A 288,358-nucleotide genomic window follows, 5' to 3' on the forward strand; every position below is an offset into this window, starting at 1 on the left:
GGAGAATACATTCATTGGCTTTGGACAGCTAAATGATAGATAAAAACGTTTTTGAACCATAGAGGACTCAGGTTTCTTGTTTGTTTGTTTGTTCATTATGCGTGTTTGTCTATTTACTACGTATGATTGTTTCCACATACAATAAAGAACCAATAAAGAGTTGTATTCGTGTTCATATTTGTCAATAAAGAACGGTCTTTGTGTGTCTGTTTTGTTTATACCTTTGTTTACAAATATAGTCAATCATACTGTAAAAAAGTTTCCGATAAATACAATCCGACATATGTAATGAACCATACCCCGCCTTTGCCATGAGGAGTAAGCACTCATGTGTGTCCACCACTCTTTCTGACTACTTACTACTCACAAGAAGCCTGAGTCCCCCGTGCTTGCACGTCACGGTGGAAAGTGAGATGGGTATAGTTTTGTACACATCAGAAACAATCACCATCGCGACCATGGATGTGGAATGTTTAATCGCAATCCTAAGCCGTAAGACAATTGGGGAGTTTTTAACACTCGTTGATTCAGTGTCACTGAAGAAATGAGAAGACTTCCCGTGATTAGAATTTGTGAATGAAGCAGCGATGAAATTCTTCCCTACCAGGACTTCAATAGATTTTCGACGCCAGTAAGTACCGTACACAAGAGAAAGAACTTAAATGAAGTTGCGAACTCTCAGACGCCAAGATCACATCCTGAATCCAGTTAACGCTAAAACATTCGAGGAGAAAGCTGTTGCTTTTCGTGTGATTTCTCTGTTCAAAGTAACTATTGCAATGTCAGTATTCAGGTCCGAGTACCATAATATCGATTTCTGTATAATTTGTCACAATTATCAACTTTTTTCCCACTGTTTTTGCTTGCAAAAATTAAACTTTTTTCCAACAAGATTAGCGTGTAGCATCAATCAACTTGTTTCCTGATGATTGAGTTGACACGCGTCAAAGATGATGTTATCAGTTACAAAAGTGTTATTGTGTTTACTGACGGTGAAAACTGATACATGTAATAAGTGCGGGCAGTTTAAAGGACATTCGTATCAATCGTTTGGCGTTCTAAAACCAATAATGGTTGTATATAACGAATAACACACATCACTTTTCAGTGATATGAACAGATAGAATGTCAATAACTACAAAACATAATCACAAGAATCTCTGTCAGATACTTTCAAGAATTTTGCTACACACTCATCGCAGGCAGGTAGTATGGCATAGAGAGATTGTTTTATGTAATGTTTATCATGGCTTCTTGTTGAAGAGTTTGAAGACTTTGCACCAACATGTAGACTGCCCAAAATTTAATCATTCAAATCCTGAAAATTGCTATAGTGCCACCCCTTACGTATTTAAACGAACACATTGCTCCCTGGCAGTGGAGCAACAGGTATGGAAAGTTTTGGAAAATCCGAAAATGTTATCCTATTATCATAGTGTTTTCTTTTATAACATAGCTGCTATCAATGCTCTCTTGGAAGATGACTTATGAAGTTTTATAGATTTAAACAAGATTTATATTTGCCAGTGTAGAATCTGTTCACCTAAATTAACGAGTTTTATCTTTCCAAACATAATAACCTAGGGACAAAAAGTTAAAGCCTTGCCCGAGGAAAAAGAATTGAGATAAAATACAAATCATTTAGATAACAAAGTCTCCATAGGTCTTAGGAATCATTTCCTTTCTGACTGGTACTACGATGTTAACTGCTTAGAAAACTATGCTTTCAAATGTTAACTTTTGTTCCTCTTTTCTGTTGGCTTTTAAGCATGTTATTACAAATCCAGTATTCACTAGTCTACGAGCAAATAGTGACAATAAGTATTTCTTTGTCATCAGGAATGTAGGCAAGCTTCAGTAATCACTTATCAATAACAAGACATATGAAAATAAAACTTGCATGTGTGCATTTGTGTGAATTAACTAAAAATATGCAAATATTGTGATATTTAAAATTAAAGACATTATGCACTTTATTACCAAATATATATTTATTTACACGCTTTCAAGAACTCCAACAAACAAAGTTAGATGTATCAAAGAACTTTAAAGAAATTACTAGATAAACAGAAACATGACAGTTCTTATATCAAAAACCGTGTATCAATGATTTCAACATTAATTTTGGTCAAAGTTGGTACAGATCTGCTATTGCTTATTAAGGCACAATGGTAACTTAAATACTTATTATATTTACATATCAAATGACCGACAATTTGCATTTTAAATTTTAAATAACACTCAAAAAAATTCTTGTCCGGTATGGCTGCAATAAACTTGCTCTGTTTTTCGTCATGTGGATGATGATAGGACGTCGAAATGTTGTCAGAGGAAAAGAAAGTAGAATTTTACTTGAAAAACTGCGCACACAACATATACTGAAACACAGAAGCATATTCATTGAACTTCTTATTTGATAACTATTACATTGTATCAACACTGCAAGGCTCTTCATGGTAAGAATCTTGGCTTTCTATGGATACCTTTGCTGTTGAATATATACGAATGTACTCTCTTAGTTAATATTAGTTTGTACTACATCATAGCACGGGCTGATCACACTTCAGCCTTGTCTTCATGGCATCGTCAATTGCCAAGTACAGAGAACAGTAGTAAAGAACACGGTATCATAAGGAATATCTTAGACCTTTTCTAGAAACACACCTGGCCAGTATTTATATTAATTAATTCAAATGTTACAATGTAAATGCAATTTTTGAGACTTCGGTATTTTTTGTAAATTCTGAAGTAAAATTATTTCAATCAGATCTTCTCTGTATCATTTAGCTTTAGGCATGATATTTATTGCATTGGCAGATGCAGAGCTGTTTTCGCCAATATAATCTTGTCAACATGATATATCACTAAACTAAAACAATCAATGTGAATATTACGTGAAATAACTGCGTGCATGGGTTAACCAGGTGTGTTTTACAATTGTGTCGTACTTTTGTAACTTTAAAATATACAAAATTTTAAAAACGCCGTGTTAAACGGGTCAAGATATCTTATCTTATCAGACCTTGAATTTTGGAGTTGACAGTAGAGGGTGCTGATTGGAAATTACGTATGGTTTGTTTCCCACGTTGAAGTTTTTGTCACTGTACAGCTTTCGTCGCTATCAAAGAATTAAAGTAACTTGACTGTTTCATATCTCATACTATTAAACCAATTAGTGTAAATAGGTCAAAACAACAGTTTTTTCTTCCCATCAAATGTCAGAAGCACATGCACTTAAATGTAATTATAACAGGGCGATAAATATGTGAGTCCGATTACTGTTCAAATACGTAATCTGAGTAAATGATTTCACTTTTGGAGTTTATGTTCTTGGATTTGATCTGTATTTCCAAGTTCACTGGCCGTATGTTATTACTTTGCAAGCGTAGAAACGGTAGGTCACATTTAGTGCCTGCCCAGTGATGTGATGATATAGACAATTACGTTCTTGGTTTAATCGATTTAGTCATTGTTTGTTAATTTCCTCTTCGTATATTGGATTATATGTTCTGCACTCGGATATTCGCTATTGAAGTATTGCATGTCATACAGAAGTTCAGCAAAACTAAAGCAAGTGTTGAGATTAATCACATAACCTTGAAGAGAGAGACTTTTCTAAAGGATCTGGAAACATAGAATCGATGTTATCCACATGGTTTCCTGGTGTATTGTTATAAGTTTACCACTAGCCAATAACTATGTGCTGGGTTGATTTGTTGCATCTTGGCTCGATCAACTGTCACATTTCTCTGTGTTGAATAAAACAGAAAGTCTTTTGAGCAATTCTTATTATCACTTGAAGAATAACTAAAACCATTATTACATATTTATGAAGACTCCGAATACGTTTGAGTGGCATGGTGTTTCAGATCTGCTAAAGCGCCCTCGCATTTGTATCAGAAGTTGCTTATCAAGCCTAGGCACACTTGGTCCGAATATGGGCAAGTGCAGTGCAGGGCATTTGCATTCCAGACCTAGGTTTATGCTATATCTTTTGTTTTCGTGAACAAAGCCAGCACGAGATTCGAACCACCTCTTCTTGTTCTGCAGTATGGTTGCATGGGCGACATCGGTGAAGTTGGGAAAATCGGGTGATATTTCTACTGAAATCCATTGTTAACCAAGCACATAACTGATGATGTCAGCGTTTTTATTTTTGAAAGATTTGAAAGTGAACTTAATACGGGAATATGGATCTGATCGAGTGCGATCGTTCGATGCTAGATGAGCCAAGCTGTCACCCGCTACCAGCTTCAAGTACAAAATTGCGAAATCGAGAAAGCATCACAAATTTTACTAAAGGCACAATGTTTTTCAATCTAACTTTTCCTGATGATCGTATCTCGCTGCTTGTGTAATGTAATTTGCGATAATTTAAATCACGTTATTCTTCTTATTCCTTGGTTTACGCCCCACTCTTTGTCGGTAAACTAGATTTGGTTAAAGTCGGCGAATTTTTAAAAAAGTAAAATCATTTGTAATAGTTTTTCCTGTATCTCTCCTATTTCATACGAATCTATTTGGAATTTGGAAGCCCAGGCCGGGATTTCCTGGCGATCGAAAGCGTTACCTCCGAGTTTGCGCAGTAGTGAGTCAGAAACTCGCCAGTACAGCGTTCATCCCACACAGGCGTTTCACAAGAAAAACAGAAAACAAATCATCGCGTCCACCCCACTGAAACATTCACAGACCACAGACTTGAACCAAGTGTAGTGGTAAACGAACGTTGCTTTGAAAGTTTAGACGTTAGAAAATGACGTCATTATTTAATCAAGGTAGTCAAGGGCCGGCAGGCGATATCTAGAATGAACGTACCTAATGGCGAGCCACGGGGTCCCTTACGGTGCATCTCTGCCAAACTAAAGATTTGAGACGTCACGAGAGCAATTGTTAATGCAGTCTGTGAGCGGTTGAGTTATTCAGAAAAGGCATAGATCTGAATCGAGTTGATTTCGGCCGAAAGAAGCTGGAAAATTAGTTTTCGTGCACGGTCAAAATCTGGACCGCATAATGCCGGTTCTGTCTACGGCAGTAAGCAGGGCTGTGGTGGAAGACGGTGTAACGCCTGGAACACACTACGCGGGGCGAGGATGAGAACAATGATTCGTGATGATTCATGCAGCGAAGAGCGGCAAACACTCATGTTGAGTAAGACTTCGTCACATTTACACTCACCCTGTTGTCGATGGGACTTGTTCATTCTCTGTTGTTCTCCTATTTCACGGCCACTTTACTACCCTTTTTGACGTACACGACGATTAGCGTCCCTATAATCACTACCATCACTACAACCCCGGCGATTGTCGCAGAAACAATGGTGACGATTTTTGAAGTATCTAGAAACAACAACAACAACAACATATATGCATTTATGTAGTCCCTCCAGGCCAAAATCGACGAAAGGAAACTTGCATAAAATAATTTATGATGCAAAGCCGAGTACATTATAGAATGTAAAGTTTACTTTGGAGCGTCCATGTGCCGGGATTGGGTACATTATTGTTAATATTTATAGTTTTGGCAATGCCATTATTTGGGGCCATAGTACTGGAAAATTGGTTACATTATCAGTAATAATCTTGGGATAGAGTAACAAAATCCACATGTATCGGCAAAGATGTAATATAATCCTCATTACTATTATTATTATTATTATTATTATATTATTATTATTATTATTAAAAGTTTAGGGCTATAAGTATTATATAGAAATCTGAAAACAGTTCATTGAAGCAGTGGGACTTCTGAAAAAAAGTGTTGTTACTCCTGAATGGTTGCCATGGAAACATCTCACATTAAAATGAGTGTGATTTTTTTCTCGTGCTAACCAGGAAACCCCTTATTATAAATTTTTACATCAATTAATAGTTCTTTAATACGAATTAGGGAAAAAGTAACATTTTCAATTCCAAAATAGTTACTATGGCAACTCGAAACATTAAAATAAGTCTGGCATTTGTGTTCTCTGACCCGAACTTCCCCACTAGATAATTTTCATTTCAATCAAATTAACTTTTCATGGGATATTAGAAAAACAGAAATTTTCACCACCTAAAATGGTTACCATGGAAACATGGGGCAGTGAAATCGATATCATATTTGGTCTTTTCGACTCAAAATACCCTTATGGTGAAATTTTCACGTGTTATTATTTCTATATAATACTTTTTTAATAATTATTATTATTATTATTATTATTATTATTATTATTATTTTTATTATTATTATTAATCTATCACAATTTAGGGGCAAACACTATCATATGGTGATCTAACAACGCTATCGAGGGTGATTGAGTCATATAATTAGTTTATAATCAGCTCTTATGAGATTTTCACGACAGTGCAAAATTCAACTTTCAACGGAATGTTTTGAGTCCATTAAACTTGTAAAATTGATGGTCAAATCATGCGCAATAAGTTTTGCATTTTCTTTGGTAGGTCGAGAGATTGAGATTGATACGTGAACGGAGCGTTAATAGGTACGCCATCATTTTTCCGCGCTTTTATCATTTTCTGATACGTTATTACGCGTTCTCTCCTCGTTACAAATTGGCAGTCATTTTCTTCGTGAAACGGTCACTTTTTCAAAAGCGACTTTTACGCTCGCTTCAACTTAATGTTCAATACCGACAATCTTTCATTCTCTACTGTTGCTATTGTTTTATCGATAGCCGCCTTATTTTCAGATATTTAAGGTAACAAAAATGACAAACAATGCCAAAGTACCCCCCCCCCCCCAATATTGGATCACAGACGATGGTAGACGTATCTGCGTTGCACTATCAACATTGACTAAGCATGGTAATTCTTTTCCTAAGCGAAATGTTGTTGTTATAAGGACGTCGGCAATGGAAATTTGTGCTGCCGATTTATGAATGTTTGTAGCTATTTAAGACTTAAGGAGGCGATATCAACGAGCAATGACATCATTGCCTTACCTGAGCTAGGGACAATCGTTGAGTTTGGCGTTATTAGTGATGGGCACGGTACCGGACACAGTACACGAATTGCATAGTTGAAACAATCACCGCTTTGTTCGCTGTGAAAACACAGAAATCCTTGCTCCAAGTCACATGTCAGACCAACTTGTCCAGTTTCGTTGTACGGAATACTGGTGTTATCGGCCAAAGCACATTCAATACCAATTGTCTCATTACAGAATCCATAGGGACCTCTCAAGTCGTTTATTCGTTCAAACTCTCCGATGGAAGAGGGGTCCAGCGTTGTGCCATTCTCGCCATCCATCCATTCTGTCCACTCAAAACACTCAACTGTTACATTTGTCAATGATTCGGTAACCGCATCGGTACCAGAACTAGCAGAAATACTTGCAGAAAGCTGCATGGACGTTAAGTACAATAGTGTCATGACATGGCCTGGCGCTGTTAGAGAAGAAAACACTGTCAGATAGAGCCAATTCCTGGCAGCATAGGTTTACGTCTTTTAAAAATACATTGTTCGTTGATAAAGATAAGACTTTTTATAATATTTTTACGAGTTTTAGAGGGTAGACTTTAATTGAATCAAGTGACTGATGAAGAGACCACATAATCAGGGTCTCGAAAGGCTCATCAGATGGATCGTAAAACACCATATATTTACATCACAGGCCCAAGGATTGTCCACAGTATACCCCATACCAAGAATAAAAGTCTCAATATAAAGTTAATGCTCCACACGAGAATCCTCACCAATATAAAATATTTTCAATGTGTGGAGATGCTACCTTCTTTACATACAATCATTGACAAAAGCTCAATAAATTATATGAAAAGTCCAAATTCCAATATGAGTTCTCTCCACACACAATATTGTACCTTGACCTTATTAAAGATTTATACAAAAGAGCCAATATTCGCGTCAGTTATTTTTGCGATTACATTTACAATGCAAACACTTTGTTGTCATATATTTCACGTCTGTCACTGTAACATAGTGTACATGTAGTTCAATTGAATTTGTCAGAACGGGCGCAAAAAAAATCACAAGGATACTATATTCTTGTCGTTTTGTTTTGCGATAATGTAGTCAGCAGATACGTCTCGAGAAGATTTAATATTAATAACTAAACCAATGTTTTGGCAGCAATGTGGTACGTGCTGAGTTGTCTAAACTTCCTGTAGGGCAACTTTAGACGATTTACTTTCGGAATAAAGAACAGAGTCACCGTGCGTAATGTGATATTAGATACAGATTACTGAATATTTACCTAAACTTCAACTTCACACAACCAACATCCCTGTATGAACTCTCGGGGAAATGTTGATACTTCGATCTTCACAAAAATGGGACTAAGGGATTGAAAACTTTACTTACTTCGAGAGCTTCAAAATAAGATCCCCTCCAAAAAAGAGGTATATCAGAAAAGCGTTGAGAAAATGTGCGATTATTGCTCTCTATGATTACACATAAAGACTCATTGGCTATCAAAACTGACCAATAATACATTTCAATGTCTTTAAAGGTGTGGCGACTATTTAGCCAAATCAATGCGTTGCTACTAAAACTTACTTGCACTTGTAAGGTCAGCAGCTCCGGTCTGTTGAGAGAATATAAGGTCATTATTTTCAACACATTGCTTGACGAACAAGTTATTATTATTATTGTGCCACAGGTAATCCAATGAATAACAACAACTACACACTCTCACTACACACTGTCGCTTTCATCTGAAAAAGGAATTATTTTCAAAACTGAAGCATTGGTGTTTTTGACTTAACATAAAATCAGCCAGACGTAAAACTCATTTCGAAGATATAAGTCACTTAAATAAAAAAACATGATGTTAACCCAGCACACGTATCCGTTGAAGTTAGTACAGTAATCAATCATGCTGAACCCGCCACTTTTCTGGTTTAATTGTATGATGAAAAATGCTAATAACCCAACGTGCGCGTGACACGTATGAACATGGTTGTTATTATATTAAATTTGAGAGAAATAATGTATTGATATTAACAACTGGCAGCTTAGTGTGTGCCAATATTACACTAAACAGCAAGTAGTATGAGGTATCAAGTAGTATTAATCACTACTCTTTGCGATATTTGCCTCCGCCCTGTTAAGAAAAAATATAATGTGAATCACGCTGACGTTTTGTAATGGAATGTGGCCGTAGATAATATCCAACACGTAGTATTTGCTACTGATGAAGGAAACCAAGACAGAGTTTTGTTGTGTTGTCTTTCTATTCATATTATTATATTATATTATATTATGCATCGATTTTATGATTTCGTCGTTGATATTTGCAAAGTACCATTTACTAATGTTAAACCCTTAATTACTGAAATCCTCTTTGTGATAAAGTGACGATTGTTGTTCACAATATATTAAACAGAAATATTTGACGTCTCCGATATCTGAAAACGTAGTCATAGCCATTTATCCATATTTAAATCCTCAAACATAAACAACAGCGGGTAGAAGAAAAACAGAATGGATGAATTAAAAGCCACAAGATAATAGTCTAAAAACGACGAAAATTGTCATATATGGCGTGAGCCCTATAGAATATTACTCATTAGAGTAAATCGGTCGCTCATAAAAGTGTAAATTAATAAATAAATAAATAAATAAATAAATAAATAAATAAATAAATAAATAAATCACTTTACTTCACACGAAGAAGTATGTTGGACGTACTATAGAAAAGATTTTGCACATCTTGATCCCTGTGTGGCGCCAACTGGCTATGAATTTGTGTGTTGTAATAGAGGGTCACATTTAAAGACACATCATTTATTCTAATCAAACTGCCCCTTTCTTCAATCTCTGTCTTACCAATGATCAGTACTGGCACACTATCAGAAATATTAACACGATTTGAACTAAATTGGGAGAATAGGATTTTTAACACTTTTGTCAAAACGGTAAACAAATCTATTATCGTGCACTGTTTTTGGATGCAGAATTAGATAAATCACCAATTTTAACCAATTTAATCCTAAACAGAATTTCGTAAGTCTATTTCAATATCTCTACAGCAACGTTGTCATTATAGAAAATTCAGGTGTCATTCAAGAGCAATTTGTCACTTGTTGTTTCCATTTATTTCAATTACAGTTCTCTTGATTACACTTTTACAAGTACAATTACAGCTTGATCACATGATTCTTTATAAAACTTGGCTATATTATTTGTTTCTTCACATATTTTGAGATGGACGCAGGAGATATATTTTTATGAAATGTCTTCGTAAATGGCGCAAAGGTTTAGCTCAAATGAATGATGGTAACAGTGTTTAAATGATTGGCCGTTATAGAGAGCACTTGTAATGGAAAAGCACAAATGTTACACTCATCATCATCAAGAATGTAAGAGACTCGAGACAGAATACGCGAACGCGATAACATATAGACGAAGGTCTTTTCTAAAGATAAACTAAATGATACCTAGTCATTGTTCAAACGGTGTCTCCTATCCATCAATTTAACATGTGTCCGTATACTAATCAACTTACGTGTACATGTAGCAGTGTTGTATACATCAAAACCATTAAGATTACGGCGGATACTTTCGAGGATTTATCAGCCGGTAGCCAAGCCATCTTTACACTGAAACGATAAATGTTAATTAACGGTTGAAAAGGTTAGGGAAAATTTCGACAGGTCATCGTGTAAAACAATTCAACAGCTTTATTATGCTTGTATCCAGTGTTGAACCCATATATTAAAGGGAGAAAATTAAAGTAAGCTGAAAAGTTCTTATTTCATTTGAACGAAAAAAAGAACAAATCAACATTTTATGACATAATAATTTAATATTTGCAGGGAAATTTACATGAATGGAAAGGGAAGTACCGTGGGTGCAAACCATTTACGTTGATGTGAATCCGCAATTTATTTCAGTAAGAGTTAAAGTTGAAAATTTAAAATTAAAAAACGAAAAGCCACGCCATTTTTACTTATTTTTTATTTGTTGAAAATGTTCGAGAGACAACTGACTTCAATTTCTTTATTCTACGAGGCTATATTGCGTTCAGTGGGCACAAGAGATACTAGGCTCTCACATCCTCACAGGCCTAGGTATGTCCTCTCTGCTGAGCGCCAGAGTCAACGAGCTGGCCAACATGGCTATACAATATATTGTACGTAGCGAGTCTGGGCTCGAAGAGGGTTATTGTTAAAGTAATTTCGTTTCCATTCATTTATGTTCTCCTGCAGATATTACATGCTAATTAGATCCCAAATCTTATTTAATCTCTAAAACATTGTTCACTATCGGAAGAATACTACTGAAGGTTGTTTGAAATTATAGAATTTTAGTTAATCGTGCTAAATGTTGTAATACTGTCGCCCGAAGCAGTAAGACTTGTGACTGTCGGTCCAGGGGGAGGCTGGGGCACAGGACATGAGCGTGTTGAGAAAGCAGTTGGAACACAGTTCCAGTAGGATCAAGCCTGCAGAGTTAGGCTTGTATCTTTTCCGCATCGGTACACTACAATGATCCAACCTCTGCATACAAGTTAGACACGGTTTTGACTACGCAAATAAACAAATAGTCCACTAAATAAGGCACCCATATAATGATCACGAAAATACAAAGATGTAAGCTGATATTTATCATATAACCGTTATCATGATACTTAAAACGGCAAAATATTCATGTTTGTGTAACTTATGCGTTTGATGACAAGGGAGATTTACACAGATAACATTACCGTTATGTATTCCAAAACTAATTTAACGCAAATATTTTATGAATAGATATAAAACTAAAGCTGCAAGCAACATTGGCGGTGTCAAACCAATCTAAGTGTGACAAAGACGGCAAAGGTCATCCTTGTCAAGTGATATTTTGACAGAAAACTTTTCAGCCATAATTATCCCTGCCACCTTAAATCAGACCGGCTAGACAAGAATTAGATATGTGCATATATTGAATAAGGTACAGGGTGTGACGCCATTTCATGCTTCATCCACCAAATATGAAGGGTGCAGTCTTGTAGTTACCGACTTATAGGTACATTTTTTAATCGAGATTGAAGGTCATTGTAGTCACGTGATATTTTGGCTAAAAGCTCGCTCCCTTGTTATCCCTGCTCACCAAAAATCATACCTCTAAATCTAATGGCTAGCCTAAAAATAGATATGTGCACAGTTAATGAAGCAGAGGATGTGGCGCTATTAGATGCCTCATCCTGCCAAATACCAACCGGAATAGCACCAGTTGTTGCTGCTTTGTAGCCATATTTGGTTTATAGATTCAAAAGTCACCCTGGAAACATTACCGTTTAGCATACTGACTGGCCCAGAATGGTGCGTTGGTGTTAGAGAAGAGAGATTCTTTATATAATTCCCCAATGATCATAGGTTTTTGAAAAAAATCCAACATCGCTGCCGAACCATGTGAATGACCTAAAGGACCAAACTCAAATGTCCAGATACTAATAATGATATGAATAAAATTTGAGTTCAAATGGTCATTGATTACGGAGAAGTATTTTGAGTTCACGTTATTTCATCGTTATCAAAGGTTGTTGGTAAATGGTAATATGGCCGCAAAACCATGTAACCGATTCTTGTACGTTTCACCAACTCGAAAGTACTAGGCTAGCACGAATGATGATGTGAGTAAAATTCGAGTTCAAATGGCACATTGGTATTCGGGAAGCTGATTTTTTAACAGTGTTCTCTGGTAATATCGCCGCCAAACCATGTGACCGATCCAAATGCCGTTCGCAAACTTAATACACCAATAATGATATCCTATCACGGTAAACTTCAGTTGAAACGGTCTTTCGGTTGAGGAGAAGATTTCTATAGATTAAATTGACATTTCCGAAAGTCAAATGCGGTGGCCAATATCACACATGACCGTTCTCGATAATGTTCGCAAATTTTAAACATCCAAAAAATTTGTAATGGATTTACCAAGTAGTTTTCAGAAAAATCCAATATGGCGACTTGGTCATGTGACTAATTTTGAAGGGTCAGGTGCATCAGTACTCACACCTCTCCTTAAGATCTGCAGGGCTGAAAAGTTCACGTTTACTGGGGGTTCTAGGTCGAAAAAAGTTACGGAAGAGGAGAAGAAGATGAAAGAAAAACTCGGATAATAATTTTGTTGTGAATCAAGAAATGAGTCAGCTGAGCTGAATGTTTTGAATTATGTACAGCAAGGACGTGCATCCACTTATAAAACAAGCTATGGCTTAAGAGGGTTGATTCCGGAAAAACCGGATAGTAACGCGCCTATACTTTGAACAAAATCAACAAATTCCTTTATCTACTAAACAAGAGAACGTTCAATGGTTGGTGATTATGTGTGAAATTACTTTGCCACTCACTAATATTGTACTTGGTCCTTCACTTTCACGGTATGCCTTCTTGTATTCAAATATTTTGCTGACTTGTTACCTACTTGTCGGGGAAACGTCTTGGGCCAGGCGTCTGTTGCAATCAGTCCAACGAAGTTGTGCCCAGAGAAAAAAAAACTTCTGTTCGGCGTACAAATGAATTTGTGCGTGTTGCTTTTCTACAAATACACGGAGTGAGTCATAAAACTCGAGTTGTTTGAATAACAAAAATAATTACCATTGAAGGTCATAGCGAGGTCAGTCAACCGCGAACTGTCACACAGTAAAGGTATATCGTTTTATACCTCTTTCGTAAGTTTGACCATAATTATCAAAATGGGGGAATGTGTCTTTCACAAGGCTTAAACATCAAAGTCTGTCAAATGTAATTTCGTAAATACGCGTGCTACGAGCACTCGCGAGAACATAGAAGAAAACTGAACAAGTTACCGCTCACTCGAGTAGCGTAACTTTGCCGTGAGAAACAAGTATGTTTTCAATATGCGTAGCAACGAAATCGTTTTAACACTAACCTACGAAACAGTTGCAAACCCATGTCGGAGAGTATACGGCAAAGACTTACATGTTTGTTTCCTGTTGCTATGTGACGAGGGGCTGACGTCATTACCCAAACGTGTTGAGTCATGATGACGTCGCCGCCCAAGCGCAGTCAATAGTATTATCAAAAACTTCGCCATCGCTATTTTAGTAGACAATCAATCAAGGCCTGTTCATTTTGTTCTGCTTTGTATCAGTTTGTATGTTCATCTGAGGGCCCTGGGGAAGATAAGCATCTTTACTGAAACTTACCAGGCTACCCTCGTTAAACAAGGTTTAATAAAAAATAAACATGCACAAACATTTGCATTATTTTGTTTTGTCAGTCAGACATTTTCTGTTCCTTGATTATAACATTTTCATATGTAAATTAAGTTTACAAATAGTCATGCACAGAACGAAATTTCAACCCTGACAGCGCAGTACGTGGTAGAAATTGTCGCTACAATTTACAGGTTTTTATTGGTATAATATAATAATTGCTATATCGTGCCCTATGCCTGAATATTAACAAATTACACACACACACACACACACACACACACACACACACACACACACACACCACATATATATATATATATATATATATATATATATATAATATATATATATATATATATATATATATATATCAGCTCAATATGGAAAGCAGAGCCTTCTAAATAATAACACAAATTACTTCAAGTACAAAGTAATGATATCTGCTACTTACATTTCATGCATCCTGCTATCTTCAGACAGAAGTGAAAGAATTCTTAGCTCTACACTCTCATTTATATGTTTAGGACGTACCATTCTATTCGTAGGTGGTGTTAAAGTTTGTTAACTAATATTTGTTCTGGTGGCGACATTTTGAACCCAAATTACAGCGTTTTTTAGTAACAGCGTAAATATGTCAGCATTGATAATGTGTAGCTTTCTGATATATAAAGATTACATCTCTTGCTTATCATTCAGAAAATCGATGCTTTGTCAATGATTGACCACGAATGAGATGTCAGAGACTTTGTTCTTGTCAAGAGACCTATGCAGGTTACTGATATCCTTACGGCACTGAATGTAAATTCCTTGGTTGTGAAGTTGAAAACTGTGCTAAAGGAAAATTAAGTCACTGTTGATCATGACACGGTACAGAAATTATAGCAGTTTACTTTTCAAACGGGTTGGAAATTCAAATCTGTATGGAATTGTTGAAAGTTTACTTGAAATTTAAACTATTCTAACAATGTTAGAAGGGCGAAGACAAGTTGCCGCTATAAACACACGCTTAACAGCACGGCTCAGTAGACGAGCCATCTTGATTTATAAGCCACAATTTGTACTTGATCTATGGGTGTGAGTAGTCTCTTGCAAGCACTGTATGCTTAAAAGAAATGAGTTAGATTATTTTGCAGCAAATCTCGGACAAGCTGGAAGTCATACATTATTGTTGGGTTTCATTGAAAATTTCAGCCATTAAAATAAACTTTGAAATGCCCAGCCTTGTGGAGTGTAGGTTCTACAAACAAATCATATGGCGTGAAATAGAGGGCGTTATTCAAACTAATTCGCAACTACAAGCAATACATTTTAGTGGATCTAGTAATGTCGAAATGTTGATCGCAGAAAAAAATAGGTGGCCGTTATTAGAAAAAAAAAAGATTATGTAAATTATGGTGTTAAGCATTGACAGGCACCGTGGAGGCACCGTGGCCCGTGGTTAGGGTAACGGATTCACTGTCAGAGGGTGGTGAGTTCGAGACCCGGTTCAAGACCCGGTAGGTCCAGAGTAACGGACTCACTGTCGGAGGATGGTGAGTTCGAGACTCCAGCACGGTGTTGTGCCCTTGAGCAAGGCACTTTACTCCTCATTGCTCCATTGGGGGAGTTAGTGGGTTATTTACCTCATCCTGTAATTGGGCTAACGCCTGTTGGATGATGGACTGAATAAAAAAAAGACACTTTCTTTATCACAATCGTGCAGCGAGAGCAACGTTAGGTCTCATGATCGACGAGAAAGTGGCACTATCTCATCAGGGTATCATACTTTTCCAACAGTGTCCGCGAAATCTGATGCAGCTTGGAATATTTGACATTATCTGTACAATGCAACAAAGGTCAAAGTCAATGCCCATCTGTATTATTCGTACAAATGATAGGTCGAAGCTCATCGTCTACTTTGTTGTAATTCGTAAATAAATCTACGATTGAGTAATGCCATGCAGTGGGAATAACACGATCTATGTATGTGATACAGCGCTTGTCGTTTGAGTTTGGAGTTTCATTGTTTGGTACATACGTATTTCTTGACTGTAAGGTACAAGTTGTTTTACTTTTACACACAACATCAAAGCATGAGAAGATTGCCCTACGTTCTCTTATCGTACCGAATGTTTCAAAATAAAACTCTGCAGCTGAGCCTTAACCTTCACCAGGACACCTTCCGAAACATACGTTGTAGCACACCTGGGGTCCATGCGGACCCCAAGGAGATTCCTTGCTTATTACACCAAAAATATTGTAACAGACATCTTTTTAACACACCATACCGTTTCATGTTCCTAATTGCCACATCATCCTCTTTTAACAAATATGAATTTGCAAAAAAACCACATATTTATTGATAATAACAACAGTAAACATAACGATTTATTCATAATAACAACAATAAACATAACGATTTACTTGGCTGATAGGTGAGAAAAGTACAGTTTGGTTATTTTCTGTCCAAATCCATGTTCTGAATACTTAACAAAAGTTTTTTTTACCTCTGAACAGACCATGAGTATCATATTTAACATACAGAGAGGCAATTTTGAGAAGAAAATCAATAAAACGTCACAAATAATGTCTTGGGTCTGACCAGACCCCGACTTGATGCCTTTGCCCGCTGTGTAATGTGCTTGGAAACGTGCCATATCTAATCAATCACGTGCTATACAACCTAAAAAAGTATGAAAAGGTAGTGTAACAGATGCATAATATGTCACATACCTCTTAGTGTATTGAAAGTGGGTTAGAATAGTTCTTTTTTTCTGAAGGGACATAATAGAGATACCGAATCAACAGCGTATTTCGATAGGATTGTCCGGGGTCCGCATGGACCCCAACTGAATTTTTTTTCTAAAACACCCAATAGCAAAATAAATTCACAGCATTGTTGCCAAATGGTTACCTGACAAATACATAAAAGGATAAAAGTTTACATGCATTTAGAGAAACAATATTAGAAAAAATATTCCATTGGGGTCCAGGCGGACCCCAGGTGTGCTGATTAGGGTTAACTCTTGTAAAATTGACAATTACTGTATTTTTTCCGATTCAGGCGTTTGATTGGCTCAAAACTTTGCAGCCCTGTCAATCCATGGAGGAAGCTCAGAGAGCGTACTACCTCAAAATGGTCATCGCGCCGCAAGGTTCGACCATTATGATTTTGCATCGAAAGACATGACAATATACTCACATTAATTCAGTTAAGTATGCGCCTCGAAAGTGAAAGACTTAAACTTTTACGAAAACTTTCCTCGAGCAATATATCAACCATTCTCTTTCGAAATCAAGAATAAAATCGGGTAACCATGAAAATTTTGGTTCTAGGGATGCAAATTACCCAGGATTTACTGATAGTCGCAGTTCAAAATGGCCACCATCCCTTTGTAAACTCTATGGAGAAAAATAAAATTTTCGATTTTCTAATAACTAAGACAGTGAAAAGTTTTCTTACACCGAGAGCTTTAAAACGAGGCCCCACAAGTGGTAGATCAGGAAAGATTTGTAAAAGTTTGAGAGCTCGAATATGTGTCCCTTAGGTGCGTTCTGCCTTAAGGGAAAGTTCGGTTAATAAAGCCTACACAATGGTTAACGCTTAGAGTGTAGAGTGATCTTTGGGAACATACATTCCCGTATACACCATAATAAAGTACACCAGAACATAAAAGTGGGCTCTGTGCTTGACTAATTTTTGTCACAAGAATCAATTTGGATAGCGATTTATGAGTATTCTATACTTGTTTCAGATATTAATTAAACATTAATTGTTGCTTACCTTGTGTTACGGCGATGAAAATAAATCCTTAAAACCGCAAATATACTGCTAGCGTTGCTACGTGGAAATGTTTGCTCGCATGATAGTTTATAATGACATCAGGTCAATTTTCCGTTTGTTTGTTTGTTGGCTGTCGCATACCATTAATCATAGTTACAGTGACTGTCATTTGTACAAGGTCTAGTATGATAACCATGTTGTGCACTCCAGTCGCTGTTTATCTTTTAACAACGCAAAGGACATAATATACTAACAGTTATTTAATATTTGCTTTGGAAAAGGCATGAATTTCCCTGTAAGCTAGTACGTATAGAAGTGTCTTCAACGTACCTGCAACCTATGAATATAGTTAATCGAGGTCGGGTCAGTATGTCCCTTCTCAAGTTGAACGTACTCTGAGTTAAGTGGACTTAAACCCCGAGGGACATTGTAAACTGTTCAGACTAGTTTGAATACCTGTATAGTAAAATGTTTTATAGTATTGTGGTGTTTTCGGTTTTCTTTTCTTTTGAAAACTCGAATATTTAATTTCCTATAGAGTCAAGCGAGACAATGATGGATTTTTCGAGTTAACTATCGGCAGTTTCAATGTGCTTTGCATTATCGAGTTTACTAGAGTAATTCATAGTTCAGATTTGCAACATATCGCGGCTTTAAACTTTCTCAGGTGACAAGGAGGTGAGCATGACGTTAACGCCGCGTAAGTAAGTGGTCAGTGACGGCAATATTACGGTAGAAACGTAAGGCGTAGTGCGTTGGCAGTATTTATTCAAACTTTTGTCTTTGTTCAGATTTTGCTTGCAACAACATCCCAGCTGTCGGTCCTTAACAAATCTCACGAATAGACGGTGGTCTCGAGTATTCTTAATGTCTTTAGCTCCCCAATGCTGGCTTTATGCATTAAGCCACGGCGACACATTTGAAAGGTGAAATCTCGGTCAGGTACCTACCTCAAGCGTCACGAAATCCCCTGTATCAATAAGTTTGTACGCGTTTGTTATCCGTCCGGATCGAAATAGCTTCCTTCTGTGACAAACACATCAATGCTTTTATGTTACTTTCGGTAATTACGTTTAACGATTACGTTCCCTATTTCATAATATTTGATGCACCAAGTAATTGACAACCGAGAAACAAAATGCCGACGAAAGATACAGACACACACAACAAGATTTTAGTTATTATATTAAAAGTAAGTGCTCTATTGACGCTCGTTTTGAAATGTAAAAATGAAATGTTACTCTGTTGGTATACTCAAAATGGTACCGCAGTTATTATCTACGATAAACGATAACAATGGACATTTTATTGGCTGATTTGATGGATATATAGCATCTTGCTTACAGCCATATTAAGTACCTACTAAAGCATTTAATATTACTGGCGCTAATCGAGTCGATTTTTGTTTACTGTTTGTTCTGTTAACCAAACTACAATTACACAAGTGTTGATTGCATGTAGCAATCGAAGTTTGAAGTGATTTTGCAATGTTTCGATCGTATTGGCGTCACAGTGTTTAGCTTAATAAATGCGGATGCGTTGCTCGCCGCTGCGCTGATTCCCAACTATACCATATCATACATGTACTGAGTGAGCAGTGACATGGGTGTGAGATTATAGATACTTAAAAACTGGCCATTCCCACTCTCCTTAGAGCGATTGGAACTTGAAAGAAAAGTTGTGCAGTAAATAACACAAAGTTGAAAAGCAGTGTTAAAACTCTCCTGTATCTCTAATGCAATGTCTTTATTGCATAGCCGTTATTAAGGGGTTGTGGGTGTTTTAGCTGGTTAAGTTCTTCTTTTCGAATCATCAAACGAGTGAAAGACCATGTAAGGGGTAAGGTACTCAGCTTATACTTCCACAATGAAGCAGTTAGAAGTGAAATGCCTTGATCAAGGATCCAACAACATGTATATGCTCCAATTTCGAGAACACTGTCTTTAAATTGAGAGGTCGATACTTTAGCCATGCTTGGTCTCGAACTAACGATATTTATGATGTCACTGTAAACGGTCATAGCACAAAAGTCTGGACCATAAAAACAAGTAAAAAGGTCAGAGTTAGAACAATTTATTGCAACAAAGATTTATTTTAATCGATTAAATACTAGTTTTGTCAAGTGTGGGGATATTAAATTGTCAAAGCTAGTATCGACTAAGTCAGAAATAAACACAAAGGTACAATATCAATTATGGCCGATAACATTGTGTGTACTTGTCATTTTCACCTTAGAGATTGTTTAGCCGCTGTTTCCATGGCGAAAACAGTCGTTAAGGTTTTCAAATTACATTCGGTGAGACAGCCTAAGAATTTTGTTCTTAGGGCGAAACCAAGAGGTCTCACCCTATTTCCTACAAGGAAGGGCTTACGAGTGCACTTGGCTTGGGTAACATCACAAAAATAGACACCTTACGGTGTGCGAAGAAACCGGAAGAGTTACGAATATACAGTGTTAGGCTTATCAGAGTCAGTCCGCGTATTTTCATTATGTTCCTAAAGGAATATCATCAGGGCCAAGGAGGGGCGCGGTTCATATAGTCGACCTAATGACATTTCATATTTATATATGTCAACTGCTCCCCAAATCATGTTGAAATACACAGTAGTCAGCTTGTCAGTACACCTTGTGTACCTGTAAATTGCATTGTAATTATTAATTTGTGTCTTATCTCGGCCTAGAATTCACTCCTCGACAACTTAACGCCAATGAAGTATATACCTTGTCTAAGCCAAGTTAACAAGCTAAACACTTGTGTCTCAATACGCTTTTGGGGTAGCGCAAACAACGGTGGTCGACATTCAAACTCACGTTGTGAAAGCTTATCAAACGTTACAGCTGCTGTGCCTACAACCTTTGCTCTTACCATGGCTGCTATTAGACTTGGTTCAAGCCTGTGACTTGTTAACGTTTGAGTGGGGTGGACACAATGATTTGTGTGCGTGGGGTGACCGCGATGAACGGAGTGACCACAATAAAGGGGAGTTTCAACGATGAATCCGGTAGAAACAAACTCACCGTGACTGCTGCGCAACGCGTCTTATAGCTAGGAAAACCTGACCAGGGCTGCCAAATTTCATTTAGGTTAGTATGAAATAGAAGAGACCCAAGAGGGGCTTTTTTACATGATTTTGTTGTTTTTTTTAATTCGCCGACTTGAACCAAGACTGAGTCTAGGCAGCTATCAAAGAGGTGGCATTGTTCGGTGTCTTGTCAAATAAGATCATAAATTTGTACGCTTATTTTTTGCCTTCTGTCGCCTTGTGAGTTTTTGACAGCAATTGCTCAGCTCAGGCGTGAGCTAATGGCACCAAAGTGAAACACCTGCATTGCAAATTAGACCGTTCAAATCACCTCCACTCTTTCGTGAACTTTTCGTGCAATATCGATCAAGCATTGAGGTGCTCCATTAAAACAGTGTTTGAAAATTATGTTTGTCACTGAATTCGAGACAACATGACATCTCAGGGGAGTTTTAACCACCGCTAACTTTTAACAAACTGACCATTCACGCATTACATCTGCGTTGAATGATGCGGGTAGTGTAAACAATGTTCAGGTTTCCAGGTCGTTAGCGTGATTCACCGTTTAGTGATTGAGAACTCTAAAATTCAACGCTCATTTCTGAGAAGAAAACCGATGTTAAACCGGCTCGCTGTTGTCATTTGTTGGAATATTACTTATGGCTGTCTTCTAAATGATGACATTTTGGCTCGATTCACAAAAATGGTTTCGGGTTAGTGTTATCTTATATTCATGAATGTAAATTCCTCGATTACAAAGATTAAAAACTTTGCCAAAGTGTTAGCCTTGAAAAATCTGACACATTGGCTTTTCTTCAAGCTAAAAATGAAATCGACGTTTCCATTCTTGAAATTGCTGGAACATTCTCAATTAGAGACTGGACAGATATTACAGGTTGAAGGACGGTGTGTTTTAGGGATCGATCGGATTTTTTCGTGCAAGCATTTTTGAAGGGTCATGAAATTTCGCACATGCGTTTGGAGGAGGGTCACAATTTTTTTCAAAATTATTGCAATCAAGGATATGGCCGACATAGCGCTTTGTCCCTTGTGTATACGTGTTATTTCCGCTTCTTGGTCTTTTGGCCAGAGGTCCATATATCTTTCTTTCATGAATTTGACTTTGTTTGTGTACCGTCTATTTACTGTCTGTTCTGTGCTGTATTGTGTCAATGTTTACAACTATTGTCTTACTAATTCTGACCTAGCGTTATTGGATTATGGATTGGTATGATTGCAATTATTGTTTAGCCGCTGTTTCCATGGCGATAACAGTCGTTGAGGTTTTCAAATTACAGTCGGCGAGGCAACCTGGAGGTTCTCCCTATTTCCTATAAGGAAAGGCATTTTACAAACACCCCTCAGGAAGGTAACTTTAATCGACAAAATTATGAATGGGTAACATAACAAAAAATAGACACCATACGGTGTACGACGAAACCGGAAGAGTTACGAATGTACAGTGTTAGGCTGATCAGAGTCAGTCCGTGTATTTTCATCATATACCTCAGGCTGGAATATCATCAGAACCAATGAATGCGTACGGTTCAGATGTCCAGGGAGGGCCTCGGTTCATATAGTCGATCAAAAGATATTTTCACCATTTCAATATGTCAATACTCCCCAGACCATGTTGAAATACACAGTTGTCGGCTTGTCAACACACCTTGTATACCTGTAAATTGCATTATAATTATTTAATGATTATAGTAGCTCGGACTTACCACATTGTCTAAGCTGAGTTGACAAGCTAAACACTTATGTCTCAATTTGCGTTCGGGGTAGCACAAGCAACCTTGGTCGCCATTCAAACGAACGATGTGAAAAATTTTCAAACGATAGCAAGGAAACCAGACCTAGGCCAGACCAAAGAGAAGCTTTTGTAAACGATTTTGTTGGTTTTTTTTTTATTCACCGACTTGAACCAAGGCTGAATCTAGGCAGTTATCAAGGATTGACATTGTTCGGTGTCTTGTCAAACAAGATAACAAATTTGCGCGCTTATTTTTGTGCCTTCTGTCGCCTTGAGAGTTTTTACCCGCAACTGCTCAGCTCAGGCTTGAGCTAATGGCACCAACGTAAAATCCGCTCGTCACCACCCAACCGAGATACCTTTGTCAATATCAACCGATAGTCGGTATCATAAAACTGCCCCTACTGTTATAAAATGCTGTCAATGAACTAGAACATGTCCACGGACATAATACTAACGTTATAGCACCTGCATTACCTCGGATATCATTAATGTGACTCTTCAAACATTATACTGAGCTGACCAAGGCAGCAGTCTATTTAGCTTGTGTACGCTATCATCCGGGACCAGTCAATTCAAGGCAACAGACTGGTCTCGTTTGTCTCCGTTTTAAGCTTTGTGCAAATTAGACCGTGGAAATCAACTGCGTTGTTTCGTGAACTTTTCGTGCAATATCGATCAAGCATTGAGGTGCTCAATTAAAACAGAGTTTGAAAATTATGTTCGTCACTGAAATCGAGACTACATGACATCTCAGGGGAGTTTTAACCACAGCTAACTTTTAACAAGCTGACCATTCACGCATTACGTCTGCGTTGCATGATGCGGGTAGTGTAAACAATGTTCAGGTCTCCAGGTCGTTAGCGTGATCTACCGCTCAGTGATTGAGAACTCTAAAATTCAAAGCTCATTTCTCAGGAGAAATCGATATGCTCAGTGTTAAACCGGTTCGCTGTTGTCAATTGTTGGAATAATACTTATGGCTGTCTTGTACATTTTCGACCGGATGACATTTTGGCTTGATTCACAAAAATGGTTTCGGGTTAGTGTTATCTTATATTCATGAATGTAAATTCCTCGGTTACAAAGATTAAAAACTTTACCAAAGTGTTAGCCTTGAAAACGTGTTCATAATTTGACATATTGGCATTTCTTCCAATTGAAAAATGAAATCGACGTTTTTTTTTTTGTTTTTTTTTTTTTTAACGTTTTTATTGGAGTTATCAAAAATTTTCAAATACATGTCTCATTAAATCTGAGAAAAAAAGACATTACAGAAATCAATAAAGTAGTGATCATACATCATTATTGTGTATGTCTAATCGACGTTTCCACTCTTGAATCTTGAACATTCTCAATTAGGGACTGGACAGATATTACAGGTGGAAGGACGGTGTGTTTTAGGGATCAATCGGATTTTTTCGTGCAAGCGTTTTTGAAGGGTCATGAAATTTCGCATATGCCTTTGGAGGAGGGTCACCATTTTTTCAAAATTATTACAATCAAAGATATGGCCGATGGCGATAACAGTCGTTAAGGTTTTCAAATTACAGTCGGCGAGGCAACCTGGAGGTTCTCCCTATTTCCTATAAGGAAAGGCATTTTACAAACACCCCTCAGTAAGGTAACTTTAATCGACAAAATTATGAATGGGTAACATCACAAAAAATAGACACCATACGGTGTACGACGAAACCGGAAGAGTTACGAATGTACAGTGTTAGGCTGATCAGAGTCAGTCCGTGTATTTTCATCATATACCTCAGGCTGGAATATCATCAGAACCAATGAATACGTACGGTTCAGATGTCCAGGGACGGCCTCGGTTCATATAGTCGATCAAAAGATATTTTCACCATTTCAATATGTCAATACTCCCCAGACCATGTTGAAATACACAGTTGTCGGCTTGTCAACACACCTTGTATACATGTAAATTGCATAATAATTGTTTAATTTTTATAGTAGCTCGGACTAGAATTTACTCCTCGACAACTTACCACATTGTCTTAGCTGAGTTGACAAGCTAAACACTTATGTCTCAATATGCGTTCGGGGTAGCACAAGCAACCTTGGTCGCCATTCAAACGAACGATGTGAAAAATTATCAACGATAGCATGGGAACCTGACCCGGGCCAGACCGAAGAGAAGCTTTTGTAAATGATTTTGTTGTTGTTGTTTTGTTAAATTCACCGACTTGAACCAAGGCTGAATCTAGGCAGCTATCAAAGGATTGACATTGTTCAGTGTCTTGTCAAACAAGATAACAAATTTGCGCGCTTATTTTTGTGCCTTCTGTCGCCTTGAGAGTTTTTGACCGCAATTGCTCAACTCAGGCATGAGCTAATGGCACCAACGTAAAATCCGCTCGTCACCACCCAACCGAGATACCTTTGTCGATATCAACCGATAGTCGGTATCATAAAACTGCCCCTACTGTTATAAAATGCTGTCAATGAACTAGAACATGTCCACGGACATAATACTAACGTTATAGCACCTGCAGTGCCTCGGATATCATTAATGTGACTCTTCGAACATTATACTGAGCTGACCAAGGCAGCAGTCTATTTAGCTAGTGTACGCTATCATCCGGGACCAGTCAATTCAAGGTAACAGACTGGTCTCGTTTGTCTCGCTTTCAGCTTTGTGCAAATTAGACCGTGCAAATAAACTCCACTGTTTCGTGAACTTTTCGTGCAATATCGATCAAGCATTGAGGTGCTCTATCAAAACAGAGTTTGAAATTATGTTCGTCACTGAAATCGAGACAACATGACATCTCAGGGGAGTTTTAACCACAGCTAACTTTTAACAAGCTGACCATTCACGCATTACGTCTGCGTTGCATGATGCGGGTAGTGTAAACAATGTTCAGGTCTCCAGGTCGTTAGCGTGATCTACCGCTCAGTGATTGAGAACTCTAAAATTCAAAGCTCATTTCTCAGGAGAAATCGATATGCTCAGTGTTAAACCGGTTCGCTGTTGTCAATTGTTGGAATAATACTTATGGCTGTCTTGTACATTTTCGACCGGATGACATTTTGGCTTGATTCACAAAAATGGTTTCGGGTTAGTGTTATCTTATATTCATGAATGTAAATTCCTCGGTTACAAAGATTAAAAACTTTACCAAAGTGTTAGCCTTGAAAACGTGTTCATAATTTGACATATTGGCATTTCTTCCAATTGAAAAATGAAATCGACGTTTCCACTCTTGAAACTTGAACATTCTCAATTAGGGACTGGACAGATATTACAGGTGGAAGGACGGTGTGTTTTAGGGATCAATCGGATTTTTTCGTGCAAGCGATTTTGAAGGGTCATGAAATTTCGCATATGCCTTTGGAGGAGGGTCACCATTTTTTCAAAATTATTACAATCAAAGATATGGCCGATGGCGATAACAGTCGTTAAGGTTTTCAAATTACAGTCGGCGAGGCAACCTGGAGGTTCTCCCTATTTCCTATAAGGAAAGGCATTTTACAAACACCCCTCAGTAAGGTAACTTTAATCGACAAAATTATGAATGGGTAACATCACAAAAAATAGACACCATACGGTGTACGACGAAACCGGAAGAGTTACGAATGTACAGTGTTAGGCTGATCAGAGTCAGTCCGTGTATTTTCATCATATACCTCAGGCTGGAATATCATCAGAACCAATGAATACGTACGGTTCAGATGTCCAGGGACGGCCTCGGTTCATATAGTCGATCAAAAGATATTTTCACCATTTCAATATGTCAATACTCCCCAGACCATGTTGAAATACACAGTTGTCGGCTTGTCAACACACCTTGTATACATGTAAATTGCATAATAATTGTTTAATTTTTATAGTAGCTCGGACTAGAATTTACTCCTCGACAACTTACCACATTGTCTTAGCTGAGTTGACAAGCTAAACACTTATGTCTCAATATGCGTTCGGGGTAGCACAAGCAACCTTGGTCGCCATTCAAACGATAGCATGGGAACCTGACCCGTGCCAGACCAAAGAGAAGCTTTTGTAAATGATTTTGTTGTTGTTGTTTTGTTAAATTCACCGACTTGAACCAAGGCTGAATCTAGGCAGCTATCAAAGGATTGACATTGTTCAGTGTCTTGTCAAACAAGATAACAAATTTGCGCGCTTATTTTTGTGCCTTCTGTCGCCTTGAGAGTTTTTGACCGCAATTGCTCAACTCAGGCATGAGCTAATGGCACCAACGTAAAATCCGCTCGTCACCGTACCACCCAACCGAGATACCTTTGTCGATATCAACCGATAGTCGGTATCATAAAACTGCCCCTACTGTTATAAAATGCTGTCAATGAACTAGAACATGTCCACGGACATAATACTAACGTTATAGCACCTGCAGTGCCTCGGATATCATTAATGTGACTCTTCGAACATTATACTGAGCTGACCAAGGCAGCAGTCTATTTAGCTAGTGTACGCTATCATCCGGGACCAGTCAATTCAAGGTAACAGACTGGTCTCGTTTGTCTCGCTTTCAGCTTTGTGCAAATTAGACCGTGCAAATAAACTCCACTGTTTCGTGAACTTTTCGTGCAATATCGATCAAGCATTGAGGTGCTCTATCAAAACAGAGTTTGAAATTATGTTCGTCACTGAAATCGAGACAACATGACATCTCAGGGGAGTTTTAACCACAGCTAACTTTTAACAAATTGACCATTCATGCAGTACGTCTGCGTTGCATGATGCGGGTAGTGTATACAATGTTCAGGTCTCTAGGTCGTTAGCGTGATCTACCCCTCAGTGATTGAGAACTCTGATCTAAAATTCAAGGCTCATTTCTCAGTAGGAAACCGATATGCCCAGTGTTAAACCTGCTCGCTGTTGTCATTTTTTGGAATAATACTTATGGCTGTCTTCTAAATTTTCGACCGGATGATATTTTGGCTCGATTCACAAAAATGGATTCAGATTAGTGTTATCTTATATTCATGAATAAAAATTCCTCGGTTACAAAGATTAAAAACTTTGCCAAAGTATTAGCCTTGAAAACGTTTTCATAATTTGACATATTGGCTTTTCTTCCAGAGGAAAAATCATGCAATCGACGTTTCCACTCTTAAAACTGCACGAACATTCTCAATTAGAAACTGGACAGATATTACAGGTGGAAAAACAGTGTGTTTTAGGGATCGATCGGAATTTTTCGCGCAAGCGTTTTTGAAGGGTTATGAAATTTCGCACATGCCTTTGGGGGAGGGTCACCATTTTTTCAAAATTATTACAATCTAAAATATAGCCGATGTAGCGCTTTGTCCATTATAACGAATGATACCCGATGGGAGCCAATTCGACAAACAATTAACCATTTTCTCCTACAAACAAGCTATATATACTTTTATATAAGTGATTGATAATTTATGTAAATGTACTTGGCTTAGTGAGGGCGGTTAAAAGTGTATGAATGTACAAGAACTTAAAATTTATTTTTATTTCACTGAAAAATGTTGATTTACTTCATTTGGAGTTCATGAGAAAAAAACGAACAATGTTTTTTCAATATGTAACTAGCAATATTTGTTCATTTACGTACATTGGATAATTGATGTAATGCACTTGATTAGAATAGGATGGTTACAAGTGCATATGTGTACAAGAATTTTGATTTTGGAATTTCACCGAAAATGTGGATTCACTATACATGGGAGTCTATGTCAAAACTATGAATAATTTTTCCCACAATAACACAGGCAATATCAGTGCATTGATAGACATTCGATACTTGACAAAAAAATTCCTGAATAGGATGGTTACAAGTGCATGTGTGTACAAGAAATTTGATTTTGGAATTTCACTGATACAAATTTCACTGTACATTTTAGTCTTTGAGAAAACTATGAATAATTTTTGTCTATACTAAATAGCTAAATCTGTGCTATTATGAGTGTTTGACAATTGATAAAACCGTAATTGGTCAGAATAGGGTGTTTTTAAATGCAGATGTGAACATTACAACAAATATTGCAATTTAACCCAAAAGTATCAATTCCCCTCTCATTGTAGTCAAGGGGTAAACTAATATTCATTTCTCCCTAACAAACCTTGTAACAGTCTTTTTTGATTGATTTTGAATAGCTAGTTTTACTGCAAGTAGTATATAGTGTTACTTATTGTGAAATATGATCTTTTGTTATTGAATTACTTGAAAAACAACTTGCTTAGAAAGGATTATTTTCTAGGCTAAAAACTATTCTTTGACAGTCCAAAGGTCAAATTAAGATAATGTTGATATGGAACGTGACAAGCAGGACAGGGTCACTGTTTTTTATACATTGAAATTAGCTGGGGGTAATTTTTTCCTAAACGCTTTTGAAGAGACACTTTATTTAGCGCAGCTTCACTTTTAAAATACCGGCCTCCCTTTCCTTTCTGTCTAGTCCCTTACCTTGAAATTACAATAATTATGGGTGCTATTCAATGGAGCCACGACCAGTAATCGCTATGATAAAAAGCTTAACAGTAGGACTCACTTACTGTCAATTGAACTTTTGATCTCAACACGCTAAATTTTAGTCACTGAAATTTTCGATTGCAGCACTACAACCTTCGTCTACAGAATAACGCGATCTCAATGTTTGGACATCAAAATTGGGTCATAGACTCTTGGTAATTTATACCTTCCACTGTCTCTATTAAGGTATAGCTGGTTAACACGGACATATATCGCCTCCTTGATACCCCTTTCGAAGTATCGAGGATCCCTATCAAGAATTTCTACATTTCCCAAGTCCACAAAGTGGTCTGGTGATTCAATGTGGATATGTTGGGAAACCTCCAATGTTGTAGAGCTGGGACGCCGGTGTTCAAGAAATCTGGTTTTCAGAGATCTCTCTGTTTCATTGATGCAAAATTGTGTGCAGGGGCTCACATACAGTGTATTGCCGTAATTTATGTGTAGAGGTAATTTTTATTGTGCACTTTATCTATGATACGCAATGAAAGTAAGATCTGCTTTGAAGAAGTGGGGTGGTTGTATTTTTTCATAGCTCGGACAATCTAAAAAAATCACTGATACTAGTAATTTTGTTAAATTTTAAGCAATTTAAAGTCTAATTTTAGCAATCTAATTCTAGCAATCTTAACGGCAGAGTGCAGTATTTTTTGTGATAAAACAACATTTTTGTAAACAATTTTTATTTCTACTTTGACACATTTCAGCGAGTGAAGTAATGATTTAAATATTGAATAAAGAAAAATGATTTCACCTTGCCGGAAAAAAATACTTTATGTGTCGTGTATTGACACGGGTAACTTCTGGAGCCAAAATTTTTGCTCACAGGAATCATCCTGCAGTGTTAAGGAATACTACACCCAAAGGACATAACACACCTATGACGATGTGTTGCTGGTAACACGGAAATAACACTAAAATAATACGGAAATATCTCCTATGAAGGGAATGTCACAATAAGCAATGTGGCTAAGGCATATGACTGAGTACATAGTAGAAAGAAAAGTAACTGAATGACTCAGATCTACTTGAGAGTTTTATGCATATTATACGATGCGGGTATTAAAAACAACAGTCGTTTACTCATGACATCTATTGGTAACTTTCTAGTGAAAAGTTGGCCATGCAGCCTCCAAAAGCACAGTATCATTGATATTTCTGCAATTTTGAAATTCTTGAATACATGTACAGTAAAATATTTTTCAGTATCATTGTGTTTTCGGGGGTTTTTTTTGTATTTTCTTTTGATTTTCTTTTGTTTTGTTCGTTTGTTTTTGAACACTCGCATATTTCAATTCATTTAGAGTCAAGCGAGACAATAATGGACTTTTTCGGGTTTCAACTATCCGCAACTTCAATGTGTTTTGCATATCGAATTTTCTATTGTGCATCGTCACCTCAGATACATATTTGCAACTGTCTGAGAGAAAATTAAGATGATAAGAGAAAATCCCAGTTTACATTTGTAAAATATTCGCACGTATTCAAACTTTTTTGGGCGACTAGGAGGTGAGTATGACGTTATCGTCGCGTGAGTAAGCGGTCAGTGATGGCAAATAGCACGGTAGGAACGTGAGACGTAGAGCGTCGATAATGTTTGTTCAAACTTCTGTTTTTGTTCAGATTTTGTTTGCAACAGCATATTAGTTGCCCTTTCAAGACATATCACGAATAGACACTGATCTTGAGTTCTCTTTATGTCATTAGTTCGAATTCCCCTATGCTGGCTCTATGCATTTAGCCACGGCAACACATTTGAAAGGTGAAATCTTGGTCAGGTACCTACCTTAAGCGTCACGAAATCCCCTCTATTAATAAGTTTGTATGCGTTTGTCATCCATCCAATCCGAAATTCTGTCGTTGTCGACATTTAAATACTTTTCTTCTGTGACAAACACATCAAGGCTTTTATGTTACTTTCGGTAATTACGTATAACGATTATCTTGCCTAGTTCATAAGCTGTATAATATTTGAAAGCACCAAGAACTTGACAACTGAAGAACAAAATGCCTGAGACGTTTGACGAAATAAAGATACAAACTCACACAGCAAGTTTTAGTTATTATATCAAAGCAAGTGCTCTAATGAGGCTCGTTTTGAAATATCCAAATGCAATCTTACTCTGTTGGTATACTCAAAAATGTTACCGCAGTTATAATCTACGATAAACGATAATAAAGGACATTTTATTGGCCGATAACAGACAGATAATGGCATCTTGTTTACAACCATATTCAGTATACCTACTAAATTTAAGCATTTGATATTAGTGGCGCCAATCGTATGGATTTTTTGTTTACTGAATATTCTGTTAACCAAACTGCAATAACACTAATGTCACTTTTATGTAGCAATCAAAGTCCGAAGTGATTTGGCAATGGTTCGATCGTATTGGCGCGATAGTGTATCGCTTATACGCATGCGTTGCTCGCCACTGCCAGCGCTGATTCCCGACTATGCCGTACTATACTTAGTGAGCAGTGACATGGGTTCGAAATTATGGATACTTAAAAACTGGTCATTCCCATTCTCCTGTGTGGGGATATTAAATAGTCCAAGCTAGTATTGACTAAGTAAGAAATAAACACAACTCTACAATACCAATTGATGCCGATAAATTTGTGTGTACGTCTCATTTTCACCTTCGAGATTGTTTACCCGCTGTTTCCATGGCGATAACAGTCGTTAAGGTTTTCAAATTACAGTCGGCGAGACAGCCTAGTAATTTTTTCTGAGGTTGTACCAAGAGGTTTCACCCCATTTCCCATATGAAGATCATTTTAAAAACATCCCTCAGAAAAGTAACTTTTATTCAACAAGATTACGAATGCACTTTTCGGGTAAAATCCAAGAAACCTAGACTTCATACGGTGTACGGCGAAACCAGAAGATTTACGAATGTACATTGTTGGGTTGATCAGAGTCAGTTTGCGTATTGTCATATACCTCTAGAATACCATCAGGGCAAATAAATGCGTACGGTTCGGATGTCCAGGGAGGGCCTAGGTTCATATAGTCGACCAAATGATATTTTCACTATTTATATACGTCAACTGCTCCCCAAACCATGTTGAAATAGACAGTTGTCGGCTGGCCAACATACCTTGTGTACCTGTAAATTGCATTGTAATTCTTGATTTTTATCTTTGCTCGGACTAGAATTCACTGCTCGACAACTTAACGCAAGTGACGTGTATACCTTGTCTAAGCTAAGTTGACAAGCTAAACACTTGTGTCTCAATATGCTTTCGGGGTAGCGCAAGCAACCGTGGTCGACATTCAAACGCACGTTGTGAGAGCTTATCGAACGTTACAGCTGCTGTGCCTTCAACCTTTGCAGCTATTAGACTTGGTACAAGCCTATAACTTGTTAACGTGTGAGTGGGGTGGTCACAGTGTGCGTGGGGTGACCGCGATGAGTGGAGTGAACACGATACTCGGGAGTTTCAACGGTGAATCCGGTAAAAACAAACCCACTTAGTCTACTGCAGAGACTCCAGGGTATCGTGTCTGATAGCCAGGAAACCTAGCCTGGGCCAGACGCAAGAGAAGCTTTTTTTAAATGATTTTGTTGTTTTTTAATTCCCCGACTGGAACCAAGACTGAGTCTAGGCAGCTATCAAAGGGGTTGCATTGTTCGGTATCTTGTCAAATAAGATCATAAATTTGTCCGCTCAATTTTTGCTTTCTGTCGCCTTGTGAGTTTTTGACAGCAATTGCTTAGCTCAGGGGTGAGCTAATGGCACCAACGTAAAAGCCGTTCGTCACCACCCAACCGAGATACCTTTGTCATATCAACCGATAGTCGGTATCATAAAACTGTCCCGCTGTTATAAAATGCTGTAAATAAATTAGAACATGTCTACAGACATGATGCTAACCTAATAGCACCTGCATTGCCTCGGAGAATATTATAAATTGGACTCTTCAAAGATTGTACTTGGCTGAACAAGGCAGCAGTCTATCAAGGGAGCGTTCTGTTTTTATGGCCGGAGTTGGGCCGGCAAATTCTTCCTGCGCATCGGTCAAAATAATTGAACCCCCTACCCATTGCACCAAAAAAAGATGACACCCTTCCCCTTTGAAGATGACATAAAATTCATGACCCCCCCCCCCCCCCCCAATCGCTTGAGTAAAGCTGCACACACAAACACCTCTGGGGGCATGATAGAATCCAAAAAAAATGATTCGCAGATTATTTTCAAATAACCCTCCTTACAAGCTCACAAGTTGTTTATGTTCAAATTTCCCCTTCTGACTTGCTATAATTTTGACATTACCCCTCAGAGGGCTTGGACAGAAATAACAGGTGGATCGCATTATATTTTTGCGCAAGCATATATGTACAAAATTTTGATATTTGGATTTAATTGATAATCAGCCTTTGACAATGTTGATTAACTATACATGGTAGTCTATGAGAAAACTAAGTAATACTTTTTCAATACAAAACTATATCTATGTACCATTTATAGCTATTTGATAATTGACCTAATTGTACTTATTGATAATTGGAATAGGGCTGTTACAACTGCTATGTGGACAACAATTTGCTGTTGACTTTAGAATTTCACAAACAATGTTATCCACTATACATGGGAGTCCATGGTAAAATTGTGAATATTTTTTTCCAATGAAAGACTTGCTATAGTTATGCATAAACAGATGTTCAATAGTTAACTTAATTTTACTAGATTAGAATATGATGATGCATGTTATGTGTACAAGAAATCTGATTTTGGAATTTCACTGAAAATGTTCATCCACTATATAAGGGATTCAATGAGCAAACTATGAACAATTTTTTCCAATACAAAAATAGGTAAACCTGTGTATTTATGTACCCTCCATTATTAATATTTGATTACTCCATTACTAATACTTGATTAGACTAGGGTGGTAACAAATGGATTTATTCGCCAGAAATTGGATTTTGGAATTTCACCGAAATGTAGATTCACTATACATTGGAGTCTATGAGAAAACTATGAATATTTTTTACAATGCTAAACTAAATTAATTTGTGCATTTATAGATGTTTGATAATTGATGGGCATTTGAAAGTTCAGATGTTGACAACAAGTATGATATTGGAATTTAACCTAAAAGTAAAATTTCACTTTTCATGGTACTATTAGTCGACAGGTAACTGTTAAATAATTTCCCTGACAAAACTTGCTATATCTATAATGTAAGTAATAGAAATTATTCATTGCCCTCAGTGAGCTTGATTTAAAATAAGACAAGCCTCGGAACTGCCAAGTCAATATGTTCATGTGACAGATAATTATACTTTTGTTCAGATTTAGTTAACTGACTTCAGAGAATGAAATCATGCAGCGAATCATTTTTATCTCCCAGAATATTTCTGAAAACTGAAACTGCTTTTTGACGGGACGGATACTTATGAAAATTAAGTGACCCCCTGAGCTGTTTGAAAAATGCATGACCCCCCCCCCCCCCCCACTTTGCAGTTTTCAAATTTGAGGTGAACCCCCTGGATTTTGCCGGCCCAACCCCGGCCGCAATAACTGAACGCTCCCTAAGCTTGTGTACATACGATATCAACCGGGACCAGTCGTGCACAACAAGCTGGTCTTGTTTGTCTCCTTTGTCAAGCTTTGTGCAAATTGCACAGTGCAAATCAACCCCACTCTTCGTGCAATATCAATCAAGCCTTGGGGTGCTCTATTAAAACACAGTTTAAAAATTGTGTCCGTCACTGAATTCGAGACTAAATAACACCTAAGGGGAGTTTTAACCACCGCTGACTTTAGACAAACTGACCATTCACGCATAACGTCTGCGTTGCATGATGCGGGTAGTGTAAACAATGTTCAGGTCTCCAGGTCGTTAGCTTGATCTACCGTTCAGTGATTGAGAGCTCTAAAATTCAACACTCATTTCTTGAGAGAAAACGGATATGTTCAGTGTTAAACCGGGTCTCTGTTGTCATTTATTAGAATAATACTTATGGCTATCTCCTAAAATTTCGACCTGATAGGATTTTGGCTCGAATCACAAAAATGGATCTAGGTTAGTGTTATCTTATGTTCATAAATGTAGATTCCTCGGTTACAAAGTTTAAAACTTTGACCTAGTTTTAGCTTTGAAAACGTTTTCATAATTTGACATATTGGCTCTTCTTCAGGCTGAAAAATGAAATCGACGTTTCCACCCTTGAAACTGCTGGGACATTCTCAATTAGGGACCGGGGGGCGGTGTGTTTTTGGGTGGATCGCAATTTTTCGCGGCCGCAAAGATTTTTGGAAGATTCATAATAATTCGCACTTGTCTTTTCGGGAGGGTCACTATTTTTGCAAAATTACTACAATGCAAGGCCTGGCCGAAGTAGCCCTTCGTCCATAAATATTTGTTTGTTGTTGGCTCAGAGAGGGCGGTAAAAAGTGCATACATGTACAATAGCGACGTATAGGCTGTAATAAGTGTCAACAACAATAACAGTGTCCTCTGTACAATTACAAGCCAAACTGTTAATGAAGGTAAACATTACAGCCATTGTAGGTCTTTTTGATTGATTTTGAATAACCAATTTTACTGCAAGTAGTAGATAGTATTATTTATTGTGAAATATGATCTCTTTTTATTGAATTACTTGAAAAACAACTTGCATAGAAAGGATTATTTTCTAAGCTTAAATAGTTCTTTGACAGTCTAAAGGTCAATGAAAAATTATATTTAAAAAAGAAAATATTATTGATATGGGACGTGACACGCAGGAGAGGGTCACTGTTTTTATGCATGGAATTTGCTGGGGAGGGTTGCTATTTTTTCGAAAATGCTTTTGTAGAGACACTATATTTAGCGTAGCGTCACTTTGAAAAACAGCGGCCACCCCTTCCCTGTAATTTCTGTCCAGTCCCTTAACTGTAAATAACGATAATTATGGGCGATTTTCAGTGGAGCCAAGACCAGAAGACGCCATGATAAAAAGCTCAACAGTAGCGCTCACATACCCTGTACTGCCGTAATGTTATCTCACGTGAAGGTAATATTTTCTGTGCTCTTTATTTATGATATGCAATGCAAGTAAGATCTGCTTAAGTGGAGTGGTTGTATTTTTGCATAACTGGGACAATCTGAAAATAACTGATATTTGTCGCAATTTCTTAAATTTTAGGCACTTTAAAGTCTAATATTAAATGTCCCAGCAATCTAAACGGCAGAGTGCAGTATTTTTTATTATAAAACAACGTTTTTGTAAACAATTTTCATTTTGACTCGTTTCAGTGAGTGTCGTAATAATTGAAAAATTGAATAAGGAAAAATGACTGGACGTTAAATGGATAATGTAAGTTGATCTGTCGTGTATTGACACGGGCAACCTCTCGAGCCAAAAGATTTTATTCGCGGGAATCATCATGCAGTGTTAAGGAAGAACTACACCCCGCAGGCATAACACCTGTGACGATATGTTGCTGGTAACACGAAAATAACACAGACATAATATGAAAATATCACCAATGAAGGCACTGTCACATAAAACCAAGAGCAATGTATAGGCATTTGACTGTGTAAATAGCCTAGTAAAAAATGAACTGAATGACCTCTAGTGTTTAATTTCATGAGTCAGATCTACTTGACATTTTCAAGCACATTCCACGATGTGGGTATTATAAACAATTTTGTTTGCTTATGACAGGGAAGTAATCAATCGATAACTTTGGAGTGACAACTTAATTGGCCATGTAGCCACCAAAAAGCACAGTGTCACTGACATTTCTGCAATGTTGAAATTCTCAGTTGATCCAACAAGAAAAAGATAATTATGTTCGTTTTCAACATCTTCCACAATGTAGTCTTTGAAATCGCTTCATGCACGCTCTAAGTCCGGTACCTTTTCACGCTGTTATGGACTTCTAATGCAAAAGCAACGCCATCGCCCTCAAAAGGGCAAACTGACTTGCATTGTGGAAAATCAATCGAAAACACTGTATCCTGTCGGTTATCATGGCGTGCTTTGTAAACACCTTCATCGTATCGTATCGTAAACACCTAGCTTTGTAAACACCTATCGACGGTCACGCAAACCCGAGACGTACACTGTAAATGAATTATATAATTTGAGACACATGTTCCCAAATTTGAGGTCCTTTACTAGAAATTAAAAATACCATGATGAAAAATGGTTTGATGAAAATGGCATAATGACATACCATTATCAATATCTACCAAATCCAGCTGTGCGTGATCGGTTCAGTAAATTTGGAAAGGGATGTGTGTAGCGACATGATGGTCGAAAATTTTAAATCAGGCAAGCGACTATGAACGACAGAAAATTACATCAGAAATAGTGCGGGGGCTTTCTATGATAGCATTCATACACAGCAACTTTCGAACTAACACTCAGACTGCGCAATGCTTATCGATCGACACATTGAGTGCCCGGGGTCAAACGAGGTAATAGCAAATAAGGGACAATTCTTCACCATGCGCACAGTGTCAACAGACAGGTACCGATAGGATATAATCGACGTTTCGGATAAGCGACACACTACTGTAAAGAAAACATTCCAGTACTGAGACGACGTATGGAAGACAAGTACAGCTTACCGTAATTTTAGTATACTTTAACAGTTGACAGACCGGAAAACCCGACACGAGATGAGACAACCTGAAACGACCAAGGCCACTTGTGCCGATGATTGGAAAATCGCTCTTTGCGCCCTCATGGTCCCAGACTAGAAACGGTGAACATAGTGAATGTACATTCAAGTTTTTGAAGCGGTCGTTTATAATAAATATTAGTGTTCTAATCAAATGAAAATTCAATTCACAAAGTTGTGTTCAGATATTGTGTAAACAGTCATGTACACAACTTACTGTATAGACTTATACCAAGTCTGTGCAGTGGACATGTAAATATCAAAACAGAATAAACTGAAGGAATGAACATTACCAGACTTTCACGCTGTGTCGTTAGAATGTGAGCATTACTTTTAAGATGCTTGGCCATCATGTGCAGCGCCCTAGTGGAATAATTCCATCAGTAATATCTAGTAATAACATTTCAACGATTTTCCTGTCATCGGCATATATATATATATATATATATATATAATATATATATATATATATATATATATATATATATATATATATATAATATATTATATATATATATATATATATATACAAAATGTATACAATGTGCCCTCCCGGTTATCACCATAATGGCTTTATGGCAACCTCTGAACTTGAGCACAGAGAGTATATATATATATATAATATATATATATATATATATATATATATATATATATATATATATATATATATATATATATATATATATACACACACATATATATTTGGTAAGTATTTCAAACTTTTAATTTCCAGGGGCGTTCTACCCTTCAAAGTCAAAAGTGTCTCCACGTTGACCGAGTGTTCCTTCTTGAGGCCAAGAAAGATGACAAACTAATCAGTGAAAAGTGACATATAACGTTTTAAAAGGATGATTGTATGTACAGGGCAATGCTAATAGATCAATCAATCAATCAATCAGTCAATCAAAAGCGTTTATATGGCGCCAACATCCACTGCGAGGTAATGTTCTAAGGTGCTGAATAAAGAACACAAAATGCCGCTGGATGCCGCGGCTGTCGTTTAACACAAAGCTAATATCGTTGAGATTCCCGGAGATTAAGTGTTCGTGAGTCAACACAACGTCCCAAGTTTAAGTAATACTGTTATGACATGTGCAGGTCCAGGCACTGGTCGAAACTCAATATGCCCGAAATTCAGGAAATTCCAGTCACTGCATCGCACAGGGCGGATGCTGGATGCTATTTGAGATGCTGCGGGAAAAAAATTGAGTAAGGTGTATCCCGGAATGACGTCAACGGGTCTCATGACCAGACGATAACCATTGTGTCCGCGTCGCTATAGAATGGTGTACGTTTTGTGAGGAAGGTGTACATACGAGAGTATCGATTTGATATACATCTATATAACCGTTGTGACCATGGCTGATTAATGAGTCGAATCTCTCTCTTCATGAATAATGAATGCACGTACTGACGTTGAGCTCCTAAAGGGTCATCAGTAAAAATTATTCTACAATTAACTGACAAAAGGGAGGGAAATCATGTACAAAAGTACTATACAAGGGATGACAGTTATAATTAATTTATTTTTCCAAATAGTTGATCCTGAAATTCTCAAAGTCTGGTGAACGAATATTGCTGCCCAACATAAAGCTATTTGAAACGCAGGAGTACTGAAAACCACTCATCTATAATTGAGTTGTATATTTGCTGAGTCATCGCAGTCGAAATTTGATCGTATGTGTGTAGCAAAACATGACCTACTGGTATATCCACATAAGACTAAAGTGTATTATCCGTGTTGAAAGTTATGTAAGATGAGTTTTTATTCGAATTTGAGGCACACTAACTATGTTAAACATATCTAATGAAAAGCCATACTAGCACATAAAACAAAGTGTGACTTGTCTGCTGTCGGGCAGCACTTGCTGGAGTCTGGTGTGCGTATAAGTGTTGAAATGGTGGAGTCTTGTCCCTCAAAGTATGATAAATCTTCGGTGTTAAAACACGCCCTCTTTAAAGCCCCAATAGCTGCGAATTTTATGCACTATTTTCATGATTATATTTTCAAACTAAAGTTTGTGCTCTGTAAATGTGCTAACCGAAGGGCTTGTATAGACTGAGATATCACTGCTCGCTGATCTGGACCATGCCTAGACGTTTTTACAGGCTGAATAATAAAGGGATGCCGCACTCATAAAATGGCGCCCGACGGAAAAGTACGAAAAACAGTTTTTCTGTACATACCCGTCGTGATCATACCAGAAACAAGCATGATGCCATATTCTTGAATGCACAACACACGATGGTTAACATTTTGTTGATGCAATCTTTATTTTCTCATTCATATGATAAGTTCTTTGAAAATGGCGAGGAATCTAAAATGATTTTAAAACGTTTAATACATGCCACTTTCGACATTTATGACAGTTATCATACACTCTTCCAGCACTCAGAAAACTCTTGGAAAAGTCAGGATATTTTGAAATCTGTTTATTACACTTTCGCAGCTATTGGGGCTTTAATGACCTCTTGAACGACGACAATTCAAACAACCACAGATTCTACAGCAGGGATTGTAAATCAACACACAATAGAGTTGAACAGGGGTCACACTCGGCGTTGGGACGCAATTCGGTAAACGAAACAACACTTAATGCACATTAAGAGGTTCAATTGAGGACATGTACTGACCCGCTTATGACTTATTTAAAGTACACCGCTGCATAAGTGGATCTTATTCAGTGACGTCACAGAGTGACGCAGCGTTTTAACATGACCGTTTCCTTTCTCACCGTTGTGGCAGTGTAACATCCAGGGCATACCGCGAATATGAACTCTCAGTCTATGATATATACTCGCAGAAACGTGAATATTCAAGACAACACGTACCACCCAACTCTAACGAAACAATAAAATGATGCATGCATCTCTCTACCCCGCCCTCCACTCTCTCTCTCTCTCTCTCTCTCTCTCTCTCTCTCTCTCTCTCTCTCTCTCTCTCTCTCTCTCTCTCTCTCTCTGATGTGTGGATTTGTAAGGCTGACATCAGTGATCAATTAGGTGTGGCATATTTTCAGTCGACTTTTCAAAGCGCGATTAATTTCTTCACTAACAAGAGCGTTCAATTAGGAAACGTCCCTTTCGGGATTTTCTTAAACCAGCTCGACTCCGTTGTTCTTTAACTGGCTCGCCCAAAGTTTCCCGCGGTGCATAGGTCCATGTCCTCAGTAGAAGACTGTCGGCTGTGGACGGCAGTACAACAAAAAAAAGGAACTTCCCCTATAAGAGCTGGGACGGGTAATCGTAAAAATGTGGGCAACGATGGGAATGACCTAACGAGGCCAGAAGCTCGAAGTGGCCTTAAGTTTGTCTTTGGAGAACACGCGAACTTTGGGACACACCTTTGTCCTGTCTCTATTTTATAACAAGATAATATTTTGTACCGACCGGCAAACCATAATCTGCTTTCATAGGGAAGGTACACCCTAAGTGGCCTGACAGCCTTATCGTGACTGTGCCGGACGAAGAAACAGGTGTCCACATTTCTCTCACGGTAAGTTCTGCCTTTATGTATACGCTTTTCAAAATATCCACCATGTAACAGCGCGCTGTCCTTCCCGTGAGGTAATCGCTCGTGCATCTGTACTGTCATAAACAAATACAACATCGGCGCCTTACTTTATTTCTAATATAACTGTGTCTTTTCTGTTATATATAGATTTGGGACAAATGTTATTTAACTTCACTTTTTAGCGATGGCGGGTAATCAAGGCCATATTCGTATACCGCATTTTGGATTCGTATATTGCATCAGGAATTCGTATATCGCATTTTCATCTTGCGTACCCACAATTTTCTAACTCCCACTTTAAATCCGTGGCACTTTTTGCCAACCATATTTCGGTGTGGAAATCACAGAAAGACATGATAAATTATATCTAAATTGCACTTTGTTACGTATTTCGGGTCTAGGGAAATGATGTTTTCAAGCAATTTTTACATAAATCGCTGCGAATTTGTCAACGAATTCGAAAATTTAAATTGCGCGAGGTGCGCGATACATTTTGCGGCCAGGTATTTTTCTAGTTTGGAAAGAGAAAAACGTTTGTTTGGAATTAGCTTTAGGGACGGGCCATTAGATCTTGGGAGAGGGGTGGTCAAAAATAAAAAAAAATTCAGAGCAGAAAGTTAGGGGGAAAAAATCTTCAAACTAGTTTGCAAAATAAAAAATAAATAAATAAGAATACGAATGCCTAAAAAACTGCAAATTCTATTTGTAACTTTTGACCATTCTTTACCTCGGAACATTCCATGTTTGAGGCTCATATTTGTTGCAAAATGGTGTTTTACGAAGAAGCAAACATGATTAGTGATGTTATAGCCACATAAAACTGCTAATTTTTGTTCAAACGTGTTGCCTTCCGAGCTCGTTTGTTGACATCTGGTATGCTCAGCGTGCTGGGGAGAACGCAGATATGGTGACGCTGCGATCACGCGAGATGTACAAGACTAGTTCACGTTTATTGCGGGATCAAAACAACATTGCTTCGTGGATTGCCAGATATCTGGCTACGCAACGTGCTCGGACAATTGACTACGACGTTAGTACCGGACATAAGTAATGAATATTTATTTTGAAATTGCTGTAAATGGCTTTCCAATTCTGTCAGCAGTTCTTGAGACAGACAGACAGACAGTCAGAACACGTGAACACGCGAGGTAAATACTGCAAACTAATACAGTCATATCGTTTTTTTCTACTTGATATGCTTTTGATGTCCCTCAGTTTGGTATTGGTTGCGATCTCCGTCGTGATTTGCTAGAGCTACAGCGCTTGATGAACAAGATCGTCAGGATAACTTCAGAATACGCTATATCTGTCTATCTATCCATTTTGATGTATATAGTTATATATATATATATATATATATATATATATATATATATATATATATATATATATATATATATATATTTAAAAACTATCTACTGTTGATTGACCAATCAGAGTGCTCAATTCAGGGTGTTTCATTTACTCATAAAGCCTTGTGCACCAAATTCCAGAAACGAATGACAGCGCCGTAGTAAAGTACTGTCCAATCAAAAGTGAACATGTCATATTCTGTAGACATCTGGTACATTTTAATATTCAAATTTGGTAACACAGCGGAAACCAGCTGCAACACAAAATCTGCTGTGCCCTAGGACATTTATATAATGTGCCCTCTAGGGCATTTATAGGATGTTCCATTACATTGGAAGGCTATTTCACAAATAAAAGTTTTAATTCATATCCTAAACATGTTACATTGACAAAGGGGACGGTTGACGTAAACACATTGAAAACGAAAATATATCAGTTAGGGGCGATAGTTTTTAAGTCTGATAAAACCCTCGTACTCGGGCTCTTCTGGTATATAAGTCCAACCCTACGATAAATGCCTCGACATTTTATCGTTGGGTTGGACTTTATATACCAGAAGAGCCCTCGTACTCGGGCTTTATCCTATATATATATATATATATATATATATATATATATATATATATATATATATATATATATATATATATATATATATATATATATATATATATATATATATATATATATATATATATATATATATATATGAATATATATATATATATATATATATATATATATATATATCTCGAAGTATACAGATGTCCTCGTGGGAAATTACAGTGCTCAATGCAAAAGCAGAGCGTTATAAATAAACAGATATATATATATTATATATATATATATATATAATATATATATATATATATATATATATATATATATATATATATATATATATATATATATATATATATATATATATATATAATATATATATATATATATATATATATATATATATATATATATATTATATATATATATTCTCTTTCCCAGGACAATCCTCCAAGCAAGACTACCATTTCGGCAGCTCGACCTCTGAGCTTCACAAATTTTTAATTTTCGCTGGAGTCAATTCTCAAACTTAAGCTATTGGGAAGGATATTGTGTATCATTTTGAAATTTAACTATCCAAACTTTCTGTCGTTCGTCAGTCCGAAATTTTGATGAATCCATATTTTATTCTATTGCGAAGGAATATAAAATTTAATTACAAACTGTTTTTGCGTGAATATATAAGGAAATTGTGAGCACGTTGAATTCATGAATGAAATCAATCTGTGTTCCTGCAAGTTTACTTTCCAAACAGGAAAGTACTGCCCTTTAACGATAGCTATTACAGAAATCCAGTTTATCTTTCAATTTCTTTTAAACGTGATTTACACAGATAGAAATTGTATCTCTGTCTAGGATATCGTTGACAAAGACGATGCCTGATAGGTCAATCAAGTTATGAAAGTATATAGGCCGTTGCTCTTCACAAAATATTTCCGCTTCTCCTAATAATTTGATTTCTAATGTCGATCGAGGTAGTTATGTAGGATTTGGCAGGATCACAAATCCCCCAGTCTCGTGCCTTACCTGAACGATATTCAGTAAAACAATTATAATATTCAACACTAGATATGTGGAAATACAACGCCATTTCGATAATCAGAGTGGAAAGTCAAGAGATCTGGGTCTGATAGTTCCGATGCTTACAAAAAGTAAATTTTTTTAAGCTCTCCATTTTGCATCATCACAAGTAAATGACTTAGGTATCCAAGATGCATATAAGACTTTTGTAAAATAAAAATATCGGGCATGTTTAGTCCTCCATTTTCGTACTCTCCGATTATTATCCTCCCTTTAATTGTTTAAGTGCTATTTTGCCATAAAATTGTAAATAGCTCACGATACTAGTGTTTTAACTCTTTTGCATCACCATGGAATTTAATTTGTGCAAATTGTCTTGTAATGTGAGAAACAATGTGTAAAAATAAGGTTTGATTTAGAATAGCTACTTCATATTACTTTATTTCTGAAGTAGTTGTGTGTGTGTGTTTTATCAGGAATTCATTATTATTTGTTGGTTGGCCAATGAAACAAACAGTTTGAAGTTTCTCACATATAGTATACATGTGTCTACATTTAACACAAAATAATTTAAAAGCGAGTCAGTGTATCCTCATAATAAAACATGTAGCTTATGTTGTCTACCAATTTCACATTTATATTTTTAATGTTTTTATATTCATGTTTTTCTGTTTCATAGTCTCGTTTTACTCAGCCTTAATGATACGTTTTTCAGGCTTGTCTGTGCCCGGTTGTTGCCAGAAAAACATTAAACATCTTTTCTGTAGAATGTCAAACGTTTGTCCTTTATATCATATGATATGGCATTACTAGTATGCTGTGATGGCGTATGCTTTATTGTATGTGAGCGTATAAGTCCACACCGTATATATAAACCCTGGTAACAATATCGATTTTCAAGAAATTCCGAAAAAAAAGAAAGTTAGAAAGTACATAATCTTGTATTGTTGGTGAACAATATTCGTACATACGACACCCAGCTTCCATACGACATTGATCCACAAGTGCTATTACATGTTCAACGAACAAGGCAGCATCATCAGTGATTGCAGTACGCAATGCGCAACATAAATGCTTTGATGACCTGTTTTAGCTCATGTGTTCACCCACGTGAGCTAATGTCGCAGCTATGTTTGTCTGTCAGTCTGTCTGTCTGTACGCCCGATATCTCAAAAACGGCTCATCAGATCAGAATCAAATCTTGTATGTAGATCGAGTTGGCAAATGGCAAGGACTGATTAGTTTTGGTAGGTGTGGCTTGCATATTTTTTTCTCATTTGCATAATTAATTTAGAAAAACGTTACCGAATATATATTGAGAACGACTGCACACAATTTAATGACATTTGCTATAAATGTTGATCACACCAAGATATATCAGCGGTGAAAGGTATAAAGGGGTGACATGAAAGAAATGTGCTAATTTGCATATTTGATGAACTTGCATAGTTAGGGATATATATATCCGAATTGACTAGATCAAAATTGACGAAATTTGGAATATATACTGAAGATACTATGATACAACATTGTTGAAAGTCATTCAGTATTTTTACTTCAGCCAATTCCTAATTTGCATATTTAATTAACTTTTCTAATTTGGGATATCATACCGGAATTTACTTGATCAAAGTTGGCATAATAGGCTATGTTCATTGATGATACCAGATTAAAACAACATTTAAAGTCATTTCGCATTTTAATTTTAATTGAATTCTTTATTCCCATGAATATAAATATAATGTAGGTGATTACAACAACATCCAATACAGTATAAGTATACAATCAATGGGGAAAAGGGGTTGAAAATAGCTGTCTGCATGGCAACTAATCTAGTCCAACCCCTGTAACTACAATTTATCATTGAGTAGAACATATCACAGGGCATACTGTATAACTCTGTCATATCACCTCAACTCATACAAACACATGTGGTCATAACTAAAATAAATAAACACCATTAGTGTGATTAACTTTCTGTTTTCAGAAAATATTTGTACTCCCGCTTAAAGTGTGACCTACAATTAATTTCTCTGATATTTAATGGTATACTATTCCATAATTTTGCTCCTGCAAATTGTAAACTGAATTGACCCAATCTATGTTTGTTTTTGGAATTATAAGATCATTTCTAACATTTTGTCTGGTGAAGTGAGAATGATAAATTGGCGTAAAAAAGTCGGAGAATTCTGTCGGCAACCTCTCATGTAAAACGTCATGGACAAAAACCGCTAATTGTAAACTATGTTGTTGGTATATATTTAAAATACCAAGTTTCTTGAATAGTGGTTTTGATGATGAATTCCAATTGCTGAAAGTTATGATTCGTACCATGCGTTTTTGTATTTTTAGAATCTCATTTAAGTACGTTGGATATATACTCCCCCAAATTTCCAGACCATAAATAATATGTGGAAGAACTATAGAGTTATATAACGTGACAAGAATAGATTGTGGTACAACAGAGCGCAAACGCAAAAATACTCCTGTTAACTTACTAATTTTAGACTTGACAATAGAAATTTGCTGTTTCCATGACAGACATTTATCAATAGTAACCCCGACAAAGAAGAACAAGTGACCTCAGAAATTGGTGTATCATTTATGGTGAGTGTTCCAAAAGTGTCAATCCTATTCCTACTACCCGTTATAATTAAATAATTTGTTTTGGTAAAATTCACTGTCAGTCTATTTGCGGTACACCACTGAGAAACCTGTTCTAATTTTATACTGACACTATTTAAATCAATACATCTTTCTTTTCAAAAGTGTGAAACAAGTTCGAATCATCGGCATATAACCGAAAGTCAAAGAAATCAGAAGACATACAAAAATCGTTAATATAAATAAGGAATAACGTAGGTCCTAAGATTGAGCCCTGTGGAACACCACAAGAAATTAACCTTCTAGAAGAGAAACACCCTTCATATCTACAAATTGATAACGAGAAGATAGATAGCTTGTAAACCATCGGAGAGGCACACCTCTTACACCATAATAATTCAGTTTCTTTATAAGTACATCATGGTTGATAGTGTCGAACGCTTTTGAGAAGTCGATAAATAGACCTAGAGTCGAGTTTCCTTTATCCATTTCATGTAAGAGGTATTGAACAAGGCTTATCAGAGAAATTTTGGTACTATGCTGTTTTCGAAATCCATATTGATGATGATAAAATATATTATGATTCTCAAAAAACTTTAAGATTTGGTTGTTTACAATTCTTTCAAATATTTTGCTAATCAAAGGCAAAATAGAAATCGGCCTATAGTTTCCTATATGTCCTGTGTCTCCCTTCTTATAGATGGGAACAACACGAGCTATTTTCAAATAGTCAGGAAAAACACCATTTGATAATGATAAATTCAAAATATGACAAAGAAGTTCAGATATTTCATCGGCATGTTATATATTATATTTCATGTCAGTTAATATACAATCTCCATATCTAATGAGATTTAACAGTTTGGCATACAGAGCTTAAAAGGACTTGACCGAAGGCAATTACACTTTCTATATAAAGTGCTGATATACAATGACACGAGTCATAGAAATTTTGTATTTTTATTTCAGCTAATTATATATTTGTATACTTAATACGTTTAGAATTTATCTGTGGTGAATATTGTTCATAATGTTGATCATAAGACTTTCAATGAAGTCGAAAACATGTGGCAAAAGTTTAAATTTACACACACCTGCAATATATAATGAAACATGTAAATTTCAGTTCATATCTTGGTATTAAAAGTGTTGGAGTTAAAGTGGGCTATCTGATACCCACAAATATGTATTCTAAATAGCATTAAATTTAACACTCAGTCATTGAGGTAGTATTTCTAGCAGACGATGTGCCTACAGCGTTATTATTGTAAACGTAGCCTTTATCGAGCAATCGACTTTCTGAACCACAGCAATAAATGGCACACAGGCAGACAGACATAAATTATATAAGACGGACACACAGACAAACCAAAACAATCTTACGACATCGTAAACCGTTCGGTTACGCTTCACAAAACATCAAGCAAAACAGCTCGCCAGTTTTGTGAATAGCTCAGAGAGGAAGTCAAAAACACGATTGGAACTAATTTTGGGATAATTGGATTTTCATATTTTGCGAATTTCTCAAAAGTGTTAGGCGCAATATAGCTGAATGTTGCAATATCGCAAATTACTCATAAAACAAGTGTGTAATATAAAAAGAAAAGCAGAAGAGATAACATTTGTAGATTAAATCGACATTACTCCACCATCCAATTATTCAAAATCATTTCCAATCGTGTTCAAATTGAAAATTTCTTTCAGAGGTATTGCGAATCAATTTTATTTTGGAAGTCTGGAATGAACAAACTTACTGCCGTCACAATGCTCATTTTTGTAGGTCACAGTCCAGTATGTGTGTTTAATGCACAATCATTTGATAAAAATATCGAGTGCGCTATATTTAAGGGCATGATCACTTGAAATATGATGAAATGAAACAATGCACTATTCAGGATTATCACACAGTTCTGTTGTAACAAAGGACACCGGTGCCTTTATCGTTAGATTGCTGAGTGTTGCAGCGGACCAGACAAACATTCTCACAAAGGGACGAAGTTAGTCGAATGCAGTTACTATACGGTAAGTCACTGTTGAGCGCCAAAAGGTAAATCATACGCACAGCTTCATAACGTAAATATTACGTTTGACTCTGTTTCTCTGAATGTGAAAGGCACAGTCGAGTTTGGTGTGGTATACGGCAATACTATAAGCAATCGGAATTCAAAGCGATATGGTGAGTGATCTGGTTTGTAATTTATGTTCAAAGTTCAAACAAACGCGAAGTGGGATAGGAAGCATTGGTTGGCTGCTTGTGTAGTATACAGCGTGGCATCGATTATAATATTTCATTGGGCTATGATTACTGGAGGACAGCCTGAGTAGAGGGAAAAACAACAGAGACATAAAGTAACGAGAAGCACGAAAGTCACGAAATCAGACACCCTTGACCAATCGCACTTTGTGAGTAGCGCAGAGAGACATACAGATTGAAAGATTCTCTCTTTCACAGGTATTCGGAGTACATTTTTACTGCGACCGTGTCGTATGGAGTAAATGCCGTCACAGTGGCAGTGCTCCTTTATGTTGGCTACCATCCGGTTGCGTGTTCATTTGACAAACATTTGATAACAATGTCTAGTGCACAGTTTTTAGGAGCATGACGGTCGAAACAGTAAACTTTTAAGGATAAAAAGGTAACCAGTGCCTTTATCAGTCCGGTTAATGTCTCAATAGTCCTGTTTCAAAATGACCGACGATTTATTTCCTAGACACATGCACCAGACACAGTGATCGGTTTTTGCTGTCCTCTAAGGTCCGCTAACAGCTCACTGATTTGCATGATCCATCCTCTTAGGTTTCGTTACCGTGTTGTGATCACCTCATGGCACTGTGATAGATTGCCTTGTGTCCTCGTGTTAGCCTCGTTCTGTAGTGTTTGCTGCCTCGCAATAAAGTTTCCCATGTACTTCCTGGATACTGTTATGGTAACAAGTTATGTAAAGTGTTTGCACCTGGCACAAGCTCAGGGTCGATATCGATCATAACGGACAAGGACAGAAGGCCGAGTTCGCCTGTGAAACATTCAATGCTTCAAAACATGCATGTCTATTTGGCTCCGAATACTAGCTAATAACGATTCATTTTAGGCGATATTTTGACGGCGCTGGTATGATGAAGCAAAGACTCTACTGTAATTGTAAATTTGTTCTAAACACAAAAATTCTGAACAATATCAAACATATAGACTGTTTCACCGATAGGGTTTGTGAACCATGTAACATCTATACCATATGACGGACCGTTTCCAATTTTCAAGCATGACCTAAACCATACTCCAAATTACACTATATCAGTTCGAGCTTGCAAATGCAGCGCTCTCATTGGTTCAGATATCGAAAAGGTACGAAGTCTGGTTCCCTGACCCATTTCTACCGCTGGCTGCGCTACTAACGGCAATAAAGGGTCTATAAAGTTAATATGCAGTGAAAATTCTGACTGAAATATTAGATCATATCTAACGAAAATATAGGGTCAGGTATGATGTAATATTTCAGTCAGAAGTTTGACTGCATACTAATGAGCACAGTCACCATACAAGCTCTTGTGATCAGCACATCTGTACAGTGGCAAGCTCGGAAATTAGATGACGAAACATCGAACGCTGAAGTTGTTTGCACAGCTTCATTTTTGAGTTTCCGACTCTGTATTACCATGATGGCATTTAGTGATTAAATGACGATTATCGTCTATGATTTTTTTATCAAACGTGAGGTGCTGACCAGGGTGACCTTTGGCATGTACGGCAATGACTCAAAAATAAATAATCTTTCGTCTTACATTCAATGTCGACATAGGATGCTTGGTTCGGGAAACTTACCGGGGGTAAATAGACTCAAAGGGCATTCGGAATCTAAAATCGAAGGTAGTTCCAAGGTGGAAATAAATTCAAGGCAATCACGGCACTGAATGACTTCACGTTTCTCAGTGAAAATTCAAGTTGACTTTTTATTTGAAATATTGGTGTCATAAGGACTTCTAGGTTATAAAGAAAGCAGTCAGACAGTTTGGAGTAGAAATCTTTATTTGAAATATCACAGTCAATATTCATAAAAATAAAAATAAACCGTTGCACCTCATCCTCCCACACCCTATGGGACTGACATCTTTTGCTGCCGACAACGATGACACGATACATGGACCTCAAAGAGACTCATGCGACCGTGGTTTTCCGTATCATAGTTCCCAAAAAATGTTATTACCGTCTGCTGGCCGTACTTTGTTGCTTTATTATGTAATAATTATTCGTACAAGTTAGGCCCATTTTTGAGGTCCGACAACCGTGAAAAAAGAAAACGTTAAACGAAACATGGAGAGAGATAGATCACTGAGCGTGGAGTTGGAAAATGAGCGTCGTTTTGCGAACTTATTCGTAAAATTTAAGACAGTTTTAGTGCCGATAGATTGAGTAGTAAGTAACCTTATATTTCGTCGGTGTGTTCCCGCTAACGGAAAAGATATAAAGTAAAAAAAAAGAACTGAACAAAAAATGAGATAAACAGCTGTGAAGAAAAGAAGAATAGCTTTGCTTACTGCTTTGCGACCTACATTTGTGAGATGAAACAGATATAATTGTGAAGATGTCTTTTTTAATGCGTGTCACCGTTGTCGGTAGGCTACGTTGTTGGCAGGGTAACACTGCCAACAACGTACAGCCTGCCGACAAAGCCGATGGAAATTGCGTTTTATTTTACAACAAATCATTTACAGCTGATCATATCCCCCCCCCCAAAAAAAATGTAGTTTATCATTGTCTACCGTCTGCTAACAGGACTTGGCTGCTTTATTATATAATAATTATTTTCGTAGTGGTTAATTTAAGACAATTTTAGTGCCGATTGTTTGAGGGCCAGACAGTTACCTTATATTTTGAACGTCCCCGCTGATGGAAAAGGTCAATGGGGGCGCGGGGGGGGGCGCGACGAATAGAAAGAATAGCTTTTCTTTACTTTGCTTCTTTGCGAACCACATTTAATAGTTATGATTGTGTATAGGTGTCATTTTTTACGCATGCTGCCGTTTTCGGTTGGCAAAGTTGTCGGCGGGGTAACACTGCCAACAACGCAGCCTGCCGACAACGGTGACAAGACACGTTTCTGTACCCCACGCGAATGGAATTTTGCGTTTTATTTCCCCACAAATCATTTACAGCTTATATCGTTTGCAGCCATAGGTCAAGGCGCTGGTCGGTTTGAGGAAGGTGTACGTGCATGTCTATCGATTTGTTTGTCATAAATCTATCTCTGTATTTTCACCTTTGTCGTCATGCCTGATTATTTTTTCCTTCTGTTAGTAAACATTACGTCATGTCCTGTCGAATCCCTTACGTCATGAATAACGTATACGTGCACTGACGCTGACCTCCAAAGGGGTTATCAGTAAAGGTGATAAAAATAATTCGACAAATAACAAACAATAGGGGAGGGAAATCGTGTACAAAAGTACAATACAAGCGACGGCGGTTATTATGAATTTATTTTTTCCAATAGTTTATCCTGAAATTCCCCGAGTCTGGTGAACAAATATTGCTGTCACACAGCAAGCTTGTTGAAACTATGAGTACTGAAATGTCCACTCAATGACATCTATAATTGAGTTGTCAATAATTTCTGAGTCAAATGCATATCAATGCATATCCGTGTTGAATGTTATGATGACTCATGTTGTTTTTCGTCGAATTTTTAACCATTTTTTTAGGGGTTGTAGATTCTGCTGAGAAGATTTGACTGTGATGTCTTCGCTAGGAGACGGGGTGCCGAACATTGTGAGTTCGAATCCGAACGAAAATCTACTAAATGGCTCAGCGAAAATTTAACGCGCGAAACTCGATGAGCGGCCCGGGGGTGTTTCAACTTGCAAACGTCGTCATATAGAATTGAAGAAGGTTACTTTTGTCGTTTATATAGACTGAATAATGCAATATTGAGATTATGTTGAAGTTGAATAGCTTTTCAAGTGTTATATTTCAATGTAAATATATACGTTTTCGTAATGCAACAGCTCCTGTGCCCGTAAAAAGCATTGCTGTGAAATATACACTCAGTCTGAACTACTGTCAAAAGAAGAACAGTATGTTAAACATTTCTACTGAAAAGCCATACAAGCACGTACAGCTTTCTGTGACTTAAGTGTTGAAATGGTGCTATCTTGTCCCTCAAAGTATGATAAATCTTTGGTGTTAAAACACGCCCTCTTGAATGAGCTCTTGAACGACAACAATTCAAACAAAAAGACCTTACAGTAGGGATTGTAAAACAACACACAATAGAGTTGAACAGGGCGTCACTCGGCGATAGGACGTAAATCGGTAAACGAAACAACACTCAATACAACATCTTGACTCAGCATAGAAGTTTCGTCCGCGACCCAACCATTCTACCCACAGTGGCCTATTTTCTAAAATTCCGCACTGCGCCTACGCGCCATAGACGTGTGTATATACACCTAATGTTCTTCTCAGGCATACGCACACGTCTATGGTCGTGGGGCCCGTAGGCACGGCGGAATTTTAGAAAGAAGGTCAGTGATTCTACGCCTTTGTCTTGCACATGCCGATGGCAGAGAAAAGCAAAGGGTTTTTACAAGTAATGGTTGGCTTAAAGGTTATTTATTGCAAAATGAGCAAACAGTACATGTTCGTCAATGCACGTTAAGAGGTTCAATTGAGGACACCCACTGACCCGTTTATAATGTCCAAGGTACACCGCTGATAAGTGGATCTGATTCAATGACGTCACAGTGTGACGCAGCGTTTCAACGTGAGTGTGTTTTCTTTCTCACCGTTGTGACAGTACGCAGGGAACGACATCGCCAACTGCCAATACCGTAATTTGCGGTCGATAATGAACTCTCAGATTACAATACATTACCGTAAAGGCCTGGGTATTAAGGACAAAACGTGCAGCACAACATTTCAACTCTAGCAGGATAATGAAATGATGCATACATCTCTCTCTCTCTCTCTCCTCTCTCTCTCTCTCTCTCTCTCTCTCTCTCTCTCTCTCTCTCTCTTCTCTCTCTCTCTCTCTCTCTCTCTCTCTCTCTGAAGTCTCTACATACTAGCCTGTTCCTTTTAAAATAGCTTAATCATATCAAGGTTGACATCATGTCAACAAACGTTAAACGTAACTGATAAAGAACGTGTGTCGTTTGAATATAACAACCTTGTTCCGTCCATTTGCGCCAGCGAAATTCCCGGCATACTTCAACACGTCCTTGTGACACTGGTTACGCATAGCATAGTATTGAGTGGCTTTGTACGACCTGGTTCAGTGGTCAATTAGGTGTGGTACATTTTAAGTCGACTTTTTAAAATGCGAACACTCAAACGAGCGTTCAATTAGGAAAGCGCCCCTTCGGGTTTCTGTAAAGCCAAATCAACTTCATTGTTCTCAAACTGGTTCGTCCAAAGTTTTTAGACTTCATGTCCATGCCTTCAATAGAATACTGTCGGCTGTGGACGACAGTATCACATATCTTTGGTAAAAAGGGTGCGGACAACGACGACAATGACCTGACGAGGTCATGACCTCAAAGTGGTCTTAAATAGGTCTCCATTCACAGAACAAACGAACCGTAGGACGTACCTTTGTCCCAGCCTGTATCTATTTTGAAACAAGAGAATATCGTGTTCCGACAGGTAAACAATTATCTACTTTCCTAGGGAGGCACACCCTAAAAGTTGTCTGACTGCCTTATCGTATACAGCTCTTGGTGCATTCGCCTAGTAACTGTACTGGACGAAGAAACAGGTGTCCACATTTCACTCACGGTAAGTTGAACTACAGCAAAGGCGGACTGCTTTTATGTATACGCTATTCCCGCGGCAAACTTAGACCACAGCTCTGATCAACTCCCTGCATAAATCCCTACATAAATAGTTTGAAGTTTACTATACGTAGTTCCCTCTATCAGTATCGAAATGTTCACTATAAAAGTACTGGGAGATGATTGGTTGGTTACTGTGTCCCCGCATCGTGTTGTTGTGTTAACAACCTTGTAGATATTATCCTTCTTTCGGCTTCGTTTTGACGTTAAGCGAATTTGAAGGGTGACGGTGGGCACAAAGCGCATTCTACGAACAACCCCGGGACTGAGGCGAACTATGAAACCGTGACGGTTTACTTTAATTATTGACATAGGCGGCATTGACAGTTTTGGACTTTTACATAACAGAAAATGCCGGACAGGAGTCAACATACAGTCGTCAAACCGAAAACGTACACTCTGATCAGTGTTTCGTGTTTGAAAATCCTGCCGTTTATGGGACTATGCATTTACTCCCCTATCACCAACAGTTCAGACGAGAAAGCAAACGGAACGACCTTCAGACTGCTCTGGTGAAATGACACTGTGTCTCACGTTGTCCGTTATATAGCGTAGCCTCTAAGGCTTGAGCTTACAATCAAGCGCACAGAGTAGAATAGGCGATATTATATTACAGCCTTGTCATTACAAGAGAATTTTGTGACGTCATCCCGTACATGATTATTACTGATAACGTATCCGATTATCCAGCATTGTCTCCCAGATGTTTTCCATATCTACATATTCACTAACATTGCCAAAACTACAAAATAACAACAACAATGTATCCCCAGACCACAATGGACTGTCAACGTCACGGTTGGTAGTATCGAACTATATTGGAGGTGGGGTAACCTCGTTTTCATATCCCATGACAGTGGCAAAGGTACAACAGAAGTATTGGCTCAAATTAAGAGTAAACATAGGCCTTCAAACATCATCGTTTTGATGCAGGCGGTATCAGCAAATAATTAGATGTATTTCCTAATAGTTTTCTTCGTTCAGAGAAGGAAAATACGAGTCGCTCGAGCTGATCGAAGAAAAAAGATCGGGAAATAACAAAATTATCACATGTAGTTTCCCTTAACGACCCCTCGCTTAAACTTCTGAACTATTTTCAATCAAATTGGAATAATATCAATACGCCGTGGGCGAGTTGTCAATCTTTTCTTGTCGTCTGTCTCGCGAGCGAGGAACACGGCGCTAACGTTACGGTTCGTGTACCGACCAAATGCTGGACGATCCCTGGGCCTACGGCACAGGCACCACCGTGGTTGATAGCGCTTTTAGTGTAGTAGAAAGGGACTACACTACAAGCGCTTTCAACTACGGTGGTGCCTGTGGTCTACGGTACCTTCCGTCAAATTATACATGATTTCAAAGGTACAATAAGTCTAAAAACTTACCTCAGACAAAGTTACGCTGTATTTAGAGAACAAAAATCGACTGAATCTCACCTGCGCGAACACTAACGTTGCCCTGCCGGCTGCGCCCAACCCAGAATGCAATGCTTAGGAAACCACAGTAATACGACCAGCTTCGACTTTGTTGTTTCCGAAAATTATTCACGTAATTCATAAGGAATATGCTGGTGTAACAGTGTTTGGGTCACTATTGTCGTAGTATATGTAAATATTCTGAATATTGATTTTATTACAACACTTTTTGATGCCCAATACGCAGCACTTTACACTTTTAAGTTGTTGTCGCAGTGGAAACTGTAGGATTGTCTACAGTACTCTGTGAGTCCAAAGTTCAAGCAGCATTTGTGTTTAGATATATACGAATACGAGCCTTGGAGTCAAAACTAAAACATATGGACTCAAAATTTGCAAAGTGGATGAATTTTGTCAGAATCTGATAATTATGACTGATTTTCAAGAACATTATTTTCACATCGGGCACACATTTTGATCATGAGCCGCCATGTTAATTGTCATAAAGTCGAGCACATCGAAGATCGACCCCCAAAAAACCGACACAACTAAATTGATGACATAGACGCCGGTTGTCGTGACGTAGAAGGATAAATTCCATACTTTTTGTTAAGAGTTATACAAATGTTGCTCGTGCATTTCATTAATTTAATTTAAATTTATATACTGGACAAATATTACCCGCATTTATCAGACGTAGACATAGAGTAATTTGGTTGGGTGCGGTTTGCGAAATGTTGCCGATTTAATATGTGTTTTTATGTGGCAGAGAAATGCTTGAGCGGTGTTGCATATAAATGTTTGTTTGCACTGTTTATTGACCGGACGTACGCCTTTACTTGAAGTCTGTGTAAGTGGAGTGGATGTCACTTGTTTCATGCTACTGTCGATAGCTTTAAATTTACTCATGGTAAACGATGTGCAGAAAATCACACTTAGAAAAGATTAAGCGACATCTTTTTTGTTGAGGAAGTCTGGTAACAGTCAATATGGGTAACACCCAAATAAATAGTTCATATTTTGCGATGACGAAAGGTCACACCACAGAGATGACTTGGCGTTTTTGCACAATGATCCAGCTGAATTTGATTGGCTTTTCACTTCTTTATCATGCAGCCACGACAAAACAAGCACAAACACGAGGTCTTCTTACGCTACAGTAATTCCAGACACCGCACTTTAAAATGTAGTCTTCGGGGTTAAAGTTCAAGGATTTCGTTGCCCGCAACAAAAACTCCTTTCTTCCCCGATTCTGCATTCTCATCTCGTTGTCTACTTATGTTGAGTGTCGTTTACAAGGGCGTTCCCTAGTTTCGTATCTAGCACATATAAGTATATCCGACATCCAATCGGCCACACTATAAATGGTGAGGTTTGTGAAAATTATACAATCTTTATCCTCTTATTCGGTATTTGCTCCGTTGCAATACACCTTTAGTGATGTTATGTAAATGTCATGTAAATTTATCAGCAATGTCCGCAAGTATCTTCACTAGCACCATCACACTAACCACCAATATCATCATCACCATCATCATCATCATCATCATCATCATCATCATCAACATCATCATCATCATTTAGTAGTTCGAAAACAGTATTTGTTCCATTTTCAATAGAGAGTTATCTCAGGAATGGCGGCCATTTTGAATTTCAAATGTCAGTAAATATCAGCTAATTTGTTTCTCTTGAACCAAATTCAGCGTGCACGATGACCCTCGTTATAATTTTTTATATGGTTGAAAGTTTCACTCAGGAAAGTTTAAGGAACCCTTCAGGGACTCTCATCTTCCACTTTCAAGGCGCGTTCTACTTCTAAGTGTCACAGATGACTTCAGAGGCCGACAATATGCGCAAAATCATTTCTCTTTCAAATTGTGCACTGAAACAAAAAGCTTTTTACTAAGTTCGAATCGCTCAAAAAATACGTGATTCCCATCCTTGCGATAATAATGCCCGACCTGCCATTCAATTTTAATTCAATTTAATGCGACCGACTTTGAATTTGCCGGCCACATCTCCTTAAATGCGCGGACAAGCTATACATGTATAGAGGCACTGTGACATGAAACTTAAAATACTTAAAAAGTAATTTTTGCCAAGAGCAGTGAAAAGAACGTGAACAACTACTCTAACGCCTGACAGAACAATATCCATGATCATATACCTGTCACTAGAATGATTTTTCGTAGTGAAGTGTCTCCTCCTTTGGTTGGCGTTTTGACGTTTTATATTGAGTAAAATTGAGGAGAGAAAAAATCAACCGAATTGATTTTTATTGAATTCAACAAATCTTCCGTGAAATTACACTACGTCCAAATCTTTATGTGTCTTCTTGAAATGCAATAGTACATCGTCCGTGTTTGCAAATCCAACAGTGTGAACAAAACGTCCAACACATATATTTGCAACCAGTCAGAAGTATCAGAATCCGGCTGTTCGTTTATAAGCCTTAGATGACTCTTGACCCGCGATCGCTTTGTGTACACATAGGTGAGGAATTTTGGGTGTATTATTTGTCTGGTGACTCAGATACCGAGGTTTCGCTGCTTCGCCAAGGATGGAGCTTCGAGTTTGTTACTTATACGAAAGCAAGTTTTCCTAACACGAGTTCAGGACCAGTTTAAGGAAATAAAACAGTAATCACGTATGCACATTCAGCTACAATGCAATACGTTGTCTGACGGTCGGACTGGTACAAATCTCTTAGTCGGGCAGGTTAATTAGCGCTGCACAAGGGTAAAAAATCCGCTTTCTTGTGGACGAGTACTCTCTATTACATACAACATTCATGTACTATAGTTTAAATCATTTAAAGGCTGTATAAAGAATCACCGACCTTTCTTTCTCTGTGAGAAAGACAAGACAGATATTTTAGTTGAATGTTATTAAGCCATTCCTAATTTTGCCGTCATAAGAGAGTAGTACATAAAAGTTTGTACTTGCCATTTTCCGTTTATTCTGCATACTTTTTTGACTGGTGAATTTCTCCTTCTAGAGTAATATGGCTTTGAAGCATGCTGACCGATTCTGGAAGATTTTTGCCGCGGTTTTGGTGGTCCTCATTTCCACAAAACTGTCACGGGTAAGTTCACGGCGCATAACTAGTAGTTCATATTGTATAGTGTTCACGAAAAACCGAACAGACGAAAGGAAATTCATCGTTGACCACTATCTTTATATTCCATCCTTTCATTTACAAGATAGTTCAGCTTTTGTAAATTGAAAATTTGCATAATTGAAACATGTAGAAATATCTTCCAAAACTAATTTAACCTCAGGTTTGCGTACAGCTTGACTGAATAAGCAACCTGGTGTGGGTGACAAATGTGATCTTCAGCAAAATACGTGAATTTCAACCTTCATGTTTTCTCCTCTCCCTATTTAAAATGACAAAGACCACCATATCACAAAATTGTTTTGCTTTCTTGCAGTTGCTTGTGGCAACTTGAACTGCACATTTTTGTATATAACTGCTCAATTAGCACAACTGCTAAGTTCGATGGCAAAAGTCTTGGACTCTTCGTAGTTTACTAGTTGTTCAAAACGTTCATCGTCAGATATCCTGACATGCACCAGCTGATCGAGGCTCAATGTAATCTTAAATATGTCCTCGTCATAGACAAAGATCACACCGTTTTCCTCAGTCTATCACAGGGTAACTTCAATTTCAAAACCAGCTTCTTTCAAAATCATGTGCGATCAAACATTGTCGTCCAAAATTATAGAACAGTAGACTAGTGAAGTAGGTATATATTCGTACTGGTTCACACGAGGAATAGTAGGTCAAGCATGCAGATGATTTGTCAAATTTGAGCCATGATAAAAAAGGAAAACCACGGCCACTATGATTGGGCGTTTCATGGGCTACAATAATAAAGTCTCATCTACGCATGTAATAATATTTAAACTCCCATTTCCACTTAGTTTCACAGCACTTTTCATTGTGTATAGGCCACCTCAAGCAAATAGTGTGGTCGCACACTACATAAAAGATTGGAAGGAGCATAGTTTTCACCTTTGTAATATTCATGCAGAACTTGCAACGTACCCAAGGGACCTATATACCACAATATGTCAACTCTATACTGTACAGTTACATGTAGATTCACAGACCTTCATTCTGACCACCTTTGTTTCAAATGATGCTTATTCTGAGCTCTTTTCTCTTATCTTTTTACTCAGGGTTTAAGACCACTTCAGCCATCTACTATTGCTGACCAGCAATTGTGATTTTTCTAAGCTCTCCTTTTTCTGACAAGGGCTAGGGGCTTAAACGTCTGTCTTCCTACCAATTTCTAGCCACCCAGCTGAAATTTATTATGTCATGTCTCATGCACCATACAAAATGCATTGTGAATAGTTTAGAAAAGAATATTGAATCCTTTTGGGATCTTTTTTTGTCCAACAGCCTTAGAGAATTTTCCTTGCATGTTAATTTTGTCTTGATTTTTTTTTACAGGCTACAAGCACAGTTGACCCTGCAGGTACAGGTGAGTGATATTTGTCTATGTTGGGACAAATTTGGGTCACTGTAGAGCTTTGTCAAAGACAAGTCAGTTTTGATGGCATGGTTAAATGTCGCTGTAAAAACTGTGCTATGAAACTTGTAAATCGCACCTCAATCTGTTTATTGTCTGTTCACGATACTGTCAAAGCCAATTGTACGCGTCGACGTTGTTTTTGGTCAAAGTCTGTGTAATCAGTCAGCTGAACTCTAGTTTTGGAATTGTCTTACAAAACGATTTACCAGTGTTGCCCTTCGAAGGACAAGATTATCAATGTAGCCATCGCTCTGTATAGAGAATCATAAAACGAAGGTATGAAGAAGATATAAGAAATAACATGTAATTTTCTTTTGGCAAATAAAAAAATAAATATTTTAAGATAGAACGCGCCTCGGGGACAGATATTTGGACTCTCAAATTTTTGCAGTTCTTTTCTAATCTACCACTTGTGGGAGCCCATTTTAAAGTTCTTGGAGAAAGAAAAACCTTCATTGCCTTACTTTTTCGAAAATCTGAAAATTTACTTTTCCCCATAGAGTTAACACGGGGATGACGGCCATTTTGAATTTCAAATCTCGCAAGATGTTTGGAAATTTGTTTCGCTAGTTCCAAACTTTGCACCGTGATTCCAATTTTCATTGTTGATTTGGACGAGAATGGTTGAAAGATTCATTTGAGGAAAGTTTGAACGAAAGTTTAAGCCCTTCACTTTCGAGCGCATTCTACCTTAAACGACAAAAGGAACATCTTCTTATTGCCTACTTGTTTCTTACTGAGATTACAAACGATGAGCTTAATAGTTATTGTCTTTAACTCCTAAACATGTTAATTATAGATGTAGAGAAACATGACAAATGTTAGGTTACCAAAAATTAAAGGCAAAATCATTTGGTGGGGACATTGATTCCATGATAGATAACAATACATTATTCATGATGACTTTCTCGATTGAATTTTAAACAACAGACGCATCAAACTCATTTCCCTTGATAATGAATCTGTGCACTGAGATAACCATCTAAACAGGATAGTATCCAGAAGAAATTCCGTGTAGAGATATATATAGGACTGGTCCATGTGAATTCTGTCATCTTTCTATTAGATTCGAACTTGCAACCAACTGTGTACACTGGCAGATTTGATGCCTAAAAACAATCAGCCGCTTCCCTCACCAAACACTGTGACTCAATGATCGGCCTGCAGGCCGATCATGCTGAGTTGTTTTTGTCTCGACCAACCCCTACATCCTTCCTCATGTCGCAATATTTGAACATAAGACTCTTGTTACGGAAAACTTCGTCAAGCAAATACGGTGAGCATAACTGGGACAGGCTTTGCCAAGAAAACTGTCACTCGGATTGATACTCCATACCCGGATATCAGGAAAGACACGAAATTTATCATCTTGGAAGAACGAAGAAAACAAAGAAGAATGAACAATTTTATTTCATGAAAGAGGTGTTAGCGTTTTGGCAGAACAAAATTGGTAATCTGCATTGCTATATATTACACTTACAGAACAATATGCAATTGTGTCGCGATACATTGCAAAAAAATTCAACGGACAGCACTGAGGTACCTTCAGAATCGAGCATTTCAGTGACATATTCATATATCATTTTCCAAACGTAATTTAAAATCTTTTGTCTTCATCTCATTTCGCTGAAACAGTCGGAAATACGTGTCCAGAGTGGACAGAATGGATGGATGATGAGAATGGAGGAACACTTGACCCCTATTCCATTGGAGAGTTTGAACTCATCAATGACTTGAGAGGACCCTATGGATTCTGTGATGAGCCAACTGATATTGAGTGTGCTTTGGCAGATGACACCAATACTCCGTACAACGAAAGTGGACAAGTTAGTCTGACATGTAACTTGCAGCAAGGATTTCTGTGTTTTCACAGCCAACAAAGCGGTGATTGTTTCAACTATGCGATCCGTGTACTTTGTGAAACACCATGCCAAGCACCAACGACACGAGGAAAAGCCAACACAAGAACGAGCTCAACATCAATGCAATATTCATCTCGTCTTTCTACTTATCTAGGCACTGATATTGTGACTCAACCATCAACAACTGTCGGAAAGACATGTACAGAGTGGACAGAATGGATGGATGATGAGAATGGAGGAACACTTGACCCCTATTCCATTGGAGAGTTTGAACTCATCAATGACCTGAGGAAAAACCTACGGATTCTGTGATGAGCCAACTGATATTGAGTGTGCTTTGGCAGATGACACCAATACTCCGTACAACGAAAGTGGACAGGTTAGTCTGACATGTGACACGGATCAAGGATTTCTGTGTTTTCACAGCCAACAAAGTGGTGATTGTTTCAACTATGCAATCCGTGTGCTTTGTGAAGCACCATGCCCGTCACTGACGACACAAGGTAACCGAATGACAGAGCTGAGCTCTACGTTATCGCCGTTTTCGACTGACGTTTCCATTGCCTCTAGCACTGGTGAGTCTACCACAACATCGAAAGTGCAAACAACAACGGAACTCGCCTCGACCGATCTGAAGACATCTCCGAACAGCGGTAAATCGCAAATGCCATCGTCAACTGAATTTTCCACTCTCTCGAACACTGAAAAAGCCGTGTCGACATCGGATGCACAGACGCCGAGTCAAGGAACACCAACGACTGCCAACAATCAAGTTACGGACATCCGAACTGATCCGCCAACTGAATGTCCACCTGCTGATAGCGGCGATTGTTCAGAGGAGAACCTCCTCTGTAAGACCGAATACGAAGTGAAAGCCAGTATGAATTCCGAGGCGAACTTTGGACCATGTGTGCCACAAAACGTGTCCGAAGCATTTGCCAACGAGGTAAGTTTCAAATTTCAAATTGTCTTCAGTGTGTTTTGTCTTTCCTTTTGAACGCAATATCAATGACAATAGTTCGTATTAAAGTACTGAGGTCTTAATGCAGGGTATCTTTGATTTTTTCCCTACAGCAACGGGAAAACTTAAGAGATGAGATGCCCTTATGTTGTTTACAGTGTGTCTTCAATCGGTAAATATTAAATTATCATATGATAAGATGATGAACGTAGTGGTAAAGGAGAGAGAGAGAGAGAGAGAGAGAGAGAGAGAGAGAGAGAGAGAGAGAGAGAGAGAGAGAGAGAGTAACACATGGGAGGGGTGGGTAAAAGGTAATATATTTTCCGTACTCATGCAGTAACCACATACATTTATGTCAAATCTCTGAATGTCGATGAGAACATCTTTAAAAGGTAGTACGCCCCTCGGAAACACTTCCAATTGTGGTCGGACTTTCCGTGAAAACGTTAATTCATTCCCTATCGGAATCAAGAAGAAAAAGCCAGGGTGATCGTGCAAATTTGGTACCATAGAAACAAATTACTCTATATTTACTGACACTTCAAATTCAAGATGTTCGTCATCCCTGCATTCAGTCTACTGGAAAAAATAAAATTATCAATAACAAGCCGGTGTAAACAACGCTTACCACCTTCAAAATGATCCCCTACAAGTGATAGACCAAGCAAATGCATGTATTATAAAACAGGTATTGCAAAAGTTTTAAAAATCCGCATATCTGTCGCTGTGACCCATTGTACCTGAAGTACTATCTGCCGCGGTTAATGCAATCGATACGAATCAATATCAACAGGAACTACTTTTAATTTTAAAACGCAGATGTATTCACTCGTTCTGAAACTCTACGTTATCAAATAAAGATATATTCCAAGAAGCATGCCATCTTTGCAGCAGGCACAGACACAGTGTCATTGCTATTTCATTTTCTTCAATATGTGTGTATGAGTTCATGAAGACATATAAGCTATATCGAAAGGTACCGTAAATAATTTGAATATGCTCGAGGCAAATGGATTTCATTCGGTTTTGACGCAGCATCCTCGTCCCTGCTACGAATTTTTTAGGTGCTAAAGTCAGACAACGAAATTATGATAAAATAAAAATGTATCAACGTATCCCCATATGCGTGGAATTATTTATTAAATATTTCAAGTAGTAGGCCCAACAAACAACCAAATTATGTATGTATGTATGTATGTATGTATGTATGTATGTATGTATGTATGTATGTATGTATGTATGTATGTATGTATCTATCTTAAAGATAGTTCCCTAAAGACAGTTGCAACTGCAGAGAGAAGTTTCTAAGTATCCTGCTGTCATTTGACCTTGCGTTACTGTTTTCATTTGTGAACTTTCAGAGGCGAAAACTCAAGGAGAAGGCGAGACACTTCTGGCGACATCGTCACAGTCGTCAGTCGAATTTTAGTCTATGACAACTCGACAGTTACAGCTGAGGCCGTTTTAGAAGCCTTCGTATCCAGCGTTCGCCAGTCCAGTGTCCTCGGCTCTTATGGTCTCTCATATATAAATGGAACGGCATCTGTAGTGAAACAAGGTAAAAATATTTCAACTCTAAATGATATTGTCATACATTATGATACCGTGTCGTGCGATACCAACACTTTCGGACACTTCCATTGGCCAATTAGGACAGCGAAACTGACCATTAATATTTGATACACGGTAATAATTTCAAGCCCGTGAGCGCCTGTGATAATAATAAAAAGGTATTCTTTGAATATTTGCAAAGAAAAGTGCTGAAAAGCTACCTATACATTTGCGTAAAGACTCTTCCATTAAGGGGATAATCTTAAAACTAATTGGAGAATACATTTGGATTTTCCGCCAACATTTAAATTTATTTATCATTTATTTTTCAGATCTTGAACCAGCGACACCTAAACTAGAAAACGGTAATTATCTATTTTGAGAATACCTATACATCAACGCCCATCGAAAATTTAGTTAGCCCTTGTTTTTACCTAATGCCTTTCAAGTCGCTAAGGGTGCCATGACTATTTTTCAACAAGACCGTATGAATTATCCTTGAAACTTTTCGCAGAGCATACTTTATCATGATGGATTGATAGGAAATAAAGGATATTGTGCGTGTATCGACTCATTCATAAAGTCACAACGCTGTAACAGTTAACTTACTGTGTGAAAATTCGAGCCAGAGTTAATTGCTCATATAGTCACAATCAAATTTAAAATTACCACCAACACCCAAATCAACGTAGTTTTCCCACTTGTCGTCGTCTCTATTCCAGCCTCCTCCTCCTCCTCCTCCTCCTCATCATCATCATCATCATCATCATCATCATCATCATCATCACAAATACAACCAACACCACCACCATCATCATCCCCACCACCATCGCCATCATCATCACCATCACCATAATCATTATCAATATCGTCATCACCACCAATATTATTATTATTATTATTATTATTATTATTATTATTATTATTATATCAGATTCTTTTAAAATGGTAGTGGTCATTTGTTCGACTATCGCTGGCCTTGTAGTGGTGATTACGGTGGCGCTATGTTTTGTGTGTATCATCCAGCGCTCATTTCCGACTAGCAAACGGGGACGGAAACCCGCCATATACCGGAATCCACTCAGCAAGACGCAAGAGGGCACACTCTTGATGAAGGAATGGTCCTTTGGCAGTGCGACTCCCAAAGGTAAACGGCAGTGGACTGATAAAATTTCCGCTGGCGTTGACACGGGCTCGAAGGACAAACTTAACGTGTCCAGTCGTGAACGCTCGGATCAAATGGTATCAAAACGGTGGTCCTATCTCTACGGACGCGGCCCAAATGAACAGCCGCGGGCGAGTGAAGTCCAGAAGGGAGCTCATAGTCTACCAAGACCTGGCGGATACAGCCAAGAAAAAGGTCAACGAGGAACCGACAATTATCAGGAACATGTACACAGCAATGGTCAAAGAGTAACGGGTCGTCCTGTAAGTAAATGAAGCAAGCTTTGGTCAATCCTGCTCATTTGTATCACTATCACTTGTTTTTTCTTGTTCATCAAATTTGAAGAATCGCTTTTGGTCAATAAGACAATAATATGAGAACATGGTCCGATAGAGCGTCACAGTGCGTTCATTTGACTTAAGGGTCAAAATTCGGTGTGTTCGTAGGACTGTTATCTTAGTGTTTTCATGCGAGCTCGGTTCACGGAATCAAGTGCCCTCACAGTTAGCATAATACTTTCCGTACGGCCTCTCGTTTATAAATACAATTGAAAAAGTGTGTTTTGTGTGTGTTTGGTGTGTGTGTGTGTGTGTGTGTTTTGTGTGTGTGTGTGTGTGTGTTTGTTTGTGTGTGTTGTTGTTTACATGAATTTAGTATATTAATGAAATTTTCACAATGAATAGTTCAAGATTGGTGGAAAGTCTTTAATTAACACTTTTTGTTTCGGGCGGTAATGCCGAATGATGCACTGACAAAAAATACGACAGACTACCTTAGTAAGTATTTTTCTCTCACATTCAACAGGATTATGCGGCTTTTCCAAAGGTAATTATTCGACCCCCAGCACAGCAGAGGAACTTGTACTACAACATAGACTCGATTGGATACTCGGGATATACGTTGTAATATAGCGTTTGACGTCATACATCTTGGGTGAAAACAAACGGAACTGAGTAACATGGATATGTTATTGCCGTTTCACATCGTCTATTATTCCACGGACGAGTATTTTTCCAAAGCTAAATAACTATTCTCATATGTGCAAGCATGGATTCCGAAAGCATGGATTCCGTTAGCCAGAAGACACCATATATGCGGTGCTTTATATTAACACAGAAGAGTACATAAATGGACAGGAACAAATAATGGCCTGCAAGGATTTTGCCGAAAAGCGTCATAATAGTTGTCGTAAACATGGTGCAAGGCTATGCTCTACATACTGACCAGCATTTCGTGGATATTCCCGTGCGTGTGGCTGCAAATTTGTTCGGGGAAGCTCTTCGATCCGTCGGACCATGTGCATATGTGGTTGCCAAGCCTGAAGACTCACCCTCTAGAACTGATCAGAAGTTGAAATTGTCATCGACGTAGGCTGTTCAGCGACAGCAAACTTCAGAATATGTACATTAATTTGTCGGTTCAGAAAGCCATGGATTTTAATGAATCCACGCGACTTTCCACGTCAGACTCGATGCTCGGACGGCATAAAATATCATAGCCTGATTCTAACTTTCATAAATTCGAAAAAGATAGAGTACAGGGCCGGTCAGTGCATTTACTGACAAATCAATGTTTCATTCACAATGATTGATCGATTCAAACTTTTTTGAATTTAACGACAGGTCAATGAAACACGGCTATGCAAAACAATTATACGTTATGCATCTATTAGAGCGATATGCATTATTTATATAACCACAATATTGTATCATATCGGGAACATTTATAACCATTTTAACAAATGTTAGCATTTTTAGATATACATTATACCAGTATATACAAGGGTTCAAAAGTTGCATCTTCCAAGAACTATATAATTAATAGACGCTGCTATTTCTCACCATAAAGGCGATATTCGTCTAGGAACAATGATTTTGCAAAAGTCTCTCTAATACATTTTCAATACTTTAAATGCTGCTTATATTGAGATGACATTCAAGAAATCTGTCTTACTCGAACTTGGCGTTTGAAATGTACCTATAAAATGAAATTGCGATTACTGCCAAGAAAGCATAATTGGTACGAAGTGTCAGCACTTCAACGTACATCCTTTAAATAATAAAGCACATTAATAATGAACGCAGACACAGCTCATGTGGTATATTTGATGAATGAAATATGTGATTTGTCCGAAAGGTTACATCATATCTTTTGTTGTAGTGAATTATTAGTGGACGTGTGGGTTGTTTGTTGTATAATGAACTTAGTATATGTAAACTGTAGATGAGCATGGTTACGGTTAAAACCCTTTCCCATGGGCAATTTTATTTAGTTTAAGTTCAATTTGTATCAAGTAAAGTGTAGTATTTGCCAAGTAGGATATTGCGCGTTTTAATGGCATTCGCAGTTAAATTAAAATGCGCCAGTTATATATTTTAAAACTCTACAGAGCCTTAAGCTTCTCGAATGACAAATACAGTAAATTACTCTTTTAAATATATCCTTGTAGAAATACACTTTTCATATACTCGCTTGTTATTGGAGAGGACGCTCACGAAACAAGATGTGAAAAAGATGAATACAAGTAATACACCACAATGACTTCAGTGCAGTAAAAAATCGCCAACAAATGCAATGTTCCCTTAACATGTGAGATGTGAACATTAGTAATTAACATGATGTACATTATGTCATTGGAAGCAGCTGTGATCCGATATAACCAGTAATTTGTATTTCCAATAAGGATGCACAGGTGCTCCAACAGATATCCTATGATCTGCATTCGACTTTCTTCTATAATTGGCTCTTCAAAATTCGTCTACAGAGCGGGAAGGTTTAAAGGTATACAGTCACCTATAATCAAAATATGCCCATATATGGTCAAAGGGGCTTCCCTTGGTATCTAAAAACGCCCATGTGAGGGCGCTGTGTTTTAAAAGCGGCCACCCACTTAAAATCTGTAATTGGTTAGATTTTCTCTATCCATGGTAACTGTGGCAACATTGGAACAGGTGATAGTATACCTTTAACCATTGTCATACACTAACAGTTGCATAGCTTCACTTCCTAAGCTCTGAAGTGGACGGGCTCAATAAATTTATTGAGTGAACTTGCATCACAAAGTTTGTCTCCAAAACTAGAGGTCGATCAGGCTAAACTTTAGCTGAAAATACAAGCAACGGCTCAGGTATTTTGGATTTCGTTCATTTAGTATTTGCTTAGTCATCACAGCCAAAATTCAATTATTTAGTGGAAAAGAATATAAATATATTTCAGCACGGGTACACCTACTAAGTCATACGGTTCAAAAGTTATTTTACATTTTCTTTTTCAATCAAAATTTAATATTAAAGGACTCGGCAAAAACTAAATGAACCAAAGACACATGTGCGGATGTTTATAATGGGTGTACTTCTCAGTCATTGATTTAAATACAGATGAAGTCATTAAAGAAAATTATTGATTACCAAGACGTTACAGAGGTGTGAACTCGAGAAGACTTTTAAGATGATGAATTTACCGTGTTTATATGCTGGAACAGATGAATTTGTTTTTACACAGTCCGATGAGCAAGGTTTGCATCTGGCTTGTGGGGGGGGGGGGTACAGGTGAGTGTCCAATTGAACTGTCAGAACTGAATGAGGGGGCGCTGTTAGGATGTTTGAGCTGACGGGTGAAAGTGAATTAACTTGATCAATAATAATTATATTTGTTTGGGAAGCTTCTTTTGGTGAATTTATCATTTGATGGCTTATTATAACAATTTGCTCATGTAAATATCGGCGTTGTTTTGCAGCCAACTGGTAAACACAGGTAAACACTTTTTTACATCTGAGTACCTGTTTTAAAGGATTACACTTTGCTCAAAAAACGACAACGGTGACTGGCATTTTCGAATTCTTCCATAGTTGAGTCAATCAACGTTATTTTCTTGCAGTTTTGACTATTTCAACTTTCAGACAGAGCGTAATAACTGTTTGAGTTGGACAGTGTTTAAAAGAATAGATAACTAAATAGAGGAAGGAGGTAATAAAGAAATAAAGAAAAATATTAAATATTACTCTTTTTAAATAAGGCAATCTTAAAATCATCGGTCATCATGTCGATTTCATCAAAGTATTTTTCGAATAAACAATAACATGCATAATGGAAAGTAAAGACCGATAAAAAACGATCAAAGAAACTGGGTTTTGACCGGTCTGATAAAAAATTGTAATGATGCTTTAGGAAGCCAATATACAGACCTATCGGCACCTTGGAGAAGACCCCTAAACAACAATAGCTGGCGGTGTGATGTTTACTTACGTTACCCCAAGCATAACCCAAAGAAATTCTACCGCCAGTGTGGCAGCATGACGTCATATTATTAACTTAAATGTACAAATGTATGAGTAGCAATTGCAACTAGTTTCAGTCTGGAAAGTCGTTATTGCGATTTGAAGTTTGAATTGCGTAGATTTGGCTGCTTGACCGAATAGCAGGTGAGTGGCCACTAGTATGAATGTTTCTTCAGATAACTTTAGAACCCCTTTGTGAATTTGCTTACGCTGACAAAGATGACTTTTTGGGATTTGTATAATGAGGCAAATTGTTTTTGAAGAATTTCTTGTTGAGATCGAATAACTTGCTTTGAAATGTTTTTACTTATTCATTTATTTATTTATTTATTTATTTATCTATTTATCTATCTATTTATTTATTTATTTATTTTAGGGCGGTCCATTTTATCTGACTTCTCATGTAATAATTTACAGACACATTGACAGTTACAGGACTCAAATCGAAGGATCATGAGCTCTATGCATGTGAATCAGACGAACGTTTGTTCGAGATCCAAGCATAGTGCTGAGTCCTTGAACAAAACACTTACTCTTCCATTGTCACTTGGGTAGTCGGTGATGGGTATCTCATCTTTTAAATGCTATTTTGCCCGTTCGATGTGTGATGAACAAAAGATCCCAAACTTGCAAAAGCAATGGCACAACAAAACGAAAGAAGGAAATTTTTATTGACGTACAGGGCCTAGGGCTCCGAGAATGACCTAGAATCATAACATTGTTCATACAGTTCCGCAGCATGACAATTAGTTCCCGCTATGAGACACGATAAATGCCGCACAACTATGTATTTTTTGTTTCCATGGCAACACGCTTAAATTTCAACCTGGAAAGCATGGACGTTTTTTATACATTCGAAACTACCTCTCTCTCAATTTTGATTTTAACGGCAGACAAACTGAAAGTACGGTTATTACAGTCTAATTTCATTTCTCTGTGCTATCTAAAAAGCATTATTGTAATTCATATTTGCTACCCGTATGTAATGAATACTTGAAAATGGCAATGCTGTGATGGTTATCTACCGTGAGCGCTCGATCTGTTGAAACAAATGGAAATTAAATAAGGGTATTGCTGACTGCATTGCTGATTGTTAGAGTTCGGCAACCGTCACCTGATCGCGCTCGTCTCAGACTAGTATCGACAACATAGGCCCTGTCGGAAATTGCTCTCATGTGCACACAAGATCGATTTTGATGCAAAAAGGATACGACGTACGAATTTCGATGTGGAGTGAGAGCCATCGATGCTAGCTTATTAAATAAAGTCCTCACCCTACAATAAAAGCATCGGTGTCCTTTGTTATGACAGATCTGTCTGGTGACCCTGAATAGTGCATTGTTTCGACTGGCATATATCTCGTAAACATAGTGCATTCGATATTTCTATCAAATGTTTGTCCAATCGAAACACAAACCGGATAGTGCCATACATAAAGGGGCACTGTGACGACATTTACTCATACCAAACGGCCTTAATAAAATTTACTCCGATAATCGCTTTGAATTTCCATTGCCTAGTATTGCAGTATTACCACACACCATCAGCGACTGTGCATGTCACCTTGTAAAAATACCTACAGCCACATTCAGCGAAACCAAGAGGAACGTACATTTACGTTATCACGCTGCACTTATGGTGTTTACCTTTTGAGCGCAAAACAGCGAGTTGCGGTAGCACTGCATTCAACTAAATTAGTCCCTTTGTGAGAATTTTGTCTGGTTCGCTGCTACACTCATCAATTAAACGATAAAGGCACCTGTACCGGTGTCCTGTGATACAACAGAACTGTCTGATGATCAATAAAAGAACAATGTTTCATTTCATCATATTTCAAACAATTATGCTCGTAAACATAGTGCACTAGATATTATTATCAGACGATTGTAAAGTAAACAAACATATTCGATGGTGGCCCAAAAAGCAGCATTGTGATACCTGTTGCTAATACCAGACTGCAATAATAACATGGACTCCGAATACCCTGCGAATACCCTTTGATTTTTATTTTGGAAGCGTAACCGGACGGTTTACGATGCCGGCAGTGTGCTTGTTTTAGTTTGCCTGTGTGTCCGTGTTAATTTCTGCCTGTCTGCCCATGGGCCATTTATTTCTGTTGTCAATTCCTCGGCAAAGGCTATATTTACAATACTAAAATGGTAACGAAATCGTCTGCACGAAATATTGCATCAACGACTGAGTGCTATGATATTTAACGCAAATTTGAATACATATTTGCTGGTATCAAATGACCCAGTTTTAACTCTAACATTTGATAAAACAGGTCGTTAAAGCATTTATGTTGCTTTAAATACTGCAATCACTGATGATGTTGCTGAGCGGGCCAATGAACATGTAATAGCGCTATTGGATATATATATATATATATATATAATAATATATATATATATATATATATATATATATATATATATATATATATATATATATATATATATATAATATATACGGGGATTATATGTCGAGACTAGTGGGATTCGACAGTCTCCCTGAGCGAAATCAATCCCTAGGCCGGCTCTCCTTCAGTACAAAACAAACAGGGAGACTGTCGAATCCCACTAGTCTCGACATATAATCCCCGTCACCCTAACTTGAAATTCATCATGTCCTCGAACCTCCCAACACTCCATAAGTCATCAAGATGTAAAGAAGCCATCCCTAACATGCCAATTATATCATACCGACGCAATGTTACCTCAAAGACCTCCTTGTCCGCTCGAATATTAACAACGCCGGTGAATCCAGCCCCGGTTTCACCAAATGTCAATCTACGAGGGGTTGCAACATTTGCAAATATACCCTTAATACATCACAGTTCCAAAGCACAGTCAACAAGAAAACATACACAATCAGAAATGCCATCAGCTGCAACAGCAAAAACGTCGTATACCTCCTCACATGCCAACGCTGCCATAAACAATATGTCGGGGAAACTAAAACATCTCTCAGACTTCGTTTCAATAACCACCTCTCCTCAGTGCGTCATAAAAAAGATACCCCGGTCGCCATACATTTTAATTCTGATCAACACAGTATCAGTGATGTTTCAATAATTGGCATCATCCAAGTCAATAAACAGGATGACAAACTACGCAAACATTTAGAATCACAATGGATCAAAAACTTGACACACTGTCTCCAGCTGGCCTAAACATTCGCCCAAAATTTACATAGCATTTGACAGCGCCCCCACATACGAGCTTTGGAGTATTTAAAGTACCCCCCCCCCCCCCCTGGACTTCAGCGCGCCAATTTCCAGCTCTCGGCGTAGGTCCAGACAGTTTTGACCGTACTCACAACCTCGAGGTTAGTCTCTCTCCTTTCATTTATGTACATTACAGATTTTCAGATACTTGTAACTCCACATTGCTCGTTTTTCTATACAATTCAACCATTGTAATTTTTTAGTCTCTCCTGTCATTCATGTACATTTCCAGATTTTCACAGACTTATAACTCTACATTGCTCGTTTTCCTACACAATTCAACCATTGTAATTTTCATGTTCGTACTTTTTATTGTAGAAAACACCTGAAGAAGCTCTAAATTTAGAGCGAAACGTTGTGTTTGAGGTATAATAAATACGTTTGGAACCTAACAACCAGGTGTGGTAGTGTGTTTCAACCAAGTTTCTTCTATATATATATATATATATATATATATATATATATATTATATATATATATATTAAGAAGTTACAAAAGTAAGGAATTTTATCTCTTGCAAACGTTCATACAGCGCAACCTGTGGCAGGGGTCAAGAGGTCATCGTGTAGGCTTGTCTTATCTCTTTGATCTCTGAGACGGTCATCCAGGCAAGACCAGACGCTGTACAAACGCAACGCGCATGCGTGAGCCAACCCGGAAGCGCTTTCCGCACTACGTTTTGTCCACTGTCAAATGCGCGACACTACGTAGACTTTTTAGCATGACTCTGGACTTCGGGAGAACGAAAAAAAATACAAATACATTTTGAGGGGCTTTTTCATTTGCTATTTGAGAACAATATTCGGTGAGTATGTCTTATTATACCTCTAAATGAAAAATGATTGCCATTTGTGATGAAATCTTGTTGACGAACCCAACGTAAGTAAACAAGAGACAGCACAGTGCACACTCGAAGCGGTTTACCGACGACCATTTTGTGGATGTAGCAAATTACGTCCATAGTTGAACCGTTTTCGTGTATCTCATACAGTATAACCTCAGATGAATTTGATATGCGAGTATGGTTGCTGCGCTGGTGAGCAGCCGCCTGCGATACTGTTGTGCTAGTGTGTTTGTGTTTGTGTGATTTTGGGCGTGTGGGTCGTGCATTCTCTATTCCCTGCTGTATCATTGACGTGACATCCATGCCTCTGCGGAGTATTCATTCCTCCTCAATGTTATTTCCTTTATTGATAAATTTATTATTCATATGAGCGTACAAGCTTGCCATGTGAAACATGTTTGTCAAGTATGTCATATGTTTATGCTGATATTCAAACTCTTCCTGTCACCTCATTCTGTTCCTTTCTGTTAATGGTCTCTGTCCATTTATTTCTATCTACCTGTCCATCCATTTCTATCTATCATTGCAAATGAAAATAAGTAATGAGAGTGGTATACAATATGGTATTGAAAAAGACTAATGGTCATGTACACTTTGTGAGAATGGGTTATTTTTTTCAGGTTTGCATTTATGAAAATATTTGTAAAAAATTATAGATAAATATTATGATTTGTCATCTGTAAATAAGTTTGTGGATCACCATCTTCTTACTTATTGAGACAAAAGATTTTGACAGTTTGCTGCATAAATTTTTCCAGCAGTGAGATTATGTAATAATGTGTAAATCATTGAGATTCTGTCTGTGTAATTATTTGTCACACAGTAAGCTTATTTTTATTGTACAATGGGTCAATGGCCATCAAAAATGTATTGAAAAGTTGGCATGTTTTGGTCTGATTGATAGACAGTGACAATTTATTTAATCCCAGTTAGTTAACATACCCCCGGTACAAACACGATACAGTCTGTCTGAGTTCTATTATATTACTGTCTACCAATCAGTTGCCCTACCACCACGTCAAGGTACATGCCATAGGTAGGGTATGTTGGTGTTCAGTGTGTGCAGAGTGGATGCGTGTCAGTTACTATGTTGACATGCAATTGTATCACATTGTAATGGTAATAACCTGTCAGATTTTTGTGTCCATTGATGTTACATGTAATTTTATTTTACACAGTATTACACGAAGACTTCTTAATTACAGTGAAGGTTCGGCAATGACATTGGTCAAGTTAAAGCATTATTTGAAAATGGACTTACCTGTTAGTTGAAGGAAATGGGTGTTATACTACTGACAGCATTGCAGACGTCATTCCCAGTTGTCAACTGATTAAATTTGGCGAGTAAGTGTTTTGGCTCATCTAATGAAGTTGTTAGTAAGACAGCGCCCAACTGATGACCACCCAAGATGTGATAGTGTGAATCAAACAGGATCAACTGAAAAAAGATGTTTAGTCAAGTTGTTATTTTTGTAATTAAAATAAAAACCAATATTAGTCATTATTAGATTTATAGTACATTTAGCAAAAAAAGTGAGCGGTTGATCAGTTACCATAAATACTGTAGCGATAATCATGTGATTGAATGCATCACCAACTGGCCATTTTCATGACCTATTCATGACTCTCGATCCTTGTGCTTCCAGTGGTGTGTGGTGTCAAAAATCATCATTTTGGTACAAGAAATGAAAAAAAACCCTGTTTCCATACAAATGAGTAGAGTAGCAATTCAGTCCAGATTTACGTGAATATAACCTAAAGTTGTAGAGTTTTTGTTGATTGACAGATTTATACCAACGGAAATACAAGGATGGGAGGGGTCATGAAAATTGCTAATTGATAGTATACAGGAATTGTTTCTGTAAAATGTTTGTAACTATCATTACGTTATTTCGATGTTTATAGAAAACCACACTCTGTCCTCGTGAAACATATATTATTGTGTGAGTGGTATTAAGTGAAAACTGGTGTTGTAACTGATGTACAAGACTTTCAGTGTGTTATTGAAATTGTTGTAAACAGGGCCTATTTCTTGATTGTATTGTGTAGGAAACCTGCAATGTGCAACTGCCTCCTCACAGTCAGATTTGAATTAAGTGAAGCATGTTCTTTCATGTATCTGAAAAAAAATAATGAGGTAAGTCGTAAATTATAAGTTCAATATTATGCTGTTGATAATGGGCTTAAACATAGTTCTTTTCAGTAGATGTGCAAAATACTTATAGCTTCAACTTCTGTGAAAACCATACTGACAATATTTGGAACAATTAGTAGAATTTTTCCCATAACACATTAAATAACAGGGTACATATGAGCATGTGTCTTCTGTCTTGTTATATTTGGTGTTAGAGGTATACAGACTAGACTTACGTATCATGGCTTTCATTTCCTGACTTGAGACCTAAATACAATCAAGAACTGACTGAATGTAGTAGTGTTGTGTTTACGTGAGATGGGATCTGATCAAGGATTGTGTTATTTAAATGAAAAAGTCGTGCTGTATACAGAGCAATTATAGTGCATGCATTGCTGCTGCTCTGTCGGACACCAGCCTGACTTAAACCAGAAGGAAATACCCAGTATAGGCAGTTATGATACAACTGTGTTTGAGGCATGGAGATTACCATTGTATATGACTGACTGGATGGAGGTGTGCTGTTGTTTTGTGTATGATGCTGTGTCTGACTTGATCTGTGTATCGGAGGCTGTTCCTGATGTGTAGAATGCTGTGACTGAGATTGTAATGGAGGCTGTTCTCGATTGTCTGATGGACTCTGATTTCTTTCTAGCAGCTGAGGACAGGTGATGACTTTGTTGGTTGTTCTGGTATGACCATACTGTTTACAATGTGAACACCGCCTTCGACTGGCAGCAAAAGGTTGAGCTGATGAGAGTGGAGGAGCTCTTGTTGGTGGGTGATGTTGTCTTTGTACTTGTATATGTTGAATTTGTGTTGAAAGGTCAACACCAAACTGAGGTGAACTGTTAAGTAATGTCTATCTGTGTGTGTAATGGCAGGTGTAACATTACAAGAGGCTGCTTCATCTATTTGCTGTTGTTGTGTATGAGAAACTGTAGTTGCTGATTGTGTAGGCTGAATGAAAGACTCATTGAGAGCTTTGACAAGTTTCTGTGCTTGATCTTGAATGAGGGGTGTGCATATTGGGCAGCTTGAGTCAGTGTCAAGGTGTAATGAATGTATGAGATGGCGGCATGGTAAGTGTAGGAGATCTTTAGTGTCATCAAGTGGTGTGGAACAATCAGGATGATCACAGAGTGTGTTGGTTGCAGGATCACGTGCTACTACATATGAAAGTAGCATTTGTTTGGGTTGAATCTGTGATTGCAAAGTCTTCAGCTGGTAAGTTGGAGGACCAATTGGCAAACCACTACAATCTGTGTCTTGTGATTTCTTTGTCTTCCTAACATTGGCTCCAATCTCAGTAACATGGTGGCCATAGCTTCGGCTGCCTTCCCTGCCAAGACAGAGTAATCCCTTTTGCTGATTCCCCTCTGACCTGGTGGTATGAATGCTCTGGTGAGTTGTTGTTGGAAACCACTGCAGCTAAGAGATCTGGCTGTTTTCTGGATATCAGAAGATGATATATTGGTTCGTTATGTGTGTCGTCTGAGTTGTGCATGAAACAACTCAACAAGAGCTTCAGTGAATGCAGTGAGATATGAAGAGAAGTGTGATGTTAGAAGTGGAAAACAGAGGGAGTGAAATTGAGAATCACTCAAGTATGAAAGACATGCCCTGTCATAATGATGTCTTCCCCACTGGATAAAGAAGATACTGATTCTCTTCATGAGTTGCTGAAACAAACTGTAGTTACCAGATCGTTAGACAGCAGCATACAGAAGGAGACAAGTTGGGAGAATATCTTCTAGAGCATGGATGACAAAATCCACCTCTGGATCCATGCAGTATTTGAAGATTTGAAGTATCGGTTCTCGGATCAGTCTCCAACCAAGGTAGAATGTACAGAGTATCAGTTTGGTCTGCCATGGCTTGGGTTTCAGAGGAAGTTCTCTTTGAAATACCTTCTTGTAAAGTGGTGCATAGATTGCCCAACACATCATCACATGGTCTTCATCAATATTGAGGTAGACATGAAGTGGTCCTTGTCTTGGAATGATGTTTGCATTAATCTTACTCTGAGCTTGTAACTTCTTGCTGAAAAACCATCCTGGCCAGTCTGCTGTCATCACCACAGTGTACTTGGTAGAATATACTTTGAAAGCAGGACTTTTGTCTGAGATGTTTGATAATAGGTGTGATAGTTCTCTAGACTGTTCTCTAGACTGTGGAGTGGAATCTCAAGGAGTAGAAAATTCATGATTGTTTGGGTTTGTTTCATTGTTTCATGTATTGTGTTTCTTACAATTTCTGGATCTACACCACCAGTGACACTATTAATTACATTGTGCATGTTGTTGTTGATTGGTATGGCAGCGCAACCAGGAATGGATAATAAGATTGTAGCAAAATGGAGAGCAGAGGATGTTGTCGTATCAGTTGGAATTTTGTGTACATGTATGTGATGGTAGTCATCAATATTTAGTGTTATTAATAGTTTCTTCTGTAAGGAAAAAAAGAAAAAAATATATGTTAATTGATGGGTTTTGAATTCAGAGTTTATATCAGTTACTTCTGAAAGGAAAAAAGAAAGACAAATATATATGTTAATTGATGGGTTTTGAATTTCCTAGAGCTAGGCACAGATGAAACACGTATAGCCAAGTAGATATTAATTACTCATTTTGATAATGTCTAACTTTCACTTTGAATCTAAGGGAAAAAAATCACATAAAGTAATCATGTTTTTTTGCAGATCTAAAGAAAGATTGACATCATTTCACCATTTTGAAACCTAGAATGTTTTATCGAAACAAACTATTTCACTTACATTATATGCATCTAATACACGTCTGTTTGTCATTTCAGCATTTTTGGTGGCAAGATACTCCTCATACCGCTTGATGGTATTCTGGCTTGTAGAGTAACCCATTACCCGACCACAAAACTAAACCCTCCCATGACAAAATGCTGTCGGAGATAAACCCCACAATCCTTTTCCAGTATGGAACACTTCTGTGACCTGAGAAAAAGCAGGTAAGTTGTCAAAAAGCCAATATATTTTTAAATGTAGTATTAAAGTGGTACTCCCACTTTGCAATATTCTTAAAACACATTATTTTAATGCCAAGTTTTATGTTTTTTATGATCACTTCAGGGATATATTTCAAATATGAGGCCGTTAAAAATTTAACATAAATTTTTTTTTATTTAAAATGATAAGCTAATAAATGCATCACATTGAAATCCAAACTGAAGTGTAAATGATTGATTTTTGTGATAATTACCATATTGACTAGTCTCTATAATGTACATTGTAAATTATCTTACAATATCTGATCTATATTTTAATGTTGAATCATAAAAGTTACCTGAAATAAGAAATGATGTGTAATAAAGCTACAGTTCTCTTCCTCTGCAAATGGTACCTTTCAAGTGACAGTCTGTTGTCTCGTCTACAGATGGAATCCAGGATGGCTTGGTACAGTCCAGGGCTGTGTCTGTCACTGAAAGCCTCCATGTCATCGCTGTTGTACAGTCTTCTGTCTGGATTGGTTTGGTAATACCTGTTGAGGCTTCTGAAAAGACCGGACGGAATCCTCGAAGTTGAAACCTAGTAAAGAAATGTCCATATTTTAAGAGACAAAATGTTGAATAGGTTGTTTCTCATAATTAGATTATTATTTGTATGGTCCTACTAACGATCACGATTCTCAAATCACACCTTATGCATTGAGATAATGAACACTTTGATAATATATATTCTAATAACTGAAGTATAGTGTTGTTTCTGAAAATCAATTCATCAATGAGGTTCTAACAACAAACCAAAAATATCCAAAGTGATATCAAAAAGTTACAGCATAGTTTCATCAGTGTAAATGTCAATAAAATACTATTGCTGGAAACCTGTGACTGTGTTATGTGCCCTTTTATAAAAAACATACAGCAAAGGGATAGGTGTAATTTTAAATACTTTTTTCTGGTTTAAACTTTACTTGTTCAACTCCATGAAGCATTGTGAATAATACACTATGTATGTTAGTAAAGTGCATTATTATTGTTGACATTTGAACTTTAGTCCAGTTCATTTGTCAGCACTATTAATATTCATGATACATACACAGACTGTATCAATTAGCTGAGCCCTGAAACTTATAATTTATATTTGCCTTAGAAGGTTATCAAGTAAGTACTGGTAAAAGTAATACAGGGAAAAAATATTTCCAGTATTTTACAAATCTTTCAAATTAGATAATTTCTGTCTTCTAATATACTAATAAATGTAGTAATAATCAAAGAATTCACCTGTTGATAAGTTTTTCACATCTGTCATCAGTTTGTTCCAGATGTCACATTTTACGTGAAACTGTCCATTAGAATATTTAATTGTACCATAAGATGTTTCGATACATGTGAAGTCCTCTTCAGCATTCTGCAGGAACGACATAATTACAGTAGAACACACATGTAACACATGTATAGTTGAATTTTAATAATTTGAAAGGCTTTGTATAAGAGTAGAAAAGCTAAAACTAAAGCTTATCTTCCAGGTAAATAATAAAGATATAACTGAGGTCACTGGGACAAAGTCACATTTTAAAATGTATTTTGGATATTTTAAAGGGGAAGGCTACCCAGCGATATGGTGATCATCAATAAAAAAACTGAAAAACTGGTGTGAAATCCATTTTTTTATTCATTTTCTCTTACTGATAGCGCGATGGCGCCCTTTTAAAAACCATTGATTATAGGTGGAAGTGACGTAAGAGCCTGGCACTGCACTGACACTTGTAGGGCTTCCCCATAGTCTACAGCTGGGGAAGCCCTATAAGTGTCAGTGCAGTGCTACGCTCTTGCATCACTTCCAACGCAGTCCTATAACCAATGGTTTTCAAATTGATGCCATCATGCTATCAGTAAGTGAAAGTTAATAACAAAGGCTGATTTCACACCAGTTTTTCAAAGATTATTTATTGATGAAAGAGATTGCTGGGTAACCTTTCCCTTAACTTCTGTTGTTCTATTGTTCTGTTCATTGAAACTGTTCCATTCTCTAGTTGTCACATTTCAACTCCCAACCCTATTCATGGATACAATGCACTCCAATCAATTAAACTACGGTATAAACCATATTTCAGGGAGCAGAATTTTTTTTTCTCTTTTTATCAAAGAAACCTAATGACCCAAATATGTAGTTTTTTTCCCATTTAAGTTGAAACCCCATTGATAAACATTTTAAATCACAATTTTCCCATAGAATTACAATTTTTTAAAGTAAGTATAAAATCCCCAGAAGATGTGTTCATAGTTATTGTACACAGTAAATATCTATATCACATTCTCAGATTTCCATTTTTTTTTGCACAATATCACTGTCATTAAGGATGTACCAGCACTATAAACACATGGAATATGTCTCTTTTCATAGGATTACATTGAGTTTTGCTGGGAAAAGAACTGCTATTGTCATTTTCATGAAAATTTGCACATAGCTCAGTCAAAAGAAATAAATCCATAGTGATCAAATGACATTGTATGGTCACCGTGCTCAATTTTGTGATAAAAGCATTGAATGATTTTGTCTATAGAAAAAGCATTGGTGAAAAAATGTTGACTCGGCCTTTTTATCATAACTGATGATCTTGTATTTCACAAACAAGCAGATCCCATATTTTATTTCACATCTTATACTTATAAAATTGAGAATTTAGAGAAATGACAATACTTTCAATTTTACTGTTCATATATCCTTAAACTTGAATGTGGACCGGATGTCTGTCACTCAGGGCATTCTCCATGCACCCCTCTCCTCCAACATTAGAACAAGCCTATTGTGACACAAATGAAGGGACTCCATTTCTTCAAAAGTCCAGTCAGGCAAAGAATGTTGAAATGGAGCTTGAATTCCTCCCTGTTACAAGTGAGATAAAATGAAATTACAAAAAAAAAACCATAAGTCATCAATATTTTTAAAGTATTACTGGTTTAATATTTTCACTTTGAACAACTGAAATAAATATTAACTCTGCTGTGGATGTTTTAGATACTGAAAAAGTAAAATGTCAAAAATATGCTGTTTTTTAAAACTACCATTTAGTCCCACACTATTGAATTCCTTACCTGGTGTTCAACTCTTTGCAAACAACTCAGACAGATCATGCTACCGATAGAATTCAAACCCTGCTGCCTTAACTCAACCAAAACCTTAAGAGGACAGGACCTTAAGGTGGTTGAGTGACCAGATGTTGATGGATATATGCAGATCTTGCTTCTCCGGCATTTGTCATTAGTTTGTGGGCCGAACCCTGAAAAGGGCTCTAGAAGTTGACTTTTTGAAAGAGGAAATTTGAGCAAGTTGTCATGTGGTGGAATTGATACCTTACACATACTTGTATAGAAAATTTAATGTTCTACCGCAGTTAGATCTGTACTTTTCAGATTTTTGACCAAATCAGTGCAGATTTGCATATTTTTGATAAAAATGAATAAGTCAAGGTTGCTTTACTTTGCATTGCATTTATTGAAATGATTACCAGTTAAAATCGTACTTATCAGCAAAATGGCAATTAACTTAATGAAATTACAGTAAAAAGGGGCCTTTTTTACCAAAAACGTGCATTTTTCAATTTTTTCACCAAAATGTTGACATGCATACAAGTTTATTTTCTTTCATGAAAAGTAAACCATTTTCCTTTCTCATTTCACATTTACTGACATAAAATGAACACTAAGTTTGATCAAAACGTCAAATAAACCTTTTTTTGACCAAAATCGAGTTTTTTTTCAATTTTTCATAAAATTTAAAAGGCCCTAAAATTGAATTGTAAATGATTTCATTTTACTAGTATATGATTCTCAGAGAAATATATAGATGTTATGTCCTTCTATTTGGAAATGATAGTTATAAGTAATTTTTGACCAAAAATCATTCTTCTAACTCCATTTTAACCAAATATTGAGAAACACTATTGCCACGCATTCTTTCTGACTGTGTACTAATTTTTCTGTTGCTATATATCAGAAATACAGAGATGTCTCGCTACTTTTCTATCATCACGTGACTGAGTAATATTCATCTTGGTCTCAAGCATTCTTTTTGTTATTCAGCATCACTATCAATGTCTGAGGAACAGTCATTCTCTTCATCTCTTAGTTTGCGTTCATCATCTATAGAACTGTTTGTGCAGGAAACACATTGACACAACTCAGTGCAAAGGAATTCCACTTCTCTATATGAACAACTTGATTAGCATCCAGACCAGGCTAGGAAATTGAACAGCTTTGTGGGTACAAAACTTCTACTTTGTTGGATTGACAGGTCTTCTGCCCTGGGAGGCTAGTTATTAATGCCTTCAGTTTCTTCAAGAATACTGTGAATATTCATTGCAGTGTGGATCATCTCAAGCCTTTAATCTTGGTTGTTATCATAGCTTGTTGTCATCGACTGTGATTCCATTTCATTTTCACTCCCTTCACTCTCAGAATCTGTATTGGTAATATTCAAGATATGACTATCTGAACCGATGTCTTCTCTGCTAGCCATAAGAATTTCGCAATGCCGATACTCAGGTCGAATAAACACAAGTTTGTCACAAAACCTTGCTTGCAGTCTTCTTTTTAGTGACGAGTTATGATATGTGGATGCATCAATGCCTTCATTGTCATTGATCATTTTAATAAAGATATTTCTCATCACATCCATTGCAATGCACTGCCGTCCCTCTATGACTCTCTTCTGCACAACTTCATCACAAAATTTCTTGAAGGATGGAGCATACATGATACCGCTGTCTTCTTCTGCTTTTTCTGATACGTGTAAGTTACGCATCTGGTATAATTTAAGTAACATGATCTGTGATACTTCACTTCAATACTGACCAAGTCTTGACCTCTAAGTTGAAGTAAAACTTTCTCGTCTTTCTTAATTTCGGCAGCTTTAATCAATGTTCGTCCGTCAGTTTCACAGAGAGTAAATCTTTCGTGTGACCTCTTCTTTGTAATAGGATCAGTCGTTGTTTCTGACGTGTGCATATTATACATATCGGTGGTGGTACATATTCACTTTGCGTTTAGCTGCAGAAATGGAACTAGAGGCAGGGTCAGACCGTAGGTGTCGTTTTTTAGGAGACACGTGTTGTTTGTCGTCATTATCAAAGTCTGACAGCTCATTTGATGTACTTGTTAACAGCGTTTTCCGCAGATTACCTTTCTCTTTGCGCTTCTGGGCTTGAGTAAGCATTAGGGTGCCGAATTGTGTTTTTATCGTTTTTAGAAAGTTTAGCTGGAAGTTTAGAAAGCTAAATTAGAATTGTCTAAATCTAAATCTAAACTTAGAAAGTTTAGCAAGAAACGATAATTATCGCTTTCTAAATAGCGTTCTAAATTTAGAAATTAGCTGAAGTTTAGAAAGTCGGGCCTCGGGTGAAAAAATTTGTTCGAGGATATGTCGGATAGAACCAGGAAAATACTATTATATCAGTTTTCCCAATCGGCAAATCCAAAGCTCAAATGTGATTTTTTTCCATAGACCAGCGAGAAAAGCGCCTCGTGTTGAATTGACCATTGCACTGGGTAAGAATTGAATGTCATAAAGTAGAGAAATGTGGCTGTGAGTGAGCGATGACGAAAAATTGTGAATGTTTATTCTTTGACCGTCAAAAACAAAGACTGTCAAATAGCCACCGCTAGTGTTTATGACAAATAAGCCAGATGTGTGACGTGAAGACGAATGTAAATATAACCATACTGCCACAATTCGCATGACCAAGGTGTGTTCAGATACAGAAAAGAAGTGGGTCAGATAGTTCCAAGACAATCGTGTATATTGTGGTGCAAATTAATGCTAATAGCCTTATCAATGCCTCATTAGCATTAACTTGAAGCACAAATTGATGCGCGCGATCGTAATTGAACCACGGTTTTGTGAAGGGACCGTGATTGAACACACCTTGGTCATTAAAACTGTGGTAGTATTGTTCCATTTTTGGTCTATTGTACAAGTCACATTTGAGCTTTGGATTTTAAAACTTACTTCTGGGGGGGAAATGATAGTATTTTCCGGGTTCTACAAGAAAGCTCCTGCATACTCAAACACTTGGGAATATACTGATGACAACAGAAACCATGTATCAACCTTTTCTCCGACATATTCTTGGAAAAGTTTGCGGGACTTCATCTCACGCACTCTACATTTCACTGTGAGCACGCAGCTGGGAGATGGCAGCCTGGCCGGCAACACTTTTGATAGGGCCAATGCATTAATTTGGAGGTACTATCTCGTCGGTCTATTGGACAAGTCACATTTCAGCTTTGGCTTTTAAAACTTACTTCTGGAGAAAACTGATAGTATTTTCCAGGTTCTACAAGACTGCTCCTACAAGCTCACACTTTTTCCCTTCAAACACTAGGGAATATACAGATGACAACAGAAATGGTGTTCCAACGTTTTCATCCAATATATCCTTGGAAAATTTTTTCCACTCTAACTCCGACTTTCTAAACTACAGCTAATTTCTAAACTTAGAACGCTATTTAGAAAGCGATAATTATTGTTTTTATCCGATATATCCTTGGAAAAAAATTTTCAACCTCGGGCCTGACTTTCTAAATTTTCTAAATTACAGCTAATTTCTAAACTTAGAACGATATTTAGAAATGATAATTATCGTTTTTATTCGATATATCCTTGGAAGAAATTTTTCAACCTGAGGCCCGACTTTCTAAACTTTTTAAACTACAGCTAATTTCTAAACTTAGAACGCTATTTAGAAAGTGATAATTATCGTTTTTATCCGATATATCCTTGGAAAAAAATGTTCAACCTCAGGTCCGACATTCTAAAATTTCTAAACTACAGCTAATTTCTAAACTTAGAACGATATTTAGAATGTGATAATTATCGTTTTTATCCGATATATCCCTGGAAAACTTTTTTTTACTCCAAGCCCGACTTTCTAAACTACAGCTATTTTCTAAACGTAGAACGATATTTAGAAAGTGATAATTATCGGGTTTTTTTGCCGTGACGGTGTTTATCGTTTTTGGCTAGTTTAGCTCCCTTAGGGAATGCACATAGTTTAGAAATGGCTTTCAGGAAAAGACGCAATTCCGCACCTAACTCCAAAACCAGAACATACAGACTTCTCAAAGAGGCACTCCCACTTAGAAACATTTTTAAAACACATTTTTTAATGCCAACGGTCGATATTTGACGTGGCGACTCCGCGCGGATCGCGAGATATTGATAAAAACATGTCATTTCCCGAGCGTATTTTTCACATCCAGAAGTCTGGTTTTGCCGTCCGACCCAATTAAATACCCAGGCAAAACCTCGAGCTACTGTACTGCAGCTACGTTTACCCGTGAAACGTTGACACATACACGATGGTAGCTGACCGAGGCTTGATCTCGGCATTCACCGAGTAATTGTTGAGCGACCTCCTTCTCAACGCCATCAGAATTTATCCATACTTCACTACACTCTAGCAACTTTGCCCGTGATTTTTCTGTAAAGGAGCAAATTGGCTCCTTTCTTTTTTGTCTCGACGACATGGCAAGCAGAACATGGATATTTCTATATATTGTATGCAAGGAACCTTCATTGGTACTGATGAAAAATTATCCTCAGGACCATCTGGCATTTTTGACACGATAGACGAGGTCGGCCCACGGACTACATAGTGAGTTCTGCATTACAGTTGGCCCTCTTTCACGGCAGCAAATAAGGCATGTCTGCCAAAGACCCGACAACGCTCCCCACTACACAAATCTTTGAATTGAGACCGTGTAAGTGGTGATAAAGAGCATATCTTTTCCATTGTCAGATTTGGCGATGCACTGACTATGGCTCCTTCTTGGTAAATGATTTCAAAATTTGATTTCGTGATAACTCTTGTTGCTAGTGACGCCGTCATGCTTAGTTTAGATTTCGCGCCGTAACCTTTCTATTTGATTTCGTGTGTAATGTTGTTGCTAGTGACGCCGTCATACCTAATTTAGATTTCGCGCCGTGAACTTGCTATTGTTATGTAAATTATTTTCGCAAACGTGCTGCTTTCCCGGGAGGACGTATTTACACATCAAACCCAGCTAGTCTCTCGGCATCGTGCGATACCAAATCTCCCTTTTTGTACTCCATGATGTTGTGAGAAGTCAGTAAAAGGCGTATGGTACTTTTTAAAATGATTTTCTAGGACTTTGGGTTGGCATTCTATATCAGATTTCAGTTGCATTATTGGGGACAATGACCTTTAGCGGTGACCCAAAAGGTCATCTTACTACTTGGCACAACAACGGAGTGGTATTGCTGCCGTTTGGGACGTTTATTGATATTTACACAGCCAAAACCTTCTGAACAGCCTATTACTCAACAACTGCATTTATTTTACAGCGGATTCTATAATAAATCTGTATTTCGTGGGGGCTACTCGATCGATACGCAAAACAGTCGTACTAAACTGTCGTTAAGGGACACACCATCGACTTTAGGAGCATAAAAACATACCTGGGCATGCGAAGTTTTTTTCGGGCAAGAAAATGTCATTGTGTCAATTAATTATCTACAATTTGGAAAAATTTTAGGACCGGAACTTTTAATTTGAAACCGGAGGGTCCATAAAACTGGGGTGTGTCGCCCAAAAAATTGAGGCTGCAAAACGGAGGGACGAATGTACACAACTTTTTTTTCCGCAAAATGAATCCACACATTTATTAAAATGTACTAAATATTTCTTTGTATGCTTATATTAAATGTTGAGTAGTTTTTACCCTGGAAAGTTTAGTGGTTTAGGAGTCCGTAAGCCTCCGTTTTTGCTAGTACGTACAGAAATCAACGTTGCGGCCACCCTTTTGTGTATAATCGACGAACCATTATCAAAGAATGCGCACAACTATTTCGGCAGCTGGACCTCATCTGAACTTTAACAACGCCCTCCTCCTCCCCTTTCCACCACATTTTACCATGTATGGATTTGTGTTTGGGCCCCACAAGATTAGGGAAAGATTAATGAGTTACCTATGTAGGTGAATTGTTTGTTAGACTGTTAATTGGTCACCCATTTTGTGGCCAACTATTTGTATTTCACAGTTATGAGCATGTTACTCATTGTAAGGAAATTTGTTTGTGTGTCAGTTTGATGGTCACCAATTTTGAGGCCCAATTGATGTATCTCACCTTTACAACTTTATCATACATATAAGTAGGTTAGTTATTGTAAGGTCACACGTTTTGCACTATGTTTTTGTGTCATCAATTAGTGGCCTGTTTGATGCATTTTACGGTTACAGTTTTTCATTAAATGGTCACCCATTTGGTGGCCCATTTCACCAACAAAGACATGAGTTGGGTATTCCTTAATTTTGTCGGTGTTGTAGCTGGCTGGTTATATGGGGCCTTGTCCAGCATTGACAGCATTTGCGGGGATAATATATATATATATATATATAATATAATATATATATATATATTATATATATATATATATATATATATATATATATATATATATATATATATATATATTACCGGGTAATTAAACTGACCTTAAATTTAGCCAGTCAATTTAACCCGACCGAAGTTCATATAACACAATCAACAAACCAGGAATGATTATCATACAATTTGCGTTGCAGTTTATATTAAGGTTTATTTCACTACAGCTAAAATCTCTACTACTAATGATAATAATAATAAAGAGGAAAACACTGATCTACAATAATTAAAACTAATAGCAGTAGTACTGGAAAATAATTTCCAGTCGCAAAATCTAAAGTTCATCCACCATAATAAAGTAAAGATAATCCTAAAATGGCTGTTGTCTATGTTCATTCACTTAGCTAGTGTCCGATAGTTGTACAATGGTTTCTTCTTGAGTTGTAGGTCAATGTCCGTCCTGTTGCTATGACGATGACAGTCTATCAAATAGTAAACTACGTTACACACACAGACTCCTTCCAGACGATCCTCCCTGGGGATTTGTTATTCCAACCCTGGTAGCAATAATCGAGTTGATGATTCACTCGAACAATTCCAGGCACTCCTTTGCTCTTCACTCAGGCCACACAATAGGAACACACACAGTCTACCAGTAATTCATTAACTGCATCTTCTCTGTAAGCTCAGTCATGTAAAAGACAATGGCAGTTATGTAAGCGTTTCCTTCTGTTTACAAATCTCATTCAGGATGAGATTAAGTCACATGATAGCAAATACACTGTACAAAATCCCATTGAAACAAAGAACTAAAATCACAGAAAATTTCCTTCAAAATCAGAAAACCCAAATTTCAACATGTTAAATAAAACTTCACTACTTTCTAAATTACTACTGGAATAACACTAACTACAGAATAGCAACTTAGAAACTTTTCCACGTTAATTGGGAAAACACATGGTCCTTCCACGTTTCAACTTGAGGGGTGTGTCTCACACTCTGAGACTTTTAAAAGTCCATTGCTTTCAATACCAAAGTATTCAAATACACATACCTGTAAGCACAGTCATGTAAAAGACCAACCACGTTGTCTTGGAATTTTTTTTAGGTAGTAAAACGGATAATAATTCCTAAACATACATCCACACCAAAGTACTGTCTTCAAGCAGTGAAAATCAGTAGAGCATTGCAATGCATTGTGGGTGAAGACGCTATCAATGAAATTCCACACATGTGTCATCACACTCAAACAACACGCAGCAGACCTAATCACATGACTTACAATCGTAACCGGGGTTACACATTCCCCTCAGATGCTTACACACTCCGGGTGTAAGTTACTTTGGTAATTGATATAATGCAACTCAAGTTAAAACATTAAAAACTTAAAAGGCAAAGGTCATTGTCAATGCAACCAACTGTTATTGTTTTTAACAGTCAGTCACTCTAATCATAATTCACATCTTTGCAAACAAGAAACATCTCTGTACCTTGTATAGGTATTAAATGAGTGGTAGGACTTAACAGGCTTAGCAATTTACAATTTGCTTGTACCCCCATTCGGTCATAGGTCAATTTATCAGCAGGTCTTCCAGCATTCTGTCGTTTTGGTCGTCCTTCTTTGGGTGGTTGTGGCATAATTTCCACTTCACTCTGACGTGTTTCTCTTTCATCAGGCACATCTGGTGTATCAATAGAGTCGGCTGCTGTTTCTATGGTGCTGATATCATTGTCATCGGTTACTATGGGTGATGCTTTGGGGATTGGCGGGTTGGCAAACAATTCCTCCATATCTGAATCAGTGTCTGTGTCCTCTTTCTTATCAGTCTGTTGTCTGGCGGACTGTCTAGTAACTGGTCTTCTTTCTTCAGTTTCAACCTCTTCTGGTTCTGAGGCAGACAAATAGCCAATAGGAAGTAGCATGTTCCTATGTAGTGTCCGTTCTACCCCATCTCCAGTTTCTGGTTTTACCACATACATGCGCAAGTTGTTGTCGAATCTCTTCTCAACAACATGCACATCAGGTTTCCAGCAATCGGCCACTTTGTGTTTGCCTATCAACCCAACACTGTGTATTAGTACTACTGTCTCCCACAAGCAGATCACTACCATGCACCTTGCTGTCATAGCGTCTCTTGTTGGCGAGTGCTTTCTTCTTTGCTTCATTTTCAGCTAATTCATAGGCTCCTTTCAGTCTGCTTTTCAGGTCTTCGACGTACTGCAAGTAATTGAGTTTGGTGTATTCGTCTGGGCTAACACCAAAACAGAGATCAATGGGTAGTCTGGCTTCTCTTCCAAACATGGGTAATACGGTGAGAACTGAGTGCCATCATTCTTGGTACAATTGTAAGCATGCACCAGAAGACTGATATGCTGACTCCAGTGCTGCTTTTCCTTGGTGTTTAATGTTCCTAGCATGTTCAGCAACGTACGGGGTTAAACCTCTCTGGCTGCGGATCCCTCTGGAATGATATGGGGTTGTTTGGGATTTGCGTATACCGCCACTTTCAATAATTCTCTTATGAGTCTGTTCTCAAAGCTGCGTCCCTGGTCGCTATGGATACGGGCCGGTAGTCCATAATGCACAAAGAACTTCTCCCACAGAATTTTCGCCATTGTCTTTGCTTCTTGATCTTTAGTCGAGTACGCCTGAGCATATCTAGTATAATGATCAGTTACCACTAGTACATTCTGTGTGTTATTTCTGCCCTGTTCTATGGTCAGAAAATCGATGCAGACTAATTCCATTGGGCAGCTGGAGAAGATGTTAATCATTGGAGCAGCGCGGCATGCAACTGTTTTCTCTGTACGCACCTACTACAAGTCTGGCACTTTCTTTCCACATCTGCCCTCATTCTTGGCCAGTAGAATCTTGCTCTGAGGAGATCGAAAGTTCGGTCGACTCCCATGTGACCCATGTCATCGTGCAAGGCTTCCATGGCTGTGCCCATACTTGGTCGGTAATACCAGATGATTAGTCTCCCTTCCATGGTTATCTCTAGTCTTGCGGAACAATACTCTGTGCCATAAAACAATCTGTTTCTTTGTCTGAGCAATATCTTGTCTTCATCAGGAAGTGATTTCAAGTCTACTTTCTTCTTCTCGTTTTCAATGTAGCCTATCACTTCATTCAACACTTCATCGTTTCTTTGCAAGGCAAACAAATCCTTCTCTTTTGCTACCATGGAGACAGGGGTTCCAGGGGGATTTTCACCATAGTATTGTAGCTGGTAATACGGTTTGGCAATGCAGCTGCTGAGATGGCCACTTTTCAGCAAGTGCGGGTGATTCAATCTTACTGCGGCGCTGGTTATTTTCAACTTCGGTGGTACATGTGCAGGACAGAACACAATGCTGACATACATTGGCTGTAGTGGGTCTTGTGATTCCATGGCTCATGATAATGGCACCTATCATTTCTCTGGTCATAATTTCATCTGATTGTTTATTAACTCCTAGAACACGTTCTCTAAGTCGTCTTATCTTTTCTTCCATATCTAGTGATTCTTGGTCATATGGCATGTCGGCATTTGGACGGCGAGACAAGGCATCAGCGTCGATGTTTGCTCTGCCATTTCTATACTGTAGTGTGAAATCATACGCTGCCAGGGCAGCTAACCACCTGTGTCCGTAGCATCTAACTTTGCTGTGGTAAGGACGTAAGTCAGCGGGTTGTTTTCAGTTACAACTTTGAACTTTGTCCCATACAGATAGTCCTGAACTTGCTTGTGACACACCACTTCAAGGCAAGGAATTCTAACTTATGCACTGGATATCTCTGTTCACTTTTTGTCAGTCTTTGACTGGCAAAAGTGATTGGTTTAAGCAGGCCATCATGTTCTTGGTATAGTACTCCACCCAGGCCATCCAGACTGGCATCTGTATGCAGTATAAATGGTCGGAATAGGTTTGCAAATGCTAATACTGGAGCGCTTGTCAGTAGTTCGATGATCTTATCCATGGCTTTTTGACACTCTAACGTCCATATATCGCCGAATGGTTCTGTAGCACTTCTGAATGGTACGCAATCATTGTCCTTGTACTTCTCTAGCCTCTTTCGCAACTTCGGAGGGATATACCCAGCAGTCAGGTCGTTCATTGGCTTGACAACTTGGGCAGAATTCTCAACAAAGCGTCGATAGCATCCTGTAAATTCAAGAAATGTCTTTAGCTCTTTATATTCTTTGGGTGGGCCAATTCTTCAAAGCTTCTATCTTGCTGGGGTCAGGGCTCACGCCATTTTCAACAACTTTATGTCCAACATAGGTGACTGTCCTCAGAAACAGCTGACATTTCTCAGAAGATAATTTCAAACCATACTCAGCTAATCGTCCAGCGCTTTTATTAGCCTGTCTTCTGCTTTCGTCAACTGATCTGCCAAATATGATCAAGTCATCCAAGTATATCAATAGTTCTATCAGGTGCATATCACTCATACATTTCTCCATCAGTCTCTGAAAAGTGGCTGGTGCTCCTGTGATTCCCTGGGGCATCCGTTCAAACTGTTAGAACCCAAGAGGACAATAAAAGCTGTCTTCTCCTTGTCTTCCTCCGCCATGGGAATCTGATAATAACCCGACTTCAAATCCAGCACATGAAACCATGTACACCCGTTTAGGCAATCGAGTGCTTACTGTATCTTTGGTACCGTATACTGATCGGGTATTGTCCTTGTATTTAGAGTTCGATAGTCCACGCACATACGTATCGCCTCCAATTTTTTTCTCACAAGCACAATAGGCGAAGCATATGGGCTCTTTGACTCCTTGATTATACCGGCATCTAACAATTCCTGGATGTGGCGCTTTGTATCATAAAAGTCCGCTGGTGCAATTCTTTGTGACCTCTCACAAAAAGGGGTCAGGTCACTCAGGGGAATGCGATGTTCAATGGCCGACGTATGTCCTACATCCCTATTGTGTTGCAAAAACACATGCCGTCGTTGCTTTAGCTTCTCATTGATTCTGACCTTGTCCTCATAACTAAGCGGGAGTCATCAAAGTCAACAATGAAGTCCGCTTCATTTTCCTTTTTGTCAGCACTGTCCTGTGTTGTCACTCAGTATTCCCCTCAGAGCCCTTTTGTTCTGGTTCAGGCATGAGTTCACTTGGTTGTATGGGCCGCACCCATTCTCATAAGACTAAGTCCGCAACAACACGTCTTGGCATGATGGTGATGTTATGTCTGGTATCATTATGCACAAAGACTTTCACTCGTTGGGTACTCCCTGGCAGGAGGGTGGTGACACTGCTCTTTATTATCAATCCTCCTGGGGTGTGGTGCTGGGATGGGGTTTCCACCAACACGGTAGTTTCTGGCAATCCAATTCCTCTTCCTATACATGTCAATGGCATTGTTTTTCCACTCGGTATAGTAACGGGTCTCCTCCCTGCTCGCCTAACAGGGCTGATCCGTCCATCATGGCCACTCTTGTCAAAAGCATCTACCCTCTTGTATGCTTCAGTGATGAGGGCTGACATCGGTAATTTCTTCAGGTAATGCTTTCCCGCTATTTCTTTACATCGATGGGCCATATTACGAAATATACTAGTGTTGGTACAGTAAATCACTGGTACGTCGCCACTTTGGTCACGGTCTGGGGTAACTAAAGCAAGTGTTTCACAAGTCTCCTCCACTCCAGCTACTTCCTTAGGGAACCGAATAGATACTGTGATATACCCATAGTACGGAACCACTTGATCACCTGCACCACGTACTACCAAGTCTTCAATTGGCTTGAGGTGGCAGTGAGACAGGTGTCGGTCATAAAACAAGTGCGAAATGAGGGTGACCTTGGAACCATTGTCAAGTAAACACTGGCAACTGATTCCATCGACGAACACTTCTGTAGTCATACTATCACCTACCAGCCCTTCGGGTAGTGGTTTGTTGGCTACGGAATGTTTGTTAACTTGTGCAATGTTGTCAATTTTATCGTTCCTTTCTTCATGTGTATTACTAGGGCTACACTCTTCTTGGACATCCATGGGCCCCTCTACTGTGGGTGTCACCGGTAGTTTCCCTTCGACTCAAAAAATGCTCATGCGAACTTCTGCTTGACCAGCTGTAGGTCTGGGTTATTCTTTCTGAGACATTTCTTCTCCGTATGTCCGTCCAAGCCACAATTAAAGCAAAAGGTCAAATTCTTGAACATATCAGTTCCCGCTGTGTTAGAACTCAATGACTCCGTCGCTGATGTCGACGTTTCTGGTGTTGGGGTGGAGGCTGATGTCGATACTTGGGACTGGTTCTGCTCTCTCCTCCTGCGATTTTGCTGATGTGGTCGTTGTTGACTAGTTGGCGTCGACCAGGTGTTACTCGAGGCTAGCTGTGTGGGTGGCTGGTTGTCATTTCCCTTCATCATCTGATCCATTACCTGCTGCACTACTTGCTGTATATCAAACTTATCCAATGATTACTTTGCTACTGGTGCCGATGTTGCGGTTGCTTCAAAACTATCACAGATAGCAGTGTAATTTGTACTGGCACTCGGCGTTGGCCCCTCATTGGCTCTTTTCTTAGCTTTCTCTTCTTGACGTGCTTCCTCCTTCCTTACCATCAGCATTAACTCGACATAACCTGGCGGGTGGTTGAGCTTCGTGTCGAGTTGCAACGATGACAAGTGGCTTTCATTGTACAGCACTCCATCGGTGAACTGTTTGAGGCAAAGGTAATCGGCCTCATACTCTTTGACACTGCCTTGTCGTATTGCTCGTCGCCAGAGGGTCTGTAATTCCTGCAAATACTGAGAGTGTGACCATTCTGCTTTCTGATAACACGACTGAAATGCCTTCAAAGACTCGGCAGGGGTAAGTCTTGTGCCATACAAACCCTCAAGGGCATCAAGGTAATCACGTACTGTCAAATTGGGTGCTGGGGTCAATGACCTAATAGTATTTATAGCAGGTCCGGTTAAGCTTTCAGCAATACGTTTCTTCTTTTCTGCATCTGATACATTCCACTCTTTGATCATTTGCTCTGCTTGATCTGCCCAACTTTCATAGTCGTCTTCATTTACTGGTACTGGCAGCCTACCGAGAAAACTTTCAGTTTACAATACCACCCAGACTCATTAGTCCTTGGTTGCAGATTAGTCACAAGTTTCTCCATCATATCCATCCAAGCAGCATCAGGACCAGCTTGGCGTGGCGGTGGTGATCTGCTTGGGGGTCTTTCTCTCGGCTGGTAAGGCATACTATTCCTGGGAGGGGAAGGCAATGAAACATATTCTGCTGGTTCTCTGTCCTTTACGTCATCGTAGCTGTCCAATCCAGCCAATTGTGCTGGGGTCAATGGTGGCGGAGTCTTGATTGCCGTCCGCCAATCACCCAAATCCTCCTTTATAGATTCCGGGGCCTCCCTCATCCAGCGGTAAGATGCTCCATCGCTGCCGGCCATATGCAGGGAAACCTCCTCTCTAACGTTGACCGAATGGGGGAACCTTAGCATTTTAAAGAAACGAGGCAACAGGAGCAAACATCCCAACCTAGTGTCGGCTCAACTCTTTTCATATGCCATGAATCAGCCCATTTCCTCTTTGTGGCTGAGTGGCAAATCACACCTATTCCCCTTCACATCTTAATATTTCTGTTAAGTCAGCATCTTTATATTCTCTGGTAATAAACTGCAATAGATCACTCACATCATTAATAGTTGCATGGGAAACCCAGAAAACTAATCCATGTCTAAGATCAATACCATTCTTATCATATACTTCAACTGCTTTTCTCTAAAGCTCATCCAGTTTTCGTCAACAAAAAAACAAAACAAACGATGCAATGCAATACTAATATCAACGGGGTTGGTCTTTTATAATCTATACACCTAACAGTTAAAACACTACTGCAACATTAACTGTACGATAAATAAATCATTCAATCCAATACTACATCCCGGACACCTCCAAATTTTGTAATCGGGTAATTAAACTGACCTTAAATTTAGCCAGTCAATTAAACCCGACCCAAGGCAAAATCTAAAGTTCATCCCCCATAATAAAGTTCCAGATAATTCTAAAATGGCTGTTGTCTAGGTTCATTCACTTAGCTAATGTCCGATAGTTGTACAATGGTTTCTTCTTGAGTTGTAGGTCAATGTCCGTCCTGTTGCTATGACGATGACAGTCTATCCAATAGGAAACTACGTTACACACACAGAGTCCTTCCAGACGATCCTCCCTGGGGATTTGTTATTCCAACCCTGGTAGCAATAATCGAGTTGATGATTGACTCGAACAATTCCAGGCACTCCTTGGCTCTTCACTCAGGCCATACAATAGGAACACACACAGTCTACCAGTAATTCATTAACTGGATCTCCTCTGTAAGCACAGTCATGTAAAAGACCAATGGCAATTATGTAAGCGTTTCCTTCTGTTATCATACTCACATTCAGGATGAGACTAAGTCAACATGATAGCAAATACACTGTACAAAAATCCCATTGAAACAAAGAACTAAAAATCACAGAAAATCTAGTTCAGAATCAGAAACCCAAATTTCAACATGTTAAATAAAACTTCACTACTTTCTAAATCACTACTGGAATAACACTAACTACAGAATAGCAACTTAGAAACTTTTCCACGTTAATTGGGAAAACACATGGTCCTTCCACGTTTCAACTTGAGGGGTGTGTCTCACACTCTGAGACTTTTAAAAGTCCATTGCTTTCAATACCAAAGTATTCAAATACACATACCTGTAAGCACAGTCATGTAAAAGACCAACCACGTTGTCTTGAATTTTTTCTTGGTAGTAAAACGGATAATAATTCCTAAACGTACATCCACACCAAAGTACTGTCTTCAAGCAGTGAAAATCAGTAGAGCATTGCAATGCATTGTGGGTGAAGACGCTATCAATGAAATTCCATTGATGTGTCATCACAATCAAACAACATGCAGCAGATCTAATCACATGACGTACAATCGTAACCGGGTTACACTTACACACACACCACACACACACACACACACACACATATATATATATATATATATATATTATATATATTATATATATATATATATATATATATATATATATATATATATATATATATGATACTTGAAATTTCTCTAGTTATGCTAGAACCCTATAATAAAATCGTCAGACATTTGATAGGAACGATTTGAAAAGCATCTATTGATATAAACTATAGAGTAGTAATCTACGTCAAAACAGATAACTATGGAAGTATCAACCTCTTTTTGTTTATAGTGTATTTTAAAGCCATCCTTACGATCTTGTTCATCAAGCACCGTAGATATAGCCAATCACGAAGGAGACCGCCACCACTACTAAGGTAAAGGGCATCCAAAGTACACCTAGAAGAAAGAAATGATATTACACTATCGATGTGCAGTATTTAGCTCACGTGTTCACGTGTTCTGTCTGTCCTGTCTGTCTGTCTGTCTGCCTGCCTGTCTGTCTGTTTGTTTTTTCTCAATAACTGCTGACAGGATTGAAATGAAATCTGCTTCATAGTCTGTTTTTGAATGGCAAGAACAGATCTTTTTTTTGTGGGTGTGATTTATATTTTTATGCTGATATGCGTATTTACTTATATTTGAAAAATAGATATACATTGATAACGACTGCGCAAAACTTGATGCGATTTGATACAAATGTTGATCACTGTAGGATATCTCGGAATCATATAAAATGATGACACGAAAAGTAAACAACTAACTAACATATTGGATTTGATACAAATGTTGATCACTGTAGGATATCTCGGAATCATATAAAATGATGACACGAAAAGTAAACAACTAACTAACATATTGGATGAACTTTCTTAATGAAGGACATATATCTGGATTGACCAGACCAAAAAATGACGAATGTGCCATATATGTTGAGAATACTGTGATAATATTCATAACTGACAATCATTTACTATTTTGAGATCCGGTGAATAGTAATTTGCATATTTAATGAACTTTCCTATACTTCGATATAACATAATTGAAAGTCATCTGGCATTTTTACTTCAGCTAGCTACTAATTTGCATTTTTAATGAACTTTTCTAATTAGCGACACAAGATTGAAAGTACTTTAGCAAAGTTTATAAAACTTACGAAGGATGCTATTGAGACCATAATATTGATTTACTGAAAAAAAATGAATTATACGTCAGTTAATTAAAAATGTACATTCTTAATGAACGTACCAAATAATAAGACACATTAATCTGAAATGACGTAACCTAAATTATATTAATGAAAATCATATTGATGAGTAAGTTATGTAACATTAGTGAAAAACATTTTGCGTTTTCATTTCAGCTAATTTATAGTTTGCTTATTTTGAGTTTTCACAGTTTGGCATATAAAGCCTGAAGGACTTGACCAAAGGCAATTACATTTGTTATGCAAATTGGTGAATATCAGCAGCCAAAGAAATTTATTATTTTCATTTCAACTAATAATATCTTTGTGAACTTAATAATTTTCTGAATGAATCTATGATGAAATTTATTAATGACCATAAAAATTTCAACGAACTTGCAAACTTGGGGCAAAATTTCAACTTACGGACAATGCAATATGTTGAAACTGAAGACTTTCAGATCATATCTAATTATAGTGATATTATCAAAGGTTTTCTAATCATAATTAAAGCCGAAATAATAACAACCGATTAACGAAAACATTGGAACACTAAACGTGTTTCCCATCATCGAAAATTCAAGACAACCAAAATACTTTCGTGCATACAAGGATCATCAGCTTTATCAGTGAAATTATCAAATAGCTTGACGGAATTACCTTTCGATGTCGGTGGTGACCCCGACACACAGAGTGCTGGACAGCGTAGGCGAACGGCGTATTTGGAACAATCTCCATCTTGCTGGCTGTTCAGACACATAAATCCTTGCTCTAAGCTACATTCCAGACCGACCTGTCCGGTTTCATTGTATGGTGTGTGAGGTTCTTCGGCCAACCTGCATTCAATTCCAGTTGGCTCGCTACAAAGATCCCTTAGCTGGGTAGTGTTTACGACTTCTCCAAGATAACCAACACTCTCACTCTCGTACCATTTCGTCCATTTTGGACAAGCAGATGCAAGCTCTGATGCCGTGTCTTCTACATGTGGTGATGGAGTCGGGTATGTAAAAATAATACGAAAATACAGGACACCACTATATTTTCTTGCAAATTAGCTCTTAACTAGACGTGACAGCCTTCTGCCTGCCTATTTTTTGCAAAGTTATTCTTTTCAGTTAGATGACATATAGACTTGGTTCAAGTCTGTAATTTGTGATGTTTGAGTGGAGTGAACGCGATGATTTGTGTTCTGTTTACATTTGAAATGCGTAAGAGGAGTAGAACAGACGAGTGGGGTAAACGCTAAACAGGGGAGTTTCACCCGGAGGTGAATCCGGTAGAAACTAACTCACTACTGCGCAGACTCAAAGGTAATGCATTCAATCGCTGGGAAACGTGGCCTGAGCTGCCAAGTTCCGAATAGGTTGGTACGAAATAGGAGAGACACGAGAGAAATTATTATAAATGATTTTAATTTTAAATATTTACCTACTTGAACAAGTCGAGATGACATATAAAACTTTCAATGAAAATCGAGTTCATATTTGAGAGCCATCGTCCATTGCTACATAAATAACGATAGGAACATCAGCTTTATCAGTGTAATACTATTTGAATTATTGCCGGTATTACCTGAGGGAAGCCCCGATGTCATGCCTTCAACTTGTGGCGTTGGAGTCGGGCATGGGGCGTTGCAGAGAACACGGATGGCATGGTTAAAACAGTCGCCACTTTGTTGGCTGTGGAAACACAGAAATCCTTTTTCCAAGTTACATTGCAGACTAACTTGCCCAGTTTGGGTGTGTGGAGCGTGTGCGCCGTCAGCCAAAGCACATTCAATATCAGTCGGCTCATCACAGAATCCATAGGAATCTCGCAACTCATGGAGGAGTTCAAACTCTCCCAATGATGAGGGGTCAAGTCGTCCACCATTCTCATCATCCATCCTTTGTGTCCACTCAGAACATGATGCATTCTGAAGAGAGGAGATAATTGTTATCAAGGCAGACATACTGAGCTGAATATGTCAAGTATAGACCAGTATTTGTTACAAATTATGGAATAATTCGTTGTTATAGCAAAAAGTTTAGTTGATATTGAACAGACTCTCGGGGCTATGCGTTCGAGTTTTGGTCCCTTGCGCTGCAACTTGTCAGCGTCACTCAAATACATGACAGTGTGAATTCGACAAGAATCCTGATTTTACAGCTTTATCATAAAAAATGTATGATTGTTTTCGTTTGTAACTTTCAAAAGTGGCAGCGAAATCGACCTCAGACAACATGCTTCTCCGTAGTTCCAGCTGCTCACGAACATGTCATATCTTGATTTATAACACGCCACATGCTCATTCCGTGTCGATATTCGACAGAATACATCACGTGACGATAAAATACATACGTCTAGTCCCCACTGAATCGACAAACGTGAAGTCAGGGGATGTTTTATAAAGCTATTTCCCTAGGGACATAGTTTTGACCAAATTTGGAAAAGTGCCCGGTCACGTGACCGTAGTGTCGTCTACAGCTTTGTAACATTGGCGGGTGGACAAGAACGTGATGTGCGTCCAGGATGAGCGACGAGCCTTTCTGTAAAACATTCCAACAGCGTAGGAACTTGATCAGCTTATGGATGAAAAAATTCAAGTGCAACCAAAGATATTTCTGGTATGCTTAGAATATTTTTGTAAGAAAATGGTACCACGTACAATTGTAACCGCTGTGGAAATATCGCCAATCAATGGATTGTTGCGGTGCAAAATATCACACGTATTAAAAACTGTAACATGATACAACATGAGCTTATGGTGTGTTATAAAACACCTAAACCTGGTCTTTATTCGGGCTATAGCGCATGATTATTACCCATGGTCGTGTGCTACGGCCTCGGGGAATAGCGATGTGTTTCTGGCAACAAACGGTCCCTAGCGGTAATAACTGATGCTATAGCCTTATGATATTCGGGTACGTTGTCAGTCTCGGGCCAAAATAATTAAACTTTCCGTCACTCGCTTCCAACTTGCCGTCGGCCGTTATCTTTCAAGCGTTACAGGGCAAAAGTGCCAGTGCAAGCTCAAATGCGATCTGGGTTCAGATGTCAGGCGGCAAACTAAAGTGCTCATGGACTCCCAGACATGTTTATCCAATGCCCTGCCTCAACGGTACTTCATGATGAGTGAATGGCGATAAAAATAATGCAGGTTGAGTGTAAATGATGGTACTCGAAATTTATTAATTGACATGTACAAAATACTAAATCAGTGTTTACACTGTGACTGATGATTACATCTCTGGTAAAGTTGTCTCAACGACATAAAAGCTAACGTTTGACATCTGGAGGAACATAATACTTTCTGATCGCCGATCGTGTACATTTCATAATATCACTATTATAGTGTTGAAACTCCCCATCAGGAAATTCGGAGATTCGTGAATATGTACCTTAATGCTTGCCACCCAGCAAATTTCAGTGTCTTTGTTTACTGGCATGAACTGAGAACATTCTCCATTGTCGTTACATAACATTTTCGGTTGGCAATATAGCTAAAATGGAAGCAATGAAGCATAAATATCATGTGCATGCATTCATGCATAGATAAACAAATAGATAGATAGATAGATAGATAGAAATAGATAGATAGATAGATAGATAGATAACATAGAAACATAGAAACATACATACATACATAGAAACATACATACATACATACATACATACATACATACATACATACATACATACATACATACATAGAAACATACATACATAGATACATACATACATACATACATACATACATACATACATACATACATACATACATACATACATACATACATACATACATACATACATACATACATACATACATACATTGATGCATGCATGCATGCATGCATGCATGCATGCGTGAGGGAGATAGATGGAACGTTTGCACGAACCTGAACAGATGCATGTACATTTCTCATGATACCCATCATTGTAGTAATGAAAACAACTGATCTATTCATGTTCTATCGCCTTGAACTCTCTGGAAGGAAGCGGAAAGAAGGTAAGCAAGGACGCCACTACGTTAGAAAAACAAACTTTTTTTAACTTTGGTAACTATTTAACGAATTTATGGTAATACTGAATGAGCTGAACCCATGAGCGAGCTTATTTATGTCTTTCCAGAGACATCTTGCAAATGTAACAAAAGGTGGGGGAAAAACACATGAAATCGAAAGTGCAATGTACCTAATTTCATGAGTCTGGTTCTTCTTTCACTTTATTTATTGTGTTGGTCTTCGCTCAGTAAGCCCAATAAAAATCATTATCAATCCCACGGGACAATAGCCAACCGATGCATCCTCCCCGACTTTGCATCTGTTTGACTCTGTTCATAAATTACACACCAGATGATACTCCATCAAATGATGTCGCTTTGAATCTTAATTTCCTATGCATGTTCGTCATTGTTTTCTCTGCAACTAAACAGCTTCCTTATTTTTGATAAAATGGTATCCAAAGATCATCATGGTCAACTAGACAAAGAATTTCTCCTCACCGATCAAGCAGCAGTTGATTAGCTTCATTCAGTGCATGAACGTTAATAGTTTTCTTTAAATTTGCGCCTTACAGTCCATTCCAACTTTTCCCACACAGAAACTGGCCAAGTTGGGATTATAACACACGAACTAATGGTACTGTTCTCCATGTTTGTCAACAAATGTTAGGTAAGGCTGCTCCCCGTCTATATGATCAAAAATTTCAAGTCTCCCCCAATTATCATACAGCCGCATATTTATTAGTGATGCACGCCAAATATTAACATGTATTGTGTATAGTTCTGATCGCAGAAGTTTAACACTTCCTATTATTAGCAGTTTGTAGAGTCATATTCTCAAGGCAATTTCTTAAATTGATTCAATTTTAAACGCAAGTAGTAAAGTAAACGTGGGCAACTGTGATTGAGTAAGAATTTTACACCCCATTTTATTCATTTATCTACATGAAGCGAAGGAAAATTTAACCAACCATGTAACTAAAGTATGACCCTGACCTATATACGAACTCACGCACGCGCAACAGCTGGCGCAGCAGCTTGCGCAGCAGTGCATTGTCCTGAACTAAGCGGGGAAATCCCTGCTGAGCATGTTTATACACGTTCCAAAGGTGTACGGGAAATTCCGTGTGAGTCATCACCATCAAACTAGCCTATATAAAGGAGCCCCGTTGTCAGTCCGGCCGGCCGGTCGCGGAGTCTAGCTGATGTTGAACACGAAGTTCCTATCGGTGCGAACTAAATTTCATATCCATTCAATCCATAATGTCTTAGGTATCTTTCCAGAGGTGGACTAAATCCTTCTTGTTTTTGAATTTCTAGCGCCTGATGAAATATGTCCTGAATAAGTTCTGACCCCGGAGCCTCCTCGTTCCGAAGGGTTGCGCCTTTTTCTTGTATTTGTGTAAGCAGCTGTTTATATTGAACATAATAATGTTTATATTTCTCTCGTCTCTTTGCTACACCCGTTTTCCCTTGTATTACATCAATAACAACACCTGGTATAGGAGTTAAGGCTAACAGTACCGGAACTGTTGGAATTGCTGCTATTACAGCAGAACTTACAAGAATTCCTTTAGTAATATTAAGAGCCATATCAATTCGACCCATTAATTTATAACTTCGTCGATATGCAGCACTTGTTCTTTCGATATAATCAGCCAATTGTTCAACGCTTTCAACAACTGAGATGTGCATTTTTACTGTATATGTAGGGATGATAAAAAATAATTGTAGTAATATAGAAAGACAATATGGCAGAAGGAGGAGAAGATATACCACTCCAGGGTTTAGATGATGCAAATGTAAATGACGATGATGATGCTACTGCTGAAACAACTTTTTCCTATGATGATGATACCTTTGCAGAAGCCGATTCTTCCCAGGCCGTCTCAAGCGCGCGGAGCCCGCAGGTAGATCCTACGACTAGATATAAAGTAGAACTTAGAATACAAATGGCTAAAGAATTCTTAGATGAGAATAATATTACTGATGAAGCAGCACGAAACGAATTATTTTTGAATGCAAAGATTAGGGATGGAAAGCTGTATTATAAAGAACTCAGGCTATCAAAAGATATAGGACGTGGATTTAGATCACTCGAGACAGTAAAAAGAAAAGAAGGAGGATCTGAATTTGTAAGGAAAGTATATAATTATAGTGAGCCCGAATTTGTGGGACGTGCATTGCATTCTAAAGATGTGGAAAACGATAAAATACCGGCTGAGAAGATGACGCCAGAAGACATGGGTATATACAAAGATAAACTGACAGAGTTACGACAAGATGCTTCTGGTAATGCAGACAAAATACAAGCTTTTGAAAATAAAATTGAACAATGGAACAATCTAAACCCAGAATATAGAGCTATTAATGATGAATTAAGGATTGCGAATATGCGTATTAGCGACCTTAACAACGAAAAAGTTAAAATAAGGCTATTGAAAAGAGAAGCTGAAAAACAGTTAAAGGAAATTCCTGAAGATCACACCCAAGGAAAAGAAAAAGCCAAGAAACTACTAGCTGAACTCATAACAAGAGAAGCTAAAGTTGACAATCGAATTGAATACGAAAATGGTAAGATCAGTGAGGCACGTGAAAGTCTTGCTACGACTAGGTCTCTTCGTGATGTAATTTCTGATCCAGAATTATCACTGAGACTGAAGCTGACAGAATTATTTAAACGAAATGGTATAACAATCGCTGCAATACTGACTGCCCTTGGAATGACAATATCAACAATTGCCCTGGCTGTGACTAGAGGAGGAGGAGGAGGAGCGGGAGCAGGGGGAGGAGGAGCAAACACAGGAGGTTCAGGTCCGCCCAAAGTATATACAAAAGCGAAAGAAATTGTAAAGCAATTTGGCGAATGGTTAAAAACATTGGCCGCAAAAAGTGCTGCTGCAATACCAGGTTTAATCGGCTCCCTCAGTCAGTTTTCTATTAAAAACAGCAGGATCGGTGGTCGGATTTGTCGGAGAACAGCTATGGAATTTTTAACTGGTTTAACATTAGTCATTATAAATAAAATTATGTATTAATATATGACACTCCCCTACGGCATCAACATGTTTGGTGAAAAGAATATTGCAAAGTTTCTTTCCAAAAATAAAGACCTGTTTGGTTTCTCCGTCGAATTGGAATGGTGCAACTCCGACGAGTAAATCGACATATACTTCGAGCAAATCCAGGTGTCCGACTCAAAGATGATAATCTATATCATAACATTTTAGCTTTCGTGAAGGAATGTCAAAAGACTAACTTCTTTAAGCGACTAGAATTCATAGCTGTATTCCAGGATACTGAGGATGACCAAGAGGCTCATCATCTCCAAGAATATTGGGTCCTTCGATTGATTCGCGACACAGGCAATCGATTTATCTTTCAGTCAGACGGAAATATTTATGTAAAGATGTGATTTATTTTCTTTTTTTTCTTCTACTATATACATTACACGAAAAATGGGGTACGATAGAACATTATCACCGACTTTCACCAACCGAATACCGAATGGAACGAAGTCAGAAAGAACTCATCACGTGATTGCTCATAATCCAAGTGAGGCAGATCCAGGCCAGACACTTATCATACGATGTCCGAAGTTAGAAAGCGGAGTACTCTTAGTTCCAGATACTTTCGACCTGGTTTTTGATCTCGAAGTAATGGGAGATGAATATAACCGAGTAGTACAAAATGTTGCAAAAAATTGGTGGAGCGTATGAAACTCACATTTGAGGGTCAGACACTTTTCGATTTGAATAAATATAACCTTATTGAATGTTATCGCGATCTCTTCAAACATAAAAGGAGAGAACTAACATGACACTGTACGGAATTCAGAACGAAATCTAAGAAAATTGAGAAGCGGTTCGACCGATGGAGATCAAAACGTCGTGGGCGATAAGTTACTTTTCGACACATATAAAACAAAATATGCTATTCGTCTCACTCACCCCCTCGTGACAGACCATGGAGTTGCATATCCAAAAGCGTTAGGGAGTCATATCGAATGGAAATTACGCTTGGCACCTGCCTCCCAATTACTTGTCAGTAATCAGGTTGTTACAGCCAATTATAAATTAAAAAACATTCAAATGGAATACGAAACAATAACTGACCCCGATCTCGCGAGGTCAACTGCTGGTTATTACAACAGTGGAAAAAGTTACCTTTACGAGCATATACATTATTTTAGAACAATCCCATTCAAAGAATCGGACACGGTTATCATGAAAATATAAATGTACCACGACGTAGCATTAGAGGTATCGCTATACTCTTCACTAAAAATCAGAATCAGACAGAACTGAACAGTGAACTTTTCTTTAACCCCTCCATTGAATCTGTGTCTGTATCAATCGAAGGCATTGCAAACAAAGTATACGCTCAGAAGATGATACCAAGACAATTTGGCGAGAGGTGCGACGGTATTTTGCTGAGATAAAGATTGGTGTGAAATTGATATAGATGAGGCCGATTATTTGAAGAATAAATTCTGTCTGTTTATCGATCTGCGTAGCTTTAAAGATATTGAGTTTCATGGAAATGGTTTAAAAGTAATGAACACAAAGGACGGAATTCAACTTGAAATTCTGAAGAAAAACACCTCAATTAAGATTGGCGATGACACTCGCGATGATAATATATTTGCTCACATTTATGTTATCAGTGATGCCCTAGTCTCTATTGAAAATAGTAGATTAATGTCTTTACAATTTTAAACCGTAACCATGACCCGTCGTCCGTCCTATCGGCCATGTTTCTGCCAGCCATTCGCCGTGTCTGGATTGTATAACTGCACACGTTTGATATCATTTGGCGCCATCATGATTTTACTACGCTTTTCACTACGGATTTCTCCAGCCTTTTTCCGTACAAACTGTACAAATTGTGCCGGCTCCGGCTTCTTCCCAGTTTCAAATAGATCTTTATAATCTTCAAAGTTTAAATGTTTTCTAACACAAACATCTTTCACCCCTTTATTTTTTTTCGTCTCCGAAGTTGGAGTTCGAAAAGCATACACTTTCGAGCGTATGCCGACAAAATCAAGAATAGGTTCACCATTCAACTCATCTTTAAATTTACCTATCACTTTTTTATTAATCTTCGGAAAATCGGGGGCTACCATGGGTCCGCTCATCCCACTAGTATCATATATAGACTTCTCACCATTCTTTTCAACATCTTCTCGGACTATATCATTGAAAGTTACGTCCGGGGAGGCGTTCGGGATCGGCACACTGTAAACAAAACTATCAGTATCCATGTAGGCTAATCGTATTCCAGGGAACTGGGCCCGAAAGTAATTGTAATGCGTCTCATACATAAGCAGCTTAGAAAGTTCCAGTACTGCGGCGCCGATGAAAACTGGTTTTACATATCTATGCTCATCCGTTTTCAGTTCCAGTAGGGCACTGTCGCAGGAATCGCCATCCTCTTCGGAAGTTATGAAAGTTATATGTTTCATCTTTGGATTATACTTCTGAATCTTTTTACGTCCACTATCCGTGCCGTTCCAGTCCGAAACAAATTTAAAGTCTCTGTACTTTCGAACATCTTCTATTGTCTTACCGAACATTGCATTATTCATCAGCTTATAGAAATTCTTTTCGAAATCTGTCCTCCCCTTTGCCCTCATTTTAGTGTTAAAGTCAATATATTTCGCGAGACATGGAGCTTCATCGAAAGCAAGCACCCGATAAATCTTTTTCAATCTCATTCCATCCGAAGATAGAATTCCAGCAACTTGTAGTGTAAGACATAGGACTCTCTATCCATCACACTTGTAATCAGTCGACCGCCTGCCTCGGAAATTCATAGTGATGCGGTGCTAATGGCAAATCGCTGTGTTCTTCATGTAATTCGGCCGGATATTCTAAGTCTACTTCTAGAAAACTTGGTGGAAAGGTGGAACCAGGTCCCCACGCTCCGCCAGCTCCGCCACGCTCGCCCCGCTCCGCCGCCGCCGGCTCCGCCTTCCCATTCCTCCCACTCTTCCATCGTCATCCAATGAAGTCCGCCCGTAGGCATTGCCTGACTCATTGCCCAGCCGTAGAGATTGTTTGCATCGAGATATTTTATTTCGGTCACCGGCTTCTCTGGATCGTAATTCCCGCCGGCGGGGCCAGCGTAAGCCGGATGATTTGTCTGTAAATAATGAATATTACACTGGCTGATGCCTCCTCGAATCCCCCTCTGTACGAAATTCATCTGCTCAGCATCTTGAATGAGCCCAAATTTATTACCCGTGTAAAGTAACATAGCATCCCATGTCAAGCCTGGTGCTGACATATAGGGGCTGGATCTAACTTATATGCTTCTAAACATGTGTCGCGAAAATTTTCGAATATATTAGCAAGAAGGAGAACATCCGTCTCACAATAGAATTCCATATAATCACGAATCGTCTTACATCCAACTTCGTCCCATACTCTTAATGCATGCTCATAATCAGATTCTGAAATCCCCTCTTCCGTCAATTCGCTATAAAATTCCCCCCTCTCCGGGAGCTGGTTCTCTCCCAGTCTGTCAACCGAGTCTAAATATTCGTAGGGGAAGAAACCTTTCGCCCTTTGAATGTCCGGGTATGAAAGTGGCGCCGCCGTCCACCCATCCTCCGGCACAGTTTTTGCCAACTTCGCCAATGACCCCATCATCAACTGAGCACTGTCCATAAACTTTATAGAAAAGAAACGTCTCTTTATCTCCCTCTTCCCTCCGGCAACAACAATTGAGGCGTGAAAAATAAATGTTTTCGAGAGACCCTAATTCCTCCATTGCTCGTCTTAGCTATGATTTTAGGCTCTGGTCCGGAACCCCCATCATCTCCTTCGGTAACGATTTCATGTAATTCTTTCAAAATAAAAGAACCATCGTATCCCTTGAGGTTGTGAAAGTAGATAGGAATGGTTCTCGACGGCCGGCATCCTTCGCAATAGAAGGTCGCCTCCTCCTTCACTACTCGGTATCCTGCCGGCTCTCCACATGCAATACAGACTGGATCACATCCGTCGCGCCGGAATTAGAAGGATCCCTCATCGGTATTATTTTCCAATAATACGATTTAGAATAATACTCGGCCCGTTCTTTCATATCCTTTAGAAAGTCTGTAACACAGGAGAGACCTGTGAATGTTCTTTTACCATAAACAGTGGGTCGGCCCGGGCCTCGTTCCGAAGGTCCCCACCCCCGTTCCACCATAACATACGAAAGACAAATTGGAATGTGTCGGCCGGTCCCCTTCTCAATAATTGCCTCAGTATCTGCATAGACGACGTAGGGAGAAGGAACCTTCTTCCGATGTCCTTCAAATTGACACACTTCCTTAGGAAAATCTGGCTGGGCAGTGTCTGTTCCACAGTATACCTGATGTTTTTCTAATTCTTCTGTTGACTTAAAACCTCTTTTACAAACCATACAAATACACTTCCGTCTGCGCTCATTCTTTCGATTAGTACGAGAATTACGAAGGCGATTTTCCGCAGTAATTGGTACGAAGTGAGAACGGCTGCCGTCTTCACCAACTATCAGTAAGATATTTGCTATTTGATTCCTATCGGCTTCACCTTCGAATGGGCTCCGCCTTCGGCTCCGCTACAGCTACTATATAACACATTTATGCCGGACGGGGAGCGGGATCATTTTCGTAGATCTGAAATACTTGAAGTTTGACCCCTGGATTTTGCTGCTCGAAGCGCCTGAATACAGTCATATCGGCGGGCGTGGGCGTGGGAATACCTTCCCAACAGTAGTCAGCCATAAATGGGGCGTACGTATTCCATTTTCTCCTTACCTGACCACATTTCTTTTCACGAAACTCGGGGTCGGCCAACTTTAAACTTGCTACGATGGCGTATTGAAAACAGTTCTCGCTGCCCGAAGGTAGCACCAGATCGCTCACACAATGCTTATTTTTTAACCATCTGGGAAGTTGGACTGCGCCAGCGCCAGCCCAGCCCCGAGTAAAACTTCTACTAGAATTACTTCAAAATTAAGTATCTCCTCGAGAACGAGACCAGAACCCTCAACATTTTCAATTGTATCAAGCATACGATCGTAGCGATCTATTAATTGTTGCCCCACATCCGCCCCTCTTACATCTTTGTGTATGTATCATTTAATTTAACATACAATGAACGCGATTGTGTATTACCAGTTTTCGGATCCGATAATTTGACTTCCATTTCGGTATAAACAGAGTACATCTTTCGGGCCCCTTTAACCATACCTTCAATATCCACCAGCTCCCCGATATCCTTGACTCGCTTGACTTCAGGAAATTCTTTTCGTAAAACTGCTCCCTTGAATGCTGTATGTAATCGACGGACATAATAATCTTTATGATATATACTATCCTAAAAATTTTTTAAAATGAAAAAATAATTATTCTATGATAGGTCATCAAAATCCACTATAATATTTTTGTCAGCATTTATTTGTTTATATATCTCACCTAATCTTTCTAAGTCGACTAGTTCTTCCACATCTTGAATTTCTGGTTTATTAGGCGCAGCACAAAATATTAATCTCTCAACAGTGAAAGAAAGAGCACGCTTACTTAAGCGCGGTTTAAATGCTAAGAATTCTATCTTACTACCTTTCCGGATATTACGAGGTACAATAGCAGGATTTTCTCGGACTGGTAGTAACGGACTCACTGTTTAAAACCGCAGTCAATTTCTTGAACCATATCAATACATGTAGCGAAATCGTGATTTCTCCCTCTCCCTCTTTTAAACTGAAATTTAAAATACCTCATGCCCGGCTGTGCCTCGCTCCCTCGCTTCTGATACACTTTAGATGGATTGTAAAATCCGCAGGAATTATTCTTGGAGTGAGCGGCCAGGCTTGCAGCATAACTTTTAGCAGTAGATGCATCGAAACTTTCACCTAGGGTACGGAATATTATTAAATCGGTAAACTTTTGAAGACTCGGTTGCCAACGGACACACACCCCATCGCATGTAGCAGGATCTCTAGAACCATATTTAGGTCCGATGTTGAAAACTACTTCTAGCTCACTGTCTACGTATATGAAAGGATCTACATATTCACCAATACTAATTTGCCTCCATCATCAATTTTGATGTTTTCTCCGGTTTCAAGTATTTTTATTGCATCTGAAATAGAAAGGATTGTCATTGTCTTATCGTATATATCTTAATAAAAAAAAAATTTAAAAAAAATTTCTATGATATAGTATCCCAAAATGTCATACATATTCATAAATGGACCAACTGGAAGTGGTAAGAGTTACGATGCAGTAAATTTGGATCCGTATCACGTACCAGAATTTGACACTAGTTTTTCCAGCAACATTGCCGACTTTTATAATGGCGTTGTTTCGATTGCCGATTTTCAGAACCAGTTTATAGAACATACGCTTAGTTTACAATGTCAGGCTGGGAGGAGGAGGGAGGAAACCCCCCTCCCTTCAGAACAATACATTATTTGTGACTCTTCCATAATTCAACATCTGACTTTTTCTCGAATCCGGGGCGTTTCCACGGAGTGGGAAGAAAAAAAGATTGTTTCTAGAGCATTTGACCATTTACCCAGTTTCATTATCATATTCAAAGATATGCCTTGGGATTATTGCAGGCGGAATGTGTTGACTCGAGCCAGGTCGTACGAAATAACCGCCTTAGAAGAACTAGAAGAGATTCACAATAAGTTCAAACAGACTTTCTTAGAAATTTGCCACGACTACAGACTTCCATGTTTGGTAATTCGGAACGCTCTTACCCCCCTCGTTCTCAAGAATATACTTAATCCAACATTGATACCGAGACAGTCGGACCAGTAGAATATCCACAAGCTTTTGACTTTGGAATTGCATGGAGCGGCGGCAGCCAGGGATTTTAATAGACGGTTTCAAGGAGGAGGAACTTGAAAAAGCGTACTTCCCACCTGGTCAAGAACAACTAGAACAACCTCGAGTCTCACTAAAGAACCTACACAAACTTCTTAACGCTTGTGAATCTGTGTGTGCTTATAATGCTTCGTTTGACCTACGAGCACTTGACATTATGAAAAGTGGGGACTTTGAAGTTACTTGTCTATGCTTATGTCAGTTGTGTACATTATACTTCAACCAGAACTTATCGATAAAGCTGAACAAGGGGGACTCGAAAGAACGGACTGTGGTAACATGAGAAGTCGTTTTGAAGATCTTGCAAACTTAATATGTTCAGGAACCGAGGGGGTACCACCTCATCCACATACGGCCGAAAAAGATGCAGTAAGTGAACATTACTTACGACAGTACATGATAAATACTTGGCCAGGTGGGGGTGGAAGTGGGGTGGTAAACTGACACTTTCGGCTTTCAAGAATTAAGACTTTTTCCATGGTACTTATTGAATAACTTTCGTAAATACTTACGTTAGTACTTACGTAGTACTTGACAAGTACCATGGACAGGAACTTACGAAGTACTTACGTAGTACCATGGACAGGAACTTACGAAGTTCTAATAACATTTTCCTCCGGCTCCCAACTATTGAAACTTTCTGGATAACCTTTCCATTTTATCAGATAATATTCTTTCCTCTAATTTTTTTCGTCTTCAAAATTCGTTCTACTCTGTACAGCTCGTCCGAAAGGGCGCTCTGAAGTTCATCAGAATAGAAAGTGCCGAGTATTTCCTCTCCATTCAGATCTTTTATTTTGTAAACTGGTGGTGTTCCCAAGCCAGCTGCGTACACAACTTTTGAAACTACGAAAATCTCCTCTGTCCAATTTGGTAAATATCCTTTCTTAAAAGTGGTCTTGTATTTTGTAATTCGAACCCGTTCTCCCGGCTTGAATTCAGGGTCAACTCCCCCGGCTGCCAACTCAGGACCGAATAGTGTATAAAATGCCTGCCAATCGTTCTCCTCTGTTACGTCCCTGGGTTTCATTTTGATACTTCCGTGAACGGTGTTATTGTAATTCTTGAGAAGTGGGGTAGAATAGAAAGCCATTCACGTGTCTGTTTATATGTAAAGTATTTCCACATCATCGTCTTGAGGGTTCGATTAAAACGTTCAACAACGCTAGCTTTTTTGTCACTGTAGGTGTGAAACCAATGAATGCCTGACTCCTGGAGCCACCCCTGCATTTTTCGGTTCGTAAATTCCCGCCCCTCATCTGTCTGAAGTTTGTCGGGCCTTCTCCCGGATTTCTTAATCACGTCTTGTAGTGCCTTCAGAGTGTCATCGGCCGTTTTTGACTGTATTGGCCTAGCCCAGGCATATTTACTGAGTACATCGATTACTGTTAGCATGTATCGAATGTTATGATTCTCTTTTGCGAATGGGGGAGGGAATTCCACAAGGTCTGCTTGCCACTGTGAGTCTATCGATGTTACAAAAACGCGTCGGCCCCTCCGGAACGCGCCATGAGAACGAGGTACCGGTTTATGTAGATTATAAGTTAGCTGAGTTTTTAACCAGTCCTTCACCTCTTTCTTAGTGACGTGGAGTCCGCTGGCCCGTGCTGCGTCATACAATTTTTGTACACCTCCAAAACCAGTTTTCGGGTTGTAATATAATTCTCTAAGAGTTCCTTCGGGGGTGCCTTCGGCTTCAGCTTCCATAATTGCTATATTATACGAATAATTTTATGTCGTACGGAGGGCATCTATATAGTACCAAAATCGGCGGCCACCGGACCCTCTATAAATCTCATACTATACGGATGCCGTAAACGAAATACTAGTTTACTGAATGGCCTACTTTTCAATTGCTTGATTAGGCCCACGGCTTCCCGTTCTGACACCTCCATTCCATATTCTTTTATAATAGTTTTGTTGTCTATCTTGTTCGGTGTGTAAAATAGTACTAACATCTGTATGTTTTCCCTGAATGGTTTACTAATACTAGTATATTGTTGAGTCAGAACCCAGACAGATAATCCGTCATGTCTTGCGCTGAAACCAAGTTGGACTAAAACGTTACTGCGCTTCTTCATATCTTTGGACGAGGCGCAGTCATCGAGGATTATTAAAGTGTTCGTTGCCAGCCCATTCTTTATGCACGTAGGTTAATGTATCATCCACTGCATCGAGTCCGACTGGAAATATAAACACATTATCATCGGTGAAAATGAATCTTCTATTATACGCTTTATTATTCATGAATGTTGGGCAAATGAATATCACATATTCGAATTTCCTTAAGTACGGACCGGTGAGGAGGTCCAACATAAATTCTGTTTTGCCAGAATATGTCGGTCCAGTTATAATCATGTTGAATGGTGGGGTTACGTATATTGACATTTCCTCTGGATCTATATACTGTAAATTAATGAATCTCTTCTAGTTCTTTTAAGTTACTGGTTCGAGTTAGATGAAACCCAGTCACATCGACAGCATCTGAATGAACTATATAGTTAGTGACTTTATCCAGTACCTACAATAGTAATGAATATTGCTAAAGATAACAAACCAATTTTACCATATTCGTGAATAGGGTCTGCAGATGCTGCCCGTTCCGGGAGGGGAGGGGAGGGGACCGAATCCGAGTCGTGTCATTGTGAGGTGGTGGTGACTCTCCGGGCTCGTCCTGCCACTTCACAGGATCCCTCCCCCTCCATCTCGTGTACAGCACTTTCTCGAACTTCCGTGTTTATATCACCGTTCACCCCGAAGGACATAGATTCTGTAGCGTATTGCAATTCATTATTATAACCCGAGATTGCCGGGCCCGAAAGGATGACCATCTCAGACGGTAAGAGAAGTAAATTGGGCGAAACTGCCATATCAAGTTTGACACCAGTATTCGTTATTGTGTCTTGATATCGCCTATAACTAATTACTTTGTCGGTATTACGAATTTCATCTTCGAGGAGAACACCGAATTCTTTTCGGACTTGCTGTGCACTGCCAGTATCACCCACTATGGTACTACGAATATTTGCTTGTGCGCCAAGTATGCAATATACGTAGGCTTCAAGGCTTTCATTGAGGCGGGCGAGACCGGCCTTTGTTAGTCCCGAGTCTCCCTTCAGAGGAATGAAACTATTATATTGTCCCTCCGATCCATCATTTCGGAAGAAATAATAGTGTGGTCTGTCTTTGTCGGGCAGTACATGTTTTTTTCTTTCCAAAAATGGTATGTGTATAGAAAACGCCTCCGTCGGAGGAGAGGAAAAAGTCCCGACCGTTGTATATCGCTTTTGGCTGTCGAACAGGGCCACGATTAGTGTAATATTCATATCCATAACCAAGACCTTATTTTGACCTTTTCGATATCGAAAGTCGGACTTCGTTGGACTTATATTTCCAAATTCTGTACAGAGAAGTTCATATTGGACGAGATTGTACAGATTGTCGCCCGCTTTGAAGGTGGGGGTATCGTCTGGAAGTGCAACGCCCATTTCGTGAAGGATCCGACGTATTGTAAAGTATACATGGAAACGGCAGAATGATCGTATTTGCGGACGGAAATTTCTTATCGAAGAGATGGGCGAATGATATACCACAACCAGTGTGCTGCACCATACAGCGAAATTCAGTTGCTGGTCCCAGTATTTCATCTTTGGACTGCCCAGCCAGACATTACTTTCTTTCGCTGATCGATGAGTGATTACGTTATCTTTGAACACATCCCGTGGATGGAAAGTAAATTTATCTGTCGGCGTTACATATATTTCTAAGTCCATGAGAATAGGTTTTATTCCCCTTCGGTTTGGAAGGAATATCAGCATGCTGTACTGTTGGTATGCTCGTCTTATTCAATTGAAAAGCAACTGGGAATAAGTCTGTACTCATTATTCGTGTTTCTATATACATATAGATTTAAATGGAGGAGAATTTTCTCGGAATCCCTGTCGGAACGATTTCTTTAGGGGTACTAACATTCCAGACTATGTTAATACTTTATTTCGGATTCAGTTTTAAACGAATTTTTTATTTTTTACTAAGAATAGATAACATACTGCAAACAATGGAGAATTTAATAAAGTCATCGGCAGCGGCAAATATGGCAGCGCCCTACCGGAACGGTTCCGAGGGGCTTCGGCGCCTTCGGACAATAATCAATCCATAATAGAGACAAAACGTGAAAAAATACTCTGTGTCATCGCAAGTGGTCAAAGTAAGTTATTTTTTGGTAAGGAGATTACAGTTGCTGACGTAGAAAAATGGAAAGATGAAACGGTGGTAAAGCCTTCAAAATGTACGAAGCGAAATACAGTTCTCTTATAAGTGATACCATCACTCAAAGTTTCATAGATCTAGGAGCCCGTGCAATAAGTCAGGTAGTCCAATCGATGATCGAGATAACTATGCCACTGATCTTAAAAAGGATTTTATTCTAAACAGTGAAATAAAACGATTATCAGGACGGATAGGGTACACGTGGGGGCCCCTGATTGCTCTAATTTCCACCGGTTTAATTACGGGTAAACATTTAAATTTTAAAAAAATCGGGTTTAATATAGTACCTGAAATAAATGGATTCAACTTCGCCGACTCAGCAAACGGCTCCGCCAGGGACTCCGTCAGAAGCCCCGCCGACGGGGCCCACACCGCAAACGGCTCCGCCGACTCCGACACAGCGCAACATAGAGAAAGTGACGTTACCGCCGAAGCATCCAGGGAGAGTTGCTGCGGGCAAGAAATTAGCGGAATGGAACAGGCAAAACAGGGAGAAGAAACTAAAAGCAATGGAGAGGGAGGGGGGGGAGGGGAATCGATGCGGTAGCAGACCTACCGCCTACAATGAAAGAACAGTGTGATAATAATTCACGCTGGTATAATAAATGTTATCTTGTTTTAGGAATTGTGGGAGTTTCATTGACTGCATTAGGGCTATATTGGGGGCGTGCTCGACATACCCCCTGTTCCGTCCGGAAAGATCCTCCACAGAAAGCGAAAAAAACAGAGCACGTAGCAGCTCCATCCGGAACAGTTCCGACAGGGGTTCCGAGAGGAGGGGAGGGGGAGGGGGAGGGGGAGGGGGAGGGAGAGGTTTCCAGCTCCTCTACATTGTATGAGATGGATTAACTCCCCATATTTTTTATTTTTATTTTTTATTTTATATACTAGTCAGCAATCATGGATATTAAAAACAGTTGTAAACACAATGTACGATGGTATTGTAATCGCAGGACTTGCGATGGGATATCTTATGATCTCCAGCAAATTTCTGAAAATAGAGGTTGGCGATCCAAGTCGTCCAAATTTGACTCGATTGGCAAAATTAGGCGGTGCGACTGCTGCCGCGGTAGCAACCAAAGATCTCCTTGAACAGAAAAATATTATTCCTGCAGAACCTTATACTTCGTAATGGGCACCTTCGGAATAATAATAATATTCATCGAACATTTATACTTAGTAATATATACAACGTACAACAATGATCATTTGGATTGAAAGCCAAACAGGTGAACCAGTCACTGTTAATTTTACCCTTGCATTGACACGACACAGTTTACGAAGATAAGACTGCTAGAGTGCGGACTATATAATTCATGGCATAACATAACATCGACGAATAATGTAATAAAATATCAAGAAGGTGACCAACCGAAGAAGACTAAATCATACGTCCAGGTAACTACAATATCGATACGTTAAACAAAGCAATCGGGTTGAAGCAAAAAATTAATTTTGAAAAACATCTGCCGACAAACCATGTTTATCTAACTTTGGCTAAAGATATTAAAGTCTATTTCAATGCCACAGGTAGCTTCGCCAACGTCGTCGGCTTTTCAGATAAACCTGAGAACAACCCAGTTATAAAAAGTACTATGAGTCCGAAGAAAGTGGATTTCTTAACAGTCACTAAATATATAGTTCATTCAGATGTAGTCGATGTTACTGGAAATTATGTTTCATTTGGTTCGGGTGCCTCCGGAGGATACATACAGGGGAAAGTATCGAACTGTTTACAAATACTTCCCATCCGGGATACGAGAGAAATAAGTGAAAAGGTTACTTACGATTTTAAAAACGGAGCAATTTCTATGCCATTGAGAAAAGGGGGAGATTACATGAATTCAATGCGTATCTGGATAACAGATCAGGATGGGAACATGATCGATTTCAATAACTGGCCAATTAGCTTTTGTATTGAATTATTGTAGTCCCGAAGCGGGCCGGTGTAACCCTATCGGAAGATAAACCATCCCACGACCAATCCTCCAGCAATATAGATCATCTCATATTTCTTTTGCTCAGGGCTGGGTTGATAATAATCTGAGAATTGCGCTAACGCTTGCGCTGGACTTGACGTAGAGTTGCTTTGCACCGCTTCTGCTTCTTCCAGGATTTCTGCATCTGTATCTCTTAATTCTGCCGCAGCATGCGCATCCTTTGCTTGATTTTCTCTTTCCCAGTCAGCCTGTAGTAATCTTTTTTCTGACCAGACGTTGCGATCATGTTCAAATTTTTCTAATGCTTTATCATGTCGAACTTTCTCTTCAATAAGAGCCTCACCATTCCCAGAAAGCTTTTGTCCGATAATATTTCCTCCTGTGAATGCCGTTGCATTTAATACAGCACCGAGAACTGTCATTCCTATAGCTGAAGCCATGTTGTGTATATTACAAGGTATTATTTTAATTTTCACTGTATATAACATAATTATGTCTGATCCAAGTGGCTTCGGTCTAGGTACAATTCGTATGCAAAATCTTGAGCTTGAAGATCTGAGTGATGTTAAAGTTAACAATAATACTAAGATGGCTGCTAATCATAATAAGGATTACGTCCTTCGTTATAAAGACCGCGAAAAATATTTCGTTTTAGCCAATGCCGCGGCGCCATCCCACGAACATGCTGTAGAATTTTCCGAACTTAAAGACATTGATGAAACTGTAATTGACGCCACAAAGGCTTCGAATGATCCTACTCCTTTTGCTCTGACATGGGATGGGGATAGTCAGAAATTCATGCCTTATAATGTGCCGCGTAACATCTTAGATATATTGGATAGTGAAATTGCAGGAGGTGTTGCTGAACCACCAGGAACTCCGAATGTGATTTATTTTGATAGCAATGTAAACAAATATAAATTGTTAGATTTTCGTAGTTGGCTTACTCCTACAAATCCATACATTGCACTTCTTGGTATACCAATTCATCTTAAAATTAGTCCTCTTAATACAATAATGAAGGCAGATAATACACTAAGAAGGTGGATAAACGAGGGGGAGAATTATTGCTCGTATACAGCTAGCGGGGTTCCAGTAAGATTATTTTGGGACACAACTTTAAAGAAACTGGGTCTTAAAAGTGTCGGTGATGAGGCAGCTGAATTAACTTTACAGACTGTAAATCAACAGATGACTGATAATATGAAAATACTTCAACATGGTACAGTTCTCATTAGGGAATGTGTAAAGTTAGCTACGGAGATGAATTTGACGATTTGGTTGGATATTATGCTATGAAAACAGATAACAGAACAACTTGTGATATTATCATAAGTATTGATAAAGATCGGGGAGGGGAAATGAGTATTGAATGTTTTGTTGGTGGGAATAGAATAGAGAACGACTTAGGAACTACATTTGTACGTAGAGATAAAAGAGTGAACACTTTAGATATCAGTACCATTCATCTGAAACGTCTCATATTATTTGAAGTAATGGTCTTCCGTCACATTTTAAGTTCAGAGGAAATTACTAAAATTTTATCTATCAGGTGAACAAGTTCGCACCGATAGGAACTCCGAGTTCAGACCTCAGTCATGCAGTAGGAAAAAATTCACATCAGCTAGACTCCGCGACTGACAACGGGGGCCTTTATATAGGCTAGTTTGATGGTGATGACTCACACGGAATTTCCCGTACACCTTCGGAACGTGTATAAACATGCTCAGCAGGGAATTTCCCCGCTTAGTTCAGGACAATGCACTGCTGCGCAAGCTGCTGCGCCAGCTGTTGCGCGTGCGTGAGTTCGTATATAGGTCAGGGTCATACTTTAGTTACATGGATGGTTAATTTTTCCTTCGCTTCATGTAGATAAATGAATAAAATGGGGTGTAAAATTCTTACTCAATCACAGTTTGCCCACGTTTACTTTACTACTAACGCATCAGTGGACTTTTAGGATTTGTCAGTCAAAGCCGACTTGAGTTGATCCATCTCGATCTGTCAACGCCAATATGGCACCTGCTGAAGAGCACACAAAATGATGATCATGAGAGAGTATGCAAATTGTGAATTCATGGCTACATTAGATGCTACTTATAAGAAACAATTACTTACAAAATTACTTGCAAAATTGGCAATAATGGAAGGTTAAAATATTCCATCAAATAAAGGTTTTCATCTCTGAAATTTTGGTGTAGTAATGGTAAATTTGGTAAAATTAAAATCACTCAATTTAGTCACACATTTTTTCCATTAAATTAGAGTCTTTACCGTACAAAGTTTTACTGTTGTGTTATTTACAATGAGAATGTGACAATTAAGATAATCAAGCATAGTAATTCCAACTTTTTTATTTAACATTTGATTATGCTCAGATTCTAGAATTCAAAAATCCCTGATAAATTTCAAGTCTCTTGTTCTTCCATGTGTTTCTCTATAGTGTGAACTTGTGTACAAGTATGTGTCACTGTCCGAGTGTCATTTGACCCGAACTCTCCTTCAGCTAAGTACTTCATAGCCTGAGCTATCCTTGTCACTGCCGATATGCAGTAACAGTGACACTACAATAGCAGAGCAGTAGCTGTATTAACTTGATAATTTTGACAATAATTTTTGTTCAGTTTATACAATTGCATTCTTGTTCTACTTCCTACATCGTGTTGAACTGTTCCAGTATTCAGTTTGCCCGACACAGCCTGTGACTAGAGGCCTTGCCAATATTCATGTCATGTACCCAGCAAATGAACGGCATAGCAATATAAATGAGATCTTATGGATTTACATCAGTTATGTATTCTGAGGCATCACTATATCGTTGCTCATCAATTGACCGTGAAGTCTTAGTCACTAAATATCCGAGTATCCTTCAAATCGCTATAATTCGAGCTCAAAGACAAGTTCCTAGTGCCACTGTGGCCGGTCAGTTACGGTACGGTACAGATCTAATGTTTCGCTCTGTACTTGCTCTTCACCCTTCGGCTCTCGGTTGTGGGAAAAATACGCGACACTTGCCACTTCGGCTATACGTAGACAGGTGTTTTAGGCACAGAAGTCACGAGGGACCGTCAACAGCATATCATCCCGGGGCGGCCTCTCTACGTTCTAAGAGCAAACTTTCGAATATCCAAGTTAAGATGAGAGGGAATTTCACCTCGAGTCTTTTCTTGCATTCATTAAAAGAATGCAAACGGGGAACAACTTAATCGTTACGTCATTGATACTTATGAAAGGTATTATAAGTCATTTTAGAAAATACAGCTTTAGGCGGAATAGAAAGTTGATAGAATAAACAATGCCAGTCGGCCCAATAAATGTGAAGAGAACGTTGAAACGGAGCAACATGAAGAAGAAGAAATATAAAACCTTGAATTGACCTTTGTCGTTCTATTGTATCATGTTGATGTCACATAAATGAGACTCCACGCCTTGTTTGAAAAAATATAATACTCTTATGATGAATTAGAAGCGACATACTTCAAATACTTGTGATAGTCGTTTGGCCGCACTGTGGAATTTTAAACTGAAAAATGCAAGAGACGGTTCACGATAGTTTTCATAGCTTGTGCACGTGAATGAAGTACAATTTTCGAGTTGTGTTTCTACTATCACCATGTGTGATCGACATCGGCAGTAAGTGTCATCAGCTGCATTGCACTCATTCGGGATATAGATCACTAATTACAAATATTCTTTCCCCGTTTGGAGACATAACAGAAATCAACGGGATTAGTCCATACCTTAGTGATGACAATATACGGCCGATCTGGACTGCCACCCTAATTATTAAAGGTCGTTGAATATGTCAATCACTAATTAATCGACAGGATATTGTTACATGTTCATCATGCGCATTCAATCAAAACACTGAGATCGACATCTGTACCAATTTCATCGAATTTGCCGCAGTATTCTAGACGTATCACTCTCATTACAAAGCTTACTAATATACAAATTACTAACGCACTTGATACTTCTACATGTCTTTGCGTGCCATTATAGTACTGAGAGTTCAACATCTGTACCACGTTTCATCAAATTTGCAGCATTTTTAGATATGTCCGAATAAGAAACGTTTAAATATGCAAATTAGCAAGTAAGTTACAATAATGGCGCTAAATGGTTTTGCAGGCTCTCACAAGACATCTGTACCAAATTCCTTACAATTTGATGCAGTATTTGTAGACATATCACACTAATTATGAAATTACATAAAATATGCAAAAAGGCACTAAATTGACCAGATAATGCTAAATTTCTTTGCATGGTGTTACAACACAGTGAGATCAACATCTGTACCACTTTTCATCAAATTTGATGCAGTATTTCTAGACATAGCACTCTAATTATGAAAGTTCATCAAATTTGCAAATAAGTATTTAATCGAAATGATACCTGCAAATGTCTTCACCACTATTACAACTCTCGTATATCAACATTTGTACCAAGTTTCATCAATTTGAGTTGGTAATGCTTGAAATATCACGAATGATTCTAGTGTCTTTACAAATTGTTCTAGCTTTGTCAGTCATGTTTCATGTTGTTCTGCTTTGTATCAGTTTGTATGTTCATCTGAGGGCCCTGGGGAAGATAAGCATCTTTACTGAAGCTTACCAGGCTACCCTCGTTAAACAAGGTTTAATAAAATAAAATAAAATAAAATAAAATTAACGTGGGGACAAATTTCATATTCTGATTCAGAGAATGCAAGCCTGAATATCAGACGACACGGCTAATTTTGGATTTAGATTCAGAGGTTGTAACTCTGAATATCCAAAAAAGTGAATCTTTGATGGCCAAATTTGATTATTTTTTAAAAGCAAGTGGAATGTATTGACAGACAATGGGTATCTATACTTAGGCCTAGTTGTTCAAAAATAACTTCCAAAACGCCTTAGAAATCGCTGATGACGGATGCAGGACGTACGGACGGACATACCTACTAATCATACATACCTAGTAATCTATAAGTTCCCGCCGCTGCTTGGGGACGAACGAGTGTTGCTTTTATAGCCTATCCACACAATGGGATGAGTCAATCCATTCATCATGCTTGTCGTAATTTGCCCGGAAGTATGGCTAGGTTTTCGATCACTGAGTAAATAGTGTTCAGTCAACACTGCCCGATCATCTTTAATAATAAGAAAACCCTGAACCGGATTAAACACATTAATTTTACTCACGTCTGTGACTATCGGTAGATAGGCTCAGTAGCAGCAGGATTCAATCCTCAGGGTAACCAGACAAACTGCAGTTCTCATTCGTTTGATTACATGTATTGACCTTCTGCGATGGTTCGGTACATATGATTGGCAACTGAAAATGGTCTTTTGACTTCTGATCTCTTTCCGTATTGTTGTTCTCGTATCAAGCGCATTCACAGTCCGTTATCACTCCCAAATTTTCAGGATTTTCTGTTTAGCTTCTGCGCACGTTAGTTTGCGCATATTGAATTGTCTGATCCCTTGAGAGCCGCCATTATTACGACCTTGGGGTCAGAGGCATGTAAACGGGGTCACTGATCAATATTTTTCAAAATGTGGAGAGGAAGAAGGGGTTTACTCGATTTTTGTGCGAAATAAATTGAAACACCTCTCAGATTGCACCATTGCTCACATCAATTTCTCAAATTTTCGATGAGAGAGGGGGACACGACTCTCATGCTCTCCCCTTTGAGTGCTCTAACAGTTTTACTAGTAACAGACTATTGAAAACACATCTCAGATTGCACCAGACTGCACCATTGCATACATCAATTTTTCAAGTTTATCACAGGATCTAGGACGAAACTGAACTGTTTTTAATTCATCCTTTATTATCACAGAAACATTTTAATTGACTTCGCGTTCGATAAGCGTTTTGACAACTAACCATATCGTATCCAGGCTTTTCATTAGAAGCTGCAGCTGGCAGCTGGAGAAATGATACAAGAAGATCAAATATTTTCCATTCCTCTTTATTCTTTGGTCTTCAATCTCTGGCAAACTTATAACTGTTTTTCACAAAACGTATTTGTCATTGTTTGGTTGTTGAATATTGTAACTCAAACACTGATCATGCAAAAAATTAATAAAAAATATCAGTGTTCAATGTCATTTTCAGTTTTACCGAGTGCTAAATAAATTGAAACTCCTCTCAGATTGCACCCATTACACACATCAATTTCTCAAAAATGTTGATACGAGAGGAAGATCACCCCCCTTTCGTGCTCTTTCCCTTGGGTGTTCTAATTCTTTTACTTAGTAAAAATAACAAATTAAAATCACCTCAAAGTCTCAGAAGTACCAGACTGCTCCATTGAACCAATTTTTAAACATTTTCCACACAAGTTAGCGAACAGCCTGTCCGACACTTTTGCGCTCATAAAAACCTTTCATTAGAGGGAAATGCAAGTGTAATGTCCCACAGTTGCTTGCTTCCTGATACTGTCACACATTTAATAACTTTGACGGATTCGATAGGCGTATTCTTGAGTGTCGACGCATGATGAATGTCAACCTTTTACTCAAAAACTAAAGAGTTTCTTAAAAGAGCTGTGACACTGTACCCGTCCCGGAAATTAGAAGCTTTATGTCTAAACATCTAAAAATACTGCTATATTTTAGTTTTCACATCCTCACATCCGTCGTTGTTTGGGGTTTCATGCATTTGTAATACCTTCTGTACAATCTATGATAACGAAAATGGCCAATTAGATAAAAAAAAACATGCAAAAATATAAACCTTGTTTTTTAATTTTTTTACGTAACTAATCTATGGTTTCCTTAAGCTCAAATATTCACGCACGTGAATTAAGTGCCGTTCTAGTTTTAAAAAACTGTCTGTCAGTCTGTTAGTCTGTCTGTCTGTCTGTTCATTGGTCACTTACTCTGCTTCACCACTATCTAAAACAACTCAGCACAGTACATATGATTTATCTTAAAATTACAAGAGGATATAAATGATTTGCTTTTGGCGTGTGCATTTTGCACGGTAATACTATCCTCACCATGAAACAGAATTGTGATAGACGAAAGGAAAGAAGGAGTCTAGCACGAATGAAAAAGGCGCTATACCTGACAATTCATGAATGTGTTATTGTCTCACCGATATGTCTGTCTATCTCTGTAATTGTTTGTCTGTCTGTCTTTCTGTCTTTAGTATATTATACTGTTACCTATATACATGTAGACCGAAGATACAACCATGTCACAGGAGTGATGTAATAAGGCGTTCAAAATATCAGTTATTTAGTGATTTACACATACTTTTCACAATTAAGCTTAGGGATAGAAGACTGGAAGGACTTGACCAAAGTGTTCGAAACCTAACGTGCCTGCTGGTGATATGAGAATGTAACAGCGGTGAAAGAATGTCAAAATTGTCATGTCAACCAATCTTTAATTTCACGTTGGAGATATAAAACTTAATGAAATTGACCAAAGAAATTTTAGGATACAAATTAAGCTGGTGATATGAAGGTGTAGTAGTAACATGTAACTGGTTAGCGCAGTTTCTTTTTTTAGCAAATGACTGATTTACACATTAACATGAAGATTAACAGTATAAATCAAAGAGGCTTGGATCACCTTTCATGATCAGCACAGATATTGCGTGATGGCAACTTGTTACAGCATGGCATTAAGTACAGAAGCAGACAAAATCCGCTATTATTATGATGTAGCGTCCATATTGTCACTAGTATGAACTAATTTCTTCGTCTTGCTTGAGCATTTCCAGTGTCACACACCAGCGGCAGAGGACTCCTGAACTGTAGACTTTGTCGTGACATAAGTTTAGACACCGTCCCAAAATTTTGGCACAATATGCTGTTTAATGTGCAGTGTTGGGTCGAATGACGGGGGCTGTTAACTCAAAGGATTAAAGACTGAAATATGATTGCGAAAATGATCGCGAAGATAAAGGAAACAAATCTCACGACAAAAATTAAACCAATCAACAACAGATTTTGAAGACATAGACAACTGAAAAGAAGTATCAGCAACTGAAAACTTAAAAACATCAAAAATACATCAACTGTAGAATAGTGACAAAAGGTAAATGGCATAAATGAAATCAACTGTCTGTGCGGACTGAAATAGTCGCGCCGCAAGAGCGGTCGGGACAGCACAAATGGTATCTGTCCCAACCACTCCGGCGACACAACGTCTTATCTCTGCCGCACTTACAGTTGCGCCTCTCGTGTAAAAAGCCTGTTCTTTTGACACCATTCTACGTGAGTTTGTTCATCCGGCCTGAATTGAAGAAAATAATCACGAAGAGTTAACGGAAAAGAACAACCAACATGTTTTGCCATGGTGCATCTAAAAAGAAAAGATAGGAATGCATGAAACATTACAGCGCCAGGAGTGAATTATTGAGTGTAAAAAAGAAATCCTGGTGACGAATATTATTAGTGTTTGATCGTAAATCTTAGATCTTAAAATCATCGGTTATCATGTCGAATTCATTAAGTATTGTTACACTGTTCTAGTAAACAATTACATCAACGGTCAAATTGAAGTAAAGACCGATAAAAAAGAGCAAACAAACTGGGTTTTGACCGGTCTGATATAACGTTTGTAGTAATGTTTTATATACAGACCTATTAATACCTTGATACGGATCTTCTCCAACCAGCAGTCCTGTCTTCTGAGATAACCAGTAAACAACAAATAGCTGGTGGTGTGATGTTAACTTACGTCACCAAAGCATAACCAAATGAAATTCTACCGCCAGTGTGGCAGTATTACGTCATATTATAAACTTAAATGTACAAATGTATGAGTAGCAATTGCAACTAGTTTCAGTCTGGAAAGTCGTTATTGCGATTTGAAGTTTGAATTTCGTTGTTTTGGCTGTCTGGTTGAACAGCAGGAGAGTGGCCATTCGTTAGATCTGCCGTTGTGAATTGCTTACGCTGACAAAGATGATATAAGGCAAATTTGTTTTGAAACATTTTTGTTGAGATCGAATAACTTGCTTTGAAATGGTTTCATATGTTTCTTTCTTTCTTTTCTTTATTTTTTATTTATTTATTTATTTATTTACTTACTTATTTATTTATTTATTTTAGGGCGGTCCTTTTTACCTGATATCTCATGTAATAATTACAGACACATCGACATTTACCCGACTCAAATCGAAGGATCATGAGTTCGATGCACGTGAACAGCGCCGCAGGCGCGACGGACTCACGATCTCGAACTCACGGACTTAAAATCAGACGATCGTTTGTTCGAGATCCAAGCATAGTGCTGTATCCTTTAAAAAGACGCTTACTCTTCATCGGTACTTGAGTAGACGGTGATGGATATCTCATCTTTTGCCCGTTCGGTCTTGTGTGAAAGATCACAAACTTACAAACGCACAACAAAAACGAAAGAAGGAAATGTCAATTGACGTTGAGGGCTCCCATAATGACTGTTCATACAGTTCTCGTTTTGAGACACGATAATTGCCTCACAACTATGTATTTTCATTTTTGTTTCTATGGCAACACGCTTAAAATTCAACTGGAAAGCATGAACGTTTTTTATACCTTCAAACTACCTCTGTCGCCATTTTGATTTTAACGGCAGACAAAATGAAAGCACGGTTATTACATTCTAATTTCATTTCTCTGTACCATAGCAAAAAGGCATTATTATTGTAATTCATACTTGCTACCCGTATGTAATGAATACTTGAAATGGCGATGCTGAGATTGGTTATCTACCGTGAGTGCTCGATCTGCGAAACTAATTAAAATTAAATAAGGGTATTGATGAGGGCATTGATGATATGTAGAGTTAGACAACCGTGACCCGATCGCGCTTGTCTCAGACTGGTATCGATAACATAGGCCCCGTTGGAAATCGCTCTCAATGTGAATACAGGATCGGTTTTGATGCAAAAAGGATAAGACGTACCAACGTTGACAGGGACCGTGGACGTACTAATTTCGACGCGGAGTGAGAGCCATCGAATTCCTCACCCTACAATGAAGGCATCGGTGTCCTTTGTTATGACAGATCTGTCTGGTGACCCTGAATAGTGCATTGTTTCGACTGGCATATATCTCGTAAACATAGTGCATTCGATATTTCTATCAAATGTTTGTCCAATCAAAACACAAACCGGATAGTGCCATACATAAAGGGGCACTGTGACGACATTTACTCATACCAAACGGCCTTAATAAAATTTACTCCGATAATCGCTTTGAATTTCCATTGCCTAGTATTGCAGTATTACCACACACCATCAGCGACTGTGCATGTCACCTTGGCAAAAACACCAATGGCCACATTCAGCGAAACCAAGGGGAACATACATTACGTTGTCATACGCTTTTACGGTGTTTACCTTTCGGGCGCGTAGCAGTGATCAGTTGCGGTAGTAGCATTGCATTCGACTAATTTTGTCCCTTTGTGAGAATTTCTGTCCGGTTCGCTGCGACACTCATCAATTAAACGATACGATAAAGGCAGCTGTACCGGTGTCCTTTGTTACAACAGAACTGTCTGATTGTATTGTTTTATTTCATCATATTTGAAACGATCATACTCGTAAACATAGTGCACAAGATATTTTTATCAGACGATTGTAAAGGAAATACACATATTGGATGGTGGCCTACAAAAGGAGCATTGTGACAGCGGAAATACACATATTGGATGGTGGCCTACAAAAAGGAGCATTGTGACGGCTGTTGCTTATACCAGACTGCCGCAATAAAATGGACTCTGGATACCCATGAAAGAGAAAAGCTTTTAATTTGTCTTCCTTTCTGCGCAATTAACAAAACGAGCGATCTGTTTTGCTTGCTTTATTTTGGAGGGGGGACGGTTTACGATGCCGGCAGTGTGCTTGTTTTGATTTGCCTGTGTGTCCGTGTTAATTTCTGCCTGTCTGCCCATGGGCCATTTATTTCTGTTGTCAATTCCTCGGCAAAGGCTATATTTACAATACTAAAATGGTAACGAAATCGTCTGCACGAAATATTGCATCAACGACTGAGTGCTATGATATTTAACGCAAATTTGAATACATATTTGCTGGTATCAAATGACCCAGTTTTAGCTCTAACATTTGATAAAAACAGGTCATCTAGTAAGCATTTATGTTGCGCATTGCGTACTGCAATCACTGATGATGTTACCTTGTTGGTCCCATGAACATGTAAGGGACCGAGCACAATTAACGGCAGGGGGCCACTAAAATTTTTCCTGGTGTTAGGGGGGCCTGTAAAAAATATACACCTCATATTTTCTCTTCCAGCCCCCCCCCCCTGCCGTTAATTGTGCTCGTTCCCTAATAGTAATGGCGATGGTGCAATGTCATATGTAAGCACGATGTCGTATTGCAGGAAATTCGTTCACAAAACAAGATTCTGTAACTTTCTGTCGTTTCTCATCTAGTATGCTGCGTTGGCGTATATTTTCTGACTGCGACCTCTCCACACGTTGTAGAGTTAAGAAGCACCCACGCTCGCTCACTCAACTATCACACATCGCACAATCTTTAAATCGAAGCAATGAATACGTACATCGCTTAAAACGGGCGAGAGACAGCCCTGGGGCCCTTTCTGTTCACCAGCAGAACTATCAAACCAGGGTATAGAGAATACAGTGTCTTCATTCGGAGTTCGAACCCACAACATACGGCATCCAGTTACCTAGCAGAGAAGCAACAGACAGAACCGCTCGGCCAAATCCCCACTCTCAAAAAAGAGTGGTTCAATCACCGAGCTAAGTTGTTACATTTTTCTGACTGCGACCTCTCTACACGTTGTAGAGGTCAGAAGCACTCAAGCTCGCACACTCAACTATCACACATCGCACAATCACACAATCTTTATATCGAAGCATTGGCGTATATGTTTATTGTAAATGTGATTCATGAATCGAGCCTGGTAGCAATTTCGATTTCCAGAAATTCATATTTTAATGCTATATCATAAGACAAGGACAAACGCTTGACAATAAGAATTCATGCACAGAAGAAATTTGCGTTTTTCTGGCAATAACAGAAAAGCCTGCAAACTTATCGTTAAGGCTGAGTAAAACGAGACTGTGAATAGCAAAATCTATATAAAAACTTTCAAAATATAAATGTGAAAATGGTAAGAACATAAGCTACATGTATTACATTGAGGGTACACTCGCTTTTAACCTAATGTGTGTTGAAATCTGCAGTGTTAAAATGTAGACACTGGTATAATATATGTGACAATACTTCAAACAGTTATGTTTTGTTGGCCAAGCAACAAATAATAATAATAACAACTTTAGAACAATTTAGGCTAAAGTATCATGAAGTAGAAATTCTGAATCAAAACTTATATTTTACAGATTGCTTCTCAGACATTAATTGAAATGAAATTCTGTAGCATTGGCACAATGTCACTAAAAAATCAAAGGAAGGACTATAACCAGGCAGAACAAAGATTGAGGACTGAACATGCTTTATATATATATATATATATATATATATATATATATATATATATATATATATATATATATATATATATATATATATATATATATATATATATATATATATATATATATATACTATACAAAAGTCTTTATATGCATTTTATATGCATCTTTGATACCCAAGTTATTTACTTTTGACAATGCCCTGTGGAAAGCTATACCTTTTAAAAACATTGAATCTATCTGGCCATATCCATTCTGATTTTCGAAACGGCGTTGTATTTCCACATATCTAGTATTGAAAATTAGAATTCTTTTACTGTTTTATCGTTCAGCTAAGGCAAAAGACTGAATGGGAATATGTGATCCTGCCAAATCCTACATCAATTTATTTGATGAAGCAAAAATATGGCAATAGTCTATACTTTCATAACTTGATTGACCCAGGCATCGTCTTTGTCAATGATATCCTAGACAGAGATACAGGTTCTATCGATGCAAATTACATTTAACGGGCATTGAAAGATAAACAAACTGGATTTCTGTAATGCTATCGTTAACTTGCAGACCACGGATGGCTTTAATTCAATGTTCTCACAATTTCCTTAATATTCACGCGAAAACAGTTTGTATTCCACGAAACCTTAACAAAACACAAACAAAATTAACTTCAACATTATTTCATTCAACCCTCTTATCGACTGATTTTTTATATTCTTACAGAGAGAATATTTTCAATCAATATGTTAATTTTTATATCCCTTCTCAATGGAATATATTGTGGATTCCTCAAACTATCGGACTGACGAACGACAGAAAGTTTGCATTTTTAGTTTCAAAATAATATACGAAATCCCTAAATCTTCTGAGGTTGAAATTCTTTCTTATGCTAGAACACTATAATCGTATATCTCAAGACATCTGATAGGAATGATTTGAAAACGATCTATTGATATAAAGTAGTTATCCACATCAAAATGGACAATATGGCAGAAATCAAACCTCTTATTCATAGCGTATTATGAAGGAAGCCTCACGATCTTGTTCATCAAGCACTGTAGATCTAGCCAATCACGAAGAAGATCGCCACCAATACCAAGGTATGGGACATCAAAAGCACATCTATGTAAGAACGAAACGATAATACTGTATTAATTTGCAGTATTTAAATCACATGTTCATGTGTTCTGTCTGTTTATCTTTCTGTCTGTCTGTCTTTCTGTCTGTCTGTCTGTCTCAAGAATGCTGACAGGATTGGAATGAAATCTTCTTCATAGAGAATGGCAAGAAGAGATTGTTTTTTGTTGGGTGCGGGTCGCATTTTTTATGCCGATCTGCGTAATTATCTTAGAAATAAACCGGATAAACATTGATGACGGCTGCGCAAAACTTGATGAGATTTGCTACAAATGTTGATTACACTAGGATATCTCAGAATAATATGAAAGGATGACATGAAAGTAAATTGCTAATTTGTATATTGATGAATTTTCTTAATTAGGAATATATATATGTCTGGATTGACTAGACCAAAAATTACTTGCCATGTACATTGACAATACAATGATATAATATTCACGACAGCCATGATTACTTATTTGCATATTTAGCGAACTTCCTTATACTTTGATATGACATTATTGAAAGTCATCTAGCATTTTTACTTCAGCTAACTACTTATTTGAATGTTTGATAAACTATTCTAATTAGCAACGTAAGACTGAAAGGACTTTGGCAAAGTTTATGAAACTAACTATGGATATTGTTTAGACAATGATATTGTATCAGTGAAAGAAATTTTGAATTATCACAAAAGTTAAATGATAATTTGCATTCTTAATGAATATTCCAAATAATGAGGCACATTGAAGTAAAATGACACCATAATTGACGAAAGTGTAACGTATATTGAAAGTTACGTAACATTAACAAAAAAAATTTGCATTTTTGCGTCAGATAATAAATTGCCATTTGCATATTTAATGACCTTTCACAGTTTGGTATATAAAAACCTGAAGGACTTGACCAAAGACAATACATTTGTTATTCGTTGATTTGTAATTATCAGCAGTCCAAGACAATTTGAATTTGGTACACTAAACGTGCCTCATCATCGAAAATTCAAGACAACTAAAATACTTTCGTGCATACAAGGATCATCAGCTTTATCAGTGAAATTATCAAATAGCTTGTCGGAATTACCTTTCGATGTCGGTGGTGAGCCAGATACACAGAGTGCTGGACAGCGTAGGCGAACGGCGTATTTGGAACAATCTCCATCTTGCTGGCTATTCAGACACATAAATCCTTGCTCTAAGCTACACTCCAGACCGACCTGTCCGGTTTCATTGTATGGTGTGTACGGCTTTTCGGCCAACCTGCATTCAATTCCAGTTGGCTCGCTACAAAGATCCCTTAGCTGGGTAGTGTTTACGACTTCTCCAAGGTAACCAACATTTTCACTCTCGTACCATTTCGTCCATTTTGGACAAGCAGATGCAAGCTCTGATGTCGTGTCTTCAACATGTGGTGTTGGAGTAAGGTCTACGAAAATAGTAATGTACAAAAACATATGACTTTTCCGTGATCGAAAATACAAGACTACCACTATATTTTCTTGCAAATTAACTCTTAACTAGAAGTGACTGCATAATTCAGCCTGAAAACCTGAAGTAATCCCGCCTATTTTGTTGCAAAGTTATTCTGTTCATTTTCATGTCATATAAGCTTTCAACGAACATCGAGTTCATATTATGAGAGTTATCGTCCTTTGCTACATAAAGAACCATATCGACATCAGTTTTATCGGTGTAATACTGTTTAAATTATCTTATATGTTGCCGGTATTACCTGAGGGAAACCCCGATGTCATGTCTTCAACTTGTGGCGTTGGAGTCGGGCATGGGGCGTTGCAGAGAACACGGATGGCATAGTTGAAACAATCACCACTTTGTTGGCTGTGAAAACACAGAAATCCTTTATCCAAGTTACAAGTGAGACTAACTTGCCCAGTTTGGGTGTGTGGAGTATGTGCGTCGTCATTCAAAGCACATTCGATATCAGTTGGCTCATCACAGAATCCATAGGGACCTCGCAACTGTTTGATGAGTTCAAACTCTCCGATGGAAGAGGGGTCAAGTGGTCCACCATTCTCATCATCCATCCATTCTGTCCACACAGGACATGTTGCATTCTGAAGAGAGGAGATAATTGGTATCAGGTAGACATTATTACTGAGCTGAATATGCGAAGTATAGACCAGTATTTGTTACAAATTTTGGAATAATTCGTTGTTATAGTACAAAGTTTAGTCGATATCGCGTCAGACTTTCGAGGCTATGAGTCCGAGTTTTGATCCGTCGCTCTGCAACTTGTTAACATCACTCAAATACAATGCGAATTCGACAAGCTTCTTGTGGTGGCAACTTTATCATACAATCATAATCATCTTCCAAAAATTGCAATGAAATCAATCCCAGTCTAATTTGCACGCGTCTCGAAGTCTTCGTGTAATATTTGACACGAAGGAGCTGCAGGTGAATGTCATTTATAGAATTATTCCGCATTAGGGCTGTACAACTCGACGACAGGGGTAGTGTTAAATTGTGAACGTGTGCGCAATTTCAATGTCAACATATTGGCACACTCACAATTTTAGGATGTTTGAAACATAGTTAATATGTATTTCCCCTCGGTAAAAAATACTCCACCGATTAGTGACAGTTTTGTTCACATGGTCTGTCAAACATTGGATCAAAAGTAATCAACTTGCCGTGACTCGCTTCCAACTCGCTGTCGGCTATTATCTTTCCAGCGTGACGGACAAAAAAAAGCCTCCTAAAGTAATTACTGACAATTCAAGCATGAATGCGATCTGTGTAGAGTAGCGGCGCAGCACACTGTGTCTGTAGACTTGTAAGATATATGTATCCAATATACTACCTTAAAATGGTACGCTATGATTAGTGGTTGGGGACCTGTCCACCTACCTGTATAATTACCTACCTACCGGCACACATCTGATACATACATATATACCTACCCAGAAGGCATGCATGCATGCATAGATACACGAATACATACATGCATAGATACATGCATAGATACATACTTGGATACATATGCATAGATACATAGGCACATGGATTCTTAGATATAAAGATACATACATGTAGATACATACATAGATACATACATACAAAGATAGATACATAGATACATACACACATACATGCATACATACACACATACATACACACATGCATCCATTCATCCATCCATCCATACATACATAAATAGATACATACATACATACATACATACATACATACATACATACATACATACATACATACATACATACATACATACATACATACATACAGACAGACAGACAGACAGACACAGACATACAGACAGACAGACAGACAGACAGACAGACAGATAGATAGATAGATAGATAGCTATAATTACCCTGTGATACCGATGACGATCCAGAAACTAGACTGGTTACTCCTTTGTCGATTTTACCAAGGCTTGCGTTTCAACTTCGGTCGTAGGAGCTTAAGTAGTAGGCCTTACAGTTGGACATGGATGTTGACAGCCTAGACGAATCGCATAATTGAAGCAGTCACCATTTTGCTGGCTGCTGAAACACATAAATCCTTGCTCTAAGCTGTATTGATGGCCAGCCCTCCCCAGTTTCATTGTACATAGATACATAGATACATAGATACGTACATAGATACAAAGATACAAAGATACAAAGATACAAAGATACATACATACATACATACATACATACATACATACATACATACATACATACATACATACATACATACATACATACATACATACATACGTACATACGTACATACATAGATACATAGATACATAGATACATAGATACATACATACATACATACATACATCATACATACATACATACATACATCATACATACATACATACATACATACATACATACAATGATACATAGATACATAGATACATATACATACATACATACATACATACAACATACAAATATACATGCATGCATGCATGCATGCATAGATAGATAGATAGATAGATAGATAGATAGATAGATAGATAGATAGATAGATAGATAGATAGATAGATAGATAGATAGATAGATAGATAGATCGATCGATCGATCGATCGATCGATCGATAGATAGATAGATAGATAGATAGATAGATAGAGAGAGAGAGATAGATACATAGATAGTTAGTTAGATAGATAGATAGATAGATAGATAGATAGATAGATAGATAGATAGATAGAGAGAGATAGATAGATACATAGATAGTTAGATAAATAGATAGATAGATAGATAGATAGATAGATAGATAGATAGATAGATAGATAGATAGATAGATAGATAGATAGATAGACAGATAGAGGTCTACCTACCTTACCTACCAACCTGCCTACCTACCTACCTGCCTACATGTATACAAAATATATATATGATATACGCTTTTTACATACATATATACAGACTGACAGACAGACAGAGGAACAGACATACATATGATAAGGCTGCGTTCACATGTAACAGTGAGGGAGAAGCTGACGTAATTATAATCGCAATTGAAATCTTTTTTTCAGATTCCCCTGCAATACATTAAAAACTTTTCAAGTTCAAATATATATAATCAAAAAGTTTCAAGTCCCCCAATTATCATAGAGGCTCATATTTATTAGCGATGAACGCAAAGAAAAAATGAACATGTATTTGGCAGTTCCACTCGCAAATGTTCGACACTGCTTGTTAATAGCAGTTTATAGAGCCATATTCCTGGGGCAGGTTCTTAAATTGATTTATTTTTAAATGCATCAGGGACTTTTTGGATTTGTCAGTCTAGGCTGACTTAAGACAATCTAACTCTGGCCAGGTATATGGCACCTGCTGAAGAACACACAAAATGACGATCATTAGAGGGTATGTAAATTGAAAATTCCTGGCAACATTTTGCCAAATTGTAAAATACTGAGCACAGTGATCTACAATTTTTTTTTCAAAAGTACAAGACATATGACTTCGATACTACTTAACATTGACAATAGTGGAGGGTTAAATATTCCATCAAATAAACATTTTAATATCTGCAATTTGTGGTGCAATAATGGCAATTTTGGTAAAAAATAATAATTCCATTTAATAACACATTTTTTCATTTAAATTAGAGTCTTTATTGCTCAAAGTTTTACTTTATGGGTCATTTTTACGATGAGAGTATGAAAATTTAGAAAATCAAGCATGGTGAACCCATCTTTTTTGTTTAATATTTGTTTATTCTCATACGCCAGAATTCAACAATCCGTGATAACTTTCAAGTCTCCTGGTCTTACGTATGTTGCTTTCTAGCCTGATCTCGTGTACAAGTATGTTTCAGTTTCATAAGCGTCATTTGACCCGAATTCTTCTTACATTACAAAAGAGTCAAAGCTATCGCTGTCACTGCATACAGCAGTGATAGCGATACTGTCAGTAGCAGACATTAGCTGTATTAACTTTAATAAGTTTTGGCTACATTTTTATTCAGTTTATACAACTACGTTCTTGTTTTACATCCTACAGCATGTTGAACTGTCCAGTATTCCGCTTGCCAACACAGCCTTTGTATGTGTACCATGCATTTGTATCACTGACAAATGACTTTCAGTCTGGACTCTTATTCAATTATCATGCATACATAAATACATATACATACTTTATATATATATATAATATATATATATATATATATATATATATAATATATATATATATATATATATATATATATATTACATGCTTTGTTTACAAACTGAATTTATTTTTTAGTATTCTGCGGAGATATACTGTACATATTGAATAGAAATATTGAAAAAAAATTATTAACAGTTGCGGTTTCAGCCCCATGACTATGCCCACTTATCTTTCTTATATAAAAAATAATACATATTTAGATTTTTTCGAGATAAAAGTCATGAAATGTGACAAACTGGTTCTACATTTTGTTAATTATTACTAACATTAGAACAATTGGATGGCAATAAAATTTTATACATATGTCATTGAAATATCTACCAAAGCTTGGAATCGAAAAATGTAAAAAGTGAAAGGGAACCAAAAAATATTCTGCCTCTCCCTATAGGCAGAGTAAAACTTCCAAATCCCCCTCTACAATCCCCAAAATTTTCGAATCCTCCCTCACCGTTGTTTGTGAACGCCACTAAATTGTAAACACAAACCTGAGCAGATGCATGTACATCTGTCATTCTATCCATAAGTATGGTAACGAAAACAATTGATTTGATCATGTTGTGTCGACTTGATCCCCCTAGAAGAAAGCAACAAAGTGAGAAAGGACGACACTACGTTTAAACAACAATATGTTAAACGTTAGTAGCTATTTCACAAATATGAGGTTATGCTGATAAACCTGAACACGTTAGGGAATTCATTCATGAGCCTTTTTAGAGACGTCCTGCAATAATGAAATTACAAAATCAATACAAAAAAACACACAAAAACAAAAAAAACTCGGAGGCGAAAGTGTAATGGTCTAAGGCGCTTAATTACGTAAATTTCGTGCTTCTTGTTACTTTATTTCTCTGTTGTTTTGCCATCAGGCTGTCCTCTAATAATCATTAGCCCAGTAAAAACATGACGAATAAATCCCATGCATTATACTACACGGCAAGAGCCACTTGAAATGATGCTTCAAATCCCAGTTTGCATTCGTTTGACTTTGATCATAAATAATACACCAGACTATGGGCCGACCCGGTCTATCGTAGCCTTGCTTAAATATATCGAAAAATCCGCATTAAATCTGGTCTGCCAGCTCACAGCGCAAATTCGACCGAACACAGAAGTAATAAAGCGGCAACAGAACTACAGAGACTGTATGCAGAAGAGTTGTGAAAGCAATGTCAATGACAGCATGTGATCAAGTCATCGAGCGGATCGTGGGTCGAAGATCGAAGGTGACCTGGATGGTTTCGCGAAGAATAAAGGTGCACTCAACCGATGGATTCTCAGTCATCCAGCTCGCTCAGCTATCACAACAGGTTGCTTCATTCAAGCTGGCAAGACAGACAAGCAGTCAGAATACAAAGACTTGACACAATCTAGAATGTAAAGAGAGGAGTCTGATGTGCAGGAAGTGATGTCAACTTTGCTGTCAGTCGGGTCACCGTTCACAAGTGATAAAGATGGCTTCTTACAGCAGGTGCCCTAGCAAGTGAAGATATCACATCAGATCTTACAAAAGCATATTTAACAGGTGAAGAGGTCTGCCTACAATTTGAGAGTGAACCTCTTACACAAAGAGTCAAAGACTTGTTTGATAAAATGTCAGTGGTGTCAGGGAAGATATTTGTAGTACTAAGAAACCAAAGTCAAAAGTAACCATGAACTGCTTGTCGCTGAAAGAAAATAGAAATCTTCTCCAGAGAAAGCTGTTAATTGCACAGGTACGACAGCTAGACCTTCATGATGCCCTGACATACCCACTAGGCCCTGTTCCAGCAATGTTGGCTAACTTTGATGAGACAATGACGAAGACAAATAAAGCTGTTCTTGCTCATCATCTGGAGGCAACATTTCAAGAAGTTGTTTTTGACCTCAGTTTCAAAGGCAAGACTGCCATTATGGTTTATGCTATGGTGATGATACAAATCGGATACCGGCTACATTCGGAGAATTTGCATCCAACATATTTTACCAGTTTAGAGCAATGGCCGCTAAGTATGGTGCCACAAAAGTACAGAGAACTGTCCACGAAAGAAGCAGATAGAAAAACGTAGGGCAACCACAGATACCCTTACCGAGATCTGGATCTCAAGACCAACTCTAAATATGCAAAGGACAGTTCAGAAATTATCTTGCCCTGGTAAGAATAAGGAATCTCTCCTACTCTTTCTGTTTGAATCATGGAAAAAATGTGAATCAGAATGCCTGCAGGGTATCACCTTGTATATTTCCCGGTTTGAGTTATGCTACATGTTGCAAGCTGCAGGTAGTGTCATGGATGTAAGAGAACTTCCAGTATTGTATTGTGACCATGAAGAGGCTGACACAAGACTACTACCTCATGCTCAACATGCATCATACATTGAGGAGCTAGACAACATTGTCATTTGCAGTCCATATACAGATGTCTTCATGTTAGCTGCGAGTTGTGCCCATCAATTACAGTTCCAGCTGTCACTACATCAACGAGCAAAAACGGTAAAATAATCCATGTAAACAAAATAACAGAGTCTCTTGGAGACACAACTGCCTGGCCCTCCTCGGCCTTCATATGCTCTCTGGCTTTGATAGCGAGCGTTGGTGCTTCAAAGGCAAAGGCAAGAAGAAGATGATTAAAATGCTACTGGAAAATGATACCTACACTGGCACATTCCATGACTTAGGAATGTCATGGACATTGTCTGATACACTGATGACACAAATATAGTTCTTTGTCTGTGATTTGTATGGACAAAGCCGATGCAGTAATGTTAATGAAGCAAGATACAATGCTTTCGTCTTGGCCTACAGAGTGATTGTGCCCTCCCTCAAAATAAAGACAGTCTGATATTGCATACACAGCGTGCAAACTACAAAAACAATCTACAGGCGACGTTTGCAAGTCAAAATGGATGCACCACACCCACATATATATGGATGGATCATAGCAGACTCAGATGTATCAATTTAGTAGATGACACTTTCCGTTGCACCAGATTCTGTCGTCAATTTTGTAAGCTGTAAATTCAAGAAGTCTGGATGCTCATCAAGATATTCGTGTAGAGATATGAAATTGCTTTGCACTGAGCTGTGTCAGTGTGTTTTTGTTCAAAAAAAATAAACAATGATGAAAGTGAACAGCAGATGAAGAGATTGAAAGCTTCTAAGACATTGACAGTGACATTGAATGAACTAATTAACTGTATGGAGACAAAATAGAACACTCAGTCATAGAGATAACAAACTGGACAATACGTGCTGATGACATAGACATACGAGGGACATCTGTGCCTTTCAAATGTATGGAATTTCACATTTTTAGCCTATCAAAATGTATTTCTACTGATTGTTGCATTCACAAAAAAAAACCGGAGAATAAAACCCTGTTAAAAGTCTAACAAATGTGGTCATTTCTCCTTCACAAATTCTATACTTACGTGTAATTTTGATCATATACTCTGAAAGAGTTTGGTACATAATGGCCAAGATTACTAAAGATATAGATCTGGGAGTTCTCTATATTCTGTAAAATTGAACACTTTCCCATAAAAAATAACATCAACACATTTTCGAGAAGGAATAACACAACACATTACACCTTTTCATGGAGGATCAGTAACTATTCCAATAAAATAATTGGAAATGCCCTTTGGTATGTCTTCTATTTTAGTGAAATATTACGTGACAAAATATACAAATTTGACATTTCTAATAATGGATGTCATGTCAGAAATTTGGAAATAAAAAGGAAAATGTTTAAATAAAAGTAAACTATCAAACATCGCTTTGAAAACATGACAATTTACATTTTTGGTTAAAAACCAGCTCTTGGTGTTTTTTCGGTGAAAAAACACTTGTTTTCATTGTTTCCATTGATTTCGTTGGTAAACTCTACAATCAATATCATAAATAGAGTAACAATGTACGTTTCTACCTTGGGAAAATACGAGCTTTTTGGTCAAAAATCGATATTATTGCTCCAGATCTTGCAATTTAGGTATGTGACTCCATACAAGCATGTTGCCAGCCGTCGTTTCCCATCACATCAATGTGTCCAGATACCCTGACACAAAAAATCAACTTCCAGAGCCTTTTGTAGGGTTTGGCCCACAGACTACCATAGGGCTTTGAATTGTAATTGCCTGAGCCCGTTCGCCATTTTGTTTTTAGCGACCACATCGTTTCCTTTACATTTGATGACACAGTATGCACTGATTTTCATGCCAAACTACACAAGATTTTCACCCCGCCGGTTACCCTTCATTCAGTGTATAAACGTTGACAAGTTTGTCAATCAAGCATTTACAGTTAATCTGGACCGAGGACCGCGCCCAATGCGTGCAAATACACTATGTATAGCCTATCCACACAATGAGATGCATCAATTGCCGATGGAGGCCTAGGTTTACGATCACTGAGTTAATAGTGTAAGTGCAACATACTGCCGTATTGTTTTTAATTAAAAACCCTACACCAGAAAACAACACCCTCAGTTTACTCACATCAATGGCTATGAGTAGAGAGGATATGCTTCATCGGAGTTACCATACACGACAGGCTGCAAATTCAGCCTGGGGGGGGGATGAGGTTTGTTAGTTGGTGTAACTGCGCACGCTCAGTTTGCCATTTTGTACTCGATGCTGTTGGCACTATAAGCGTCATGGAATAGACTGTGGGCGATTTCGGGATTGACGATTCTTAGACGTCATCTACCAACAACAACAAGGTGCGAAATGCAAATTTAGCAATTTTTTGGTACTCCTTTCGAAGTAACACACTGCCGTGTCCGTCATTTCACCGATTTCATAAACACGAGTTGCTTGAACGCAACAAGTGGGGAATATCACGCATGGTATGACAGTGCATCGCCCGCTCATAAAATAAGCTTTCCGGGGGCCCGGAAATTTGTTCCCTTAATTATCATTGAACGGGAGCATGCATTCAATCCTGCTAAAACACTGCTTGTCTTTTCAGCGGATTTACCAATAGTCGCTTACGGTTCGATACACGGCGAAGGCCCTCTGTAAGCAGTAAAATGCTTTAATTTGTTCTTATCCAAAAAGCAACCGGTATCTAGCTATCTGACAATAACTTGGCAGTACTAACTTGTATACTGTGTGCGGCTACGCTACCACCGCCTGCTTTATTACAACAGTATTAGGCAAACGAGTGCACAGCTCTATTACATGGTATTGAAAACTCTGAAAACCTGTCTTTCACCTTGAAGCTACAAAGGAGTGTGCTTGACCATCATCTGCTTTGTTACAACCCGTGAAAATAGGAGATACACTACTCATTGAGAGAACCTGCATTTCCCACTACGGCTGAGGACGCACTAAAACAAAGAAATTTAAAAAAAACCTCTTGAAGTAAAAATTTCCTCCGAAAAAGCGGTAAGTCTACCGTATTTGATAACAATGCATGGAATAAAATGAAAACGATCAATTTGAGCAAAGTGAAATGGATACTGCTAGTCTTGTGGAATGTCGTAGACTGACCCGATACTTCACTATGACATTTTAGCCAGCGCCCTCCGAAACAACAAAACATTTATTTCTCCTTGACGTTTTTACTTGAGAATAATATTTTGTTTCTTCTCTAAGGTGCTGTCAGTATCTAACGATCTAACAATAACTGGGCCACATTACTTATACCGTGTGAGGCTACGCCAATTCCGCCTACTTTATTACAACAGTAGACTAAAAACGGAATGACTATGTAACCATCTAACAACAATTATATGAAACAAGTCAACAGTAAGACTCCCAATTTCGTGGACACTGATTGAAAATCAAAGAAGCTGTCTTGTATGTAACCGTCTTCGGCTGTAACTGAACGCCATCCACCATGTTTTATTAAATGATGAGAAGCCGCCCAAGGTTTGCTGCTGTCGTAGCTCCCTAAGACGAAATGAGTGTGTTCCAAAACAGTACTCATTGGAAACCGCAACTTTCATATACTTACGTACCAACTGTCTTACTCTGGTATAACTGAGACGTTTATTAGTATGCACAGTCAAGTGAACTGATTCCTTTGGAAGCAAGCAAATTCCGAAAAATGTGGTATAGAGGATCGACCAGAATGCCGGAAATTGCCCAAAAGTGCTCAAGAAATGAAACTGGGCAGGTGATTTACCTGTTCTGGCAATGTGCACAGTGCATTAGGTTTGAAATAAGAACACAATAGTTATGTTCGTTGAATTTATTTGTCAACAAAAACAACAACAACACATCTAATGTAAACATAAACAACGATAAAAGCAATATCAACAACCAGATTTATGGGTTTCCTGTGCTTATACTTAGTTGTACTTACCTTGGCCTCGCAGCTGAAAATGTTTAGGCAGTGTGTGCATGCAGCAAACACGATTGGTATTAATTTGGGATAATTGGATCTTTATATTTCTCAAATTTCTCGAAAATGTTAGGTGCCCCATAGTTGAGTGTTGCGATATTATAAATTACTCATAAAAACGAGTGTGTAACTTAAAAAGATTAGCTTACATTTGCATATTAAATCGACATCACTTCAACATCCAATTATCCCAAATTAGTTCCAATCTTGTTATCACTTTTAATTTCGTCACAGCAAAATGGAAACATGAATTCAGGTAGCGTTGACCAAATTTTCACTCCGGTGCTAAAACAAACACCCACCATCGATTGTCAGCGACACGGATGAAATAACTGTGTTCCGAGTAAAGAGACTGGAAAGCCAGTTAAATTTATTGATGACACCACTATCGTTTTTTGGGCGTTCTATCGGCCAGAAGTTCAGTCGTTCACTGACTGATGCTCAAACAACAACCATGTGCTATAGAATGGAAAACAAAAGAACTGTTGATTGATTGTTTGGTAAAAATAAAACCACTGTAATTGATCACCCCGTTGTTCTCGGCTGATCAATACAACAGGTTATTCTCAAATTCGTGTGCACACTACTGTTTGTTATGAATGCTTTAAAGTCACGGGGAAATTTTTCGACCTCACCGAATCGCATACATAGAATATCAAGCGATTTTATCATGCGTTGGTCTTTTTTGCAACTGTTACAGGGATCGTAGTCTGTACTGAGGCAGCTTTAGATGCTGACCGAGGTTAGTCGAATACCCAACTGTCACAATGGCTAATAAATAGTTGTCACTGTTTGACCTTGTGTTTCACCACAGAGTAATATCATAGACAGAGTGGCAACACTTGCATGCCTTTTGTTCCATGGTCGTCTCGGTAGACTGTTGGCTTTTCATATTAAAATGAGCTTAAAGGTGTTAAACGTTTTGGAGGCTTGGTTTGTGGTTGATAATTACACGAGATTATGCGAAACATACGACGAGACCATCATCTGCTTTGTTACAACCGTGAAAATAGGAGTACACTACTCATTGAGAGAACCTGCATTTCCCACTACGGCTGAGGACGCACTAAAACAAAGAAATTTAAAAAAACCTCTTGAAGTAAAAATTTCCTCCGAAAAAGCGATAAGTCTACCGTATTTGATAACAATGCATGGAATAAAATGAAAACGATCAATTTGAGCAAAGTGAAATGGATACTGCTAGTCGTGTGGAATGTCGTAGACTGACCCGATACTTCGCTATGACATTTCTAGCCAGCGCCCTCCCGCAACAACAAAACATTTATTTCTCCTTTACGTTTTTACTTGAGAATAATATTTGTTTCTTCTCTAAGGTGCTGTCAGTATCTAACGATCTAACAATAACTGGGCCACATTACTTATACCGTGTGAGGCTACGCCACTTCCGCCTACTTTATTACAACAGTAGACGAAAAACGGGGAATGACTATGTAAACCATCTAACAACAATTGATATGAAACAAGTCAACAGTAAGACTCCCAATTTCGTGGACACTGATTGAAAATCAAAGAAGCTGTCTTGTATGCAACCGTATTTGGCTGTAACTGAATGCCATCTACCATGTCTTATTAAATGATGAGAAGCCGCCCGAGGCTTTGCTGCTGTCGTAGCTCCCCTGAGACGAAATGAGTGTGTTCCAAAACTGTACGCATTGGAAACTGCAACTTTCATTTGCTTACGTATCAACTGTCTTACTCTGGTATAACTGAGACGTTTATTAGTATGCACTGTCAAGTGAACTGATTCCTTTGGAAGCAAGCAAATTCCGAAAAATGTGGTATAGAGGATCGACCAGAATGCCGGAAATTGCCCAAAAGTGCTCAAGAAATGAAACTGGGCAGGTGATTTACCTGTTCTGGCAATGTGCACAGTGCATTAGGTTTGAAATAAGAACACAATAGTTATGTTCGTTGAATTTATTTGTCAACAAAAACAACAACAACACATCTAATGTAAACATAAACAACGATAAAAGCAATATCAACAACCAGATTTATGGGTTTCCTGTGCTTATCTTAGTTGTACTAACCTTGGCCTCGCAGCTGAAAATGTTTAGGCAGTGTGTGCATGCAGCAAACACGATTGGTATTAATTTGGGATAATTGGATCTTTATATTTCTCAAATTTCTCGAAAATGTTAGGTGCCCCATAGTTGAGTGTTGCGATATTATAAATTACTCATAAAAACGAGTGTGTAACTTAAAAAGATTAGCTTACATTTGCATATTAAATCGACATCACTTCAACATCCAATTATCCCAAATTAGTTCCAATCTTGTTATCACTTTTAATTTCGTCACAGCAAAATGGAAACATGAATTCAGGTAGCGTTGACCAAATTTTCACTCCGGTGCTAAAACAAACACCCACCATCGATTGTCAGCGACACGGATGAAATAACTGTGTTCCGAGTAAAGAGACTGGAAAGCCAGTTAAATTATTGATGACACCACTATCGTTTTTTGGGCGTTCTATCGGCCGGAGGTTTAGTCATTCGCCGACTGATGCTCAAACAACAGTCATGAGCTGCTATACAATGGAGAACAAAAGAACCGTTGATTGATTGACTTTGGTAAAAATAAAACCACTGTAATTGATCACCCAGTTGTTCTCGGCTGATCAGTACAGCAGATTATATTCTCAAATTCGAATTATAAAATATAGTACTTTAAAGTCATGGGGGAATTTTTCAAATTCACCGAATCGCATACACAGAATATCGAGCGATTTTATCATGCGCTGATCTTTTTGCACCTGTTTCAGGGATCGTAATCAATACTGGGGCAGTTTTAGTCGCTGACTGAGGTTAGTCAAATACCCAACGTACTGTTACAATGGTTAATAAATAGTTGTCACTGTTTGACCTTGTGTATCACCACAGAGTAATATCATAGACAGAGTGGCAACACTTGCATGCCTTTTGTTCCATGGTCGTCTCGGTAGACTATTGGCTTTTCATATTAAAATGAGCTTAAAGGTGTTAAACGTTTTGGAGGCTTGGTTTGTGGTTGATAATTACACGAGATTATGCGAAACATACGACGAGATGGCATCGTACTGCCAGTCGCGTAGCAACCAAAGTTACTTTGTGAGCTCTCAGGCCAGAAACACTGCCTCACGCCAATCAAAACATAAACACGCCAGCAGTTTCATAAACATGTCCTTTCTTGGCGCACGTGTAAAAGACGGTATGACTGACCGTAAACCATTGAGTAAAACCAGACAGTATCGATAAAAGACTTTCAAATTTGGTTCAAACACACTCATTATATATTCATGAAAATATGAGAGGAATTTTTAAAACGGTAAAACCCACTTTCCTGAAGCTCAAAACACTCCCGTTTTCGCCAGCACATCAATTCCGATCAGCACCACACGACAACAACAACACAAACTTTGTCGAACATACTTTCGCTTAACAATTGGTGAAAATCCGAAAATTACCGAAGGGTGCATGGTCGGCACTCTTCGGAAAAGAGAGCCAAGAGCTTCGTGAGGCGAGGCAAACATGGATTGCTTACGTAACCGCTTCACGCCTTAAACAATAGCTGTTGCCACTCTGTCTAAGATATTACTCTGTGGTTTTCACCTACAGCTCTGTTCAATACCCGATAGTCTTCTTTTGCCCTATATGCGAGCATAACAACCTTCATTTATCTTGCATAAGCTTGATTGGCTTCCCTGCAGTTAAATTACCTACTACTATATGCCGGTGCATCTCACCAGAAATTTTGAAGTTGACCTGCCAAGTTTCCCTGATTTACAAATATCTGTAGGTGTCAATGTACTGGTCATGAATAAACTCTACTTTTTATATTATTTGCATTACTTCTGCAAGCTACATGTATACTATAGCCGACAGAAATTTCCAACAAAGCGTACAAAGAACGATTTGCTCATTACTATATCAGCATTTAATTGAAGGTTTGGTATAAGTAAAAAGCATATCAGTTGATGACTGTACAAAAGTCAAAGTGTTTATCATAAGCACAAAGGTTATCATTTGTTACTTACATTTAAATATAAATGTTGCACAGTTAAACATAAATATTAAAAATAGCGAGGTTTAAGAGTTCCCCTTTAATGACAATACAAGCTATTTTTAAATATTCGACAGATGTTCGCTGGTACATACATGTACTGCGCATGAGCGAGTCGATACTGTAAACACCACATGATCCCATACCGCGGTGGATTTTGCTTGATTTGAAGCTGTTTCTTGGAGACGAACACATGCCACATATTTCAGTATTAAGTAATCCCGAAAAAAATGGTGAAATAGACGTGGACTGATATGCTGGGAAGATGATGAATAAAGTGATTTACTGAATACTTGAGTTGTTTAAAGGTATGCAGTCACCTGTTATCTAAATATGCCCATATATGGTCAAATGGGCTTTCTTTGGTATTCAAAATGCCCATGTGAGAGCGCTATTTTTAAAAGGCGGCCACCCGCTTAAAATCTTTGATTGGTTCGATTTTCTCTTTCGAATTCCATGGTAACTATGGCAAAATTGGAAGATGTGACAGTATACCTTTAAAGGACAAAATTCACGTTGGTAAATTTCGTATATAGCATTTTTGTGAACTTAATCTCAGGGGCAATGATAATTCGCCCATGCTTATGTGTGTTTTTCTGAAGTATTTGCCATGAAGATAATGAATTTAAAAATATAGCTGTAATACTGGAAATATAATGAAACAATTATTTAGTGTAAGAATCAAATTATTTGTAGCTTAATGATTGAAATATTCAAAAAAAGAATAATTTTACATCAATCTATGGTAATGAAAGTAGCAAATTGGATAAAAGAAAACTTGCAAAAATATAAACCTTATAGCCTAGCCTTCTACACTTTCAAATTAGCTCACTCATTTACACACGTGAGCTAAGTGCCGTGATGGTGTCTGTCTGCCTGTCTGTCTGTTTATCAGTCAGTTACTCTTTGCCATCGCTATCTAAAAAAACCCGAGCATATTCAATAGTATTTTTCGTAAAAATGAAAATCGGTATATACACAGTTGTTCTTCTGGAAAGGCTATAAGTGATTAGTGTTTGATGTGTACACTTTGCACGATAACACCATCCTCAGAATAAAGTCAGATTGTGATAGACAAAGGGAAAATAAATCAAGCACGAATGATAAGGGCGCTGTACGTGACAATTCATGAATATCGGATATTGTCATACGGATCTCTCTCTCTCTCTCTCTCTCTCTCTCTCTCTCTCTCTCTCTCTCTCTCTCTCTCTCTCTCTCTCTCTCTCTCTCTCTCTCTCTCTCTCTCTTACCGTCCGTGTTTCTGTGTATCCTTCTATCTGTGGGCGTGATATCTCAAGAACGGCTTATTGATCACAATCAACTTCAGTATATACTTTGTTAGGCGATGGCAATCTTGATTAGTTTTTGGTGGACGTGAAAGGATTATTTTTATGTCAATTTGCCTAAATAATATTTGTTTGGAAGTCAGATAATCTCAGAATGACAGCATCAGAACTAATGAATCTCGTTTACAGATGTTCATAAAAACAGATCGCATTTCGTGGTCATGTAACAGTTTTCTATTAGCATATTAAACGTATTTTCACTGTTACATATATACATGTAGACTGAAGATACAATCACCTCACAGGAGTGAATGTAATTAAACGTTTAAATATAAGTTAATTGGCGATTTAAACATACCTTTCACAATTTGAGATAGAAGAGTGGAAGGACTTGACCGAAGTGTTCTAAACCTATTGTTGTGCCTATTTGTGAATCACCACTAGGCACCGTATGACTATGTAACAGTGGTGATTAAAGAATGTTAGAATTATCATGTCAATTAATCTTTAATTTGTGAACTTTTACGATGGAGATATAAAACTTTAAGAACTACGCAAAAGAAAATTTAGGATGTAACTTGAACTGACGATATGAAGGTATAGTAGTGACATTTTATGAAAGCATTACTAAGGGTAATTTCTTTTTAGTGAATGGTTGATTTGACAATATTAATCAAAGATGCTTAGATCACGTTTCATTAAACCTTACTAGCACAGATATTGCTCGATGGTAACTTGCGTATTAAATGATTTTTTTCTTTTTATCTCTAAAATGGCTGCACCACTTTTGATGAGTTTTGCTAGTGTAGTTTACGAGAACAAGAAAGAGGTATATTGCACCGTGTCATTAGTTGTGGAAATACTTTCATAGTAAGCTTTCACTTTAGGACAATTGCAACATTTACTGAAACACGGGAACATTTTCAGTTCAAATCAGGTGGACGCCAACCGTAGGATGAATAAAGGAAATAGTAATGTACTCCTACACTTCTATATTTTATTTTATATGATGTGCCCGACATTGCTGTTCGCTTTTATGAAGACCAATAAACCGAATTCGATTAAAACACTATGATACTTAATATGAGTTGTAAAAAGATAAAATATTTAATCCGTTAAGACTCGCATAATTATCGGTTTGCATCATTTACCATTTATCTGCATAACTGAAGTTATTGTCTGATAAAAAAAGTTCGCATCCAACTTATTTTTCGTGCCTTCTCAAACAAACTTGAAGGTTCCCGAAGTTAAGCATAGTTCTAGTTCATCGCTAGGGTGATCAGGACTGCTACCATGGCGACGGAGATAAGAACGTCATCTAAATAAAGAGAAAGTAAAAGTAATTGTTCGTACCTTTCACAAATATTTTAAAAGCCAAAGCTGTTTTCGCTGATGGTAAAAGTCTTTATGTTTGAAAATTGCAAGAAGGTATGATAAATATTGACTTCTTTGTAACGTAGAATTAGAAAAATGACAACATCATTGCAAAGCACAACGATTTGTTTGAGTCAGCTTCGTGGCCTAGTTTGAGAATTTGTGATATTATGCCAAATTCTTTCGCTAAATGAGAGGTATATTGCCGTATATGTCCAGTTTTCAGTTTTGCTGTTTAAGATAGAATGTACCTCGGAGACAGGTAATCAGACTCACAAATATTTACTATGATTTTCTGATCAGCCTCTTGTGGTAACCGTTTTTCGAAACTTGGAGTAAAGAACCAAATCAATGTCTTAGTCTTGTGAAAATCGAAAATCAATTTTCCTCTTAGAATTAATACAGATTTTAAATGTTTTGAATGTTTTGCAATTTGTTTCTCTAGTACCAAACGTTTCATGATGACCCCTAATTTCCACTCTTGAGTTCGGAGGAGTAACGAATATTGTTGAAATTTTTCTCAAAGAAAGTTTGAAAAGGACTGTAAGTATTTCAATTTCGAATCCCGTACTACTGTATCGGCCAAGAAAGAAGCTTTATTCGAGTCAGAGTATTTTCATTGGTTAAACAAATGATTATTTAGCAACTGTATTACCCTTTCATGTCAACTGTGATCCGGATAAGGTTGAACTATTGAATCTTGTGGTCGCTGATAGCCCTGTGATACCAATGGCGATCCACAAACTGGACATGTTACTCTGCTGTTGGTTTTTCTAAGTTTTAAATACAGGCACAGCCAGAAAGTGGGCGGACAATGAACACAGGCGACATAGACGACATGTACTTAAGTGGCTTGGCACAATAGGGGATAATTTCATTCAAAAAACTTAAACTACAAATACTGAAAATAACAACACACAGTAAGGGACCAGGTTCTATTGTAATGCAAATGCGTAATTAATATGCAAAATAAACAACATGAATCAGGGAGAACACTGGAACCCTTCTAACCTATACTAAACTATAACAATAAAGACTTACTAAAATCTATCCCCTAAAAAAAACTTATCAAAGACCAATCAAGGCAAACTATTTTTTTGTAAAAAATGTCCCACAAGAAAGTTCCGTTCCCATTATGCAAAGTAACAGCGTGACCAAATAGCACAGCACACCCGTTGCATAGTGATGAACTCTAGCATTAACCCAGCTGCCCTGCATTTAAAATAAGTAAAAAGAAGTTTAACTTTACCTTCAACATCGATTGTTGCAGCTGAAGTAGTAGACCTTTCAGTTGGACATGGTTGTGGACAGCTTAGGCGAATCGCATAATTGAAGCAGTCACCACTTTGCTGGCTGTGAAAACACATAAATCCTTGCTCCAATTTACATGTCAGATCAACCTGCCCAGTTTCATTGTACGGAGTATTGGTGTCATCGGCCAAAGCACATTCGATATCAGTTGGCTCATCACAGAATCCATAGGGACCTCTCAACTGATCGATGAGTTCAAACTCTCCGATAGAACCTGGGTCAAGGGTTCCACCACTCTCACCATCCATCCATTCCGTCCATTCGTTACATGTATCATTCTAGAAAAGACAGAATGGTCTATAGTTTTGTCAGCGAGCAACAACCTCCTGAATTCTTATATGTCACACAAAGAACAATATATTAAAATATACACGCAAGTGCTGAACTTTGGAAGAGTTTATCGATCGATATCAAGCTAAGAATCTCATAGCAAAACGTCCGTTCACCACAACCATAAAATTTCTCCTCCTTAATTGTTAATACTTACGTTACAGTTCCTCACAATATGTCTCTGTCTATGGACTGACACTCGTTTCGTGCAAAGTTTGTACTAGCCTTTTTACTTTTTATTTTTCATTTGTACTTTGAGTCGGATTCATAACTCGATCAGCGAAAATCAATTTTGACTCCTTTTGACATATTTATCTCTTAAAGTCTCAACCTGCACAACATGCACACTCTTTAATTGGCAATGAATGATCGAATGAATGAATAAATGAATGAATGAATGAATGAATAAAAGAATGAATGAATGATGAATGAATTAATGAATGAATGAAAATTCTCTTAATTGCTACGGAATAGATGAAATATCCTTTGGAACGATCTTTGCTTCACAAGTACACTAAATGTATCTCAGTGTCATCGCATTTCCGATTGAAATTGATCACTTCGATTGTGACCTTTTTCTGTCCATATATGTACTCATACGCAGCTCAAATATACCGGTACCTACGGCAAACAATGCGTAATGTATAGCACGGTGTTGGTGAACAGCAAAAAATGAATTTTAGGTTACTCTCACAAATACATAATTTAAGACAAAATTGGCATCGAGGGTATATTAAATATTGCGGTGCCAAAAACCATGTTCTACTGATGAAAGCGTTCTTTCTATAGTGTTTGTATACTGGCTGCAAACTGCTAATATTTTCTATAGACACCCGGTCATCAAATATTTAACGTTTGACTTCCGTCATATGCCACGCTCGAAAAGTCTTGTTTTCTTTTTTTGTTCGCAATCATTTAATTCTGGCGTCATCACTCAAAGGGTTCATGCTAGCGCACACCCTATATGCAGACGCGGACATCATTTTACAAGTGGTATAGCCACAAACTGATGACGTCAAAGCGCAGTGCACAAAACACAGAAGCCTTGTAATTATTGTGTACGGCGATTTGACGTCATCAGTTTCTGGCTGTAGTACTGGTAAAATGGTGCCCATAATTAAATACATAAAAATGTGCATGTTTATGTATTCAAATTATGATTTAAGGTATATGCACTAAAGTATAAGTTATATCGCACAAGTACATTGACGTCACAAATACTGACTGGTCGAGGCATGGAAATTACTGTGCTTTATTCGCGATATCCACTGTTGTTATTCGGGAGATTTTCGATCGGATTTACGGGACCCAGTCATACCTAGTGAAGACAGCAAAGTCAAAACCGCTCGGCAAAATCCCCAACTTTAGGGGCCTTTGGATAAGTAAACATACGCTCTTTAAAGGCAACTAACTGCGTTTGGCCTCAGACCCACCCCTAAACGAAAGTTTGGAAGTGTAAAAATCCAACCAAGCCTCATTCTTGTATCAGTATACCTACAATCGGTAATTATTTCGCTTTGAAATTGCAACAAATTGAACATCGCGTTGAAACACCTAATCTTTGTAATCTGACGAAAACGGGATCTACTCTTGATGAAGAATCCCATTTCAGATTTTGTCGGCAAAATAACGGGGCAAATAATGTTTTTCATGCTAATCATAACCAGCTTTGAATTACACGAATGTGACAAAAATGTAAACGAACAAATCACAGTAACGTGTTTCATATTTGGAAAATAAAGAGAGGAAAATTGCTATTTTTCTACATTTATCGATCTCCTTCACAACCACGCATACGTCACCCTCCCCCGACCCGACATACCGCTTATAAAATTAGTCTTTGTTCAGCGCCAAGTCGACAATGACGCAATACATAGAATAACGAAAATTGAAACCGTGTATCAAATATGATTGTTACATCATTTTATACGTGCACTGCAGCTGCACCACATGTATGTCAAAAGAAGCGCTGGTGCCGCAGTGGCCTGGTACACGCCAATCAATAGAGTACAACGGGTAGCGAGATGTTGCGACATAAAATTACGTGGTGCGATTTTTGCCCACGGTAATCGAAATACACCCCCCCCCCCCACCTCCACGCAGAAACTGCATTTAGGCAAAAATAATTGTTTCTGGTCAATGCGCGCGTTATTTCCTAACTTGCGCGTCATATGTCCTTTTGGGGGTTACATACTCATCAGTACTGCTACCCTTGATATCCATGTCTGCATATCCGAAAATGGTAAAAAGAAAACGGAAGTATTTTGCAGCTAGTGATAAAGAGACAATAACTGTTGCATCAATAGTGTCAAACTAGCATTCTTAGGAATAATAAGGCAAAAAAAAGAGGAAAATATAAAAGAAAAAGGAAACCACATCGCCGCATGACTTTTGCTGATTAAAGATGTAATCAGAAAGTTGGGGGTTTTTGGCCTTACCGTGCGTGTTTTATTTATCTACGGGCCCTTAAAAAGAGTGGTTCAGTAACCGTGCTAAGTTGTTACAATGTTGCTGACTGCGACCCCATACGCTGTAGATGGAGTTCATGAAGCACTCGCACTAACATATTCGCTATCACACATTGCGCATAAACTCTATCATATCAATGACTTCATCGCTTAATTTAATTGTGAGCAGATTAGTGAGAAAATATTTCAAATGGTGATACAAGCATGAAAATTGGCATGGAGGCACTTTTGGGGTCACTTTTTAAGAAAAAAACGTTAGCCACGCAAAAATCCAATATGGCGGCCATTTTCCAAGATGGCCGCCAACTTAACTTCCTGTAAAACCAAAATTAAATAATTTGAGAAGATGTGTACCGATTTTAGCAATTTTTATGGCTAAATATATGTTTTACACAATGCGGAATCTATTTCTTGCGGTATTTTGTGAAAATTTTTGTTGATTTAGACAGAAAATGAGTATACCTGCTTGCTATCGCAAACATGAAACCATGAATATGTTAATGAGCTGAAAGTGAAATTGCAAATTGGCATATTTCTGTCTCATATGGTTAAAAGGGCACATGGAATCAATATTCTAAAGTAAGTAAGCAATAAAGAGCCATGAATCATCCTGATATATAATAAGCAACATGCTAATATTGCAAAAATCATCGCTTCCTCACCAATTTAAAGATGGCGAGGAATATTCAGCAAATATATCATAATTTAAAGTATTTAATTGATTGTTTTCTCATGTAAAAAGTCCAACTAAATGTCAAAGGAATGACGTCATTCACTACCAGGGCACACTGGTTGGCATCATTGCTGTGAAACCCAGCATGGGGTTCAATGTTAGCTAAATATGGGCATGTTCTGTAACATGTGTCACAAGTATTTAGTGTCCCAAATACTAAGTAATCAGCCCCGATTTTGATTAGTTAGTCGTACCTGAATTGACAGGATGTGCCAGCGCGGGAGAGCCGAACCAAGGATGACGGGGCTTTAGTTATCTGGATGGTGTACAGATCGCACGGGACTTAAATGGCATTGGATGAACGATCGGACTAGGTGTAGGGCAAAATAAAATGCAAGAACCTAGTTGTATCCCATACAATAAAGTGTACTAGAAAACGATAGTTGCTGAATTTTGTCAAATTATCTTTCTGGAATATATGGTGGTAAAAGGATAAACCCTCGGCCATATTCCTGTCGATCAGATTGAAGAATAAACTATAAAAAATAAGTTGGTAGAAAATGGACTCATCAACATCAAAGTTAAAAACAAAGTGGAAAACTGACTGGACTAAATGTTGCCTCTGTCAGCAAGACAAAATGAGGCCTTAAAATCTCCTCCAGTTTCATATGAAATGGAACAAGATGGTTACTGTAATATTGCCAAAAACATTCCTTTATTTCATGAGATAAATGCTCTTCCAATCATTCTTGATCCAGCAAGGTTAGACGAGGGAGATGGAATAGAAAATACTTTAAGGAAGAATAATGCTAAGTATCATCAAAGTTGTCGGCTGATGTTTAATAATACAAAACTGCAGAGAGCTAAAAAGAGAACTAGTCACTCTGATGATGTTGCTAGAGGAAAATTAAAACGCACCTCACAGTTAAATACGTCTGTATGCTTTTTGTGTGAGGAGCAATCCCCTACTCTGCATTTAAGGGAAGCCATGACCATGAAACTGAATGAAAGACTTAATGAGTGTGCTAGAGTTTTAGGAGATGGAAAGCTTCTGGCAAAACTCAGTGGTGGAGATATTGTAGCACAAGAACTGAAATACCATCCTGCTTGTCTAACTGCATTGTACAATAGAGAACGAGCTCATTTCAGGGAAAAGCAGAGGGAAGGCAACATGCAAAACCTTACAAAGACAGAAATGTATCCAATAGCATTTTCAGAACTTGTAACGTATATTGTTGAAAACAATGTTAACAATAGTGATGCTTGTCCATGGTATTCAAGCTAAAGATCTTGTAAACCTCTATGAACAGCGGCTTAAACAATTGGGTATTGACTCACCAAGTGTAAATAGAACAAGGCTAAAGGAGAAGCTACTTTCTCATATACCTGAGATTGAAGCACATCAAAAGGGACGAGATATCATTTTTGCATTTAAGAAAGATATTGGTGTTGCATTGTCACAAGCTAGTGAATATAGTGACACAGTTCATTTAGCAAAAGCTGCTGAAATTATACGAAAAGAGATGCTGAACCATAAATCTACTTTTGGCTTTACATTTCCTCAAGGCTGTGTCGAAGAATCTATTCCAGCAAAACTATTACAGTTTGTTTGCATGATTGAACACGGTGCTGACATAAAGTCACAACTACAGTATGGTGCAACTCAAACAGACCTCACAATTGCCCAGTTGTTGCAGTATAACTGCTATAGCAAGCCAAAAGAAGGAACGAGTACTAAAAGACATTCAAAGGAACGTGAGACCCCATTCCCATTGTACATGGGTCTGACTGTCTTTGCAAAAACCAGGAAAAGAAAATTGATTGACATCCTTTCAGAAAATGGCATTTGTGTACCATATGACAGAATTTTAGAAATTTCAGCAATGTTATGGGAAGCTGTTGTGTCTCAATATGTAGAAGATGGTGTGGTGTGCCCACCTGTACTGAGAAAACATTTATTCACCACATCTGCTATTGACAATATTGATCACAATCCAACTGCCACCACTGCTGTGTCATCATTCCATGGTACAAGCATATCTGTATTCCAGCATCCCAATTCTAATAATAGAGGTACGGAACGACAAATGCAAGTCAACACCTTTAGTAAGGCACGACGAGTACCTCAACTTCCTGAGGCATACACCAATATCCAACAGCATATTTTACAAATAAGCACCCCTACTCCTCCAATGGCTACGATACTGGAATTACCATTATCAGACATCAGCCATTTCAAGAGAAACATGTCAATGGAATATGACTGGTTAGAGAAAGTTATGCTTACAGAAGAAGTTTGTGATTCTGGGTCTACTTTTATAACATGGTCAGCTCATCATGCTTTGCAAAGGCGGAATCTACCTTTTGAAGTTAGCATTTCTTCATTATTGCCTCTTCTAAGAGACCAGGCACATTCTGTTGCTACAATAAAGCATGTCATGAATAAAATCAAAGATGTGGTTGGCTTCTTGAATCCAACACAAACTCCTGTAGTTGCAATGGACCAACCTCTTTTTGCATTAGCCAAGCAGATCCAATGGCACTGGCCAGAGTCTCATGGAGAGGACAAGTTTGTGGTAATGTTTGGTGGATTACACATTGAAATGGCCGCATTGAAAACCATCGGAACTCTTTTGAAAGATAGTGGTTGGACAAGCGTTCTTGTTGAGGCAGGAATAGCATCAATTGGTACAGCAGATTCCTTCCTTAAAGTTTCAAGTGTTACAAGATCAAGACAAGCACACCAGATTACAGCTTGCGCCTTATATCAGCTCATGAAAGATGCATACAAAGAAAAAATAACTGAGAATCCTTCTGACCAGGAAGAAGTCATAAATTTTGAGCGTTGGTGTGAACAAAGGAAATGTGAAAGCCCTCAGTTTCTTTTTTGGTCAATTATTCTAGAACTTGAGCTGACTATCTTTATATTGATTCGATCGTTTCGAGAGGGAAACTTCAGTTTGTATCGTGAAGCATTGTCTGAGCTTTTGCCACACTTTTTTGCCAATGATAATGTTCATTATGCTCGTTGGCTCCCCATTCATCTCAGAGACATGATGTTAATTGAACAATCGCATCCTGAGGTAGCCAGAGAATTCCACAATGGCAATTTTGTTGTACATAAATCTGGCAGGGAATTTTCAGCTCTGGCAATTGACCAAGCTCATGAACAAAACAATGGAGTTGTTAAAAGTGATGGCGGGGCGATTGGTTTAACTGAAGACCCCTCTGCTTTGAGGCGATGGATGGTGGCAGGGCCTGAAGTAAGCCGTCTTGTAGGACAATACGAAGCATCACTTAGAAATCAAGATGAGTCTCCATTGAAATCAAAAACCCATCATGAACAATCTCTTTCTGCACAAAAGAAATTCTTTGATAACGTGCAGAAACTGAGAGCTGTCATAGAGGACATGGGAAACCCGTTTAAAGAAGAGTCGAAAGACTTATTGGTTTTGAACACTAAAGACATTTTAGACTCTAATGTTGCTGACATGATAACAACACACTATCAAAGAGGCAGAAAACAATGCAAAGAGTTCATCGAGGGGCTTCAAAACCAAGAAAAATGCTTGTTCTATGAGCCAATCAAGAAAAACAAGAATAAGTTTTTCACAAATGTACCAAAAACTAAGAATTCAAAGTTGACTCTGCTGAAAGATGATTGCAGTTTATTCTCGCGCCTGTTCATTTCATGCCAGAGTAGACATTGTGACCTACAAGAATTCTTCAAGCATGAAAATCAGGCATACCCTGTTTCTCTTAGTGACAGTGGTAAATTGCATTCTTGTCAAAAATCTCAACTGACGCAAGTTCTTCAAGAAGACGTCATATTGCCGGACTTTGAACCTTCTTCAGAGGCGATTGTTATCGATGGGTCAGCTTTGGTAAATATTTTGCCACCACGCACATCCAGGACTTTTGATGATTATGCAAAAGAAGAATTTATTCCGAAAGTAAAGTTTTATGGTGATAAATATAAGAGAACTGATATTGTCTTTGATGTATATCTACCTGACAGCTTAAAAGCTGAAGCCAGATCAAAGCGTGGTAAAGGTGTTAGGAGAAGAGTTATAGGAAAAAGTAAGACGCCAACTGATTGGCGCAGTTTTCTCAGAAATGACGACAATAAAACAGAACTTTTCCATTTTCTCGCAGACAAAATTGGTCATATAGAATCACCTAATACTATTATTGCCACAAAAGATGAGAATATCATCTGCAACAAAGTAATATGTCCAGACAATCTTGTACCATGTACTCATGAAGAGGCAGATACAAGAATATTTGTACATGCCAAACACGCAACAATGGATGGTATAAAGGTGCTTATGATCAGAGCAAATGACACTGATGTTGTCGTGATAGCGGTATCTGTCTTTTCCACACTCCAGGAGATCGGACTAGAGCAAATGTGGATTAGATTTGGTTATGGTAAGGACATGAGATGGATTCCAATACACGACATTGTGTCCAATATAGGACCATTGAGAGCTAGTGGAATTCCGTTCTTTCATGCTTTTACTGGTTGTGACACTGTTTCTGCTTTCCGTGGTAAGGGAAAGAAATCAGCATGGCGAACATGGAATATCTTTGAAGAGTCTCTGACACCTTTAGAAGACTCAGTCAACAACCAATATCAGTCACTGATGACGATCTTACATCTTTAGAAAAATTTGTCACATACATGTATGATAGATCCAGCACCATGAAAAGTTTGAACGAAGTACGATTGGATCTATTTGCAAGGAAGCAACGATCATATGATATGATTCCGCCAACTCAGTCGGCACTTTTGCAACACTTTAGACGTGCTGCTTATCAGGCAGGACATATTTGGGGCCAGGCAATGAACAATTTGCCAGACATTCCAACACCAAATGACTGGGGATGGAAAAAAAGAGGTGACACTTGGTGCATATTTTGGACAACCCTTTCTCCTATCGCTTCAAGTTGTCAAGAATTGTAAAAAATGTGGTTGTAAGAAAGAATGTGGTAACAGATGTGGGTGCTATACCTGTGGCCTCAGTTGCACAGTACTTTGTAGTTGTACTTGTCTTGACTAGTATCTTAAAGTTGACTACTGTTAAGTAAGAATCCTTTTAGTAATTATTTGATATCATGTTTATGTGTTGAGTTGAATAAAAAAACATATAAATATAATAAAAAAACAAAATATGAATGAAAATGAGTAAAAAAATGAATTTTTGGACCTAAAATTTGTATTTATAATAAATAAAATAAACAAAATAACAAAAAATGTGAGTAAAAATGTTACATATGGGCCACTGGGTGTGAAATTCACATGTTTTATCACAAAATATACATAAATTGACAAAGGAATTGGAATTACAGTGCCTTATATTGTATTTCGTGATTTTGCTGGCGGCCATCTTGGAAAATGGCGGATATACGGCCGCCATCTTGAAATTTTTGATGGCTAACGTTGTTTTCTCACTAGGTGAACAATCATTAGTAAGCCTACTAATTTTCATGCTTGTATCCACAAGTGAAATATTTTGCCAAAATATCACTCTAATCTGCTCTACTATAAGACGCGCGGCGCTTAAGTACAGAAAATTTCATTTGTTGAATTTTTACGCCAGAATTTCAATATAGTGTTATGATACAACAGCAGGCTTTTAGCTGATAACTCCATATATGCAATCGCTATTGCTCGTGTACATATGTCGTGAACTGGTCAAAACCTCGTGGTATACTGTAGCTGGATTTGGTTTATTCATAATAATAGGTTAATATGCAATACGAACCTGACAAAGAGCACCGCTTATTATCACCATTAGGGTTACGAAGAAAGCATTTACTCGTCCCATGTTGTTTAGAATGAGACCTCCTGAAATAAAATAAAAGCACCCATAAAATTAGACTTCCTGTGGACTAATGAACTTTCGAAATAAGATCACTGATCCCATTGACATAAGTGTGGAATGATGCGGTCCACTAAATCTAGACCAGATACTTCGGAAAACGAAAAACATGACATCTTTGCCCATACTCTGACAATAATTTGTATAATATTTTGTCTTCCATGCTAGATGTTGATGTACCGATTTGAACTGGTGAGGTTAAGGTTTCTAGCAATGAACACGTATTTCATACGCTTTAATCAGGAAAAATGATTTTTGACACCGCTATATTTAATAGAACTCTAAAGTCATGTTTGCCTTCAATATCCTTGCCTAGCGTTGTTGGAGCACAAATTTAAATATACATTAACTAGGGTTAAATTCACCGCTCTGGAATTTTTTTGGCATAAAATTGTTTTTGAAGAATAAAAAAAAATCTGAGATATACTTTTGAAGATCCTTAGAACAGCTAGCACTCAAACAAATTTCAGTCACACATGTCAAAGCATCATTGAAACAAAACATAGGGAAAACCAATTTTTGAAAGGTTATGCAAATTACCTGTCACGTGATAGTTTTGTAAACAATGGTGGCACTATGGTAACAAAAATGTTCCCCTGTATCTAGGCTTTCCGAAAATATATAATTTACGGGGTTTCTGAGCTTATTAATCACTAGAGAATTGTTAGCTCGAAAAAGGTCAAGCACTTGTCTTGGAACCTTAAGTTCATTACGTATGCAAATAAGCACACTGCCATTTTCATAAAACTAACAATTAACCTTCAAATCTGCCATATGGTTCCTTTACTTATATATGTAAGAATATTCAAAATATCTCATGTTGTCATTCTGAGAATGTCCAATTTCTGAACAAACCGTGGAAATTAGTATTTATTATGCAAGACACACCCATTAGGGTAAGCCGTTCCCAGAATATATGTACCAAATTTGATTCTGATGATGATCCCTAGTCATTCTCGAGATATCTTTCAAACAGACAGACAGACAGTTAGACAGACACACACACACGACAAAGACAGACAAAAAGATAGACAGAGGAGAGAGTGACTGACTGACAGATAGACTGACAGACATCGGTACGACAATAGATCACATGTGTGGCCACGTTAGCTACAAAGCCAAATCTATATGAAACAGAACAGACAATATTAGAAATAAAGTAAGGCGCCGATGTTGTTTTTGTTTATGACTTTCCTCTATAGATGCACGAGCGATTGCCTCACGGGAAGGCTAGCGCGCGCTGCTACATTTTGGATATTTCCGGTACGCGGATTACAAGTATATCTGATTATATCAATGATATTCTGTTACAGTGGCTTTGCTCCAGACTGTACATCTGTAACTGAGTATAAATAAATGTCTTAGATTGCATATCAAATGACAGTAATTACTCATTGATAGCACCCTCCACGGTGGAGGGACGGTATTGATAGTTAGGGGCAGACAGGACACCAGTGCATAAAATTTGAGAAAGGTCGTCTACCAACTTTACTGTATCTCCATGAGAAAGTGCACGTATAACATGCAGCTTGTGTAGGGTTTTATATTGCATTTTCAAACACAGAAACGTTCTATTTGTAGCCTAGTAATACGGACACGTGAAAATTCAAATAGCCAGATCCGAGAAGGATCTATGGCTCGCCCGATGACAGGCAATCTCTCTTACCAGCTTTGAGGGGGTATATTCACTTACCGTTAATGTGACCGGACTACGCTGCAAAAGTGTTATGTGTTGTTGACTATGATGTGTATTGCGATACCAAGCCAAAACGCTTATGACGTGTTCGTGACCTTTTGACCTCAAATTCTGTCACATTACAGTTTATTTTAGAGCTGTAAAGTCACGGGGGAATGTTTCAACTATACCGAATCCCATACAAAGAATATCGAGCGATTTTATCATGCTTTGTTTATTCTTGCACCTGTTACAAGGCAGCGTTAGGCGCTGACTGAGGTTTGTCCAATACCCAACTGTCACAATGGCTGCCACTGTTAGACTGTACATTTCACCTAGCGCTCTGTTCAATAACCCAATGATCTTCTTGCAATTTGCACAATAGGCGAGCGTAACAACCTTCGCTTATCTTGCATAGGCTTTTCCTCCCCTGCAATTGAACTACCTACTACTATATGCAGGTACATCGGTCTTGCCCAAAAGTTGACCTGCCATGTTTCCCTGATTTACGAAAAACATCTTTAGGTTTAAGTATACTGGTCATGAACATACAAAGAACGATTCACTCATTACAATATCAGTGTTTTATTGTATTTCTGTTTGGTATAAGTAAAAACACATCAGTTGATAACTATACAAAAGTCAAAGTGTAAAGCATAAGCACAAAAGGTCATTTTTTGTTACTTACATTAAATATAGATACTGCACAGTTAAACATAAATATAAAAATAACGAGATTTGAGAGTTTTCTTTAATTACAATAAAAGCTATTTTTAAATGTTCGACGGATGTTCGCTGGTATATACATGTACTGTGCATGAGCAAGTCGATGATGTAAATGCCAAATACATTTGTACCCCGCTGTGGCTTTTGATTGATTTGACGCCGTTACTTGAAAAAAAAAAACATGCCACGTATTTCACTATTATGATGTCATCCCGAAAAAAATTATGGAAAAACCGTGCAATGATACGCTTGAAAGATAATGGATAAAGTAACATAATAAATAATGATGAAGCAAAGTGTTTAAAAGACAAAATTCACGTTGGTAAATTTCGTCACGGGCAATGATAATTTGCCAATGCTTTTGTGTGTCGTGTGTTTCTTTAGTACTTGCTCTTAAGATTACGTGTTCAGAAATATAACTGCAATACTGAGAATAAAACGAAACATACATGTACTGTATGTTTCGAATGAGTTGTAGCTTAATTATCGAAATATTAAAAAACGAATTATCTGTACAATCTATAATAACGAAAATAGCCAATCAAATATTAAAAAAACATGCAGAAATATAAACCTTGTTTCTATTTTTTTACCCAATCCATCTATACTTTCCTTTAGCTCAAATATTCACATACGTGAACTAAGTGCCTACTGGTATCTGTCTGTCTGTCTGTTCACCGGTCGCTTACTCTGTGTCATCACTGTCTACAAAAAGCATAGTAGATACGATTTATCTGAAAATGACATTTGATAATATACAGAGTTGCCTCTGAAGAGGCTATAAATGATTTGGTTTTGATGAGTGCACTTTGCACGATAATACCATACTCACCATGAAACAGAATTGTGATAGACGAAAGCAAAGGAGGAGTCCACCACGAATGATAAGGGCGCTATACCTGACAATGCATGATAATGTTATTGTCTCACCGATATGTCTGTCTATCTCTGTAATTGTTTGTCTGTCTTTCTGTCTGTTTGTCTGCCTCTCTGTCTGTCTTTTTGTTTGTGGGCATATCTCAAGAACGGCTAATTGATCACAATCAACTTCGGTACATAGATTTTGTTAGGCGATGGCAATTTTGATTAGTTTTTTATGGACTCTAAAGGATTATTTAAATGTCAATTTGCCTAAATGTTTTTTTCGGAAATCAGATAATCTCAGAATGACAGCATCAGATCTAATAAATCTTGTTTATAGATGTTCATAAAAGAAACAGAACGCAGATTCTGTGGTTATGCAGTAGTTTTCTATTAACATTAAACTTATTTTCACTGTTACGTACATACATGTAGACTGAAGATACAATCACATCACAGGAGTGATTTAATAGGCGTTAATAGAATAGGCGTTAATAGACGTTAATAGAACCACAGACAAATAGAAAGGCAGACTAGCACACAGTACTGTAAATTTCCCATAATTCATTGCGATTTGTATCCTCAGAGATTCCCCAGAGAAGTCTACCAGTTCTCCCATGTGTAGACAAATTCATAGACTAGTTGTAAAAATTCTGAAAACGTACTTTTAAGAACACCATTTTTCTCAATTCTCATTTTAAATGATTTTGAAAATTATGCAAGATTGAGAGAGGAGATAGCATTTTTGTAAAATTTTCCACTGATTGTGTCTTCAGCCATACAGAATAATGTGATGGAAAGTAGGGAGACCAGTTGCACCTGTTTTTTGAAACAAAAGGATATTGATTTTTTCCAATGGAAATGACAAAATAAATTTGCATTCTAAGATTTCTCAGAGAATGACCCCTTCAGTTCGTCATAACTTGCTGCCTAAAAGTATGGCATTTGTAGTACCTACAGAACATGACTTCCATGGTTGTTTAATGGTTATTTTGAAACTTTTGCTGAAATTTCTAAACGTACTTTTACTGGATATTATTTTACCATTATTCTGATGCAGAACATTAGTGCTTACATGCAGAACTTAAAAAGTTTTTAGAAAAGTAACCTTCATGGATACAAATCAAAGAGAATTGTGGGTAATTTATTGTACTGTGTAGCAACGCGGTATGCCTTTTGTCCCATAGTCGTCTCGGTGAACTATGGCTTTTTCATATTAAAATGAGCTTCACAGGTGTTAGATTTTTTAGAGACTTTGTTCGTGGTTGATAATTGAACGAGATTATGCGAGAAGTACGACGAGATGGCATCGTGCTGCAAGTTGCGTAGCAACCATACGTACTTTGTGAGCTCTCAGGGCAGAAACACTGCTGCACGCCAATCAACTATAACACGCAAGCAGTTGCATAAAAACGTCCTTCCATGGCCAACTTTTCAAAACACGATATGACTGTAAAACCAGACAATATCGATAAAAGACTTTCAAGTTTGGTTTCCAAGGCCTTCGATACAGTAGAGAAAAAAAGACTATAACACGATTGGAACTATTTTGGGAAAATTGGATGAGAGTAATTATTAGGAAAATGTAACGAAATCGGAATTTTTACAGCTGAAATTTTACAAAATGATAGAATGGTGTAAAATTTGAAATATTGTTCTCATCGAACAAAACAACGAAAACACAATGATTATTGCACACCTCTTTCATCGGATTCATTTTAATGAAAACAGTTTATTTTTGTGTAAATGTACTAAAGAAACGAGACAAAATGTTTAAAATTTCTCTAATTGACGATTTTTGAGTCAGGGCACTTTTGAAATATCCTTGACTTTTTCGTGAATTTAAGGCTTCATAAACATTAAATTAAGTCAGGGCACATTTTAAATGACCCTGACTGACTTAACTGTAAATCAATCGAAAAGTTTTATTTGGTCGAGGAAAAGTGACAAACTGAGATTATTACTAGTGTTTAAGTAATGAAGAAACTCCACACAAGCTCACATATTTTCATTTTCATATTTTCAAATATGAAAATTGTTCATATGTTTTGAACAATATTGCATTAGATACTATCATGCACTGATTCTTACTCATAATATGTCAGCAGCTTTGTAAATTTTGAATAAAATTTTAAAGATGGTAAGCAAATATGGTGTAATATTAGACAAATTTCTAAAATTCTTGAGAAATTGCGCCAATCCAATTATCCAGTTTAGTTCCAATCGTGTTCTTGGTATGTTCTCCTTAAGGGAGGTGTTAGTGGAAAAATGTTCAGGATGTTATATGCGTTTTACCAGGATGTAAAAGCACGCGTTACATCAGATTGTACTTTAACAGATTATTTTGAATATCCTTTAGGAGTGCGGCAGGGTTGCATGCTTAGCCCGTTTATGGTGCTGAAATTTGGGGCTATAGAAAATACAATTCTTTAGAAAGAATACAGCTTCTCGCATGTCGTTTATTTTTAGGGGTTTCAAGTAAAGCCCCAACGTGGCCGTATTGGAGGAATGTGGCAGATATCCAATATTTCTTTATACGGCCTGGCGTTTTATTAAATATTGGGCAAAATTAATTAATATGCCACAACATAGATATCCTAGGAAAGGTTATGGTATCCTCCTTGATATTGAAACATTTGGCGTCATGAAAAAAACAACATGGGTACATGACGTGAAAGAACTTTTATTTTTGTCTGATTTACAAGAATCCTGGGAAAATCAAGAAGTGAAAGACGTAAAAGGTTTTGTGAAAAAGTTTGTTGTTAATTTTAAGAGAGTTTTGTATCTAGATTGGCATAGTGAATTTGTTCATTAGATAAGCTTGTTTCATATCGTTCTTTTAAGATGTCTTTAGAACCAGAAAAGTATTTATTTCATGTTAAAATTCCTATTCACATGCATATATTTGCACGCTTTAGGTGCTTATCACGTACTAATTTACAAATTGAAACCGATAGAAAACATACCATAGAAAGAAGTCAAAGACTATGTAGATTTTGTGAAGCTAATGAGGTTAAGGATGAGTTTCACTTTTTATTGGTTTGCTCTTTATTGAACATTTCAGAAAAAAAATATATTGATCATCATTATAATCCTCCATCACATCAAAAGCTAAGTTTATTGAATTGCTTACCCATGAAAATATAGAAACATACAACGTTTAGCTGCTTCCATGTTTCATGCTTTCAATATCCGAAATCGTGTAAATGAATTGAATATTTAATGTATTGTGTCTTTTTGTTTACTTTTATTAATACTGTTAATGTAATACGGGCCAATGGCCTTGAAATGCCGAATAAACCAACCATAAAATAAAAAAATTCATTACGAGATACAAAGTTCGCATCCAACTTGTTTTTCGTGCCTTCTCAAGCAAACTTGAAGGTTCCCGAAGTTAAGCATAGTTCCAGTTCATCGCTAGGGTGATCAGGACTGCTACCATGGCTACGGAAATAACAACTTCATCTGAATAAATGAAAAGAGAAAGTAAAAGTTCGCACCTTTCACAAATATTTTAAATTCCAAAGCTGTTTTCGCTCATGGTAAGTCTTTAGGTTTGAAAATTGCAGGATGGTATGATGAATAATAAGTACTTTGTGACGTGGAAACGTCATTACGAAGCACAACAATCTTCTTGAGTCGGTTTCTTGGCCTACTTTGAGAATCTGGAAGGTGACTTATGGTGATATTATGCAAAATTATTTCGCTCACTGAGATGGCCGTATATTTCCAGTTTTCTGTTTTGTTGTTCAAAGTAGAATATGCCTCTGGGACAGATAATTGGATCCAAACATATTTAGGGGCGACGTCAAAAGTTCAATGAAGGATAAAAAACTTAATTGTTTTAGTTTGGGGGTGGGGGGGTTTTGACCTAAAAAAGTTTCTATCCTACAAATCGATTTAAGGTAAAAATTGCCAGGAAAATGAATATTTTGAAAAAATAGAGCAGAAATGCACACTTTCGTGTTGAAGCCAGCGGAGGGAGTTGTTTTAACATGGTGCAGAGCTGCACCTGGCCTAGTTAGTGTAAACAATGCAGGCTGTTGGCCTCTGTTGCACCATAGACGGTAGTTTCTCTACTGTCTATATGGTTGCACTCGGAATTCATAATTGTATTTTGCTACATTTCTGGTGCACGTGTAGTCCGCCTGAATGGAGTAGTGTGAACTGAGTTGTTACAACCACCAGGAGAGTTGAGATAGTTTTTATACCTCTGGAAGGAGAAACCTGGACTTTATTGTTGTTGTTCTTGTTCATTCATTGTTAGTATGTTGTATTTATATTTGATGAAACACAAAGTGTGTTCCCAATCTTAAGCCCCACTAGCTTTATCTTTTAGCATTATTTTTATGATTTTACTTTCAAACTAAAATAAGTTGGTGACAATGTAGTCATTTAGGTCTGTGTACACACTTATAACTACCTGCCGGGGCTATATATGCAATTTGAACAAGATAAAGATTACACTGCGATTAAATGTTCGCCCAAACATTAAATCACAGCTCTAGCCCCATGCAGAAAAGCTAAAACCTTGATACTATGCATATCTGCACTGAAATCTTCATATAAACTGCACAGAGTAGTCCAAATTGTAATGCATAGGGGTGAATGTTTTCAACTGTGACACTGTATGTTCTGATCCTTTTTAATATTACCAATTTTTGAAAATGCCAGGAAATCAAAATGACCGTTAAAATTTTAATTTACATGTGAAATGTTTCTGAAAGGAATGGTTTCCTAATGCAGTAAAAGTTCATATCTCTTCAGAGGGTAGATTTCAGAAAGGAGAGAATAGGTAGATAATTTGAGGTCAACAAATTTCAAGAGTTACAGCTAGTGGGGCTTTAACGATGCATTACTTTATTTCACCCCTAAATTGATGATCCTTAGCTTTGCTTTACATAGAAAGAGCCTGGCAACAGGTTCAATATAAGTCAATTAAGTTTCTAGGGGGGGTGGGGGGGTTTGGGAGAAACTAAGGGAATTAAGTTTTTTATCCTACATTGAACTTTTGACGTCGCCCCTTACAGTGATTTTCTGGTCCACCACTTGTGGCGACTTATTTTTGCAACTCTTGGAGTAAAGGACCTTATCAACGTCTAAGTCTTGTGAAAATCGAAAATTAAATTTTTCCCCGTAGAGCTAACACAGATTTTGAAATATCGGTAAATGTTTAGTCATTTGTTTCTGTAGTGTCAAACGTGACCCCTAATTTTCACTCTTGAGTTGGTAGGAGAATCGTTGAAATTTCCATCAAGAAAAGTTTGAAAAAGACTGTAAGTCTTTTAATTTTGAGTCACGTACCAATGTATCTTCCAAGAAAGAATCATCGTTCAGGTTACAAGACACGAAATCGACCTTTTTATCTAACAATTCCATGGTGGTTAATAAGCTCAGAACCACCGTAAATTGTACATTTCTGAAAGCCTAGATACAAGGGAACATTTTGGTAATAACAGTGTTACCATCGTTTACATAACTATCATGTTACAGGTAATTTGCATAAACGTTCAAACATCGGGTTTCCCTAATAGATGTTTTGTCTAAATTCTTCAAACTATCTACCTCTAAATTTCTGGAATTCAAGCTGTCACAATGCTCTTCCAAAGTGTGTCTCAGATTTTTTATATCGTGCTTAGTTGTTTTGGAGCACAATTTTAACATGACAGCTTTTTGCCATACAAATTTCTGCAAGAGCTTTTGACAGCCTAATGAGTTAGTGGGTGCATGGAGGTAGTAGAGACTACCTCCATGGTGGGTGTGTGTGTCAATATGTACTGACTGATAACAATGAATTTTAAATTTGACGCCTAAACCAAGCATGGCCAGTGATAGGACAGAAACGCCGTTCCACTTATCACGAACACCCCCACAAAGTGTAACAATTTGTTTATCGGGTCCTAAGCGCTATTTTCAGTACAATTTCAGACCATGGATGTAAAAAATTAGATTTACATCCATGTTCAGATGTAAACTGAGCACAATCATTCTCGACAAAGCAAAAATAAAATTTTCACTGGTGCTTTACACAGTGTCGCATGACGATGCTTTCTCAAACAAGCAGGTCTTTGATGCTGAACGATTATGACTAGAAAGTCTATTCCACAAGGAAGCAGCGGCATTCATCTATGCTGTCGTAGCTCTCGTTTTTCTCAGAAGAATATGGATTGCAAGGGGAAACTCCGAATCGTGCAACGGAAAAATGTTTTTCCGTCGCAACGTACGAGAGCTATGGCTGCTGCTACGGCGACATATGAGAAAGAACGATCATCATAATTTGAGTCTTGTTGGTTGAGTTTTAAGAGAAACGGATTGTGGTCACTTGAATGGAGAGATCTGAATTCTGGTTTATGAAATAGAAAACTTTAGTGTATACACAGTCCCTCATAACAAGACTGGTTTGTAATAGTGTAATACTGTTGGTAAAATCGTCTCGGGTTGATTGGAAGAGACCGGAAAAAAATTGTGCCATGATTCTTGAAGTTGGCGTGCAATGTTAGCCGTGAGTTACGTACAGCTTCCACGTGTTCGAGGCGTTACACGGGTCAGCCTGCATGTGAGCATTTTTCTGTTTGTCTGTGATTTAATATAGTGAGTTAGTCAGCATATTAAAATTAGACTACAATATATCAGAATTGGACCAAGTATATATACTAGGCTTACATTAGAGAAAAGATAAAACAGCTAACCGCCGGCTAAGTACAAAGCTGGAATCGAGGTACGGGCCCGGGGACGCCAGTGCTTACAAACAGGCGAAGTTGGTTTGTTTTTGTTTCATTTTTATGTCCCATTAGCCGAAATGTTCTGCACCTTTGAATGCCGGACCCTTTCCATAACAACGGAGAAAACAGCAGTTTTGTAGTCATTCAAGTCTCTTGAACTGGACCAATGATACATGTCATACCGTCGTATCGATCGACACGATCGCAAGCGTAGCACTCGTCGCTGACGTGTAATGCATACCATACAATGTCAGCTTAGAGCGTACGGACATAAGCGAGCGCGTTCATGTATGGCCGTGGTTTGAGGGCTTGAAATACTCGAAATTATCGTGTGTCGCAACGCATCTCTTTTCATTTTCCACCAAAATTGGTGACTTTTGGTACTTTACAACATAACATGCACTTTAATAGTTTGCTAGTATCCGTTTCAACTCACATCGTTTCGTGTCGCCGTTCTCAACTACCGACAATCCAGTCGTTGTGGACTGACCAGGTGGGACTGCAGAGAAATACTTAGAAGAGCCAAGTGTAGAATTAGGGATAAAGTCGAGATAATTTGTTTGAGTTCCTGCCAGCCTTATCCGAAGCATTCTTTGTAGTTTTATCGCCCTCGTTCACGCTGAATATTCATAGACGTGGGCACTATACGGTTCTCAGGGCCTGGACCGTATAGTGCCCACGTCAAAATTCGTATGGCCAAAAGCTGGAATGAAAGAAATCAACTAGGATTAAATTCACGGCTCTGGAAGTTTTTCTGGCATAAAAATTGTTTTAGAAGATTAAAAAAAAATTCTGAGACAGCTTGCACTCACACAAATTTCAGCCTTATATCTCAAAGCATTGAAACAAAACATAAGGAAAAACCGATATTTAAAGGTTATGAAAATTTCCTGTCGCGTGATGGTTATTTAGACAATGGTGACACTATGGTACCCAAAATGTTTTCCTACATCTAGGCTTTCCTAACATATACAAGTTATAGGGGTTCTGACCTTATGAATCACTAAAAAATTGTTAACTTAAAAAGGTAAATTTCTTGTCTTGGAACCTTAACCTTTATTCAAGTCAGAGGATTTTCAAACAAATGATTATTTAGCAATTGGATTACTTTTTGATGTCGACTGTGATCCGGAAAAGGTTGTACTATTGATCCTTGTAGTCGCTGAATGACCCTGTGATACCAATGGAGATCCAGACACTGGAATTGTCACTCCGATGTCGGCTTCACCAAGTTTTGCACCATCGGGCGTAGCAGCCAAAGTAGTAGGCCTTGCAGTTGGACATGGCTGTGGACAGCTTAGGCGAATCGCATAATTGAAGCAGTCACCACTTTGCTGGCTGTGGAAACACAGGAATCCTCGCTCCAAGTTACATGCCAGACTAACTTGACCAGTTTCGTTGTACGGAGTATGGGCATCGTCGTCCAAAGCACATTCAATATCAGATGGCTCATCGCAGAATCCATAGGGACCTCTCAACTGATTGATGAGTTCAAACTCTCCGATAGAACGTTGGTCAAGAGTTCCACCATTCTCATCATCCATCCATTCCGTCCATTCTTGACATGTCTCATTCTAAAAAAAAGGGGGAATGTTCTATAGTTATGTCAGCGAGCAACAACCTCCTGAATACTTATATATCACACAAAGAACAATATAATAAATATACACGCAGGTACTGAACTTTGGAAGAGTTTACCAATCGATATCAAGTATATCAAAGCAAAACGTTTGCTTCCACAGCCATAACTAAAATTTCTCCTCCTTAAGCCTAATTGTTAACATATCTTTACAGTTCCAAAATATACCTCTCTCTTTCAATGAACTGGCAGTCGTTTTGTACAAAGTTCATACTAGCCTGAATTTTATTTTTTAGTCAAAACCCGATTAGCAAAAAGCTATTTTTGACTTCTGTTGCCATTTTAGACTCTTATCTGTCTTAATCTGTACAACACACACATTCTTTAATTGGCAATAAATGAATGAACATACTCTAAATCGCTATGGGGTGGATGAAATATCCCTTGGAACGATCTTTGCTTGACAAGTACACCAATTGTATCTCAGTGTCAATCGCATTTCCGATTGATATTGATCACTTCGATTGTGACTTTTTTCTGTCCGTATATTTACTCATACGCAGCTCTAATGTACCGTTACCTACGGCAAACAGCGCGTCATGCATAGCACAGTGTTGGCAGACAGCATAAAATGAATTTTAGGTTACTTTCACAAATACATAATCGAAGGCGAAATTGGCACTGAGGGTATATTAAATATTGCGGTTTCAAATACCATGCTCTACTGATTAAAGCGTTTTTCCTACGGTGCCTATATGATCGCTGCAAATTGCCAATATTTTCTATAGACACCCGGTCATCAAATATTTAACGTTTGACTTCCGTCATATGCCACGCTCGAAAAGTTTTGTTTCCTCTGTTTGTTCGCAGTCATTTAATTCTGGCGTGATCACTAAAAGGGTTTATGCTAGTGCAAACGTAAAATGCAGATGTGGGTACCATTTTACAAGCGGTATAGCCACAAACTGATGACTCAAAGCGCCGTACACAAAACACAGGCGCCTTGTAATTATGGCACTGTGTATTGTATACGACGATTTGACGTCATCAGTTTGTGGCTATACCACTTGTAAAATAATGCCCATAACGTAAATACATAAACATGTGCATGCTTATGTACTTAAATTATGATTTAGGGTATATGCACCAAAGTATGTTATATCGCACAAGTACATTGATGGCACAAAGACTGATTGGTCGAGACGTGGAATTACTGTGCTATATTCGCGATATGCACTCTGTTGTAACCCGGGAGATTTTAGATCGGATTTACGGCACCCAGTCACCTAGTGAACACATCACAGTCAAAACCGCTCAGCCAAATCCCCCACCTTAGGGGACGTGGATAAGTAAACATGCGCTCTTTAAAGGCAACTAACTACGTTTTGCCTCACCCCCTCCCTAACTAAAGTTTTGAAGCGTGAAAATCCAACCAAGCCTCATTCTGTATCAGTATGACTGCAATCAGCAGTTATTTCGCTTTGAAATTGTAACAAATTGTAATAATACGCTGACACATCGAATCTTTGTATCTAATCTGACGAATACAGGATCTCCCGACGGGTGGAGCATCCCATTTTAGTTTTTGTCGGCAAAATAACAGGACCAATGAATGTTTTTCATGCTTATCATAACCAGTTTTGAATAACATGTATGTGACAAAAATGTAAACGAACAAATCATAGTAACGTTTATCATATTTGGAAAATAAAAAGGGTAAATTTGCTTTTTTCATATTTTTATATATCTCTTCCACAACCACGCATACGCCACCACCACCTCACACATCCCCTCCTCCCCGGCCCGGCATACCCCTTGAAATCAGTCTTTGTTCAGCGCCAACTCGACAATGACGCAACTCATAGAATGAAATGAATTGAAACAGTTTATCCAAAATGATTGTAACGTTATTTTACATGTGCAGATGTCAAAAGAACGCTGGTGTAGCGCTGGTGCCGCTGTGGCCTGGTACACGCCAAATAATAGAGCACGCCCGGCGAGTTTGCGACTTAAAACGGGTGGCGAGATGTTGCGAATATAATATATGTAGTGCGATTTTTGCGCACGGTAATCGAAATACAACCCCGCCCTAACTCAGAAATTACGTTTTGGCCAAGAAAATGTTTCACCGAGCGCGTAATTTAAGAACCTGCACGTCACGCCTTTTTTGTTGAATGTCACGGACCAGATGTTTTTTGGTTTCGTGTTTGTTGTTGTTGTTGTTTTTTTGTTTTTTTGGGGGGGTGGCCTTACAATGCGCGTGTTTTAAGTATCCACGGGCCCTTAAAAGAGTAGTTCAGTAACCGAACTAAGTTGTTACAATGTTGCTGACTGCGACCCTCCACACGCTGTAGGGTTCATGAATCACTCGCACTCACAGACTCGCTATCACACATGTCGCACGCACGAACTTTATCATATCAATGAATTCATCGCCTAATTAAATTGTAACGAGCGCTTAAGTAGAGGAAATTTCATTTGTTGACTTTTTAGGCCAGAGTTTCAATATACTACTATGATACAACAGCAATAAACTACAACAGCAACGGGCTAGTATAACACTAGGGTTTTAACTATAAGCTCCGTATATACGTTTTATTTTTATATTTTTTTTGAAATTATATGTAGTTTAATATGCAATACGAACCTGACAAAGAGCACCGTTTATGATCACCATGAGGGTTACGAAGGAAGCACTTACGCGTCCCATGTTGTTTTGACTGAGACTCCCTGAAATAAAATAAAAACACCCATAGAACTAAACTTTCTGTGCACTTATGAACTTTCGAAATGAGATCACTGACCCATTGACATAAGGGATTGACCATTATATCTTGGGGTGGTCATACACAGAAAAAATAATTCAAAGCAAAAGGTTAGGAAAAAATCTTCAGACTAGTTTGCAAAATAAAAAAGAAAGCAAAACAATTATAAATCTGAAAGTTTACTTCGAAAAAAAAACTTAGCACATTAGCACAACTCGCTTGGAAAAAAATAAAAAATTACAATTGTAAGAAAATATTCAAAATCTGATTGTGACCATCCCCACCTCCAAAGCTCTAATGATCCGTTCCCAAGCGTGGAAAGCTGCGATTCACTAAATATAGACCAAATACTTTTTTCTGCCATGCTAGATGTTGGTGTGCCGATTTGAAATGATGAGATTGATGTTTCTGGGCATGAACACTAATATTCCATAGGGTTTAATTAGTAAAATTGATTTTGACACCGCGATATTTAATATACATTTGGTGTCAAGTTTGCCTTCAAAAATCACAGCAAAGCTCCGTCATTTTTAATCGGGTCAATTCAGATATATACCTTGTTAGGAATTAAAGCTCATTATGTATGCAAATAAGCACTGTGCCATTGTCATAAAACTTACAATTAACCTTCAAATCTGCCATATGGTTCCTTTATTAATATCTGTAAGAATATTCAAATATCTCATGGTGTCATTCTGAGAATGTCTAATACCGGGACAGTGGAAATTAGTATTAATTATGCAAGACACGCCCATTCGAGCCTGCCGATTCCAGAATCTATGTACCAAATTTGATTCTGATGCCACAAGTCATTCTCGAGATATCACTCCAACAGACAGACAGACATACAGACAGACAGACCCACACACAAAGACACACAAAGACAGACAGACAGACAGACAGACAGACAGAGGGGAGAGACTGACAGATAGACTGACAGACAGACAGACATCGTTACGGCAATAGTGCACGTGTGTGACCACGTTAGCTATAAAGTGAAGTTAAACAATATTTGTACCAAATCTATATAAAACAGAACAGACACAATATTAGAAATAAAGGTGCTGATATTGTATTTGTTTATGACTTTACACTATAGATGCGGGAGCGATTGCCTCATGGGAAGGCTAGCGCTCTGCTATATGCTGGATATTTCGGGTAGGCCTACGTGGGTTATATCTGATTATGTCAATGATAGTCTGTCACTGTGGCTTAAATTTGCTCCATACTGTACACCTAACTAGTGTAAATAGATATGTCGTGGATTGCGTATCAAATGATAGCGATTCCCCATTGATAGCTGGTGGCAGAGCGGAGAGGACAGTACATAAAATTTGAGAAGGTCGTCTGCCAACTTGACTGTATCTCTCTGAGAACGTGAACGTGGTGAGAAGCATGCAGCTTGTCTGGGGGTCGATATTTCGCTTTTGAACACAGAAACGTTCGATTTACAGCCTAGTATTACGGGTACGAGATAATTCAGACAGCCAGACCCGAGAAAGGTCTATGGCTCGACCGCGGACGGGCAATCTCTCTGACCAGCTTTGAGAGGGTAGATTCACTTACCGTTAATGTGACCGGACTACGCTGCAAAAGTGTTGTATGTTGTTGACTGCACAAGTGTTGTATGTTGTTGACTTTGTGTATTGCGATACCAAGCTAAACGCTTATGACCTGCTCGTGACCTTTGACCCTTCTTTGCGTTCACATTTATTGCACACCGGAAAAAAATTGTGAATGACTATTACGACTGATCTGTCGTCTTCCGTTCAAGATGAAGGAAACTATTATTAGTGAACTTTCCCCGCATTACGGAACAAACATCAACAGGACTATGAGCAGACTAGTACTGTTAAGGGACCGTCTCAGATTGTCGCATAAGTTCAAAAGGCGAAATTCTTTCGTTTACGGGTGGGAGGGGGTTTGATCTCCATTTAATTAATAAACTTCACTTTCGCACTTTTATTTTTGAGCACAAGTTATTTGTGTGTAAAAAGAAACAAAAATGCACAACCGTGCCAACAGATTTGTCATTAACTGTTTCCAAGTCGTTGACCGACAGTTAGATTGTATCCTAAACCTTTCATTCATCAAATTATAAAAAGTACCGTTATTTGAAATGAGCTATAATGAGCTCACTGTCTTGACTAAACAGCGCTGAATACTGCAGTCTTCAGGAGATGCATAATTCTCAGCAGCGAAAATGATGGAAAAAAAACACCCCATAGAACAGGACAAGTGAGTGTATTCCGTAAACAAGTTGCTGGCTCAGAGCAATTCCTCGAAAAGCATCATAATGACTACGAGAGGTATGTGGAAGCCCACATGTTTTTTACACCAGTCAACAACTTAAAAAGGCACCGAGATGCACAGGAAGGGTATATAAGCCGCCCAGATGTCATGGTCCGTATCAATAATATCTTAATTGAAATTTACGAAAGCACAGATTAAGCAAGTTTTGTATTGAAAAACAATTATTCATAGTTTTCTCGCTGTGTATTATTGCCTGAATACATTGGTTTATGTGCCAGACAGCAGGCGACAATTTGCCCGACGCCAGGAGGGCAAATTGTCTCCTGCTGCGAGGGCTCATGTGTACAACCGATAACGTAGTAACTAACCGATAACGTATCAAACCCGATAACGTAGTAAAAATTAACCGATAACGTAGTAAATCAACCGATAACGTAGTAACAAACCGATAACGTAGTAAATTTTTCTAACCGATAACGTAGTAAAAATTTACCGATAACGTAGTAATTTTTCCTAACCGATAACGTATCAACAAATTTACCAATAACGTATCAATGAACCAATAACGAATTAAATCAACTGATAACGTAAAAAAGTCAACCAATACCGCATCATAACATATCAATTAACTGATAATATCTGATTAAGCGATTTATGGGAAGCGATAGATTGATCGATTTATAGATAGATAGATAGATATTAAATAGATAGATAGATAGATAGATAGATAGATAGATAGATAGATAGATAGATAGATAGATAAATGGATCGATCAATGTATCAATAGATAAATCGAGCACTCAATGGATAGATCGATCGATCTATCTATCGATGTTTGATAGATGGTCGGTCGGTCAATCGATCGATCGATAGATAGATAAATTGATAGGCAGATCGATCGATAGAATGAAGGATCTATTAATTCGATAGACAGATAGATCAATTAATCGATAAATCGATGGATCTATTCGATAAATCGGTCAATAGATAGATAGATCTATAGATCGATTTGTTATCACATTGTCTCGCACTCAATTTCCTTTTCTTCTATTTATTTTTTTCGTTTAGCGTAAATTGTTACAAATTTCTGTAGCAAATCAATCGTGTTTCGGCTGTTTTCATGGTATTACGAACGACTAAATTGATCTAAATATTGTTAAACTTCTGGAATAGGTTTTTGAAGTTGTTTCTTGTTTAAGTATAGTAGCTATACAGTTTAGTTCTAGTTGGGTAAAATTCAAAGAGACAGTATAAGTACTGATGAAACAAAGACAAGAGAATGAGCGGCTGTTGGTTTACACAGGCAACCCTACCGAGATAGAAAACTATTACAGAAAGTGTGGTTGTAATAGCAAGATTAGAAACAACTTTCCAAACCCATTCGAGTTGTACCAACATTTAGATCAAGTTAGTCGTTCATGCTGCAACAAAAGTTATACGGGCAAGTCGTGGGAATAATTTGCTTCGCATATAAATGTGATTATCACAAAACATCTTTTAACAAAGTAATCGGACCATTTACAAAACGGAAGACCTTTTACCCTTGGGACCGTTTTTGGCTCTAGCAGACCAATACCGCAATCACCGACAGGCAACATCGCAAATTTCGCACACATATTGGTTACGTCGACCGATAGAAGTAACTGCGTATTAGTGAGTAACCAAAGAATATTAATAATTTATTCGTAAAATTGACGATTTTTCATGTTATTGAAAATCTCCATCGGGTGTATTTGAAAAAGGTAAGCATATCAGTGATTAATATGACGGAACCTAATATAAATGTATGAGTGAACTCTGGTAATAATAAAGGCCAAGAAAAATAAAAGGTTTGTTTCTCATCCTAGACATATTGCAAAAATGATGCAGTGACGCAGGTTTTTTTTTCTTCTCAATTTTTTTTTAATTCTTCAACCAACAAGAACGCGCAAGAAAACATGAAAACGACATAGAAATGCACGCAGAGATAAATGCACAGCAGTGTTGCTTAGTATTTTTGTATAGCAACAGTTGACTTTTAGTGCAGCAATGCAGAGTTTTGACAGCTTAATATAACAGTGACATATGTGTACAGTTCTGAATGGAATGTTAGTGTTAGTTATTTTGTTTACAGTTCTGTTTTATACAGCACTGTGTTATGCACTATCGTCGCGTATTTTTTCGGGGTTTTAAAACTTTATTTCCTTATGAGCAGGAAAAAAATGTTGACGTGGCGGGTTTGAATTGTGACGCGCGCGAGGATGAGAAACAAACTTTTTATTTTTGTTGGCCTAAGCGTTTTTTTTTATTATATCAGCACTATACTATGTACGACTACACATTAATTTTGCGATTTCTTCGTAATCCTACTTCAAATAAGATGTGACTTGACGTGAATCATGACATAAAGGTTAAAAGGAAAGAAAAAGCAATATGTTGTCTACAAAATCTGTTGACTTGGCTTGCTTACAGGAGTAACTTGCAAAATTAATGAAGTTTGATTATGAGGAATTCAATTGAACAATGAGTCCAGATTAGCCTGTAATTCAGTCCCAGAATGAGAGTTACATTGTATAGACATATTGTCATTTGATAAACTGAAGTTGTAAGTAACGAAATTTTTAAATCGGTCATGTTGAAAATTTTTTTCCAAGTCCTCCTAACTTAGAAAGTGTACCGATAAAGACACTCACGTATGTGTTGTTCAGTTAGTTTCCATTTATGAAAACTTTATCGGTCGATTGATAATTTATTTGTTGACTTGATGAATTGTCAGTTGATTGGAATCTTTTTCTTTTGACTTTACTAGGTCAGTGATTGATTTGATACATAATTGGTTCATTTGATCGGTTGATTTGATACGTTACTATTCACTTGGCTACATTATGGGTTGATTTGATACACGATCTCTCTATTTATCTATCCGTCGATCGATCGATTTATATATATATATATATATATATATATATATATATATATATATATATATATATACGAGCATATATATACATGTATATATATATATATATATATATATATATATATATATATATATATATATATATATATATATATATATAGCGATGAAATTCGTTTCTTCGCTTCGATAAAGTTTTTATGTGCGATGTATGATTGTGAGCATGCGTGCGTGAGTGCTTCAAACTCTACAGCGTGTTGAGCGGTCTCAGTCAGAAAAATGTAACAACTTAGCCGGCTATTGAACCACTCTTTTTTGGGAGTGGAGATTTAGCCGAGCGGTTCTCTCTGTGGCCTCTCCACTAGGCGACTGATGCCGTATGTTGTTGGTTCGAACCCGATTGAAAACTAGCCGTATATATATATATATATATATATATATATATATATATATATATATATATATATATATATATATATAATATATATATATATAGTTCTATTAATCGAGCAATCGATCAATTTATTCAATCATTCAATCGATAGAAAGATCGATCTATTGATAGATCAGTGCATCGATCGATCAATCGGTCGATCTATCGATTGATCAATGGATTGATCGATGGATCGAGGATAGATCTATCCCTATGAATCTATTCTCATGAATCACTTAATCCAATACATTGATACGTTGATTTGATACGTTATCGGTAAATTTGTTGATACGTTATCGGTTAGGAAAAATTACTACGTTATCGGTAAATTTTTACTACGTTATCGGTTAGAAAAATTTACTACGTTATCGGTTTGTTACTACGTTATCGGTTGATTTACTACGTTATCGGTTAATTTTTACTACGTTATCGGGTTTGATACGTTATCGGTTAGTTACTACGTTATCGGTTGTAACAGGGCTCATGTGAACAAGCTTTGACAACTATCTTGCATTTTTCAGTTTCAGTGTGGCCAAGCGGTTATAACAGGTATTTGAAGTATGTCACTTATAATTCATCATACCAGTATTATATTTTAAACAAGGCATGGAGTCTCATTTATCTGACCTCAACATGATAATTCAAGGTTTTATATTTCTTCTTCATGTTGCTCCGTTTGAACGTTCGCTTTACATTCATCAGGTGGATTGGAACTGTTGATTCTAGTAATTTTCTATCCAACCTAAAAGCTGCATTCATGTGTTTCAAGGATGTAATCATAAAGTTGTTTCCTGTTTGCATGATTTTAATGAATGCAAGAAAAGGTGGTCGAGGTGACATTCCCTCTCATCGTAACTTGGATATTCGAAAGTTGTGCTTTCAGAAAGTAGAAAGGCCGCTCAGGGATGAAAGGCTCCCTCGTGCCTCCTGTGCCTAAAACACAGGAGTATAGCTACAGTGGCAAGTGCTGCGTGATTTTTCCACAACCGAGAGCCGAAGGGTCAAGGGCAAGTACAGAGCGAAACGTTCGGGCTGCATCGTGACTGACCGGCCACTGACACACAATGGCACTAGAAAGCTGTCCTTGAGCTCGAATTATAGCGATTTGAAGGATACTTCGCTATTAAGGACGACGACTTCGCAGTCAATCGATGTGCAATGATATAGTGATCTCTTAAATGCCTAAGAATACATAAATCGATGGGATGTCATCTTTATTGCTATGCCATTCGTTTGCTAGGCACATGACATGAATAGCGGCCAGGCCGCTCGGCACTGTCACTGTACACATTCGCCATCTTGTAGGGGAGTTTGTATCTTGCCCGCCTTTAGGAGCGACATGTAATACCCACACTTTATAAACCTGATTGTCAAAGATTGAGAGATAATTGAGATATGTGGACACGCTGCATTATCGTCAAAATCTGTATTGTAATGAACATGGATGAGGGCAACGCCCATGCAAATAATGATAAGCGGCAGTGAGTATTTCACTGAGACTGCCACCAACTCTGGTGCGTAGACCATCACTGCATAGACTACATGTACTAATACATACTCCTGTAATTCTTAGCGAAGATATGAAACACGGTCAAGCCAATGTAGATGATAAGATAAAATATTATATGTATATTATTTACGCACCTTTTTACAAAGTCAAGCGCAGACCCATCAGCGACCTAGATTTTGACCTGAACGAAAACAGACGACAGTTGAGATTCTTTGGCTGCTATTGGACAACACTGGTTCTCTCAGTATCGATTCGGCGCTGGAATTTGAGCTATTGGCGCATGTGCAATGTTAGTAACCGGCCACTGCTATCCCTCATGATAGAGTGGCACAGATTTTGGGAAATCAGAGAGTAATAAAAACTGGTGGAGATACCTGGAATCTCAATACATAATAAAACTGCAGCCTTCACTCTGATACAGTTCCTTTACTTCGAAATGTGAAAAACGCATACATAATAATATAAACCAGCATTAACCGAGAGCGCTAGCCGAAGGGTCAAGGGCAAGTACAGAGCAAAGGATCAAAGCCCCTGTAGCTGTAACTCTTGAAATTTGTCGACCTTAAAGAGGCTTTCTTTTTTCTCTGGTTTTCTTTAAATTCTACAGATTTAAAGGATATAGTCTTTTACCACTAAAAAATTTGACAAGTAAATTTAAATTTTAATCGTTAGTTTGATTTCCCGCCATTTTAAAAAATTGGTAGTATTGCAAAGAAAACATAGCACATGGTGTCCCAGTAGAAAACATTCAGCACTATGTATTATATTGGACTACTCTGTTGTTTCTGTGAAGATTCCAACGCATTATATGCACGGCATACAGTGTTTTTTGCTTTATTTGCATGAGGGCGCCATTTTATGTTTGGGGAAACATTTATTATTTATCTTTCTCAAAATTGCACATGTAGTCCCAGTGGACAGTTTATTCTACATGTATAAACACCCCTCAATGAGTACATTCCCATGAACTTGTTTTAGTCTAGAAGTAAAATCACAAAAATAATGCGAAAAAGATACAGCTATCGGGCCTTTGATGAATCATATCAGTAATAGTTATTTCAAGATATATATCTTTGTGAGTGTCTTCCATCATCAGACATCAGTCGTATGGACTTGTCAGCTCCTTCGACGTTTACGGATAGGGGGCGCTCTGATAAATTATCCATGAGAGAAAATGCCGAGAGAGTTTGACCGGTTGACCTTGCTGGTAATTTTATGCAGGAAATTACAATAACAATGCTTGGTCGAATGACGCAGTGCCTTGAGGGTGGGATCGCCAGTGGTATATGGGGAGGAGTACCTTCCCGATGGTGATAAGTGGTGCGGATTACCGTCGCCTAGGTGACTGGCGTTGCAAATACCTGGACTGAACCCACGCGTGGACTGAACCATTTGGTTTTTTTGGGTGTCGATGGTACTTTGACAATAAAAGTAAAGATGCACAGATATCGAGTTTATTGTCTTGTTTATGAGCGGCCAGTATTTCCAACAGCATGAATTACGTGCATTTGCCCTAGAAGAAATAAATAATTTCGAATAAAACATCGCGAATATAACCACATTCCTTAAGCTCGACGTACCCCAAAGAACCATGAAATCGCCCGACTTTCGATTGAAGAGATGAGTTTTGCCAAACCGCGTATACAGAAAAAGTGGCAGATGACTTTATTTTTAGAATCATAGACAGTATAGCGAGATGTAAAAAATGTGAAAGAGGCTCCCCATCTAACTATCCTAAATGTTTTTGTGTCGAGTTTGTGTTTGATTCGTTTCGAAAATGTGTTCCTATATTCTTATCCGATTGTGTGTGTTAATAAAAATGTTTGTTTCGCTTTGGATATTTGTAGAGAAGTTTGGATTAGTGTGTACGGTAATGTTTTGTTTGTGTGGGGAAAGCTTATGGCGAGACGCAGCCGGACCTATGTTGTTACAAAAGTTGATAGAGTCGCCCTTTGACGCTTGCGTTTCGAAACCCGGGTGTGGTTTCTCATCAGTCGCGGTGTAGATTATTTCCTTAGTTTGTGTTTGTGAAAATTTATTTTAATGCATTTTAGTGGTCTTGCTTTTCGATTAGCGAGGCAAGTATATTAATTTTTGGTCACGTTGTGAGTCCGTTTGGTGGTTCGGTTTGTTTGTTCTATGTTTCTTTACTTCGGTAAATTTTGTTTTGACTGATGTGTCTTTTAGATTTTTGCGGAGGTTTGTGAATTTTTAGGCAATAAGTACCACTGGGGGTACGGATTTTATGTTTATTGGATCAAGATACTCACAAGTATCCTGGTTGATGTGCTTGTTCTCGTACATTTTGATTCATAGTTCGTTTACTTTGTTTACTATTTGTTCTGGCTTGTTGTGTATAATACTGAGTGTTGCGTAATTGCCTTTCGCATTCGAGTACGTAATCGTTTGTGTTGACAATGACGAAAACCCGACCCTTGTCGAGGGTTTTTTTTTCCCCGAAATTTGTCTATTGTTTGCAAGCTGGTTTATCGCGATTCTTTTAGCACGCGACATGTTTTGTTTCCTTGTTTGAAAGGGTATCTCTAGAAGTGCGAGTTTAGCAGCTTCAGATAGCTTTCAAGTTTTTGGTGTTTGTTGTTTGTGGAGCCCAATTTGACTTTTCTTTGAATTTGTGTTGTTGCGATTGTTTGTGTCTCACGATGTAGCGTAGTCACATTTTACGACTTTATTTGTTGAAATCCTGAGGTGGTTTTATTCTGTTTGGTTTTGTTGGCGTCCGAATTAATTTTAAGGCCTTTGCCTAGTACTATTTTTCGGAGTTTCATAGTTTGAGCGATGATAGGTTCTTGTTGAATTTCATGTTGTTGTCGGCTTTTCTTTGGAAATAGCTGATTTATTTCCACGGCCATTTTTTCTGTCACGTTATTTTTATGTGTACGATTTTTGTTATTTCTTTTAAGTGTTTGTGTGTTCTATGTCATTTTATGGGTTTTTTGGTAGTTCTCTTTTTGGAGTGTTTGGTGGCCCTGAAAGGGCCGCTCGGTATGGGTTTTTGTTAGCGCTTGGCGCGTTTGTTTTGGCGATGAGCCTATAGCTTTTTTATGCTTCTTTTCGCCGATTCGATGTGCTTGGTAAGTAGGTGTTTGCCGCCTTCTTGTCACTGTGTGTGCGTACATGGACAGTCTGCATAGCCCTTGAATGTGGTCTCGATTTTGATCAAACCATGGAGGTACCTCCATGATCAAACTTACAATTTAGGAGTATATATCAAAACTGATAAATGATTTATGTTTTCACATGGGTTCACAAAAAGTTTCGCCCCGGTGTTCATTTTTGGCCCAGGAATTCCATCTACCCACCCTTTACAGAGTAGTAAGCTTATGGGGCAAGTAAATATGGATGCGCCGGTGCGATTCAACGATCAACCTCTATATCGCATCGAAAGTCAACAATTTTACGGCACGGACTATGATTTTATAAGTTTATACACAGTCCCTCGTGGATAGACAGACTGTGGTTTATATAAAAATTATAAGGCGCGGGGTATTATATATTGACTGATTACTGTAGCTATAGATAGGCTACATTCAGGACGGGCAGCGACGGGCAGTAATTAGTAGGCAAAACCACGGTCCCTCCACAGAGGGACCGTGGCAAAACAGGTGGTTTTCACCGTGGGCAGAACTCGGTGCAATGATACTGAACATTAATAGTAAGCCTGTCACCTTGAAGGTAATGCTGTAGGTGAAACAAGTAAGCTTACTTCAAACGCACGATGGTACAAACATTCCTACCTCCATGGTACAAACATGGATGTAAAAAATAGAAGTGAAACCACCGTCCCTCCGGGACGGTGGTGAAACGTACACATAGAAATACACGCGTTCCTACGTTGTGCCCACCCGGGCCACGCGATTAAAATATGACTGATACTGCTGGATAGTGTTAATTGGGTCGGTAAACAGTCAACTAATAGTTTAATTGACTACCTGGGTGATTGGCAGGTCGTGTCCAACGACGCATATGCAAAGCAGGCCAAAAGACAAAAGCCCCCAAAGTTATTGACAGCTGGCCAGGGGTCACCATGAATACGTAATGAAGCTTCACTACGCAGAAACTGCGTAGTCAAGCCCTTCTTAACCGGTCAAACTCTCTCGGCATTTTCCGGCATGTCGGAGGTGACTCTCTTTTGGTAATATGATTATTCTGTCTTCGTTTTGTTGAATGTATTCTCGTTTATTTTACTATCAGGATTTAGTGATGAGAATGATTTGAGCTCAGTATTTGAGTAAATTACGACACTCCTTATAAATGTCATTACACAATGAAGAAATAATGATGGAGAGAGAGAGAGAGAGAGAGAGAGAGAGAGAGAGAGAGAGAGAGAGAGAGAGAGAGAGAGAGAGAGAGAGAGAGCAAATGCATTATGGGCAGGCCTGGTACCGTTGCAGGAGATTTTCATGAGAAATGTTATGCAAATACTGTAGATATTGGAACTACATGTAGGTTCGGTTTAGTTTCTCAATAAAAGTAGGGGAATCGCTACAGTTTGTTTTTTTTGGTTTTGGGGGCGGGGGGGTTGGGTTTTTTTTGGTCAAATTGCGTACTCGTCTTTCATAAAGCTAGAATTATGAACTGTACGGGGTAGTAGATATACTGAAAGAGCTGGTAAATATTTTTCAAATTATTCCAGAAGTCCTTGAACTTAAGTGAAATGATTCAGTGATGATGCCGCAGCAAAACCACACGTGGCCTTCTGGCTGTAACATGCACGTACACTCGTGGTTATGTAAAACATTCTGTTGAAATAATGGGAAAGGAGGACATTACATGTCATTAAGTTTGTAGTTATACAGCCACAATATTCAGAGATTGCGCAAAAATAGAGTCCAAAAACGCTTTGACCTACATGTAGTGAAGCATTTAGGATGTTGATATATTAATTACTGTACGAAGCCTACAAAATATCAACATTACTGCAATGTCTGCGCCCTCTCGAGGTTCGTTTCAGTGTCTGCATAAAGATGTGCTGAAGGCTAAAAGAGACAAAATCTTGAGTCAATTATCTCGACGTATAACTTCTAAATTACTATGTAAGAAATGGCAAGGGTAATAATGCATTTTAATGTTTCTTTGAGTTCGGCTGATTAAAAGGCAGCAATCATTTTGAAATTCCCGAATGGCACTTAATTAGAGTCAGAAACGTGCGTTGGACATACAATTTCGATCAATTGACTTCAAATACCATACCAAAGTTTGTAGCATTAATCAAACAACCAACAGAGGTGTTGACAGAAAAATTAACATCTGCGACATTTCTCTCCTGGGGAGTGAAACGGCGGCATGAAAGGGTTACAGATTGGTAAATAAACAGGACATAATATTGACAAACGACGTTTTCATTACATTCAATGAAGCAACTCTCATGCCTTATTTTTAATATTATCATTAGTTTTCGTTTATTTATAACGCTGATGCTTTTCAACATACGATAAATATAACGACGTATAACTTTGCGTATATATAAGATGGATACGTAAATTCTACGTTTACCATATTGAGCTCAAAACACTCAATGTTGGAAATGCAAGCGTTGCTCAAAAGATTTTGACAATGCGCAAAGCATCCACATTCATCATTTACATTATTGTTGATCAATTTAACAAAAAGGCAATTTGTCACTCACTGGATTTTTTAAATGTGTTCATCTAGAATTGCTTTGTCATAGCTTACTTCTTCCTTTCTCATCTTCCTTTCCAGAGCTCTGGATTAATTTGTTAACGATGGTGGCGCTGTTCCACATGACTGCCGCTGTCGACGGACACAAAGTCAAAGTTAGTGTTATGACCTTCAATCACATCCGACATTTGTTGGCGAGTAAATATCTTTTTAAGTATTAGCGCTGTTTTTGATTTCGATATATATTTCAATCCGAAAGAATATATTGTTTTTCCTGAAAAACAACTCTATTTTACGATTGTGTAATCATAATCAAAGTACGTTTATATAAACCGCGAACCAAATTTGTAAAAGCTCCTGCATGGCAAGTTTTTAAGTGACTCTTAACGGATATTAAAAAGAAGTTACTAATTCGACCACGGTAATCTTAAACTTACCCGACATATGTTTCTCAATGAAGACATACATACACCTAATCAACGTGCTTTTATATTTTAATTTAGAATTTAAAAAGGAAAAAAAATGCCTATTTTTGGCCAAATATTTCAAACCCAACAAATGGTTAGGCAAATTCATTATTCTATGTTATCGATCAACAGGTATACCATTCGATACGTTTTAAATATATATTTTACGTCATGGAAAGTAAAATGTGAAGAAGTTGCAAGTTTAAGAAATTTGACCCGGAATTATCATGATAAATGTGTGGTCAAAATGGCGATTTTTGTCTTGAATAGGTGTCAATGAGACCGCCTGTTTTAAAGTGAACACATTGAACAGCCTTCCTCGAATTCTGATTCAATCCACCTTTTTCTTTAAAATTTCCCATTATTCTAAAGATCACTTTCTTGCAATATGTATACTAGGCTATTTAAAAAAATTCTCTGTTTACCGTTTTTGGATGTTTTGAAAAACCTACCGGCATGCCAGGAGAAAAAACATACTTTAACACAGACAAAAAACACAAGTGTATTAACATATAGCTCATATTTGGCTTGGTTTCTTTTGGAAAAATAATATTTTCATTTGAAGTAGTGTGAACATTGTGTTTGTTTTCTTAATTTCCTCTGAAAACCTACCAGCACGTGGACGGCAAACAAAGAATTTTATTTAAAACACCATATGCCAAAACAAGCACGTGGAGATCGCCTTCTCTGATATACTTATTGAAGTCGTCTGTCTCATTGTGTAATGGCACTTCCGAAGCGATTGCGACACCAGAAGACACGTGGAAGAACTAATATTGAAATTTGCAATACTGTGGATTGGAGAAAATAGTGATGCGCGCGCACAACGATGCGCGTGTACAATACAAGTAACTATGAGGTCTAGTTTCAAAACTTTATTGGTCAACATACGTAGGAAAGGAAATCAACAAATGCAAACTTACAGCCTGATTTTTTTGCAACTTAATGAAGGGTCTCGGAAATACTAGTACTATAAAAACAGCTAACACAATAAAGCGAGTGCGGCGTCAAAGATTGTTTAGTTTTGATACGGTTAACAAGGTAAATGTCGGCGCAATCACATCCGGAATACTTTTCACTTGGTTAGAACAGCCACATCAAGCGTTGCATGCGATGATACGTATGATGAGCGCCCTCTCTCGGAATACTGTGCATAGTCTATCTAGATTGAATGATAACTTCTCATCAATAAAGGGTCTCCTCATTTATTATACAGATCTATACCATTATGCATTTACTGACTAATTGCAAGCAATTAATGTTTAATTATTTGGCTAGCGTGGTGCATTCAAACCTTTCATATTCTACCCAGAAGTCACCCCAGCAAATTTTGAAGAATATATTGGGTGGTGCAGGGCCTTCGCCCATATACTATTAACATTGTCGTTGAAAATTCATGACGAGGTATTGATCAAGATAATTAGTTTTTATAGTATGAAATTAATGAGAATATTGTCCTTATAAAGGGAACAAAGTCACTCAATATCTTTTCAAATTACTCAGGTCATATAACTTTAATGTGACAGGTTTTCTATGTCGTTCTGGCCATATCAATCATCACCAGAGTTTTAATGACGCATGTCGTTTGTATACGCATAGTACGTACAGAAGCTTACGACATAATTATTTATTTAAGCATCGGGTCTATTGTTATATTTACAAGAAGAGAGACAGAGAGACAGAGAGACAGAGAGAGACAGAGACAGAGATAGAGATCGAAGTAACAAACAGCTTTTTCAGTGACAGGTGCCAGTGTGTAATAACATAAATTTTCTCGAGTGACACAAAAATAACAAATTAAAAGTTATTGTTTAATATAATTTGAAAAGATACCAAATGGGTTCTTGTAACGGTAAAAGTAGAGCTTTTGAATGTTCACATGTTCATCAGAAGTGACTCCGTAAATTGAAAGGTAGTGCCGTCATATATGAGTGATACGCAACCACACTTTACTGAGTAAAGCAGGTAGTGTAAGAATATTTATAAGATCTCTAGTGTGTTGATATTGCAAATAGGGTTAACTAGCAACCATTGTCAAGGTGCTTTGACAAACATTCAAACAAACCCTCATTCATAGAACACATTCTGACACTGATATCTTCAGTAAGGAAACCACCATACACTTTAACGGGCTACATTCTACAACTTTCGATTTAGCGATTTCTGTGTCACAAATGCAACAAGTAAACAACAACATTTTAGGAAAAAAAGTTTCAGCTTCAAATGCCCCGGTTTTGACCTGGTTTGTCAGTTGCTCTGTAATAAAGAGCGAATGCAAAGCGTATTCGGTGAAACTTTTTCAAACACTTCAGTGATATTTCAGACCAAAGTGAGCCACTTTATCGATTATCTGACAATAGTGCGACTCAAGAGCTTGAGAGCAACAAATACACTTCATGTTGGAATGGCAAATGTAACTTGATACCATTGAGAGGTTGCCAGGGATGGTAAATCGTTCGGTGATTGACAGATAGCCATTGTTTTACATTTTTTTTGCTTCGGGCGTAAATGGCCGGGCCGGGTTTCCTACCCCATTACAGGTCGTGATCCCTGCTGTCTTGATTTATAGTTTCAGATACAAGCTCGCGTTAGTCAGCTACTGTAACTGAAGATATAAAAAAGGTATGCTACTCCTGGACAATTTTCTCCGGACGAAAGTTCAACTTGAAACATCACTTATTTAGGAAGAACGCGCCTTGGAGATATTTATAGAATCTCATTTTTTAATATTTTTTTGATGTATGACTTTTGCGGTCTCCTGTTAAACTATTAGAGAGTGGGAATACAAAAAGTTCACCGTCGTTGTGTTTTCGCAAATCGAACATTGTATGATTAGCACATGGATAATGGCCATTTTGATTTCAAAAATCGGAATACGTTTAGGTCTAACTCGATTCTTTAGTACAGAATTTTGCACAGTGACCCCTCACTTTCATTCCTGATTTGGTAAGAGAATGGTCAAAGTTTCATTGAAAGTTTGAGCAAAAGATGAAGTCGTTCACCTTCGAGGCTCATACTGCTTTAAACAGAATATCACGTGTCAATGCGAATATAGAGTACCGACTCCATTATTGCATTGCAATTTCATTCCTTTACCGACACCCTCCCCCAATCTGAATATTTCATCCCCCAATCTGAATATTTCATCCCCCAATCTCAATATTTCATCTGAATCAGGTCTTCCCTGTGCTACTATTTAAACAAATGTATCTTATTGAAAAACTATGGTGCACAAAAAAAAATGATGACAAGAATGTGTTATGCGCCACCTCAAGTGGTCCTACTGTTTCCGTAAGGTCAGTGTCTAAACTTTCCAAAAATGTTTGATAGTATTTCACTCTTGTTTTCATCATGTAGGAGTGAAAACATGCCCCTTGTTTTCAATATAATAGCAATATGCACATTGTTATAATTTTCTCAAGAGAAGCAGTGATCCAAAACTATTCCGTCCATATTTCTCTTTCCAGATTCTCTTCAAACACATGCATTCAATCATGAGAAACCTTTACTTAGTATGAGGAAAGTTATACATGTAAACGTAGCTATTGCACAGTAAGTCCGGTAAAATATGAGATTAACAGAGAAATCAAGTGAGATGATTTGGTTAGTTCCTACCGTATTTAAAAGACACAACTTAAAGACGAAAAACAAAATTATAAAAATATATTGGGCGGTATTTTACGCTCGTCTGGTGCCATCTAAACGTGGCTATGGGGCCGCTTATTTACCAGAGGAAGAAAATCTCCCAAAATGGACCCCAGGGAAGATGTTAATCGCATAATACCCCTTGTTAACTTTAACCCTTGCCCAATAGAGTATAAAAAGGCCAAAAATAGCAAGGTTGAAGTGTTTTTATGCGTGCGTGATTATCCCCTCATGGATCACGACTTCGGAGGCACTTCATAAAGTACAGTCTTGAGTCGAGTGTTCCCGGTCAGAATAATGTGATTTATCGTCGTGCAGAAACGCTGCTGCTTCCCCTTTGGAGAGTTTCACATACACTGAGTTCACGAGGTATATTAGCAAAGTCCTTAGCCAGGCACAACCATTCCACATCATTTATGAACGTGGATTTGCCAATTGTAAATTTATGCTCGAAATGAGCTCTTGACTTAGATCCTGGTAGGAAAATGTCCAAAGTTACTTTAAAATACCTCAACTTTTTATTCCGTGGAATCATGTGACACCAAGTGTTCAAATTGAACACGCAGCGTCGGTAATGCCTTTGTATTCGGGCCAAGCATAGATCACTAGTCACATGTGAACGGATGGACCTTGTTATTTGTAGGGGATTACATGAACTTGACCCGAGCTGGAGGGACATGAACACTGATGATGCCAATGTACAACATCAGCAGTCTTTCTCCCAACAATTAAAATTCACGATTAAATGAAAAAATAGGTATCTGTCGAAAGTTGACAGTATTTATCATTAGAAGTTCCAGCTATTGTCTGTTCAACAATCAATCATATAACACGACATTTATGATGCTCATATGTGGAATTAAAAGTTACATTGTGTGTGATAATGAGCAAATTAGACCTTGAATAAAGTTTTTATCTCTATAAATAGCATGTCATTATAATGATATGACTAGTCAACGTTCATCGATCTCTCATGAGCGCTTCCATTTCTGCTGCCTCGCGCCGCTTTCTTCAATATTTTTGAATTTGTGAAAGAGAAAGCTTCTGAAATATTGCTTGAGGAAAGTTTGAGCGAAAGTTTGTCTTTCGCTTTCGAGGTGCACGCTATCTTAATGGGTTTTTTTTTATTCATGGCGAATGATGGCATCTTTTCATCCTCATCAATTGTGCACATGGCACTTCAATTGCATTTGTATGATGTCATCCTTACCTGATAGGCTATGCTGTAAATCATAAGACATTACGTGTCTGATACTCCATGCTTCCATAAACCAGTCAAAGAAGCCGACACATACATGATTGTGTAAACAATGTCTGTACCGATGATAAGGGCAAGCGTTTATTGCCCACTTTCACAACTAAATGGGCGGGAAAATCTCTAGTCTAGTATGTTTACGTTGTTTCCAATGCACGCCAAATACTTTTACTGAAAATCCATACCCTCTTAGCACTTTCGTGTACCAACTCTTGCAGTTATTTTTTGTTCAACTTTGCTGAATTTCGTCTGTGCGACCACAGGGGGCAGATGAAAGTCCCCTGGGGTGGGGAGGAGAATTTTTTGTGCAACGGTTTACCTTATTTAATTTAATTAATTTTGACTGTGATATTTCAAATAAGGTTCAAATAAGGTAAACCGTTGCACAAAATAACTCCTCCTCCTCACCCCAGGGGACTTTCATCTGCCCCCTGTGGTGCGACGGGGAGGGAACGCATTCTGGGACATTTGAAACAATCTATTTTGAAGAGTCATACATAGCTATAAGTAGTTTGGTTTGAAGGAGCATTCAAAAGTGAGTTCGCCGTTTATAGGAGAGTGACATTTCAAGCAAAGGTGAATCGGCTTACATTACTAAGAATAGGACTGATCAATACGTGTGTGAAAGGGGAGACCTCACTGTGAAAACAGAGAGCGTTCAGTCAAAAGTGAACCACGTATTTGAATTCTTCAATTGTCGAGTCAAGTAAGTATCAGTTGTTTGTCCTATTTATTCATCCGGGGGCAAAATCGCTACGTGCAAATTTTCGCGCCGCGAGACTATGGTCGCTCCATGAATTAGGCGGGTTCGGCTACTAGTGTATGTAAACGCGTAAAACCTACGTACTTATGACCTTTGCCGATGGCAGCACCTTGATACACGGACATGATTGTGACACGTGCAATCTATATGCATTATTTAATGGCTGACATCGCCGATTTTGTTTTCGTTAAGAAAGATTAGCGACTTCTATAAGCGCTGGCAGAAGATGAACGGGGTAGTGACTACAGTAGCAACAGAACTATGACGGCTATTTTTTTTCACATTAATGTTATCAACAGGTGGTCAAATAAAAGGGACATTAGGTACGCGGAACGTTGTTATGTGTGGTTTGATGTCTGTTCTCACTCAGATGTGGATTCTGATGCTGTGTAGGTTGCGCTAGTTGATGTCGGAGATGTTGCTCCATCGCAATGGTTGCTTGAACAGACTCTCAATAACTAGATTCGCTGGGGTGTTGAAACTAAAAGTGTAGATCAAAATTAACTTGTTATGAGGTTATGACTAAAAATCAGACACCCTGGCTCGTTCACAATTTTCATATGTACGCAAAGTCGCGCAAGCTCGCAGAGGTACTGCAGACGACAATTTTTCTCTTCTTATCGCCTTTCAAATACTTGAATTTATAGAGGCCACTCAGTTAACATATTCGATTGAAAATACAATCCTTGGCCTCAGCGAGTTACACTGCTTTATTGAGACAGGATTACTTATTTATTACCATAACCTTGAAGGAAATGTTGATGGTAGTCCGGCAACGATATGGTAGTAAGCTGTCCTACAAAGTTAGACCAGCGAAAGGCAATGAGATCGATAAACGGCTTGGCCGTTATTCTTTATAATAGCCTTCACTTACGCAGGTTACTTTGGGTCGCTGGCGTTTCGCTTGTCTTGCATGGGGAAAACATATAAAGCGGCCATCACTGCGCGCTTTCGACTGCCGCCGTGAGTGTGTGTGAACATCGTATACTTGTCCCCAGACACAGCTCATGCTGCTAGCGCGTCTCTCAACCAGTAAAATTGATTAAATCAATTGTGAACGGTTTTAACAAGGACAATTCACCTTCAAAATGTCATCATCAATACTTCCAGTATTGATGATAATTCCAGATAGAGCAACTAAGATTTACTTTACTGTAGACAGTGTAGACCATTTTGAAACAGTGTAGACCATTTTGAAACGGTCATGGTTGTAAAGTGGACTCTGTTAGAAGTATATCTTACTCTTGTTTATTTTATTAACTGTGGTCCACTACCATTTTCTTATAGACATCAACCTACACTACACTGTGACATATCAAAAGGGAACTGCATCCATTGGGAAAATCCGATCATTTCAATTCGATACCCTATGACATGCATGTATGTGTGTGTATGTTGCTGTCGTTGAATGATTAAACACTGCTTGTTCAAAGGTTGTTGTGCCGAGGCTCAACTTAGCTCCAACAAAGACGTTGCCCGGAGTGTGATGTTTGTCATGTTTTTATTATAGCGACAGTACAACGCACTAGGTAGAGCCGATTTCGGCACACACAAAACTATGCAGCATGCATGTGTGGACAATTTTTTTCGAGATCTTTGTATACGCCCCGGACGATACAAAAGATTTGACGTTCCAGTGTAAACATTACTTTATAAATGAGAAAAACTTTATATACCCTTTATATATCCTTTCTAACGATGCAGCAATACATATTTAAGTATAGTGATTGTCCTTAGTTAGCAGTGCATCCCAAAATATGCGAGTCCGTGTACATTCTATTTTCGTTATTCTCCAGTTGAAAATACATGGATTTCATTATTCTATGAAACTTTGCTTTGTACGAGCAAAATCACTGTATGTGCTGTAAAAAACAATGCAACAAAATCAATGTAATTTTTAATTAAATACTTTTGAAAGGTGAAAAACCTTCTAAATTATGAGAATTAAGCATCTCTCCACCCAGATGTGCTGAAAACTCATTATTTACAATAGTTTTCATGACGAGGCTGGTAATTATGCTAAGATTTTATTCATCGATTTTAATTATTCCTTTGCCACTATTCAACATCACATTCTGACCGTCCAATTATCCGGAGTCAGTGTGCCCTTTGCTATGATTCACTCGAGTTTTGCATCAGTCAATAACAGATTCAATATTTAAGATTACTATAGAATCTGTGATAATCACAAAAAAAAACCATTGGTGTTCGTTCAACGGCAGTGTTTTAAGCCCGCTTTTTATCCATTCTTTACTTAAATAGTTGCCAGGATGATTTCCCTGTCAGCATGCACTTATTTCAAATTTTCAAACTATGAAGCGATAACTGTTATTTTAAAATGATTTATAGTCGAATATTGACTTCATAAATTCGGTAATTTAAACAATTTTTCTTTATGATGAAGAATATTACTCAGACTACATGCATATCGTAGCATTGTTGAACTGCTTCCATTAGTTCTCGTCGCCTTCTGTCACAAATCGTGAAAAATGTTGAAAATCTGCCCGAGTCGTGAAAAAAACGGTTGAAAATATAATATTATCATCGGTAAACCGCCCCATTTTTTCTGACTTAACTGATAATTCCACTAGCGTTAAGCACCATAACAATTATCCCTATACCCGCCTATTTTGAAATATTACCGTCCGGGCGTATTGACTTCATGATTGCAGTCTCAGATGTTGTTAAGGCATGACACACTGAGAAAGCGTCGTGCCTACAGTAGACAAGTTCTGACATTCACGATTGTGTTATCAGAATGAGTACTGGCACATCCAAGCTTCTCTGCTGCATTGGTATTCTCGTGTGTAATTTGTGCAGAGAAACCCAAGAAAAACACGAGGTCTGTTGTGGTTGCCTTTTTCATCTTCCGCGTGCCGTACGACCATTCTCACTTGGGATGGTTCACTTTCACTGTGGATCGGCCATATTAAGTTTGCGGGGAAAGAGGCCGGGTTGAAAAGTTATTTCATTCTTGTTCACGTACTTTGTAAATGGAGTACCTCAGTACCTACTCAGGTCCCAACACTGGTATTTAAATCAGCCCGACAAACATGTACCAGGTTGAACACTCAGGGTCTACGTGCGATTTTGTCGTCATGGTGAGGTTACATTATTGCCGCCTCTAGGATGATGGCTTTACATGCTTGAGGATCAGGTTAAAAGTGACAGGTTCATATACACTAGGACCTTCAACTCAAATACTTCTGACAGATATCATGTTGGCAAGTCCTTAATAGCCAGGTCTCGCTTCTACGTCCGCGTCCCAGCCAGGTATTACAATTATACATTTGACAGCAGAGAAAGCTTTATAAAAAAATGACAATCTTAATTTCTCGAAAATCGACTCATTATTGTTTTTTCCGTAGAGTTAACACAGGAATGACGGCCATTTTGAAAATCAAGTGTCGATAAATGTCAGATAATTTGTTTCCATAGTACCAAAATCTGCGTATCGACCCCCTGATTTTTATTCTTGATTTGGTAAGAGAATGGTTGAAAGTTTAATTGAGGAAAGTTTGAGCAAAAGTTGGAGTATTTCACTTTCTTCGAGGCGCGTATTGACTTATCGCAAATGCTTTCCCTCAAAAATTGCGGTTAAAAGAAGTTTTAAGAGTTTATGTTATGGGTAACGAAATTTTCACCACGAGTTGGAGATCAAAATGTCCATGACTGGATAAAATTTAAATTATGTTTTGGAACCGACCTCATCTTTCAAGGTGCGTCGGCGACTACATTTTATCTGCACGGACGAGGAGACGGATCTCGTAAACCTTTGTCAATCCGTAGGAATTCTGACGTAAACATTGCAATACTACATAAAATATATGTGCGTAGGGCGTCTTAAATGTTTTCAAATAATCGTGAGTTCCCCATAAACATGTTTCAAATCCGCAGCGCAAATATCATTAAAGGCTATAGCTAAAGCTTATTATTTCTTTCACTATTCGCCATGTCGACGTTGGTATTTACGATACGAAATCATTACATAGTTTTGTAACGATGAGCAGACTGTTCTCATAAAGTGTTTTGACCAGTTACATGTAAAGTTTGTTGAACTCTCTGTAAGATTTCTTTGTAATTCTTCCACATTACCCCTCTCTCTTCACTCTAGACCAAACTCACCTGGCATCTCTGAGTTCCTCCGTGAGCCCGGTCGCGTCTGCTTAAGTATAGGACGCGCCTCGGGGACACATATTCGGGCTTTCAAATTTTATCGATTCGAATTTTCTTCTGGTCTACCACTTTTGGGGGCTTATTTAAAAACTTTTGGTTTAGGAATATTTTTAAATTTCTTAGGTTTTTTTTTAAATCATCAATTTTATTTTTCGCAATAGGACTAACACAGGGAAGGCGAATTTTGAATTCAAAATATCGTGATATCATGGGTAATTTGTCTCTATAGCAACGAATTTTGCACGGTGACCCCGGCCCTGACTTTTATTCTTGTTTTGGTAAGAGAATAGTCGAAAGTTTCATTGAGGAAAGTTTGAGCAAAAGTTTAAGTCTTTCACTTTCGAGGCGCATACCACCTTAATACGAACACTTCTGAAATGATTATATTGTTGGCTATCGGCTGTGTTCGATCACTAGCGCCCTAGCACTGCTCTGGCAAACTTGTCGATTTTCCGCCACCCGCAATTTTTGTCGACGCTGATTCCTCCATGTTTATGTTGACATCTTTACTGCTATCGTAACAGATCACCTTTCACTTCGAAAACACATCATGGTCGGCTCTGCGGTTTTCCTGGCTTTAGTTCTGTTTAGGCGTAGATCAAAACTGCCATGTTTTAGCCTCATTTGTGAAAAAGACTACAGCATTTCATGTAACGACTGGCCATTACTTCCTTATTTTGTTTATTCAGTTCTGATAACGTACAAGCTGCGATTCATGAGAATTGGCATCCACTATAGTCGACACCCTAAAACAGACATATATTCTTAATTGCATATGAAAGTTCAACTTGCAATGATGTGTAACGCTAGGCTGCATGTGCAACCATTGTCGACAAACGTCCGGAAATAAAAATCGCCGACATTTAGTACACATTTTCATAACTGGTGACATTGAAGTCAATAAAGCTCACCTGTGTACAGTGACAAAATCCATTTAAAAATGCGAGCTTCGGGTAAGAAAACTGAAGATAACACAACGAACAATGTAAAAGCTAGGACGCGTATCTGACACAACTCTTCGTCAGCATCAACGATGCAAACATACATGAATATGCTAATAAAAAAAGCTTTATGACAAATCAGAAGTAGACAGCTCACATGAATAAAATAAACAGAGAATCATTCGCTGTGGAGCGAGTGGAAATGCTGCGTTCAGTTGAACATTTATACCAGCTTGACGAAGTAGCGCCCTGCTTGTATATGAGTGACAACTTTTTGGTTTGATGCGTGTATCATAAATAGTCTATTGACAATTTATTTTGCTTAGTCATCCTTACCGAGGTATTTTACTCGAGTGAGCAGACGTCACAAACGTCACGATAAAGGTATAAAAGCAAAGGTGAAGCGGCTTCCATAAATGATCAAGGCAGTTATTATTGGGGAGACTTAACTGAGAAAGCACCTAGGCTTGCTGAGTACAAAGGATATATTCATCTGCGGTTAGTCGAGTCGGGTAAGTTTTCTTGATTACCTTGCAATTTTTATCGAAATGAATGACACTTTTTACCGGCTTAATAGTACTTTGACCGCAATGACCGCTTAAATAGTACTTCTACCGCAATGACGATAATTTCGTCGGGCTAAAGTTCCCTGTGAGACATGTCAGAACGCGAGCGACCGTGTAGTCTCTCTGTTAAGGTGCTGCACGACCACGAAAACCTTCCAGAGTAACAACAGCGCGTTCTTGGTGTAGTTACGTTCCTCGATGTACCTTGAGGAAAATGTTTGCGTACAACACACGATTCAGTGTTCTCAGCCTTACACGGAAGGACTGGCTACCGAGCCGCCTGCTAAGTTTATTTCATCCAATAAAGACAAAGAATATACCAACGGTCCCTCCACTCAAACCTTACTTGAAAGACTACATATTAGCTTTAGTTGAACGTAACGCATGAGATCCATGTTTCCCTTCAGCACTGTCATGAGAGTGTGATGAGTTACTTGCAAATTCAAGAGAAAAGTGCCAGGTCTTTGTCTCGTCAACGGCCCCGAGGCGTGCGGTAATGTATTCTACGATGGCCCCCAAAATGCGCACTCACTGCCATAAGTTGGCAGTACGTAGGGCGCTTACTGCAGTACATGATGCAATCATACAAAAACTATCATGGATGATTTTTTTATCAGTATAAGCTGACAAGAAGTAAAGAAAAAGGTAAATCTCGGTTTTGGAAGGTGGATATTCTTGTGTAAGACAAGGCACTTGATTTTTGGACACAATAATTACTGCCTCTGTCACAGAGGAAGGGTCTTCATAGCTCTGGCAAGCTCCGAGTTTATTATAAGATTCACTGAACAAGGAATTATCAAATTTTTACAGACAGTCTGTCATTTCTGAAAGAGAAATATGTATAGCCTGGCATTTTTTTCATTCATCAGAACTCTTTCAGAGAGTGTCTTACATTGCTTAAGTATAGAATTGTAAAGAATGCAAATACACAATCATGTCTCTCTTTTCGGATACCTGTTCAACCCTTTGAATGTTTACATTTTTCCCATAAAAATATTAGTGCAACATTTCACCAATTTTCTGAAATTTTCTGATTTTTTGGATAATTTTTGACAAAATGGACATCACATTTCATTTGCTACAGTTTTTTATCAAAAGTTTGGCAAATATCTGACAAAATTGACTGGGGTAAATTTTATAAAGGTAGCAAAAAATCGACTTTGGCGCTTAACGGGTTAAGTACGACAGTTCTAGCGAGGACATTTCTCTATGTAGGTCATTTCTAATCGGGGAAATGTTTGTTTCTTAGACAAAGATCTGGAGAACAAACTAGAGTGATTTTACTGTTGCAAGTCAATTCGTTGGAGAGGGACTGTTGTGAGGGACTTGCGCGGGGATTCTACGAATTAAAAAAGCATCTCTTAGGTGAACTACTTAATCCCATAGTGGAGAAAATTGCATATCCACAGTTACACCAACGGCGCGATCGGCGAGGAAAATGCAGCTTGATTAAAATAAAATTTACAGTGAGTCACATTTTATTATGGTAATATGAGAATAGTCAAAACTGAACGGAGATAATAATTTGACTGGTTTATTAGCGAATGCGTCAGGAGTGTGTAAAAACGCCACGAAAATTAATACGAATATTACATGAATGATAGAGTTTCAATGCACCGACTGACAATATCTGCAGCGCGAATGGATTGTTAATAGTTCTTCCCGCCCAAAAACTGTCCAATGAACGTTCGGACCAAGCGACTATTAAGGTATAACTCAACGACTGAACTGGTGCGGTATGATGCACATTAATTGCCTGTACCTAAACAATGATTGCTGGACATGCAAACTGGTTTTAAAATGCCAACGCTAACCTTTTGTTGTACTTTTGGTCCATATATTTTTCACTACATATTCCAGACCCGCCCTCCATTCAACCTGAAACGTCTTTTCAAGAATTCCATTTAAAATGGTAAAAAGTTTAAAACCCCTAATTTTCTTTTAACTACAGCGTTTTCTTCAGTGCAACGTAAGTAATTGTCTTGACGTACGGCTGGCATGCTTAGACCATAGATTTCATTAAATCAACCATGAACAGTTTCAATACAAAAAGCTGACCCGACAAACTCCAGTGCAATGCTTTTCTATAGCATGGGGGACAGTGATCAACTGTACCGTTAAGGATTGAGTATTTTTGAGCGATCGTCTTTGCAGAGATGTCAGCGTGAATAAAAAGATTGATGTTTTGGTTGTTGGTAATTTCATTTGTTCATGCAAATGACATGATACATGCCCACGGAGTGGAGTAAACAAACTGGAACCTGCCAATCGCCTTCTTATGTCATGTGACAGCGCAATGTCAGCGACGCATTGAAGGAATTACAAAGGCGTTTCTCTGTGTTGGAATTTTTACCCCTTCGCAGTGTTACATGTTGTCGTCTTTTTGTCGTCAGGCGACGACAAGAGGTAGTTGAAGTAGCGAAGTTTACGTTCTAGCATTGTCTGAATAACACCAGCGTTCAATATCCGTCTACACAATTTCACAAACAAAAAAAACACGTTGTTGCGCACAGGCTGGGTTGACATTAGCGAGTGGTTGCTAAGCGGAGAAAAACGACAGGAGCACTGCATGGTGACGGTTTATTATCCGTAATGGCGTCACGGTACAATGGCTGCGCTGTTCTGTCCATACGGAATTGTTTTGCAGCTGAGGTCAGGCGGCGAGCACGTGCACGGCTGTTGGTAAACAAATTACCAGCAAGGCTTGGGTGCATAGCATGAGGTCAATACATATATATTTAATGCCTCGGAGCGACACTCCAACTCCATAGTTTGGCTCAAATTTGTAATTCTTCTTATAAGCGCTTATTGTTTGCCAACTTTATTGATACGTCGTTATGATGGATGATTAAAATAACCTGTGCTTTTGGCAGACAAATCTTGACGGACGACAATTATTTGCAGTTATTTTTTGTAATGCGGCCAATGGAAAGCAACAGTAATGAAGGAACAATCTTAGTCTCCTACAAAAGCTCGTAATCAGTACAGAAGAAAACGTGGTTTATTTTTTTCACAAATTTTAACTTGACCTATTTTAAAGTTGAACTTCCGTTGTTCTGAATCTTGTATCCGCAATTCGTGCATCCACTCATAACTGGGGTCATGTCTTATCATTATTCTCCCTAAAGATTTGATACTACATACTGTTTGTCACATTAGTATTATAAACACGCGCGTTGAGCGCTACAGCGCGCAGCTTCACAAGAAGTTTTACATTATAATTAGTGGTAGGATAGAAATATGGGTTGGAATGAAAACCACCGTGGACCGCTTGAAACCTGCAGTGGACGGGAAAAATCCCGTAGACCCACCGCATACCCTACAAAACCCTATGTTCGAACCGCTAGAGGTGGCCACAAGAGGGCGTTCTTTGAAGACGGTGACGTCTGCAAAGTCAAGCGAAAACTATTAGTATTTTTAGGGTACCTCATCCTGTAATTGAGCTACCGCTCGTTGGATGATGGACTGATAAAATATATGCCCAATTCAAAGAAAAAATTAATTGGGAATATTCACGTCCATTTTCCTTCTAAATCTGATTTGAGGAAGATAATCTTAATCTTACACAAGAATTCAATTCATTCCCCGTCCCTTTTTCTATCATACCCCTGATAATGTTATGCTTATGAATGATACACAAGCGATATGATAGTTTTCTGGCCGTGTACATTCTTTATATAAACGATGGAGAGAGTAGATCAGTCTTACAATGTACAAATTCATGGCCTGGAGTGAAATATTAGTAGTGTAAGTTCTTATCAACATTTCCCATAAATACATTATTAAAATACAGGACAAAAGCTATAGATGTAAAACACTTTGGAAATTGATGGAGTATATTTATGACTTGATTTTATTCTTCTCACATGATAAAACCGAGTTTTGAATTAACCTGATTCTGTATAATAACTCAAAAAAATTACCAGCATACTAAAAAAGCCATAATCTTTCTTTCAGTAGTATCTGATTACACCAAAGTGTCCATGGCTCTGACGACAGTTCTGTCGTTGTACACATTGTTGTACTCCCTCCTGGCTATCTGCCACGCTCAGGTAAGTGTACAGCCAGATACCAGCTAAGCGTATCTCACACGCGCATACAAATGAGTGATTAGCTTCCAGATGATGAATGGATGACAAACGGGAGACGAAAAGGTGCATCACCTACACTGTAAAGTGAAGTGTTCAAGGATAGAACACCAATTAAACGCCTTTTTGTAACACTTTTTGAACGCGTCTGGACGTTCAGAAATTTAACACTACGTGTTCAACCAACGTTCAATTTTTGAACACACGTGTGCAGATTTTGAACACTATGTGTTCATCAGACATTATATTGAACACCATGGTGTTCCATATCTGAACACACGTTGCACATGAAATGTGTTCAAAAAATTGAACGCATTTACGCGTTCAAAGGGCTGTAACACTTTTTGAACGCATGGACGCCGTTCAACGATAAGTGTGTTAAAGGATAGAACACATGATATGCACTTGTTGAACACCTTTAATTTTGGGCGTTCAGGGGGTGTTCAAGCCTTGAAATAACAAAACGGACCACTGATATTCAGTAAAATTATTTTATTCTGAAGTTACACAAAAATTACTTGAGTAAAATACAATTATTTAGTGTAAAATGGGAAAATAAACATGGCCACTTTGTAAAGTTTGTCCCACCTTCCTATCAAAACATAAACAAAGGAAAATCCTAATAAGCACTGTCGATCGTTTTCAAAAATATGAACAAAGTAATGACAAAACAGGTTGTGCTTAAATATTGTGGATTACGTTATATGTTCATATTTGTAAAAACGTACAAAAATATCTGTTTTGAAAAAGCTCAAAATTTAGCTTGCTTATTGTGTTGAAAACACGTATTCGTATGAAATGTTTACTCCATTTTTGTAAGATGGTTTAAAACATTTCTTCTTGAACTTGGAAAAAGGTTAGACAAGGCTTCTCTGATGCACATGGTACATAGTTGTCCACACTAAAGTAAACACAACATGTCAAGTTGTCACAAAGTGTCACAGTAAGGCACAACATGCAGAAAGTGGGTAAAGTGGGTCCTGGCAGTGTAAAACCTATTTCCTTGTCCAACAAAGTCCTCCATGAACGAAAAGATTTGTTTGTTTGTAATATCTTTAAATAGAGATAAATATTAAAGGAATCGTACTGGCCGTTTTAAAGAAAAAGCTTGGAATGTAAAAATTTGAGGACGATGTCATACATTCACCTAAGCTCTGCGTCGCTAACAGCAAAGCTAAAAAACAGTAACAAATCGAGAACAAAAGACGTGTTGATCTACAATACAAAATAATCTAAGATTTGGTAGTAGGCTATGATCAATTAAATGTTACTGGAGCATAAGCCTTTAAAGACGTGAAGTCTCCTTCATCAGATGCAAGGGTGGAATGAAGAATTGAAGCAGAATATTCCGAGTGAAACTTTCAGAAAATTCAGAAATTCAGAGTGTACATTTTTCACCCTGAATTTTCTGTCGCTTTCTGCTTTAATTCTTCATTCCATTCTTGCATCTGATAAGGGAGACTTAACGTATTTGAAGCTTATTCTCCAGTAATATTTAGTTGATCATAGCGTTCTACCAAAGCTTAGATAAATTCAGAACAAAAATACAGAAACTTATCAAAATTCAGTTACTGACCCTCGAAAGTTACTCTACATTAGAGATGAACTGAGGTTCTCGAGCATGTTTCCAGACAGCTATCTCTACATTTATCTTCTTCAATTTCTGCACCATCAGTTTCTGTAATAACTCTTCGATTACCAGGTCAATCCAACTTTTCACATCCTGAAAATAATGCAACAATAGGTAATATGGCAACATGAGACTTTAAATGAAAGACAAGGTGGCCATATTAGGTTAAGGAAAAGGGGTGACTTTGGTATATACTTTTCGATAATGTTACAAAATATTGGCCTCTTCTTGTCATCAACTGATGGAAAGTAAAAAAACAACTCTCATATGCTGAAACAACAGAGTGTACACTCTGCAATGTTTAACTAATGTTTTACATGTGATTGTGATTACTAAAAGACATGTGTCAGCTGTGATTACGCAGCGGTAATGTAGCATATCGATCGCGCTCGGGTCATGGGTCATCGCCACTGTAATGTGGTGATGACGCTCGACCCCATGGCCAAAAACGCCGCTGCGTATTCACAGCTAGTCAGGCTATTTTATGGTATGCCAGCCACTGAAAGAAAAAAAGGTTTCTTCACGTATTTGAGCTATTCCACAGTGCTATACAAATAATTTCAAAGGATAATAATACAGTTGCTTCAAAATTTAACACGTTTTACTATTTTGGAGAGAAAACTTACCCTTTCTGGTCTTGATTCCGCACGATCACGACCTCGGCGTGCGTTTACAAGAAAAATGTCGCAACTTCCGTTTTGATGCATGACGGGATAAGAAAAGGCACAAAAATTGAACACTAAGTGTTTAGAAGTAGAACGCCTCTTGCATGCTGATGTTAAAATTAAAACGTTCATGGTGGTTATCTGATTTTCTTTTCAAAATTTCAAAATTTCAACCCGTAATAAACGTGTAAAATTATTTTGTATACTTCTCTTTTAGAAAAAACATGCTTTCAGTAATTTTAGACCAGAGATATTTTCACTTAGTGGCAAATTCGTTACATCAAAATCCGTGTACGTTTGCCGGACAGCGAGGCAGTAATAAATTTAATATAGCCATAGAAAAGTAAAAAACACTAAAGATTGTTAATTGGTTTACTGTATTGTAAAATTTCTGTAATGCTGAGTTTTTGAACACTTGAAGGAGATGGTTGTTAACACTCTGTGTTCAGGTTTTGAACATCAGTGTTAATAATATGAACACTAGTGTTAACAATATGAACACTAGCCGTTCAAATTTGAACACCGAAATCTACATTTTGAACGCGTAAAGACGCGTCTAGCGTCCGCTATTTTTACAGTGTACAACTAATTGGCAGGGCAGACAAGCTGAGCCACGCCGTGCCGAGCCAAGCCGCCTAAAATTTAATCCCTCAATATCTCATATTACTTTCCATTTTACATTCTAAATTGCAGTACAAATTACATCACGAGTTCGACTTGCTCTCATCAGATCGTCGTTGTGTAAGAAAGCTGGTTCTTCAAGAAAGTTGTTTCTTCAACAGAGCTAATGAACAATTTATCTGAAGTAGCTAGATTTTAAATATTTTTCATCCCTGATTTTACCTATGGTTGTGTGTTTGTTTTTGTATTGTCTTTATTTAATGTCTTATTCTATCATATTGCCATATTTTGTGATTGACGATTAGTGTCACTGCCGTAACGCCAATTGCTAAATTTGGGATGATGAAGATTGATTGATTGGTTGAATCACTGATTTAGATAGATAGATAGATAGATAGATAGATAGATAGATAGATAGATAGATAGATAGATAGATAGATAGACAGACAGACAGACAGACAGACAGACAGACAGACAGACAGACAGACAGACAGACAGACAGACAGACTGACTGACTGACAGACAGACAGACAGACAGACAGACAGACAGACAGACAGACAGACAGACAGACAGACAGATAGATAGATAGATAGATAGATAGATAGATAGATAGATAGATAGATAGATAGATAGATAGAAAAAACATTGACAGAAGAAATTGATCGGTAAGAGATATCGGCATAGAAATGGACAGCTAGATGTACCAGCAGAAAAATGCATGGATAGACTAAGGAACGAATAGTTGGCTGGACGGATGATAATTATTGTAAGTTATTATATTGAAGTGTAGATTATGTTTACATGTAATTGTAAATAAATATGTTTTTTTCAACATTAAGAGTGAAACGGTTTACTCCCTCACGTAAGCGTAACTGTCGTATTTTAACCGCATAATGTGAAATGGCCTTGACTTCCTTATAAGCAGTACTAGTCAGGGCACAGGGAGTCAATGTTGATTGTTCGGAGGCAAGATGCCGTAAATTCGTGTTTCATAATGGCCGATTGCCTTTTTAGCTCTCTCTGTCTCTTGTTCTCTTTTACGTAGCAAACATGTCTTGTGTGGACTCAATGGATAGATGATGAAAATGGCGGACCACTTAACGCCTCTTCCATCGGAGAATTTGAACTCATCAATGACCTGAGAGGTCCCTATGGATTCTGTGATGAGCCAACTGATATTGAATGTGCTTTGGCCGATGACACCAATACTCCGTACAACGAAACTGGACAAGATCATCTGACATGTAACTTGCAGCAAGGATTTCTGTGTTTTCACAGCCAACAAAGTGGCGACTGCTTCAATTACGCTATTCGATTACTTTGCGCCGAGCCCCTGAAAGAGGATTCCAAAAACCTCTGTGTTGAAAACGATGGCATATCCTTCGAGTTTTCTTGCACCTTCCTCGATGGTTGGACAGATGACCTTGATGACAAGTCTTCCTGTCAATACAATAATGCCATCGTGGATGTAAGTGACGCGGTAAGTATTCTCAACAGTGACGGGAACTCTATGTGGGATAACACGGTCTGTGAAATATGGATTGATGATGTAAAGACACCTATCTAAAAAAGCTATATAATAGATTATGTCATTACATGTAAAGGATGCAGGGAGAGGCATGCACTGCAAAACAGATTGATATCGATTCCTACTTACGCGGCGTGAATTTGATTTGCGAAGGTAAACAACCTTAAATTTCAATTAATGTACAATTATTGCATCGTTAAATAAATATCATATAAGTGCACAAACAATGCACTGTAAAGTTAAGTGTTCAAGGATAGAACACCAATTAAACGCCTTTTTGTTACACTTTTTTGAACGCTTCTAGACGTTCAGAAATTTAACACTACGTGTTCAACCAACCTTCAATTTTTGAACACACGTGTGCAGATTTTGAACGCTACGTGTTCATCAGACATTATATTGAACACCATGGTGTTCCATATCTGAACACACATTGCACATGAAATGTGTCAAAAATTGAACGCATTTACGCGTTCAAAGGGCTGTAACACTTTTTGAACGCATGGATGCCGTTCAACGATAAGTGTGTTAAAGGCTAGAACACATGATGCGCACTTGTTGAACACCTTAATTTTGGGCGTTCAGGGGGTGTTCAAGCCTTGAAATAACATTACAGACCACTGATATTCAGTAAAATTATTTTATTCTAAAAATAAACAAAACATTTCTAGAGTAAAATACAATAATTTACTGTAAAATGGGCAAATAAACATTGCCATTTTGTATGTAAAGTTTGTAAGAGGAAAATACCAACGGTATTAACACCCTCCTATCGAAAACATAAGCAATAAAAAATCCCCATAAACACTGTAGATTGTTTTAAAAAATATGAACAAAGTAATAACAAAACAGGTTTTACTTAAATATTGGGGATTACATTTTATGTTCATGCTTGTTTAAAACGTACAAAAAATCATCTGAAAAAGCTAAAAATTTGGCATACTTATTGTGTTGAAAAAGTGTATATGTATGAAATGCATACTCCATTTTTGTAAGATCGTTTCTTAAAGACCTTTCCTCTTGTATAGACAATTGCAAATTTTGAAGAAAAAAAAAGTTAGTCAAGGCTTCTCTAGTGCGTATGGTATATAGTTGTCCACATAAAAGTAAACACAAAATGTCAAGTTGTCAAAGTGTCACAGTAAGGCACAACATGCAGAAAGTGGGGAAAGTGGGTCCTTGGCAGGATAAAACCTATTTTCTTGTCCATCAAAGTCCTTCATAAGCAAAAAAGTTTGTTTGTTTGTAATATCTTTAAATAAACCCTGAAATAAATGGGTGATATTTCAAAAATCTACTTCTCAGAAATTAAAATATACTTGTAAAGACCATTCTAATTCTGGTCTACCCTGCTATTTATTTTTATACAATTTTTTTTACCAACAATGGTAAAAATCACCATTAACATAAAAAATGTAGATTTCATCATAACTTGAATATATCACATTGTTGTCATCCCTAATGTCTTAAAAATGTCTTAAATGTCTTTAATGTCTCAAAAAATCAAAGTTGCAAATTTCTGCATAATTTGAACAATCTGAAAAAACCTATCAGTACAAATCTATGTCATAAATATCAAAGCTGTTCAATTAGCATTTTTGAAGAAGATTCCAAATTTTAGAAGAGTTTTTACCAAAAATGACAAAAATTGCCATGAAACATATTTGAATGTTTCATCACAACTAGCACAAATCTGACTAAGGTCATTCTTAGGGACATGCTTACCAAATATTGAAGACGTCAGAAAAAGAGAGGAGAAGAAGACTTTTGCCAAAAAATAGCAAAAGTAGCCTCAAAAATATAAATTTGCATATTTCATCATAATTAGAACATATCTGATTAGGGTAATCCCTGGGGACCTGTAATCCAAGCATTAAAGGATTCCTACAGGCTGTTTTGAAGAAAAACCTTGTCATGTACAAATGCGAGGACAATGCTACACATCCACCTATTTAGCTGACAGCAAAGCTAAAAACCAGTTGCTAAGAACAAGAGACGTGCTGAGATACAATGCAAAACAAAAAAATCGTAGGTTTTGTAGCAGGCTTTGATCAACTAAATGTTACAGGGGCATAAGCTTTCTAAGACGTGAAGTCTCCTTCAGATGCAAGGGGGAATGAAAAATTGAAGCAGAAAGTGACAGAAAATTCAGAGTGAAAATTTCAGAACATTCAGTAATTCAGAGTGGACATTTTTACTCTGAATTTTCTGTCGCTTTCAGCTTTAATTTTTCATTCCACCCTTGTATCTGATAAGGGAGACTACACGTCTGTGAAAGCTTATTTTCCGGCAACATTTAGTCGATCATAGCATGCTGCCAAAGCTTAGATTAATTCAGAACAAAAATACAGAAACTTATCAAAATTCAGTTACTGACCCTTGGAAGTTTAAATCTACATTAGAGATGAACTGAGGTTCTCAAGCTTGTTTCCAGACAGCTACCTGTATACTCATCTTCTTCATTATCTGTACCCCCAGCTTCTGTAACAACTCTTCGATTTTCAGGTAAATCAAACTTTTCACATCCTGAAAACAATGCAACAATAGGTAATATTGCGAGAAGAGACTGTAAATGAAAGACAAGGGGGTGATTAGGTTAAGGAAAAGGGGACACCTTCATATACAGTGCCTCTTTTCAATACTGTTACAAAATACTCTCATATGCTGAAACAATACATTTTGTACTCTACGATGTTTAATTGATGTTTTACATGCGATTGTTTCTACTAAAAGACATGTGTTAACTGTAATTACGCAGCGGTACTATGCAAGGCGTATCGATGGCGCTCAGGTCAAGGGTTATCGCTACATTTGTGTTGAGATGAACCTTGACCCGAGTGAGATCGATCGATAGGCCATGGCCAAAAGTACCACTGCGTATTCACAGCTAGTTGTTGGCATACCAGCCGCTGACAGAAAAAAGTGTTTTTTAACACATAGTTAAGCTATTTCAAAGTACAATACAATTAATTTCAAAGGATAATGCTTGAAAATCTAATAAATTTTACTATTCTGGAGAGAAAACTTACCCTTTCTGGTCTTGCTTCCGCACGATCACGACTTCAGGGTGAGCTTACAAGAAAAATGTCGCAACTTCCGTTTTGATGCATCATGGGATAGGAAAAGGCACCAAACTTGAACAAAAAGTGTTAAGAAGTAGAACGCCTCTTGCACACCGATGTTAAAATTAAAACGTTTTCAAATTTTCAAAATTTCAACCCATAATAAACTTGTAAAATTATTTTGTATAGTTCCCTCTTTAGAAAAATCATGCTTTCAGCAATTGTAGACCTGAAATATTTTTCACTTAGTGTGAAATTCGTTACACCAAAATCCGTGTACGTTTTCCGGACAGCGAGGCAGTAGTAAATTTAATATAGCCATTGTAAAGTAAAAAACACAAAAGATTGTTAATTGTTTCACAGTATTGTAAAATGCTTGTGATGCTGAGTTTTTGAACACTTGAAGGAGATGGTTGTTAACACATCGTGTTCAGGTTTAGAACATAATTGTTCATAATATGAACACTAGTGTTAACAATATGAACAATAGCCATTCAAATTTGATCACCGACATGTACATTTTGAAGGCGTAAAGACGCGTCTGGCGTCTGCTATTTTTAGGAGGTGACGAAGAGAGAGAGAGAGAGAGAGAGAGAGAGAGAGAGAGAGAGAGAGAGAGAGAGAGAGAGAGTGTGTGTGTGTGTGTGTGTGTGTGTGTGTGTGTGTGTGTGTGTATGTATATGTGTGTTTATGCGAATGCCTCTCTCTGATTAATTATTTGTGTTTTGAGTGGGATGTCCTTGATATGAACAGAATAATAGCAGAAGCTGTTCCTTTTTCCCCAGATTTATGGAATACTTGATGACTCGTCTGTCGCTGACGAGCTCGACTGTGTAGAACGCCCTCTCTTGAGGTAAATTCCCAGCCTCTGCTTAGCTTTGTCTATATATAGATAAAGTGGTGTATTATATTTGCAATAAAGCAGGTACAGATTGAAACAATATGGTTGAAGTCAAACATCTAATAATGTCACGATAACCTGTGACTTGACTTTGGATGTTGTTAGCAGTCATTGCCATGATAACAAAAGACTAGTTGTGAAGACCTTTGTCATGCTGCTTAACGTACGACAGATTACATAAATTTGATATAATGCCGCTGGAACACTTTTCTGACAAGAAGCTAAAAAATACATAACAATTAAAACTTTGTCCCGTTCAATTCAAATTCACAGCAAAGCAGATGACAGTGATATGGTTGTGGAGATTACGGTCAGGTTCTCCAAGGGCACCGAACTTACCAAAGACGAGATGGTTGACGCATTCAAGGACGCCGCAAGTAAACGGAACCTGGATGCTTCTTTTAAGTACAGAGTAGATATTAATGGTACTATTACGGCGGAAAGAATCCAATCAGGTGAGTGGAAAGCAGGCAATGTTATTCTGTATATTGTTGGAACAAAAAAGGGATTGTCTGGCTTTAAGGCTGTGGAACTGTGCTGACATCTTGTGCCACGGTCACTATGAGATCTGATCTCGACCTCTGAACCATACTATTGACGGGCTAGTCCTGAGTTGGACGTGTCTGTTGCTGTAGAGTATTCCTATTTTGGTTCCGAAGTCTTAATTTTATGTCTTAGCATTTTTTCAGTCTATTGCAATCGCAAAATCTGTCTTTCTCGAATCGATAATAATAACTGGTCAGGTACATGTAATAAGCGCCTGGAAAGTACTGAGTTAAAATTTTGGTGAAACCTTTCTGATAACCTCAAACTTTTCTATGAAAAATTCCAGAATAATTCCAATTAAAGTCACGGTGCAAAGTTTAGCACTAGAGAAAGAAATCACCAAAAATTAACCGATATTTGAAATTCAGAATGACTGCAACCCCTGTGTTTCTTAATTATATGAGGAAAAGTAACATTTTAGATTTACGCAAAACTAAGACTGTGAACATCTTTCGTACACCAAAAGCTTTAAGATAAGCCCCCACAAGTGGAGGATCAAAAAATGAATTGTAAAAATTTGATAATCCGAATATCTGTCTCCAAGGGGCATTGTACCTTAAGATTTGATTAAGGGCTTATAAAACGTCAGAGATATGGAAATATACTGTTACCGGCGCCTTCGATTTCTGAGAAATATGCTAAGCATATGTTCTGTTTCAAACACTTTCTGAAAAATTAGACGTTGTGAAAAGTCAGACGTGTTCCAAATCGATACAGCGTGTCGTTCATTTGAAAAAATTTTGGCCAATCGTATGCGATATAAAAATCGAGATTGAAGGATGAAGTGTGTTTTGTTAGTTTATTGAAGCAGAAGTGTGATATATCGTTAGGTAGATTTCTTCTGATTATATCGTTTTCAGTCAGTCCGTTATTCGTGAAAACTGTTTGTCAATAGTAGCGGTCTTTGTAGAGGATCTTTGAGATTGAGGTGTTCTGGCGATGGCCATTACTGTACACAATGTTGGATTTCATTGACCAATGAAATATGAATAATCATGGTTCCAGTGTTTCCTCACGGTAAGCGCAAAGTACCCTGGAAAGGGACTCTTATATAGTGAATGTCATGCTACCTGGCGATAGGATTGACCACACTTCGACGATATTTCAAAACGGACGCCAGTAAGGTTGCGAACACATCAGAGGGGTAGATAAGTTTAACCCATGTCATCCTGAAACCACTGACATAATTATGGCATTAGCAGTATTGATATTTATGAGAGTACTTGACAAAATAACGCTTGGTGCAACTTTCATTCCAGGATCTGAAAGGCAGAGAGGATCTCTTCACGGTAAGCGACCCCTTCGTCGAACTGAATAAATATTTAATCACATTTAACTTTTCAGATATTTTAGATGAGATCGATGCAAATAAGTATATGCCACCCTCATAAGACTTGTTAAACTTTAAATGCTCATAAACGCTAATGTATATTTGTCTTTAAGCAATTGTAAATTTAACATGGACCCGTTATCATTGTGACATAGTCGACATAAATATTGAGATATTCAAGAGCTTGCCAATTTACGCTTTTACAACATGGTATTATGTATAATATGTACTACTGCTGCATGAAATATAGACCGTGGTTCAGTGACGTAAAGTAACATTTTTCTGTGTTTGTTGCAGGAATTCTCGCCACCTTGATAACGGTGATGGCGCTGTTTTACATGTAGCCGACATCATGAAGTAAGTCCTCATTTTATGTGAATAATAACGAAATTTAGTTGCGAGCTCAAAATTATCAATTTAGTTGGTTTTGTCACACAATCAACTTTGTCTAAATGCAAGCTTCATTCTTGAGAATATATTTATTTCCTAAAGTAAACATTACACGAATGCCGTGTATGTGAACTTCGATAGCAAACAACATTCTCAGACGCGTCTTAGAAAATATTATTGTTTCTCACACAAACGTTACTTGAATATTGTGTATTTTGACAGCAAATGAGTCTGGCTCATTAGCCGAATGAATCCGCTGTACGACACTCGCTGACTTTTTTCAGTCAAACAGAAAGTGCATTTTAAAATAATTCCATCGACAGTGCAATAAAGTATGTTCTATATGTAATTGAATAGGCTGACGGTAATCAACATGCTGTTTCTTAAATTGAATCCACGTTTGAACGAGTTATTTTCATCTTTTGATCCAGGTTATCCGGCGCCAGAGAAGGTTTAAATGCAAGGCGTCTGCCGTCAAATAGTTTTTACCAGCCCATAAAATCTGTGTTGAATTCCTTGAAAATACATTTTAATACGCTTGGGCTAACAATGAGAATTCACGCTCAACGCTTTGAAGAATTGATTAAGGATATACCCAATCATGTTGAAGCGTGAGTGTTATATATGCCATGCGGTGTCACGATGGTAGGGAACTGGCAGCTCAGAAAATGACAAAATGTTAAATAGACTGAGAAGAAAATACGGAATTCGCGATGCTTTACTAATTATTAATAATAGTGTGTCATTTCTATTCGGATTTTCATTTTTACACAAAATTACACAAAAGTGATTTTCAAAAAAACTTATTCTGGGCTGCAAACAATATCAGTACATAATGATTAAACTCAAAATATATTTTAGCGCTTTTAGCATCAAGTTGCTCAATGAGGTACAGTACGTACTGTTCAACCCCGTTCCAGGGAAATTTCATGTAAAATCAGTGAGAAAACATTGTTAGCAGTGTGGATCCCCTGCAATTTCTAATTGGTTTGGAGTTGCTAATGTGATCACAAACTCGCGTGTAAGCTTATTTAGTAAAAACTTGTATTTATATTCATCGATGCTGTTTTTATATATAAATCACTGTTTTATAAAAATGCTGTATTTTTGTCGTTGTTATTGGCAGTTTATAACAAGCCTTCAATGAATATTAATTGTGACAACTTTAAAATAGTTATTACACGTATACTTAAACCCTTTAGTTGTGTTTCCGGTTCAGTCTCGAAAGCTAAGTCCGCGAACTGATTAAAACGACAGCATGTAAACCATCGTTCAAAAGTAGATTTCACTTGCTTTAAGCCAATGATAATGACGATGACAAAAACTGCAGAAATAACATTAAGGTAGAATGCGCATCCGGGACAGATATTCGGAGGACTCTCAAATTTTTCCATTCCCTTTCTGATCTATTGTAAGAGCACATTTTAAAACATTTGGAGGAAGACAAATTTCGACAAGCCTAGTTTTTCCGAAATTGATTTTTTTTCTCTAGAGTTACCGCAAAGATGATGGCCTTTTTGAATTTCAAATATCGGTTCCACTTTTACCAAACTTTGAAGGTGACCAATGAATTTTATTCTTGATTTACAAAGAGGACGAGTCAATATTCTATTCCGGAAAGTTTGAGCAAATAAAAGATTAATTATTACAGATTCAAGGCGCGTGTTACCTTAATAATAGCCAGGCCATCCAATTATGTTATTCATTGGCGAAGATCGTTAACGTGTCACAAACGACAAAATGACATTTATCTCTTGAACTCAATAATTCGGCACAAACATTGACACCTCAAATGTGAAAACAAATCATTAGTTTCTGGTCATATGGTTTGTAAATTTTCAATTTATTTTTCGACCAATATCATTTAATGTCAGAGTCAACACGCATCTAAGTATTGTATATATTGTTTGTTCATGTATATATGTAATACATATTTGATTTCATTTCATTAAAGTCCTGCAACCATTCAAGCTGATTAACACTCAAAGTCGGTGTGACATACATTGTGGATCACACAGAGACAGAGAGAGGGGAAAGAAGGATAGTGGGAGCGGGGAATGGTGTCGTGTCCCGGCGATCACTGTTTTTAGGTCTCTTAATTAAACGTTTTGTACATTTTGCCATATGTGTATAATTTCAGGAAAATAAATGCCAGAAAATCTTTACTTATCGAATTGTGAATTACTTGTTGCTATTGACATTTGTTCAAGAACAATCGAACGGAGATGTAAAATGGCCAGAGTCCTATTCTATAGTGCAGAACAGAAACATTTGGTTCACTTAATACTTTATGGAGCTGGAACTCGTGATGAAGCATGCGTAATGCTGAACTGTATTGCGACCATTGTCAACGTAATATCATACAGGGCTCCGCCCTTGGTGTCGCGCCAGGGGTTTAGATTAGAAATTTTAGTCTTGATCGATGATTAGTCATAATAAAGGATGGAATAGAATTCAACTTGCTATATACGTTTGCACGACCACTATGCTCAGTTTACCCTCTGATGAAAACCGTCCACACACGTACACTATGTCAGACCTTACAGGTATAGATTTTCTGTATAATATGTAAAAAATGTTGGACATAAATTGGCAATTAACAGAGGACGTATTGTGCCATCGTTATCGTTGCAATAGTAACTGCACTGCCCAACTTCCAATTGCAAGCGGAAATTAAGCGTTCCGTCTAAAAACTGGCAATTTTTTTCAGCTAGTCATTGACACAGAGCGAGGGCGGTTTTGTGAATTCAATCCCAGCATTCTTTGCGTATGACCTCGCTCATATACGAGACGGTTTTTTACTATTTTTAGGCGTGATGGTTACGATATTTTGTATCACTCACGAGGTGGATAGTAATGCTTACTGGCTAATAAAAGAGATATATTTTATTAATGGTATGTTATAAAATAATAATTTGCACGTTTCGTATTTGTTTATTTACGAGCACTCAAAACAACATGGCGGCGTCCATAAATTTAGTCGGTTGGCACAAGACCACTAATTCATTTCCCATAGGAGACCATGGTAGTGTTGAGCTAAATTTTCCTACTTTCAGCGACCCAAATCCCATTGACAGGTGTATAAACAGGCTTAGCTTGTACAAAGGTCAAAATTTCGTGTGAGCATGTCTACGGAAATTTTGAGCTAGAGGTAAAAATAGCGCCCCCGTTGTAACTTTGCTAGATTCAAGGCCCATTGATACACATGAGGTTGGTCTCATAACTCAACAGATTTCAGCTCAATCATACCACAGTCGGCAAAGCTGATTTGATTTTTTGAATGGAACTTATGCTACTCTCACTAAAACACCATAAACCCATGGTCTAATCTTTAAAACTTTTACCTTAGCTCTTCATACAGAGTGATTGGCACTATTTTTAACCCGGACTATCTTCATGGAACCCGGAAGTAAATTAGTGGTCTTGTGCCAATATAGTGAACCTTAAATTGACAAATATGCACGATTTTTAATGCCAGTAAAAGGGTACATGGACATGTCAATGGTACTGAAACAGGAAACTTTGACGACTACTTCTACAGATAGGCCTGCCTGCGAATAGACATGTCATATCTGGTTTCCAGTGGTTTTTAACTACCATAGAGTTCCTAGAGGTGCAAAAATGTCATGCCACTGGTCAAAAATCCTGGAATCTTATGACACAGACAATATCCGTTTTGAATTTATAATCTGTAGTACTGTTCTAATTAAATTTATTTTGAAGTAAAATCCAAATTCTTATTCAATCTTGGTGGATTTTGAAAATGAGATTTTTCCCTCTTTTTCGTGACATTTTTTCGCAAAATAAATCAAAATTTTAAAAATGCCATGAATGTATTGGCACAAATTTATATATAAAGACCCTTTACAAGCATTCTCTAAAAAGATAGTCTATTTTGGACAGCTGAGTAGCATTTCTCTTGTAAAATCACAAAATGCTTCCCAATATCCCTATATTCATGAAATCCACCGCCTCCGTGGTGCTTTTGCTTATTTAGCATGTCACATGGAATACAATTGCTATCATAGACTGTATTAATTTGCATAGGAATTATTTCTTTTAATTAAATTGCCATGGTGGTAGAACACGTGGGTGTGATATTCTAGAATATGCTCTAAACTGTCAGCTATCTAGGCAGTTACTTAACTTACAGTCCTTAGCACCGACTCCAAACACAATGGCTATCAAAGGCAGGAGGAGGCGTCTCAAAACAACTTTTAAAGTGGGTCATACTAGGTACAGCTAAAGTAGCAGAGTTTGCGGTCAATTTCAGCAAATACTCCGATCAAATTAAACAGCTGGAGGAGACTTGACCTGGATATTTACCGTCGACTTGTACGGCATAACTCGTCTCAATCCATTGTTCAGGAAAGTTGAGGAAACGTATGAGGCCACCGCCTACTAGGCCAACGATTTAAGGTAAATACCTAAAATTACAATTAGAAAGTGACAGGAAGTATTATGGAGGTATGGCAATAGTTGATAATTTTAAAAACAAAATGGTAGATATGTTAAACGCATGTCAGCGGCAACACACTTCCATTGGTGAATGTAAATTTGCAGAGTTCACAATTTTCAAAGAAATTAAAAGAGGCATTCGTTGGAAGTATATCTTGAATTGAAAAAACTGCTCTTTTGTTTCAGATGCATTTAATATGTACAAGGATGTTTAAAGTTATCCGAGAGGGGCGAAAGCAGTTGCCCCCAACATGGCACTGCTAGTTGGAATGCAGGACAGCCCAACTGGCATCACCAAAATGAGGCAAATTCTTGCCCCTACCACAGAGTAACATAGACAGAGTGGTAACGCCTGCATGCCTTTTGTTCCATGGTCGTCTCGGTAGACTATTGGCTTTTCATATTAAAATGAGCTTCAAAGGTGTTAAACTTTTTGGAGGCTTTGTTTGTGGTTGATAATTACACGAGATTATGCGAAATATACGACGAGATGGCATCGTACTGCCAGTCGCGTAGCAACCATAGTTACTTTTGTGAGCTCTCAGGCCAGAAACACTGCTTCACGCAAATCAAAACATAACACGCCAGCAGTTTCATAAACATGTCCTTCCTTGACGCACGTGTGAAAGACGGTATGACAGACCGTAAACCTTTGAGTAAAACCAGACAGTATCGATAAAAGACTTTCAAATTTGGTTCAAACACACTCATTATATATTCATAAAAATATGAGAGGAATTTTTAAAACGGTAAAACACACTTTCCTGAAGCTCAAAACACTCCCGTTTACGCCAGCACGTCAATTCTGCTCAACACCACACGAAAACAACAACACAAACTTTGCCGAACATACTTTCGCTTAACAATTGGCGAAAATCCGAAAATTACCGAAGGATTCATGGTCGGCACTCTTCGGAAAAGAGAGCCGAGAGCAACCTGAGGCGAGGCAAACATGGATGGGTTACGTAACCGCTTCGCGCCTTAAACAATACCCGTTGCGACTCTATCCATCTTTCTCTATGCTGCTACTGATATCGACCCAATCGCGTAGTGCCATGCAAAAGATGTGTAATCACATTGGATCGAGAACGGTTATTTTGAACGAAGTAAACATGTCAGGGAGAATAGAGGGACTGAAAGACATTAATGAGACTGGTGGGTGGCTTGGAGCTAGGGGTTATGATGTTAATTGTCCTGGTAATCATGAAAACTGTACTGCCAATGTAAAAGTCGGTGAGCCTCTATCAGACTTTAATATTGGGAGGGAGCTTGGGAAAAAAATTCGTTTCCACCAGCTACTCATTAAGTATGCCACCACTGATGGGGATGGGCGTAGTGCAGCTGGTGTAGAGGTTGGGTTAAACCCACTGTGGAGAATCACACGCTTGGCTGATCCAATTCATCTCGGCCAAAGTCAATTTAGGGCCAGTTTGTCTGCCCCCTTTAGTGAAAATATGTTTCCGGGGGCCACAAAAGCTGAATGGACGGCCGCTCTGAAAGTATTTTCCATGGATGTAAAACTCCCTGCTAAAAGCTTTTAGCTCAGCTTCTTTTAAAATATGGGCCAAACAGTCATTTAATTAGGGACGACTTTCAAAGGTCATGATGTCACTGTTTTATGTTACAAAGGAGTCTTGCTCAAAGTGTAGATATATTCCATGGTTTGTGAAGGTGGTAAACAGAAACACTGGATAAACCGTTCAGCGCATTTAAAAATTGTCTACCTTAGACTCTTTTAAGGGACATCTTAGGAATTACATTAAGCAAAGAAAGCATTAAAAAACTTAAATTTGGGACAAACTAGGGTTAGGCTTTAGGAGCTCATGATCAGATTTAAGGGCTTAGCATTCGGAGTTCAGAGGTTAGAGTTCAGAGGTTAGGGTTAGTAGTGTAACATATGTATGAAAAATTTACTAACAAAAAGAAATGCAATAACGAATCATACACAGACTGTTCACTTGCACTTTTCCAGAGAATTTTTTCCTCATACAATTGGCTTATGATTGAGATTTTTTCCTCTGGTTTTTAGAGTGGAGTGAATCAAAGTTCAGGAAATTTTAAGACAATTTCTGTAATTTCTGTAATTTGAAATATTTGGAATATGCTGGGTATGTCTCTCCCCTGAAAATGAGGTCGAGATATCAAAAACATTGCCTGATAAAATGAAATGATAAAATCCTTGCAAGACAAGGCTAAAACTGCACATGTGTGAGGCTCATGTGCAAAAAAAATGAGAGCAGATCCTGCGATGAATTTAACGCTTGGAAAGAGGTAAACGCAGGGGCGAATCCGATAGAACCCTTCGTTAGCATCAATTGAAAAAAAACAATATACAATATACATATATACAAAAAATGTGAATGAAAAAACATATGGAAATCAAAAGTAAGACAACTCACATGAGCACATCAATAAAAATGATCGTTCACGGTATAGCGATAGAAAATGCATTCACTTGCATGCTTATACAAGCTAGACGAAGTTGTCACACGGTACCTGGGATGGCTTGTACATGGCACCTTCCTTTAGTTTGATGCTGCTAGCATACGTAGTCTATTGAACAATGCATTTTGTTGAGTCATCCGTACGGAGATTTTTTTCACTCGAGTGAGCAGAGGTGACTGCGTCACGATAGTAGTATAAAAGCAAAGGTGAAGCGGCGTGCAGTACAACGTAAAGAAGTGACTCAGATAGGTTTGAGTAGTGAGATCTAACAGTGAAAGCACACAGACTTCCGAGTACAAAGGATATCTCAAGCTGTTGTTTGTCGAGTCGGGTAAGTTTTCCTGATCATCTTGCAATTTCTTATCGAAATATGTTCCTATGAGCAAACATTACAAATTATACTTTTTAAGGGACCTAAGCCAAAGTACTTTGACCGCTTTGACGATCATTTAACCAGGCTGAAGCTTCCTTTGAGACACGCAAGAACGCGAGCGAAGCGTGGCCCCTTTGATAAAGGTGCTGCACAACCACTGAGACCTTCCATTAATAACAATGCATTTTTGGCGCAGTTACATTCCTTGATGTAACTTAAGGAAAATCGTTTGGGTACACATGGTTCTGTTCTCGGCCTTTTCAAATATCTGTGTTATTAGTCTCATGATAATCGGACACAGGAAGAGCAGACTAACAAGCTGCCCGCTAAGTTTCACCTTATAACAACAAGGAACAGTCCATATGCCTTCAAATCTGACTTGAACGATTATATGAAGGTTTAGGTGAATGTAAACGCATCGATTCCACGTTTTCCTTCACTTACTGTCATGAAAGGACGATGAGTCACGAGCAAATTCACTAGAAAAGTGAGGTCTATGTTTCATGAACGGCCCCGTGGCGTGCAGTAATAAATTCTATAATGGCCGCCATTGCCGATTTAGCTTTGCCTCACAAAGATTACCGACAACTACCACATGCAGAGTCATAAATAAGTAGGTCGTAGGTACTCACTACAGTACATATACAATCTTACAAAACTATCATGTTAGGGCGTTTTTATCAGAATAAGCTGACAAGTGGTATCATGAAAGGTAGATTTCAGTTTTACGTTGTAGACATTCTTGTGTAAGAAAAGATACTTGATTTTTCGACACCATAATTACAGTCTCTGTCACAAAGGAAGGGTCTTCATAGCTATAACAAGCTCGGAGTTTGTTACAAGATTAACTGAACAAGGAACCAATCTTTTTACAGACGATTTGTTATTCCTGAAAGTGAAATATGTAGCCTGGCATTTTTTAATTGACAGTGTCATAGGCGCTTGTTTTATCCAGAACTCGGAGCGTGTCTCTGTGAGAGAATGCCTCAAATTGCTCATAGAATTGTAAAGAATGCTAATAAACATATCTCTCATTACGGATACCTGTTTATGTAGGACAGTCCTAGCGAGGACATTTCTCTCTTTGGGAAATGTTTGTTTTCTTCGACATAGATCTGGAGAGCAAACTACTGTGATTTTTCTGTCGCAAGTCAATTCGTTGGAGGGACTGTTGTAAGGGAATTACGAGGGAATTCTACGGAGTAGCATGCACATTTTATGTGAAATGCTTAAGTTTCGAAGACAAGAAATTGACAATTTTAATCTAACAATTCTCTGGTGGTTAATAAGATCAGAACCCGCGTAAATTATACATTTTCTTAAAGCCTAGATATAGGGGAACATTTTGGCAACCACAGTGTTACCATTATTTACATAACTATGACGTGACAGGTAATTTGCATAACCTTTCAAAAATAGGTTTTCTCTATGTTTTGTTTCAATTCTTCAAAATATCTGACTCAAACTTTCTTGAATGAAAGCTGTCACAACGCTCTTCCAAAGCGTGTCTCAGATTTTTTATATCTTGCGTATTTTTTTTGAACACAATTGTGAAAAAATCAATGCAACAAGGGTTATTTTCACCGCTCTGGAAGTTTTGAGAAGGTTTAAAAACATTCTGAAACACGCTTTGGAAAATCCTTAGGCATGTTAGGACAGCTTGCACTCGCACAAATTCCACCCTTATATCTCAAAGCACTGAAACAAAACATAGGGAAAACCGATTTTTGAAAGGTTATGTAAATTACCTGTCACGTGATAGTTATGTAAACAATGGTGACACTATGGTAACCAAAATGTTCCCCTATATCTAGGTTTTCCGAAAATATGTAAGTTACAGGGTTCTTAGCTTATTAACTACTAGAGAATTGTTAGCTTAAAAAGGTCAATTTCTTATCTTTGAACCTAAAAGGGACATAAGCTGTAACTTGTAGCAAGTTTTACAGTATTCAGCTTCTGTATATCAACTATCGTGTCTGACCCTAATCCGTTTGTCATGCTGAAATTTCGAGTATTCTTTTTGTCAACACAGCTTGTATGTGTGTAGTGATCATTGTTTATTGTTTACAAATGAATTCTAGTCCGGACTTGAATACAGTTTTCAACAATAACAATGGAGATTATATTCATATAGGTTGTGTTGATATGCTAAATACTTGGCATTAAATTACAGTTTAGGGATTCAATGCAGAAAGTGTAGGGAAACCACAAAACAAAAGTTCTGATACAGCTTATGGATCTTTTATCCCCTGGCTTGTGAAAAGTGAAGAAAATAGCATGTCCATAGTTACACCAACGGCGTGGTTGGCGTGGAAAATGCAGCTTTTTAAAAATAAAATTAGCAGTGAGTGACATTTTATTATGGTTATATGAGAATAGTAAAAAACGCTACGAAACTTATCTCAAATATTACATGAATGAAATTAGAGTTTCACCGCACCGACTGACACTGTATACAGGGGGAACGGATTGTTGATAGTTCTTCGTCAATTCCCGCCAACAAATGTCCAATGAACGTTAACCAAGCGACTCTTGAGGTATAACTCAACAACTGAACTGCTGCAGTATGATGCACATTAATTGCCTGTACCTAAACAATGATTGCTGGACTTGCAAACTGGTTTTGAAATGCCAACGGTAACCTTTTGTTGTACTTTGGGTCCATATACTTTTCACTACATATTCCAGACCCGCCTTCCATTCAACTTGAAACGTCTTTTCAAGAATCCCTTCAACATGGTAAAATAGATAAAACACCCCGATTTTCTTTAACTACAGCGTTTTCTTCAGTGCAACGTACGTAATTGTCTTGGCGTACGGCTGGTATGCGCAGACAATGCATTGCACTAAATCAACCGTGAACAGATCTTATACAAACAGCTGACCCGACAAGCTCCAGTGCAATGCTTTTGTATAGCATGGGGGACAGCGATCAACTGTACCGTTGAGAATTGAGTACATGTATTTTTGAGCGATCGTCTTTGCAGAGATGACAGAGCGAATAAAAGGATTGATGTTTTGGTTATTGATAACTTCATTTGTTCATGAATGTTATCCTTAAAATGACATGATACATGTCCATGGAGTGGCGTAAGCAAACAGTGACCTGTCTCTCGCTTTCCTGTTGAACTGTTCAATCGTTGAAATATTTGAATACGTACAGCGCAATGTTTGTTAAAATCACATTCAGCGACCCATTGAAGGAATTACAAAGGCGTGTGTCTGTGTCGTGTTTTTACCCTTTTGCAGTGTTATATCTATGTTGTCATTTTCTTGTCGTCAGGAGACGACAAGAAGTACTTTGTAGAGTAGTTTATTATGAGAATAGGCTGAAAAACACCAACTTTCCATATCCGTCCCTTTAAAATTCACAAACAATAAAAACCCGTGGCACACAGGCTGGGCTGACAAACGAATGGTTGCTAAGCGGAGGTCAACAACTCGGCCATTGGATGACGACTGTTGGTTGTCCTTTGTGGTGTATATCCGATTACGCCGTTTTGTTCGTACGAGATTGTTGTACTGTAGCTGTTGTCGTCGGGCGAGCATACATGTGGCTGTTGGTCAACGAATTACCAGCAAGGTTGCGGTTCATAGCATAAGAATAATAGATATATTTGATGTCTTGGAGCGACGCGAGTGCCACGCTCCGACATGTCATCGAAGGTATTACCTTGACTTTTATAGGTAATTCATAGTACAGCTTCTAAAAATTAGCGCCAATTGTTTGCCAACTTCTTGATACGTCGTTCCAAAAGATGATTGAGACAAACCTTGCACTGTTGGACAGATCTTGAGGGATGACAATTTATTTACAAATACTTTTTAAGTAATCCGGCTAATTGAGGGTAATTAATCGAGCAACAATCTTCACCGTTCTGGTACTCAGTACAAAAGAAAATGTGGTTTCTTTTCAAAAATTTTAAAGTGACCTATTTTACAGTTGACCTACCATTGTTCTGAATCGTGTATCCGCGATTCTTCCACAGACTTGTAACTGGGGCCTTGTCATATAATTATTCTCCCAAAAAGTTGGGTTTTGCATACTTTTTGTCACATCATTATCCGATAAACAGGTCTCACAGTATAGACTCAGACAGTACTTGTTTTTACTGCATATAGTTATTGTTGACAAACAGATTCTAGCCCGGGCTAGAAAAAACATTGCATTTCTCACAATACAGTCGCCTGTTTAGAAGTTAAGTATGCTTTTGTTTGTAAGAAACTGAAGTTGACATTGAGTACGAACAGTATTTAAAAACCGTGTCAAAATTCACAACTACTGGCCCACGAAGGAGCACGTAGTCTGTATCATGTTTTCAAATGTCAGCACGATAATCATAGCAACAGTGTCAACGTACACGACTGGCCGACTGAATTTACGTCAACCCATTCATGAATGAGTGTTAGAATACGGATAGTGAATACGTGCTACACAACAATCATGTTACAGATGATCTAGAATTACGTAAAAGTTACTCAGCATTGTACACGATAAGGAGACCATACACGACTGTAGGGAGAGTAATGACGTCACAATACGTAGTTATCTTGCAAAAAGGGAACACCTTTTTCCACACAACCTACTGTAATTTGGGGATCGATTAACTCAATAGACTTAGAACTGGGGAAGACAGCCCGTTAGTTTCTTAACGTACTAGCTCTTTGAGCGGTGTTTAAATCGCGCTATCTCAGATGGTAACATGACCACTATCAACCAATCAGTGTGGTATTCCCAGTGATGTCATTAAAATCATAGGTGATTGGAAAAGTGATGCTTATTTACAGTACTTGACTTTGCCATTGACGTTCAAGGTAAACTCTGTACTTTTGTTTGCCAAATTTTTACCTACTGTTTAGACATACTCTCCTACTGTTTGGAGTTTGAGGCAGTAGATTGTTAGTTTAGTAGTAGTAGTAGTAGATTGTTAATAAAGCCTCCTTTGCACCAAACTTGGATATGTCTGTGACTGTCTCTTTGAGCGGTGTTTAAATCGCGCTATCTCAGATGGTCACATGACCACTTGCAGCCAATCAGCTTTGTTCCCAACAACACCACATGGCTTGCCGCCTTTTCGTTCACTCTGTTTTGTCATAGCTTAGGCTGCGGGTGTTTTTTGCCCTCCCACCCGCCCTCTGTAATAATGACGTTTTGAGATACTTTGAGCTCTCTTTTGTACTTGTTCTCTGCCTTTACCTGCTATTCCTGTATTGCTTTTAACAGGGGGCAGTAGATTGTTAGTTTAGTAGTAGTAGTAGATTGTTAATAAAGCCTCCTTTGCACCAAACTTGGATATGTCTGTGACTGTGTGATTTAAACTGAATCTTGTCGTACGGTAATTATGTGATAGTCTCAGTGTATGTTCTGCAAGGAAAATATCTTTGAAAGTGAAATACTTTTTCAAAGAGTGTAAGATAATGATTAGGCTGCGAACATTAAATAATACAAACCCTTTATGACACAGAAAACCTCTTGAATGCCTTTCACGATCGATAACTCTTGATATTTGTGAGAGAAGTAAACAATAGTAGATGCCGGTCAAATGTTCCACTCAGTTCTTCTTCCGTGATGCATCTCAAACAGCTGACACCGAATAGTTAAGGTTGAGGTACTCTCCGACAAGCCGGCCAAATTGTCGACACCATGACTACGGATCAACCCGTTTCCCTCGGATGCTATGAATTTCAGCAAGTAGGAGCCTCGACATTGAAATATTTGAACAAATGCTCAAACTTTCTTCAATGAAACTTCCAACAATTCTCTTACCAAATCAAAGAATAACAATTAGGAGTCATCGTGCAAAGTATGGAACTAGAGAAACAAATTACTAATTTTTTTTTCTTTTTTTTTTTTTTTTTTGTAGAAAAATTCTTTAATCGATTCTTGAAATCTAAAATTTGCGCAACCCCCCGTGTTACCAATATTGGGAAAAATAAGAAAAATCTATTATCGAAAAACCAATAGGATGATAATATTGCTTTCTTAAAAGGGGAAGTTCACCAAGGATGATTTTTACATTGTTGTAGCTCTGTGGTCATTTACCCAGGAAAAACTATTTTCACCATTTATAACTCGCAAGATTTTTCACAAAAACCGATAGAAATAGTCCAGGAAGTTGCCCATGTAATTTGAATCATGGGAAAAAGCTCCAAACTTGGAGCTTGCATAATGTGATATGGAAGGGACCATCTTCGGACGGGTATGGCCCCTACATTGTCCACTCACAGTAATACGGTAGTAAACAGCAACACAAAATCTGACAGTGGACAGTTTATTTTAAGTGAATCATCGTTTATGCAAGGATACTCAGTATAAACAAAAGTTATGTAAATACACACAGCCTGGTTTAAGCAGGGGTGAGTGAACAATGCCATACCCATGAGAAAATGGTCCCTTCCATATCACATTATGCAAGCTCAAAGCTTGGCGCTTTTTTCCCATGATTCAAATTACATGGCAACTTCCTGTACTATTTCTATGGTTTTTGTAAAATATCTTGCTAGTTATAAATGGCGAAAATAGCTTTTCCTGGGTAAGTGACCACAAAGCTACCACATATGTAAAATCATCCTTGGTGAACTTCCCCTCGAGTGGTAGATCAGTTTATAATTGTGAAAATTACGGAGCTCCAATAAGGTGTCCCCGAGGCGCATTCTACCTTAAGGTAGAGCTGCACGTTGTCAACACAGTTTTTAGAAGGAATATTCGTCACCTAAGATGACAAGGACACCCCATTATATTTTCAAAAAGCAGAGGATTTAAAAAGAGGATCTCTGTTATACCCTTGGTAGTTCGTTCGTTGTTAGACTGAAAGATCCGTCGCTCGGGGGAGCGTAGAGAGCGCCCTCGAGCGAGGGATCTTTCAGTCTAGTTCGTTGTTGACTCTGTCAAAGTTAATCCGGTGATAATCTGGTGACTGCGTCTATAGATAATTAAGTTACCCTTGCTTGCTTTTGCGCACTTGGGAATCATACGCATCAGATAATAGACGCAACACAGTTATGTACTTCGTAAATATTGTTAAAGTACAAATATATGACACAGTGAAAAAAATCTTTGGAAAACGACTGCTAACAAAAGACAAAGACACCGAAGGGTTGGCAGTATTAATCTTTTTTGCCAATACATATCATAACGTATAAAAATAAACGATAGAAACAACAAACCTGTGCTTAGGAAAGACCAACCCCCACCCCTGGGGACGGACATGACAACTGTTCCCTATATGATGTGAAACCAGCTTTCACGGGTGTCCAGGAGCGCATGCGTGACCACAATTGTCGGTCAAGTTCTTTGTTGCTGCATACGATATGATTCTAAGAGCATTATTATAACACAGCTGCTCGTTGACAAATATGTTTATCTTTGATAAATGTACTTCATATATTTGTTTCATAACATTTAGTGTTGTAGATATATGACGATTGAGGAGACGAAAAATTAGTGCTGATGTGCAGCGTCTCGGAAGCTGTTATCCTAATGGTTGGCTGACTCTTACCGTTATAATTGAATAATACAAAGAGATTCTATAAATTGCTGTGAATAATGACAATATACCAATCAGATATAACCTTTCGAGAACGCTGCACATCAGCAAAAATATTTAGGAAAACATTTCGGAGTGTAAGGCTTTTAGAACATACAAATTGAAATGATGAACAATGCTTTCAAGGTAACTTATTTCATCCTACTTGTTAGTTTTATCATTTACTAAACGTGAACCTGATTCACCACGTTATATCGCCATCCAGATTGACATCGATTTTTAACTAACGTCTATGTTTGACTGAGAAATCTATATTCTTGGCATGTACGTTAGCCACTATAGTATAGATCCATTTACTCTTGGTAATAACCCACTTCAACCAAACCGATAGGCAGCATGTCATCGCCCACGCACAACAAGTCGCCAAGGGTCGTTTAATCTGATTAATTTACAGGGACGGAAAACTGTTGAGAGCTACAGCGCGCCGCTTCACTAGAAGTTTTACATTATAATAAGTGGTATGATGGAAATAGCCGCTGGGAATGAAAACCACTCCGTGGAACACTAGAAATCTGCAGTGGACGGCAAAAATCCTGTTGTTGACAACTGGATGTCACCGTGTACCCTACGAGACCCCATGGTCGGCCCGCTAGAATAACGTCCAGTGGCCACGAGGGAGTGTTCTTTCAAGACGCGACTCCTGCTTTCAACACTATTTTTAAGCGAAAACTTCTTTTAAACTTGAATTCTAAAATATACCCAATCCAAAGATAAAAAGGATTTGAGAATATCTATTGTCAGGTTTCCTTCAAAAATTATGTTCTGCTGTGAAGAAAATTTAAATCTTACGCAAGAATTCTATTTTCTTCACCAAAAACCCCGAATTTTGATATGGATATTCTCAAAACATTCCCTCATTGGATGGTCATATTGAAGCATGGATTTCCGATTTAAAGGTAGTATACATATAGTAAATAGGCGTCGCCATTTTGAAAACTCGTCCCCTTGTGGCCACTTGAAATTATTTTAGTGTTCGATTATGGGATTTTGCAGGGTACGCGGTGAGAGCCAGTCGTCAAGGATTCTTTCCGCCCATCGTAATTTTTGGAGGTCCACGACGTAGTTAGCATTCCCCGCCCTGTTTTATCCTACCCGCGACAATGTTATGCTTATGAATGACACACAAGCGATGTAGTTTTCTCACAGTGTGCTTTCTTTATATAAACGATGGGAGGTACCTGGCGTAGATCTGTCTCTACACAAGACAAATTCATGGCCAGAAGCGAAATACTAGCGGTGCGAATACTTATCAACTTTCGCATAAACATTGTTAACATGAACGACAAACTTCTACAGATGTAAAACACTACGGAAATTGATGGGAGTATATTTGTGATTTTTTCTTCTCATTTGAATAAAGCCGAGTTCTGAATTAATCAGATTCTGTTTATTAATTTACAAAGTTATCAGCATACTGAGGTAGCCGTTATCTTTTTATTTCAGTTGTATCTGATTACACCACAGTGTCCATGGCTCTCACGACGGTTCTCTCGGTGTTCACATTGTTGTACTATATCCTGGCCATCTGCCACGCTCAGGTAAGTGTTTAAGCCAGATGCCAGCTAAGCTTATTTCACAGATGCATCAGAATGAGTGATTAGCTTCCAGATTGTTAATCGATGACAAACGGAAGATGCATCTACTAATAATTAACAGGTCGGCCAAGCTAAGCTAAGCCGAACCAAGCCGCCTAAACGCTAACCCTTCATTATATTACCATGCCCTCTGCCCGTCGCATTTTGATTGGTTGAGCTGAACCACACGTGACTGACCACAAATACACAGTAATGGTTTGTTTACATGCCCGTGAATATGAATGATAAGATTAACAACTCAAAGTATCGTAACTTTACACCTCAAACGTAAATCATAATCAATCACAAAATATAATGGAGCACTTGTAGGTCAAGTTGAGATACTTTTTTCTGAAAACATCTCCGGATTTGCCAATTTGTTACAGCGCGCGTGACAGTGCGTCGCGTATTGCTCAGTTTCTGCAGCCAGTTGTCGTTCGCTCCTGAAATTTTCGGAAATTTTGACGGTTTTCTTGGGTTCGCTAGCTGTTAATATAATGGAAATAACAGACTCCGCTCTGACCAATAACGTTTATTTGTGGGCGCGGGCTCGAGGAAAGCCAAATTAACAGGCTCGGAAAACCTCGCCCGTTAATTTTTGGCTTTCATCTCGTCCTTGCCCACATATAAACGTTAATGGTCAGCGCGTCGCCCGTTATTTCTATAATAACTCGCATCACTTTCCATTTTACATTCCAAATTGCAGTACCAATTACATCACGAGTTCGAATTGCTCGTCGTGCTGGAGTACCGATTTGTAAACCTGAGAAAGCTGGTTCATCACCAGAGCTGGTGACCTATTCAACAGAAGCAGCTAGATTTTAAACATTTTATATCCCTTATTGTTTTACCTATGGTTGTGTCTTTGTATGTACTGTCTTAATGTTATATGTCTTTTTAAATCATCATATTTGTGATTGACGATTTATGTCACTGCCATAAAGCTAATTGCCAAATTTAGGATGATAAATATTAATAGATTAATTAACTGATTGACCGATTTATATAGACAGAAAGACAGACAGACAGACAGAAGAATTGATCGTTAAGAGTTAGGCAGACTTGGACAGCTAGATGTATCAACAGATAAATGCAGGTATATAGACGAAGGGACGAAAAGATGACAGGATGGATGATATTGAGCGCATCTCATACTTTGAAAATAATTATATTGATGCCAAAAATCTTTACACATAGTTAGGTTTACTTAATTATTATTAATAGCGAGCGCAGCGAGAGCGGCCGCGCGAGCATTAAGACTAACGCGTTTACATGAAATTTAGAATTGAATCTCTATATACCTACGAGTTTGAAAAGAGAGCACTTCCATGGAGACGGCTATTTTGAATACTTTTACACGGATTGCGCCAAATTAAAGATATCATCTACGAAAAATCCTACTCGACAATGTGTATTTCCGACAAAAGAATCTCTCTGTTTCAAAGAAAGTGTGAAATTTGGTTCAAAACGACTATTTTCGATCACTTTTGAAGGCCCGGTTCGGTCATCACTAGGCGCCGCCATTTTGAAACAAGCCTACTCTCGCGAGAACGAACGGTCAACTCATGCGAAAACGTGTGCTGAGAGCTACCGACGGGAATATCAAGTACGTGTTTTACATTAGACTGCCTCTGTTAGATGTTCCCGCCCCTGGAATCATATAATTTACCAGTTTTAAATAATTTTCGCAAGTGAACTTGGATTTCCGAGTTAAATTGCAATAAATGTTATTCTAGAAAACAATTGACAACAATTCAACCTCAATGGCTAAAATATGCATCATGCATCAAACACAGAAATTAGCATGCTATTGCCTGAATACATCAATGACGATATACCCTACGCTGCGCTCGCTCTCAGGTCAAACCTGTTACATATCAGTCGCGCCAGCGGCTTACTGACTACGCATGAGCAGGTTCATAACATACTATGCGCATAACCGGAAGTGTACCCGACTAAATTCATGGGCGCCGCCATGTTAATAAATAAATAAACAAATACGAAACGTGCAAAGTTTTATTTAATCATATACTAATATGTAACAGGTCTGACCTGAGAGCGTGCGCAGCTTGGGGTATATCGTCATTGTATATTGATGTTTTCAGGCAATAGTATGCCAATTTCTGTGTTTGATGCATATTTTTGCCATTGAGGTTGAATTGCTGTCAATTGTTTTCTAGAATATTAATTATAGATTATTATAGCAATTTAACTCGGAAATGCCAAGTTCACTAACGAAAATTATTTAAAACTGGTAAATTACATGATTCCGATCAGTTTATTGTAACAGGGGCATTGGAACAGAGGCAGTCTAATGTAAAACAAGTACTTGATATTCCCGTCGGTAGCTCTCAAGCACACGATTTTTAATTCTCGCGTGAGTTGACCGTTCGTTCCCGCGAGAGTTGGCTTGTTTCAAAATGGCGGCGCACAGTGATGACCGAACCGGGCTTTCAAAAGTGATCGAAAATAGTCATTTTAAACCAAATTTCTCACTTTCTTTGGAACAGAGACATTCTTTTGTAGAAAAAACACATTGTCGAGTAGGATTTGTGGTAGATGATATCTTTTATTTCACGTAATCCGTGACAAAGTATTCAAAACGGCCGCCTCCATGTAAAAGTGCACTCTTCTCAAACTCGTAGGTATATAGAGATTCCATTCTAAATTTCATGTACATGCGTTAGTCTTAATGCTCGCTTCGCGAGCGGCCTTCGGCCACTCTCGCTGCGCTCGCTATTAATTAAATATGTCTCTTCTTTAACCAGTTAGTATTATTATCCAACTTGTCACTGATACAGAAGACCCTTACTATCACGACTAAAAAATAGAAAAGAAAGAGGAAACTATCGTGCATATAGAATAGTGGGATTTAATTTCAGAAAGCGCCCTCTGAGTGGATAACTTGATGCAAAATTTGCTAGTTTTTAAAAGGAACGCTAGTTTTCAGCGTGCAATTGGAATTTAGACAAAATAGGTTGTTATCATGGTAACAAATGCAAATATATATGTCCAACTCTTTTATACATTAAACCGAAAATCTATACCTGCAGGGTCTGACATCATGTACATGTGTGAACTGTTTTCATCAGAGGGTAACTAAGCATAGTGGTCGTCGAAACGTATATAGCAAGTACAATTAATTCTATACATCCTTTACTGTTAACAACCATAAATCAATGCAAATAAAGTTCCTAATCTTAACCCCTGGTGCGACACCAAGGGCAGAGCCCTATATGATATTAAATAAATTATGTATTTTTCAGCATTGTGACTGAAACACTAGTCCCTCACGTAAGCGCTACTGCGGTCATTTTATTCGACCGCATAATTTGAAATGGCCTTGACTTGTTCAGGGGGAGTCATGAAGCATAGCAAGTCAATGTTTATTATGCGGAAGCAACGTGCCGTAAATTCGTGCTTCATAATTGCCGATTGGCTTTTTAGCTCTCTCTGTCTCTTGTACTCTTTAACTTAGCAAACATGTCCTGAGTGGACCCAATGGATGGATGATGAGAATGGCGGAACACTTGAGCCCTCTTCCATCGGAGAGTTTGAACAAGTCGACCAGTTGAGGGGTGCCTATGGATTCTGTGATGAGCCAACTGATATTGAATGTGCTTTGGCCGATGACACCAATACTCCCTACGATGGAACTGGACAAGATAGTCTGACATGTAACTTGCAGCAAGGATTTAGGTGTTTTCACAGCAACCAAAATGGCGACTGCTTCAGTTACGCTATTCGATTACTTTGCGCCGAGCCGCTGAAAGAGGATTCCAAACACGTCTGTGTGGACAACGATGGCCAATCCTTCGAATTTTCTTGCACCTTCCTCGATAGTTGGACAGTTGACTTTGATGACAAGTCTTCCTGTCAACACAGCAATGCCATCGTGGATATAAGTGACGTGGTAAGTATTCTCAACAGTGACGGGAATTAAGTGTGGGATAACATGGTCCGTGAACACCCTTAAATTTAAATTTCTATAAAATAATTGCACCGACAAATAAATATAGGTGCACAATAGGAGGTGACGATGAGAGAGAGAGAGAGAGAGAGAGAGAGAGAGAGAGAGAGAGAGAGAGAGAGAGAGAGAGAGAGAGAGAGAATGTTTATGTAAATGCCTCTCTCTGGGTAAATTATCTGTGTTTTGGGAGGAAGACCTTTGATATAACCAGGATAAAAGCTTAAACCATTCCTTTTATCCCCAGATTTATGGAATATTTAATGCCTCGACTATCGCTGACGTGATCGAATGCATAGAGCGCCCTCAAGTGAGGTAAATTCCCAGCCTCGGCTAAGCTTTATGTATGTGGTGTATTATATTAGTAATAAAACAGGTACAGAAACAACTTATAGTTATTAAAGGCAAACCTCAAATAATGTCACGATTACCCATTACTTGTGATGTTTTTAGCAGTCACAACATACAGCTGGTTATGAAAACATTTTTCATTCTGCTAAACGTACCACAGATTTCACAATTCGATATAATGCCAAGAGAATATTTTTCTGATAACATGCTAAATATGTACATGCAGGAAAGGCTACTGTTCAAAACTTTTGGGAACGATGCCATCCATCACAGTATATATATATATATATATATATATATATATATATATATATATATATATATATATATATATATATATATATATATATATATATATATATATATATATATATACCAATTCAAATTTAGTCCCATTTAATTCAAATGCACAGCAAAGTCAATGACAGTGCGATGGCCGCGAAGATCTCAGTAGCATTCTCCAAGGACGCCAAACTCACTGAAGACGAGGTAATTACAGCATTCACCGAGGCTGCCACCAGACGAAACCAGGATGCCTCTTTAAAATTCAAAGTAGATACTACTAGTGCTATTACGGTGACTATTAACAAATCGGGCCAATCAGGTAAGTGTAAAATAGACAGATTTTCCATTTCTATACACTGTTCGAGCAAAACGGGTTTTTTGTGTGGCTTAGGGTTGTTGAACTGTGAGGACATCTTGTTCCATCGACCACTATGAGCTCTGGTCTCTGAACCATACTATTCAGGAGGCGTCTGTTACTGTAGAGCATACCCCTTTTCCATTTGTGAGATTCCAAAGTCTTAAAGCCCCGTGAGCTGTAACTCTTGAAACATGTTAACTTCAAAATATCTTCCTATTCTCTCCTGGTTATCTCTTAAGTATACCATCTAAAGGTATATGGGCTTTTACTGCATTGGGAAACCATTCCTTTGTGAAGCATTTTACAAGTAAATTCAACTTTTAACATCATTTTGATTACCCGCCATTTTCAAAATTGGTAATATTACAAAGGAAACAGGACATACAATGTCAAATTTGAAACCATTCACCCCTATATGTATTACATTTGAATACTCTGTGCAGTTTATGGTAAGATTTAAGCGTAGATAAAAGTAGTATCCACGGTCTTTGCTTTTTCGGATGGAGAGCATACAAAACATCAGAGAAATAGAAATTAACTGTTACTGGCGCCTTCAAAGTCTGACAAATGTGCTAATCGTATTTTTTGCTTCGAAGACGTTATGAAAAAGTTAGACTTGTTCCATTAACAACTCTGGTGACGATGTCGTGACCCTATTAACACACCGTATCGTTCACCCCAAAAACTTTCGGCCAATCGTATGAGATATCAAAATTGAGATTGTAGGATGAAGTGTGTTTTCTGTCAGTGTATTGAAGCAGAAGTGTGGTATCTCGAGACGTAGATTTCCTGTGATTGTATGGTTTTTAGTCAGTCCGTCATGCTGGTTACGTAAAAACTTTGTCAATAGTAGTCTTCGTAGAGGATTGTTGAGATATGGGGCATGATGGCGATGCCCACAATTGTACACAATGTTGGCTTCCATTGACTTTTCAATGCTAAAAATCATAAAACCAATGTTCCCTCACGCTATATGCACAGTACCCTGGGAGGGGACACATATAGTGGATGTCATGCTATCTGGAGAATAGAATTGGCCACACATCGACACTTTTTCCAAAGGAAAGCCAATGAGGTTGCAAACACATCAGAGGCCCGGGGTAGATAAATTGAACCCATGTCATCCTGAAACCACTGACATAATATTATTAGCAGCATTAACTAAACAACAAACCGGAATACTTGACAAAATCTAACGTTTTGTGCAATTTTCATTCAAGGAACTGAAAGGCAGAGAGGATCTCTATACGGTAAGCAACCCCTTCGTCGAATTTATCAAATATTTAATCACGTTTAACCTTTCAGACATGCTAGATGAGATCTAAGCAATTCAGTAAATATGACAACCTCATAACCAGTCTTGCTTAACTGTAAATGCTCATTAACACTGATTGTATACATGTGTTTATACAAATTCGACATGGATCCGTTGTCATTGTGACATTGTCGTAGATGTATTCAAGATAGTATCAATTTATGCTTTAACAACATGGAATAATGTACGATTTTAATTTGAACCACTGCTGCATGAAATATGGACTGTGGTTGAATGACGCCCGGTAACTTTTTTCTGTGCTTGTTGCAGGACTTCTCGCGGCTTTGATAACGGTGGTGGCGCTGGTTTACATGTAGCCGACATCATGAAGTAAGTCCTTATTTTACATAAATAATGACGAAACTTTGTTTGCGAGCACAAAGTTGTCTATTGAGTAAGCACTATTTGATTTTGTCACACAGTTAATTTTGTCTATGAAGATTTCGTTCTGAAGATTATATTTACTTTCTGAAGACGTTACGTGAATGCAGTGTGTGTGAACTTCGATAGCAAAGAACATTCTTAGACTCAAATAAATTTATTTCTGACGCAAACATTATCAGAAACTTGTAAACTAACACGTCAGGCTCGGTAATCGAATGTGTCGGCTGTAGGGCACTCACTGACTTGCACAGCCGAAAATTACCTTTGACCTCAGCTCAAGAGTACCTGTTTTAGCGGCAGTAAGTGTAATTTGTGAAAAATTTCTTCGACAGTCCGATAAAATATGTTCTATGTGTACTTGAATGGGCTGATGGTAATCAATAGGCGATTTCTTAAATTGAATCATTCTTTGAACATGTCATTTTCATCTTTTGATCCAGGTTTATCGGCGCCAGAATCGGAAAGTTCAAAAGCAAGGCGTCTGCCGTCAAACACATTTTACCAACACTTAAATTTGTGTTGAAGGCCTTGAAAAATACATTTTAGTACGCTTGAGCAAACAATGAGAATTCACGAACTTCAATCATGAAGAACTGATCGACAATATAACCAATTATGTCGAAGCCTAAAGTTGCGGATGTCACGATGGTAGGGAACTGGAAGTTCCGTTCACAAAAAGACAAAGTGTTAAATATAGAATAAGCGGGAGATAACAGAACTGAATTCGCGATGCTTTATTTACTAAAAAATCAATTATAGTGTGTCACTTTTATTCGGATTTACATGTTTACACAGAATCACACAAAAGTGATTTTCATAAAACTTTTATCTCTGGCTTCAAACAATATCAGCTCATGAAGATTTAACTCAAAATATATGTTTAACAGTTTTTAGCATCCGGTTGCTTGATCGGGAATAGCACACAGTTTTCAATCCCGTTGCTGGGAAATTTTAATTGTGTTTCCATTGTCATGTAAAATCAATGAGTAAAAGTTGCAAGGAGTGTAGATCCCTCGACATTTTGATCAAATTAGGGTTATAATCTGATCACAAGAACTTGCGAGTAAGCTTATTTGGTTAAAACTTGCAATTATATTCATCGTTGCTGTTTTTATATATCACAGTCTTAGAAGAATATTGACTTTTTTGTCGTTGTTACTAGCAGTTTATAACAAGCCTTCAATGAATATAATTATGACGACTTTAGAATAGTTATTTAACATGAAATAGTTATTAAAGGTAGTTTGCGCCCCAAAAATGAAAGACGTACTTTTTCTCAAGAGTTTCCCCAAGCAAACTTTCAAACATTCTCAATTAAAATGAAAAATAAAATTCGGGGGGGGGGGGGGTCACCGTGCACGGGACGTATATGTAATAGATAAACAAATTTTCAAATGTTTATCGATATTTGAAATTACAAATGGCTTTCATTCTATTAGGGACAATAAAATTGCTGATTTTCACGAAACTAGGCCGCTAAAAACTTTATAGACTCCATACGCTTCGAAATGAGTACGGGCCCACAAGTGGTACTAGGCCGAACGAATATTATAAATATCCGAATAACTTGAATAGTCCCAGAGGCGTATTCTACCTCTACTCACACAGCGGTGCATAAAAGCAACAAAGTGCGCCAAATGCTGTAAATATTAACGGTGCAGCAACAATAACCATTTGTTTTCACATTCTTAGTACAAGATGACTAAAGTATTATGTACCGGGCACATTTTTCCGGTTCAGTCTCTAAATGTAAGTCCACCAACTGGTAGGTGGCGTGAGTTGCTTTACTTCGGTCGCCCACGGCGTAAATAAAAACGGCAGCATTTACCCCGTCGTTCTAACGGTAGATGACAAAAACTGCAGAAATAAAATTAACGTAGAATGCGCCTCGGGGACAGATATTCGGACTCTCAAATCTTTCCAATTCTTTCCTGATCTACCACTTGTAAGGGCTCATTTTAAAGCTTTTGGAGAAAGACAAACTTTAAACGTCCTAATTTTTCAAATATAGAAAATGTTATTTTCCCACTAGAGGTAAAGCCCTAATAGCTGCAAATGTGTAATAAACTGATCTCAGATATCCTTAGTTTTCAAAGAGCTTTTTTGAATAAGACCCATGAGTGTATAACAATGTCGTAAGTGTCGAAAGTGGCATGTAACTTCAAATGTTTTAACATCATTTTAGATTTCCCGCCATTTTTTAAAAACTAATCATGTGACAGAGAAAATACATATTTCAACAACAAAATGTTGGCCATCGTGTGTTGTGCATTCAACTAAATGGCATCATGCTTGTTTCTTTTATGATCACGATGTGTATGTGCAGGAAATACTGCATTTTTTGTACTTTCCGTGTGGCACCATTTTATGAGTGCGGCACCCGTTTATTATTTAACATGTTAAAACGCATGGGACTGGCCCAAATCAGCGAGCAGTGATACTTATGTCCTTCAGTTAACACATTTACATGAACCAACTTTGGTTTGAAAATAAAATCATGAAAATAAGGCATAAAATTCGCAGCGGTTGGGGCTTTAACGCAAGGATGGCGGCCATTTTGAATTTCAAACATCGGTAAATGTTTGGTAGTTTTTTCCTCTTGTACCAAACTTTTAAAGGTGACCCCTGAATTTCATTCTAGATTTAGTAAGAGGATGGTTGAAAGGTTCATTGAGGAAAGTTTGAGCAAATTAAAGATAGATTCTTTCAGTTTCGAGGCCTACGCTATCAGAATAATAGTCAGGCACTCCATTTCTGTTATTAATTGGGAGATTCAATAGCGAAAACCGTCACTGTGTCAAACCGACATTTATCTCTTGAACTCAATAATTTGGTACAAGCATTGAAACCTCAAATTTGAAAACAAATCATTGTCAGTACTAAAGGGATAGTTTGTTAGTTACTGGTCATATGGTCGTTGAATTTTCAATGTATATTTCAACCAATTTCATTTAATGTCAAAGTCAACACTCATTTGTTTATGTATTGTGTGTATATATGTATATACTTTGATTTCATTTAATTAAAGTGCTAGTCCTGCAACCATTTATACTGATCAACACTCATAGTCGGGGTGACATATATTGAGGATCACACAGAGACAGAGAGAGGGGGAATGAGAAAAGTGTACAGAGAGAGGGGGCAGTGTCGTGTCCTGGCGCTCACAGTGATCACTGTCTATTACACTTTTTGTACATGTTACTATTCCTATGTAATTTCAGGAAATACATGCCAGAAAATCTTTAATCTTTTAATAGTTAATTACTTTGCTATTGACATTTATTCAAGATTGATAGGACGAAAACTTAAATAGTACATGCCGGAAAATGCCGAGAGAGTTTGACCGGTTAAGAAGGGCTTGACTACGCAGTTTCTGCGTAGTGAAGCTTCATTACGTATTCATGGTGACCCCTGGCCAGCTGTCAATAACTTTGGGGGCTTTTGTCTTTTGGCCTGCTTTGCATATGCGTCGTTGGACACGACCTGCCAATCACCCAGGTAGTCAATTAAACTATTAATTGACTGTTTACCGACCCAATTAACACTATCCAGCAGTATCAGTCATATTTTAATCGCGTGGCCCGGGTGGGCACAACGTAGGAACGCGTGTATTTCTGTGTGTACGTTTCACTTGTGGTGTTGTTTGTACCATCGTGTGTCCTTGTTTCACCTACAGCATTACCTTCAAGGTGACAGGCTTACTATTAATGTTCAGTATCATTGCACCGAGTTCTGCCCACGGTGAAAACCACCTGTTTAGCCTACTAATTACTGCCCGTCGCTGCCCGTCCTGAATGTAGCCTATCTATAGCTACAGTAATCACATAAATCATTTATCAGTTTTGATATATACTCCTAAATTGTAAGTTTGATCAAAATCGAGACCACATTCAAGGGCTATGCAGACTGTCCATGTAAGCACACACAGTGACAAGAAGGCGGCAAACACCTACTCACCAAGCACATCGAATCGGCGAAAAGAAGCATAAAAAGCTAGGCTTATCGCCAAAACAAACGCGCCAAGCGCTAACAAAAACCCATACCAAGCGGCCCTTTTCAGGGCCACCAAATACTCCAAAAAGGGAACGACCAAAAAATACGATAAGATGACATAGAACACACAAACACTTAAAAGAAATAACAAAAATCGTACACATAACAAACAACTGAAACACAACATTAAATACAAAATAAATAATCACAGTAACGTAACAGAAAACATGGCCGTGGAAATAAATCAGCTATTTCCAAAGAAAAGCCGACAACAACATGAAATTCAACAACAACCTATCATCGCTCAAACTATGAAACTCCGAAAAATAGTACTAGGCAAAAGCCTTAAAATTCATTCGGACACCAACAAAACCAAACAGAATAAAACCACCTCAGGATTTCAACAAATAAAGTCGTATAATGTGACTACGCTACATCGTGAGACACAAACAATCGCAACAACACCAATTCAAAGAAAAGTCAAATTGGACTCCACGAACAACAAAAAAACAAAAACTTGAAAGCTATCTGAAGCTGCTAAACTCGCACTTCTAGAGATACCCTTTCAAACAAGGAAACAAAACATGTCGCGTGCCAACCAGCTTGCAAACATTGGACAAATTTTGGGAAAATAACCCTTCGACAAGGGTCGGTTTTTCGTTATTGTCAACACAAACGATTACGTACTCGAATGCGAAAGGCAATTACGTAACACTCAGTATTATACACAACAAGCCAGAACAAACAGTAAACAAGTAAATGAACTATTAATTAAAATGTACGAGAACAAGCACATCAACCAGGATACTTGTAAGTATCTTGATCCAATAAACATAAAATCCGTACCCCGCAGTGGTACTTATTGCCTAAAAATTCACAAACCTCCGCAAAAATATATCTAAAAGACACACCAGTCAAAACAAAATTTACCGAAGTAAAGAAATATAGAACAAACAAACCGAACCACCAAACGGACTCACAACGTGACCAAAATTAATATATTTGCCTCGCTAATCGGAAAGCAAGACCACTAAAATGCATTAAAATAAATTTTCACAAACACAAACTAAGGAAAGAATCTACACTGCGACTGATGAGAAACCACACTCGGGTTTCGAAACGCAAGCGTCAAAGGGCGACTCTATCAACTTTTGTAACAACATAGGTCCGGCTGCGTCTCGCCATAAGCTTTCCCCACACAAACAAAACATTACCGTACACACTAATCCAAACTTCTCTACAAATATCCAAAGCGAAACAAACATTTTTATTAACACAAACAATCGGATAAGAATGTAGGAACACATTTTCGAAACGAATCAAACACAAACTCGACACAAAAACATTTAGGATAGTTAGGTGGGGAGCCTGTTTCACATTTTTTACATCTCGCTATACTGTCTATGATTCTAAAAATAAAGTCATCTGCCACTTTTTCTGTATACGCGGTTTGGCAAAACTCATCTCTTCAATCGAATGTCGAGCAATTTCATGGTTCTTTGGGGCACTTAAGTGTACGTCGAGCTTAAGGAATGTAGTTACATTCGCGATGTTTTATTCGAAAATTATTTATTCCTTCAGGGCAAATGCACATAATTATGCTGTTGGAAATACTGGCCGCTCATAAACAAGACAATAAACTCAATATATGTGCATTTTTACTTATATTGTCAAAGTACCACCGACACCCACAAAAACCAAATGGTTCAGTCCAGGTATTTGCAACTCTGCCATCCGACTGGTCAACAGGAAATCAACCATAGGTGTCTTTTGGCACGCGTATACGCCAGTCACCTAGGCGATGGTAATCTGCACCACTTATCACCATCGGGAAGGTACTCCTCCCCATATACCACTGGTGATCCCACCCTCAAGGCACTGCGTCATTCGACCAAGCATTGTTATTGTAATTTCCTGCATAAAATTAACAGCGAGGTCAACCGGTCAAACTCTCTCGGCATTTTCTTAAATAGTACCACACTAGTACTGTACAGAAACATTTTGTTCACTTACTTGCCAAAGTGTACTCTAACTTTCAGCGTCTGCTTTCTTGAGGCGCTCTTGCTGTTTACTTATTAAACAAATTCTTGTCATTATACGAGATATCTTGTGTCGACACAAAGGAATAATTCACCCACTTCAATTTCAGCAATACTTGTTCGGTCCCTAGACAGAAAGATCCGTCGCTGGAGGGCGCTCTCTACGCTAGCGCTCCTCCTCTTACCGGGGAGCGTAGAGCGTCATGGTAGATCTTTCAGTCTAGTTCGGTCCCCTGCCCCATTTCTACCGCTGGCTGCGCTGCTAACGAAAATAGGCTCGGGTCAGGTATGGGCTATTGTAAGCATGGATATCATTGGTCAATAGTACGAGTGCAGTGATTGCGTTTATTTTATTTCCAACTGGGAACTACCTTCCCCTTTAGATTGCGTATGCCCGTTGAGTCATTTTACCTCCATAGTTTCCCGAACCAAGCATCTTATGTCGACATTGAATGAAAAACGAAAAATCATTTATTTTTTTAGTCATTGCCGTACATGCAAAAGGTCACCATGGTCACCAAGTCACGTCGGAGAAAAAAATCATAGACGATACTCGTCATTTCACCACTGAATGCCATCACAGAAGAACAGAGTCAGAGATTTAAAAGCGAACTGTACAAATAATTTCAACGTTCAATGTTTCGTAGTCTAATTTCCGAGCTTGGTACTATACAGATGTGCTGATCACATGATCTTGTCAGGTGACTGTGCTCATTAATATGCAGTCAAAATTCTGACTGAAATATTCATTAGCCCATACCTGACCCTATTTTCGTTAGCAGCGCAGCCAGCGGTAGAAATGGGTCAGGGAACCAGACTACTGCTTGTGTACCCTCGTTTTAAAGCCGTGGAGATATTGAAGATTGTATTCTGGTGCTTCAGTGCAAATCGAACAATTTTTTTTTTCTTAATAGAGATAAATAGGGTGTAGCGGCCTTTGCGCGTTTCAGATACGGGTACATCTGATATAATTTGTTTCTCTGGTCAAAATACCTTTGCATGACGACTGGCAAATTTGTTCTCGATTATGAAAGAGAAACGTTGAGCTTCATTGAGCGAAGTACATGAGTGACTAAAGTTTAAAATTTAAGGATGCATTTTAAACACTTAGTTTCATCAGTAAAAAACTTTGAAAGTACATCAGATCAATGCTTCCATATTGCCACCCTTGCAAATTTTAAGAACAACGACAGCGCTCCATAGAGGATTGCTAATGACTTTATTTTTTGAAAGCTCTGATCAGGTACGCAGAGGTCTGTGTAAACTTCAACTCTCTTCTACACTCCCGGAATTTTGTCGCGTTGGGGAGAATACGAGTTGAGGTACCAGTCTGGATAATATTGCTTGCAATAACTGAAGCTGACACACTTAAATGTTGATTGTAAGCACCACTTAAAATCTTTATTACGAGATGGCAACGTGACATTCAGCGTCTCGGGTCTTACTCCACATGACTCTCTACAAAGTTATACGTGTGTCTAAACTTACACAACTACAAAATTAAAATTATCATCATTATACGATGGTCATCATATGGAAACTTCCGTCAGTCTTTGATTATTTCTCAAGATTAAACAATATCACAGAATATACCGTTCTCGATTGTATTCATTGAAATCTTTACCGATAATTAATTAAAAGTATGATGCTATCTCCCTATCTCCCTCTCGTACAATCTTGTACCAACCTTCACACGCCTTGGCCACGTGAAGGACGCTTCGAGATAATTCCACGGCATGATACTCTTGGCTATACCTTGTAATACGAACTCGGAATATGCATACCTTTAATGTGTTCTTCTGTCTCACAAATGGGTCAAAATTTAATAAGCATATAAATAAATAATAAGCATATAAATAAATATTTCTTGGATGACAGAGCTAGTTAGGATATTTCCATCTGGAAGACTTGTTTTTAGGTGTCTGCTGAATGTATATGGCAATCTAAGAGGGCTAGTTTTATGAGGCTTCTCTCGACGACGGTCAGAGTCCCGTATTACACATCTAAATGATCCAAAATTTAACACAGCTCATTCCAAATCACGTGTGCCTATTCTTCAAACAACTGGATATTGTGTAAAGTACCTACTCCTTACACATTTTGATCAGCATTTAATAATCATCAGATAAAAATAAAACTTAACAAACATTTATTAAATCTTTTATAAGACGTGAACAGAGAAAATAAGATATTTTGTCGATGTCATCGCTTTTCAAAAACTTAAAGTATCTGGATAACCAGGAAGATCACCGCTAGAGCAAGGCCAAAGGACAAGACGATGCTACCTGAAAATCAAAGAAAGGAAAGTTTGGTTTTAAACACGACTGCGCGCATACAAAATAACCAGTAATAGAGGATGGAGTAGCAGGCATAGGACACGAGATTTGCGAATTCTTTTTGAATTTGTTTTAAAAACCTCTTGTTTGTATTCGCTGCTACCTTCGCAGTCGACATTATTAATAATCAATGCGAGTGATTGTATGTATGTATGTATGTATGTATGTATGTATGTATGTATGTATGTATGTATGTATGTATGTATGTATGTATGTATGTATGTATGTATGTATGTATGTATGTATGTATGTATGTATGTATTGTACGTACGTACGTACGTACGCATGCACGCACGTACGCACGCACGTACGTACGTACGTATGTATGTATGTATGTATGTATGTATGTATGTATGTATGTATCTATGTATCTATGTATCTATGTATCTATGTATCTATGTATCTATGTATATATGTATCTATTTATGTATCTATGTATTTATGTATCTATGTATCTGAGTGCGCGTATGCAATATATACATAGTCTTTAAAAAGGAAACCATTTTACGGGTGGCTTCTATAGTATGGAATATTGGTATCTCATTGATAAAAGTTCCATACATTATCTGTAAGAATGATCGTAGTCAAGTCTGTATGTAATACCTGCTTGTCGAGTTGATATCCCAGAAAATATCTCTTCCACTGTAAATTTAAAATATAAAAAGCATATGGTGTTTGCGTCGATATAACATTGTTTATTACAAGATAAATGAATTTGTCAAAATTAAACCATGGGTATTTATGAAATAGTAACCACATATTAAAACAAGAAGTAACAGCGCACATTATGTCCTGGCAATGCACATTCATAAATAAAACTACTAAAAACATGAAATATGTTCCTTACAACTTGATTATCGATATCAGCAATTTTTTATTATTATCTAGGTGTCGTCTGTTTTCATTATTATTTTTTCACAATAATGACTTTGTATTTAAGCATTGTGTTTAGAAGTATTGCAATGTGAAGGAAAATCAGTTTTTACAACAATTCCAGATTATGTACATACGTAGTTGAACACCAACTTCTTGGTCCTGGTCGATTTTCAGGGGGAACGTCTCGTTCTGGTTGATTCGTCCGGCGACCTCTTCAAAGATCCCTTTAATTGTCTCGGCTGGATTCAGCAAATCCCTTATGTCCAGTGTCAATTCCATCTCGTTAATAACCACATCATCGGATGTATTACTCATACTAGGGTAGATGACACGTAACAGGAAAGAAACATGCCATTCTTAGAATACAGTACACGACACGCCATTTATGAATAACTTCATGGTTTGAAGGTGATATGCACCTCGAATGTGAAAGACGTACATTTCTGCTCAAACTTTCCTCAATTAATCTTTTAACCATTTTCTTTCAAAATCAAGAATAAACTCGGAGGTCACCGTGCAAATTTTGGTAGTAGGGAAACCGAAGATTTACACATTACGGGAAAGCTCCATTAACTTTGGAATACCCCACTTCCCTACTTGGTTATCAGAGGATTAATCTCTATGTCAACATTTGCAAACAGATTATCTTGAGTGAGTCCATTGTTCCTATAATAGCACCAGCTTGATAAGATAAATGTAACGATGGAACATTAACACCTTGGGGGATTAAAAGTCTTCTGTTTGTCACCCGAGTTGGTCAGGCAAAGACCCGGGTTTCAGGTACCATGCAAGTTAATGCAGTCTTCTATATATCCTAATGAGATATTTAAAATTCAAAATGGCCGCCATACCTTTGCTCAGTAACTCTAAGGAGAAAAATCCGATTTTGGATTTTTGAAAAAACTAAGACAGTGAAAAGTTTTCTTACACCAAGAGCTTTAAAATGAACCCCAACAGGTGATAGATTAGAATAGAATTGATAAAATTTGAAAGCCTTAATATCTGTCTCCGAGGCGCATATTACCTAAGAATTTTGTGAGTGCCAGAATGGGACATATTAACCATAACTTAGTGACGAAGGAGTCATGATGTCTATAAATTAGCCTTGAACATTTGAAAATGGACAGAGAGTGTTAACATACATTTGCAAATTTACTCATGAATTGAAAACTAGCCGTATTTTCTACCCTGGGTTGGTAGCTCTGCTAGTGGACAGAATTGTCCCCGAGGTTATCGTTCGCCCAGTTAAAGCGATGTATTCGTTTCTTCGCTTCGATAAAGTGTGTATGTGCGATGTGTGATAGTGAGCATGCGTGCGTGAGTGCTTCACGAACTCTACAACGTGTGGAGCGGTCTCAGTCAGAAAAATGTAACAACTTAGCCGGCTATTGAACCACTCTTTTTGGGGAGTGGAGATTTAGCCGAGCGGTTCTCTCTGTGGCCTCTCCGCTAGGCGACTGATGCCGTATGTTGTGGGTTCGAATCCGATTGAAAACTAGCCGTATTTATAAATTAGATATGTTAAGTTTTAAAAATAGTTGACGTAAAACAGGACTTCTGCATTTGTTAGGTAATGGGAGGAAACGACCAATAAATTATTAAGTTAAATTATTGGACGGCTAAAATTCAAAGTTATTCTCGACTTGGCTTTGTCATACCCATTGAAAGATTACTTCTCAGGTTTTAACAGCCATCTCGCAGTCACGATTTTGGATCGCTTACAGCCGCCTAAAATTAGAGCTCTTAACACCCGCATTAACAGCTTGCATTTAATTTTACCTCAGGGTGTTGTCTGTATAACACTGAAATGCGCCATCTGCTTCAGGGCTGGAAAATATTGCAACAACCTGCCGGAAAAAAATAAACAAAAATGGATAAAAGAAGGATATTTGTCGATTATCTCTTGTCGAATTCTCAAAAATGACGTGCTCTAAAGCTAGTCCTACCAGAATACATTAAGTTTCTTCTTTTCGTCTCATAAGAGAGGACGACATTAATAGTTTGTGATAGTGATGACGTATATTTGACTACAAATAGTGGCGCCCTTTTAATAGTAAAGTTAGAACAACGGAACGGCTGTTGCAATTGTAACACTGCTGATCATCTCAGCTGGTTGTATTCTAGAAAAAAATGAAAAATGAAAATGAAATTTTCTTCTCGTCGGATATAGGGTCAAGAAATTATGTGGACTTCAATAAATATATCTGAAACATTGACTCTCCGTCTTTTTATTTTTTGAATTGTTATCTGTTTATTTTTTTTATTTTTTTACCGAACTTAAGTAGTGCGACGGATACCAAATGTCTATTTTTGCAGTTTAAACTATCATCCAAGTCATCCATCACATCAGATTAAAATAGCACAGTTTACATAAACATGTGATCATCGATAGACTTTATCTGTCAATGCTATGGTCTCATACAGAGTAAGTACAACCGCAATGCATGCATGCATACATAGATAGATACATAGATACATAGATAGATACATAGATACATAGATACATAGATACATAGATACATAGATACATAGATACATACATAGATACATAGATACATACATAGATACATACATAGATACATAGATACATACATACATAGATACATACATACATAGATACATAGATACATACATACATAGATACATACATACATACATACATACATACATACATACATACATACATACATACATACATACATACATACATACATACATACATACATACATACATACATACATACATACATACATACATACATACATACATGTATTAAAACCGGCAAGACCTTGTGAAAGTTGCTACATTTAGCTCTGAAATAAAAAAAAAGTTTTACCGCTTTGACGATGTCACCGACAATGCTGCGATAGTGACAAGATGTTTTGTCTTCGATCTCGTCCCTCCAGCTTGTAGACACGCCAAAGGTAATTTTGACATCAATACCCTGGGACTCATCATCATCGCACTTATAGGGCGAGTCTGACTCTGGTGGTTCGTCACATTGAGAGTCTGTCGTTAGTACCTCAGTCGGACATGGTACAGGGCACTGCACGCGGATCGCATAATCCAAGCAATCGCTGCCTTCAGGTTGATATTGGTTGAAGCACATGAAACCATTCTCCAAGTCGCACGTCAGATTTGCTTGGCCTGTCTGGTCGTAAGGGGTGTGCGGTTCAGCGGCGAGTCCGCATTCAATGTCTGTCGGGTCTTCGCAGATGTCGTACTGGCCTCGAAGCTGGTCTACGAGTTCGAATTCTCCGATGTCTGACGGTTCGACAATGCCACTCGCCTCATCGTCCATCCACTCTGTCCATTCATAGCAAGTCTCCTGTTCAGGAAAGTAACGAAGCAAAAATATGATAGAACGAACAGGGAATGTTACTTCTACTATATCCATTATGGTTCAATAAATCAATAGTACTTGCAATGTAAAAACTTGATACTAGCGCAGTGAGACTCCCGTATCTAGGTTTGGAAACTGTTATCATCTTGCGCATTAGGTACTTTAGTTCGAAATCAATTATTTATTACACGATGGCGTATCGGACATAGTGACGGTGATTGTCATCGGTTATAGACTCACGGTCAACTAGGCCAAAATCCAACTCGACTCAAACCAATTAACTCGGTTAGAGACCAACTCGGCCCAAAACCAAACTGGCTCCAAACTCATGTAGGCAGATAGAGCCAAAAGCAAATTGAGAAGCTTAAATTTTCAATTCTGGCATCAAATTTATAAAATTATTCCCGCGCTCACTCTTCATAACTGGCCCTAATCTTTACACTGACGTGAAGTTTCTTTATTGCTTAATGTTCTTTTGGTGATATGCAGTAAGCGCGTGTCTGTGTTTTATATACAGTCACCTTGGCCTGATCATCTGCTAACTCAAACCCGCTACTAATCATCGGTTGCAAAGGGCAGTCTTAATCGTGATTTTGTTTACTGTTCTTAACAAAGAGAGATTTTGAGTTGGTTTGGATTGAATTTTTAGCTTTATGGTCGGATTTTTCCCGACTGCTCTAGGAAGTCAGACTTCGTCGAGAACTCGTAGTCATGAAATATCTCAATATGTGACTTTCGTTGTCCCTATTTTTGCTGTCATTTTCGTATTCTTGTGAACCACAAACTAAACAGAAACAAACCTCGCACACAAAGAGACGAGCAGAAACCAGCAGCATAAACATCAGAAAGCTCAGTCGATCCATTTTGTGTGACTTCTGATATCTACAACACAAATGAAATAAATTTGATTGTGAGATAATACGTGTGCATCAATATATATATGTGCACGCGCTTGCGCACACACACACACATACATGCACGCATGCATGCATACATACATACATACATACATACATACATACATACATACATACATACATACATACATACATACATACATACATACATTCATACATACATACATACATACATACATACATACATACATACATACATACATACATACATACATACATACATACATACATACATACATACATACATACATACATACATACATACATACATACATACATACATACATACATACATACATACATACATACATACGCTATTCTGAATTGCACATTCGTGTTACCTGTTTTTGCAATAGTATAACATTGGCAGCTATGTACCGTTTTGGAGATGATCACGTCTCACCTAACGGTGGTATAACAAATATTGGGATGATGTACATATGTTCGTGAGAACAGCGTGTTGTTGTGAGTATTTGTTTTGTTCATACACAATGTTTGCACACCAATTTGACATTAAAGCTAACTCTTGGCAAAAAAATATTTACTTTCTTGCAGATGTTATATCCGTCAAAAAATGTGCACACAACCACAAATAAGATAACTATCAACATAGCTAAGGCCAGTCCTGCCTCTAGAAAGATATATATTCTCCAGTTTATCTGGCTGATTTAGATTGGCAGGTTATCTATTGCCCAATAAAATATTGATTTTTAATTCAACAAAGTTATTCGCTATATTTTCATGTTATATTTGTTGTCAACAACACATTCCTTCGAAAGATAAATAACATTGCTGCTCGTGCGCATCTGCTTCTTTCGTTCAAAGAATCCTGGATTTCGATATCGGCAGGGAGGCGGCAGAAAGTTTGGCGTTTTATGGTTTCTATTGATTCAGAAGTTTATCTGCAGTACAGTTTGTCGTCTTCATCGTCCCTATTTGCATGTTCTCATTATTGCACCAAAAGCTATCATTTTGTTTCACAAGATACTGCTAAAAGTGTCTGGTCTTTTCTATGGCAAACTAGTCTAAGCTTTTGGAATCGTACTTGGTAAACGATTTTTTGATAATCATATATATGAAATTATACCTCTTGCTCACGTGGCATCTATGCGGTGGCAAATGGCGCACTTGACATTCTCACTGTGAATAAGTGATAATTTATCGTTGATATTTAAAAGAAATGAAAAAAAATGATAACAGGATTGATAATACTTACATTAAGAGATCGCAATACTATCTCTGCTGAAAGCTACGATGCACTCAACGGAACTGAAATCGAGAACAAACGGGATGAAACTGGTCGTGTGTATAGCGGCTGCCGATAACAGCTGTTCGTCAGACCCTAAAGAGAGCTAGATTTTGCCGGATGTGACTGCACGCAAAAATAACAATCTGTATTTATAGACACTTTAAGACCGCATCGGTGACACGCAAAACATTAATTATGTCGGACTCGATAGGGAATTATAATTTTGCCATTTTTTCCGATCATGTGTCTGGGTTAGCAATGTTCGACTCAAGTTTTTTTTTAATTTTGTCTATGTTTGATTTTCGCCTAAGGCAGGTTTGACTGAAGTTCTCTGGCCACAACAGACATAACACAATTTTATAACACACCTATTTGGTGATTTGTCGTTTTATGTAATGAGGTATGCGCCATTTAGGCAATGTTACTTGCAAAGGGTACAGGTACATAGTTCTGCAATGATTTTTAAGTCAGCAAACGTTAAGATTTAACACGAAAAGTGGTTTCAGGGGTTTGTTAGCGTAGCCTTCGATAAAAAAAAACATATTTTTTTACCCGAATATTGCCAGTCGATAGGTATATACTTCAAATATGGGATATTTTTACGGAGTCTCGTAAAACGAACCTGCTGCGAATGACTTAGCGGCCCGAGATGAAACAGATGTATGAGTGCTGATACCTAAGTAGGGCCAGTTATCATCCGTTTCATTACATCCAAATTCATTTTCCTCACTGAAAAAATAGAGAAATTTCTCTGCCATAAACTTTCCTGTCATGACCACGGACGACAATGCAATCTTCGTTTATAGGTGTTTTTGACAATGCGTGCATGCATAGATTGCGTTTTCAGACTTTCCCATGAACAACACAGTATCAGCCAATTCCACTTGTTCGCAGGTAGAAATTCAAGAAAACACACGGGTCATCTTGTCAGTTTTCCTGAGAAGTTCACAGAAGACTTGCAATGAGAAGTCAATTCGAACATTACATTCAAAGAGTGGTGTCGACGTGCTAGGTTTCAAGATAAAATGACAACATTATTCCTTTCTGTAGTTCAAAGAACCTGCAAAAAATGCCGACTAGAGTCAGAAACGTTAAGATCGAAAACATCTTTTATCGTCAATTTTCTAGTTTACTAACTACATTTGCAATATATATAAATAAGCAAAACAGCATTCTTTAGACGTTTTAGGCGTTTTCCGCTTAAATTATCAAAATGTGAGCGAAAATACATTTTAAACTGTCTGTAGTAAAAAAAGCATGGGGCTGGGTTATTTTAGGACTGCCTTGCTCCAAGAGTTGGACGGTAACCCCATTTTACTATTTCTTAATGTTGTTAATTAAATAAAGCGTGACAATCCAAAAAATCAGAAACATGCCAATATATTATCTCAGGTCTTAGGCGTTAGATTAGCTGAAATTATCAAAGAATGACAAAAAGAGAAATACTGAGAGCTTTCTAGGGCAAGAGAAGTCCAGTTATATAAAAACAAACGGATGTTGCTTATCCTCCGGAGATGGCGCTCACATATGAATCTAAGACGCTGTTGTATTCACCTGAGCTACAAAACAGGATCCCCATAGTTACATCGTCTGACACATTTACTTTAATTAACTAAACGGTAAATGGAAGCCCAGTTATTCCGGTGTTCTTTTAGTTTGTATTTCCGATGACAACAATATCATTGGAAGAACAACAAATTCAAACGTTTCACTTGGTCACAAATGACAACAATAAACAACAAAGCCTAAATTACTCAATTACACGTACTTACTCTCCAAATAGCGCCACACAGCTGACACAGAATTCGTTGAACAACATTGTACATTTGATTTGACGATCGAAGCGTCTTTCAATTGACCTTTATTAATTGATTAGTTGATACAGTTGAACCTGTCATTAGAGCCAACAGAATATTTCATACGATTAAACTCTTCAGTAGGATTTCTTTTTTTCCGCGGTATTTTCAAATTCATTTTACTTGCCGATGTCTAAATGCTTCATACTGGCCCCGGTGATCTCTTAAGTCTCAGTATAAGAAGTAAAAACCTTATGTTGATGGTAGACGGCTTTCTGTGTTTGCAGAAGAAAACAAGATCAGCAGAGAAGAAATTCCACATGCTCAAATTAACTCCAGCTAAGGAGTTAAGTTGCTGAAGACTGTAAGTTAAATGCATGATCAAAAAACAGAGGTCAAAAATTATTGTTATTCGAGAAAAGTTAATTATTGCCAGGTCTAAAAACAAATGATTTAGAGCCATCTTGTACCTTTCGGTTTAGTCACATGTTCGAAATGGGCATGTGCACCAAGTAGGCATGTCACAACTGACGCTATTGACCAAAAGTGGCAAATGTAGTGTAATTAAGCTGAGCAAACAATTGTCAGTCAAAGCTAAAAATGCCATCATTCATCTTCTGTGAAACAGACGGTTTATACTTCCATACCACATCCCTGCATCTACCATGATTACAGAACTTCTAAAATGATCTCATTAATTCCCATTTCTGAGAATCCCTGTTACACTAGCATTAATGCTTATATGCTGTGTTTCACTCTTAAATCTCCATACGAGCAACACATGGTCTTCATCGGGAAATGATTAAACAAGTGTAAGTGATGTCTTATTCTTTTAAAATGGATGAAAACACTTTGTTTTGCCCTGGGGCTTTCATATGGGCAATATTCTTTGGTCTGTGTCTCTGCATTTAGGCAAGGTTTGACTTGTACATTTCCATAAAGATATGTAAAGCTATAGGAGCACAATTATCACAAGTGACGATTTACATGTATATCAATATGATCTGAGTATGCAAGCCTTTCAAAGCCTTTCAAATTTCAATGTGCAAATACGAAGTGATGAACCTTATTTTCTCGGTAATTTTAAAATTTTAATTGTTAAAGTCAAATCGTTAAAAACCTAATGAATTAAATTAGTATATAATATACTACCCAAGTGATGGAATGATAGTATAAAGTATTTAGGACCCTTTTATATTTTCTATTGAATCGGACGGAATCAGATTCTCTAGTGCCTCATTACATTTCCGTACCTCGTACGCTTCGCTGTAAAGTACTGGTTAAGTGCGTCACTGGCGGGGGGGGGGGGGGGCCAGACATGTCTTGGAGCTCCTACAGTATTGCATTGCATTGCATTGCATTGCATTGCATTGCATTGCGTCACTTCGCATCCTATTTCCATCACATTGCTTTGCATCACATAACATTTTATCGCATAGCACTGCATCTCACTGCGTTGCTGCATTAAATCACATTGCGTTGCATTGTGTTACATCCCATCAGATCACATGGCATTGCATCACTTTGCATCTCGCCACTTTGCAATCAAGTGCATTGCATTGCATTGCATACCACTGTCTCGTAGTGCATCGCATCACATTGTACTGCAGTGTATTGCATTGCATTACATTACATTACATTACGTGCATGTCATTGCAGAACATTGCATTGCACAACATTATATTGGATCGCATGATATTGCAGTGCATTGCATTCAAAACGCAATTGAATTGCATTGCAACGGAACCGGTCGGGTCGCATCCGAACGGTTCGCATAGCATAGCACTGAATCGCATGGCATCTCACTGGGTTGCATGGGATTACATGCGTACGTGTTCATATTTTGGTCTACGAAATATGTTCCTGAACTTCGGTTTAGTATTTTCAAAGCAGAATATCGCGCAATACTTTCAATTTTCAGGGAAAGATTATTATTATAATCGCAGTACACCACACACACATCACCATCGATTAGGACACACCTCACAATTGAATCGTAAGTTAGCTGACTTGCACGAAAATCAACCATGATCATATGTATCGGCATAGATCTTATCTCACGAGAGTCAAACAACGAACACACGTCGAAAACCAGGTTACGGCAGATTTATTACAGGTCATTCGGTAAATTTGCATTTTAATAGAACATCTAGTACATTCTGTTTCTTTTTAAATAAAGCCACTGGTCCACAATGGCTGTTTTAGGGGAAGAATGTGTGTTTAATGAGATACTATAGAGACTTTCCAGGGTTGAAATATGGTGCCTGTTTTGGCGTGAGTATTGACATAAGTAACAATAATAACATGCTTTACTTGTGTACAAGGATATGGCTCATTCATGCAATTCTTCAGTTGTGAAGTAAAGGTGATTTATTGTATTGAACAGAGAAACTGTAACAAGTCATAAATGTGAAAACCACATGCACTGTATTTGTCAGTTACACTCTATAATGTGTAGACTCTAAAATTGCGGGCTTACAGTGTAGACTAGTGTAGTCTGGGGAGGTCGATACGTTCTTGTTTAGTAGCTAAATACCTTTTAGACACTTTCAGATTTTATTTTTTTCTCAATTGAACACGTCCCAAACCCCAATAAAGTATACATTTTCTGAAAGCCCTGATATAGAGCTATCCGACCAAGCACAGTACACGGTCATTATTTGCATAAGAGTCACGTGACAAGTGTTTTGCTGAAACTTCAAAAACCGGTTTTCCCCGCCTTATGCAAACACGTTGCAAGATTTCCGGTTAGAATTTCTTCATTGACAAGCCTTGACAATATCCTTCAAAACCGTGTCTGCGATTTTTTCCCGGAGGCTCCATTCAAATTATATGGCGTGATAATTAAAATTCCTTGAAAAGCACCTTCATCTAACACCTTTAAGAGCGCATTAAAAAAACAAAGACATATAAAGAAAATCGCAGACACGGTTTTGAAGGATAGTGTCTAAAAAGTATGTAGCTACCTTACGTTTACACATATTGCCCTGGCCTACGGAGGTCTATTCGTAAAATATGCTCTGAAATTTGTCTTCTTATTCATTTACCTAAAATAGTAAGGTCGATAAATGTCAATCGAAGAAATCCGTAAATAAAGGTTTGATTCCTTTCAACGCGGTATATAGAGCGAGTATAGGATTTTCAGGCACACCCCAATTGGCCCTTAATCAGATGCTAAGCTCACATTTGCTTATGAGAGTACGTGTAACTACAGTGTTTTGATTTATTTTCTCCGTTTGTTTTTCTCTGTATAAACGGTGGTACACAAGGCATCTTGAAAGTGTAACACATTGTATGACGAAAACACTTGCACTGATAGATATCTTATGATAGATATATCTTTTACTGGATAGTCAATATCTGTTAATTGTACATATGTGCGTACGACATACTTGCCGATTGTATTCCCATATGTGATGCGGGTCTTTCTGACACTCAGCGGCTTATGATTGGTCAACTAAACGTACGTACATGTACGTGCAAGGAATGATGAAAGAGAAACTACCGCTAAGCAGAAAAGGACGATGCTGTGTCAGAATTGTTTCACCTTAAATTTTACAAAGTTCTTCGCAACATCAACAGCTCTATAAAAATGTTGTTGGAGTTTTCGTTGTGCGCTGTAAAAATAAACTTCAAACTTGAACTTGAACACCTAAATTGGACTAATTGAATACTTATTGTACAAAATATAGTAAAGGAATACTTTAAGATTCCAGCTCCGTGGGCTCTAGCAATACGTGTATAACAACGGCTGATTTCACTTTGTGATATTCATAGTCAACATCGTTAACCCGAAATAGTAGGGTCTAGTATGCACTATGGAGTCTCACTGACAGCTACTGCGAATGTTCATTACACCTTACTGAGCTGTAAAATAAATCACTTTTACTTCACAGCTAAAGAATTGCAGGCAATAAAGTTAATGAACCATATCATTCTGCAAAGAGAAGCGTGTCATTGTTGTTTGTTTGTTTATGTCATTAGTCATTGCAGAAAAAGAAGCCATTCTTCAGACTCTGAAAAGTAGTCATGAGAATCTCAACAAACACACAAACACAGAGATATTCAATCCCTAGAGATACCATTGTTGAGAAGTAAGTAGCTTATTTGAAATGGAACAAAGTTACTTGATGTCAAATTACAGAATGCAACTTTACCCAATGTCTTTTAATAAATCTTTCATGACCTGGCTTTTGACGAGTGTTTGTTGTTAGACTCTTCTGAGATAAGATTAGCACCGATACTATGACGGTGGATTATCATCCAAGTCATCACGTCATGTTAAAGGGTTTATAACACAAAGTTTGGCCCATATCGCGTCCTATTCGAGTATTGTGTCTGTATTTTGATGAGTTGCGCAGCAACGAGTAAAAATAAGGACACGTCACGAGAATTTGACGAGATGTAGACCGAACTTTGTGTAATAAGCCCTTTACCATATATACATACTTTGGTTTAATAAGACTGTTTTCCCAACGACGTTCGAAACTAGCAAAAATATCGACCGAAGCCGACCTTGCTTGCCCCTCGCTGTACTTATGTACTTATAGAACGTTTGTTGCTAAGTAAGGGTGGCAACCGTATCACCTGTTGATATTATTCCACTGTTGGGCTATTCGCTGGAGGGATTGTGTTACACTTTCTGAGTAACGAGATGTGAACTGAATGTGCTTACATGGTTTACAACAGGTTATTTACATAGTATTAAGGTAATATGCACCTCGAAAGTGAAAGACTTAAACTTTTGCTCAAACTTTCCTCAGTGAAACCTTCAACCATTCTCTTACTAAAGCAAGAATAAAAATCAGAGGTCATCGCGCAAATTATAGTACTAGAGAGACAAATAACTTGCAATTTCTCGATATTTGAAATTCAAAATGGCCGCAATCCCTGTGTTAACTCTATGGGAAAAAACAAAATTTTCGATTTTCGAAAAACTGAGACGATGAAAACTTTTCTTTCGCCAAGAGCTTCAAAATGAGCCCCCACAAATGGTAGGTCAGAAGAAAATTGATAAAATTTGAAGGCCCGAATTTCTGTCCCCGAGGCGCGTTCTACCTTAAGCTTCATAGACTCGGTTCAAGTCTGTGATTTGCGTATGTTTAAGTGGAGTCAACGGTTGTGATCTGTTTTCATGTTACCCGTGAGTGGCGTGGACGCGTTGAGTGGAGTAGACGCGATGAGTGAGGTGAACGCTTTACAGGGGAATTTCACCCGGAATCACACGGCAGAAACTCACTACTGCGCCGACTCAAAGGTAATGAAGTCAATCACTGGGAAAACCTGGCCTGGGCAGAAAAATTCAAAATAGGTTTGTACGAAATTGGAGAGACAGAAAAGAAAGAATTATAAATGATTTTATTTTGTTAAAAAATCCTTGACTTGAATCAAGTCTATACGCTTCACTGAACAATCAGATATCTACCCAAATCATGATTTGTAGCAGATTTCGTCAATTTCACACAGTACTCTCGTCGTTAAATCACCTGTTACAAAACTTCATTTTATATGCAAATTAGTTATTAACTTGATACAACTCTGTGCTTCACGCGACAATTAGATATTTATCAGATCAATATCTGTAGCAGGTTTTACCAAATTCAGTGCCTTAATTTCAGAGTTATATATTTATTTATTTATTTATTTATTTATTTATTTATTTATTTATTTATTTATTTATTTATTTAGCTATATTATATCACTAATTACAAAGATAATTGAATATGGAAATGAACCCTCAACTAAGTTAATACTGATAAATTTGCAAATGTGATGCAGTTATTTCAGAGTTAAGTGACTAATTACAAAATTTCGTTAAATATACAAATGAGCTATTTGTTAACTTGACACTGCCGAATGCTGGTGAGTACAATAAAATATCTATAAGATCAATATTTGTTGCAGGTATCATCAAATTGGGTATAGGAATTTCAGAGTCATATCACTAATAACAAAAGTTCATTAAACATGCAAATGAGAGCATAATTGACATGTCACTCACAGTATCATGATAATGTTCTGTGAAAGTCATCTGTGAAAATTTCATGAAATTTTGTGCAGTATTTCTTGATATATGTCGACACTGTCATTACCGTCTCCATAGGAAACCATTATATGAAAAAAGATATTTCATAAGTTCATTAATATGCCAGCCACACTAACCTTGTGGTACCTGTCCGACAAATCTGACCTTAGTTCGTTCACACGAGTTATCGTGTAAACAGACAGACAGACAGACAAACATACACAGAGCGACAGACGGACAGACATCGCTACGACATTACCTAACGTGTGTGATAACATGAGCTAAAAATGACAATTCTGTGTCAGAATTTGTACATATTTGATATGAAACAATTTTACAAAGTTGCTCGCAACATCAACACGAATTTCAAATCGCGGCAAAGCTAATATACATGTACTGCTAAAATGTCAGTGACGTACTCGTGTACACGTGTATAAGTATGTATGATCAGCTGGTACGTTTAAAATCTGCTCTTTTGTTTGTATCGGCGTCAAGCCGTTTTTTTTTTTAAATGGAATGATAAAGCACGTATTTAAGCTCACTTAATGATTTGTTTATAGCTCTATAAAAATGTTGTTGACGTTTTCGCTGTGCGCTGTAAAAATATACTTCAAATTAGTACTTGAACACCTAAATTGGACTGAGCGCTCTTATTGAATACTTATTGTACAAAATATACCAAGGGAATACTTTAAGATTCCAGATCCATAGGCTGTAGCAATACTTGTATAACAACGGCTGACTTCCCTTTGTGATATTCATAGTCATCATCGTTAACCCGTAATAGTAGGGTCTATGCACTATGGAGTCTCACTGACAACTACTGCGAATGTCCATTACAATTTACTGAGCTGTATAATAAATCACCTTTACTTCACACCTACAAAATTGCTGGCAATTAAGTTAATGAATCAAATCTTTCTGCAAAGAGAAGGCGTGTCATTGTTGTTGTTTGTTTGTTTATGTCATTAGTCATTGCAGAAATAGAAGCCATTCTTCAGACTCTGAAAAGTAGTCATGAGAATCTCAATAAACACACAAACACAGAGATGTTTTACCCCTGGAGCTGCCATTGTTTAGAAGTAGCTTTATTTAAAATGGAACAAAGTTACTTGATGACTGATTACAGAATGCAACTTTACCAAATGTCTTTTGATAAATCTTCCGTGACCTGGCTTTTGAGGAGTGTTTGTCGGTAAACTCTCCTGAGATAAGATTAGCACCGATAATATGACGGTGGATTATCATTCAAGTCATCAAGTAGTATTAAAGGGTTTATAACACAAAGTTTGGCCCATATCGCGTCGTATTCGAGTGATGTGTCAGTATTTTGACGAGTTGCGCAGCAACGAGTCAAAATATAGACATATCCAGAGAACTCATATGACGCGATGTAGACCAAAATTTGTGTAATACACCCTTTATCATATATGAATACTTTATGACTATTTTCCCAGCGACGATTCGCGTTTCACATGAAAGCAAAATACAAATCATTGCGTTCACTCCACTCAAACATTCACAAATCACAGACTTGAACCAAGTCTAGATCAGTTGATACGTTTCCAACTTGCTCTTTTGCTTGTATCGGCGTCAAACACTATCATATGTATTTTAAATGGAATGCTAAAGCACGTGTTTTGGCTCAATTGAATTCCCGCACTGTAGGTTACGGCAATATGTGTACAAAAATAATCTAAACAATAATATGGCTGATTTCCCCTAATGATATTCATAGTCAACATCGTTACCCTCAAATAGTAGGGTCTATGCACTATGGAGTCTCACTGACAGCTATTGCGAATGTTAATTACACCTTACTGAGCAGTACAATAAATTACCATCACTTCACAGAGAAAAGAATTGCAGGCAATAAAGTCAGTGAACCACATCTCTCTGCAAAGAGAAGGCGTGTCATTGTTGTTGTTTGTTTATGTCATTAGTCACTGCAGAAATAGAAGCCATTCTTCAGACTCTGAAAAGAAGTCATGAGAATCTCAACAAACAAACATACACAGAGATGTTCTACCCCCTAGATCTTCCATTGTTGAGAAGAAGTTTTATTTGAAATGGAACAAAGTTTCTTGATGTCAAATTAAAATAAGCAACTATGCAAAATACTCTGTAATAAATCTGCCGAGACCTGGCTTTTGACGAGTGTTTATTGTTAGACTCTCTTGACATAACATAGGCACCAATACTCTAGCAGTTTATTTTCATCCCAGTCACCACCTCATATTAAGGAGTTTATCACACGAAGTTCGATCGATATCGCGTCGTATTTGAGTGATGTGTCCGTATTTTGACGAGTTGCACAAAAACAAATAAATTGTGGACACATTACAAAAATATGACGCGATATCGACCAAACTTCGTGTACAAAGCCCTTCAATCATACATGCATACTTTGGTTATGACTGTTTTCCTAGCGACCTTCCGAAATAAGCGCACAATTCGACAGAAGTCGGTCGACCTTGCTTTCTCCTCGCTGTACAAGTGTCATAATCTTCCAAATTGGCGCAAAGAAATTAATATTTCACGCTCACAACACATTAGCGTCTTTGGACGCGATTAATCAAGCTGCAATTTCTCTTTTCTTGGACTATAACAATACTGGCGCCACGAAATACCAGCACGATATTGACGATATGGTCTTACTCGTTTACACATGTTAAAATTCCAACAGTAACATCCCTCATGGAGGTATTCTGCATACTGCCCCCATGTTCTATTGTATTTCAACCAATCGTAATATTGAGCTTTTTATCATTTTAATTTATTCATAGCGTGGGTTTGAAACAAAAGAATTGTAGCATGCCATGCACGGGCAAGTGATAAGTTGTACTTTTGTATCTTTCATAATGTCAGTAGATATCAAAGTATTGTCTTGTTGAATTCTTTATGGCGTCGGTATCCGACATAGCCTAGATACTGTATAAATGAACTGACAGAGGAGACAGGACTAACTCAAGCAGAGACACTCACAGGCAGACTCATGTATCATCTGCTGGGCCGTGAGGCCTAGCCATGGTTTCGTATTCAATAAGTTCCAGTTCTACATCATCGCTCGTGGTCAGTTCCAGCTTTCTTTCAAAGACACGACACAAGTAGAAAGTTGGTTGCTAAGTAATGATGGCAACCGTATCACCTCCTCTGTTTGGACATTCATGGTAGAAGTTGTAATACACTTTCAGAGCGAACAGATTAAATATTAAAGAGGAAAGTCCAGCGCCGTGGGCGCACAATAGACAACGTCGTAGTGACGTTGGTTGTTGGCAAACACTGGGCGGGATGGTTAAACACTTGCTTAGTCGTTGGCTTATCAGAGAAACATAAACTATCTTTTACACCAGGAACTACCGATTATCACCTCTGCCTGAATATTACGGAAGTGTGTAGGGTTCACACAATTCGAGACTACATTATAACTAGGGTTTGTGGAGTGGTCGAGGGGCTGTGGTCTGGTCGACAGACCTTCTTTGACTGTGATTTCTTCGCTACTAAGGAGACTGTATGCCGTACGTTGTGAGTTCGAATCCAATCAAAATTTAGTGAATTCAAATCACAGTCGTTTTGTGGTTCGATAGACAGCGATGCGATGACCGACGTGGTAAGCGATAGAAATACATGTATAGAAAGTTATGAAAAAGAATGGCAGCTCATGTATCGCCGAGTTGGGAGACGAACTTCCATCATACAGTTTACTCAATAAACAGCAACGATGTATGGCTTTCAATACATCTCTCTACATTTCTGCTAACCTTTTTGCGTCTAAGTAGATGTGTGCATATTCCGTTGCGATATCAAACGGGACCCGGTTTTCAACCCCCTGATTTCAACGCCGGCTTTCAACACGGAACGGTTACTTTCTCACAACAGCAGCGGGTGATTTGAATGTGAAGGCGCTGTGATTGAAGCCAGTAGTTGAAATGGGCGTAGTATTACTAGCTTCGGAAGGAAGATAGAAAAAGAAGGTCTTGACTCAGTTCAGGAGAGAATTTCCTCGGGCACTGTATTGAGTTCAAATCTAACCCTGAACATCGCGTGCTCGGTACAAGCGCGCCAACTAGACATAAACAATAAGGGGAAAGTCTAGCAAATAGATTATAGTCTCTAAGGACGGCAGCAGATTGTGATCGTAAGCAATCGTAAGTTAGAACATTCTACTGTTTGTAGCTTTATGGCTTTTTTGGTTGGCAGTGATGTAGATAATAGCCGGTCACTGGTAAAAGACGTCGCGCGGCCGGGTTACACGCAGCTTGCAACGGGAAAAAACTTGTGAATTTGAAAAACAAAACTTCACTCATTCGTAAGCTTAGTTTCAGTGTAATTTTGGTATTTCGAACAAATCACAGAAAAGGGTGAAGAAATTTTGAGTAAAACTGATTTAAAACGTTACGATCCCCAGTTTAGAGTTTGGTATGCAACAGCATGACCCGAAGTATAGTAAGCGCAGGTTGCATATCCGGTTACCTCGGATAAGTAACCTCGGAAAACATCGACGACCGTTCGTAATGCAAATGTGACATGTGACTGGGACGTAGTGGAAAAGTTGTCCGTAGTTCCATAGATGAGCCTGCATATTTGAATACTATATACGCTGCTTGCTGTTCACGATATGTAAGCCAGAAACTTCAACAAAAGGAAACTACTAGTAATCCGTGACAATGGTCAGCCAAGTATTTTGAAATACATTGGTAAAGAAAGTAAATGACGCTGATGAGTCCCCCAGGACAGCTGTGCAGGGCCGTGGTCGTCGTCGATTAGTACTCGAGTATGGATGATCGATCGACAACGCAATGTTGACGTAGCCAGTAACAGTGGTAACGATGTAATCGCACTGAAATTTCAATTCCAGTCAGCTCAGCTCACTGAATTGAATCAACTGATATAAACAATGACCAAACTTGTCACAATGCCAAAGGTACTTTCTCAAAATGTGAGTGAAAAGATTCAGTTTCGATGCCTGAAGGAAGAAATGAATTTTGATTGCCTTTAAAACGACGTGTGAAGACTCTCAATGTTCATAACTTTTTACAGGAACACATACAAAACGTTTTTTTCAAGACCACCAATCACTCCAAAAAGAAAATGCCGTTTCATGCGTGTTCATTACATGTGTCTTATCGTGTACGTTGTATGTGGCTGTGTATGCGTATGTTTTAGGTACATAACGGTGATTTTAGTGATAAGTCAGTACGCTTTGTTAGTTGTGCTCCGCAGGGATCAAGATTGCCCAGGCCGCAATTTGAATTTTAGTAATCATGATTGGCAGCATATATTAACATTTAGAACAGAGGTCAAATGGACATTTTGGACCCACGCTTTGTGAAAATATGCATTCTCTGTATTAAATAACAGTGTTTTTCAACGTTTTTTTTTCGACATAAACGCAGTCGCTATACATTCACAGGTGTCATGTATAAGATTGGACGGAAATTAACGCCGTTCACACGTCGAATTTCTGGAAATCTCGGAGCAAATCGAGTGCGTCTTACCCGTAGCGTGGCTTTTTCACATCTGCATAGTCTTACCATAATCCCCCTTTTGTAGGGACTCTGGCGTTTAAGAAGTGAACACCGGTTTTCACAATTTGAAGGATGTTTACGTTTGGGTTCAGTACGAAAGTAGATGTAAAACATTGGCCGGGGTGTATAAAGTTAGTGTTTTCCGTGTTGTGAAACGTAAACCTCAGCCCTTCACGAAAGTTATTAGGTTCGCCAAAAATTTGGTCAAAATCGAACTCCCGCAAGCATTCAAGACTTTGCTCGATCGATTGGCCGTGCAGTGCACAGAGCGAGCAGCTCTACGGCATCTGTGGATGCTATAATATGGATATACAGTTGCCGTGCCAGGCAGTTCATCTCCAAGAATTGTAAACGTCCTTAGACGTCCCATATGCCGAATTTGCCATTTTAGAAAGGAATGTGTGAACGGATGAAGTGAGTACGGCGTCGTAACTAGTTTGTTGTATATTTTGTTGAAGTACGACTAATACATACATTTCAAATATATTTACATCGTCTGCTTGTGCATTTTGCTTGCTTGAATGAACTAACTTGTTAAACGATCTACACCAAAGTTTGATGTTCTCTTCAGTATCTTATAATTTGCATACGAAACTTACACGGAACACGAATATGACCTCTCTCAGTCACTGTATGGATATTAAAACTCGTCAACAGGGAACAATGTTTTGCCTTTTGCTGTTAAGGATTGCTACACCAACATTTAGATCTTTCGTTATGTTTATAGAAGAATTGAAGATGAGTACTGCTAGATCGGAAAGTTTTTTCCCTATCTCTACGGAAATATAGTAGACCAAACACTATATCATACACACCTAACATTACGTAGTCTGTGTGTTTCGATCGAGAAAGGAATCGAAAACCAGGACATATATCGTGACGTTCCGAAATGTGCTGACCCTGAATCCTTAGAAATACGTACACTTTATCTTTGCCAGTCGCGCAGCAGTTGAACCGACAAGTTTTAAGCAGTAAAAACTTTACAGGTCAATAAAGTGATGAACAGATTAATGCTGTTCGTAGGGTCAATTGCCGTTGGCTCAGTGACGTATTGCGGGAGAACCACTACATTCTTCAGTCCATAGTGACAACCACAATCCCATTACATTGTAACCAAGGTTCATAACTTATGTATCGCTATACCTACATGTACGCCCCCAAGCCTATGGTTACACAATGGACATACATGTCGAATACCGTCGAAGAAAAAACTAGTAAAGGTTGACTATCGCCTCAACGATATCTTTATTTACATGCATTATCTCCTTTGTTACGCTCTCAAGACGATGTGCACCCCTATTAACAAAGGAAAAACAAAATGAAAAGTGTACAACAAAGCATTACACGTACTCGCATTTTATATGCTAAACAAATGTAGAAACATAGCTGAGGGAAAAGGGGTGTTTCTGATTATCCAAGAGGTCACTTTATATCCTGTGTTAAGGTGGAACGCGGCTTGGAGGCGGACTGTCGGACTCTCAATTTTTTACAATTCTTTTCCGATCTACCACTTGTGGGGGGCTCATTTTAAAGCTCTCGGAGAATGAAACACTTTCACTGTCATAGCTTTCCGAAAATCCAAACTTTAATATTCCCCACAGACTTAACACAGGGATGGCAGGCATCTTGAATTAAATTTGAAATAACGCAAAATGTTGGGTAATTTGTTTCGCTAGTTACAAACTTTGCACGTTGACCCCTGATTTTTATTGTTGATTTGGTAAAGGAATGGTAGAAAGTTTCACTCAGGAAAATTTGAGCAAAAGTTTTAGTCTTTCACTTTCGAAGCGTGGCACCTTAAAAGGATCAAATCGATTCGACATTCATAGATTGTTTCCGATGAAGATTAACATTGGCTTTTTCTGAATTTCAAAGGAAATGTTTTAGAAGACATTTCGCCATTTTACAGATACCACAAGATTTTACCGTTTCACCAAACAATCTCTCGACGTTTAAAGGCAAAATTTGCGTAAGAATGCGCTTTGTGCATAAAAAACAGTCGCGTTTGGACGAGGGATTGGTGCGTGGAGAGCACAGCAATATGCAAAGTACATTGACCGAGTCGTTAGATGATTGAATTGTGTGCATAGTCCGTTCACTTATGCACTGTTTCAATTTGACATTTCATGAGAATTTGGTAAAAGGCTTTGACAGCGCAAAGAAATATGCATCGCATCAAGTTTTTTAACCACAAATACACGCGAAAACACAAAGGTAAAATTTCTGTAAACCTGAAAACACTAAAATATCACGCACGTGTTCACACACGCGCGTAAAACTACATTGTGATTATCTGACACGTTCTAAACTTGCCTACTTGATCATATCGGTGTATGAGAATAACAAATGATCTTTCGTTGAACATTACATGCTATTGCACTCGTTTTGGGTTCACTTAAACTACATTTTCAGCAACATGGCGGACCACCCTTGACAATAGTCAATATAGTTAAACGCAACAGAAGGGTGTAATCATTGTCGAGTTTGACGGATAGCTACCGAAAATTCTTTTTTCAAATCGGTGACTTTTTACAGCTTGGCTCTACAGCACTACAATAAATGCTCTGACTACACAGCTAAAGAGTTGTAGGAGATAAATTTGATGGAACATATCTTTCTGCAAAAGAGAGTCATGTCATAATTGTTGTAAAATACTTGTTTCAGAAACAGAAGCCATTAGCATCTCAACTAACAGACACACATATTCTAGCCCAAGAGCTGCAATCGTTGAGAAGAAGCTTTATATGAAAAGGAACAAAAGAACTTGATGTCCGATTACAAAATGCAAATTTATCAGAGTACTTCTAATAAAATTGATATGACTCATTGACTTTTAACGTGTGTTTGTCACTATGTTGGTAGTCTCCTGACATACGATTTCTGTCTATGTAATGAGATGTGATGTGATGCAACGAAACGATGTTCTTGAAGAAAAACAGTAACTACACCACAAACACTACATGGTATTGTCCCAAATGTAACACAACGGACCTGCTGTATCTAAATAAGTGAATTGTTTTCACACAGTTAAGGTGGAGCTGCACGTTGCCATCAGCTTTTTTTCAAAGGAATATTTCTCGTCAAAGATTGCAAGGAAACTCCCTCATAATATATATTTTCAAAAAGCAGAGTATCTGAAGTTCATAACGATGATGAAGGGGTGTATGGTTGGGGTAAAAAACTCAATTTTGGTATTAATGATAAAAATTGATTTAGGTCGACAACTTGACACTGTTTTCTGAAATGTGATATTCCAATTGAAAGAAGAGAATATGTAGCAAAAAAACGAATATTTATTTTGCATTATCTATCCTCATTCTAAAATAGCATGGGTTGAAAGACTGTCACTCAAAAAGTGATTAAAGCCATAGCAAAATTAAAATGCTCCTTATTCAAAGTTTACGAACTGTATTGCCAAACAAATTAGTCGTTTTGTTATATGGCATTTAAAGAACATAATGTGAAAATATCAGAAAATTTTACCAAGCCAGAGTGGAGTTAAATTCTTTGGAAATTTTTGAAATTGGGAGAATGAGAAGCCATGGAATCGTGTGATTTGCATACATTTGCATAAATTAGCACGTCTTTTATCAAAACGCAACTTACGACTGTTTGACAAGCTAGAAGATGAACCATACCATTATTTTAATCTTTGGTTAAAAAATTAATTAAAATTGATTGAATATTTGCAAAAAAAGTGATTTTTGAACAAAATACGCTGTGTTGGCTGCAGCAACCCCTTAAGCCAAAAGTGCCTTTTTAGGTTCAATGCATGTGTGCTGAACTTCACAGAAGTTCATGTCTGACGCGAAAGTTCTGGTCATCCACCAAAAAGCGTTCTTTGCTTCGGTCAGCAAATTTAGGTCATCTTCCTTATTTTGAACTATATTGATTATTTATATGGCGAATAACCTTTACGTGAATATATTTACAACAAAATGTTAAATGTTTGGACTCACAGAGTTCTTAGTGTCTGTTTTGCCCTTAGCGATAGTGTCTCTTTCAGCATTCATTGCACGTACACCAGTCCGCCAATGACAAGCCACGATTCAGAAAGACCCGTAACGAGTATGAAAGGATACGGCCAACTAGATAAATTACACGAACGGAAAACATTCATTTGACTAGAGGAAGACTTGCAGAGTGCAACGGTAAGGTAAGTTATGTTACTGTTAATGTAATGTACAAGGAGTTCGACACAGCTGTGAAATGCACTAACAAGAGCCAACCAACGAAAAGACAGTTTGCTTCCACTATTTGCGTAACATTACTTGTAGTAAACCTTTTCAACTGATTGTGAGCGATTCGGATATCTAGAGTCTACTCATCAAATCTAAATCGTACATGGCATGTTGCTGAGGCACTGATCGCACTGTAATGACAGTAATAGAGATGACCTCCATCAAAGAAGAAGTTACTGAGACAAACAGAGAAGGTTCCAATTAATGCCGCCTTCATAATTAAGGCATGGAAAGGCAGGCCAATGTAACTGCGATCAGAACGCTTATGTTTCAGCCTTGATACATTGTAAGTGTATGTGAAGCGCTGTCTGCAATGGTTGATATTTGTGTTCACAACAATTAGACACCAAAATGTACGTGAAGAACAGACAGTAGATCTTCCATTCTACAGCCTAGTTTTAATATAGTCTATACTCACTCAATAAAATTCTTTTAGTTTGTCCCGTTCAACTATAGACCATAAATAGTAGTTTAAAATTGTTAATTTCGACAAATACCAATATATCCATTCCGCTCGAATGTGGCAAATTGTTGTCAGCCCAAGAAAGTACGTTGTCACCGCGCGCGCCTATATGTGAACGTGGTAAGACAAAACGAGGCTTTGACTTTTCGACAGTGAATGAATCGCTCCATCCCTATGGATTTCTTTATATCTGGAGAAGAAAGACTGAATACTGCTAAAATTCTAAAAGTCGTTTACCCACTATATGCAACAATTGACTCCGGGAAAAAAACTGCTGACCGAACACTCTATGTTATGTGTGCATCATGCTTTAGTGTAATTATGTACTGTGCAGACATTGTACGTACTAGAAAGGACTAATTTGATGTTTATTATGGTGTTTCAAAACGTGTCGACCCGAACATTCTCAGAAACAAGTAAATTTCACCTGTACAAGGTGTGTAGAAGTTTAAATGCCGTAAATCTTGTAAGTTAATGCTATCGGGTAGAAATCCAGGACCGCCTTGAAGCGAGGAACATACAATGTACGTTACATTCAAGAAGTTGTGTACTAATGTACAATGTACTTTATATAGACTCAACCTTTTCAGATTTCTGCCAGATCCATTGTCGTTGACTCGGTGAACTATTGTGGAAGAATGTAACAATCACAATGAACAATCACAATGTTATCATGCTGTAGCAAAAGTCTCATAATTTCCGTATTAAAAGAATTCTCCATGCCCAGATGTAAGAGCCCCCCGAACTTATGGTGACAAAATCGGTACGTATATCTTGTAGCGTTGAATATTCCACCAGCAGAATCAAAGTTATCTATCATTGCAAGTGTTGTCGTCATAATTTGTTACACTTTTAAGATGGCTTGTTAACTACTGTTTATACAGAGAAAACTAAAAGTAGAAAATGTAACAAAACATTTACACGTTCTCTCATACTTAGTATACAAAAATAGCATCTGAGTCACGGGCCAGTTGTTGTCATGGTGTCTGATAATTCTAACGGCGCTTTATATCCCGTGTTAAAAGAATCAAATCTATGCTTACTGATTTTTTCGATTGATATTTACGTTTTTGGAACGGTAAATAATATTTCAGAGCGTATTTTACGAATAGACCTCCATACGTTACGGCAATACGTGTACATTGAATATACAATAACGTATCGACCTTTCCAGACTACATACTCAGTCAACATTGTTAGTCCCCAATCTTGGAGTCTACACATTGTAGATTCTAATTAAGAGTCACCGTGCATATGGTTTTAAAATTTATGACTTTTTACAGTTTCTCTATTCAGCAGTACAATAAATCACCTTTTCTTCACAACTGAAGAATCGCAGGCTATAAACTTAATGAGCCATATCCTTGTACACAAAAAAGCATGTTATTATTGTTGTTTATGACAACACTCACGCCAAAACAGGCACCATTTTTCAACCCCTGGAAAGTCTCTATTTCAAAAAAACATTCTTCCACTAGAACTGCTGTTGTGGAGCAGTACCTTTATTTGAAACGGAACAAATGTACTAGATGTTCTATTAAAAATGCAAATTTACCGAATGACCTGTAATAAATCTGCCCTGACCTGGCTTTTGACGTGTGTTTGTTGTTTGACTGTCGTGAGATCAGATCTCTGCCGATACATATGATCATGGTTGATTTTCGTGCAAGTCAGCTACCTTACGATTCAATTTCAAGGGGCGTGCTAATTGAGGGTTTTGTATATCTGTTGTACTGCAATTACAATGATCATCTTTCCCTGAGAAATGAAAATATTGAGGCGATATTCTGCTAAGCAAATACCCAGCCTAAGCTCAAGAGCATATTACTTAGACTAAAATATAAATACGTACGTCTGGCATTACAATTTATCCCATGCAAATCAGTGAGATGCAATGCGATGCAATGCTATGCGATCAAATCCGATGCAATGCAATTCAATTCGAGTTAATGCAGTGCACTGCAATGCAACGCAATGTAGTGTCGTGCGATGCAATGCCATGCAGCGCGATATGATTCAATGCAACGCGATGAGATGCAGTGCTATGCAATAAAATGTTAGGTAATACAAAGCGATGTCGAAGACAAATATTGATACAGACAATCTAGTTGCTTTCTTCCAATCACTGTGGACTAGAATTTCCCGCCAAAATGTTTCTCTTTTGGCTTTCTGTTGCAAGCCTAGGCGCGTTTAGTTTGCATACACTTTGAGTCTTGCTCAGTTTTTATATTTCGCACTGTCAGTGCAGCAATAAACCTTGTGAGTTCTTTGCAAATACACGATTGTTGTTGCCTCTTTTGCGAAGTTAGACTTAGCAACCTCGATCATAAAACCCCCACCACGTCAAACGATGTAATGGAAATTAGATGACAAGTGACGCAATAAAATGTAATGCAATGCGATGTAATGCGGCTTGATGCGATGAGATTTAATGCAGTACAAATCGGTGCACAACAATGCATGACGATGCAATACAATGCGAAGCATTGCAACACAACTAAATGCAATGCAATGCACTGCAATGCTGTGCAATTCAATGTTGTGCAACATCATACATTACAGTGCAATACAGTGCTGCAGTGCAATGCAAATAACTACAACGCTTTGTCATTCAACGCATTACAATCACGTAATGTAATAAATATACAGTTTGGGTCGTTTTAACATAATAAACGAATAAATATTTTCCTACTCATAATCTCGTGACTGTTAACACTGTGAACTTGTTTAACTTATAATGCGTACAAAGCGAGGTTCTTCAGACTTATGTCCTAAACTGATAAGTATCTCCTCGGTTTTAGCAGTGTTTAGGAACAGAAATAATTCTTCAGGCGGTCGTTAGAGGGCGCTCTTCCCTGACAGTCGAATGCGAGAAAAATCTGTTTTTCCTGACTGGTATAAATGTTGCACATTTCTGATACTTAAGTTTTCAAACAGTATAAACCTGCTGAAAGTGCTATATTCACCTTATTCTTGTTGTTGGAGTGTGAAGTTACCAAAGCATTTCAAGGAGATCATCTTTTGGCCATATTGGTTTCTCTAAGATGACCGTCATTAATCACATGTAGCTACGCGACAAAGCATATGTAATGAGGTACGAGAGAATTAAGATTCCGCATGATTCAAATGAAGATATTGCTGGGTCCTGAATACTTTATACTTCATTATTACATCACTCTGATAGTATATTATCAACTGATTAAATGCAACAATAATTTGACGATTTGACTTTAAAATTGAAATATTTAAAGTGCCTATTTGTCGGTTTACGTTATCATAGGTGAACAAATCGGAACCATTTCCAGAGAAAATGCCTATTCAAAAAAGAAATCCGTCCTTCAGGAATGGAAATGAAACAATGGCGGCTGCAACAGGGTTGGAGCAGTATGGTGGTCAATGGAAGTCTTCAATCACACGAAAACATCACGTTGAAAGAATTCGCCTCACATTAATCATCATCTTAATTTGTCATGTGAGGGGTATTTTCGGTCTGGTAGGTATCATTATTCGGCAAAACTGACTTCCATTGTTATTTTCAACTTCGAGTCATGTTGTTATCATGTACATCTGATTTACTGATAACCTGGTTCGACGTTTTGAACCATTGCTTATTGCATTATCCAGAACCAGCAGAGCAACCATATGATCCTGTTCTAAGGGCCTGATATCATACATATCATCTTTTAAGTCAATTAGACGTAATGTTATTAAGATTCAAATGGGGGTGGATGGGGTGGAGGGGCCTTGATCATGAATAATACTTATTTTGGATTTCATCTGAATAATGTAATTACATAGTGTAATGGAATATGAGCAAGAATATTGGGCCAATAGGTATTTCGGATTGTTCAATTAAAATTTAAAATGTGAGGTGTTAAATATACGCCCACTGTTGTGGCTTGTTTCTGATTGTATATTGTTAAAATGTGTTCTCCTTTTATGTTCTGTGTGTGTCCTTTTGGGTGTACCTGAAAGTGAACTTTATCTTCAAATCAAATGAAATCGTTTGGAAAATCTTTCTTCTTACGACACAAATGTATGGAAAACGTGTCGTTCTGTGTCTCTTACCATTCTGTAATGAAAACCTGATAAAGTAAATAACTGCCGACTTTTCTCTTTTTCAATATCGGGGATTGTATATATGTGTTCTTTTTTATTTTGATTTTTTTCATTCTCTGGATCTATTTTAGCCTAAACGTGCCGAGTTGTTAATTACCATTTCGTAAGATGCTTTGCGATTTCTACTTATATGCCAACAATGTTTGTCAGTGTCCCTCACTAAGACATCGTGTTGGTTTAGTTTGAACGTGCAATTTTCTACTGAAGTACACAATGTACCATATTAACGCTGTCATGACAGCGAAATTTGGTTTCCAAATATTGTGGGCAAATTTTGGCTGTACCAGCAGCTTAAATATATTTCTCATGCTTCATGCCAAGTTGAATCGGATGGTTTTCAACTTGTGCAAAAGGAGAAGCTGTGAGAGTTAGTGAGCCAGAATGTTTTATCTCCTACATATGAATACTTTTGCGTATATTAATGAAACTGTCATGGTAATATATTCACTGGCGAGCAAGTTATAGGTTTAGCACCTTATCTACTTGCTACAAAATGTGTTGTTTGCAAACTCTCTCTGGGAAAGACTTTTTCATGTTCTATCTTATGATCAATATCTATATCCCCACCATTTATAACATAACTGCTTATACTGTGGACGTTATCTAGATGAGGGTGGTATATGCTAAATATTCATGAGTACTGTTTTACTTGGGGTGTTTTAGTAGATCATAAAAGCTGATTTAGTCCAGTCAATTTAGGGTTTAACCTAGGACTAATTGCAACAGAAATTATTTTTTCACCATTACCTTTGGAAAGGTCTCATTAATGACATATTAAAAGTATAGGAAAATCTAAGGGTGCAAATCGTTTGAATTGGCATATGTTCAGATTAGCTATATATCGCCTTTAAAATGACAGCTATACTCACATTTTGGGCATGTAAACTGAATCCAAGTGACTCTTTTCATTGCATCACAATTTAGTAAGGTTCAACAAGTTATTTTCTTAAACTCTTGAACAATAAATATCATGCAAATAAACTAATTTGCATATATTCCTAGTTTTTCCATTATTTCACCAAATAACAATGGATTTGTCGGTTTGGGTCAATCTTGATGGATGCAGCTAGCTGGCAGAGTACGCTTACCCATTCCGGACACCTGGTACCACCACTATTTCGTGGTTCAAGATGACCCCATTGCCTTGGTCATTTTCTAATATGTTCCTTGGATATGGTAAATTTCATAGTTACCTTGAATGATAATGATTATTGGACCTGATTTGATGTCTATCTATTCAGACAAAATGAATGTTTAAGCTCATACAAACAATTTTTTTCTCTATGAAATTGTTTAGGTTTTGCAATAATTATCAATTCCATACCAAAAAATATGAGGTTGATCTAGTTTGCATGCCAAGTTTTTTTATACAAAAGGCCTAATTTGCATAATTGACACAAACTGCCTTCTGAATACAATACGACTACAATAGCTTCCATTGACATTTTCTGGTTATTCAGAAATACAGTGAATAAATAGAAGAGTTTCAGAGCATTACTGTTTAAATAAAGGGAATCAGAATACTTTCTTTGGATATTCTTCTTTCTTTTACGAAAAAACATTGGGTATGTTCAATTTTTTGATATCCATTGTCAATAGTTCAGTCATTTTAGATTGCAGTAAAATTTTTGAAGGAATTTTTTATGCTTTTGGTCACTTTTTTCTATGACGATGGAAATATTCACTTACTAATAAATGGTTCACCACACTTAACAGTTGTGCCTGTGAATCATCTTTCTCATTATTGAACTGTTTTTAGTATAAATACGAACATCATTTGAATCACCATGATGGTGGTTTGATGACAATGCTATGATGGTCATTATCACATCATGAATTTCTTCCTCTTCCTCCCTGTTCACATCTTTCTCTAGGCGGATAATTTGTTTACAGCCTGAATCCTTTTGTTGACGACAGAAAGTCTAGCTTTTACGTTTTCTGCCGGGGTTATTGAGGCTGCTGCAGTTCATTGTAGAACCAATAAGAATGGGGAAAGGCAACTCAATGAAAAGATGTGAAGCAAGGGATGATATAATTGTACCGCCTATCAAATCTCAGATGTGCAAGTATCACTCATGAGTCCGTCTATATAATGGACTTTCCATTTGTAGATTATTAGACTTCTGTATGGTTACCATTAAAATCGATCATTCAAGGAAATGACAGTCTTGACAATCTGAGTTGAGACTTCCATAAAGTTCAAAATACAGGATGACCAATTATATGATAATTTGATGTCAACAACTTAATATCTTAATTGATAAACTCGTTAACGTCAGCTTCTGTGATGCAAACCCCTTCACAGTTTGCTTTTCTTGTTTCACGGTTATAAAATTTAGAAAGAGCAGAGAGACCATGTAACATCATGACAAGTATCAAGATTTGCTTTTACCAGTGATTTAGATTATCATAAATTAGACAACAGATTTTTTCAGTTTTTCCTTAAATGCTAAGGCTGTGTACTGTAAGATTAAACAGGAAACCTATCTCTTCAGTCCATTGTATAACTTTATATTAATTTTCAATTGTTGTCTTCAAGAAATTTCAAAATTTTGAGAAATGCAGTGTCCTTTGATTATCGTAATATGTTACAGCTGTTTAAGGAACAGCTTTGCTCATTACATTTTCATAATTGGCAGTATAGTATAATAATTGTACCTCTATATCATCGTGATCATTATAATTGTAATTTCTATATCTATTTCTATATCATTATTATCATAAATTTCTGTACGTGGAATTGACAGGCAAATTGCAAACACTCAAAAGTATATCTGATTTACCAGTGACCACATAATCTGGTCTTTAATTGCATTTTGCCTACACTACCAGTAAGAGTGAAAATAGAAGAAACCATTAGAGCTGAAACACAAATTTTCTTCAGCCTTCCTTAGTACAAAGCGTTGATTATTTGGCCAAGCGTTTTGTATGGTTTAAGATAATCCAAATCCGCCAGAAAGTTCCAAATATTATTGGTAGGTATAGGGATTAAATTGTCTTGACATTATGCAAATTCTCTAGATAATTGAAACAAACTATACGAATCAATCATTGTTCAGTTTCACAGGGCTTTTCATTCTGTACGCCCTATTAGTATATAATCATTACAATGAGTTAAAATAGACAGACAATAAATAATCATGTCTGACTCAATTTCTTTTCACTGAGCAAAATGTTCATTCAAGTTATAAAATGATCATCTTTAGATATCTGAAGTACTTAAAGTAATAAAAAACTTAAACAAGTAGTGTCTCTTAATGTAATTTCTCATTTTACGGATAATGTAATTAATTAAAATAAGTTGACGTCAATTTGAAAAATTAAAGAAAATTAGTTTAATGATCATCAAATAGGATTTATGCACATGAGGAATCGTTCAAAAATAAGTAAAATATATTCAGCAATGTTAGTAAAAAATTCCGATCTCTCTTTACGATATTGTATAACATTTCAAGTTTCAAGTATTACATTTAATAGAATGTAGGCACTTCCTATAAAATCTTTTACAAATAGCCCTGTTGCAACATGAAGACTGTATTAGACTTTGAATATACCTTTTCTTGGACATTTTAAATATTAAAGGTGAGAAATAATTCATGTTCCAATTAGAAAAAAGAAGTGACATGGTTTATTTATTGGACTAATGCAAATAAGAACTTTTTTATTTCTGTAAGATATATTTGAAAACATTGCCTAAACTAAAAACACAAAAATGACCTTACATAGTCACTACAATGTCAGCTTATTTCTTAAATCACTTTCGTAAATAGATTATCAGCACCAGGTTTGTATAGCATCTATGACCCGGTTAGCATTTGGGTGAATTAGCTGCCGTATGCACAACTTCATTAAACTTGCGGTATGTAATTTTCATGACCCTACTAAACTTTACAATGAAGAAATAGTTCCAATGATCTCGGTTGTTTTTTAACATTCTATATAGTGATTTATGTAGATGATATGATGCATTGCCTACACACAAAAATATACAATAAATAATCAAATTGCTAGAACAAAATGTCAATTTGTTCATTATATTTTAAAGAAATCTATTAACAGCACTGATTTTGTTCCCATTACTGAGTTTTAGATTTATTCAAATTACGCACTGTCTCACCTCTTCCTCTTAGAATTTACTAGTCATTTTGTTTGTCGTTCTGGGACACTTCCCCCCCCCCCGAAATATAGAGTGGAAACATAAATTACTTTTTGTGTAGATTAAATATAATTTTAAGTGAAATGCAGAGAAAAGTGAAACAAAGTGGCACCTATACTTGATTTACGCAAATTAAGAATATTTCTAGGGCGATAAAATATATTCAAAGATATTGCCTGGACAAAAGATAAGATAAATGCATACATTACTTGAACATTATGTCGCGTTTTTCTCAATTCAATGTGCTTATTTCTTTTATCAGTGAATGTATTGCATCCATTATCCGTTTATATCTATACAAATTTGATATTGTTACACCCCTTAGATTGTATTAGAGTTTTAGTATTTCATTCTTGGACCTCTCAAAAGTACAGAGAGTAAAAATAATTCCATTGCTGTCAGAAGTAGCTTTAAATAGTTATTAATTAGGGATATACAAAGAAAAGCGAAGTGTCATGGCGACCATATTGGATTTATGCAAATGAGGAATATTTCTATGACGACAAAATATTTCCATCAACATTACCTAAACCACAAACAAGGCAAATAAGCCCGAAACTTACATATATCATGTTAGCCAAATATTTTAGCAAAAACATTCTATCAGCACCTAGTTTGTAACCATAAGCTTTTTAAATTTATGCAAATTAGGCATTTTTTTTCACAATTCTAGATGGTACTAGGCATTTAGTATGTCATTTTAGGACTTCTCTGAAATATAGAGTGAATAAATTATTCTATTGGCGTCAGAAGTAGCTAAAAAATTGTTATTAATTTGGCAAAATACAAAGAAAAGTGAAGGTTGTGGCGGCCATAATGGATTTATGCAAATGAGGAATATTTGTATGACGACAAAATATTTCCATCAACATTACCTAAACCAAAAACAAGGCAAATGATCCAAAAACCTGCATAATATATTATGTTTAGCCAAATATTTTTAGCAGAAACATTCTATCAGCACCAAGTTTGTAACAATAATCTTTTTACTTCTATGCAAATTAGGCACTGTTTACAACTCTAGATTGTACTAGGCTTTTAGTATGTTTTTTATGACTTCTCGTAAATACAAAGTGAAAAAATTATTCCATTGCTGTCAGTAGTAGCTCAAAAATAGTAATTAATTAGAGAAAAACAAAGAAAAGTGGTGTTGTGGCGGCCTTATTGGATTTATGCAAATAAGGAATATTTCTATGACGACAAAATATTTCCATCAACATTTCGGAGACAAAAAACTAGGCAAATAAGCCAAAAACTTGTATCAAAATCATGTTTAGCCATATATTTTAAGTAAAAACGATCTATCAGCGACAATTTTATACCCATGGGCCCCTTTTACATTTATGCAAATTAGGCACTGTTGCACCCTTAAATTTTATTATACTTTTAGTATGTTATAAATTTTACCCTGAAATTAATTTTGCATATTAAACTGATATGGTCATTGAAAGGCTTTCGAGTCGATTTTATTCACTTTCACTCACTGGCTAACAAACAGCGGTGTACTAAAATACCGGAAGTGACGTCGTAAACTTGGTCATTGAAGCAGTCGACGTGTGCAACTGTAAGCTTTTCCACTTACAGTGTACAGAATGGCTACAGAATATAGGGGCCAAGCACTCGGTGTCGATGTTTAAGTCGAGCAGAAATAAAGTTTTCTGCGAATACCACTTTGAGAAGGACTGCTTTTACCGAAAGTTGCAAGTCCAACTACTGAACTACTAGCCTAAAAGAAAACTGCCCGGGGCATATCCAGCCCCAAGTGCTTTGCTTGTACATATGGGACTGTGCGTACGCTCAAGCACTAGAAACGGAACGCTGTAGACAGGACCGCTGGTTCTAGACTTATCATGGCTACATAGAGGTGTTCTGTAACACATTAAAAATGCTCGCACTTTTAGAATTAATTTCGATTATCTTCCTCATTATGCTTTTTAGTCGAGCGCTGAGGTTTGCGTACCGCGTACGCGTACTCTACTTGGCGTAGAAGAGCTTGGTCATAAGTGACCTCGCTTTGAACCCGCTGTGACTAGCAAGTTTGATACGTCACTTCCGGTTTCCGTGCGTTCAGCTTTTGGCCACTGCGCTTATACGCGCAAGTTAAAGTGAATGAAACCAACGCTATTTTGTTTATTTTTCACTAAATAACGACCTGATTACCTAAGAAAGTCTGGGTAAATTTCCCCTTTAAGAGAATATAAATAATGGTCTTGAGGATTTTGGTACAATATGCGAGAAAATTCGGCAAAAGCTCATCAGTACTTCCATGGCGATGGAACAAGTTCTTCAATTCGTTGACGTGTTGTGTCCATCGGGGTTCGTGTGTGATGCTATGACTGGGAATTGAATGTAGCTCTTTTATCGATATTATGACCAATGCATGGTCAGATATGAAGTCCACCGTTTTCCAGCCTTGGTAAGGGAGACACTTTTTGCAAATATTGCTTTCAAAACACACAATTTTCTAGTTATTCATGCTGACACTGATTATATTTGCTATTCAGACTGTAAAGACTACAGTTTCTGCGCAACCAACAATCTGTAATGCAAGTTTGGAGTGGACCGAATGGATGGATGATGAAAATGGTGGAACAGTTGACCCCGCTTCCCTGGGAGAGTTCGAACTCATTGATGAGTTGAGAGGTCCCTATGGATTCTGTGATGAGCCGACTGATATTGAATGTGCACTGGCCGACGACGTCAATATTTCGTTCGCAGCAACTGGACAGCGTTTTCTGGAATGCAGCTTGGAGAAAGGATTTCTGTGCTACGACAGCCAACAAAGCCGTGCCTGTTTCAACTATGCCATCCGTGTACTGTGCGCAAAACCATGCACAACTCCAACAGTCACTCAATCATCAACTAACTCTCCTACGACGAAAGCTCCAAGACCCAAACCAACTACTGTTACCAAAGGATGTTTTGCGTGGACCGAATGGATGGATGATGAACATGGTGGAACAGTTGACCCCTTTGCAATTGGAGAGTTCGAGCTCATCAGTCAGTTGAGAGGTCCGTACGGATTCTGTGATCATCCAACTGATATTGAATGTTCTTTGACCGACCACGCCCATACGCCGTATGATGAAAGTGGACAGACTGATCTGGAATGTAGCTTGAATAACGGGTTTCTGTGTTTCCACAGCCAACAAAATGGTGATTGCCTAAATTATGCGATCAGGGTGCTCTGTCCAGTACAGTGTACTACAACTCCATCGTCAGCAAATACAGTAATTGTGACCACCTTGTATTCCACCACCTACGGTAAGTTTAGAAATAATTTTCTCTGGTGAATGGCAAACTTAGTCGAAGGATGACACTATATTCAAAGTATGACACTATGTTTTCAAATTTGCTACGTTTAGACGGATCTTCTGGTTCACTGCTGTTGGCGATTTTTATTCATGAATAATCATGTCTGCAATGTCAGATTCAGTACGGCGTCTTATGTCTGCGGCAAGACAAATGGCAACAATACTGATACGAACGACACAAGAGCACTCAGTAATGTTGAGTCCAGTGATGAGCCCCATAAACAAATACGAATAACTTGTCCTCACTGAAGGTGAAGACACTGCTGTCATCAAGAAACAAGTAACCGCATAGTCTTACATATCACGTTTTGCTTTGCTTTTAAAAACAGGCTGTGTGACCTTTGCAGTAGTGACCTGGTATTACAGCTTCATCTATGGATCATTTTTCTAATATTACGTCAACTATCCAAACATGATACCATTCTGTAAGTTGCTGTAAATTCATTTATAGTAAGCTATGAACAGTTTTGTCTGTGCGTAACTTATAACATATGAGATAGTAAATCTCGTGAAATTTTCACTTAACATTCATGCTTTCATGCTTTATGCCATGTCTATCTATCTATCTATCTATCTATCTATCTATCTATCTATCTATCTATCTATCTATCTATCTATCTATCTATCTATCTATCTATCTATCTATCTATCTATCTGTCTATCTATCTATCTATCTATCTATCTATCTATCTATCTATCTATCTATCTATCTATCTATCTATCTATCTCCATATACATACACATCAAATAATCATGTAATATTCTAGTTTCACGTACTTGCGATGGGTTTTTATAAGATTAAAAGTCCATCCGTTGATCTTAAGTGCACGAATCTTGAGCAAAGAATATCCTGTATATTTATTTATTTTGACTGCACTGCGATACTTTACAATTGTAATGTCTGATGTACTGTTTCTTTTGCAGGTATCTGTTACCAAGTTATCTGTTGCCGAGGTTTCCATCATGACAATCGAAAGAAAGGATCTCAGCAAAATTATTTTGAGCATAGAGTAATTATATATACAGGCTCAGAATGTAGAGTGTTAGCAAATTAGGAGAGCATATATTTTACTTTACATTGCGTTACTTTACCCATACTTGTAAGTGCTTTAAATGTTCATTGTTGCCATTGATCCATTGTCTCTTTGTTTTGTTGCGTTTCCATACGATCCATTGTGAGACATTACGATATTCATACATTCTTATGAAAACCAAATCTTTCTTAATTATTCAGTTGCCTATTAGGTAAGGCCAAAATGAAAAGAAAGAAGACAACATATAAATGCGCCATTCTGAAACTCAACGCAAATATCAGTAAAATATAACGCTTTCATACAAACATTTAAACGTGTGTATAGCGTGTTAGAGTTCGTGTATCTCAATATATTACAGGTACACAATAACAGCTACGTTACTATTCAATATTATACTGTATTTTTTTCAATTGCATTTAGTATTTAGCCAACAACAGTAATAATAATTAAGGAACACCGTCCCAATAAAGGTAAATATATTAAAAAAGATACCTTCAAGGTCAATATAATAGTGGAAAATAGACAATAATTGCACAATTTAATTCTTTGAAAAGCATGTTACTAATTAAAATGTTTTAATTTACATATTCAGATTTATATCTCTAGAGTAAATGAGTAGGCAACAGTAAGTAAAACATAACAGAACATGCCATATCTTTTCACGCAATAATTCAAGTTTAATGAGTCCATTAGTCAACCGCATGGGTAATTGCTAGTGCTGTTAATAATGTACTGAAGCTATACCTAACAGTTATGATGTTTATGTACGTTTACCAACCTGTTTCGCAACTTATGTTCAGAGACATTTTTGCTTGATGAAGCAAAGTGAAGGCTCTCTCCGAAGTTGCTTTCCCCGTCTGTTTTGGTGGTTGAAGGCTCATTTGAAATATTGGATAAAGTTTGACATCGGTATCCCTTAATGTGTATACCTGTTCAAGAGCAACTTGGATCATATTCGTTTTCATACTATTAATCCACCAAATATCTTATACAATAAATGAGCTTCATAATAAATATTGTTATGTTCATATCTGGTTCTGTCTACTTATTCAACCTACATCACGAGGTACTCGCGATAGCTGCCTTCTTGCAACAGACAAATATGGTGAAAACTGTTGCAATTATAAGCAAGACACCAGCCACAGAGACGACGATGATCGTTTCAGTCACTCCGAAGGACCCTGATAAAATATAATATTAACCAATGAAAATTATTGAAATAGACAAGGTGAGGCAATGCTGGTATGACTTGCTGACTTGTTGGTTTAGTAATGAATCGTAATCAATGGTTGATTGAAAAGCTGTGACCCCTGTCTACCTTAAGGTAGAATGCGCCTCGGGGACAGATATTCGGACTCTAAAACTTTTACAATTCTTTTTATGATCTACCACCCATTGCGATTCATTTTAAAGCTCTTGGTGTAAAACTTTTCACCGTCTTAGTTTTTAGTTTGAGTGAAAAGTAAAGTCCAGAGAGAAATTGGAAATTTGTTGTAAACGCCGGTAGACATCTTTTTACCTTCTCTGCTTCCACTTGTGCCAAACTGTGACGTCGTGTTTGGGCCGAGCGTGTTCGGTTGCGTTGGCACCTCTGAGAAAAACAATAAACAAGAGTAAACAATCGGGCATTTCATTATTTCTGTTTATAATGTCATCTCCTCTTGTCATTATTGTGAAGATAATTGTAGTATTTGATAAAAGAAATATTTAATATTTGACTATTCTATTTTGTTAAGTCCTTCACTCCATCCTCTTCTTCTAATCAAGTATTACAGTTCTGATTCCGTTTCAACCTAGTATACAGGCTGAAAGAAAAATGAATAAAGACAACTATCCGAGGGGATGAAAGGGGAGTATGTTTTTCAAATTGGCTTTATTTTCCTCAAAGGGAAATAGAATAAAAGCGAAATTGAGAATAGATTAGTTTGGGTGATGTAAATTAAAATGCCAGACTTACGCCGACATGACGTCAGGTCAGCCGCTAGTTCATATCCATCGACGCAGTCGCAATGGTAACTGCCGAGGGTGTTGACGCAAAGTGACTGACAGTTGCCCCTATCAGCGTCATCACACTCGTCGATATCTGTAAGGCGGGAACGAGAATTTGTCATCAAGAGTCCGTTGATTTAAATGAATGTGTAGTTGCACTCACACTATGTTGTATCGTCAATTAAGAACGTGCCACATATGGCTTGTCGTTAAATATACGTTACCTAAACATTGTAATATTTGTCCTTGTAGTCCGGCTTTCTTCACGGGGAAAAACAAGCCATATTGTCAGGATGATATCGAAATGCTCCCCAAGGGAGTATAATGAAGCCTTGGTGATCCTAAATGACAATATTGTCGTGTTATACACGCATTCGTGACTCAATGCGACAAATGTCGAAAACAGTAATGATATGATGATACAAGACGATAACGAATCACAATTTTGCTACTGAAAACGATCGGATTTCAAGCAAACTTGAACATAGTAGCGAGGTAGCTATTCTAGTAAACACAATGCGACATTAATATTGTCTTGTTATTGGCTATGTTCTCGCAAAAATGATCACAAACTCACCACAAGAGTGGCCGTCGCTCCACAACGTGTAATTAGCGTCGCACGAACACTCATAGCTTCCCTGGGTATTATCGCAAAAGTGATCGCAGTTTCCTTTATTATCGAGGCATTCGTTGATATCTTGCAGTGAAAAACAGATGTTTGAAATCACAAATGTTATCAATCGTCCAACATTGAACTTTCTAAATTGACCTTATTATAGTCGAATGGCTAGGTACCAGCCGTGTACCTAAATGTACTCGTGTATTTGTAAAGCCAGAATATTGACAATCATTTAAACTCTGAATTCAGATTTAGACGACAATGATGAAGATATCGACGACGGCGATGACGACGACGATGGTAACGATGGTGGTGGTCATCTTTATCGTCGTACTCATCGTCAAATAGTTAAGTCGAGTGCAGATATTTGTTTACGCTGGCCATGAAAAAATTAATAATCTTGTCAAAGCTTGTCATGTCCTTTCACAAAGCGTTTACACATCTCGACTTTCGTCGCTGTACGGCTTTTGTAGCCTTCAAAGGGGTCAACAATTATAGGGCAACTTCGGTAGGCATCAATGTCACAAACATTGTCACTCGTCAGTAAACAGGCCATCAAAATAATTTTGGGTTCCCAAGCCTCATATCTTACCATACTAATGAAAATTATAAGATATTTCTTATCTTTGAATTTAAATTTCTGGTAATTCTGGTTAATGCAGACGTAGAATTATTCAAATACTTAACAGTGTCGTGTGTATGTATGTATATATATATAATGTATATATATATATATATATATATATATATATATATATATATATATATATATATATATATATATATATATATATATATATATATATATATATATATATATATATATATATATATATATATATATATATATATTCAGTTGCGATTGACCAAAGACCGTTTAATACCTTGACAAAGAAATGCTAAGCTGGGATGACGGTTATACCCGTCGAAGCAGCTGCACTCACTCCCTCCGTTAGTATTTGTACAAATCTGAGAGCATCCTGATGTTCCGGCAGCGCATTCATCGATGTCTGGAAAAAATTAAAGTCATAGCTATGGGCGTCGTAACTGGTATACCCTTCAAATTTTTTTTTATTTCTGTTTCTGTATTACTGTCTAGTTGATGTTGTTATTTCATTGCTTGAAAAACTCGCAACGTCACAATGAGCGGCGCAACTGGACTGTCGAGAAAGTCTTGAGCCGTTCTTGTTTCTGAGCATAACTTAGCACGGCTGGAGTACACTGGGCCGTTTTAACTTCTTGTCTTTATCGCCATACTTTTTTCCCAAAACGTGTACGACCAGCAGAAACGTGTCGCACGATTTTTAAGGTAAGACTTGCCTAGGGGACAGATATTCGGACTCTCAGACTTTTTAAATTCTTTTCTGATATACCACTTGTGGGGGTACATTTTAAAGCTCTTGGTGTAAGAAAACTTTTCACCGGCTTAATTTTTCGAATATCGAAAATTTCATTTTTACTCCATGGAGTTAACACAGGGATCATTGCGGCCATTTTGAATTTCAAATATCGGTAAATCTTGATTTTGATTTTTGATTT

At 37.8% G+C, this 288,358-nt stretch overlaps 10 protein-coding genes and 3 long non-coding RNA genes across 20 annotated transcripts in view; 5 read left to right on the top strand and 8 right to left on the bottom strand.

Annotated features, from left to right (window-relative positions):
• Positions 1-1,948: 1,948 nt before the first annotated feature.
• LOC139137247 (mucin-2-like) lies at positions 1,949-37,829 on the bottom strand. 4 transcript variants are annotated; one of them, XM_070705240.1, is made up of 6 exons: positions 37,722-37,829; positions 10,465-10,558; positions 8,514-8,541; positions 6,941-7,384; positions 5,176-5,336; positions 1,949-3,749 (listed from the first exon to the last, which is right to left on the bottom strand). In XM_070705240.1, the coding sequence occupies exons 2-5, from the start codon at positions 10,549-10,551 to the stop codon at positions 5,215-5,217; spliced, it is 681 nt and encodes a 226-aa protein (XP_070561341.1). In that variant the 5' UTR covers positions 10,552-10,558; positions 37,722-37,829; the 3' UTR covers positions 1,949-3,749; positions 5,176-5,214. The 4 variants fall into 4 exon arrangements, with proteins under 4 accessions (XP_070561341.1, XP_070561340.1, XP_070561342.1 ...); XM_070705239.1 differs by lacking the exon at positions 37,722-37,829 and adding an exon at positions 14,576-14,666; XM_070705241.1 differs by lacking the exon at positions 37,722-37,829 and adding an exon at positions 13,368-13,508.
• A 3,405-nt stretch (positions 37,830-41,234) lies between these two features.
• Positions 41,235-68,237, top strand: LOC139137249 (serine-rich adhesin for platelets-like). Its single transcript, XM_070705243.1, has 10 exons — positions 41,235-41,273; positions 59,070-59,156; positions 60,534-60,564; positions 62,251-62,683; positions 62,904-63,423; positions 63,552-63,610; positions 64,800-64,996; positions 65,322-65,354; positions 65,924-66,417; positions 66,959-68,237. Exons 2-10 carry the CDS (start codon positions 59,076-59,078, stop codon positions 67,058-67,060), a joined length of 1,950 nt encoding a protein of 649 aa, XP_070561344.1. The 5' UTR covers positions 41,235-41,273; positions 59,070-59,075; the 3' UTR covers positions 67,061-68,237.
• An 8,718-nt stretch (positions 68,238-76,955) lies between these two features.
• On the top strand, positions 76,956-80,491 carry LOC139137250 (uncharacterized). 2 transcript variants are annotated; one of them, XR_011553358.1, is made up of 3 exons: positions 76,956-77,412; positions 79,450-79,617; positions 80,043-80,491. It is a non-coding gene; the product is annotated as an uncharacterized lncRNA (long non-coding RNA). The 2 variants fall into 2 exon arrangements; XR_011553357.1 differs by lacking the exon at positions 76,956-77,412 and having other exon boundaries at positions 79,349-79,617.
• A 17,905-nt stretch (positions 80,492-98,396) lies between these two features.
• LOC139136442 (mucin-5AC-like) lies at positions 98,397-135,516 on the bottom strand. Its single transcript, XM_070704167.1, has 3 exons — positions 134,446-135,516; positions 99,790-100,107; positions 98,397-98,503 (listed from the first exon to the last, which is right to left on the bottom strand). Exons 1-3 carry the CDS (start codon positions 134,756-134,758, stop codon positions 98,397-98,399), a joined length of 738 nt encoding a protein of 245 aa, XP_070560268.1. The 5' UTR covers positions 134,759-135,516.
• On the bottom strand, positions 100,696-124,599 carry LOC139137257 (uncharacterized). Its single transcript, XR_011553360.1, has 3 exons — positions 124,375-124,599; positions 103,011-103,099; positions 100,696-101,044 (listed from the first exon to the last, which is right to left on the bottom strand). It is a non-coding gene; the product is annotated as an uncharacterized lncRNA (long non-coding RNA).
• A 410-nt stretch (positions 135,517-135,926) lies between the features above and the next one.
• LOC139137256 (uncharacterized) lies at positions 135,927-142,957 on the bottom strand. Its single transcript, XR_011553359.1, has 3 exons — positions 142,849-142,957; positions 138,862-138,950; positions 135,927-136,240 (listed from the first exon to the last, which is right to left on the bottom strand). It is a non-coding gene; the product is annotated as an uncharacterized lncRNA (long non-coding RNA).
• An 8,175-nt stretch (positions 142,958-151,132) lies between these two features.
• LOC139137260 (cartilage intermediate layer protein 1-like) lies at positions 151,133-162,052 on the bottom strand. The gene is made up of 3 exons (XM_070705259.1): positions 161,973-162,052; positions 152,672-153,011; positions 151,133-151,366 (listed from the first exon to the last, which is right to left on the bottom strand). The coding sequence occupies exons 1-3, from the start codon at positions 162,033-162,035 to the stop codon at positions 151,308-151,310; spliced, it is 462 nt and encodes a 153-aa protein (XP_070561360.1). The 5' UTR covers positions 162,036-162,052; the 3' UTR covers positions 151,133-151,307.
• A 6,471-nt stretch (positions 162,053-168,523) lies between these two features.
• On the bottom strand, positions 168,524-183,760 carry LOC139137259 (mucin-5AC-like). 2 transcript variants are annotated; one of them, XM_070705257.1, is made up of 4 exons: positions 183,644-183,760; positions 176,300-176,382; positions 173,182-173,647; positions 168,524-168,816 (listed from the first exon to the last, which is right to left on the bottom strand). In XM_070705257.1, the coding sequence occupies exons 2-4, from the start codon at positions 176,360-176,362 to the stop codon at positions 168,746-168,748; spliced, it is 600 nt and encodes a 199-aa protein (XP_070561358.1). In that variant the 5' UTR covers positions 176,363-176,382; positions 183,644-183,760; the 3' UTR covers positions 168,524-168,745. The 2 variants fall into 2 exon arrangements, with proteins under 2 accessions (XP_070561358.1, XP_070561359.1); XM_070705258.1 differs by lacking the exon at positions 183,644-183,760 and adding an exon at positions 177,984-178,098.
• Positions 183,761-195,099: 11,339 nt separating this feature from the next.
• LOC139137265 (uncharacterized) lies at positions 195,100-217,898 on the top strand. 3 transcript variants are annotated; one of them, XM_070705265.1, is made up of 8 exons: positions 195,100-195,222; positions 204,920-205,014; positions 209,013-209,447; positions 213,343-213,410; positions 213,732-213,913; positions 215,264-215,293; positions 215,632-215,691; positions 216,156-217,898. In XM_070705265.1, the coding sequence occupies exons 2-7, from the start codon at positions 204,946-204,948 to the stop codon at positions 215,676-215,678; spliced, it is 831 nt and encodes a 276-aa protein (XP_070561366.1). In that variant the 5' UTR covers positions 195,100-195,222; positions 204,920-204,945; the 3' UTR covers positions 215,679-215,691; positions 216,156-217,898. The 3 variants fall into 3 exon arrangements, with proteins under 3 accessions (XP_070561366.1, XP_070561363.1, XP_070561364.1); XM_070705262.1 differs by lacking the exon at positions 195,100-195,222 and adding an exon at positions 200,612-200,908 and having other exon boundaries at positions 204,923-205,014; XM_070705263.1 differs by lacking the exon at positions 195,100-195,222 and adding an exon at positions 200,707-200,908.
• Positions 217,899-222,818: 4,920 nt separating this feature from the next.
• Positions 222,819-242,026, top strand: LOC139137264 (uncharacterized). Its single transcript, XM_070705261.1, has 8 exons — positions 222,819-222,958; positions 231,991-232,085; positions 235,600-236,034; positions 236,336-236,403; positions 236,853-237,043; positions 238,303-238,332; positions 238,668-238,727; positions 239,222-242,026. The coding sequence occupies exons 2-7, from the start codon at positions 232,017-232,019 to the stop codon at positions 238,712-238,714; spliced, it is 840 nt and encodes a 279-aa protein (XP_070561362.1). The 5' UTR covers positions 222,819-222,958; positions 231,991-232,016; the 3' UTR covers positions 238,715-238,727; positions 239,222-242,026.
• A 4,162-nt stretch (positions 242,027-246,188) lies between these two features.
• LOC139137261 (uncharacterized) lies at positions 246,189-253,660 on the bottom strand. Its single transcript, XM_070705260.1, has 7 exons — positions 253,503-253,660; positions 252,170-252,251; positions 250,863-251,354; positions 249,805-249,872; positions 248,160-248,341; positions 247,753-247,791; positions 246,189-247,098 (listed from the first exon to the last, which is right to left on the bottom strand). The coding sequence occupies exons 2-7, from the start codon at positions 252,230-252,232 to the stop codon at positions 247,034-247,036; spliced, it is 909 nt and encodes a 302-aa protein (XP_070561361.1). The 5' UTR covers positions 252,233-252,251; positions 253,503-253,660; the 3' UTR covers positions 246,189-247,033.
• A 17,344-nt stretch (positions 253,661-271,004) lies between these two features.
• Positions 271,005-285,225, top strand: LOC139137266 (mucin-5AC-like). The gene is made up of 5 exons (XM_070705266.1): positions 271,005-271,040; positions 274,869-275,081; positions 282,368-283,127; positions 283,507-283,612; positions 284,102-285,225. Exons 2-4 carry the CDS (start codon positions 274,899-274,901, stop codon positions 283,566-283,568), a joined length of 1,005 nt encoding a protein of 334 aa, XP_070561367.1. The 5' UTR covers positions 271,005-271,040; positions 274,869-274,898; the 3' UTR covers positions 283,569-283,612; positions 284,102-285,225.
• LOC139137267 (complement component C1q receptor-like) overlaps positions 285,224-288,358 on the bottom strand; it is a 6,801-nt gene continuing 3,666 nt past the window's right edge. Inside the window, exons 4-8 of the mRNA XM_070705267.1 lie at positions 287,704-287,829; positions 286,778-286,897; positions 286,169-286,294; positions 285,731-285,802; positions 285,224-285,392 (exon numbers count right to left, since the gene is read on the bottom strand). Coding sequence (XP_070561368.1) covers positions 285,271-285,392; positions 285,731-285,802; positions 286,169-286,294; positions 286,778-286,897; positions 287,704-287,829 — 566 coding nt within the window. The 3' untranslated portion in view covers positions 285,224-285,270. The remainder of the gene's footprint in view (positions 285,393-285,730; positions 285,803-286,168; positions 286,295-286,777; positions 286,898-287,703; positions 287,830-288,358) is intronic.

The sequence above is a fragment of the Ptychodera flava genome, chromosome 7, assembly GCF_041260155.1.
Source record: "Ptychodera flava strain L36383 chromosome 7, AS_Pfla_20210202, whole genome shotgun sequence".
NCBI classification, from domain to species: Eukaryota; Metazoa; Hemichordata; class Enteropneusta; family Ptychoderidae; genus Ptychodera; species Ptychodera flava.

Excerpts from the sequence above, each read along its gene's own strand:
- LOC139137249 (XM_070705243.1), top strand. The coding sequence starts at position 59,076 with ATGGCTTTGAAGCATGCTGACCGATTCTGGAAGATTTTTGCCGCGGTT. Across the intron at positions 60,565-62,250 it reads AGTTGACCCTGCAGGTACAG|TCGGAAATACGTGTCCAGAG; the intron begins GTGAGTGATATT and ends TCGCTGAAACAG. Across the intron at positions 63,611-64,799 it reads TTACAGTGTGTCTTCAATCG|AGGCGAAAACTCAAGGAGAA; the intron begins GTAAATATTAAA and ends GTGAACTTTCAG.
- LOC139137265 (XM_070705265.1), top strand. The coding sequence starts at position 204,946 with ATGGCTCTGACGACAGTTCTGTCGTTGTACACATTGTTGTACTCCCTC. Across the intron at positions 205,015-209,012 it reads TGGCTATCTGCCACGCTCAG|CAAACATGTCTTGTGTGGAC; the intron begins GTAAGTGTACAG and ends TCTTTTACGTAG. Across the intron at positions 213,411-213,731 it reads GTAGAACGCCCTCTCTTGAG|CAAAGCAGATGACAGTGATA; the intron begins GTAAATTCCCAG and ends TCAAATTCACAG.
- LOC139137247 (XM_070705239.1), bottom strand. The coding sequence starts at position 14,658 with ATGGTACGTCCTAAACATATAAATGAGAGTGTAGAGCTAAGAATTCTT. Across the intron at positions 7,385-8,513 it reads TGCTGACCTTACAAGTGCAA|CGCCAGGCCATGTCATGACA; the intron begins GTAAGTTTTAGT and ends CTTCTCTAACAG. Across the intron at positions 5,337-6,940 it reads AACGATTGTCCCTAGCTCAG|ATACTTCAAAAATCGTCACC; the intron begins GTAAGGCAATGA and ends TGTTGTTTCTAG.
- LOC139137261 (XM_070705260.1), bottom strand. The coding sequence starts at position 252,232 with ATGGATCGACTGAGCTTTCTGATGTTTATGCTGCTGGTTTCTGCTCGT. Across the intron at positions 251,355-252,169 it reads CTCGTCTCTTTGTGTGCGAG|GAGACTTGCTATGAATGGAC; the intron begins GTTTGTTTCTGT and ends TTTCCTGAACAG. Across the intron at positions 249,873-250,862 it reads TCGGTGACATCGTCAAAGCG|GTTGTTGCAATATTTTCCAG; the intron begins GTAAAACTTTTT and ends TTTTTCCGGCAG.
- LOC139137266 (XM_070705266.1), top strand. The coding sequence starts at position 274,899 with ATGCCTATTCAAAAAAGAAATCCGTCCTTCAGGAATGGAAATGAAACA. Across the intron at positions 275,082-282,367 it reads TGAGGGGTATTTTCGGTCTG|ACTGTAAAGACTACAGTTTC; the intron begins GTAGGTATCATT and ends TTTGCTATTCAG. Across the intron at positions 283,128-283,506 it reads CTTGTATTCCACCACCTACG|GCTGTGTGACCTTTGCAGTA; the intron begins GTAAGTTTAGAA and ends TTTTAAAAACAG.
- LOC139136442 (XM_070704167.1), bottom strand. The coding sequence starts at position 134,758 with ATGGATGATGAGAATGGTGGACCACTTGACCCCTCTTCCATCGGAGAG. Across the intron at positions 100,108-134,445 it reads GACATCGGGGTTTCCCTCAG|AAGACACGGCATCAGAGCTT; the intron begins GTAATACCGGCA and ends CACCACATGTAG. Across the intron at positions 98,504-99,789 it reads GTCACCACCGACATCGAAAG|ACTATGAAGCAGATTTCATT; the intron begins GTAATTCCGTCA and ends ATTCAAAAACAG.
- LOC139137260 (XM_070705259.1), bottom strand. The coding sequence starts at position 162,035 with ATGGGACGAGTAAATGCTTTCTTCGTAACCCTAATGGTGATAATAAGC. Across the intron at positions 153,012-161,972 it reads TAAGCGGTGCTCTTTGTCAG|AATGATACATGTAACGAATG; the intron begins GTTCGTATTGCA and ends TGTCTTTTCTAG. Across the intron at positions 151,367-152,671 it reads TGCAACAATCGATGTTGAAG|ATGACGTTCTTATCTCCGTC; the intron begins GTAAAGTTAAAC and ends CTCTTTATTTAG.
- LOC139137259 (XM_070705257.1), bottom strand. The coding sequence starts at position 176,362 with ATGGGACGCGTAAGTGCTTCCTTCGTAACCCTCATGGTGATCATAAAC. Across the intron at positions 173,648-176,299 it reads TAAACGGTGCTCTTTGTCAG|AATGAGACATGTCAAGAATG; the intron begins GTTCGTATTGCA and ends CCTTTTTTTTAG. Across the intron at positions 168,817-173,181 it reads ATCACAGTCGACATCAAAAA|ATGAAGTTGTTATTTCCGTA; the intron begins GTAATCCAATTG and ends TCATTTATTCAG.
- LOC139137264 (XM_070705261.1), top strand. The coding sequence starts at position 232,017 with ATGGCTCTCACGACGGTTCTCTCGGTGTTCACATTGTTGTACTATATC. Across the intron at positions 237,044-238,302 it reads TAACAAATCGGGCCAATCAG|GAACTGAAAGGCAGAGAGGA; the intron begins GTAAGTGTAAAA and ends TTTTCATTCAAG. Across the intron at positions 238,333-238,667 it reads GCAGAGAGGATCTCTATACG|GACTTCTCGCGGCTTTGATA; the intron begins GTAAGCAACCCC and ends TGCTTGTTGCAG.